Source organism: Phaenicophaeus curvirostris, chromosome Z (assembly GCF_032191515.1).
Source record: "Phaenicophaeus curvirostris isolate KB17595 chromosome Z, BPBGC_Pcur_1.0, whole genome shotgun sequence".
Taxonomy (NCBI): domain Eukaryota; kingdom Metazoa; phylum Chordata; class Aves; order Cuculiformes; family Cuculidae; genus Phaenicophaeus; species Phaenicophaeus curvirostris.
Genome location: NC_091431.1, coordinates 65,774,296 through 66,035,078, shown reverse-complemented (window position 1 = coordinate 66,035,078; position 260,783 = coordinate 65,774,296). Strand labels below are relative to the sequence as shown.

At 42.7% G+C, this 260,783-nt stretch overlaps 2 protein-coding genes across 20 annotated transcripts; both read left to right on the top strand.

The window, feature by feature from the left end:
* The first annotated feature begins 17,965 nt into the window (after positions 1–17,965).
* UNC13B (unc-13 homolog B) lies at positions 17,966–247,910 on the top strand. Of its 19 annotated transcripts, none has more exons than XM_069880897.1 (42): positions 17,966–18,083; positions 48,108–48,137; positions 50,311–50,410; positions 56,067–56,184; positions 57,189–57,312; positions 66,833–66,903; positions 69,961–70,018; positions 80,680–80,715; positions 86,904–87,126; positions 100,911–101,228; positions 103,683–103,773; positions 148,054–148,100; positions 153,743–153,827; positions 155,509–155,583; positions 156,088–156,307; positions 166,240–166,467; positions 166,774–166,915; positions 176,896–177,065; positions 179,009–179,124; positions 180,865–181,028; positions 183,611–183,761; positions 184,768–184,836; positions 188,065–188,154; positions 189,590–189,724; positions 190,510–190,643; positions 191,586–191,671; positions 200,467–200,593; positions 206,058–206,154; positions 206,955–207,098; positions 207,242–207,319; positions 208,067–208,144; positions 208,694–208,729; positions 215,608–215,696; positions 220,051–220,203; positions 222,121–222,244; positions 232,649–232,705; positions 237,030–237,110; positions 237,495–237,642; positions 240,136–240,192; positions 242,737–242,829; positions 243,933–244,092; positions 245,265–247,904. In XM_069880897.1, exons 1-42 carry the CDS (start codon positions 18,062–18,064, stop codon positions 245,548–245,550), a joined length of 4,911 nt encoding a protein of 1,636 aa, XP_069736998.1. In that variant the 5' UTR covers positions 17,966–18,061; the 3' UTR covers positions 245,551–247,904. The 19 variants fall into 19 exon arrangements, with proteins under 19 accessions (XP_069736998.1, XP_069736999.1, XP_069737004.1 ...); XM_069880898.1 differs by having other exon boundaries at positions 153,743–153,821; positions 245,265–247,903; XM_069880903.1 differs by lacking the exon at positions 80,680–80,715 and having other exon boundaries at positions 153,743–153,821; positions 245,265–247,903.
* LOC138733468 (microtubule-associated protein futsch-like) lies at positions 90,805–99,327 on the top strand. Its single transcript, XM_069880657.1, has one exon. It carries the CDS (start codon positions 90,805–90,807, stop codon positions 99,325–99,327), a length of 8,523 nt encoding a protein of 2,840 aa, XP_069736758.1.
* Positions 247,911–260,783: the final 12,873 nt, after the last annotated feature.

Genomic DNA, 260,783 nt, shown 5'->3' with positions numbered 1-260,783 from the left:
AGGCATATTTTTCTAAGAACAGGAGGAGCTGCAAACCTCCTGTCATGGGATAATTCAATGAATCTTCCCAATGGTGCCCAGCTCAGGTCTAGGGTTTGCCCACATCCCGGGCATAGCCGAAGCTTCTGTGTGTCCTTGCGTTGCTGGATTTGCTCCAATTTGATATACATCCTTTTCCATCTTCTGCTTGCTTGTCTGTAACAGGGACACATGACAATGCTGCTGATATGATAGACCTTGTTAGAAGTCTTCCCCAGCTAGCATTTCCTTTGGATTTATAGTTGATTCTCATGCCAGACCTCTTTACTCCGTTGTTGTTGCCATAACCTGAGCTTTGACTCCCTAAGGCTGGGAGCTAGGCACCCCTAGCTTTTCCTGTCATTGTAGGACACTGCTCTTCAGGGACTGCACCTTTGCCTTAAAGCCATTTTTGCAGGGTAGACACTGCTTCCAGCTTCTATAGGAAACTCTGGTGGAAAGATGCCTCGCTGAACAGTTGGTGCTCCCCTCTGTGCATCTTAAGCACGTCTGCATCTCATCCACATCTAGAGAGGAAAATGGGTCAGAAGGAGCCCATGGAGCGGAGGGGCATATCTGAGGAGGGGGCTGTTATAGCTGCCAGCATGATTGGGCAGAGCAGGGCAGCACCAGCAAGCTGCTGCATTGCCAGAATGGATGTTGTCATCTAGAAAACCCCTGTCTGTGCATCCACCTGCATGCAACTGCTGTCTGTGCACAGATATGCAAACACACCCAGGACAACAGCATGGGCATCTCTGTGCTCAGAGGATAGCAGGTGGTGGAGAGGACAAACCTTCCCACCCTGAATCACAGCTGCTTATGGCCTGTCACCTCTGCTTGCACTCAGCTGGGACCTGGCTAAGGTTTCAGCATGCTGTTTGCAGGTGGGATGGGAACTGCCAGCTTTGGCTGTGCCACTGGTTTGCTGGCCATAGAAACATACACTCTGGCTGTTATTTCTGTCTTAGCTTCTCCCACTCAAAGGGACATTCGGGAAACTACTGCTCTCACTGGGCACCTTCAGCTTCCAGTGCCCATCTCTACCCCTCATGTCTGTCCTTAATTTCAGTGAACACACTCAATCCCTCACCAGGCTCTTGGGAGGATTGAGAATTAAATGATGCAAAAATCCCTGCCAGCTGCCTGTGCAGGGCTCCCTGGGTGAGTCTTGCTGGCTCTGTGCAGGCGAATGCGCAAGCAAAAGAGGTCATGGGCACAGGGGAAGCAGGAGCTTTGGCCTCCTGCTCCAAGCACCACAGCTGCTCCCATCCCACTGAAGCATCCACCGGTGGAGGGGCACAAGGGTGGCCGGGGTTGAGCAAAGGCCTCTCAACCCTGGGCTGTAGCAGCTAGCAGTGACAACAATGGATGGGAAGTATTTTTGGGCTCCCTGCAGCAATTTCCAGCTCAGAAGACCTGCCTCCATATATTTCACACTTAGATCTGCAAAAAAACAAAAGCCCCACTAGCAAAGCTAGTTTGATTTTTCTTGAGAGGGGAAAAAAAATACACCCCAAAAGTGACCTAGTGCTGACAAATGCCACCTGCTGATGCAGTTTATGTCCTTTAGCTCCATGCTGTAGGAGCAAAAGGGTGCAAACAGGATAACTTTCATCAGCAAACTCTGTGATGTGAAAGCCCAAGAGCCAGGTCAAGAAGAAATCACAGCTATCTCTTTCTGGGTGCAAATTGCTGCGCTGTGGTGGGAAGCACTTGGCTACTTTTAGGGTATCCATACCCAGACTGTGCTATATGAACATGTTCCACAGGATGAGCTATTTTCAGAATCTGGCTTCTCTCCCAGCCAGAACTGGGTCTGGATTTGCAGGTCCGCCAGCTGCAGCGGAGGGGAGCACAGGCTGCGCACATCTCTCATAAAAGTGCTGCCCTGCAGTCGGGCATCCACTTTGCTGCCAAATGGGGGAGGGAAGAAAAGAGGATAATGTTCATGAATTAAAGTTGCAGCTCTTTCCTCCTCCATTACTAATCCCCATTCAGATTTAATCAGGCAAAGAGTGTATTTCAATCCTTGTGGTCTGAGTTATTGCAGAAAAAACCCACTCCAGAGAGGATGTACCTCAGCAGTTGTTGTGCAAGTTGACAATAAAAAGACAAAGCTGTCTCTGAGAGGCTATAATCTGAAGCACAGTAGTAGGTAGAGACAAGACCAAGGGGTGCTGAGGGAAAACAAAATCAGCCAACACTGCATGGATCTGGGCACCCTAGCTGAGCTAACCAGTCAGCTCACGTTCTAAGAGCTTTACAAGATGAGGGTGGAGGGATGCTGAAAGCCTCAGAGCTGAAGACAAATAGGCAGTGGAGAGCTGAGAGAGCTGGATGACAGAGGCAGCAGGTTCATGTGGTTTCTGTTTAGGAGTGTGTTAGCCAGATGGATCTAACATTTGGCTGGGAAAAAGGCCTTTGCTGCATATTTCAGAAAAATGCTGATGGGAGGTTTGTCAAGGCTCCTTCCTGTGAGGGTGTGGGGAAAGATCGGGGTGTTTTGCTATAAGTCTCTGTAAGACTTTGATGAAAGAGAGACCTGATTTGAAGATGACATATCAGTTTATGGCCTGAAATAACTGTTGGATTATGATTTTGTACCCCATGATGGAAGGATTTCATGAATGTGAAGAGATTTGGTTCGGCCAAGTGGAGCTTGAGGCCATGGGATGTGTCTGTAAGGAGAAAATTGTGTCAGATTGAGGTTAACTTTGAACAAAGAAAGCTAGGTGTGGGACAGGGAGACAGAGCTGTGAGCCCTCAGGATGGATTTATGTGAGCTTCTACCAGAGTCAATGGTAAATATTTTCCTTCCACTGAGCTAAGGTCCTCAGGCTCGCTTTACAGTTCATGGAGAAAAATAGGTATTTCCAGGGCATCTAACCTGATTTGAACCTGTATCTGAGTGTGAAGGCTACTGTTCCCACGAAGTGTTTCCCTTCATTATAAAGAGAGACACAGGGAAAAGAGCTCAGAGACAGCCAGACATGCTGTGGAGAGCTGTATTTGCTCAGCTGTATCCTTATCCAAAGGGAACCTCATGGAAATCTAAGGGAGATACCTACTTTGAAGGACGCTTTTAGGGAATAACCAGTGAGGACACAGGATCCAAAGGAAAATGGGGTCTCACTGAGAAAAGTGTGGTTAATAACCCAGTGGTGACAAATCAGGGAGGGCAAAGCATCACCTTATCCTCTAAACCTGCATGGGGAGAGCAGCAAGGTCAAGAGAGGCTAGACAACATCACTGGGAGCTTCATAGGGGAGTGGAACAATTGCAAGGCTTGCACAATCTCACTATCAGGAGAAAGCAATCGCACCATCTTTTGCTTCATGGTCAAGGCACTGGCACATCCCATATCTGCAAAACAGCTAAAGCCATGAGGCAGTATGAACACATGAAAATACAGAAATCATAGAATCATAGAATAACCAGGTTGGAAGAGACCCACCGGATCATCGAGTCCAACCATCCAAATGATTCAATACAAGACAGAGGCAGACAACTGCTTCAGCACTGTCCCCTGCAATAGTAGGTAGCCTTCAGTGGTGGTCTTCAGTGACCTTTATAAAATATGTTTGGCCAGCATTCAGCGCTGATGGCCTTGGAGGAAGGTGCAAGGATGAATATTGAGGAAACCGTGCATGGAAAGGGAAAGTTTCATTGTCTCAGTTTGTTTCTGCAAGAGAGCCACTGAGTCTCATCTGTGCTGCCTGCTTGGCTCTTGGCTGGAGACACTGGTGTGCATTGCAACACCCTTCTCCCTGCTGTTGGGAAGGGCTTGTGGTTTGGCTGATGGTCCGCCACACTGAAAGAGATAGAAAAGCTCTGTTCTTCCTTCCAAAGAGCTGAGTCAGGGTACAGATGCCAGTTCCTCCAGATGCACCCATGATTACTATGAAGTACTAGTAGCTAAGGAGCCTCCACAGCATCCTGCAGTTAGAGATTTTGGTCTGTAGAAACTTGCTCTGTCAGTGCTAAAATAAAGAGACCATAGAGAGCAACTTTCCCTTAATAACACCAAAACTAGGGAGTTTTCTGGTAAATGCTCAGGTTACAAGCAAACCCAGAGGAACACATAAGGTTTGACCCACAAGTCTCCTCGATGCATCCAGCACTTTGCACTGAAACCTCCAGGTACTGCAGCCAAACACATGCTTTCTTGCTGCTAGATGATGTCATAGCAGATCTTTGCACACAAAAGCAGAACTTGGGCTGCTTGATAGTTTCATGGCAGACCTCTAGAGAAACCTGTCTGCCTTATGGGATGGTGGATTCAGATAAGGATGCTCCTCTTCTACAAGTGAGTTGTCTCTGGAGGGGGTCCTGATGCCAGAATATCTGGCTATTTGCAGTCAGTCTTGCCATGGATGCTGTAATCAGTCTGAAGAATCAGGCTTTTCCCTGTCATCTGTCAGCCAAGGCTTGGCTTTAAGGAGCTTCTGAATGCAGATGACAGCACTGGTATTACCAGATGGGAACAGAAGGCGGGAGCTGGATGGATAAGAGATGCAGACTGGATGGGCATTGCTGGGTAGGGGAAGAAGCAGATGATGGATGAAAGATCCTATAATAGAAGTAAAAATCTCTTTATCTTGTATCTTTGTGAGCCATCAGCATTTTTGTATGTACACAAATATCCCATTGGCAATAAATGTCTAGCAATTATGGTATCTACCTAAGATATCCTGTATTTTGGATGCAAACATTTTCTAGATTTGTGCAGTTGCCAGTGTTCAACATTTCTCCAAGCAGAATTTTCTATGTTAATGTTTGTAGCTCTGAACATGAAAGCAAACAGCATCTGGAAGCAAACAACTTGTAATGAGTGCCATTAAGAATTCCAATCTGCAAACCACAGAATGATCCTTAGCACATGTAAATGGCTCTGCCAATCTGTTTCTTTCCTAACCACTAAGCACAACAATGACACTGAGTTCATTTTCCCAGTTTGGGGTCTTACTTCTCACACCTCAGCTTTATAAGCAGGCTCATCTCCCCAAATGGCAGGAGGATCTTGTGACTGCTATAGGAAATATTCAAGCCAGGCAGGCAATACCCACCCTACAGGCAGGCCATGTACAGTGGAGCCATTCCCCAAGCTCTGCCAGCACATTAGTCTCCCATTGGAGAAGGAAATAGCCTTGCTAATGACTAGAAATCCTGAAAGCATCAAATAATTTAAAGCCAGTCTCCTTAGGGAAGGGGAATGGCATATGAAAGCAGTTACCTAATCGTGGACTAATTACCCAGCTGGAACGTGGCCAGGATCCTGGAACTAAGAGCAGTACCCTAGGAAAGGGTTGTATGGTGTCTGGTGAGTGCATGCACTTGAGATCTCAGCATTACACACTTAGCAGGGAGTATAAAGTGGCAAAAAGCATGCCTGGTACTGCTCAAAATTGCTCTGGGCCAAGCAAATGTCATTTCAGGTAGTTTACTTCCCCATGGCTTCTTATTTGTGGGAATTGGTTGCCCACACCTGCCTTCTGGCAGGTCTTTGACACTCCAGCTCTTAATTGGCAGGGGCAGGATTCGGTCTGGATGGGTTGGCCCTAACTTAACCTTCTGCCTGATGTCCCTGTCATGACCCTATCAGCTTGTAGTGATGGATGTCACTACATGCTTTGTGGTTTCAGTGCTCAGATGTGACAAACTACACAAACAGGGACAGGGAATGGCAATCTCAGCAGACCGGGAAAGTTCATTGCCCATAGATGATGGGAGGCTAGACCTGAGCTGCTCTCCAGCCCCTCCTACACCACCCTGCTTTCCACTGCTGCACCTAACCTGATCTCAGAAGCATTACTCTATCACTGCTTTTTCCTCCAGCGTTGTTTCGCCTTGTTGTCCCTTTTCTTCAGTGAGAAACACCAGTTACTTGCCTAAGACAAGACCTGGCAAGCTCACGCCAGCATAAGGCAGGAGTTAAAGGCATTGCCTGCAGCCATGCTCTGGTTGTAGGTGCTGAAAGGTTCTTCAGCTCAGTCCTTCTCAGGCAGATGGAAAGAAATGAGAGAGAAGAGAAGCAGGAGGGAAATGACAGTGCTGGGGTAATACAGGCACTGTTCAGGGTGGAGGTAGGGGTAAGGGTAGCCCCTGCTCCTTCCCTTTGTGTAGGTTTTGGACAAGTTTCCCAGCTGAGCTCAGAGACAGCTGTTGTATCGTGCTGTATAGCAAACGGTGTTGTGGCAAGGCTCAAGGCCATCTGCCCCGAAGTCCCCCAGAGGAAATCCCCATGGGACTGCGAGTTTCATTCCAGTAACTGGGGACTTCTCACTCCTCGGCTTTTGCAGCTTGCTGCCAAGGCAAACCTTGACTGTGGCAGGATCCTTGTAGACCCCTTATCACAGACCCAATGTTTAAACAACCATATCTGTGCCAGGCTATTTCTCTCCAACCTTTGCTGATTTTCCTAAGTAATTTTATGTAACCAGCTGGGCTGGATTTCCATTAGTATAAAGCAAAGGTTTGATCCCCTTTTTTGTTGTTTTATGATAGAAAAGAAATTTGGAAGAACAGTATTTTCTCTCCTTTTAAAAAAATTTTTGTTCTCTTCAGCTCTTGGAAGAGGCTCCAAGAGCTCATGAGTGGTGTCTAGTCTCGTTGCAGCAGAAAATTATAATAGCCAGTCCAAAAAACAGGGGAAATCTGGGATTGTTAGCTACAGTTTTGAATTTTGATTTAGTATTTGCTTTTTATCAATTTCTTTCATTCAAAGATGCAGCAAACAGTATAGAGAAATAGTCCCTAAACAATACTCATCCTGTTTAAACAGAAGTTATTCGAGTTGTTACTGGGAAAGATTTCAATGTGATCCTCTCTTTTTGTTATTTTTTTCAAAACCCACACTCTCAGAGGTTCCACCAGGTGAAGTTCAGCAGCACACACACACAGGTAATAAGGAGCTGTAGTCCATTAAGACAGCAGTGCTCAGACTGTAACGCTACATCTTCTGTGACTTATCTTCACCTGCAGCTTTCTCTATTAATAAGGAAACTGTGCCTGTAGCTGTCAGGGAGCCTGTACTGTGGACACAGCCCTGGACTTTGATTTTTGCCTTTTAAAAAATGGGACTTGAGGGAGGAATTGGAAGAATTACAAGCTGGACAGTGAGATGCTTCCTAATTATTAGTTACTGCTTGTATTAAACTGCAACAATCAGCAGCAGGGTGCTAAATATTGCATGGGCATATAATGAAATGGATAAGATTGTCTTACTTTTGCATTTTAAATTTTTTTTGTGAAAGGATTTATCTAAATCCTTTGGGAAAAAAGGGACAAAAAGGTGAGTCAAAATGTGAACTATAGAGGCTCCTGGGTGAACCAGGGAGGACAGATTGCAAAATCAAGCATTGCGAACTGCTTGTTTCTGCACACCCTCCTGAAAAAGCTGGTAGCAGAAAGTGTTCACAACAGGGCTTTTATTCTGCTATCGCAGCTCTTAAAGCTTTAAGCGTGTGCTTGCATGAGGGCGAGCCTGCCTGCTCTCACCTTGTTCTTCATGTAGCAGGAAGACATGGTACACACGCACATTGCTTGGGTTCCAGTGCCTATGGAACAACTTAGCTGGAAGGTTAAACAGCCTGTTTGCATAGGAAATGTCAGTCACTTGGCCACTTCTAGAGGGCTGGTGGCTCTAGTAGACTGTAGGAGTTTGGTCTTTCTCTGCAATGTACTTTATTGCTCTAGAAAGTAATTTTACAAGAGCACTATAAAAACCCTCTGACACAAACCACGTTCATGAATATAGTTAAATACCCTCCCATGTGTTTTGTGGATCTTACCAGGGCATTTTCTGGTTTAGTGCAGAAGCCCTCCTTCTCTCCCTGCTGCTTTCAGATAACAGATACACTGTAATATGAAATCACACGGGAGGGGAGAAACTCTGTCCAGCTGCTCAAGAGCAAAGCAAGAGGGATTCAGCATTCCCCAAGGTGAAACATGGTTTTCCCTACACCTGTGATGCTCTTTGCAAGAAGTTGACTGACTCTGAGGCTTTTGACTGTGGTCTAGGGATGGCGAAGCAAGTCAAACACACAGAAGAATCCTTTGTGGTCTCATGGTGCTTCTTCCTCAGAGCCCATCGCTCCAGCTATATTTGCCAACAACTTTAACTTTGACAAAGTGCTCCTCTTTTATCTCTGACAAATCATCCTCTTCAATGAGAAAAAACTACAAAAGCAAGAGAAAAGCTATCCCTCTAGGCTTCTGTATTGAAGAATAACCTTCTGCACTCCTCAAATGTCTGTTAATGTGAACAAAACAAAAACTGAAAACACAGCTGTAAGGCAGGAAACAAGCCTGGCAGGGTTGAGGGGTTTTGCACCTTGCCAAGTTAAATGTGACTCCTTTTGGAAAGGCAAAATGTTGTATTTCTTTAAAATAAACCACTTACTCTCTCCCTTTGTAACGGGAAGGCATGACTGAATTTAAACATGAATCCTACAGAAGTAGAGTATGGAATAGCAGAATGGGTGTCACCTGTTCCTATTAAATCAGACGGTGCTACCTCACAGAACCTCATGGGTCTGTGTAGCCAGACCGAGGCATCTACATTAGGAAATACTGGCCTGATCCTGATGTGACCTACTGTGCATGATACATGCCATTCATACTTGAGAAGTGTTAGCTCTAACAGAAAGAGCTACTAAGCAGTAGAGCCAGAGATCTCTGGACTACTTGGAAAAGATGCCTTTTTTAAGGCAGGCAAAGCAAATTTAGAGAGGAGATGGGGTTGCTGACTCGTGGGTTAATACCAGAAAAAACAGAAACACTATTTTAGCTGAAAGTTGAAGCTGGCAGAAGGGTGAAGAATATGAATATTTTGGAGATGGTGGCTGCTGAGGGGTTCCTGCAAAGTACCAGACCTGGGGAAAAGGGACAGTGTGAATGTAGTGACAAAGCTTCTGACCCCAGAGGACTCTTCAGTCCTGTGTCCCCATGTCCCTAGCTCATGACTGCCAGAGAGCAGGTATGTGTTGAGGAGGGGATAATTAAGGATAGAACACAGCAAAGAACAGAGGTTGCTCAAAAGACAGTATTTCTGCTGATCAGAAAGATTACTTAAGCCTAAGGCAGAGGCTTTCAGAACACTCAAACATCCTTCAGCTCATAGATACGTTATGCCACCTTCTTTTGAGGGAGCAGCAACAGTGCCAATGCCTATGCTGGCAAAGTGAGGAATCACTACCAGACAGTACCAGTCCTAATAGGCTTGATTTGATTCTATGAGGAACGTCTTTTGAGGTTTATACTTCACACAGACCCTATGTTGCTGGCTTTCCTGCTCACTGCTTGGACAGATAGAGATCTGATGCTGCATGTGTGTAGCCCTGGGTGTAGTCTCACTGTGTTTTTCAAGGACAAAGCACACAGTGTGAACAAGAAATGCTGTGTTTGGGACGCTTGGGATAATTGCATGAGAAATGGATTCAGTTCTATCGACTCCGGCAGGAGCAGCTGAAAGACTTTTCTACAGAGCAGCTGTAATTAAAAGGTCAATTCCCATGGAAGCTGCCCTCTTGTACAGAGATTGGGTTTTTTTTCCATGAGATGAAAGGATGCTTCTCACCTTTCCAGCCTTTTGAACATGGATTTGTAATTTAAAAGCTGGCAGATCTCTTTGTGCTATCTGTTTTAAATGGTTATGTGGTGACAGTTTACAAGCATGTCATCATCGCTAACACATTTATAATCAGGGCACCTTCTTCCTTAAAGAATTATCACAACCTCCATTTTGCCGATGGAGAACAGAGAGATAAAGACTAAACCCTACCCAAGTGCCCATACAGTGCAGAGAGGAAGGCTGAATGGCTGTAGCCAGGTCCTGAGTATGTGGAAAGGAAAGATTGGGTACAGGGACTTCAAGAGCATGTTGTCAGGTTGAACAGGACAGTTGGAGACCCTCTGATTCAAGAGGGAATTAAAATGAAGCCACCAGTTAATGCTTTTAATTGCCAGAGCGCTGTCACTTCCAGATATCACCAATCTTTAGGAAAAGCCAAGATGTAGATGCTAGAAAGAAGATGCCCCAAGGTGCAGCCTGAAATTTGGCTGGTTGTTCAGCAGGTGCTGCTGCACCTAGCTGCCCTGTTCATCTCGTCCCCTGCAGGTGCAGAGGTTTTATGCATTCGCAGAACTTTAAAATTTCATGGGTATCATCCCATTTGAGCATTTTGGGGTGTTAAAAACCAAGATTCTGGTTTACATATAGCTGAGAGGATTGCAGGCTGCTTCCCTGCCTGTTTCAGTGCACATATATGGTGTTCCTCAGCAACTGCAGTGATTCACTCCAAGGAAAGCTATATTTCAAGATGGTATTGAAATGGCTCACATACACAGGTAAGACACCACTCAGCGTTGTGAAAAAGATCCTATGATCCCCAAGCTGTTCTTCAAATGTTATGTTTTATTACTAAACAAACAAAGCAGAAATACCAGCAAAATTCCAGTAGCCTGTTACCTTTACAGTCAAATCTGAGGGCTGCTTCCCAATATCAGTATATCAATCAACTCAGCCTATACTCAGCACTTAATTCCTGCCAAATGTCATAGGGTAAATTAAAAGCTTTTTTTTCCTTATCTTTAGAGCTTAGCCCCAAAACCCAGGTCTGAGATGATTTTTTTTTTTTTTTTGCCAGTTGCATAACAGAAAGATGGTTTAACAGATCTAAACCCTTTGATTTAAAATATAGCCTACGTGGGTTTTCTACACGCCAAGTTTCAGCCTGAGCCACTCTCCAGAGGCAGAACACAAAAATTCAAAAAGGTAGAAGAACAAGGAAAGAAGAGGAAAACATAGTTTACTTAAACTGCAAACATAGCAACATTACTGCTCTCTCAACAGGGAAACTATAGCAAATAGGCAGGTATAAAACAGCTGGCAAGCTGCTGTGAGTAGAGGATCACCCATTTATTACTTTCCTATCCAACAGCGCATGAGCCGAGACCAACATTCGGGTCTGAGTAGTCAGAGAAAATTAACTCTTGCTCTGCAGGGAGTGAAAATTAGGTAGCACTTTGGAACTGGCTGTAATGCCTCCCTTCTGACTATGCAGAGCACATCAGTCTTTGTTCAGAAAGGCATATAGTTTCAGTGTGCATGGAGGTTACAGCAGTGTGCTCCCTGCACTGTATTTTTCCTGAGTAAAGGAAAATTCAGTAAATTTCTCCATTAAACAAATTACACCGCTGATGGAGTGAATTGCCTGTGCTACCAGCACATGCTGTCAGCTGCAGAATTTAGATCTGCCCTGCTACAACAGGACTTGGGGCCTTGCTTGTAGTTAAGTGTTTGTGAACCTGGCAAGATGTTTCATGTTTAAGTAGCTGAGGCCGGCACAAGAACTGATTTTTTTTTCTCTTTCTATTGCAACATTTTTTTCCCCATCAAACTGTTTTTGTGTTTATGACAAGCATGTCCAGAGGAAAAATTAGAAAAACTAACAAAAAATCATGCATTTGGGGAGTGTCTTTTCAGCTGGGCAAACATAAGGGAGTTGATTTCAACAAGCACACATAATTGAGAAGTGGGTAATTCTTCCTTCCAGAAGTTTTGCAGTAGCTTCATGATCCTTCTTCCATCCTGTTTGAGATGAGAGGAGGGATGTATGACACACCAGTAACCAGTGTATTTGAGAACAGGGTGTTATACAGATGATCTCTTTTGATTTGATAAAGAATGGTAGAACAATTGCATCTAATTAGACCTCAGAACTGCAGGAAATTCATAACATCTCTGATAATCTGATCCCAGCCTTCACAGTCAGTGCTGGTAGGAAGATAGCTCATCCTATCTACAAGATGCTCCCGCGATTGTCATGCTTGCTAATAACACATTACAGTGATTTAAAAATGCATATGACATCATCTGCCCTTCATGAAATAATTTCTGTACTATAGTAGCATTTACAAGCTGTGGGCAAGATGAGGACTTGCTGTACCAGGCGCTGCGTGCTACACCAGGTGACAATAATGGCTACAAGGGCTTTAATTTTTAAATTAGGACAGGCAGAGTACTGGGGCCCAGCAAAGGGAGGAGGGCGGTCATGACAGGATTGTATGGTTATAGCAGAGATTAGCTTATGCACAGTGTAAGGGTTTTCATTTGCAATGAGGCTGCAAAGGAAGAGGGGAAAGGAAACGCATTGGAAGAGCTCAGGGACGCCTGGGCAGATCTTTTGCTCATAAAAGCTCTGATGATGAATGTGGAGAGAGAAGGCTGGGATCTAGTGTCTATCATGGGAGATAAGTAATGAAGGACTTCTTAGAGCAAGACACTAATGTCTCCCAAAGTGAAAAGCCAGTGTGGTGCCCAGCTCACGTGTGGGGCTGCAGCCCTGACAGCCTGACACTGCTGCACTTGGACAACACGTAAAGAAGAGAACCAAAGCTTTTGAAGAGTTTAGCAGCATTCCACCAGCACTGAAGCCAGTTCAGAGACAGGAAGAGGAGATTCCTTCCCCACTTACTTCAGTGCTGGCACTTGCAACTCCCTGCACTGACAGTACACTTTCACACTGCTAAGTGTAAGTGTTCGCAGTCCCTTGAGAGAGCCTCTGGTAACACCTTTAGCAATCAGTCTACTTGTTTGTTTGCAGAAACATCATGGTTTGCCCTTTCAAGTTGTTCTTCTCAGTATGTCAGGGAAGCTTTTTGTATATTTTTGACGTGTTTCCTTGACTGACACACTTCTGTGCCGCATACGTAAGGGCAGTAAAACAAGCTGGGCTAGACCAGGCAGAAATCAAATCTCTCCTGCCCAGGTCTGGATTTTGGGAAGGTCGGTTATGACTTTGAAACACTCAGCTAGGAGTTTTGTCCTCTACCCTGTATGTAGATTTTTGAGTTATTCTAAACATTAATCATAGAATCACAGAGTCATAGAATTGTTTGAATTGGAAGGGACCATAAAGATCATCCAGTTCCAACCCCCCTGCCATGGGCAGGGACACTTCCCACTTGATGAGATTGCTCAAAACCCCCTCCAATGCGGCCTTGAACATCTCCAGGGGTGGGGCATCCTCTTCCTAATTCTCCCCTCTTATATTTTTAAACTGTTCCCTCTCATCCTATCCCTGCACACCCTGACCAAGAGCCTCTCTTCAGCTTTCCTGTAGGCCCCTTTAAGTACTGGAAGGCTGCTGTATGGTCTCCCCAGAGCTTTTTCTTCTTCAGACTGAACAACCCCAGCTCTCTCAACCTGTCCTTGTACGGGAGGTGCTCCAGCCCTCTGATCATCTTTGTGGCCTCCTCTGGACTCACTCCAACAGATCCATGTCTTCCCTGTATTGCTGTTGTGTTTCGGTATCAGAAATCACCGGATCCTCAGTTTGTAACCAGAAGCACATTCTGTAGTGTGATGGTTATTTATAGCAGCACTAAAAGCATTACAGGCCATCACAGAAAATTACTAGAAACAGCCTCAAGGGAGAGGAAGGAGTGGTTCTTCCTGCAACAGGCTGCAGAGATGTGGAACACCTCATCAGCAGATGGGGATGCAAGGACTTTGGAGGGGTCTGAGAAAGACTAGGCAAGCAGGGAGAAGGATTGGGGGTTACTAACCTCACAAACACATCAGGGTCAGGAAATTCTCAGAGCTGGCCACACTTTGAATGACAGAATCATAGAATGGTTTGGATTGGAAGGGACCATGCATGTTATCTAGTACAATTCCCCCTGCACTAAGCAGGGACATCTTCAACTGGATCTGGCTGCTCAGGGTCTTTGACTGACTGACATGACTTTTCAAATATCGTGGAGAGTGGCTTGGCAAATACACCAGAAAATTTCCTCAGAACTCTTGGATGCATTTCATCTGGTTCCATGAACTTACATAAATCCATTTTCCTCAGGTGGTTGTGAACCTGAACTTCTCTTACAGTGGGAGGGACTTTGTTCTCCCTGTCTGCGTCTTGCAGCCCATCCCCTTGAGAGGTGTGGGAAGAGAGATTGCTAGTGAAGACTGAGGCAAAATGTTGTTGAGTACTTCAGCCTTAATAGCTTGGTAGTCTCACTTATCAGGGAAGGTACACTCTCCTTGACCCTTCTTTTCTGGCTGACACACCTATAGAAGCCTCTCTTGTTATTCTTTGCATCCCTTGCCAAGTTCAGCTCCAGCTGTGCCTTGGCCTTCCTGTCCCAATCCCTACACATCTGGGCAGCATCCCTATACGCTCCCCAGGATACCTGACCCTGCTTTCACTGCTTGTGCATCTCCTTGCCCTTTAGTTTGAGCCACAGGTCATGACTCGGCCATGCCAGTCTCTTGTCTTTCTTGCCAGACTTCTTGCACCTGGAGATGGAGAGCTCTTGTGCTGTATCGAAAGCATTGTTAAAGATCTGGCTGCTCTACTCTGCTCCTGTGCTCTACTCTGTGTCCCTGAGGGCTGCTTTCCCAGGGGGTCCTAACAACTCACTCCTTGAAGAGCTGGAATTCTGCTTTCCTGAAACTCAGGGTCCTGAATTTACTCTTCACCTGACTGATATCCCTTAGAACTTCGAACTCCACCAGTGCATGATCACTACATCCCAAGCAGCTGGAAAGGTACTCAGGGAGAACTTAAAGCCCAGCAATCACATCTGTGTGTCCTGCTCCTCTGCTTCCCAAAGCGTTTGATGCATGAGTGGGTACAGAGAGCTGTTGCTGTGTATCAGCTGAGCTTCTTGTGGTGATAAACCAGGGCTTGTGCCTGGATGGGTGGAGTGTAAATGGGGAACACAGGAATGACTCCTGCAAAGACGTTGTCCGGATGCTATGTATTCAGGAAGCTGTGCTCCCTTGCAGAGTAAAACAAAACTAAGAAAAGCAGGGAAAACAAAGAGGCAAAGTACAAATCCCACCTGGCCCCTTTCCTGGGACAGGGACACTTCGGAGCCAGCCTGGGGAGCAGAATGCTGAATGCAAGCCAACAGTGAGCTCAGGGGCCAAGAAGGACAACGGCACTCTGGCTTCTAACAGCAACGATGTGGCCAGCAGGAGTAAGACACCCTTTACTCTGCGCTGTTGAGGCTGCATCTTGAATGCCAGGTTCCATTTTGTACCCCTCAGCACAGGAAAGACATTTTGGGGTGGGAGTGTGTCCAGAGAAGGGCAATGGAGCTGAGGAAGGTTCTGGAGCACAGGCGTTATGAGGAGCGGCTGAGGGAACTGAGGTTGTTTCATCTGGAGGAGGCTGAGGGGACACATCATAGCTCCTTACAACTCCCTGAAAGGAGGCTGTAGTGAGGTGGTTGATGGTCTCTTCTCCCAAGTTAGAAGTGAGAGGATGAGAGGAAATGGCCTCAACTTGTGCCAGGGGAGGTTTAGACTGGATAAAGGGAAAAAGCATTGGAACAGGCTAGCCAGGGAAGTGGTGGAGTCTCCATCCCTGGAGGTGTTCAAAAAGCATGTATATGTGGCACTTAAGCATGTGGTTTAGTAGGCATGGTGGTGTTGGGCTGACAGTTGGACTTGGTGATCTTAGAGGTCTTTTCTAACCTCTATGACTCTATAAAAGCACGGAAAATGAAGAGGCAAAGCACAAACCCTCCACCCCCAAGCCAAGCACAGCCCCCATTTCCTGGGGCGGGGACACCGCAGAGATGGCTCAGGCAGCAGACGAGGTCCAGGACCCCATCCCTGCTGCTTTGACCAATGGGCACCTGCACATGACAACCCAGGAATCAGTGTCCCCAGCTCCAGATTGCTCTCCCATTGTGATCATTTTGGGAGGGGGCCTGAGCCCTGCACTTGGGACACAACAACCCTGTGCAGCACTCCAGGCTTGGGGATGAGTGGCTGGAAAGCTGCCTGGCAGAGAAAGACCCAGTGGTGTTTGTTGACTGAACAGGAGCCCATAGTGGCCAAGAAGGCCAACAGCATCCTGGCTGGTATCAGGAACAGTGTGGCCAGCAGGACCAGGGAAGTGATTGTGCCCCTGTACTTGGCACTGGTGAGACGGCGCCTTGAATACTGTGTTCAGTTTTGGGCTCCTCACTACAAGAAAGACATGGAGGTGCTGGACTGTGTCCAGAGAAGGGCAATGAAGATGGTGAAGGTGTTGGAGAACAAGTGTTATGAGGAGTAGTTGAGGGAACTGGGGCTGTTCAGCCTGGAGAAGTGGACATTAAGTGATAAGAGGACCTTATCACTGTCTACAGCTCCACGAAAGGAGGTTGTAGGGAGGTGATTGTTGGTCTCCCAAGTAACAAGTGACAGGATGAGAGGGAATATCCTGAAGTTGCACCAGGAGAGGTTTAGATTGAATATTAGAAAATTTTCTTTACTGAAAGTGGTGAAGCACCGGAACAGGCTGGCCAGGGAAGTGGTGGAATCTCCATCCCTAGAGGTTTGAACAAAGTACTTGGATGTGACACTGTGGAAAACAATTTATTAGGCACGGTGGTGTTGGGCTGACGGATGGACTGGAAGATCATAGTGGTCTTTTCCAGTCTTAATGATTCTATGATTCTGTATAAGCACAGAAAACAAAGAGGCAAAGCACCAACTCTCCTAGCCAAGCTTTCCTGGTGCAGGGACACCTCAGATACGGCCTCAAGTAACACCAGAGACATTAGGAAAAATTTCTTCACCGAAACGTCTGTTGGGCTGGGGAGGTGGTTGAGTCACCATCCCTGGAGATATTTAAGACAGGTGGATGAGCTGCTTAGGGGTACGATTAAGTAGTGTACAGGTATGGTTGGACTCAGTGATCTCAAAGGTCTTTTCAAACCTAGCGATTCTATAATTCTATGCCTCTGGTTCTTCAGCACCAGGTCTCACCTCCTGTGTCCTGTTGTTTCCCTCTGCCTGTTCCAGGCTGGAGGCTGCATTGCTTCCAAGGTTCCCTATGGCTATGTTCAAACAGCCAGCCATGAGGAGGTGTGACAGGGACCTACAGAATCTAGAATTCTATGGTTCTATGATTCTAGGGTTCTATGATTTTATGATTATAGGATTCTATGATTCCAGGATTCTAGGATTTTAGGATTCCAGGATTTTAGAATTCCAGGAATCTAGGGCTCTTGGATTCTATGATGCTATGATTCTATGACTCTAGGATTCTATGATTCCAGGATTCTATGACTCTGTGTTTCCAGGATTCTAGGACGCCAGAGCTCAGTGTTCCATGGATCTAGGTTTCCAGCACTCAGGTCTCCAGAGCTCCAGGTTTCCAGGACTCAGGGCTCCAGCATTTCAGGGCTCTAGGTTTCCAGGGCCCCAGGGCTCCAAGTTTCCAGCACTCTAGGGTTCCAAGGCCCCAGGGCTCCAAGTTTCCAGCACTCTAGGGTTCCAGAGCTCCAGCACTCAGGACTCCAAGGCTCCGGGCACCACAGCTCTGGGACTCCAGGATTCCAGCACTCTAGGGCTCTAGGTTTCCAGCACTGAGGGCTCCAGGGCTCAAGGTTTCCAGCACTCTAGGGTTCCAGGGCTCTGGGCTTCAAGGCTCCAGGGTTCCAGAGTTCCAAGGCTCCAGGGCTCCAGGGTTCCAAGGCTCCAGGGCACCAAGGCTCCAGGGCACCGAGGCTCTGGGGTTTCAGGGTTCCAAGGCTCTGGGGCTCCGGGGTTCCAGGGCTCCAAGGCTCTGGGGTTGCGGGGCTCTGGGGTTCCAGGGCTCCGGGGTCACAGGGTTCCAAGGCTCTGGGGCTCCGGGGTCTCAGGGCTCCGGGGTCTCGGGGCTCCGGGGTCTCGGGGTTCCAAGGCTCCAGGGCTCCGGGGTTTCAGCGCTCCAGGGCTCCAGGGCTCTGGGGTCTCAGGGCTCCAAGGCTCCGGGGCTCCGGGGTTGCGGGGCTCCGGGGTCTCAGGGTTCCAAGGCCCTGGGGTTTCAGCACTCCAGGGCTCCGGGACTGCGCTCCCCCTTGCTCCCTGCCCCCGCTCCGCGCCAGGGTTGGCGCGTGTCGCCCCCTCGCGGCGGCGGCGGGTTCCGCCCCCCGCGCCCGCCCGTCCCCCGCGGCGGCTCCGCCCCCACTGCCGGCGCCGCCGCCCGCTCGGAGCCGGCGGGGCGGCATGCGGAGCGCCGGGGGCGGCCGGGGCGGCAGCTGAGCGCCCGCCGCCATGTCCCTGCTCTGCGTGCGGGGTGAGTGCGGGGCGGGGGCCGCGGGGCGGGGCGGGGGCTGCGGGGCAGGAGCTGCGGGGCAGGGTCATGGGCTCTGGGGTAGGGGCTGTGGGGCAGGGTTAGGGGCGGTGAGGCGAGGACTGTGGGCAGGGCTGAGGGTGGTGGGGAAAGGGGAGTCGGACGGGGTCAGGAGCCATGGGGAAGGGTTTATGGGGCAGGGTTAGGGGCAGTGGGGAAGGGGCTATGGGGCAGGGGCAGGGGCTGTGCGGAAGGGGCTGCGGGGAGGGTCAGGGGCTGTGGAGCAGGGACAGTGGGGCAGGGCTAGGGGTGGTGGAGCAGGGTGCGTGGGGCAGGGTTAGGGGCAGTGGGGCAAGGACTATGGGGCAGGGTCAGGGGCTGTGGGGCAGGGGCTCTGGGGCAGGGTTCGGGGCTGTGCGGAAGGGGCTGCGGGGCAGGGTCAGGGGCTGTGGGGCAAGGCCTACGGGGCAAGGTCAGGGGCTGTGGGGCAGGGGCTCTGGGGCAGGGTTAGGGGTGATGGTTGGGGCGATACGGCAGGGATAGGGTCAGTGGGGCAGGGACAATAGGGTAGGGATAGGGGTGGTGGGCCAGGGACAGTGGCGATGGGCCAGGGACATTGGGATAGCATTAGGAGTCTTGGGGCAGCGGCGTTGAGGCAGGGGCAGTGGTGATGGGGCAGGAGGAGGGGTGGTGGGACGGGGCTGTAGGCAGCTGTGCAGCAGCGATGGGGCAGTGGTATCCATCACAATCAGTGCCAGACTCCCGGGAGCCAGAATGAGCCGAACTGGACTGTCCCAGTTCATCCGAGCAGGAGGTGCCGTGCTGTGCTGAGCCAAACCGCACTTGCAAGGTGCGGGTTGCTTCGCTGGCTTCAGTCTTGCAGTTGCCACTCTCCATAGGTGTTGTAATGTCAGACACGCTACTGATTTCCTTCCCGTCCTGCTGTCAAGGCTCGCTTCCTCACTGAACAGGTTACTGGGAGGCGGCACTTTCTCATGCAGGCTGGATGACAGCACTAGTGGCTTGCTCTCTATCCCTGGTGTTTAATTTCTTCCTCTTTTATGCCAAAAAAAAAAAATCCCTGGAGAAAACCATCTGCCGGGTCTCACGCTTCTGGGACGTGTCTTCTGTCAGCGTTCTGTGTTGAACGCTGTGGTCACAGGGTGTCCCTGGGTGCCAGCCGTGCCCTGCGGCTTAAAAGTGCAGTTTTAATGTTCTCAGCTCCTCTGCCAGGTATGGTAAAAAAACTGGCAGCGGTGTGCTGCCGACAGCTTTGCTCTCCTTTTGTTCACATTGGTTGACTTGATAACAGCTCTTCATCCAGCTGTTCGTCACCTCTTTGAATCAAAATCCTTTTTTTGATGATGGTGTTAACAAAAATATGCTGCCAGTGTATCTTGTGTGTGAGAGTTGTTCTTGTAGGAGAGGGTTTTTAAATTAAGCTTCAGCCCTTTTATTAAACATCTGTTGTGTTTAAGAAGTTAGGTGTACAAGTGCAGAGTTTATCTTAAAAGTGTTTTTAATGCGTTTCTGTGTAATTTCTGAAGCATGTGTAACATCTAGGGTAAGCTTGTCTGTTTTGAGAGTTTTGCCAAAATCATGACATCAAATAATCATTGGATGGTTTGGGTTGGAAGGGACCTTAAAGATCATCCAGTTCCTCACCCCTGCCATGGGCCGGGACAACTTTCACTGCATTGGGTTGCTCAATGCCTCATCTAACCTGGCCTGGAAAACTTCCAGGGATGGAGCATCCATGACTCCTCTTGGCAACCTGTGCCAGTGCCTCACCACCCTCACAGTAAAAAAAAAAAAATTCTTCCTAATATCCAATCTAAACCTCGCCTCTTTCATCTAAAAACCATTCTCCATCATCCTATCCCTGCACTTCTTGATCAAGAACCCCTACCCCAGCTTTCCTTTAGGCCCCCTTTAAGTACTGGAAGCCCACTATAACGTCTCCCTGGAGTTTTCTCTAGGCTGAACAAGCCCAAATTTCTCAGCCTGTCCTCATATGGGAGTTGCTCCAGCCCTCTGATCATCTTCATGGCCCTTGTTGGAGCTGATTCTAATTAGCTGGAGGATGCTTACATGTTACTGGTATTTCTTCATTCTTTTTGGTAGTTTGTCCTCAAAACATTCTCAGGCTGCCCTTTAAAGAGATCTGGCTCTGATGCCAATTGGAACTGCCAGTGTTAAAGATGTATTTATACCCCATCTACTAAAAGAAATGAAAGAGCATTCTCTGGGAAACTGTCTTGCCTCTTCAGGATGTTAATTCTTGGGACGAAAGTTTTTTAGCAGCCTGGAAGGATTATTGTGAATATTAAGTAGAAAATACCAGCAGTACTGTAGATGGATCACAGTGAACAACTTCATTATTGAACAGTTGGACTCTATGATCCGGTGGGTCTCTTCCAACCTGGTTATTCTGTGATTCTGTGATTATCAGAATGCAGAAGATAATCAGTTTACTGGGCTTGAAGATATGTATTCTGAAGTAGTTGTGGCTGAGTGAGCTGATGATGTCTTGCAAGTATGGACCACTAAACTTAAAATTGAAGTGTGCTGAGGTAGAGCAACCTGAAAAAGCAGATACCAAGAGCTGAGATAAAGAATAACTTCCGGGGCAAGCAGGAGAAAGGTCTAATAACTGTCAGTTCTTTAAAATAAGAAGATGCTTTTCTTGCATTTTCCATTTTCATGGAAGGAAACTAATCTTGCAATGCATTTGTTAATAAAAAAGTTGGAAAAGCTGCTTTTTTTTTTCTGTTAGATGTGGTGCATATGTGAGACTGCATAGTAACATGGGGTTGGATACTGTAGACCTGAGATTGAAAAAGGAAGGCAACAAAAAACCCTGTGAAATAGATGTAGGCGATTTGGACACTGTTAATAGCCTCTGGATTGCAGTTTAGCAGATAGCGGGAAATGTGGAAAAACCCCTGAGCAGCAGTGTAACAAGAAGCCTGGCAGCCAGGAAGATAGTGTTGTAATTCATTGATTTATTCCCCCAACTCTTGTATTACACACATTAATAGTATTTTAATGAATGGCTAATCTAAAACAGAGCTTACCAAACATGTCCAAGTGCTGCTTTTGTTCGTGAAAAAGCCGCTAACACGTGCGGCTTCTTGTTCTCGTGTTTAGTAGCAAGTCTTTTACGTTTTCTTCTTACAGAGCAAATCAGGTGGATTTTTTTTCAGACTCACTGAGCTTTTGTCTGCCACAGAGGTACCTGACAGAAAATCTGAGCTCGGAGGAATTGCTGAGTCTGGGCTCACCTGCAGGTATTCAGAGGATGTGTGAAGTGGGACAGCAGTAACAGGTTGGTGTGGGGGCAAATTAAGGGATTCTTTTGGAGCAGAAAGATATGCAGGGGGTGTAAATGAAGTGAAAGGGAAAACAAATCCTGAATATTATGTGATAAAGGCTTTTACAGGAGACTTCTTTGTATTTTCATTCTACTGCTTAAGTGCAGAAGAGATTGCATATACTCCTGTTTAGAGCAGCTGTGTCTGGATTATGTCCGATAATCTTCTCTTGGCATAGCTTGCTTTATTAGTTTGCATTTAGTGTTGTATTTGTGGAAATAGCACATATTAAATAAAACTAATCCCAGTGAAGCAGTCCAGTTTTCCCATCAGTCTTGCACAGTTACCTTTCTTGGCCTTCTCTTGGAAGTCTTGTTTTATCTCATATTTTGAGTTAATTAAATTCCTCCTGATCTATGCTGTTTCCTGACTTACAGGTAGAAATAGCCACTGTCCCTGAACAGCTTGCAAGGGTCGTAGCAAAGGAGGACCTTGCTGAACCTGGATCACAGATGCTCTGTTGTAGGTTCCTTCACTCTGTTTGCATCTTTGTCCTAAGAGACACACCACACCCTTTATCTTCCTCACTTCTGCTACATCTTTATTGTCTCCAGCTCTTGCTGTCTTAAGTGATGGTTCTGATCTAGTTTTCCTCCTCTCTGCTTTCTGACAGTTCATGCTGTGTCTTCAGTCCTGTTGTATTCTTAACTTCTTGACATACCTTATCCCTCTGATAACTGCAGTAAAAGCCATGTCTCTGCCTCATTCCTTGCATGTCCTGTTCCTTGTAGCTGTGTCTGAAATGCTTTGCGGTTGCATCTCAGCACTGGGGATCTCCCCTCATCCCTCCCTGTGCATGGAGATTAATCCTATGGGGCACAGTGTTCTTGTCTCATGAGCTTTTGTCTCGGGGCCGATCTGCAGCCCTTCTGTGAGATTTGGCTGCCTGAGGTATGCAGGAGATGGAGTGAGGTGTTCTCTTCCGATTTTGCAGTCTCAAATTTTAAGTTGCTGACTGCTGTGTGAAAAGGCACTGTCTGGATGTTGGGGACGTTAATTTATTATTTTTGAATGCCACTTACCGTAATGCTCCTCAGAAGAGTTGGGAAAGCTTTCTTATCTGGTGACTTTGTTGTCAGAATAGGTGGAGTGTTGGAATACTGCTCAATGAACTTCACTGTGCATCCCTGTACTGCCAGGGAAATTTGAGTTCTAATACCTGTCTACCAAATTAAACTCTGATATTCTTATGAAAGAAACCAAAATGGAAAATGGAAATGGATGTTAGTGATAACAGAAATGTAAATGTGTTCATCTTGTGTAGTACTTAGAAATACATGTTACTAGAAATCCAATAAAGAATTGTCAGAGCTTTTTCTTCGTGTTTAAAAGATTTTTTTCTTCTGATGCAATAATCTCAGTTTAGCTCAGAGTTCTCTGTGAGGCTGAATGCAGGACCTCCAGCTCTTTGTCTCTAGGGTGAAGGTCTCTAGCTGTAGCTCTCTACATTGCACACCTGTAAATAGTACTCATGGCAATAGGGTAGCGGTATTGTTGTGTTGTGGTGGTGTTGTGCAGTCGTTGCAGAACTGGGGGGAAAAAAAATCAAACAACCCTGCCTGTCTTTGTGTAGATTAAAATGTAAACCAACAGAACTGGACTCTAAAAGCGGTAGCCAAAGTACAGGTTATAAAGGTAGGGTATTAATAAAAATACAATGCTTCATGAAGAATTTGCTGTGTAAGATTATGAACTTTTCTGGAGCTGCAGTTAGTCAGGAAGCTAAGGAGACTTCTTTGTGTTGAATCCTAAGTTTGGGGCTTGTGAAGCTAGTAATTGGTGATTTAATTGGAGAGACAACTTCTAAACATTCACGCTTCTTCTGTTATTAAATAATAGGAATGTTTAAACCCTACAAAGCACATTTTTCGCTTGTGATTAATTTCTCTGTTTCAAACTCTGGCTTTTTCAGCTTTGGACACTGTTACTGCAAAAGTTTCAACAGACAGAGTGGAGTCTTTGTTTTAAGTGTTTGGGGACTAATTGCTACTTGAACCTGCCTGGTTAATTTTTACTGGTAATTTTCAGTGGGGTGAAGGAAATGCACATAGGTACTTCTTGAATTTGAATAGTGTCTCCTTTCTTCTTGCTGTCTTGGTGTCCTTTCTGTTGAATCCTTCAGTCTGGGATCTGCCAAGTCAAACTAATTAAAGTTGTTATTAACTGTTTTAATATGGAACAAACTGCTGGATTTAATACAAATGCTGAAATACCCTCATTTTGAACTGTAGCAGTCTGAGAGCTGGTTGCAACTTACACGATGGCTTATGGTCCAGGCAAACAAAACTGCTGTTTTAAATCCAGGACCTTACTTCAAATATTTGATTTGGAGGCATGTGAAATGCATATGTCTGGTGGCAAATGATCCTCTTACAAATTTCCTTTAAAATTTCCTCCTGCATGTGTTTTATTTTATGCCTTGTGTTTTACTCAATGAATAGTTCTGTCACTCGGTGGAATCTGTTCTTAGGGCTCTTCAAAAAGAGTTTGAACCAGAGTGGTGTGCCTAATAACTCCTTGCTTTTTCATTCAAGTGATTCCTTGTGTGGTCTTGCAAACTGACCAGGAGCTCCTGTGAGGGGGTGCAGGGTCTTCCCTTGCTCTGCCTGTTGGGTAGATTAGCACTTACTGGTACGTGGTGTCTTCCTGGTGTGAAGTGTGTGAAAGCAGCTCGCTATTCTTGTCTGGTTTTGGACAGTAAAACTTCTTGCATCTGTTGTTTGGAAAGTTTCTCTTTAGCATTCCTGTTGCCAGCTTGTACTTAACTGTGCAGGCATTAGCTGTCTTTGACCAGGACTTTGCTGAAACAATGTTTTCTTGTCTATTGTGACCTGTAATACTTGGCAGATGCTTTTTGTGATAAGAATTCCTCTCCTATAGGTATATTCTGGGTGTTTGGATCAGATCTCCCTGCTTTTAGGAGCATTTCAGGTGGATTTTCTTTTCTCTTAGATCCTCCTTATACCTGATTAGGCTGTTGTGCAAAATGCTGCTTTTATAATCTGCCTCTTCACTGGCTTCTGTGTTCCTCCTTGGTTTTGTATAAACGGTATCCACCCATTCTAGGAGCAAAAATGTTGGAATTTGGCAGGCATTGATATTGGTATTGGTATTTGGGGAACTTCACTGAACATGACCAATCTCTCGAGTGGCTAACCATGCTTTGTTTCACTGACTTTCTACTGTATTAGGTCATTTCACACTTAAGTGAGAATATCCTGCACTAGTAAGTCATACATCTCCCATTTTGCATGTTTTATCTGTGTAGTTTACGTAAGTCTTTCCAAACCATTATTGAGAAGTAGGCATCACTTTTTACAGACTTTATCTCCTTGTACATTGATTGCTGTGTTAGTTTTTCCAGACTTTGGTCCAGTGCACTCAGTGACCTGCAGGTACTTGTCCTCCTGCCACTATGTCCTGTGTGTCACCTCAAGTGTCATACTCTCTCCTTGGGGCTCATTTTCTGATCTCTCAGGATGCATTTAAAGCTCTGACCTGCAGACTTCTTCACTGATGTCCGAGCAACCCTTACTTAGACCGGAGTCTTACTATTTCCATCTTGGATGTTTAATGTTGTCTTCACTTATTGATGGGCTGGAGAGGACCTGGTCACTCAGATACTTGTCTCTCCCCAAGAATGGAGCAGGTGTGTATGGGATGCCTGTTGCTTTGTTACCATTAGCAGTAAAGTCAGTTAGTGAGATGACAGGGCAATATCCTTGTTGGTGCTTTTTCTCTAATATAATTTTTTTTATTATATTGAACTCTCCAGTTTCTGCCTGCATCTAACTTCTTACACCTAAGGCCTTCCAGCCGGCATTAATACTGGCTATTTCTTGTGTATTTTACCATGGCTTATAGCTCCGTGGGGTGGAATGGACTTCAGCTGTCCTTCTTGCTTGAGAATTAGTGGCTTTTTGTCCCTCTACAAGACTCTTAATAAATGATTCCTTAATCTGATATCACTGTTTCATTACAAATTTATTCTTAGTCAATTTTCTATTAACTATCCTCATCCTTATGAAATTATCCACCTCTGAATTTTCCTTCTGTATTGCTAGGATTTGTCTTCAGACAATCCATGTTATATCTGATTTCATCACAACTACTGCAGGTAACTTTTAAAGGATTGCATTGTAGAAGTAAATGATACTGGAGATCCAGAATAGTTATTCTTCTGTTTAACACTTTTTGAGCTGGAATGCTATTTACAAATTTTAAAAGAACTGAAGAAGTATCAGTGGGCATATGAACTCTACAGCATTACTGTTTAACTGTTTCAATATGACTAACACTGTCTTCTGCAATGCGTTCACAGGTTTCAGTTAAATACATCATGAAATACACTACGAGCATCTATATTTCTGGTTCAGCTAGGATGAAAGCTTCAAGCTTAATCCAGATTTAAAAAAAAAACAAACAAAACCAAAAAATAAGTTAAACCGAGAAAGCTGTGGTTGGCAGCTTAATGAAATGATGCGAGTGAAGCTTACTTGGCATATCGTAAAGAGCTGAGATGCTTACCTTTTTCACCAGGCTTTCAAAAAAGATTCCTTAATGTCCTTCTAAGTTATTTTCCCTGTTACTAACTTTGAATAATTGAGTAATTGAGAGTGATGAGACACTGGAACAGGTTGCCAAGGGAAGTTGTGAATGCCCCATCCCTGGAGGTGTTCAAGGCCAGGTTGGATGGGGCCTTGGGTAACCTGATCTAATGGGATGTCCCTTCCCATGGCAGGGGGTTTGGAACTAGGTGATCTTTAACGTCCCTTCCAACCCAAACTATTCTATGATTCTGTAATGACACTTCTAACTAACAAGCAACACAGTGAGTACCTACAGATATTGGTGGGCTTTTCCTTCTTGTGCAGTGTGGAGTGCAAGAGAGCAACTGTCACTGTGAGATCACATTAGGTGATAAGTCCTTAGCTGAGGAATTCTTTCTGCTGATGTTGGTTGAATTTCATAAGCATTTTGTTATGGCATGGATTCAGCACAGGCAGGACATGAATCTGTTAGAGCGAGTCCAGAGGAGGCCATGAAGGCAATCAGAGGGCTGGAGCACCTCCCATATGGGGACTGGCTGAGAGAGCTGGGCTTGTTCAGCCTGAAGAAGAGAAGCCTCTGGGGAAACCTTATGGCAGCCTTCCAGTACTTTAAAGGGACTTACAGGAGAGCTAGGGAGATGCTCTTTGGTGTTCAAGACCAGGTTGGATGGGGCTTTGAGCAATCTGATCCAGTGAAGGTTGTCTCTCCATGTGGCAGGGGGATTGAAACTGGATGATCTTTAAGGTCTCTTCCAATTCAAACCATTCTGTGATTCATGTCCTACTATTGCAGAAAGTGGCAAGGAGTTGGACCATGTTACTGCCATGTATGCTGTCTCTCTGACAGTTAGGTGAATGTAAGTTGAAAATGAAAGGAAGCACTGCTGGCTGATGGTTGTGACTCAGTTCATGTTCCCTCTAACATGCTGCCCTGAATGTCAATATGTTCGTTCTTTTGTCACATGAGTTGGGGTGGCATTTGGAAAAAACTGTAAGGGACCTGGGTTCCTGCAGTCATAGATCAAAGAAACGTGGAGTTTGGAAAAAACCTCTAAGATCATCCAGTCCAACTGTCAGCCCAACACCACTGTGCCTACTAAACCATATCCCAAAGTACCATGTCTATGTGTTCTCTGAATACCTCTGGGGATGGTGACTTCACCACTTCCCTCGCCAGCCTGTTCCAATGCTTCACCTCTTTTTTGGTAAAGACTTTTTTCCTAATATCCAATCTAAACCTCTCCTGGTGCAACTTAAGGTGATTTGCTCTTGTTCTGTCACTTTTTACTTGGGAGAAGATGCTGACAACCACCTCACTACAACCTTCTTTCAGGTAGCTGTACAGGCTGATGAGGTCTCTCCTTGGCCTCCTTTTCTCCAGACTAGATGACCCCAGTTCCCTCGTCTACTTCTCATAACACTTGTTCTCCAGACCCTTCCCCATTTGTTTTTTGCTCTTCTCTGGACATGCTGCAGCCCTTTTTCTCATAGAGAGAGTCCCAAACCCAAACACTGGACCTAGGAGTGCAGCCTCATCAGTGCCAAGTGCAGGGGCATGATCAGTGTGGTTTGTGGTAATCCTGTGCTGAGAGGAAAGTAAATTGAGGTGTTGTCAGGTGTGTATATTTATACATATGTGTGTGTGTGTATATATATATATCAAAAAATATCCCTCATCTCCTTTGCAGGATTTGGTTTTGCTGTCTGGGCTTAAATTTGTAAAGGTCTTAACATCGCTGGCCAGGGTGCATGTGTTAGGAGCTGCATTTAAGGGATTAAGAACAAGATTTTGTTCCTTTTTCCTTGCGTATATTTGGGAGTTGGGACATTAAGAAATACAAAGAAGGTCTGGTCATTCAACAGCTTTGTGCTGACCTTCCTTGCAATTGGACATCCTGTGTGAATGGAAAGTGAATTGGGCTGGAATGGCACGTCTGAGGGATAAGTGGAGGCGTCTTGTTGGAGATAATCTCTAGCCTGAAACTGTTGGCGAGTTTTAAAAGAAGTTTGGCTTCTAGCCTTGACCGTGTCCCTTTAAGGAATACTGGTTTTAACCTTATTACTTAAAGCTCCTGTGACTTAACTCTCTTAATTCTTTACAGCTAAATGCTCTGCTAAACGGACTCCAGCATTTCCACCATGGAGATAGAATTGTTAGCTATAAAATAACTGCAGAAATACACTTCTGAAGTATTGGTACACTCTTTGCTTATTTTCTTGGCTTAGACCTACGTAGTAATTCTCAGTTTAAAATATATAATTTAAAAAAAGAAGATACTAGATGTTAAAGATGTTAAAGGACTTCTTGGGTCGTCTCACCATCCAGATGAAGTCCACACTGTATAACCGAACTGCTGTCGTCTCTGTTGGCCTCTCCTGAAGGAAGGAGTTGGGTCTGCAGCCAAGTGTAGTGGCCCATTAGACCCTTAATTCTGACAAGTTTTTATGGCAGTGGTGCAGACCCTGTTGCAGGGATGCTGGCATGCTGGAATAAGATGAAATGATCTGATAAAGGGACTGCATCACCTGAAAGCTGTTCTGGAGAAGGATATAGGCCTGTTGTCCAAGGGCTGGACTGGACCTCTCTTGGCTTCTCGTAGTTTTTGGAGTTGTCATGGATTTATCTTATTTCTTGTGCTACTGGATACCTGATCTAGGCCAGGCAGTTTTATATGCTTTAAGCGTGAGGAACTGTGTGCTTTATTCTGCTCTGTACTGACTGTTGGCATCCTGACTATCAAAAGATTACTTACTGCAAGGCATTTTTATTTTCAGTAAATTCATGACTGGGTTGTTCAAAGGCTACTGTGCCAACAGAGTTCTTCCAGAGCTTTATGTTTTTCCCTTTTTTTTTTTTTAATTGCTCTAAAATATGTTTTAAGGGTATTTCAAAACAGTTCCATAAAGTCAGGTGGCGATGGAGAGGCTAGGCATGGAGAAACTCTGGGTCAAATTTCCTTTAAGTTATGTTGTGAACTGAAAATTTCTGCTTAGCCAACATAGCAGTTTCCAAGGAATAAGTACGTATTCACACACACACATTTGTATATATAGATGTTCAACTTTCTGGAGAAAAACTCTTCAGAGACACTTTCCTTTCCTGAGGGCTTGTATAACCCTCAGAACATGTTCAGAAAATGTCCAGAGACTTTCAGACTTCCAGCACCTATGATGATTTGCATTTAGCCACTGCACAGTCTTCTGTTGCAACAACCTCAGTTGTTTGCACATGAAGTCCCTGTGGAGTCTTATGGCTGCAATTATTTGCTGGAGATTACAAACTTATATTCTGGAAATCTTTAATAACTGTTTTTTCCTATAGAGCCAGGAGTACTGGACAGTAATTGAGATGGTGCCAAGGTAGCTTATCAGCTTTGGATAAGGAAGGAATTTGATTAGTGAGTCAACTACTACACACACTTTGGAAAAATCATGTGTCATTCCTATTTTGTTCACCTTCCTAATTTCATGGTTTATTTTTCACCATGAGACTCCTTTAAAGGCAGGCAGGTGGTGGTCTTCAGAAGATGGCCAGGCCTCTGTCAAAGGAACACTTCAGGGGGCTCCTTTCTGAGAGTCTGAGGGGTCGCAAATTACTACAAAGCTAATATGGCCTTCATTTTTGGATTTAGGAGTTCTAGCACTACCAGTTCCATTTTCATAGATTAATGAAGTCTTTGTTTCTAATGAAATAAATTCTTGTTATTTTCTGCTTCAAACATCCCCCAGCCTTGATCTCCTGATCTAAACCTTAACTCACAGTATGACTATAATTTGGCATGCAATATGGGTGTGGATTGCTGGGGAAGGAAAAGTGAAACAGTAAGTTTATTTCAGCCTTTCCTACCTGGCGTAACTTGCTGCATATGCAAAATTTTATTAGATTTTAACATATCAAATTGAGTAAGTGGAGTCTGTGTATGCTCCATTTTTAGTAATTTTTTTTTTTTAGGAGATTAACTACTTAGAAACTCTGTGGTTATAAGGCCAGAATGGATTGTTGTAATCATCTAATATGACTCTCTGTAGGACGTAATGTTTTTTAGTATAACAACCTAGATTCTTTTACAGAAAGATCAAGTTCTGAGTTAAAATTGATGAAGGATCCTCTGCAGTTCTTGGTAGCTTTATGCTGATTATCATAATATGTAACAAAGTTTTGCCTTTTAGACTGAATTGTTTTTCTAGCTCCAGCATCTGAACCACAGAAGTTGGTGTGCCTTTCCTTAGATTTGAGAAGCTATTATGAAAGTGCTACTTGTGGCCCTTCCACTACTTAACAATTGGGAATAATGGAGTTTGGTAATATCTGTTACTTGAGTAGAGGTGCCTAGCTGTTGTGTTATGACTAATCTGACTGTAATGAGAAATGTTGACATATTTTTCCATGGTTGAAAAGTGTTCAAGACATACCATGACCTATCAAATTGCAGTGCTAAATCAGTATTCTGTTACGCTTTGGCTGGGTGGGAGGAGCGTGATTTAACACAGCTCCACCAGCAAACCTGCTATTGTAAACTGGAGTTTGAAGTCACCGTTGTGTGTATCTCTGACACATCAGTCAGAGATATAGAAATGTGTTCAGGCTTTATTGGAGCAGAGCAGCACGTGACAGCAGCCTGAATATGTGTGAATTAACCCTATGCATGCTCACTGGGGGCCTGCATTGTATTCTTTTGTCTCATAAGACATCAGGAAAGAGATTGTGTTGGAGGTGAAATAGGGATTACATCCTCCTGAAATGACCAGTGGTACAGTTATATAAAGTAAACGATGAAAAGCATTTTAGTTAGTAGTTCTGAGTTTGTTTCCAAGAGGGTGCAAACACATTAGAGTAATAAAGCAACGTAAGAGCTTGTGACAGAAGAGGTGGAAGGGGGGCCTGTTGGTGTAGGGCTTGAAGCTAGTCTGCATAAGGTTAGCAGGAGCAGGAGTGATGCTTATGAAGAGAACAGGCATGCTGGAGGGGATGCCCCGCTCTGGGAACAAAGGAATAAAGGTGACTGGGAAAATTCCACTGTGTGTTAGTGATGCAAAATTGTAAAGCAGCATTAGTGTGGATAAAAGAGAGCCAGCTGGGCTGGAATTGCTTTGAGAAGAGCTGATAAGAGATTTTGTTGTGATAGCGCAAGAGATCTACCACATGTAGTCCAGGATTTAAATGTGGGTAGAAATCTCGTAATACAGAGAGAGAGAAGTATTTCTGGTTGTTGTCAATAGGAGAGACTAACTCCTTGCACTGGAGGATGAATGTTGTTGGTAATGACTGGGTATGGAGCTGTGATATCTGTTAGTTTCATTGCCAGATAGTGACTGAAGCCATAAAATTGGTGGAGTTAACACTAGATGTGGCTTTAAGACACACAGATGATGCTTCAGGAAAGTTGGACATAAAAGTGAACTTGGTGTGAGTGATCACACTTAAACTAGGTTTAATTAAACTGATAAACAAGTAGAGCAGCAACTGTCAAGCCACCAGGGAAACTGAAGAAGCCTTTCAGTGAAGCAAGGAGCTTGGATACAGGGGAAGGCATGAAATTCAGTGAAGCTACAGAGGTAAATATTAGCATCTCAAATAACAGGAAAGGCTCCACCTAGGAAGTTACCTCGGAGCTGGTGATTCACCTGATCTTTGCGTCAGGATATGGTGAGCAAACACAGAACCTCAGAGAGGTGTGGGTGAAACATCTATCTGTAAAGGAAGATGTTTCTGGAGGATCAGGAAAGCCAAGGCTAAAGCAGGGGCTTTCCACCTCAGCAGGCTGGGGGACGTCTCACAAAGGGTATTAAAACCAGGTTGCAGAATGTGCTCTGGTTATGTGAGAGGGAGAAACAGCTTATCTCACAAGGGAACGGACTGGACTGCTCTGCATAGGAATGGGAAGTTGAGTTAAGATGATCTGCAATGATTCACAGGCTGTAGGAATCGTTTCTTATGAGGGAGACATGGAAAATAATGCATGGTTATATGGGTGGCATCAAAACTTTAACACCTTGAATTCGAGTCTGGTAACCTGTAGCCCAGAGTGCTATAACAGGCAACACTTGAAGTCTGAATTCCGCTAGCAGAAGTTTAATTACTGCTATAAGCAAGCAGTGGCATCACCAAACTGGAGAACAGGAAAGGTGGTTTCTGTGGGTTGACAGGGAGATAAAGGGATGGGTGATAAATGTGGGAAAGTAAGGATCTTGACTTCAAAAGCAGGCAAGACTATGATAACATGCAAGGTTTAAAATAAACTTAAAAGAGAGAATAATAAAAACTTCATAGACAGATGGAAGCAGTATGGAGAGTCACTGGGTATAAAATGTGACGTGGGTTTGTGAGAGTAAGATTGTGCTGGGCTTACCTCTTCTTTCTAGATGAAAGCATGCATCTGCTTGTGCTTTTGTAGTACCTCACAAATCACCGTAACAGACATTTTATAGAACCATAGAATGGTTTGGTTTGGATGAGACCTTAAAGATCATCCAGTTCCAATGCCCCTGCCATGAGTCTGGGTGCCTTCTACTGGATCAGGTTGCTCAAAGCCCCATCCAGCCTGGCCATAAACAGCTCCAGGGATGACGGGACACCCATGACTACTCTGGGCATCCTGTTCCAGTACCTCACCATCCTCTCAGGAAGATGTTTCTTCCTAAGATCTCATATCAATCTCCCTTCTTTCACCTTAAAACTGTTGCCCCTCATCCTGTCACTGAATTTCCAATCACTATTTCTTTTTGAAGAAAATTGGAATTGCAAAAGGCAGGCAAAATATGTAATGAACTGGCTTTAGCAGAAGCTGGTAATATTGCAGAGACTGGTAGGAGAAGCAGATAGCTGTCTTCTGCTTCTGGCATGGCAAGAACACTAGAAATCTGTGTCAAAGTTGTTTTTAAGAGAAGTCCTAATGGTATAATTAATTTGGAAGTAGTTAAATATAAATGAAGGATTTAATGACCCTGAGGACAGCAATAATGAAAATGAGTTATTATGTAGAAGAGCTATGCTCTTAAAGGCAAATGACAAGAATTTCTGAAAAATGTGAAGCGTGGTGGCAGGAGAAGTGTTGGGGAGTCCTTTGTGACTCAGCACTATGGTCTCAGCCAGCACAGAATTACTGACGAGAGGGTCATAGCAGTATTTGCTGGGGAAAGCATTCCTGGCAGAGGGAGAAGGACAAAGGCACGGGTGGTTTGCCCTTGCGTGCCACAGCCCGTGCTGGCTGAGCCTGTTGAGGAAGGATGAGCTTAGGTAGGAGTGAATGGAGAGGATGAAAGAAAACATTCATTGTCTCTCTCTCCTTTCAGTCTCTCTGTTGAGAAGAGGAAGCTGTGTCTTATACTGCCTGATAAACAGAAACTGATGCGATCTATGACTTTTGTCCATTAAAACATTAGGAAATTAAGCACAGGTTGAAGAAGACCATTAAGGTGGAGGATTGGATTGACATAAGATAGAGAAGGTAAAAGTGTGCCATTAATTAAAGTGTAGAGTGGAAGCCAGGAATGATTTTGAATGGCTCCAGGTGATGACAGAACCAACATTGGAGTTTGTGACCCCAAAGGAGCCTTCCTGTCTTACGGTCCTGCAGCACTAGCTTTATTATGACGTGAATTACTGTTCTGACAACTACTTGCTATGGACAGTTTGAATATTAAGGTAAAATTTTAATGTCGTGTCTTGCTTATTGTCATGGTTTAACCCCAGCTGGCAACTAAGCCTGAGACAACTGCTTGGTCACTCCGTCCTCATTGGAATAGGACAGAGAATAGGAAGGGTAAAAGTGAGGGGACTCGTGGGTTGAGATAAAAAAATTTAACAGGTAAAGCAAAAGCCAGGTGTGCAAGCAAAGCAAAAAGCAATGCAAAGAATTCATTCACTGCTTCCCATTGGCTGACAGATGTTAAGACACCTCCAGGAAATCAGGACTCTGTACTCTGACTTCTGTTACTTGGGGAGACAAATGCCATCACTCTGTACATTCGTCATCCTTCTTCCCTCAGCTTTATATGCTGATCCATATGTTATATGCTATGGAATACCACTTTTGTCAGTTGGGTTCAGCTGTCCTGGCGGTGTCCCCTCCCAGCCCCTTGTGCACCCCCAGCATTCACTGATGGGGTGGTGTGAGGAGCAGAAAAGGCCTTGACTCTGCGTAAGCACTGCTCAGCAATAAGTAATCTATCCCTGTATTGTCCGTGCTTTTTCCAGCACTAATCCCAGGCCCATACCAGCTGCTATGAGGAAATTTAACTCTACCCCAGCCCAAACCAGCACATTTAGTTATAAAATGTAATAATTAAAAAACCCAAACTACATGTGAGGGAAGTTGCTCATAGTTAGTTATGGTTTTGATTCTGTTGCCATTTAACCTGATGGAATTCCACTTTAATTTTTGTGGACGCCCAACTGCAGGCAAACAGCAGGGATTTGAGAATGGTCTTGGGCATGATTCTTGTTGGTCCTGGTTATGCCTCAGTTCTTCGTGTACATGCTGTGTCAAAGCAAAAGCATTGTGAGGTGAATGCTCATGTGTTTGGGAGGTGCAGCTCCTGTAGACATTGTAAACTGCCATGTGAAGCAGCGATTTGGCTGCTGCTGCCAGGTGGAGTAAAATCATGGACTTGCTCTGGTATCATTCTCTGGCATGAATTTTATAACACACATTAAAAAAACAAACACCCCTGAAGTGTCCTTTTCAATTTCTTTCTGGGGAAATACTGCAAGTGACCAGTGTCCCAAGACTTCAAGGGGAAAATAAAAAAGCAAAAATGTGGGTGCCAGTCTCACTGTCCTATTTCTGCAATGTGTGTGTATCCTCCAGAGACCATTGTTGTCTGAGCGTTTTGTGAATGCTAGTAAAGTCAGGCTGCCAAGAATTAGTCTGCAGTGTTCTGTTCCGTCTCCCATTCTTGACTGGGAAAATACCATTCAGTTACGCTATTAACTCACATCCCGAACAGTTCTTTTATTCTTTGTTAACACTAAGGCAGCATGTTTCTATCACCTACACATTTATCTTTTCACTGGTTTGTGAACTCAAGTGTGCCAGTGTTTAAGTAACACAATATTAATATTTTCTTTAAAACTATTTTTCAAGGGAGACAAATCCTGCTTTGTTATTTGGTCCAGGAAAACACAGGTGCTGTTTTTTCTAGGGGCTTATAATTTGCTGTAGTATGGTGGGATGTTTTTGTTATTTTGGGTTTTTTTTTTCCAAAGCTGGCTGAATCCACCACAAATGTGCTGTTGCTTTATTTTTGAGTTGCTCTGTTGGTGAATATGCTGGACTTCTGCACCATAATGCTTCTCAGTATCAATTTTTAGCTCAGTGCCTCTCAGGGCAAGCTTGTGCTCAGTCCTGCTTGACAAGTAGCCCTGTTCCAGTTGGTTGGTTGCTTGCAATCCTGTAGCTTAAATCGAAACTACTGGAGAATATACTTAAGGCTGTGGTTAGGTGTTGATCACCGCTAGTGCAGTTTGTCAGCAGCCCCTGTTCCAGTGTGCATCTCATTTGAACTAAATTTGAACGGGGAGTGTAGAAACCTGAGTAATTCAGAGACTCCACAGGGAGCTTTGGTGCTTTTGTTGTCTAAGGAAAGAAGCACATGCCAGCCAAAGGAAAAGCACACGAGTTGTTTTATTCTATCTGTGATTCCTGCTTTTTCTTTTGTTTGGTGCCAGAGTACTTGTGTCCTGTAAGCAGCTGTTACCGCGCCATGACCAGGCTGTGTGGTTTGACCTAATAATTCTGGCAGAGTTCTGGTCATTTAAGTGACCTTTACCTGCACGTGCGATGTCTGAGCAGCAGCTGTGTGTGCTTTGTCTTGGAAGAAATCAGTCTGTAAAGAGAGATGTCTTATTTTCAAAACCATTTGTCCACTCCTCTGGTTTCTGAACTACTTGTAAGGTTTTGGGGTTTTTTTTTGGTTTGTTTGTTTTTTTAAATTATTTTTGCTCTTTGTCATGGTTTGGTTTTGCACTGGAACTTTTCGCATAAACTAGTTGAAATATTGATTTGTCAGCAAAGTAAGTATATCAACTTAGAATGGCCCTGAGCAGACTTAATACATTATCGGTCTGTCTCTTTTCCTGCCTTCTGGTGCAAGAATATGGCTTTCATTATGCATATCACCTTAATCTTTGACAGCTGGGGGCATGTATGAATTGAAGTCTGTTTTGTGTAAGATGAAGTAGCAGGGGCTTTGTTTCCTCATTCAATTAAGGCATTTCCACTAACTTAAAATAATATATTTCTAAACCTTACAGGACTTGAAAGAAGGATAATTTATGCCACTGAAAATGAGAGGTCTCCTTTATTGTCTGGCCAGTAGTGTTTATCTTCTCTATCAGATATCTTCTATATCTAAAAATTCTGAAAGATTTGATGGATTTATTTTTTTTCCTAATCAGGAACAGATTCAGGAGTAAGAATGCTGTCTCTTCTGATTGTAAACCAGTTTAAAATTCAGAACAAATCTATAGCCTGCAGGGAACTTGTTAAAGCAAAGTGACCGAGGCACAGTCTAACAGAATATGTCATCTGAGAGTCACTGACACAGTAACTCACTCCAGTACATTGCACTCAAGTGGCTTTTTTAACTAATAAAATAAAACAAAGGCCACAACAGAATACTGGAGAGAAGAGGCAGCTTGGATTACTGTTTAGTTCACCTCTTCATGGGGGAACCAGGTCGCCTGACAGAGTTGTCTGTGTGGCCAGCGTCAGGAGGATTAACCTCTCATAATCTCCATGATTTGAATAAGAGATTTTGTTTCTGTCCTCACTGCTCAGTTCAGAGCAGCTGCTGAGCGGAAACTTCAGTGGATCTTCAGCAACGTGTCTGTTGGTAAATCAGAAGAGGAAGAGAGAGAGAGATATTAGGAAATTCCTCCTACCTGTACGTTTTAGCAACTGGTTTTAGTGTTTGGGTGGTAACTGTATATATTATAGGTGGAGCTCTTCTGTAGTATCAGGGAAGTTATTTAAAAGGTGTTCTGTTACACAAATAGCATCAAATCCATTTCTCCATCACCACAATCTGCTTCCCCACCCTTCTCACAAAGCAAACTTTGGACAAAGGTATCATCTCTTGGTTCGTAAGCACTACGTATAAGAACTTCAGAGTGTGTTTGTTTTCCTGCTTCTCAAGAAGAATGTAACTGATGCAGACCAGTCAGTCTGAGGTGATGCTTGCCTGCCTGTGCTAGGTCACCCAAAGTGAGAAGGGATTATTCAGGCAACTAGCATAGGTGTAATTACCCTTGTGGAATGGTGGTAGTAATCATAAGTGGCTTAGGTCTGTTTATAGCCCCATAAAATTTGGAGAAGAATTTTCTTTTGTGTGTTGTGGTCTTGGGGGGGCTATTCATTTTAGGTTTTCTTTAGAAAAGACTATTTTCTGTGCCAAACAGATAGTGAAGCATCTCGCCTCTCTTTCAATCCTAGCTCCTTTCCTCTCAGTGGAGGACAATATGGGCTTGCTCATGTTGTCTGACTGCTTTAGAACCTCTGATACTGCTGTCAAGTGACAGCAAGGATGCATAGCAGAGAGACTAAATTGTAAAACAAGGCTTCTGAAGCATGCGTTCCCCTTTGCTATTGCAGAAATATCAAAGTGAAATTCACCTGAAATTGCTTGTTGGCACATATAATTCTCGGTTATATTGGGGTGGAGGAGATTTGGTGGTAGAACAGGCTGTATGAAGCCCTGCTTCCCAAAATACCACCTCTGGGACCTAAGCTTGGGAGCTGGGGGCGTATTAATGTATAGAGTAGGTACTGTGGTATCATCATGTAATACTCTTTCCTAGGAATTGACTAGGTGTTCGTATGTACAAGGCAGCAAGCTAAATGGGCTTGCTTGCAGCCATTTCTGTCATGATGTGACTTCTCTTAGTGTAAACTCCTACTGAAAGTGTGCTAAGACCTTTTGGTCTGTGGGGCAGAAGATACTTGTTTTGGTACCCAAGCTAACATGTCATGGATGTCAGAGTGTCTCTTGGGATATTCCAGGATCTGATTTGAGCAGTGGGACTGTTGAATTTACTCAAACAACTGTCATTTTGGGAACATTAAATTATGAAGCTGGCTGGCTTTGTCAGGAGCGCTGGTGGAATAAGAGGCAGTAACCACTAGGCAAATATCTGTGAGATGGCACAAAGGTCTCTGTGGAATATTGTTTGTAAAGACTTCTGTGTGTCTTGGTTGCAGTTCTCAGTGGAGAAACAGGGCAGGAGAACTAACGCTTCAGAGGCTTTCCTTGGTGAAGAAAACCATCCAAAGAGAGCTTGAGTGCTCCACTATCTGTGTCTCGGAGTCTGGCCCCTGGGTTTTGAGCAGCAAATGCATGTTGAGGTGACAGCTAGGAGTGATGTTAAATTCCAAGTAAGTTTTAATCTGCCTGTAGAAAGGTTATGAAGATGCAAAGCACAATTCTGAATAAGGATCTGAGTATGCTGCTCTTGCTTTGCTCGAATTAACTTGTCAGTTGGCATTGAGATTGTGATTATTGCCAGATAGGTTGAAAAAGTGAGTAGTGTGGTAAAAAGCTCTCTGGAGAGCGGCACACAGACATGATGTGTCTATGAGGCACCTTGTATTCCAGCATAGGCTGTGGGGCTCTGGAGAGTTGTAGCTTATACTTTCTGTGCTGCCTTTAAGGATGATAACGAGATGTGTTGCTGGAGGAAGGATTTTTGTCTGGAAACTGGGAGGCTGTCATTCCAGCAACTTCCAAGGCGGGCAGAAGGTGGCTTGTGATTCTGAACTTGTTCTGGTTACCTGAAAGGCGGCTTGAGCTCAGTGGGTTGATGTACTTTGTGTTGGCTGGGGAAGGCTCCTGAGACTGCTTGGCTGCCCCTGTAGCCTGGAATAGCATATGCAGGGATGGGAATTCCTGGAAAAGAGTTCTGTTGTTGGGAATTTCACCATGACATGTTCCTTACACTCCTCAAACTGCTGCCAACACCTCTCCTGCACAGTGTTTCGCCACACATGCTGCCTGAAAGTAGAAGCTTTTGCACTTCCTCTGGTTCGAAGTATATTTCACACAAAAACTGGAGACTACTTTATGAACTGTTGCCGCTCCGGGTTCACTGGCAGTGCTAACCTGTTTCAGGAGGTTGTAAAGTTCAAGGCTTCCATGTTCCTACTTTCTTTACTGCTTCTCAGCATCTGTTTCCAGCATTTTTGGCCCTATAGTTCACGAATCTGCTTTTTTCTGTTTTCCCCAGACAGAAGGAACAGTATTATCATGCTTATTTCAGCTGCAGCTTATCTGAAATCAATTGAGTGCTTCCTAGTGCCTCTCAGGAAGCTTTTTCTGGGATCGGCTGTAAAAGAACTTCCACCAGCTTCCTTACTGCAAAGAAGAAACTTCACTAAGTGCTAAAATGCTTCATACAATAATGATTTGATCGGTGGTTTATAAAATAACTTATAAGTGTTTTGAACGTTTTATTGATAAGATCTCCTGAGGCTTTTTGGATAAAATGATCTGCATGATATAAAATTCTGGACTCCTTTTGCAGTACCTAGTGGTTGTGGTATATTAATTGTATTCTGTCAGTGTAGATCTTGTTCTGTGCTATCTTTTTAGTAAAGTCATAGTAGCTACTTACTGACTCAGTGGTCAGGGGAGTTCTGGGTCTTGGGACCTGCTATCTTTCCCCTTTGTGAACCTATCCTTTCCTAGTTCTCTACGTCAGATTTTGTTTTCAAGCCCACAAATAAGAGCATGACCTTGCTGCCTGATACGTTTTCCAGAGAAGTGCTGGTGTAAGGATCCTGGAAGAGCAATCTGATATCTGCTTTAATTTAAGGGAAGGAGCCAGTTGCAGACCTCCTATTGCATTTTTGTTGCCTGTCACAGTTGCTTTTTACAAGTTGCCTATGTAGTTTCAGTTCCATTCTTCCTGTCTTATAGTCTCCTGTTAGGGTGCTTTATTTTCAGTTTGTGTTTCTTTGAGGTAAAGGTTTGATTTTTCTGTCCAAAACTCTGTTCACAAGTGCAGTCCCCACTACATATCTTCTGCAGCAGTGTTTATAATCTTTTAAATTGCTGCAGCATTTTCTTCATCTGTAAATTTCTGTTGCCAAAATAGTTCAACAATATTTTGAGCAGGCGAGTTGTTGAACTAAGCAACAAACAAGAACGCATATGCAACTCCTCACTTCAGGAGCCTGAAAATCTGTGTGATGTTAAGTCAGTGTGTCAAGTCAAATCTAGTAACAGATTAACCTGTAAACGAGACCCAGATGCCTCTAACTGTCTGAATCTATTTTGTCATTGAAAGTGTTTGGAAGCCTACTTACATTAACTGCCTACTACATTAAACCATCATAGAAAGTAAATTGAGTTGTCACCCTTTCTATCTCATGAAATAGCTGTTAGAGAAGTAGTGCTTTTAAGAGAGGCCTTTTTTTTGCTGATATTGACTGAGTTCTATTTAAAAAAACAAAACCAAACAATTAAACAACCTTTGCCAAAGGGTCTGCAAGGTTGGTTCTCTGCTCCAAGTATGCTGAGAGAACATGGTTTTGATTAAGTGTTTGGAACTGCCACAAAGGGTTTCCTACCAAGGGCTTCAATTTATTCTGTGTAAGTAATGTAGTAACACTTGTGAGGATGGAAAAAGCAGAACACTGTGAAGCTCTGATGTAAGCTAAGCTGTGCTGTATGCATTGGAGAAGTTTTATGCAAAAGCTGAGCTGAAAAGTGACAGCATCTTCAGGAGATGTGAAATTACCTGGTTTGCTAAGGTGGTCAGACTGGATAATTGAGCAAAATGGTCAGGTATATCTTTCATTTGATAGCTGGTTCAGCAAAGTAGATTAACTGTGGATTTGCTCAATTTTGTGTGGGTTGGCCATCATGTTGTCTTCCTGGCTTTTCCCAAGCTTGTGTCAATGGAACACCCTGCTGCTGTGCTGTTACTGATGCCCGTGAGCTATGGCAGAAATAAAGATTTAGGCAGGATAATAATATATAGCTTTTATATATAAAAGCTAGCTTTTTGTAGATAGATTTCAGTAGTTTTCTCACTGAAGTCTGGCCCATACACTGGTGGGATGCTGAGCCTGGGGCTGTGAAAATTCTGGCCAGAAATTGGGGTGAAACTTATTAAGCAGAAGCAGGCAGCAGCCACGCTGTCATATCGGGACTGGAGATGCCTCTCATCCCTGAGGTATGGAGTGTCTGGTCTGTGGAGGGAAATGAGGGTTGCTGTCTGCCTGTGGGGTGTGATGCTTGTGTGCGTGCCAGCCCTGGATCTCAACTGACCAAGGAATTCACAAGTGAGCAGTGAAACATCTAGTGAGGTCTGGCAGCGTGGGAAATTATTGAATGTGTACTTTATGTAGCACTTCCTTGGATTTCCTATATGAAATGGGACTGAATTTAAATGAAGTTAGTGTTTAGTGTGTATTCCTTTAGCACAGGAATCTGTAAAACCCTTTCGAATGGTCACATGTGTCTGGCTGCTGTCAGTCACTGTCCAGGGTAGAAAGGGTGGAGTGACGGGTAGAAAGCTCTTTGTTGAAAATTGTATTGTAAATCAAATACACTTAGGTAGCTTTATTTGTCTCTGGACAGGGTAATGAATTTGCAGATCATCTGAGCGGGAAGATGCTAATTCCTGTGAATTGAGAGGGATTCTAATTCATTCTCAAGACATCTGACAAAATGGAAATCCCTTGAGTAGATCAATTTGCTACTGCAGACAACAGACTAGAATCTCTCTGTTTTTTCTCCACCGCCCCGCCACCCTCCTTCCTGAGAAGAATCCAAGAGGGATAGTGGCCACTTTTAAATGTGGTTGATTTCTAAAGGGAATATGCCTTCCCTTTGTTTGACGTGGTTCCCAAGGCCTTGAGAAACATGAGTCACATTGTCCTGGGCATTTGGAGTGGTTGAATTGAAGAAAGCTCTTTGCTATATGAACAAGAACTGCAATGTAAAAGTGTTTGGTTTTTTTTTTATGAGCTATTAAAAACTAATAAACTTTTAATGACTCAGTTCCATTTATCCTGAACTACATTAAAGTAGATTGATCTGTTGGTTCAGCTGAGGTAAAACTGATGGCTGGCTCTTGAGGCTGTCTGGATTCCTCCACAGGTGCCTCAGGCAAACAAGTGGTGGGTTTTTGAAGGATTACTTTGGGTATTATGTCAGAAAAATCAGCCCTTAGATGCATCCTTAGTTCTTTGGGTACTGGTGGTAATCTGCACTAGGTTCCTGCTCTCTGCCAGTGACCAAGCAAAGTGGTGTTTTGAAGTGGTTCCTCTCCCTTCTGGTAGTGAAACAGTTCTCTGGTTAGCCCAGCTCTCCATTCGCATCACATGATAATAAAAGTTTACCCTCCGTTTACCATGACTGCAGTCTCAGGTTTTACATCTGTTGGTACATGAAGGTGGCTGCTGTGTTTCTGTCACGTCGTTCTTGAAGAGAATATGCTCGGGCATGAATTGCTCTCTTCCCCACCTGAGTGGAACAGTGTTTGTATGTTCAACAAGGCTGAGTGCAAGGTTCTTCACCTGGGTCGGGGCAATCCCAAGCACAAATGGAGGATTGAGAATAGCCCTGAAGAGAAGGACTTGGGGATGCTGTTTGATGAGAAGCTTCACATATGAGCCAGCAATCTACACTTGCAGCCCAGAAAGCCAGCTGTATCCTGTGCTGCATCAAAACAAGTCTGAGCAGCAGGTCGAGAGAGGGGATTCTGCCCCTCTACTCTGCTCTTGCAAGACTTCACCTAGCTGGGAGGTCCAAGGTGGCTTTGACATGTCAGATCTGCATAACAGGCATGGAAAACCATTGAACTGCTGTTTTATCCAGGTCTTTGTTATTTAGAGTTACGAAAGGATGGGAAGAGTTTCATGACACAGTCAGTACTGCTATGGTACGTGCAGTTTCGTTTAATAGCATACCTCTGACACTGCTGGGCTTTTGCAGGGATCATGTGAAACAAAACCATGACTGAGCTAAAAACAAGCTTGAGGTCACTGTGTGACGTCTTTTTCCTCCAGCCTGGAGCACCTTTTTAGTTCAGATAGTGGGAAAGACAAAGGTTCCTTGCACTCAGGTGTGAGATGATTTGCAGGGCTGTGCATATGAAATGCTTTTGATTTCCAGGGGAGGCAAAGGTACCTGTGTGCCACAGTAGGATCCCAAGGGGCAGAACAGCCCTTGTGAGATATGCTGGCCTTGTGCTGCTTGCCAGCTGCTCATGGATTTTACAAACAACTTCAAAGGAGTGAGCGGGAGGCGCTGAGTTTCTGGCTGTGCAATGAGTGCATGTGCTGTGTATGTTAAAGCAGGGTTCAGACAGCACAACTATTACCAAAAACTCAGTTATAGAAAATGTAACAGACCTGAAGGGCTAGAGCACTGCCTACCCAGTGCTCCCCTTACAGATGGGATTCCCTCCCTCCTGCGTGTGTGCTGCAGGGTGCACAGGATGTGCATTTGGTGCACTGACTCAGTTTTGGGCAGTATCAACAGTTTGCTGTGGTCTCTTATTTCTGTGGCTTAAGCAACCTTTGCACTGAGTGCTGCATATCAGCGTGCTATGAAGTCTGAGCACCTGGGAAAGGTGGGGAAAGCACAAGGTGAAATGGAAATATGTATCGATTTTGCTGTTCAGTTGGGGACAGCTGCTGTAGAAGTCAGAGTGCTCTTGAAAACACAGTAATGCTGCATTTGTGTTTCACAGGGAAGAGGAAGCTATTTGTCAAATTGCTGATCATGAAAATGCATCTCGAATGCTCTGCTTTCAGCGTTGCACTTCTTTTTGAGAGCACTACCTGAACTTCATCCTTTCCTTCTTCTGATTTCTCCCACAGCCCCTCCACAACAGCGTATTGGCCCCTGTGTAAGGATGTTGGTTTTGTTGTAGTGCAGTGAGTGACCAGCTCGTAAATCATGTGCTGGATTTAGTTAGGATGTAATCTTTTGGCCATCTGCTCAGGCACTCCCCGTGTCTGCATCCTTCTGATTTGTAAGCAAGTGCTAAAGGTGATCTCGAATCTGTAAATGTTTGGAATACCCAAATTCCCTTTGACTGCATACGAGGGTGTTCCCATTTAGGAGATTTGAGCAATGTGTTGTCTGAACCCCGCAGTAATTTGGCTACTTGAATTTAATTGTCTGGCTGGTGCATGAGGCATATAGTCAGGAAAAAAGTATCCTTAGATTGATTGAGAGCTAAGTGCATAGTAGGAACTTCTATGTATAACTGCATTTAAGAATACTCTTATATATGTTCTGCTGTTTTTTTCCACCCTCCCACAATGATTCCAGTGCTTAAAGGGGCCTACTGGAAAGCTGAGGAATGGCTCTTTATCGGGGAGTGCAGGGGTAAGACAAGAGATGATGATTTTAAGGTGAAAGAGGTGAGATTTAAATTAGGTATTAGGAACGTTTTACTGTGAGGGTGGTGTGGCACTGTCAGAGGTTGCCCAGAAAAGCTGTAGATGCCCCATCCCTGAAGGTGTTCAAGACTAGATTGGGTCAGGCTGTGGAAGGTGTCCCTGCCCATGGCAGGGGTGAGGAACTGGATGATCTTTAAGGTCTCTTCTAACCCAAACCGTTCTATGCTTCTAAGATTCTGGACCTTTATTTGCCATGTCTCGTTTTTAATTTCCTTTCCTAATCTTTCGTGGCTTTTTTTTTTTGTTTGTTTGTGTTAAGTTGCAGGCAAGACTTCAAATTATTTTTTCTTATATATTTACAGTAACAGCAAAATGGTGAGAGAGTCCCAGAGAAAAACAGTCTTTGGGTTAACTGAATATTTACATCAATTTTTATTGCTTTTCTACCTGTCTAGTTAGTGGAACCTGTCTGCTTTCTAATAGCTTCTTGAACTGAAGTGCAATATCTGTCTCTGATGTGCCTGAGTCTTTTTTAGCGATTAAATGAATCTTCATTTGCACGGTGAGAGTGATGACACCTCTGTGTATTGGTATTAGGGAGTGCTTGTCCGTGGCAGTGCAAAGGTCTAGGTCTTGCTTTCCCTTCTGATTTTCTGTCATTTTATTTCCCTCCCTGTTGTCCTTCCTGCACAGTGTTGAAGTGGCATAGGAGTATTATGGTTCAGCTTAGTCCAGTGTTTGCCTATGAATGGCTCAGCTTTCTGTGCTTCCCAGTGTGCTGAGAGAAGCCATTTGAAGCTGAATGGGATTTAACATTTCCAGATAGTTTAAAAATACGGCTTCCCCAGAGCCTAGAAGTAAATGGGATAAATGGGAGTGAGTCAGGAAATCTCTGATCTAGACATTTGACTTATCTTCAGGTTTGTACTCTGTGGTGCTACAGAAGTGATTGTATCTGTAAAACCTGTTGTGCTGAGTGCTTTAGAGAATGGTTTCCTTTTGTGATACAGATCTTATTTTGTAAAATGTACTGTTTGGTGTGACTTGATTTCAGGCCACTGTCCTACCCCAAGAATAGAAAGAAATTTTCGGCCTTTGTTGTAACACTGTGTGTAATTAACTGTTGATACATCAGGCTTCTTCACCACCTTCTTATGCCTTTGTGTCCTTTCTTGAGCACTTCGTATATGGGAGCTTTAAGGAGGCAGAACTTGTGTGTACAGAAGCTTCCCCAGGGAAGCTAACCATGTTGTGCCTTTCCAAAGCTGTGGTCATTTGGCAGTGGCATGGTTCATGCCATTCTGTGGATTTCACCTGACCTCAGAATTCCTGGGGCTGACGAACATGCTGTGTCTTGGCAGCGCCTAGTGGCTCTTTCCAGCTCCGAACTCCCAGACACTATGGAATCGTGGACTCAAGAAAGTTGGAAAAGACTTCTAAGACCATCGAGTCCACCCGCCAGCACACCACTGTGCCTACTAAACCATATCCCAAAGTATCACATTTATACATTTTTTGAATGGGGAACCCTATGGCCTTATGGCCAGTCCTGATCCTGAGATGCTGTGGGAGCTGCACCTTTGCAATGATTTTTACACACCCCTAGGATACGCTTTTCAGTGGCCTAACAAAATACAACCAGCCACAAGTCACTTTTTGTGGGTGCATTTTGACATGCTGTGTGAACTTGGAGATAGAGCAAAAGAGATGAGACTCATAGGTTTGTCATCTTGCTCTTATTTATAAGCCCTGCTTTTGTGGCTAGAGGTGCAATATATTACATGCAGGTTGCCTGGGGACACAGGATTTGTTCCTGGTAGATACTAAGGATACCAGACTCTCTTTATGATACATGGGTCCGTAGCATGCTTGTTGAGTCTCACTGCTGCCCCAGAATACCCCTGTTGCTGCACGCCCCGGGGCAGCTCTTGTTGAAGCCCCACTCAAACACTCTTTTGAGCATATGGAGGATTTGCTTTCATCAATTGAACCTCTTAATATTTAGAAGTTGAGTCTACAATGTGCAGACAGCATCTGTCTCTGGGTTTTCATATCCCTTTCTGCATAGGCAATGTCTCCTTCCTTGTCTGGTCCACTCTGCCTACTTTTTTGACAAGTAGTACAAAATTTCCACACTGGGGGTACCTCTGCTTCCCTGAACAGCAGTGGAGCTTGTGAGAGACCAGCTGAAGCTTAGTGTGTGTCCCATGCCCCTTTCTCCTTTTTTTTTCCCCTCTCCTCAAGCACATGCACTTGTTTCCTTGATTCCTGCCTCTTGAAAAGGGCAGGAAGAGGGGAGGACCCGAAATAAGCTAGTGTCAGCCTGCTCCAGGGCAGTATTTCATCAGATGCCTGCTTTTGTGTGGTATCCAGCGGCACCTGTAAAGTCAGTAGGTTGCCCTGCCTGTGTCTCAGTGGTTAAACTGACTGATTGATTTGGAGATTAAAAAGGAAGCTGCATCTTCAGTCAGCAGGAGCACTGGCTATTGTGTGTTTTGCTTGCAACGTTAGGTTGAGCATCAGGAATGCTTTAGGCCCTGAACCTGGGAGAAGGTGAACCTGTTTATTTTGGACATGGGCCTTGGCAGTCTAGATAAAAGCTACATCCCCTCTAACTTCTATGTGAGCTGCCTCTGGCTTGTACTATAACTAGTACAACATTTCCTTCATGCAAATGCCTACCTGGACTATTAAATGCTTTCAAAGGGCTATTTCTCAAATAGCAAAGATGTTCCCCAGCATCACCCTCCATTGCAGCTCTGTGCATGTAACTGTGTAAAGGATTTTATTTGATCTACTTTTTTATTTTTATTTTGTAATGTTCCTTTTTAGAACATTTATCTTGGAAGCTTTGTGAGCCTTTAGTCAGTGCTGAGTGCTCTGTGTTCTGGAGGAAACTTTGCTCTACCAGTGTTGAAATCTTTTTGCTCTCAGGTGTATCCTGCTTAGCTTGTTAAATACGTTTTTTTTTTACTTACTGTTAGTTTTCCACTAGGAAAACTAGCTGAAGTCTATACCTGTCTTCTCTTAGTGCTTACGCTTAGCAATACCAGTGAGGATATGAACTTGAAACAGACATATGTAAACAAAATCTCCCCTACCTTGAAATGGATCTTCTCCATCTGGTGAGATAACAGCCAGTGCTGTGTTATATCTTTAACCATTATTTTTGATAGTACCATCCTGGAATTAAATTAACAGAGCTTGGAAAAGTGATGTTTGCGTTTAGAGTGCTGCTTGTTTGGTGTAGCAAATTAATTTGATTTATAGGTATCATACCATAGAGCTGCTGTTCAGGCTTGATTATTTTCAACTTGTGGTTGGAAGTCTGCTCTGCACAGTTGAGGAGAGATTCTTTGTTTTTAAAGAAATGTTTATTTCTTCTAGAATGTCTGTATTACTAAGTGAGGTGGCATGGAATGACATCTTGCTAAGGAGCAGTAACTGCTGGTTGCAGAGCACTGGCTTTGATATTGTTGTGCATAGCCATATCACATTGCTTTCCAAACATTAATCCTATGATTATTTTTTACATGTGTCAACTCTGAGAGTTGGGATGGGAGTACAGAAGAGGTTTTGCCTCCAGATCTATTAAAATGAATATGGATTCCCAGCCTCCAGGCCTCTGCGGGGGATGTTGTCCAAATAATGCAATGCCCTGTGATGCTCTGACTCAAATGAAACTGTAGTAGGACAAAATCACTAACAGCTGCTTTTTTCTTTTCCTTTTTTTTACCTTTACAGTAAAGAAAGCTAAACTCCATGGACCACCAGGTAAGCCACACTCTGCTGCTTATTCATAGCAATGGTGACACCAGCTCTCACTCCTGCTTGTGCTCCTCCCTCCAGTTATCTGCCTCCTCTGTACTCATCCATTTACTTTTTAGGAGAGGTAAAAGCTGCTCTGAGGGTCCAGGCAACTTGAGTTAGGAAAGCTTGAGGACCTGACCTGGTGTCACAGCACTGAGAAACCTCTGCCTGCTCACCCGCCCTGAATGGGTGATGAATGAGGAAAGATGTTCCTTTACTGTCACCAACTCCCACTCTGCACTCATCCTTCTTCTGTCCCTGTTAAAAACAGGATCTGAAAATGTCCACTGAGCAGAACTGGCACATGCCCATCTAGATTCAGTGCCTTCTTGATCCCGATCAGGGGTGCTTGATGAAGTGATTTTTTCTGTAACTTGACAGTCCATGCTGGCTCTGCTTAGGATTGAAATCCCATCCACCAGGTTTTGTGTCTGCATAATACAATATGAACAGAGCACCTGATGACATCAGGAATGTACAGTCTAGGCAACTGTTCACTGTGGTTCAGCACGTTACAAGGAATCCCTTGGCAGGTAAATACATTTATTGAATGAAATTTGATGTGCATTTTTAGGAATAGTAAGCAGTTTGCTTCTGGTAAAGCATCTCTTCAGGTGTTTAGATCTGAAGCAGTTGTGCAGCTGTACTCATGATTTATTTGTTCAGCTTTATTCTCTTGACAGTAGCCATCCTTGGGTTATAGTTGAAAGCTTCACAGATCTGCTTGTCTGAACTCCATGCCAGGTTGTGATCTGTGTGTGCACCAACCTTGAATTTCCAGGGAAAGAAAGCTGAGTACCCAGACTGGAAAGGTACTTTTTCTCAAATCAAGAAGCCTGCTCACCGCTGCAAACTTTTTGTCCTGTAGTCTAGGTTTGACTCAACTGAAGCATGTCGTTTCACTCATAAGCCTGGGGACCCAGGTGGATGCAAGTGGTGTGGCTAGATATGAGGGAATCTAACTTCCAGTGATTCCCACTTCTTCCTGATCCTCTGGATCATGTAGTTTTCCTTTCCTCCCTTTCAATTAGGGTATTTGAAGCTAGATGCTGGGTCATGCTATAGTAGCTCACAACAATGATGGTAGGCTTTGGCCGTGTTAAAATGGATTGTGATCTGACTTTTACGCTGGGAATAGATACAGTAGAACATTGAAGTATAGAAACATGTACACTGCCTTCTAGTTACTTAGGATATATCTTGTCCTAGGCTTGATGAAACTTGTAGATAATTCTGAGGTGGTAACTCCCCTTAAAAAGGAATTTGTTCATTCTCAGATGCTGATATTCAAACTTCGTATGTTTCTGTGCTTGGCTGCTTTTGGTTTTATTAGCAAAGAGATAGCAGCAATTAGGAAAAAAGTTGGTTTGGGCTTTTTTTCAGAATTAAAATAAACATAAAACATCTAAACAAAGGCTGTCTTGTCAAAATGTGAGTGTAATGTGGTTCTTCTAAGTCAGCTGGTTTAAGCAATAGAGAAGAGCTTTAGGTAAAGTTAGTTATAGTATAAATGACTATTTGTCTCCTGCCTCTGACTGGTCTGCAGAGGTCTAGGAGAGCAGTTGGGTCAGAAGAGAAGAGATGATATAATCAGTCCAACTGGTCCTTGTATTGTTTTGCAAGTTTGTTTTTCTCTCTGCACGATCTTCATGATGGGTCCTATTCCTTCAGACTGTGTCATCTTCTCATCTGCATTTCAGTAACTGCATATTACATGCAAATTGTTTGTATTCTTCAGAATGTTACACTCTTTCTTTGTCCCTGATTTACTGCAAGTGCTTAGTTGCCTCGTTTTGTTTGGTTATGCATGAATTTCTAAAGAACTGTGACTGAAAATTTGCTGGCAAGTGAAAAACATCTTTAACATATGAGTCCTTAACCCAGTGACCTCTTTCACGTGGGCTTTTTGTGCAGTGCATCCCTGGAAGTGTTCAAGGCTAGGTTGGCTGAGGCTTTGAGCGATCTGATCCATTGGAAGGTGTCCCTGCTGACGTCAGGGGATCTGGAACTGACCTTTAAGGTCATTTCCAACCCAAACTATTCTATGATTCTGTGATTCTACTAAACCTTGAAATGTTCTGCTTACGTGATAGAAGGGTTTGCTGAAGGAGATAACTTCTTGTCTCTTGTTTCCCAGATAAATTCAATACCTATGTGACCCTGAAAGTGCAAAATGTGAAGAGCACAACAGTAGCTGTGCGAGGTGACCAACCCTGCTGGGAACAGGATTTTATGTTGTAAGTATGTAGTGCAGTGATGAGGTTCTTGTGACTGAGTCCTTCCATAGCACTGATGTTTGTGTTGTAAAAGTTGGAGCACTTAAATAGGTAAAATGCGCAAGCCTAGTGAGAAAACAAATTGTTTGCTTGTTGTACACACAGGATCAGATTGCCAAGTGGTCGAATTGTCAGAAAAATTTACAGTAATGATCTGAGGTGAAGCTGCGAGAGCAACCTGGCAAGCCAGGCTCAGGGTTGTGTCTGGTAAAGGTAGTTGGGGTCAGACATAGTCCAGCAATGGCCACTCAGGTCCTTAGTGATGACACAGGTCTGGGGCTGATCTGGAAAGTCAGACCATGGGTTGGATCTGGATTGATGGGGTGCATGGCCAAGCATGAGCATAGCTTCGATAGGCTGGAGTCAAACACACTTCCACCCACACTTAGACAAGGGCTGAAAGCCAGTATCTGAGTTTAAATAGAGATCCTGGACCATAGGAAGAGGATGTGGGTGGAGGCCACTGGTGAGGCTGGTCAGAGCAATTAACAGCTGTTGTCAGTGCACAGCATGGAAACTGTTCTTGTGTGTTAATGCTTTCTGCTATTGGTCTGGTGCCCATGGATGTGATTTCCAGCTCTGCTGCTGCAGCTTGAGGGGCTGCCAGTCCCTGTCATGAGCAGCTCCCAGGGTGCAGTTGGCACTTCAGATTTGCTTCAGTCCTCATATTCCTGACACATAGCCAGGGATATCCCAGTGTCTTTAGAGTGGTGGGTTTTTTTCTGGTAGATGAGTGGCTCATTGACATATTTCATCTGCTTCTGTAGCTTTGTAAGACAAGGTGAACTAAATTTACTAAATCCTAGACTCCACGTGCTCTTCTCTGAACTTGGTACAGATGCTGCTGTTTCAGGGGGAATAATGTTTTGGAGTCAAAGCTAGTGCTGTTATTCTTGAATGAATCAGAAATGTTTACATAGTATGTGTAGTGAGAGACCCACATGAGATTTTGTGAGTATATTTCCCAATCCAGCAGCAGTTTGTTCTCCTTGGCCAAAAGTGGGAAGCTTTTTCCTCTGATTGAGGAGTTCACCTGGAGTCAGGACAGTGTTTCCATCATAACTGCTTGGTGGCGCTCTGCTTTTGGAGCAGCACATGCACTGTGTCCCAAGCACAATTACAGGCTAAGCAGAGAATGAATTGAGAGCAGCCCTTAAGAGAAGGACTTGGGTGTGCTGTGGTGGATGTTCCACATGAGCCAGCAATGTGCATGTGAAGCCCAGAAAGCCAACTGTATGCTGTGCTGCAGCAGAAGAAGTGTGAGCAGCATGTTCAGAGAGGGGATTCTGCCCCTCTACTCTGCTCTTGTGATACCTCACCTGGAGTCCTGCATTCAGTTCTGGAGTCAGCAGCACAGGAAGGATATGGATCTGTTGGAGTGACTCCAGAGGAAGCCATGTAGATAATCTGAGGACTGGAGCACCTCCCATATAAGGACAGGCTGAGAGAGTTGGGCTTGTTTGGCCTGAAGAAGAGAAGGCTTCTGGGAGACCTTATAGCAGCCTTCCAATACTTAAAGCGATCCTATAGGAAAGCTGAGGAGGGTTTTTTATGAGGGAGTGTGATGGTAGGACAAGAAATAAAGATTTTAAGCTGAAAGGGGAGATTTAGATTAGATTGTAGGAAGAAATGTTTTTCCTGTGAGGGTGGTGAGGCACTGAAACAGGTTGCTCAGAGAAGCAGTGGATGTCCCATCCGTGGAGGTGATCAAGGCTAGCCTGGATGGGGTTTTGAGCAACCTGAGTGCCTGTGGTAGGGAGGTTAGAACCAGTTGATCTTTAAGGTTTCTTCCAACCCATACTGTTCAGTGATTCTATGATTCTTTGATTCTCCTGCACGGAGAGTCTGGAGCCTGTCCTTTGGCATCTGGTGAAACATATGCTCCTGAACACCGTGATCTCCTCACCTCTGCAGTTCCTGGTCAGAGGATGTCACTATCACTGATGTAAATCATGCAGAACAGGGGTACAGTTGGAGGAGGGAATGTTACCTGTCTCTTGCCTGTACCCAACTACTGACTTATGCTTCCTGTCATCTGTGCTCATCCTGTGGATAGGGAACTACCTATAGATGTGACCCAGCTACAGACAAGCCTGATCACCAGCGATATCAGAAACAGCATGACCAGCAGGTCCAGGGAGGTTATTCTCCCTCTGTACTCGGCACTGGTGAGACCGCTCCTTGAATCCTGTATTCAGTTCTGGGCCCCTCACCACAAGAAGGATGTTGAGGCTCTGGAGCGAGTCCAGAGAAGAGCAGCGAAGCTGGTGAAGGGGCTGGAGAACAGGCCTTATGAGGAACAACTGAAAGAGCTGGGGTTGCTTAGCCTGGAGAAGAGGAGGCTGAGGGGAGACCTCATTGCTCTCTACAACTGCCTGAAAGGAGGTTGTGGAGAGGAGGGAGCTGGCCTCTTCTCCCAAGTGACGGGGGACAGGACAAGAGGGAATGGCCTCAAGCTCCGCCAGGGGAGGTTTAGGCTGGACATGAGGAAAATATTTTTCACAGAAAGGGTCATTGGGCACTGGAACAGGCTGCCCAGGGAGTTGGTTGAGTCACCTTCCCTAGAGGTGTTTAAGGCACGGGTGGATGATGTGCTGAGGGACATGGTTTAGTGGTTAATAGGAATGGTTGGACTCGATGATCCGGTGGGTCTCTTCCAACCTGGTTATTCTATGATTCCATGATTCTATATAAGAATGGCACGTGTTCTAGCTGTAGATGTGGCCCGGCTACAAAGGAGGCTGATCACCAGCGATATAAGAATGGCACGTGTTTGGGACTTGATGACAGCTCTTGGCTTGCTCCTCCTCCTTCCACTCAAACAGCTCCTGGAACTGCTCTCCCATATCAGCTGGAGCTTAGCTAGCATGCTGTAAGGTCACTGTGCCACTCCGTAATTAGTTGCTAGGGGATATGAATGCAGAATATTAGCTGAACTACCTTGCCATTATGGTCTGCTTTAGCCAGGCAACAGCACAGTTGTTCTGATGTTTCTTTATAACAACAGTATTACACGTGGCAGAGAATGTGTTTTGCATGGTCCTGTGTACATAAAGCTGTCCCAGGAGAAATAACACTGATATTCCAATACTGCTATTCACTGGTTTGCTCTTTTTCTTTCAGAAGCTGGAACAGGCTTTTGAACAGAATAGTTTTCCCTTTTCCCCTGAGGAAAGGATGCTTTTACTGCCTATGTTTGTGTTTACCTTTTTTTATGAGGCGTAGTAGTAGAATAGACTACAACCAAGAAAAACTTTCATGTGTTTGTTGGTTTTGTTTCTGAATTCCTTGTGAGACAAACACTTCAGAATTTGGGGCTCTGGGGATGTTTGAGATTTGTTTATTTACCAGACCAGCAAAGCACTTTAATGTCTTCTTTGAGGACATCTTTTAATTTTGAAGCAGCTTTAAAAGGACTGCATATTTGCAGCAAGCACCTCATGAGTGAAGGTGCAAACTGAGTTTTAGATATGATGATTAAATCAGTATTGAAGTTGTTAGAAATGTATTTCATTTGTATTCTGTATGCATCTCGAAAGGGAGGGACACAAAATTCCGATCTCAGCTCTTTTGTTCTTTGAAGCTATTCTGCGTCTAACCAGAAGGTGGAGAAAGGGAGACACAAAGACAGTCAAGGCCCGTATTACTGAAAAATCTTTTAATTTTTTATTCTTGTCATAGAATCAGAAATGGTTTGGGTTGAAAGGGGCATTGGCGATCATCTCTTTCCAACCCCCTGCCATGGGCAAGGACACTTCCCACAGGATGAGGTTACTCAAAACCCCACTCCGCCTGACCCTGAACAACTCCAGGGATGGGACATCCACTATTTCTCTGGGCAACCCGTTCCAGTGCCTCACCACCCTCACTGTAGAACATCTAGATCTAATCTAAACCTCTCCTCTTTCAGCTTAAAATCTTTACCCCTCATCCTATTACCTTATCTGGTGACCTGTCCTGTGGAGTTCTGTACAGCATCCCATAGCGTGTCTTACAGCTGATATCTTGGCTGTCAATGTATATTAAAGTGGAGAATGTGGTTTTACATTTTGGCTGAAAATCTAGTATTTCTTCCTGCCCTTTTCTTCCTGGCCATACAGTGGTCTAGACAGCAGAGAATCAATCTTTTCTGGCAGTCTGTCTGTGCAATCAGATCAATGTCATTTTCCCAGGAGGCAGGCAATGGGAGAGCAGAGCAGAGATTGTGCAGGTGGCAGGCTGTACGGAGTAGCCACATCTGAACAGAGGGCATTGGGAACTTGAAGATGGCACAAGTAAACTCCTAATAAGCCTGTCTCATAGCACTAGGTAGACTGAGTCACGCAACTACTGGGCACTTCCAACCTTGCTTCTTATGTAAGGGCACAGGGTCAGAAGCACTTGGTTTTAAAGTAGATATTAGTGTGCTTTGCTGTAGGTTTGTCATGAACATTCTAGGTATAATATTCTCATTTGAAATTGTAAGAAGTCTATGGGACAAAGCTCAAATAGGTGCTGGGATTTTCAGCAGTGGTTTGGGTTTATTTTTGTGTGCATGTGATGGCAATCTTGCAGAATTAGCAACCTAAATACTTTTAAATTCCCTTCATATAATTAACATAGATGAGTTTAACTGGACAGAAGGACAATGGGCAAAGCAGTTCATGCCCAAGATACCTACTGTAGGGAATTAGCATTCACAGAAAGGGAACTCCTGACATCAGAGAGGTTGGAGCAATAACCTTTCTTCATGAGTATGAGACAGTTGTGTGTCAACAGACAGTTCAGGAGGTTTCTTCTCTACTTCACTGGTTTTAACAACATTCAGGCTATGTCTGCGTTATGCTGTTCTTAAGCAGGCATGTTACAAACCAGCATGGAAGAGGGAGGCATAAATGCTATGAAGTGTTGGGGAGAAGTGAATTTGAAATGCATTCTTTCCTTACTGTGAGGGAAGATGTGTATATAAACCTTCAGATAAGTGTTTCCAAGAACTTGGCACCTGATGGTTGTGTGGCTGCATTGCCCCTTGCTGCCAGAGACTGGCATGGCTCTAAGCTTTGCAGTGTTATGTGGAGGAAGAAGCTGGTGCTGGAGCAGAAGGCGTGCAACACAGCCTTGAGCAATAGATACTGCTGCTGATGCAGCTGTGCTGGATTTGGGACTGTTACTTTTGGCATGCGACAGCTCTGGTCATGGATAAGCATTGGCATGTTTGACGTGTGAGAATATGCCTATGTTGCTGTACTGGCAAGGAAAAGGCAGTAACCACTGTGTTAGATATGGGGTTTCTGATGACAAAGAAGAGCTCATCTCTACGTTTTGGCTTCTTCTTCATGTATACATGGCTGCAGAGACAAGTTCCCAGCTCACAGTCTGCGTGTGACATTGTTCAGGTTTTTAGTTTGCAGTTTTTATGTAGTTAGTGTTAAAACTATGAGAACTCAGTCATTAGAAACTAATGTTTCCTGTCAGTATGAGCCACTTCAACCATGCACTTCCAGAAGCCCTCTGTAGCTTGATACGACTGTGTGGAAAGAATTCACTGGTATAATCATGGCAGTAGTGCAGAACCCGAAGCAGAATCAGATTTTATTTGGCTTTTTTCTCATGTGTGCTGCCTTTTCTTTTCTTGCAGTGAGATCAGTCGGCTGGACCTCGGCCTAATTGTAGAAGTATGGAACAAAGGACTGATCTGGGACACGCTGGTTGGGACCGTGTGGATTGCTCTGAAGGCCATTCACCAATCTGATGAGGTTAAGCTGACACAGAAGCTTTACTTTGACAGCTCTGATATTGGTAGTTAGTGTGTTACAAATCTGCCCTGGTGCAGCCCAGGACTGTGCTCCTTGGCAAAATTTCCACTCACAAAGTCGGGGAGGCTGGGTGAGGGAAGCAGGCATCATATTGTTGTTTTTGGTTTTGAAGGAGGCTCTCAACGGTGGGACTAAAACTGAACTTAAGTAGGGATCTTTGGTCTCATTCTGCTCACATGGACTTAAAAAACAGAGCTTAATCTGTTAAGGAACACATATAATTGACATGCATCTAAAGTTGTAAGGATTCACTGCTTAGTCTGGTGCTCAAATTTCTATGAGTTCCTGTTGAAGACAGAAGTTACCCTGATAAAAGACAAGCTGGCCTTTGAGGGGAGCCCAGGGCATGTCTGTATCATCTCCTTAAATCTTCTGGTTGCAGTGTTAAAAAGCGTGTAGTGGTGCAAATATGAATTGAAAAACACGGGGAATGGGATATATCAGTTTCTGTAACTGCCTTAGTCACTGAATTTAGTGATTCTCTGAGCTAAGCAAGACATGTTTGACTTTTTACCTCAAATTTTAGGGCATTTATTTAAAAGATTATTGAATTTGAGCGGGAGGGGTGGGGGGTGGCAGAGCTTATATTTTTCATAAAAGAAAAAGAGTGTGGATGCCTAGCAGTGTAGCCGTGATGTCAAGCTGATTCTCAGTTCCTCTGGCTGTCCAGGCACTCCATGATGCCTGCCTTTGAGGATTTACCTCTGCAGTTCCCCTTAGAAGGCAGTGGTTCTGCTAGGAAGCGTCTGCTGCTTGTCTCGGTAAAGGTCTTTGAGATTTGGAAGAAAAGCTGAATGTGCTGAATGGATGTAATTTGAAGTTAAAATTGGTACCATGCCATATCGTAAGTGTCTTCCTGGAGTCTTTTATCTTGTCAAATGTGTGAGAGTTACTGCGTGAGGATTTGCCAGATTGAAACTTCACCTCTGACTTGTGGTTCACAGGAAGGTCCTGGGGAGTGGTCTACGCTGGAGGCAGAAGTTGTAATGAAACATGATGAAATCTGTGGAACCAAAAACCCAACTCCTCATAAAATTTTGCTGGACACAAGATTTGAATTACCTTTTGGTGAGTGCACTTCAGTAACTTACCCAAAGTGCCGACAGTAGAGCTGAGAGTTTTTGGGAGTGTTTGTGAGCAACATTTAATAACCTAGTTGTGCTCATTCTCAGTTCAGAGTAGTTCAGTGCAGATCATATTGCTGGTGTTTATTTCTTGTTTGGCTTTTTTCTAACAAGTTCAGATTAAATAGCGAGGATTTGAAGGTCTTCCAGTCCTGGAATGTTTAGACTAGTAGCATTTTAAGAAACTATTAATGCTATTTCAGGATGGTGCAGTCAGACATTTTGTTCCTGAACAGGGAACATTCACTACTTTGTATCTATAGAAATTTGGCTCTAGAAGAGGTCAAGTGTGTTGTTAGAGCTGCTTTGTGGTAAGTGCACTTAAACCCTGTTAAAGCATGCAGTTAGTGAAACATTAATGCTTAGTGCTCCCAAACATTATCATTAGCATAGTGTATAAATAACTTGCTGTTTTAAGAACTGCCTCTCTGGCCATTGCTTTTGGTTAAAATGTACAGAATGTGGAAAAGTAGCTAATCTCAACAAACTCATCACACGTAAAATTTTGTGCAATTTTTTTTTAAAATTTATTTTACTTAAAGCCAACCAACCAACCAAAAACCTCAAACAAATAAGCAAACCCCCAAAGTAAGGTCTTAGTCAGAATCATAGACTCATAGAATGGTTTGAGTTGGAGTAGACCTTAAAGCTCATCCAATTCCAACCCCCTGCCATGGGCAGGGACCCCCTCCCCACTGGATCAGATTGTTCAGAGCCCCATCCAACCTGACCTTGAACATCTCCAGGAATGGAGTGTCCACTCTTTCTCTGGGCAACCTGTTCCAGTGCCTTACTGTCCTCACAGGAAAATATTTCTGCCTGATATCTAATCTACATCTCCCACCTTTCACCTTAAAACCATTATCCCTAGTTCCATCCCTGCACTCCTTGATAAAAATCCTCTCTCCAGCTTTCCTGTAGGCCCACTAAGAACTGGAAGGCTGCTGTAACATCTCCCCAGAGCCTTCTCTTCTTCAGGCTGAACAAGGCCAACTTTCTCAGCCTGTCCTTGTGTGAGAGGTGCTCCAAACCTCTGATCATCTTCATAGCCCTCCTCTGGACTCTGGGCTTGCATGAATGCATCCAAGGCTTACATAACTTCTCTTTCCAGCTCTTTGCTGACTCTTGGGATCAAGAGCAGTGGTGATATTTATGGGGCTCGTGGTATTTTTTTTCCTGCGTTGGGCGCTGCTGTGTTTCAAAGTTGTCTGTCATTGCAAGGCTCATCTCTCCCCTTTGGCCTGTTGCTTGTTCTTTGCTGCTGAATCCCTGTCAGTTTGAGCAATTTGTATCTTACTCTAAGCAACAGTGGAGCATTTGTGCACCCACTGGCATTTTGCCGGCAACTGTCAGGATCAACCATCTGTTGTGGGAAAAAGTTAGGTCGTCTATTCACCTCATACCTGCCCTCCAGGTGCGAGGGAGGATGCAGGCTATGGCCCTGCAGCACCACAATCAATACAAATTGCTTCTTGTGCTCGAGTGTGCTGTTTTGAGTGCACAGACTGCTGGATGGAGCAGTTAAGGGTGTGTGCATTGTTTTATAGATGTAATAGGCACTGCTTTTTAACTACAGTCCTGTGTGTAAAGGGGAGAAGGTATCTGACATCTCAGCGGTCTTGACAACTAAGCTGTCTAACGCTGGTCTGGAGCCATCCCTCTTCGTTGTGAGAATGTCCTGGTGATTCACTGCTGCTGTCACTTTGTCAGTGGGAAGTTTATTACTGAAATTGCATGTTTTGTAAGGAGAGGAACAACTTACTTGGTTTCCTTGTGAGGCTAAACATTAGTTCTTTGGGGCAAGCATTCAGGCTTCTGGGAGGGAGAGAACACAGCACACAGACCTAAAGGAAGGACTCATAGCTGCTGCCTTCTCAGCTAAGTTCATTCTGAACAAGGTTGCTTGTAAACTGTCTGTGCTTTATATGATAATCTGATCTCTCCCTGTGTATTCAGAGAGTTTCCAAAAGAGAATTTGCTTTCTTCTGCAATTCATGTTTTGGACTGCATTACATTTTGTGATTTTGTTTTCAAGTAAAGGAAAGCAGAATTCCTGTAAGCTGTTACCTGTTAGAGCATTTGGATTTACAAAATGAAAAATATTTTGGATAATGGTGCATTTTCTCCTTACTACCATACTCAAAACATGGGACTTTTATTTGTTTATTTTGGGTTTTTTAAACTGCTATTCTAATGTATATGATGTTCTGTAGAAGATAGAATTCTGAGAAATAGGGTTTCATGCAAAAGACTAGAAGCATTAAGTAAATAGAAAGCTTTTTGTGACTTTTCTGTTTCTAACACAGCTGGTCATTTAAAGCACATCAATTACTTATTCCTTTGCTTACTGTGCCAAATACTGAAGTAGCAGGAACTCCACACTGCTGTATTGAAGGGTTTTTATTTTCAAGAGTGAAAAGTTGTCTGCCTGTCCAGTGTTTTATCATGAACAGGAAAAGCGGGTGCACCAGACAGCTCTTTCAAGGCTTCTGCTGTTCTTTGTTTGAAGAGTTCTGCAGTTTTTCTTGGTCCATCTCTCTTTGCAGCCTTTCCTGCCATGGCAAGGACAGGAGCAGGTAGGCACCAAGAGCGTGGGGTATTCCTTGAGACAGTAGCATCTTCCCATATCACCTTCTCTGGTAGTTCTTCCATTCACATCAAGACTGAATATCTCCTCCTATCAGCTCTAGGATAGAGAAGAACCCTGCAATTTGCATTAGGGTCTGTCTCCCTGCCCTTGGTACTGTGAAACTTGGAGGGATGCATGGAGTTAGCTCAGCTTGTAGCACTGCTTCTGCATCTCTCTCAATGGATTTGTAGGTCAGTTTCCCTTTAAGTGGAAGGCAGCAGCATGGACTCTTAGTGCCCCACATGTTAAGACTGTGTGGTCATATGAGCTAGAAGCTGCTGCTTCAAACCTACTCAGAGAACTAAATGGATTACTGATCTCCTGTGGAAGTTCTTAAGCCAGCGGCTCTGTAGTGGTAACGTTTTAATAACAGCATGTTTGGAGTGATGCTGAGGAACAGTGTGCATCACATTTTGTTTCCCAGGTGAAAATCTCCTGGCTATTCAAGATACATGAGAATTGGAGTGATACATGTGCAAATGCGCAGCTTCTGCTGCTTTCCAAGTCTGGTAAAACACAGCTGTCTGGGAGCAACTTTAAGAAAAATTGTGTTTTCTTGTGTTTGGCTGTGCTTCTGTGCTTTGTCCATCACTTCTGGCTGTTCTGTTCCATTTAGGTTAGGTGATCCACATAGGTGCAGTACCCCAGGTTACTCAGTCTGTGTACTTAAAATGTTTCATTGTATTAGGTGGAGCTTGAGAAGTTTTCAAGGGATTGTAAAAGAGAATGAACAAATTTGAAAATGAGAAAAGGTGACATCGTTGGTGTAAAACATGGTTGTATATGCAAAGAGGTTTAGAAACTGGTTTGTTGTTTGCACTATATTTATCCCAGATTAGTTTGCTGCTTCTGCTTCCACCTAATATGCTCAGGATTCTTTCTCTCTGGTATGGCTTCTTCTGGTACTCTGGAGACTGGCAACAGCTAAAGCTGAAATAAATACAGAACATGCTGATGCTGGCAGTGATAGTACACAATGAAGGTTTATTGAAGAGATTTGGTTTTTTTTTCATATGAAGTAATTTTTAAGTGTTTACCAGGGTTTGAGTTTGGAAGCAGTCGTTTCCGAACAGACCTGGTCCTGCCTGCCAATCTAGGCTTCTGGCAGAAAAGTAGCCTTTCTGAGGTCACCCAGGAGTTAGACTCTTTTAATTGCTTAGGTGTCTAATGGGACAAAGAGCATCTATGGTGGCCCTGTTGTTAATGTGACATGTTAATGTTAATGTGACATCAGCCTGTGTGATATAGGGGAGAGAGGGCCCTTCTGTGCTGTGTGATGGACTGTGCTGCTGGGGACCAGGCTGTCATCTAAAATTCTCTGTCAGCCCTATATTCCTAAATGTTCAATCCCACAGAAACAGAATGACTGAAAATCCTCTTCTATGAAAGTGCAGCAAAGTGTGAGCATTGGAAATGTGAAATGTTAGCAGGAGTTGATATTAACCCCTAGGGTACAAAGCATTTTTATGCTTGGTAGTCTTTTAAAAATGGCAATAAACTGCCTTCTTGATGGAAGGAAGAGGTTGTTAGCAGAAACAGGCTGGAATGGCTTTCTCCCCTGCTCATGTCTGTTTCTTTTCAGGAACAAGGCAGACATGTCAAGGTAGGGAGACATCTTTTCTTCTTGGTTGGTTTAGAAAATTTGCTGTAGGGAGAAGACGGTCTTGCTGTTTATGGTTTTGATGTAGTGAACGTGTGATGGCAAAGGCTTTCCAAGATGCTGCTTTTGAAGTGTACAATTTTGCTCTCCCCCTTTTTTTAGAAGTGCAGTGGATGTACAAGTCCCTCGCAGGATGGAGTACTCAGAATTGCTTTTGGCTCCCAAACTGTAGCAGTTTGGGTTTGTGCCAGGCTCTTTCTAGTAGATAATTGGAATGAAAATGCTTTTAGTGTTCTAAACCCATGCCTGGGCTGAGAGCATGCTGATCTGCATCCAGCCATCAGGTGGAGTAAATGTGCTTTGTGTTTATTGTCTTGGGAAAGTACACGGAAAGAGAAATGCTCAGCTCCCTAAAGTTATTTCAGTGACGATTCCCCTTCCTCTGGAAATGGAGGAATTGGGGACTAGGATGAGAGGAAGCCAGGTAAAGGCTTGTAGGAAGGGGAGGAAAGAGGGTGATATCTCTCTTACTTTTAGCACTTGTTCTCACTTTTTCTTTCCTGGGGTTTGTCCCAGCCCAGGACTTGCTGCCTGGGATAAACTCAGGTGGCACAAAGTGATGTGCAAGGAGCACAGCAAGGACCGCCAGACCTGAGATGAAGAAAAGCTTTAAGGCTGAAACTCCTGGTTATTGCCAAGCTAGAGATCTCTGAGTGGGAATGCTGTCATGTTTAGGTACCTGATGGAGTGAGTCACGTGGCCTGTATAGATGCAGCAATTTCTCCTCTAATTCCTTCCTCAGCCTGGTAAGTCTCTGTGATGCTGTGTCCCCATTTCTGTGGTGGAGCTTTGTATCTGGGTATCAGGGTGCACTGGTAAGTCCTAAGTACTCTGAGCAGCCTCATCTGGGACCTCTGCTCACAACCTCTGCTTATGGGATGAAGAGTCCTACTTCAGCTCAGGTCTGAGCTTTCAATCCTGAGTGATGCTGTGGGGGAGTTATCAATCCTTCAGCTCAAGTCTGAGCTTTCAATCCTGAGTGATGCTGTGGGGGAGTTATCAATCCCTCACCTCAGTTGTAGTAATGTCTGCACCTCGTTATGGACCCAGATGTGGACTAACTTCCTGGATTGACCTTAGAGCTACTTTGCCACCATGGTCCTGCCTGCCAATCTAGGCTCCTGGCAGAACCTGACCATGATCTCTGGAACTGGCCTGCTGGCCTCACTCAGGTGCTGTAGAATGAGGAAATGGCTGGCAAGTCCCCTGCTCTGCCAGCCATGGGGTCTCCCTTCCCTCCCCTTCCTTACTGAGCAACCAGACCTCCCTGCTCCCTGACATCGGGAGCCCAGAGAAGATAGGGCCTTCAGCTTGCAGCTGAAGTTGGCAGTAGAAGCAAGGACAGTAAAGCTTGCAATATTTCCATGATGGTATCAAATTAAGAAGCCCCAGAAACTAGTGAACATCCCTGCCCATCTTTTCTCTTTTCTTCTTCAACAGTTTTGTTTCACTGACACATGGCCTTGCTCCTCTTGTTTACCAGGTGTGATGTTAGTGGTGCCCTGAGCTGGTATCAGATGGCCTGTGTTTGGAGTAGTTCAGCTTTTTATCTTGTAAGCAGCAATTAATGTTGTGGAGTGTCGTGTGCTTGTAATCAAAGCTGAGCAGTGAAGTAGGAGCTGGCCAGTGGATGTGGCTTTGCAGCAGTCTGTCTGTGATCTCTGCACTAGGGATTTCCATTCTCTGCATTCCAGAAAAACAGCTTCAATGAAACAGCTGACTGAGGCGAGACACAAATAGATGGTGAAATTAAAAAATAGTTGTTATATAAACCGCTTCATCAAAAAATAAAAAATTCTGTCTCATTGGGCATTTCTTCTGAACAGGTGACTTGACTAAAGCTCATAGGGCAGTTGCTTCATGTTTAAGGTTTGCTGTGCAATAATTATACTGCCATTAGTGATGATAACAATAGTTTCTTTGAGATCAAGCAGGTGACCTTAAAGCAGCCAGTATTTTGACAGTAGCAGATTTTTATCTGTAACTTGAGTAAGAAGCTGTTTCAACAGAATAGCAGTAATCTTGCACTAAAAATCTGATAGCTCTGTTTATGAAATGGGCACCTTGGATACGGGATAGGAACAACAGAAAAACCCAAGAGACAATGGTGCTCTTTGATGTCTGGAGATGCGGCTAAACCATGGTCTATGAGAAAGCATTGAAGCCTGCCCTGAGGCAACTGCAGTTTCTGCAGTATTGATGGTAATCCACTGCTTCATTCCTCCTAGGTCTCTTTGGTCTTGATTTCAGGCTCCAGAGTTAAGTTATTTTGACTCTGACCTTTAGTCTTCAGTTCATGAGTTTTTTCTTCATCTTTTAGATAAGAGATGGATTTCAAAGACAAAATTGTGTAGGCTTTGCTTTGATGTTTGGATTGCTTCAGGTCCTTGTTGGAGTTTGTCCTCCTAAATCTCATCGGGTTGTATGCTAATAGCCCTTCAGTTAATTGTTGTCTTCTTTCTGGTTCAATTCTGTCCAGATTTCCTTTGAAAGCCATCCTTAATTTGTGTGGAGCTCATCTAATAAATCTGTGCAGCTGTGGTTCCACAGCCCTGATGATCAAAAGCATCTCTGTTTTTCTACAACTCCTGTAGTTGTGGAAGATGCTCTCATGTTTCTCTTACCTCATTTTTTAATAGCGTATAACAACAAAGCAATGTACTGTACATCTGAAAGAGCTCTATGTATTATGGTTAAAATAAATTGCTTTGTTTTCCTTTCAAGCAAGGAGAAGTAGGTTGTCTGTTTTTTCTACCTAATGCAGGTTTTCTAGAGCCAGATACTAAATTTTCCTTAAGACTTTGTCAAGTGGGGCTGGTTTTATCCCCGTTGTCTGGGTGAGGCTAGTTGTATAAAAAGTTGTTTCCATTACAAAGGTGTAGACATTAATTTGTAGTCCAAGGAGACATTTACTTCTGATTCTTCAAATTTCACTAGGTCTGGCATATCATTTGTTCTTGTTGAAAGTGGTTTGTGTTCTGGTACACCAGCCAGTGTTATCTCCAGCTGTTTTGGGATCACTGGCGTCATAAGATGGTGATTTGTGTGGCTGGGAGAGGGTGTCTAGCACAGATACCTTCTTTGAGTATAAGAAGAAAGTAGTACTTGAACCTTTCTTAAAACATTGTAGGTAGCAATGGAATGCTGTCCTGCCAATAAATAAAGTTCCTGTTTCTCTCAGGAATGAATATGAATCTAACGTTTAGAACTACCTCTTCATCCAGTGACCATCCCAGCCACCTCATTAGCTGATCAGTGTGGCTGTGTTCATGGGGTGCAGTTCATTGCAGGAAAACAAACTTGTTAGACGTAAACTTCTTGTCTTCTTATGAGAGTGTAAAGAGTGTAAAGAATTCCAGGTGATGGGGAAACTAGCTGAACTGGTATTATACTCATCCTCATTTGTCAGCTTGCAGGTTTGGTGGTGTCTAGCTGGAGCAGTCCCTCCACTTCCTTCCAGTGTGAGCCCTGATGTTTCTGTGTTGGTGCAGTTTTGGGCCATGGATCATCAAATTTCAGTCACTACAGTCAGGGAGGTGTTGAGTGGCTGAAAACCAAAAACAGCCAACAAACTTTTTTCCCCCCTCTTTCCAATGATCTTACACTCCCCATCCCTAAATAATTTACAGAATCACACAGAATCACAGAATCACAGAATAACCAGGTTGGAAGAGACCCATCGGATCATCGAGTCCAACCGTTCCTATCAAACACTAAACCATATCCCTCAGCACCTCATCCACCCGTGCCTTAAACACCTCCAGGGAAGGTGACTCAACCACCTCCCTGGGCAGCCTGTTCCAGTGCCCAATGACCCTTTCTGTAAAGAATTTTTTCCTAATGTCCAGCCTAAACCTCCCCTGGCGGAGCTTGAGGCCATTCCCTCTTGTCCTGTCCCCTGTCACTTGGAAGAAGAGGCCAGCACCCTCCTCTCTACAACCTCCTTTCAGGTAGTTGTAGAGAGCAATGAGGTCTCCCCTCAGCCTCCTCTTCTCCAGGCTAAGCAACCCCAGCTCTCTCAGCCGCTCCTCATAAGGCCTGTTCTCCAGCCCCTTCACCAGCTTGGTTGCTCTTCTCTGGACTCGCTCCAGAGCCTCAACATCCTTCTTGTGGTGAGGGGCCCAGAACTGAACACAGTATTCGAGGAGCGGTCTCACCAGTGCCGAGTACAGAGGGAGGATAACCTCCCTGGACCTGCTGGTCACGCCGTTTCTGATACAAGCCAAGATGCCATTACGTAATTCTCCTGGACTGAGAGCCTGACTGATGCTTTTTCTTTCAGTGGGTTATTTCTCTTGGTGCTGTTCATGAACTTGCTCTGTTCCTTAAGCAGAGTTTGTACCTAACTTGCCTTGTGATAAGCTTTCCACAGCAGTTCATTGGCACCACCAAGGGTGCACTTTGAGAGATGGAATTTTGAGTGGCAGAAATCTGTGTTCCCTTCAAACCATTAGGATGCTATATTACTTCAATGTGTGAAATAGAAAATAGTTACCAAAATAAAGGTGATAATTCTTGCTACTTGCTGTCAGTCATCGACTTGGTAAATCTTCTAGAAGGTAAAAAGGTTGTTGTGATTCATTTCACAATGAAGTTGCGGAGTGGTCTAAAAATAGGAGTATGCTTTCATTTAAATTTTGCTGCCTATAACACTGTTCATTACCTCAAAAGAGTTGGTTTATTGTCTGTGAAGGAAAACAAAAGACTATTTATTTTTCGGTGCTTAATTTGCATTGTACCAGGTACATAAGATGTGCTATTCAAAATCAGCTCTTGTTCTATTGAGATTACGAAAGCTTCCAGAAGAGGCTCTTGATCTTTCTATGTATAATCAAAGCGTATAGAAACTGTATTAATATCATTGTGAAATGGCTCTTCACAAAACTAATGCTTGAATTAAATATGAACCAGTCAGTCTTACTCTTTCTTACCTTTGTGCAGTGTGCATTTCATTATAAGTTTTAAGAAAGCAGTGTAAGCCTTGAAACCATGTTACTATTTAGAATGTTTATTTTTTTGTCTGAGTGCTGACATGAGACAGCCCTGTTACTTCAAAATGATATGTGGATTTCTTTTGTATTTTGGTCTTGGAATACCCTACGTGTTTCAGTGCTACTGATGAGAATTTAAATTTGCGTGGTTAATAATATGATGTGACTTGTTCTTTTGGTATAGATATCCCTGAAGAAGAGGCCAGGTACTGGACCAGAAAACTAGAACAAATAAATTCACTGGGAGATGATGAGGTAAATATCTAGACTGAAAGATGAATGTAGCCCTGAATGCCTTATAACTTGCTTTTATTCTTTGTATTGGATCCCACTGAGAAGGCAACTTCTAAATGTTCATAGTTTACGAGTCTTTCATAAGATGTTTACAGAGCTGTTTTCTCAAGTGTACAGTTAGTGTTAAGAAGAGGAACATATTTTCACATGCTGGAAGTGCTTGAGTAGCGAGAACTTTTTTCTTGGTGCACGTACACTCAAGGGAAGGTAATACCATGCTTTACCTCAGAAGAGAGTGAAACCACTTTTGACAAGCTCTGGTAGCTTCATTTATGAAATCAAGTCAAAAAGAATGTTTTTGCAGTTGGCTGTTTCTGGGAAGAAGACAAAGCAAGACACTGAATCTTTCTTGGAAGTCAGGACTGTTTGAGCTGCTAGCTTTTGTTAGCAATTGCTGATGTCTTAGTTTTTGTGAATCTGGTGTTATAGTACATGCTAGCTATGGTTTTGTTTTCAGTTTTTTTCTAGTATGCACTTGGCTAAACAGCTGTAAACAAAAGGTTACAATTTTTTTAAGAGAAACTGATACATATTACAGTCTTTTCTTTACAGTTTATTGTTTGCAAAGTAAGATTTGCCATATTAATGCCTGTACCAGAAGTTTGGCATTTTTCAAAAACCTCCACTAATATGTCAATGCCAACATCATTGAGTAGGAACATAGCGCGTCCTTGAATTCTTGATAGGTGTCTTTCTGTAGCAAGATAACTTGCAAAATGTTATGCCAGTGACTTAGGAGGTTTTTTGTTCTGGAATCCTTCATCTATTCTTTTGTTCCGCTTTTGTGAGTCATTTGGTTTACTGTGTGGATGAAGAAAAACAAGGTGGGCAGACCAGTGTTTGAGTGGGTAAAAGCGTAATTGCTTGAGGGGAACCTCTCCTCCCCTTCTAGGAGTCTGAGAATCCCCTGGAACTGGTGAAAAACTGAATCCATGCTTTGTCCTACCAGTGACACGCTGCTGCAGTGCCTCCCTGCTCCTTGGGCTGTGGCAGCAGCCTGTGCGAGGTATATCAGTGCAGCATAGGTGCCCTCTAGTGCCTCACTGCACTGGTGTTTGCTGAAAGACATCCTGAGCTTGGTGAGACTCCCCTTTCCCTGGAGTGCCGTCTGTCTGCATGCTAAGTGCATGCTTTTATCAAATACTAGTAACAAAATCATGTCTCTGTATCTGTGATCTCGTGATCTCAGATTTATGATGGATGTTCCTGTCACCAGTGAGAAGATGGAAAAATGAAACAACACCTGTGCAGGGCTTGACCTTAGATTCGTCTTGTCCCATGTCTGACAGCGACCCAAAGTGGGGATGTTATCTTCCTTGCATATTCCCCTAATTTGCAATGACTGGTAGCTCAGGAACTTCCAGAGCCAGAGGCAGTATCTTTGTGTTTAACACCACTGGATGGATTTTTCTTCTGTGGATGTCAGTTGCCTTTTGAATGCACCCAAGTCAGTTATGTTGTAGCAAAGGAATTCAGCACCTTAATTGTGCATTGCCTAAAGAAATATCTGACTTGCTCTGAGCAAACAAACTGTATGTTGTGAAACCAGCTGGAGCTCTGTGCCACTCAACTTTACAGACCTCACCTTCTTGCATGGCTTTTGGGCTGCAGAGCTGTGATCTGCCTTGTGGTATTCAGTACAGGACAACTTTTTGCCTTTGTCTTCTCTGCTTGTTGATTGTAAAACAGTGGGTGAAGAAACTGGAGTTGCACAGCAGTATTCAAGCAGCAGGTTCATCTGGAGTTTATATGGTGTCATAAAAATGATTTCCAGTCTTTCTTCCTACAAACATTTAATATTGAGTTCTCTTTTTGGAACTGCTGATAGCCCTTGGGCTGATGATGCCTTAAAAAGAAAAAAATACTCCCATTTTTGGATATTTCAGTGTAATAATTCAGAACCCATTGCTGTCCTAGGCTGCTGAAACTGCTCATCAACAGACTTCCTTTCACCACTTTGTCAACCACTCAGTGCTCTGAGATCCAGCAGTTCTTGTTTTCACTGTCCTGATTAGCTCAGTGAGTTGACGGTTTGCTGATGAAAAGACTGACCACCTTTCAGGATCACTTGTGCATTTTAAATAGCACAGATTGGAAGACAGGCACTGCGGAAGTCTGCAGGTTGCCACCTTCTGTGTAATGAACTGGTCATTAATCCTTAACCAGATCCCAGGAGGGTCTGTTTGGTGGCCCTGTTTGGCAGAGATTGCAGCACCAGGTTGCTAAGGTTGCCACTTCCTTTGTCATCAGACCCTTTTTTCCTAGCAAAGACTGCTGTTCTCATTATTTTGCTCAATTTTCTTAATTTCCTCATATCTGTATGTAATATGAGACAGGAGAGAATAACAAAATGAAACGACTGGCATTCCCCTGGGGAATGCCTTGATGCTATAACAAACAGCTTTGGAAAAAGTCAAAGCTGGCTAATTGAAATATCTCTGAGTTCTCTAATTTAGTATTAAATGAGATGAAAAATTCTTCATTTTGGATGTACGGTGAATCACAGGAGAGTTCGTAAGTGTTGGCAGGGCAAGCATTGTATTACTGTCCTGCCGAGTATGCGCATTATTGAACCTTTCCGATCTACGGCGGTGTTGCTGTGAGCCTACCTGAGTTTCAAGCTTTTGAAGCTGTGCTTCAGTGTCTAAATGTAAATGAGCTTATACTCAGTTCTGAGCTTCCTGTCACAGTGGTTTTGTGATGTGGAGAATCAGATCTTTTAGATGTTTAATTTGAGGTCTCACAACTGAAAATAGGGCTGGTGCTTGTAGTAAAGCAGACTTCACCTTAACGAGGTGTGCACTTAACACCTGGTTTCTACATCAAAAAAAGAGACTTCTGAGAGTATGTTTGAATATGGGTATTAATGGAGAATATTTAATGCTTTGATACTACCAGGGATGCTTTCTCTTACACATGGCATGCTGTACTTTGAAAGCTGTTCAATGAAATTACTATTTGCTTTCTTATCAGTCTGTGTTCCTTTTGTTTTTGTTTTTTTCTTTCTGTCTCCCTTAGTATTCCTTTCAAGAGGAAGTCCAGAAGAAACCGTTGCCCAGTGCTGCCTCCCAGTGTTGTAAGTTAGACTTTATTTCTTCTCAGCATTTTTTCTACTTTCACTGTACTTTATTTCCTTTTCTGCTTAGATACCGAATGATTGTACATCTGAACAATGTTTTATTGTTAGGAGTACTTAAATCTCTGTGAAGCTAATAACTTTTGTCAGTTATAAAAAACTCTGCCACTCAAATTGTTGGTCTGAAGCTTCTGATGCCAGTAAGTGAAATCAAGCACTGAGTCTTTAAACTGTGTCCTCATGTGCGACAAGAACACAAAGTGTGTTCAAAGTCACCTAGATTGTCAGACCATTGAAATATCAACACCAGAAAGTGTTGGGATTTTTCATACAACTAAGCCAGGCTATGCTGCCTTCAAATATATGTGTTGACTATTATTTTTATGACTTTTTAATGAAATTTTAAGTGAAAGAGACTAGATGGAGACAGGTACTACTGGCCTTTTAAAATGTACCAGATGTCTTTGTACTTGATGGCAATTTCTTTGATATTACTTTTCAACGCTGTGTTGATGGACAAAAAATATTTTTACTATTTTATGCTTGTCTCATCTTGCATTTTTTTTTGTGCTTCTGAAAGCATGGATGGAAAAATAACCTGGGATATACTGTATCTGATGGTCTGCAAGATGAGATTTGTGAAACACTGCTTTTAAAGTACAGTAGATGAAAACTCATTGATGTCTCTTAGGAATGTCTTATCTGCTTTTGGCAACAACATTAATAAAATTCAAGTCTCTTAATTTAAACAAATCTTTTATCCTCTTCTTCAAATCCTGTAAGACTTTCCAGGCTGTTTATCCATTAGGCTAGTTATAGGATCTCTACAAAATTGTTAACATTAGGCAGTGTTAATTGCTGTTTACCTTTTTTGAGTAGACTTTATTTATCTCTATAGTGTTGTTATGTTATCTTAACACATTTTCTACAAAATATGGACACTAACCAGTTGCCTAGGGAATCTGAACTTGTAGCTGGAACTTGTACAAAGCCATGTGAAAGTATTCTGGCAGTGGTACCCTAACACATGTATCCTCCGTTTTTTAAAAAAGAGTGTATGTAAAGAATAAAGCAGATTTGTGTTTGTTTATTTTTAAATAGTTACAAGGATACAATTGATTTCTAAAGGCTACAAATAAAAAACAGTGCTATAAAAACTGATATTTGACTAAATCATACTAGCATAGCATGGAGAAATTCTGAAGTGAGAAAGTCAAAGAAAGAGTCTGTCTGGTATGGAGTTTCCAAGAAATGAATGCATTATTTGCTGAATGACTTTCCTTGCTCTGTGCCCTGGACTTTGCTTTTGTTTGAGAGAGTCTGGTTTGATTGACTCAGAATTCTAAGTATTAGGATGTATGGGTAAATTGGAAGGAATGCTTCTGTGTAGGGAAAGTAGCTGCACATGTTCCCACAGCGTGGTGCTTTTCCATCCTCAAGCTCTTGTAGCTGGCTTATTCCCTGGAGGACCCACTCAGCTCTCGCAAACAGACATAGTAAGGAGCAGAACTGCAGCTGCACTTTTTGTGTTGCTCGTTAATGGCTTGTATCTTGCTATAAAGTGATCTTGCTCGCCTCTACACCCACCTAAGCCCCAGAGAAAACAAGTCCTGTTTATATATAAATGGTAGCAGGAGCTTCAGGTTTGACCCAAAACATGAATAAAACCGTGTCCCGCGTGGAAGGCACCTTAAAATCATCTGGTTCCAACCCCCCTGCTGTCATCCTTTCATGATGGCCTCTGGTTTGAACAATTAAAATGGCATAAGAATTAATTTAATCATTTATGGGATTAGACCACTCATTAGAATTGATCTTAAATGTTTCATAGCAGTATGTGGCTAATGTATTTAAGAATTTTCTAATAATTAAATAAAGCTTGTGGCACTGCGTGTACTTTTGTCTATCTGCTGCCTACAAGTATTCAGCATCTATGAATATCTAATTTACATGGACAAATACAAAATAGACCTTTAATGTAGAATTACTTTTGAAAAATGAACAGTGTCTGCATCAATTCTTGCATAAGGTTTGCAATGCCTGAATGTAACGTGGTCCTTTGGAACTCAAGTATTCAACCCAGAAGATGTGTTGGTTGTGTTCTTATTAAAAGCTGACCTGACCTTTGCATATATCCTCAAGAACGTTTGTAAGACTGGTCCATTTTTCCATCACGATGTGCTAGATGGCATGTGATCACTGCTGGGAGCAGCACACAATTAGCTGGACAGCAGACTTAAGTATCCAGAAGGAGCAAAAAACCCACTCAATGAGAGTAGGTTTTGCACTCCGAGAATATCTTCCCAGATCCTAAAAAATACAAAGTTTTGTTTGCATTTCTATTAAATGTAATTGTAATTATTAATTTTTTGATACCTCGTTGTTGGATAAGTGCAGCATCCTTGTATTGGCTTTTACCTGCAACCTGAAATTGAATGCAAATTAAAAAGAAAATAAGCTTTTATTGTCAGGAAATTCACTTTAACTGAAGCAATTGAAAAAAATGTTATTTGATTATTTTAGCATTCATTGAGTCAATAAGTTCCAAGTTATTTATTTTGGTAGGTATAGATTTATTTTCCTTGAATGCTTAACATAATTTCTGGCAACAAAATGTCCATTATGATCCATAAGTGAGTCACTGTCAGTTCTTTAAACATAGCTCTGGCTTGGAGAAGACACCATGCAAACTGGGATGAGAAAGATATTCTGCATCTTTGTGGAAAAGGCTTGCAGTCTTAGTTAATGCCAGCTGCTGTGAATACTGCCCTGTACCTCTTGTCACAGAGTTTACAAATCTGGAAGAGAGCAGGTTTGTTCAGTACAATCCTCAGAAAAGATAACCTACGTGCCACTGAATGTACAACCACTTGTGTCTATACTCTTATCTCGGATTGATAATCTCTCTGAGAATGCATTATCCTCTCTTCTGTGAATATATATTTTTCTTCTACTTCCTTGAGTCTGTGGTGCTGGTCTTTTCACAATAAGACCCTGACAGACCATAGTGCATGATAGTTCTCTCTTACACGTCTTCTGCTTTGTAAAATCCCTGTCTACCGGGAGGTTTTTTTATTGTGGGATTTGTTTGGTCTTTTTTTTTTCCAGAAGAAGATAAATTTGTTGCGGCTCTGGGTTGTGAGTTGGTGCATTAAGGAAAGGAATAGCATTTCTAATAAAACTGTTATACCAGCAAAAAGAACCGAAGCTAGCCTGTGCTTGCTCTACCAGCAGATCAGAAAGGAGCAAGACAGCTTCAAATGTGTAAGGCAAAATGCCATTAATATTCACTGCTATTTCAAGAGTACCAAAGGACGACTTTGAGAGGCTTCATTGCTGAAGCCCTTTAGTTATCTTTTTAGGAGCTCGAATTCCACTAGTGTGTCAGGAAGGCTTGTACTGTTCCTTAGTGTAGACTGACTGGAATGCTGAGGTTGTGGTACTTTCCATGGCACTGGTGAGGAGCTTTGCCTGCTGAGAAGGCAGATGACTACCTTCCCCGCCCCTGACTCCCCAGCCAACCCTCATAGCATCCACACCAGTTTTGTGTTTCAGATAATGTGCTGTGAGTGTGAGCATGTTTATGCTGCCAGTAATGTGCAATTAGGTTGGGGTGATCAAACCCCGTTGCTAGGATTTCCACAGCACAGGTGCTGGTGAGGTTCTAGCAGAAGCAGTGGCACTGAATGTGTTGATCTGGGCAGGCTGTGGATCCAAGGCAGCTGGGTGAAGAACGTGGTTGGCAGGATGTGCATTGCAGCCTGTTTTCATGGAATGAAGCCATGTGTGCCTGGGGTTGCATGTGCACTCATTTCAACTTGCCATCTTGTGCTGTTGTTGAATACTGCGTGTATATTCTAGTCAAAGATGATGCTGGCTGCCATCCACCAGTGTTCAACTGAGTGAACTGGTCCTATGGCAGCAAATGTGCGGAAAAGACATCCTATTAAGAACTTTTTTCCTCTTTGGTAACAAAAACTAAAAAAATGACCTGCTATACCAGGCTCTCAGGGGTAGGGAGCATCAAAGTGCTTCTAAGCAGGGCATGACTTGACTGTCTGAATTGTTTATGGAGATCTATGATCTGTAATAGTGTGGTGGCAGGCAGCATAGCTGGCTATGATTGCTTTTGTCTTACTTAAGTGAGGCAGAGGAAAAACTATGCTTGTCTGTACAAGTGAAATCACTGTATGAGCTGGGTTTTGTTAGTTTGATGGGCTGGGGAAGTGAATTCCTTGGCCTCTCTGCTTCCGAGTGACTGTTCCTCCTGTTCCTCTTTGTTTAGGATAAACCCCATCTGGGAGACTTGTTTTCTTGTGGCTTTGCAGTACTCACTGTCTGAGCTGACAGAAGGCACGACAGGTCTGCTCACAGGAGTGCAGAGTCAAGGACGTACTCTAAAATGTCTGTCTGCATTTTTGGGATAAAGCAGCTGCTTCAGGACTGGATATGTCTAAGGAAAACTACTTAGCAAATTGAAGTTAAACATAAAAATACTAACAATATTAGAAGATTATACAGGAACAAAGTTTGACTTACTGCTAGACTCTAGAGGAGAGCTGATCTGTGGTTTGGCTGCTGATCCCCTAAATGCACTTTGTTAGTTGTTGTTTTCCTAGAGTGCATACAGTATTCTGAAAGATTTTGACAAGGAAATAAAGCTTTGACTTTTAAATAAGTCTCAAACCTAAAGCTTCTCCTGCAGTGCTGAACACTGCTAATGCTGACGTGTGCCACTATAAGCAGTGATCAAAAAAATTAAATGCATGGTTAACTGCTCTAGGTTTCATAACTTGTTTGGTGCTCTTCATGAATGCTTCTTTTTTATACTGGTGGGGATTTTTTTTTCAGGGCTCTGAAACTTCATTAGTCATCCTTTAATGTCACAGTAATAACAGAAAATTAATTTGAATTTGGTTACCACGGTGGAATATAACCTTTTTAAAAATTAGATTGAAGATTTTAAACTGGCAGAAAAATTATTGCTTAACTTTATACACAAGCTGTAAATAGGTGTCCCTGAGCAATGAGGCTTGTACTGAAAGTCCAAGATTAAAAATTAGGAGGAGAAAGGGCACCAAATCTTTTATCTCAACTGCTGTAGAACATTGTATTCCTCTTTGCTATTATGTGTATGTAAGGTTAAATGATCCACTACGTTCCAAAATTCTGTTTTGTGAGGACATAAAATTGCTGGTGGATGAGAAGCTCAAACATGAGCTGGTGAAGTGGGCTTGCAGCCCATGCTCTGGGCTGCATCTAGAGAATTCTGACCAGCAGGTTGAAGGAAGGGATTCTGCTCCTCTACTTGGCTCCCACGAGACCTCACTGGGAGTCCTGCATTCAGTTCTGGAGTCCTCAGCACAGGAAGGACATGGATCTGTTAGGGCGGATCCAGAGGAGGCCACGAAGATGATCTGAGGGCTGGAGCACCTCCTATATGAGGACAGGCTGAGAGAGTTGAGGCTGTTCAGCCTGGAAAAGAGAAGGCTCTGGGGAGACCTCATAGCAGCTTCTAGTACCTGAAGGGGCTCCAGAAGTGTGGGGAGGGGCTCTTGATCAGAGAGTGCAGGGATGGGATGAGGGGGAACAATTTTAAGCTGAAAGAGGGGAGGTTTAGATTAGATTTTAGGAAGTGCCTGTGCCAGGCACTGGCACAGGTTGCCCAGGGAAGCTGTGGCTGCCCCATCCCTGGAAGTGTCCAGGGGCAGGCTGGATGGGGCCTTGGGCAGCCTGATCTGGTGGAAGGTGTCCCTGCCCATGGCAGGGGGCTGGAACTGGATGAACTTTAAGGTCTCTTCCAATCCAAACCATTCTGTGGTTCTGTGTTATAAAACTTTCGGTGGTTCTTGTGTTTATATTTCTTAACCAAATTATCTGTTTGACTTGGTAGCCCAGAAACCTGTCAGACAGGAGGGCTGTTTGGCATTAATGTGGCAATACAAGTGTTACAGTTTTGCCATTTTAGATAAAATTAAGTGGTACTCTGCCCCATTCTCTTCCCGTGGTTTTAATGATTTGCACAAGCTTGTATTAATTTAGTGGATACTCCCAATGGTTTGATGGAGATCCAAGCCCTTCTTAAACTCATCTCTCAATCTGGTTTTTTTAGCCATACTGAAGGTGGCCAAATGCACCATTTTGGTCAGTGAAATGAAATACTCCAAAACTTCAGCACAAGCTAAATGTTAAACTAGAGTAAAATGTGGTGAGAAAGAGGGGAGTAATGAGCTAGGACAGTACTCTGGTGTCATACTTCAGTGCTTGTCCGTGTCTCTGCTCCTTTAGTGCAGAGGTTGTGAACTTCCAAAACTGAACTGGAAGTGGTGTAACTTGTTATGAAACCATATTGGTCACCCTGCTTACTGAAAACTTGGATCTTAAAAGCAATTCAAAGTTTGTTTTTGCATTTCAGAAGCTTATTCCTCTAAAATACCGCATGTTTAATTTTGGCAAGTACATTGAATACTGGAAGAATGAATGTAGATCTAAGATCTGTGTGCACCGCGGTGAGAGTCTTAGCATGGGCAAGAGGAGGTTTATTAGATCTAGAAGAAAGAACTGACCAGCACATTCCCAGCTCTGTTTGTGTTCTATAAACAGTACTTTATAAACACCAAATACAGTGTCATTTCCTGTGCCCAGTTTACTCTTATAAACTTGTTTAAATGTTCTCTTTGCTCAGCATGGGATCTAACAGGAGGATAGCATGACTCTAAGCAGTGGACAGCAGTAAATGATAATGTTCTGATGGGGATAACGGGCTCCAGCCACTCTGAGAGTTATAAAAAGAAATGAAACAAAATGGCACTCAGGCAATCAAATTAGACTGCATTCAAAACTTGGAATATTCTGCTTTTCTACAGTGTCCCTGCTGATCCAGGCTTGACAGTGTGAAGTGGGGAGGAGTAGTTCCTCCTTGAATACTTGCATAAGTGAGACACAGAACGAGCATATGTTATGTTCAGCTAACTGTGGGAACTTAGATATGCTTTATAAAATGTGTTAATGACAAGAATGTTGTAGCTTCCAAGGCACCAGGCTGCTGGCATTGCTTAGTCCTTAATTGGAGGTTTATATGAAACCTCAGCTTTTGAGTACTGAAACTTACAAATACAAAATAATGTGGTAAACAAGGAACACGCTTCTGTATGTAAAAGCACAGAGAATAACTAGTCTGACTTGTCTGTAGCATCTGTTCCAGTGATAATGTATGTTGCTGTTGTATGTTTTTAGAATTACAATTTTCCATTTTCTATCTGCCTGGACTTCTTGGTGTTTTCAGTTCAGGTTTGTACAGGCTTAAATTTGTTCCCAGAGGTCAACTGGAAGGGATTTTTTCTCAACAAAATGAGGTTATGCCTGTTATTTTTATGAAGGAGAAAAACAACTTGAAAAGGCTAAAAAGAAACTCTGTTTTCATTAACATTCAAAATATCAAGACTGTCAGCCCAGGTCTTCTGTGATTATGGTGAAGGACTGAGATCTATACTGTTAGCTCCTGAATCTTAAATGAAGCAGCATATGTGTTGAATCTTTACTAAATTCATCTTTTATCCAAAATGTTAGACGCTGAAGTGAAGTGGGTGTTAGTAAAAACAAACAAAAGCAGAGTTTTGAAATTCTGGCTGAAAATCCCCTTGTCTCTGTTATTGCATCTCTTTCTCTTTGCACCTGCAGCATTGCCTTCCCAGTTGCTCTTTAGTTGTATTGTGCCCTGGTTAGCCAAGGCCCAGCTTCTCAGGGTGAGAAAGTCTGCAGGATAAGGAACTGGTGCCTACAAGCAGCTGCTCTGCCCTGCTTGGCATTGACTGCTGTTTGTCTTAGGCATGGAAGTAACAGTCTCTTGTCTGCTTTAGCCAATTTGTGGGGTTTTCATGCTGTTCATAGGGAACCTGGTAGCGGTAAGGTAGGCGGGCAAGTCTCTGACTTGGGGATATTGCTGTCAGTTTGAGGACTCTTGTCTATGGAAGGTGGTAATGCTTGTCCTCCAAGGACACAGTGCAAGGCTTGGGGTGGTTTTCTCCTTGCTGACAGTTGAAACGAAGTACTGCTGCACCAGCCATCAGAACAGTGGCTGTCATTGAAACATGGGCCAGGAAGGGGCTGAGATCATTTCTGAGGACAGGCTTTTCCCCTTAAAGAGCCACTTATTCCTTCTGTGCAGATTACAGTGGTTTGTGCACAGGCTGGGATTTTTATCTTTGGGAAAAGGATGCAAGACAGGTAAGCTCCATTTCCTCTCTAGTTTTTCTGATCTGTACACTGGCTTCAGAAATTAAGTGTCTTCTGATATTTCTTCTCTAGTTGCTTTGGGATGTTATGCATGCATGCATTAATTTGTGAATAATGAAATGGGTTTAACTAGCAGGTAGTCTGAGTGCAATAATGTTGTGCTGCTGGAAAGTTTTCTGCATTTTTAATCCAGCCTCCAAATGCCTAAACATTGGCTTCTTTTACCTCTTGCTGTTTACCTGAGATAGGAACGTTTTGATGGAAGGAGGTGATGAGGTTGCTATCCCATGTGCTAGTGGCTTGAATTTTTTGGGAATAAGAGACACGTATGCCATTGCTTGACTTACACATTAGTAGGAAATGTGTAAAGTTCCCTTTAATATGAACTATTTATTACAACAAATTACAACTCAGTGTTTCTCCTTGGCCTTCTCCCCATGCCCCCTCTCTGATGCATCTGCTGTCCTTGCCACTTGTTTCAATACTCTTTCTTCTCATTGCCTTCCCTTCTTACCTCTCTTTGCCACTGACCATGAGCCAGCCACATGCCCTTGTGACCCAGAATGCCAGTGGTGTTGTAGGGTGCATCAAGAAGAGTGTGGACAAATGGTTGAGGGAAATTCTTCTGCCCCTCTGCTTTGCCTTAGTGAGGCCCAATCTGGAGTCCTATGAACAGTTCTGAGCTTCTCAGCTTAAGAAAGACAAGCGACTACTGGAGAGAGTCCAGCAGAGGGACGTGAAGATGACTGGGATACTGGAGCATCTCTCCTGTGAGAGATGATAAAGTGTTACGTTTTTCTCTAGCTGCTCCCAGTAATTGGGAGGGAATTACCTACCCTTGGAGCTCTACTAGGTAACAGAAGTGCCACTTAAACCTGAACTGTGGCTGTGTCTCTGCAAAGCACCACATGTGTTCGAGAGCCTGGAGTCCAGGAACCTTGCAAGTACTGACATGTATTCGAGAAAGTGCATTGCTTTGAAAACATTTTGTGCCTGAGAACAAGGAAACAACCTGGTTGTGGCTTTGATGCACCATTAGTTGTAAGATAAGGAAGTCAGAGTTAATCTCTCTCCTTGTTTTTAATCTTTTTTTCCCCCTTTTCTTGGAGTAGTCCATATCTGTGTATCTTCTTTATTTTATTCTTTTTTTCTGCTCACCTTTTTTACTTCATAGAACTGAAATGGCACTAGAGCCCCTCTTAGGTACATGTGCACAGGGACTAAAGCCTTGGGAAGGCAAATTACTCACCAGAAGCAGTTACTGCATAGCAGGTCATGTGGTAATTTTTTAGGATGGAGTTCTGGGTTTTTTTAGCACTATTCTCTGCAATTTTAGCTAAAACCAAGAACTATCCCAGTCTAACTTTGTTAGTGAGGGCAGGTGAAAGCATTTGTTCCATCCTCTGAGCTATCCTTCCTAGAAATGTGTGGCTGGCTGGTAGCTAGAGATGAGGCTGGTTGCCAGGACAGAGAGCTCATGCTTGTCTTCTGCACGTGTGTGAAGTATTTGTTTATTGCCTGCTGCACTTAAACATTGACACTCCCATAAACTTCACTTTTAAAAGAGTTTTTTATGAACCATTTTCTGGAAATTCTGGTTCTGAAGCTTTTCTTGGAGCTGCAAGTTGTGTGCATACTTCTGAGGTGCCTTGAAGGTTGTATGTGGTAGTTTGTCGCCTCCTTCATACTGATTATGACCTTGGGGGGACAACATGGATATTGATAAGTAATAACTTGGCTGTCTTAACAACATGCAGGTAACTTTAGCATGAATTTGTTTTCACTTCTGATTTAACACGGAGAGTTTTGCTTACTGCTGTAGAATTAATTTGTGACTATTTGCATGGTTAGGATGCTGCGAGGGGTCTTAAGTTTTGTTCAAATGTGTGTGTAGCTAAGAAAGCACTCTGCACAAAAAGAAGTTTTTCACCCTGAGATGACCAGTGGGGCATTTTCACCACTGAGTTACCTTTGTTCTGGAAAAGGGGCAGAGATGGAAATATGAAGCCACTTTTACCACTTGACTTGCACAGTTTAGCCTGGAAACAGATACTGCTCTTAAATGGACTCTTGTTTCTAGAATGTTCTGTCTGTAATCCTGATAATGTGTACTAGGAAATACAGTGTGTTACTACTCTTCCTGAGTTGTGTATTGATAAATATTTTATCTCTTTGTGTCAATAAATGCATAATTTCTTGATTATTCTTTGAGCCTATCATGATCTTAATGTCTTACAAAGAAAACAGGACAGGGAAGAGTAAGACTCAAGATAAATTCAATGCTGTAAATACTGAAAAAAACTCTTATCTTGTCAAACGTGCAATCTACAAGGCATTTTAAATACATTAAATGTATGCTTGTTGTTTGTTTTTCTAAGCTTTCTTTTTCCATTCCTATTCTTTGCTGCTGTTTGTGTTACATGCAGGCAACTGGAGTTATTTCGGATGGGGAGAGCAGCTGAGTACGTAACAGTTTGATTTCTTGCAAGTTTTCTGATCCTATAGTGATGCAGCATGCTCCAGTACAAAGAAAGTGGAAATATTCATGCATATATAAAGTCTGTTCCATTGCATTTTCTTTTACTTTCACAGAGTCTTCATATTTGTGTGGATGGCTGTCCATTCTTTTTTTCACTGTTTAGTTTTGATTTGGCTATTTTTTAATTTAGTTGCTCGTGCCTTTTACTCTACTGGAATTTGACTCTAAGAATGCAGAATTTGGACTGTTCTTTTCCTGTAAAGGTGATTCCATTTTTCTGCTTGTACCCTTCTGTTGTGATGGCCTGTGTACCCACATACTCCCAAGTCAATATTTGAAGTGAGTGAAAAGCACAAGGGAATCGGTAGTGATTGTTTTAGTAAGGTGAAAATATATGCTGGAAGTGATCACAGCATTTCCTAGCAGGAGCAAACCTGAAAGCAGGAATGGCTGGTGGGCACCAGTGTGGCAGAAGGGTTGTGGTTATTGTAGCGTATTCAAGCTCAGTGAGGCAGTGTCATGGCAAAAATGGCTTTGCTTTGGCTAGTGCTAATCAGTCTCAGGAAACTAAAATTTAGGTACCCAGCTGCTTGTGATGTGTAGAGCTGATGCCCACACCTGAAAACTCTGGTGGAGGCCACACAGCTCAATATTTTTGTTTAGTTTTCCAGAAAATGTGCATCAAGCATCTTCACTTCCTGGAATTCCCACAAGTTCCGACAGGCAAGGCTTCTGCAGAAGCTGTAGTGCATGGCTTCTGCTGGCTGTAGGACCTGCAAACATTGATCCCTCACTCTTAAAATGAATGTATCTGTTTCCTGTGTCAAAAAAAAAAGACTGAGGGTGTTGCTGAGGGGGGGCATGCAAAGAAAGGTGGCTATGACCACTACCAGCAGGTAGGAGATTCTGCTTGATGCTTCTGCATTTTTGACATAATGGAGTTTGGAGAGGACACTCCTACTGCAGCCTAGTAACTTGTCAAGTGTCTGGCTAATGTTACAGTGCATTTCACACACGTTCCTGCTCTGCATTTTATAATTCTTCCATCAGTTTACAAGTCTTCCCAGCTTCTCCTCCTGTGTTTTGTCCTTTGTTCTGTCTTTGGTCACATCATAAGTTCTTTGGGCATCAACAGTGTTGGCCAGGTTCTTCACACTGTCAGTGTTGGACGTTTCACTTGTTTTGGTTTATTCTAAGAGGTGTGATAAGATAACTGACAATTAGCTGAACTTTTGTATACTGCTAAAACAAAGATTAGTAACCTAAATAACTTTCTTTTATTCCATGATTTTGTGTGTTTGGGAGGGGAACGGGGTACTTAGGCATTGGTTGGTTAAAAATTTAGGAGGGTTGTGCAGAGGGTTTTTCTCCTGTTTATCTGAGTGTGTGTGTATGTGGTGTATTTGTTTTAAAAGGTGCATGTATTCATGGAGCTCCTTCCCTCCCTTCCTTCTTCCTTCTATTTCATCCTTCCTGTGCCGTTCTCTTTAGTCATGTTATCATCCTTATGGACAGGTTTAGGCCAGTGTTGGTGGTATTTCCAAGTGAACTCCATTAGCTTGATGATGCAATGAAAAATATGCTTCTAATAGTAAACTTAAAAAAGCAACTGAGAAGGAAGCAGCAGAAACAGCATGTTTGTAGCTGAAAGACTTGTTCCTGGTGAGAGCTTCTTGAAAGAACACTATAGCCCAGACCCTTGCTAGTGGGGCAGAGAACCCTTTTGAAAAGGAACACGTGCTGCTGACCTGGTTTTGTTTTAGAAAAGGGAAAGACCTAAATAGGTAGGGTAGATGTTTGAGGCACTTCAGACTATCAGTCCAGTTCTGGGCTGTTGAGTGTTCCAGTAGCAGAAAGTATTTTCAAGTGGGAAAAACAAGGTTATGAAAGCTTATAAACAGAAGACTGAATATTGCTAAGGTGCTCTCTTAAAATTATGCAGATTTCTAATGTGTTTTTAAGTGATGAGGGCAATAGGATGGACTAATGACCTGCAAAGTTGCACTTTAATTTCTCAAAACCTTTGAGTTTTTAGAGTGGAGAGCTGTAGAAAAGCCTTGCAAAATGCCATTGTGTCCTTTTGAGATCTCTTTTTTTTCCTCATTGTTACTTCAGTGCTCTTATCTAAACTAGCATGTGTTTTGATTATAAGATTTCAGAAAGTGTACGTGTTTGTCAGAAGTGACTGTTGGAGCATTGGGGTCCAAAACTTAGGGAAAGGTTTTGTTGGCAGCTGTCAAGAAGAGTAGTTTAAGGGGGTGAAGGGTGGGGAAGGTAAGTGGCAAATGCCCTGGTGTGAAGCCAGCAGGGATTTCTTCTTTCTTCAGGTAGTAGATATTCTTCTCTTCTGTTGTTATAAAAGTAAACAAAAGCTGTGAAAAGCTTGGAAGCTTATTTTGGAGAAGTGGGGATTTGGGTATACAGAACCTGACAGGAGTACCCCAGTGTGCTGCACGTAACAATTTTGTTTAAGTTTTTGCTCAAGTTTGTGGAGGATAACTAAGCGTAGGGACTGGAGCCCAGCTCCCAGTGGCTGATGGCACACCACTGCTAGAAAAGCAGGTGGCAGGCTTTTGAGAGGAGCTTCTGCTGTGCGTTGGGACCTTAAAACAACACAAACACTTTTCAAAGTGCCTTTATGCAGGCACCAATAACAATTTTGCTGTTTGCTTTCCTTCCTGTCTGGAAACTTAATGTAAAGAATGTAGCTGGAGGTTAAGTGTGACTCCCAGAGCTGGTGTGACTGCACAATGCAAAGTGGTTTTGAGGTCAGTACATAAAAAAACTATGTGTTCTGCCCTGCAGTAGGGGTGTAATAACTTCTGGAGGCAGCAGTGGGAAGAATAACAGGGTTTCCAGGAGGCAGTTTGCTTCAGAGAAACTATTTCCTTTCTTGGTTTTACCTACTCTTTGTAAAATCCTGCTGTGATGTGACTGTTCAATGGATTTTCTTCTTATGCTGCCTATATGCATGAATATTCTATTATTAAACACGAATAGCATGCTTCTGCCCTGTCCTTCAACCTTATTCCCCAGTTCTCTACACAGTGGGTTCAGCAACAAAGAAACCATTTTCATCCCTTGAGACTTCTTTGGTACATGTGAAATTTCTCAGGTTGGGATAAAACAGTTACTGTCTTTTTATGTCTATTGTTTTGTATCTTGTTATTAATTAACTGTTCTTCAGAGACTGGGGCTGAGCTACAGCTTCCCTTATGGAAGAGCTGGTGTATCATCTGAAAAATATGTGCTTGAATATCTTATACCATGTGTGTAGTGAGGGATATTTTGCTAAAACATGGGCTGTAATGCCTGACCCCTCCTTTTGAAGGAATGCTGCATCCCCAAAGTTCTCGTCAGTCCCTCACTTAAATGACATTTAATTGTCAAGTATGTTAATGAATGGGATCGCCGCCATATGCAGGTATTTCACAGTATCCTTTCTTGCGAAGGTAACGTGTGCCGTAAGATACATAAGGACCAGATTATGTGCTTTTCATCAGTCTGAGCAATGTCTTAATTTGTGAACACTTCTGTTAAATAAAGTGAGATTGCTCATAGGGTAAGTGCAATTCAGCATGAGTAAGAGTTTCTGGAGGTGGCCCTTATGAGTCAGTTGAGGATTTCTGCCTGTCATTAACATCTGTGGATGCTGTAGGTGCATGACGCATAACAGAGAAACAACATGTACCTGCCTCATTGAAGTTTGTGGTGGCTGGAGCCTCGCATTCTTTAAAACATGTCATTGGAGAGGCAGTTTGTGCCATGACCTCTAATAGACTTGTTCATGGTAAACACCAATAAGAACCAGGAGAGACTCTGCTGCTGCCTTTTATAAACATATATGCTGCAAATGTTTGATTAACATTTAATCCAATCAGCTATTTTTAGGTGTTGCTTAGAGATGCTGTGGTTCACATGGGAAATCTTTGTTTGACAGTGCAGAGGTAAGTTGCGATTACTGGTTAGCAAATCCAGACAGTGCTTCTGCAGCAATTCCATCAGGGAATTCAGAAATCTGACTGGGCAGAGTCGCTGACCCAGCGCTGTATCATGCTTCCTGCTGCCTAATAACCATAACTGTGTAAGTCTTCACATGCCTTGATGTTAAGTTTAGCCCAGTGTTAGTGAATTATTTGATTTGTTATAGTTTTTGCCCAGATAGTTGTACTTCTGATTTGTATTTCTTGTTATGCTGTTGTGGTGATATAAATTGTTTATCTCTAAAGCTATTGATCTGGTGTCTTTTACCAGATCCTGAACCAGTAACTGCCTTAAGCCCTTACAAGGGCTTACAATGATTATGCAGCCATAGCTGGAAGAGCTTTTCATCATGCCAGAGTTATTTAGGCTTTGCCTTAAATGAAAATTATGTCTGATGGGAAGAAGAAATTAGTAGAGCCGTGAAGGGAGACGTTATAAAACTCTCTGAAACAGAGATTCTGTCCCAATGAGAGTAATTATTGTGCATTAGATGATAATGGCTCAAGTGTTCAGCAATGACATTGCTCAGCTGAGTAAGAGCTCACTGTCCTTCTGAGGTTGGTGGGTGTCTTGTGAGCTACAATAGATCAGCCCTTCCTCCACAGCCGAGAAGTTTGGTGCTTCCCAGAGAGGCTTGACACCTTGGCATATCAAATCAGTTTTATGTAGCACATCTTGAGTGTTTCTTCTAAGCACTGAACCGTTATAAAATTGAAGGACATTGTGCTTTTAATAAAGCTGAATAAAACAGTGTACAATTGCTATTTATTATTGTTCAATTGACTAGAGACTGACAAGAACTATTGCAGCATTTAGACTACTAAAAAGCAGGAGGCTGGACTCCATTTTCAGTGTGGACAGTCAAATTGAATTCATTCTACCTAAGAGAGTAGAGATGGGCTTTTTCAAGTGGTTTGTATTTTGCAAACATGTTTTCTGCTGGGGTTGTTTTCTACTCTTCCACCCACTTTAGGGCACTGACATAATCTTACTTGGGTGGGAAGGAACTGAAAAGCTCAATAAGAACAAACTTTACCTTAATGAAAATTGAACTGGAGGTGTGGGAAACACCAGTAGTAGAAAAAACTGTTCCCTGATGCTGCATTCCATCTCATTGGAATTTCAGCAGTCATGTTCAGGTTTTTAAAGATCTGGCATGAAAACAGCACTTTCACTTTATTGTTCAGCCTTATGGTGAATGGCTGTGTAGGGCACTTACTGCTGAATAACTTAGCAGAGGTAAGTTTGATTGTTGTTTTTAGACGGGCTTTTGGTGGCAGAGAGAGAGCGAATAACAGCTGATCCTTATTTTCTTTTGTTTCAAGCATGTTAATGGTACACTCCACTCCCTTATGGTGTGTGCATTTCACTTTAAGCTTGTGAACATAACCTTGCATCCTGCATGGCCAAACACAGCCATACGCCAATACTATATTTTTGATACCTTTCCTCACTATAACTCTGCCTTCTCTTTTTTCTGAAGGGTTAACGAGCAGAAGTAGGGAGGGTGACTTGCTGGAAATGAGCTTTTTCCATTTTGAAGACTATCATTAGTGTTGACTACTAAACATAAGCTGATGTGTTAAATGGAGCAATTTTCCCCCTATAAGTAGCAGTGTAATTGTTTATAAGCAGAGCTACTCTCCAGTTCTTCAGATTTTCCTGCTGAGTGCTTTTCATTAGTTTCTCTTGAACTAGTAGGTTTGTTACTTAAAAAAAAAATAAATCCAGAACCCTACAGTACTGATAAAGAATGCTGAGGAGATATTATTCCAGCTTAAATGTTTAAAAGTTTCTAGGAAAGAGCTCCTTTCCATAAAGGAATGTTTATGTTTTAGGTGGGTTTTTTTCGCAACAACTGTTTTGGTGGCAGCAAAGAACCTGAAATTTTGGATGTTGGGGAGTTCTTTTTGTTTATTTTAACTAAAAATGTCTTAATCTCCTTATTAGGAATGACTAAAGAGAAATAAACTCCTATGATAGGAGGTGGGACAGGAGGTTATGGAGGTGATCATTGGAATACCTTAGTACATTGAGAGAATTGGAAGTTATAACCAGCTACCAGATGGAGAAACATCCATAGCAGAAATAGCGGTTTTTTGTCATTCTTTAAAAACTAAATGCACCTCACTGTCCCAGCAAGGCAAACTTGAGAGAGCTGTGCCATTAACTGCTTTTATTTCATAGCCTTTGAAGATGCTGACAGTGCTGTGGATGATCGAGACAGTGACTATCGCAGTGAGACAAGTAACAGCATTCCTCCTCCGTACCACACGACTGCGCAGCCCAATGCCTCTGTGCACCAGTTCACTGTACCATCACGCCTCCAGCAGCAAGGGATCTTGAGGGATTCCTGTGCTGACTCCCTACAAAGTTATGATCTGGATTATCGGGAGCATGTGGCCATCAGGTGGGTGCTGTCTTCTGGCTAGCTTTTCTTTTCCCATTGGTTTTCCAGAGCAGACTCTGAAGGTGCCATGATGGCAGGTGAAGGTGGCTCAAGTGCTCTGACAAGCTTCTGGCATGAAAGTGTTAAAAGTTTTGTTAACACTAGGAATCTGCTGTGAACCAAGGAAAATAAGGCTGTGCCTTATACCAGATAAGGCAGTTCAGTGCATTACCTTTTAAAAGATACACTCAGTTCTGAGGCTATTTTTTCTTGATTGTACTTTCACCTTACTTTTTAAAGGCTAGGCCACTGGGTAATTGTTGGTCTCAGCCCAGCGGTCCAGCCTGTTCAGATCCCTTTGGAGCCTCCTGACCCTCCAGCAGATCCACACTTCCACCCAGCTTAGTGTCATCTGCAAACTTGCTAAGGGTGCACTCAATGCCTTCATCCAGGTCATTGATAAAGACATTGAACAGGGCTGGACCCAGCACTGAGCCCTGGGGAACCCCACTTGTAACTGGCCTCCAGCTGGAGTTAACTCCATTTCCCACCACTCTCTGGGCCCGGCCAGCCAACCAGTTTTCCACCCAGGAGAGCGTTTGCCTGTCCAGGCCAGAGGCTGACAGTTTACTAAGCAGAATGCTGTGAGAAACTGTGTCAAAGGTTTTACTGAAGTCCAAGGAGACCACATCCACAGCCTTTCCCTCTTCCAGTAAGTGGGTCTCCTTGTCATAGAAGGCTGGGTTTATGGGTTTATGGCTAAGGATAAATTTTACTCTTTTTGCCTTATGGTCTTTAATGGTTAAAGGTGAAGTTTAACGATAACATTTACTATTGTTACTGTTACTGAGACTTCAAGCAGCAGAGGCAGTGTGCCAACAAAATACGTTTACTGCAGTGTGACATGTCATTCTTAGTGGTCTTTCCCTAGTCCATTAAACGTCTTATATAAGCAAGTTATTCTCCTTCCCATGCTGTTGTGTACTGCTCATTTGCAGTGGTAAAATTGCTCAAGATCTTACAGAGAGTCTGGGAAGATGGGCTAGAGCTTTTTCTTTATGGAAAAGCAAAAGCCAAACAGTGTTATCGGGCCCTCAGGCTGTGGAAGCCAGAGTTGACTGGGTGTTTTTGCAGTTAGCCGACTTCTTGGAGTGGTGTTGACAGTACAAGGATGCACAGCTCACCTTGCTTGGAGGCAGGGACTCTAAACTTTTAACTGTGTCTAATAGATAAATGTGTACATAAGACCTCCCAAAGAAGCACTTCTGGTTTGAATTGTTAAAGAATACGAAGATGGAATATGTATGTATTTTCTGATTTCATGAAGGTATTGATAAGAAACAATTTGGCCTGATGAAGTTTGCTTATAAGCCAAGAGCTTTGTAGTCTCCTGTGATCTAAAATTACTTTCACTCCAGAAAAGCAAGTCTTAGAGTGGGATTGCTTCCCTGTGAGCTTCCCTGTTTCCTTGTGCGTTTTCCACATGCCTAGCAAGATTTTTTTGCTACATATTTAATCTTAAAACTTAGGAAGTGCATATAAGCTTTCCAAAGAAGATACACGGGTCTCCTTTCTTGCCAGAAAGGTATTTCTAATGAGAACTGTCTAACTAGATCTTAAATAAAGCTCAGTTGTAGCTGAGTATTGCAAAACACAGTTGTGTTTGACTTTTGCTTCTACCAGCTCTAAGGGTTGTGGAGCAGGCAGCCACCTGGTGAAACTGGTGTTCATGACAGACTGCATTGGTCATTGCTGAGGAAACAACAGATTGCAGGAGGCTGTCCTGGGCAGATCAAGACGAACCAGACAGGGTTCTGCTGGAACCTGTCTTGAATTGGACAGAAAGTTGTCTATGCCAAAATGCTTCAATTGAAAATGGCTGTGCTTACACCTGTTTTTTTTTTTTTTCCTAAAAAAATTTGGGTTTGGGAAAGTTTTGATCCTCTTTGTCAGCCATTACATGTGATTGTGTTCTTCTGATAGAAGGACCTGTATTTTGTTCCCCCTTCTCCTACGGATAGCAAGTATTATTCTTATTTGTCCTTGGAGCGTCTTTTGCAAGCAAAAAGTGTAGTAAGTGTTCTAAACTGTGGACGACAGGGTTCATTTAAAGTAATTACTATCTTTCCAGTTAGTGTAAGTTAGCTAATACCGGTGGGAATGAAGCACTAAACCAACAGCAGTGACAATGCAATGACCTGTTTCTCTTCTAGGGCTATCCCATCAGTATTCCTTATCAGGGTGCCTCAGGCAAGGCTCAAGGTGAAGACTCTTGTATTAGCAGTATCTATACAATGCCCACATGCCCTTTGCCCTTTCCCTTCTCTTGCCATGCTCATATGGGATCAGGGCGTGCATGCCCTTGTGCTCCATGGTTCTCAATGGTGAATGAAGGAGGCAAAGCTGCAATGCATCTTTAAATTTTTTTACGTCCAGTTTCTACCTGTTTATTTTTATGTAGGCTGGCCAGAACACTTCCTGTGAAATTCAGTTAAAGAAGTGGATTTCTTGCTACTAGCCTTTGGGTTGTTGAACAGTTGAGATAATCCTTGTGATCAAGGGCTAAGAATTAATCCCAAAATCCCAAGGGCCATTTACGTGGGTTTCTAGGAAGTTTTAGATTGTTTGACAGCAAAACACTAGCTGTTTTAATCCATTCTCCCAGGATGAACGTGTATAGATTGCTGGATCTATTTAGATGCATAATAAATGGGAAATACAGATCCTGAAAAGCATCTTAGGCTTACACTGGTCTACTGCCCATCACAATGTTTTGTTTTGCCTTCTGATTCAGTAGCACTTCTGAGGATCTTCATTTTGTGCTGGTAGAAGCCCCCCAATGGCATTAGTTGCAGTGAGAGTCCTCCCAGCAGAGAGGAGTGGTGGAACAGCTGGACCTCCTCCTGCTGATGGTGTGCAGAGTTCATATTTTGTCCCTGTCCTCACTTTCCTGGAGTCCAATGGCTCCTGGGACTGCATGCAGTCTCTGCTCTGTAGCCACTCTTCGGGGAAACAAAGTGCCTGTGTGCTTTATGGATACTGCTAAAACAAAGTCTGCAGCCTACAGTGACCGAAATGCATGCATAACATAGTGGAATGGTGGGCGTGGGCACTGTGTCTCGAAGTACTCCTGTTACTCTAATAAGTGACTTTTTTCAGCATGCCTAAAAAAGTAGCAGTAGAGTTACTGGTACAGCCAGGGCTGTGTGCCCTCACTTGATCACAAAAAGCTGTTTTCCTTCAAACAGGCGTTTCTGAATTTTGTGTAACTGTAGCTGGTGGAATATCATAACCCATGCTGCTTTTTTTGACTGTGTGATTGACATGTAATGGCAGTAGATTGGCAGGATTTCAGTTTTGTTATCTCTGGATGTTTCTGGTTTTAATTTTCCTTTATTTAATGCATGTTTTTTCGTTACTATTTTTTCCGTCCTTTCTAAAGCTTTTTTTAAACTGTTATTTTCCCCTTTCCTATTTTTTTTTGCTGCCTCTCTTCCTTTCCCTTCCACCCCCTTTATTTCTCATCTTAGACAAGGATCTCTAGCTAGAAATGAAAGAGTCAGGATCATTCCATTTAACTCTGAAGATGGAGAAGAAGAACAGGAGAGTAACTATGAAGAGCTAGGAAAACTGCTAATAGAGGAATTCTTAGAAAAGAGCCATAAAAATAGAAGTTGGCAAGAAACAACCAAAAAAAAGATGCATACTCTCTCAAGAGAAAATTTCAATCACTGTCAAAGATCAAGATGCTGCCGAAGTGTGTGTGTAGAGTCAGGGTCTGTAGATGTCCCTAGGTATCCTCAGGAATATGATACGATAGACAGGAGGAGGAAGAAGAAGCTGCGATACAATTTGGAGGACAGTAAACACATAAGCTGGCAAAATAATGAAGGTCTGCCATTTCCTGGGGAGAAAACTGTTTATTTCAACGGTGTGGCAACTAGATCTGAACCTGATGATGACTTCCCAGTATATGGTAGAACTGGAAGATATATCAGTAGCTCTGAAAGTAAGGGGCGGACATCTGCTTATCCTGTGCTGCGTCCGTACAAAAATGGCTTAATGGTTAAAAGTGGCAAGATGCTGAACAAGCAGGAGGTGAATGACAAGGGCTCACTTCACCTAAGTAACAGTGAAGATATGAAGCTTGTAGGGATGTCAGATAACACTTTTGTGCCTGTGGATGTCCTTGAGGAATTTGACAGCAGTGCTTCTGATGAGTTCCAGTACTCACCTGTTTCAGATGATGAAATGGAGGAACTGGCTACACTTTCACAAACGTGGTGTGATTCAGACATCAGCCATTTGAAAGACTTCTCTCTTAACTACCCTGCAAATCTGGACTCGCAGTTAAAGGCTGACTGTGATAAAAAACACAAGACTAAAGGAAGTAAGCATGGCCATCCCATGCAAGACTTATCACTGTCTCCTGTTGAAGAACCCAGCGAGGAATACATAGACACGATGGATGAACTTCAGTGTCTGGTAGAATCAGTTTCAGAATACTTGGCTGAAAAGGAGGAAGAAATCAGCAAATTTGGTACATTGCCAGAGACCAGAAAAAGTGTAGAGAGTGTGCCACTGAAGCAGAACAATGCTGATAATTTGGCAGAAAACAAGAAGTCTGAACAGCCCAAACATCCTTCTGCAGAGGAGAGCACCAAGAGCAAATCTGAATCTCTTCCAGACTTGTCAGGTGTGAAGAATACAGTGAATTCCTTGTTCAGCTCTTTCACTGAAAAGGTGGGGTCAAGCACAAAGCAGCTCACAGCTTCTGTTGAAAAGCTTGTTTCTTCTGCTCCAGAGAAGACAGAAACCAGAAACTCATCAGAAAGTGGAAGCTTGAATGTTTTTTCTAGTAAATCCAAAAGTGAGAGTTCATCTTCTGGAGTGACAGCAGATAATAAAGCTGACACCAAGTTCTCCATTCATTCTCTGCTGCCGTCCCAGGTGAGTGGTGATAAAAAAGCCCAGAACATGAACTCCAACAAGCCAGCAACCACAGAGATGGACAGTCATGCTTCCACACCACATCAATCACAAGAAACTACTGCTGGCAGCCAGCAAAACCAACATTCAGTTGTGAATTCTGTTCTGGGCATGTTTAATCCTTTAAAGATCTTCTCTGAGAAGGAGGTGCCAAAACAGGGAGTCATAAAAGAGGAACATACCAAGGAGGACAGCCATGCTGTGAAAGTTGATGAGACAGACAGAAGTGAAAGACTGTCTGGACAGACGGCAGCCAGGACCAGCAACAGCATTCCAGAGATACGGACAAGTGAGACTAGAAGTGAGCCAGAGGTAAACACAAATAGCACTTCTGTGTCTTCAATCTTTGGCAGGCTCACAAGCTCAGTTAGTTCCTTCAGTCTGAAAGCCAATTTTGATGGTCTCTTGGCTCCCAAGCAGCAGGATGTGCCACAGAAGCAGTCAGTCACCAATCAGCCAAATGCCACTGTGAAAGAATCTGCGCCTTCTGTCAGGGATCATCAACCTCCTGCAAATCGGCCAGGGGATCTGCCTCCTGCAAATCGCTCAGGGGAACCACATGCTACACGTCATGGACTGGAAACCAAACAAAACAGAGGTAATCTGGAACCTAATTCACACCTTCAAGATCAGGGTACAGCATCTGAAAGCTTTTTCAGTCCACTCAAAAAGTCTTTCAGTCAATTGTTGCTTCCTTCTGCTGAACAGGGGCAGACAGAAAGTACATCCAAGCATGCTAAAGGCCATAAGTCTGAGGAGGATATAAGACAAAATAGTTCATCAAATGAAGAACACTCATTTCCTTTTACTGGAAAACTTCCCTTTTTTAGCGGACTGGGTTTTTCAGAAAAGCAGGAACAAGGGAATGAGAAAGGAGGCTTTCTTCCATCATTATTTAAATTTTCTTCTGCAGAAAATCTAGGACCCTCACAAGATCAAAAGAATCATCAGAGTTCTAGAAGCATTTCTTTGCTTGCAGACAGAAAGAGTAGTCCAGAAAATGCCAACTCACTAAAATCTAGCTCTGTTCCGAATTTGTCAGACCGTAAGGAGGAGCTTGTACCAACAAAAAACAGGAATAAAGAAAAATTACCTAGTGCCCAAGTAAATGGAAAAATAGACCAAGAGAGTGCCTCTGCCACCTTTAAGGCTGCAGGAGAGCAGCAGAGAACTAAGAGTACACAGGAAGAACCTAGAAATGTAAAAGGAGGACTGACAAGAGAAGGACTAAATGCAGCAGACTTAAAAGACAGCTCATCTGAGTCCGTCTCTTCAGCCAGAGGGCCAGAAGCTGCAAGTGCAGATGATACGCAGAAGAAGCACACACCAGGTTTTCTTTCTGGGTTTCTTCGCATTTCTTCCAGTGAAAACACGGCCAATAATCCAGACTTGACTGCTAAAAATGAGAGTGATGGCCAGAAAAACACTTCTCCTGGATTATTTTCTGGCTTATTTAAATTTGCTTCAAGTGAAAACTTGTCTGAATGTAAGCAAGAGAAGGTGAAAACAAGCTCTCTGGGCTTCATGAAGCTTTTTGATAAAGGTGAGGATTCCAGCTCGGAAACAAAACCCAGCATCTCGGGAATGGCTTCTGACACTCAAAGCAGCACTGGAGAGAAGCAGGAAGCTTCCAGCTTCTTAAAAAATCTTGTGCCTAAATCAAAGGAGAAACTGGATAATGCAAAACAAACAGAGTCTTCCAAAACTACTGACCACCTGTCTAGTGCAAGAGTAAATAAAACGATGGTGCCCAATGTTCCCCACTGTGGGCAGCCTGTTCTTCCTGAAGCACTGAATTTTCAAGACAAGGTACAGGATTTATCTGGAAAGCCTGTAAATAGTAGGCATATCCCTTATCAGGATGCTGAATCTAGAGTTTTTACAACTCCTTCCAACAAAGGATCAAATGAATTTCTTAATTTGACAAATAAAAGCTATAACTGTACGGAACAGTACTCAGCTTATCAGGAAACAAAAAGCCATTCTAGCTTTGAATGGGAATATGAAATGGGGGAACTGGCTGACACTCATGAAATATCAGTACCAGTTTACTACGTATTAAATCAGAACCCTGCTCTGCCCCCTCAGTTCTTAGACTGGCCTGAAAATGACACGGTAGTGAATCTCTGTAAAAAGGATGGAAATGCAAACGTGATGGATTGGCAGACTAATGCAAATTTTGATGGACAGAGTTTGGATTTAAGTGTGATGTCTTATGAGTCATTTGACCAGTTGATGTTTCAAGATGTTTGTTCAGAAGAAAATGATGCATGGACTGCTAATTCTCTCAGTGAAAATTATAGTAACTTTCCACCATTTGAAAGAGATGGCAGCTACTTATTTGAAGACTTGCCCATGGATTTAAGCTACTCCTCTGGCTGTGATGGAACTATGTGGACCCTAATTGACCAGGAGACTTTAAGCATGGATGAGAGCTTTATGTACTCGTCCTATAGCCAAGAGTATCAGGAGTGGCTAATGATGCTTGAGCAGGGTATATGGTGGCCATCAGAGGATGGTGATTGTGGATACTATATGTACAGTGATAACCAGTATGTGTATTCACTGCTCACTGATCCCACTGGACAGTATGTCTATGTGTGCGCTCCTGAAACATATTCCTACTCAGACTGCTGGGATTATAATTTTCAGATGGATTCCATTCCAAGAGCTGTGCTAGAAGACAACACAATTGCTGTTTGTGGTTTTAAAGTCCCTCTTGGCAGTGAAGATGAGCTGTTTTGGATTGCTGAAGAAGAGTATTTAGATGATTATACAATCAATAAACCCCTGGATTTGTCAGTAGCTTTGCAGAGAAGTGATCAGCTAATGAACATGAATTTGGAGACTTTTTCACAAATGTTTGAAGAATCTATATATTATCAAAGGGAGCAGCCGCTAGACTTCTCAGGATATAAACTTCAAAAACTCAAAGTAGATTTTAGACCTGAGAAGGAAACTCTGAATTATTCAGAGGAGTCTCCGCAAACCCTTGATCTCAGAACACATTCCAGAGCAGCTTTCAATATATCACGGAGTAAAGAAGAGCACACCAAGGAATTAAATAAAGCTGTCCCCGTAACAACTACTGGGAGTGGGTCATCAGGATTCTTTGGTTTCCATCTGTTTCAATCTGCTCCTAAAGCTGAAGGGACTGTGGCACCTGCAGAAAGAGTAACAGAAACAAAAAAGACTGAGGAAGATAAGAAAACACCAGTGAACAAAGTTAGCTCTTTATTTTCTGCTTTGGGTGGACTAATTGGAAAGTCTTCAGGTCCCGACCATGAGACATCGGAAGATTCTGGCTTGAAGAGAACAGACACACAGTCAAAATCATCTGAAAATAAAACTGATGTTTTATCATCACTTGCAGCAGATAGAAAATTAGATGAGGCCCGAGCAGGTCAAAAGTTTCCTGTTACATCAGAACCAAGAAGAAATACTTCATTAGACCTTAATTTGGAGGCTGCTAGAAATGAAAAGCTGGAATTAAGTCAGAATGAAAACATTCATGTTAAGAAAACAGGATTAAGAAAATCTCCTTCTCAACTGAGCCAAACTGTTCTAGATGGCAGGCCCATACAAGAAGAGAGACCTGTTAAAGCAATACCAGCTTCCAAGTGTCTTGAAGGGCATGCAGGTGCTAATGAACCTAGCCAGTCACAGCCAAATCAGAGCCACCCATCCACTGAACCTGAGGAGACATTATTTAAAAGCGCTTTGAAATTGTTCAGTCTTGGAGAAGATTCTCCTGCGAGCTCAACTGCCAACAAACCCCAAGCTTCTGGATTTTTTGATTTCTTTAAAGCCCAAGTAAGCAAAGCACCACAGCCTCCACAAAATGTGGAAAGAAGTCCCAGTGATAAACCAGAAAAGGTGATACAGCCAGAACAGAAGGAAACCTCCAGCATCTCATCATTATTTGGATCTCTTGGAGATCTCTTCAAAGTGGATGCTGTTTCTTCTCAACCAACCTCAAGCACTTCGACTCTGCCAAAAACCAATAGCAGAACTGTGGCTGAGTCGAGACAACAAACTGAGAAGTCAAGGGGTCTTCAGAGTGCCAGTATGCCTTGTCTGTCCTCCACCCCTAAGAAAGGGATGAGAACAGAAGAGGTGAACAGGCAGGTCTCTCCTAGCCCAAGGGTGCAAATGGGACAGCAAAGCAAAAAAGCTGAGGAGGAGTCTCCTGAGAGTAAAAAAGCGCCTCCTGGAAATGCTTCAGAGCAGCCAGTGAGTGTAGGTCCCAAAGTAAGCCCGGTGAGTCAGTCAGCTGGGCAGAAAAGCAGCATACCAAAGCAACAGGGAGGAAGTCGTTTAGGAGGCACAGTTAATCAGGCAAATTCAAAGCCAGATCAGACACCTAAAGAGTCAGGTTTCAGTTTGCCATTCAGTTTCTCTGATATCGCTGCTGCGAAATCACAGCCAGCCCAGCCAGCCAGTAAGAGCATATTCTCCTTCTTCACTGGATCAGACGAACCAAAGCCTCCAGCACCTGCTGCTGCTGCGGCTAGTGGGAAGCCACAAGAAACAGAGGGGCTGTTTCGCCTGCCCTCCTTCTTCTCTGGCAGTCAGACTGCTGAGAAGAGCACACCTCAGAGAAGTACTAGCTTTAGCTTCTTCAATTTGACAACCTTTTTGGATGAAAAGCCACAACCTGCTCCAGGACGGGAGAATAATACAAAACCAGTTAAACCAGTGAACTCTAAGTCTCATATGAAGCAAAGTATTTCCACTGACTCTGGTGTCAAAACTAGCAGTTCTGCCAGACTCCGAGATACAGACGTTAAGAAAGAAGTTGATGATATTATCGCAGCAGTGACTGGCAAGCAAATGTCTAATAACCTCACGGTCCCAGAAAAAAAATCAGAAATACTGGCAGTGGAAAATGTAGAAAGTGTTGCTGAGGTAGCTGAAGAGAGCAACTTAGTGAAGCTTCCGCAAATGGATGACACTGCAATAACCAGTTCAGCTGCTTCTGGTCCTTGCCTCCAGGCTCCCAGTGTGCAGGAGGACTCTCCAGACTCACAGGCTATTTCTGTAGGGGTGGAAGATGGTTCTCTGGGTAGCACAGAGAAAATTGACAATGTTGTGTTTCCTATTGATAAAGAAGAGCCTTATCTGTCAAAAGAACAAGCATCTGAAGAGCAAGATACTAGCAAGGCCTTAGGTGATAAAATGGATTCCCAGACTCTAAATGACTTAAATATTGTGAGTGACATAAAAAAAGAAGTGGTCTCTGAAGAAGTATGTGTACAACCTGAGTTGCCAGAACGTGAATTACCCAAACAAACTCTTGGTGACAGGTTACAACAGCCACAAGGGCATTCCTCTCCTCAAATGCCAGCAGCATCTAATTTGCAAAACAAACCTAAAGAACCTGAAAGTGATAAATCAGTTCTGGATTCTTCAGTTGAAATGTTTTCAAGTTTCATGACGAAAATGAAACCGCCTAAGACATTATCTGGTTTCTTTTCCCAACCCCAAGCTACCACGCCTTCTCCTGCACAGAAGAAAAGCTCCTCTTTCTTCGGTTTCTCATCCCTCCCAAGTGGTCCAGCACCCACTTTCACAAATGATCTCTTTGGCATCTTCAAAGGTCCAAAAGAATCTCCAAAAGAGACACCTCCAAAATCCACCCCTAAACCTCAAAGCAGCAGTGTGAAAGGTGTCACTGAGCCTGTTCCAGCAAAAGATTCTATGGAGACAGAACATACAGCTGCATCCAGGGAGTCTAAAAGAGATGTCACAAGCTCTCCGAAGAAGGATGTATTACCTGTTTCAGTAGACAAGAACCTCACGGAAGAGCTGCCTATGAAAACAGAAGATGAGGAAAAGAAGAACTCAGAAACTTGTAGAGAGGAACCTTTGAGTATTACTTCAGCAACATCAGTGACTACTGAAAATCAAGCCCTCGAGGTTCTACACTCAGATAATGATGCACAACCGTCCAAAGTGGATAACAAGCCATGCCTGTCTGATTTCAGTAGCGCAGTTGATACAGTGCAGGCTGAGGCCACTGACCAGGCTGATGTCAATACCTGCAAAGTACATGTGGGGTCTTCACAGTTAACAGAGGAACAAGCTACTTCTACAGACAAGGCAACTGTTGACATCCTCCCGACTGATGGGCTTGAACTGGAAATGGTAGCTTCAGCTGCTGAGGAAGACACAAAACTTTCTGAGTTGGACAAGAGTGCTACACTTGAATCAGAGCCTGCTGTTCCAGAGGATCAGGCCAGTGCTGAAACTGATCAGCAGGATGTGATCAGTAGTAATGGTAAAGAACCCCCAGCTCCAGCTGATAAGCTCAGTGTTTCTCTGCTCCAGATGAATAAAGAGAAGTCAAGTGAGGCAGAACAGCAAACTGCTGAACCAGAGAAACATTCAGCAATTGTTGAGGTGCCTGCAGAAGGGGTTGCTTCCAAATGTGACTTGAAGAAACAGTGTAAACCTAATAGCATTCCTCCAGATGCACACAGTAGTAAACCAGTCTTTGAAATACCAAACATGCCCAGTTTGCCAAAATTCAGCTTTATGTCGTCTGCTGATAGTGGAAAGCCATTTGGGTCATTCTTCTCTCAGCAGCCACCTTCTGCTAATACAACAGGGGCAGATCAGGGCCTCATGTCCAGCTTTAAGAAACTTTCTTCAACTCTGTTTGAAGGAGGTGGTGAAGAAAAGGTGAGTAAGCCAGAGGGTGTCCAAGGAGCAGTATTTGGGAAAAAGCTAGATTTCTCCTTTCCCTGGCAAAAAGAAAACAAGGAGCCCTCTGCCAAGAGGGAGCCACATGTACCACCACAGGCTTTGTCAAAACCAGATGACAAGGTGTTAGGAACAGTCAGTTCAGGTGAAAACTCAAAATCTGCAGTCTCGGATCAACTGACTGATGCAAATATAGAAGTAAACTTGTCTTCAAAGCAGCCTGACACTGTAGACAATGAACTTTCTGAAGAACCATGTGGTGCAGGCGCTGTTGATGATACATCCAACAAAGAGCTGGGCGAGAAATTGGATAAAGAGTCAGAAAACCAGCAGAACGTGATTTCAGGTGAACTGCAGAAGGAAGATCAGGCAGAAGGGCACGGACCAGACAAGCCTGAACTGAAAGAGAACTCATCTGAGCTTGATTCTGCTCCTAATGGAGCAATGCTTCATCCTAGCACACAGGCTGCAGATCTGAATAGCATGGAACCACTGAATGAGAAAAGGCTAGTTACAAATGAGGCATAATAAATGGTTTCAAGGTTTTGACCATTTATAATGCAGCACTGCAGCAGTAGATACTGGTCTTGATGTCTGATGTTTGTAGCTCAGTCCCATCCCCTATTTGTTGTCAAATATTTGTAGTATTACTGGTAGCTGTCATAGAGGATGTAGCGAACTGCAGTTACTAGTTGTGTACAATTTTCTCATCTTTTCCCCCTCTTTTCTGTAAGCATAGTTGGATTTTCCATATTCTTATGCTGTGTTGCACTGAATGAAATGCTTTTAGTGCTGATTTCATTAGCCTTTCAGAAGTTATATTCCTTTGTGTGTTAATGATGCTGCATACAATTGACTTTGCTTTCTTTTTTAGTGATAATTATGTTGTATTTGCTAAGAAAAAAGTGACAGTAGGTAAAATGTATTGGAAAGAATGAGCATTTTGTTTTCAAAAATGCTTAAGGGTAAAGGATTTTAATTTTACATGGAAATTTAGCCTACTACTTATATATTATAGAACTAATTTCATATCATTGAAGATTTTAAAACATTGTCAGATATATCAGTGAAGGTATTCTAATGCTTGCTCTTCATAGAATCTGTGTGAAGGTTATTTCATGCAGTTAGGAAAGCTGCTAAAGAAAAGTATCAGTATTTCATGAGTCTGTGTTCAGTCCTGTGCGTGCTTGAAGTTACAGTTGCCCTCAAAAAATAAAACCAGAGTCTCGCTAAACTTATATCTCTGCATGATATAAGTCAAACTTTTGCCTCTGATCACACTGTTGCAATGCTGCACTGCCAAAACTTTTTATCTGGCTTCAGATTCTCCTAAGTGTGCAAGTGAGAGAAACAATAGTGGTACTTAATTATAGGCCATAGTTTTCCTGACTGCATGGGAAGTTTCTGTCCACTGTATTCTGTGTGAAGATTCTAGGAATTCAGTTCTGGAAGTGATGTCTTGAATCACAGAGACCATGCCACTGTGGCGTTGATATTTTATATAAATTAAAATCTTGAAAAAGCTCTGTTGGACTAAGACATCTGGCTTCCCTTTGAACAACTGCTCTACTTTTAAGTTGATAATCTTAACAACCTTAATCTTGACTGCAATGTATTTTATCATAAACATATAAGATATATAAAAATAAAATTAACTTTAAGTGTACTTCTTAAAAATAGTGGGCTTAAATGGTCATGGTAAAGACCTTAGCTGCAGTGAAACTGCACAAGACAGAAACACTTCCATTCTGAATCACATTATTTCCAGTATTAGTCCTGTCTGGTTATTAGAATATCTTCACTGGCCATTTCTAGCTGCTGTAAGATGAAGAATTTGTCAGTTGGTGCAAGAAAAAAACATTGGCATATATGTTCTGTATACTGGTAGAACGCTGGTGTACACTGGTGGGCTCTGTGAGAAGTATTTTTACTGCCTGCCAAAGTTTTGAAGTTCATAGTCTAGATGTATATAGGGGAGAATAATAGTTAAATATGACTTCATAACATGTCTTTTCAGTAATATTTAGTGTCTCAGTTTGTTAGACATGTAGATTGCTGTGTGTTTCTCTAAGGCACTGCTTTTTCTGATGGTCTTTCTTGTTCTCTCATAGTCCTGCTGACAGTAGTAGATATGGCTCCTCTTGTAATGTCAGCCAGGGAAGCTCTCACCTAAGTGAGCTGGACCATTCTCATGAAAGTGCCCATGGCTCTGAGCAAGAAGATGATCACCAGGAAAGAATGTCGAATCATTCCTACCACAGTTCAGGCAGCTACCAGAAGGATGGACAGGTATCACTCAGGGAGCAAGAGGAGCCTCATGGCAAAGGAGAGGTCTTCGAGACAGAGGAGAAACATGCAGACCGTTCTGCAGTTAATTTACCTCTGGAACTTGAGAAGCCCAAGGATGTTGATGCAGGAACCCAAGTGAGGTAGGTGAAACTATTACTGAGTTATTGTCAACTAATTCAAAGTGGATTCCTCTCTTTGCTGTCTTCCCAACCTCAAGCTACTGCACCTAACTTGATGTTGCTGATCTGTGAAACATCTATATGTGCTCGTTATTTATGAGACATTGTCTAAGCTTAAACTATCTTTGCTCTGTATGTATGTAAAAAGGAAAGACTGCTGGTTCCTTGAAGCTCCTTTGATGTCCATTTTGCCAGCAGTGTGCGCTCGCAGCCCAGACGGCCAACTGTATCCTGGGCTGCATCAAAAGAAGCATGGCCAGCATGTCAAGGGAGGTGATTCTGCCCCTTTGTTTCTCCCTTGTGAGACCTCATCTGGAGTATTGTGTCCAGTTCTGGAATCCTTAACATAATAAAGATATGGAACTGTTGGAGCGGGTCCAGAGGAGGGCTACAAAAGTGATCAGGGGTCTGGAGCACCTCCCATACGAGGACAGGCCGAGAGAGTTGGGCTTGTTCAGCCTGGAGAAGAGAAGGCTGTGGGGAGACCTTAGAGCAGCTTCCAGGGATGCTGAAAGGGGCTACAAGAAAGCTGAGGAGGGACTGTTCACAAAGGCTTGTAGTGATAGAACTAGGGGGAACGTGTATGAACAGGAGAGGGGCAGATTTAGGCTTGATATTAGGAAGAAGCCCAGGGAAGCTGTGGCTGCCCCATCCCTGGAGGTGTTCAAGGCCAGGCTGGATGGGGTCTTGGTCAGCCTTATCCAGTGGGAGGTGTCCATGCCCATGACAGGAGTTGGAACTAGATTATCTTTAAAGTCCCTTCCAACCCAAACTATTCTATGATTCTATGATTCTGTATTTCCCATTTCTGGTTTGATGAATGTAGTCTGGCCCAAAGATAGCTGCTTCCATTGCTCATGTGTGATTAAGCTTACATGTGAGCAACCAAGAAACTACTTGTAGTCACAGTTACAGCTTCAGTAGTTCCTATCTTGTGTAGTAGGCTACTGCAATTAGAGTTAGTGTTTATGTAGTTGTAGGTTGTAGAGTTACAATATGAATAGACATGTTGCTCTGACTCACTGCGGCAACTTTTCTTGTCCTTGTGTTTGGGCTTTCCAAGCTGTCAGCAGCATTGAAAACAGTCTCCAAAAGTATTTCAGCTAGGTTTGGGGGAGTAATGCACTGGGGGTTTGTTCAGATTTTACAGAATTTAAAATGCACTGCTTTGGGAGTTGCTATATTTGCAGCCCCTAGTGTGGATGTCGTTATGCTTTTGTAAGTATGAGGGGTTGTTTTCATCTGGTTCAGTTAGATGCATAGAAAGTTGTCTGCCTGTCTGTTCCGTTTGGCGGGTACAGCTTGTGTCACTGTGCTTTTGAGACAGAATTAGTGACAGCAGTTCATGTGTAGGCAACCCTTACGCTAAAGATGAAAAAAGGAAAACAAGACTAGAAAAAAGTGTTAAACTGTTTTTTAACTCTGACTCACTTCCGTCTTCTCCTTACATAGCAGCAGGAGTCTTGTCCCGGAATGGCTGGCCTATATTTGTTTACAGCGAAGGTTATTCACATAGTCTGTTTCAGGCTAATTAGGCATCTGACTTCGATACTCCTCCATCACTGGCTCCCTTTCTCTCCACTCTCTGGCAGTGCTTTCCTGTCTCCAAGGAGTATGCATGGAACTGAGCTCAGAACATTGATTCTTAGGGTTGCACCTGAGCTAGATCTCTAGCGAGGATGCATGTTGCTCTCAGCTACGATTTTTTTTATACTGTCAGCAGTGCAGGGTGCTTTGCAGACTGGGAAAGGTGTTTGTTTTGGTGATTTGCACCTCAGCAACACAAAAAAGCAGAAATGTAACCAGAGGCCCAGTGCATCCTGAGGCTAGGGAGTGTGAAATATGCAGTGAGGATCTGAGATGAAGCACTGTTGCCAGATGCATGTTTCCTCTTGAAAAGCTGTAGAAAAAGAGGGAGAAAGGTGCAGTGAATGGGAAAAAACACAGCTGAGCCCTATTGCCAGTATTTCTGTGGAAGATGAGCTGTAGATTTGTAGCAGCAGGAGTGAGTAGGAAGAGGCGGTGATTAGAATGGACGTGCATCAAGCATAGGGATGGAAAATCTTCCATCTTTATCTGTGTGCAGTTATGGTACCAATGTGTTGAACTGGCTTGATCAGGTGTTGATCAGACTGCTTTCCTGATGTTCTGACTGGCATTATCTTACTCCTGGGGCTGGATTGTAGCCTAGCTTGTATCTTTTGGTTCCTCAGTTCCCCAGGCGGTTCCTACGTGTAAGGAGACCTCTGCTTTAGCCTCTCACTTCTCAGAGCATGTGCAGGGCTCTGTTGACTGGAGCCTGTTGGTTACTTCAGCTTCCAGAGCTGAAGCTGTGATTACACTGTGTAACACTGAATCATTGACGCTACAAGTGAGTGTTTTTCTTACAGTGATTTTCTGTTTCTTGCCTTTAAGCTACCATGGTGACATCGAACAGCCACCATTTCCTCCAGCAAGAGCCCATTGGATTAGAGCCATTAGCAAAGTCCGACTGCGGCTTCAAGAGGTAGGATGAAGTATTGCTTCGCTCCTTCTCTGTGCTGCCTGGGTTTTAGATCTGTGGCTCACAGTTTCATTTCTTCCTTGTAAGGCACCTCGTATAGTGCTGGTGTTTTGTAGACAACAGTCTAATCAATTGTATTGTGTAGGACTGCAGCATATTGTGATGAGCTATCTAATTCTGCCAAAGATTTTGAACATCATTGTGTGGTACTGGAGAGGAATATCAGAAAAGATGCAGAAGCAGAGAAATTAGCTCTGAACTTGTAAATAGTGATAATGATATCTGGGATTAAATGGTTTGTATTAAACTATTTGAAATGAAGACTTTTTCTAAAGGCAATTTGAGGATAGCTTGTTAGCTTTAGTAGGAGTTATCGGTATTATTTGTCGTGTGAAAATGTTCCTTGGGAAACTTTACATCAAATATTTTTATATATACTAATTGAAAGTGGGTGTATAATAAGTCTTGGTATTTCCATCTCATGAGAGTAAGACTTAAAAATAAATAATCTTGATTTGGGAAGTCAAAAGGAAAAGGTTGTGACATTTTCTTCAACAGTATAAACACTCTTGTTTTAGAAAACAGCGATTAAGGCCCGAAAAGTGGTTTTTTTTTAAAAAAAAGTCTCCTACTTTCATCCATCTGTATGCCCACAGAAAGATAACATATGGTGTTCATATTCTATAGATGATAAACTATTGCCTACTACCCAAAGTGCAGAGTTAATATATTTAATTTAGAAATACTACTTTGGTCTATAGCTCTCTTCTTTTGTTTTTATAAGAAATTATTTTACAGTATGTATCTGTCAGGATTTTCTTTCTCTTCTGGATTTGTTGCACATTTTAAGGGAAACAAGGTTTAGCGGTTTTTTTTGGTGCCTGGGGAGGCATCTCAAATGTCATAGCACAAATCGTTTTTTCCTTGGCTTATCTGGATTGTAAATTCTTTCCCATCTAACAAATTACTGTGCTACTTCACTTCTGAACAGAAGGGGTTTGGGTCAAAACTGTCAGTATGATGTGGAAAGAGACATGTAAGAACACCGTTAGTATCTAAGAAGAAAATAAACTTCTGTGATCTTGTAGAGCATGCAAGTAAAGCAGTTCTGTGCCTTATGGAAAATGAGTGCACAAACATACTAGGAGGTATAAGAGATTCAGTAGTGCCTTTTCATGGATCAATCTCTCGCTCTCTTCTTTTTTTCTGAGAGAGAAGAATGTCCCTGAAGTGATTCAGCACCAATCTTTGTGTTTCTGCTGAATTGGAAGGAAGACATGCTTTGAGATGACCGTAGAAGTACTGGCTTAGTTATGGTAGCAAAATGTAATGATTTGCTTTGCCTTGATTACTCCTAACAACTATTGATGCAAAATTCCCTTAAGACAAAAAGAGGTATGAATTAGAGCTTTCCAGCAGCCTGCTCCAGGGCTTAGCTGTTTTTACGGTCCAAAGGTGTTTCCTACCCTCTGCTCTGGATCTCTCTTGTGTATAAATCCATTTCTCATGCTTAGGACAAGGAACAAGGAAGGAGAATTGTTTCTCTTTCTCTCTGGAATAGTGAACGGCTGCTGCAAAGAGAGGACGAAACCTCGCTTGGTCTTCTCATGTTGACCCTTTTTCCTTTAGCCTTTTCTTGTGAGGTTTTTTTTAGGCACTCCGTAATCAGACTGCAGTTTTTTTTCCTTCTCCTTTCTTTCATTTTCCTGAAGTGCTTTATCCAGTGCTGGATGTAGAAACCCAACCGAGAGCATGCTTATGTGCACTACAGAGCAATAAAGACTTTGTTCTCCAGGATGTTGATCCTGATATCCCAAGATACCAGCCATCCTGCTGTGATGGTGCCTTTCAATCGCAGGCTAACACTGATGTGTAGTTAGCCTCTTATCCTTTCCAGAGCTGAGGTTTCTTCTGAAGAAGTGCTTTGTCAGTTGTTCCCCAGCCTATATTTGTGTTGGATTACAGCTGAGTATGGCTTTGCACTTGTTCTCACAGAACTGGTTTTTTTCACTCTTTAAGCACATTTCTGTCTGCCTCTTCCTAATCTGTTATGCCTACAAATCTTTCAAGTTGTGTATGAAAAAGTTGTGTAGTACCAAAGCTGCCAGGCTGTGTGCTACCAGAGCTGCCTGAGGGACCCTGCTTAATGCATTCTTTGAGGTTGGCTACCCTGAGTATATTTTTTTCCAGAGTGTTTGCATTAATTTTAGGAGTTTCATCCAGACCTCAGGATATAAAACTTCTACTGTTCTTGTTCTACGCCTAAGACTAATTTCTGTTGTCATAGAAGGAAGCTAAATGCATTTGACACAGTTCTACTCTTGATGAAACGATGCTTGCTGTTATTTCTGCCCTTTTTATGTTCTAGAAGATTTGCAAATAATTTGATTATTTGTTCCAGTCTTCAATTCCCAGAAGGGGGGGGAAAAGTCAAGTTAGTGCTTTCATTATTATCCAAGTCTTCCTCTTTCTTTTTTTTAAGCATAAATGTTTGTTTTGCCCTTTTAAAATCTTCAGATGTGCTGCCTGTTTTTCAAGGTTTTAGCGCTTTGTGATTGTCAGTGTTGCAACCTGGTACCTGAGGATGAAGCTTTATCAGGACCAGCTGTCTTAGAAATAACACCCTTACCTGTTTGCTTTCAAATTTGTTTTCCTTTACTGCAGCCTGTTTTCTTATAACTTGCTGAACTTCTTTTTTTCTCCTTTTTAAAAATAAAAGCCAACAATCTTAATTCTGTCATCTGCCTGAGTGTGGTTGTCCCTGTCAGTGAACACCTGAAGCAATTAAGGCATCAAATGTTCCAGCCTCCTTACTGCTGCCTGATGATAGCATTGTCTTCTTATGAGTAGCAGCTATGCATTCTTTGTCGTGTTGTGTATTCACTTCTAGATGTTTAATTTTGTGTTTCATCCTGTTGATTTCATTCTTATGCAGTCATGCTTGTCCTTAAAATCTTCCTGAAGAGGTATCTGTAGTTTGAGGTTTAAGCTCTCTGAAGAGGTGAATGAGTCCCTGATTTTATGTCCTTTCCTTCCTTTTCACTGAGATAGCCTGCAACTTTTGTCTTTTCATACTGTTTAATTTACTATTAACTATGAACTCCCTGGACCTTTAAGCCTGTTTCTCATGAGCTCAAAATACTGATTTTCTGAGCTTTTATTAGTTGGTGTGCTTGAGTTATATAGTGTTTTTCTCGCTTGTCTGATTCCTTTCCTTCTAAGGTAGCGGGAAGAGTCACAGTTTTCTTGGGTGCATGTGCATTCTCGTTTCTCTCTGTATTTTTGCTCAAATCTAGAAGAACATCTCCTGCTAGCTCGTTTCTGTACCTTCTGCATCATCAGCTCCTTCCTAGATCTTGTTTGAAAGTCAGTGATGCAAACACAGGCTACTTGGATTAAGTATCAGGATTTTAAACATCCCTGTGGTGATAATCTAACCAGGTGCTTCTGTTGGTAGTTAGAAAAGGTCATGTCTTGTTGCTCTGATCACTCTATTAACACAGTCCTACCTTCCATTATTACCTAGAAACTATTAAGAGGGCTACCCTTGTGTTTTATTCCAGCACTTAGAGCAGCTGCTTATGTCTCTAATGTTCAAACTGAGATCTCCAGCTCTTTTCCATATTCCACTTCCTCAATGTGCAACATAATTTAATTAATACACATGGAGCTCCAGCTCGTGGATGCAAACTGCTGGATTCATCTCTCACAGACTGCTGAAATAGTTTGTATGACTCTTAATTGTTAATGGTCTGGCTGAAATTTGAAAGGGGGAAAAAAAAACAGTCACTCAAGAAGTTTCCATATGCGATGCAATTATAAATCCCCTGAGCAATTCAGCCTCCTACCTGGGAAGAGATTAATATTCATGTGAATAATATACATGCATCCTACAGCACCGTGAGTCAGAGAAATGTAGTATTTTAATTAAGACTTGACAGTTATGAAATGGCACAGATATTTGTAACTGTGCATGTTGAAAAAGCTTTGTGGTAACATGCATGTTTTTTTCTTTGCTTCTGCTGTTTTGCTTATTCTCTTTCTTTGTTTGTGAAGAGGAAGCATAATTATGCCAGAATCAAACTAGGGTTTTCAACCCTGAAAGGAATGACTCAATAATTCTCACTTTCACACTTAGAACTTTGTCTACAAAGAGGAATTAATTGATAGCTTGTCTGCTGCAGTACCTCTGTGGGAGCATCTTTTCCAGAAGAAGAACAAACATGTATCCATTGTATGTTCAACTCACAACTGCCATTAACTTAAATAGTTTTCAGCTAGGGACATGGCTGTGTCACTGTTAAAATTACACACATTTGAATCACAGTTTTGTAAACTGAAGAACTAGCAGACTGCAGAAGAGCAAAAATTCTGTCAAATCGTGGAATTGCCCTTCTTACCGATTCTTTCAGGTGATACAAGAGAGTATGAGATTTTATAGTGGATTTGTTTATGGGGAGAAGTCTTATGCAAAATTTTACTCTTTTATGTCAGGAGATTAAATACATCAATTTACTTGATTTCATTTCAAAACCAAAGGCATCAGAGCAGTATTTCCTCTTTGTTTTTTCTTCTTCTTGATTCCATTTTATACCGATTATTTTGATTTTAATTTCTATCTTTCCCTGTTAATTATTTTGTTCTTTTTGACTGCTGTGTAGTGAGATCATTTACTGAGATGGCAGACGTAGTTCATGACATTGGTTTTCTGGTATATGAGAAGCTTCTGCAGCGAGGAGTGACTGTTCTCCTCCAGTTGTACAGGTACCCACTACTATTCTTGGTCGTGTTTTTCCATGCCCCATAGCTTCCTAGTCAGCACTTCTTATCAAGTACCTGCAAATATTTAAGAACCACCAGGGTCTCACTTTTAAAAGTCCTGATCTGGAGAGGGAGTTGTATCAGTGATTTTTGGAATGCAAAGTTTTATTTTGAGAGAGCAAGATGCTTGTGTGAGCCAGCACAATCCCCTCCTCAGGTAGCTGCGGGGTGCCCTGAGGAGTCCTTTCTGGACTTCCACTACAGTGAGGAGACCAGCAAGGTGCTCACTGGTGCCAGTTTTGGTTATTAATTTGTAAGATTCTGGCCTGCTTCGACTCCCCACGTGTGAATCCAGGCCCTCAGGTCAGTTAAACTATGCACTGTACACCAGCCCAGATGGCTAGTATAGGGCATACCTGCTTCAAGTCAGCCTCCAAAGAATTAGAAACTGTCTTTTTCCACCTCTCATGAACTGTGCAGTCCATGCAGTGGTTTACTTTTGGCATTTTATTTCCCTACAGCTTTGTTGCCTAGGTGTCTTTTTATCAGTCCTGTGAAGATGAGTAAGCGCTGCATTTTCAAAGCCTCCTACACAGTGGCAAAGCAGCAAACTGAAGCACCGTGACTCTAACAGAGAGTTACTAGAAACTTCTCTTTGTACAGAAAACCTAAATCTCCGTTTAAATGTCTTCCTCCTTTTCTGCCTATTGTGCTTATGAAAGTTGTCTCTGACCTCCACCAAAATACCAACATTGCTGATGATACGTCCCAGGCTGGCTGTAGTGCAGACTATCTGTTGTCAGGCAGCTGAGCTCACAATGGCAGTCAAATGCTTTCTGCATACCATATCATAAAACTCATATACGACTTCCAGATCCTTTAAGGGATCACAACAGTAATTATTTAGAAAGCATTTAAATACAGAAGTAAGGGAGATCATCTACTATCTCACAGCATCATAATCTTACTTCCATGACTTGCATCTGAGTTTTCTGATTGGCAGGTCTTGTGGGACTCCTCAAAGCCCACATGGGTTTCCCAAGGCAGCTTTTAGTGCAGGGTGATTCCCTGGTGCTGGAACAACCTGTGTCAGTTGTCTTTTATCGTTGCATTTCTATGAGGGAAGGTTCCACTGACACGTTGTACTCAGAGGAGGAAAAGCCTCTTTCATCTCCGAGTGTCTTAAATAAGATATCTGCATATTCACATCTGTTTGGAATAAAATGCTTGTTTGTTTATCCTTACTGAGATTCCCTCAGACCTGCTATCAGTTTTTAACCTGCTTTACAATTAATGTAATGGTACAGCAAAGAGATAATTATTTGTATATGCACACAAGAAAATAATGTCATGCCTTCATTAGCTAGTGATGTGATTTTTGAGTAGCTTTTTCATAACCTTGTCTTCAGTGAGAAAAGTCAGCAGGCTTGCCCTTTTTAGAGCAGTTTGGCTAAAATGAAGAGAAATGCTTTCATGTGGAGCAGCATGCTGGTCGGAAATGCTTTTCATAATGACCACAGCAGCTAGGAATCTGTACACTTGCTAAAAGGATTTTCTTCAAGCTTCTCTGACAATGTACTGTCACTCAGCTTCTGTTCACCTCTGCTAAGCACCAGTTTTGGTGTTGATGGGCTATATTCCACAGCACACAGGACATCTGTCATCTGTCCAAGTCAGTGATATCACAGTTCTCCATACCTTCCTGTTGCTGGTCAGAAAAAACACAAGTGAACTTGGGGAGTTTCCTTAGGTGTAACAGGTCTTTGCAGAATGGACAGCTAAGTTTCCTATAATGCCATTTTACTGGAGCAAGTTGCCCAAAGAGCTAGTGGATGCCCTGTCCCTGGAAGCATTCAAGGTCGCCTTGGGGAGGGTTCTGAGCAGCCTGATCCAGTTGAAGATGTCCCTGTTCACTGCAGGGGCTTGGACTGGATGAACATTAAAGGTCCCTTCTAATCTGAACTGTTCTATGATTTTTCACTGCAAGCCTCCTGTGGACTTCCAAGGGGTAGCCTCCACATGGAGGCAAAGAATCCTGACATGTTTCTCTGCCTGTAGTAGTGTTTGGGACTACAGCTTTGCTTCTCTAGTTTTGAACTGTAAACTCTGTACATCTGAAAGTCAAAATTCTTAAGAATGGCAATTCAAAACTATTTCCTTTTCTTTTGCTGTCTGTTCCATTGATTTTCTTAAAAAGAAAGGGAAGGTGTTTGTATAGCATCTGGGATGTAGTTTGCAAACATGGGATGTTCCACAAGTAGGTGCATCTTTTACTTTGTGCCAGCACTGCATGTGAAGGTCAAGTAATCCAGTTTGGCTGAGCTCTGTGCTTCTGCTCTCTGACTTGTAAGGTCATAATGACTGTACTGGGATGCATGTGAATAATCTGCCATTGTATCTCTTTTTTTTTCTGTTTTCTTTCACTTGAAACACTTCATATGTGAGTGTTTGACTTGTGAAGCTGGATGAGAAGCAGCTGCTGCTTTTACAAAGCGTGAAGGTTTTAGTGAGTAGGGGTTTAGACTTTCTGGCTTAGACTTTTTGAGGTTGATTGGGATGTGACAGGTAGGAGACCCCTCTGTGGAAGAGCCAGCACTTTAAGCTATAATGTATCTAAAATAAAGGGGGAACAGGACTCCGGTTCCTTACCTTAACTGAACGATACTAAGATTTTAACCTGGTTTCCCATATTTTAGTAGTGTGCGTTGATGGATGAAAATGGTGACCTCGTATCAACAGACAAGGAGAAGGCTGAGGTATTCAACTTTTTTTGCCTCATTCTTCTCACTCCTCCTGGGTCAACGGACAAGATGGGGATTGGGGGTGTAAACCCCCTCCCACAATAGAGGAGGATCAGGTTCATGAACACCTGAGGAACCTGAACATATAGAGGTCTATGGGACCTGATGATATGCATCCCAGAGTCCTGAGGAAGTTGGCAAGTGTGGTTGCCAAGCCACTCTCCATGATATTTGAAAAGTCATGGCAGTCAGGAGAAGTCCCTGGTAACTAGAAGAAAGGTAGCATTATCCCCATTTTCAAAATGGGAATGGATGGGGAACGGTGGATGATGTGATTGAGAGCAGCCCCACAGAGAAGGACTTGCAGGTGCTGATTAATGAGAAGCTTGACATGAGCCAGCAATGTGCACTCCCAGCTCCGATGGCCAACTGTATCCTGGGCTGCATCAAAAGAAGCATGGCCAGCATGTCAAGGGAGGTGATTCTGCCCCTCTGTTTCTCCCTTGTGAGACCTCATCTGGAGTATTGTGTCCAGTTCTGGAATCCTTAACATAATAAGGATATGGAACTGTTGGAGTGGGTCCAGAGGAGGGCTACAAAAGTGATCAGGGGTCTGGAGCACCTCCCATACAAGGACAGGCCGAGAGAGTTGGGCTTGTTCAGCCTGGAGAAGAGAAGGCTGTGGGGAGACCTTAGAGCAGCTTCCAGGGATGCTGAAAGGGGCTACAAGAAAGCTGGGGAGAGACTGTTCACAAGGGCTTGTAGTGATAGGACTAGGGGCAATGGGTATAAACTGGAGAGGAGCAGATTTAGGCTGGGTATTAGGAAGAATCTCTTCACCATGAGAGTGGTGAGGCACTGGCACAGGTTGCCCAGGGAAGCTGTGGCTGCCCCATCCCTGGAGGTGTTCAAGGCCAGGCTGGATGGGGCCTTGGGCAGCCAGGTCTGGTGGGAGGTGTCCATGCCTGTGGCAGGGGTTGGAACTATATGATTTTAAGGTCCCTTCCAACTCAAACCATTCTATGATTCTGTGATAGGAAGCTGTGACACTCTTTTAGGGAATGACCCTTCCCTCCACTCCCTCCTCTGTTTGAACATCATAGACCAGATAAGTATTCCTGTTCAAATTCATCATGGTCCTGCAAATCATATTTTGATGACAAGTTGGTGCTTCCCAAAGGGAAATGTGTCTTATTTGCCTTCCTTCCTCTCTGTGAAAATTGTACCTCTGCAGATCAAGGAGCAGGATGTGGGTGACAGCAGTGGGATGGCCATGTGGATGGATGACCTTATGTCTCGTAAGGCCTCCAGGTTCCCAGTTAGACAACTGGCCCAGAATAACTGCCTTTTTGTCTCTGCCACAATTTATCTTAGGCAATCTAGTTGTAGAGATTTCCGTTTGTCATCCCTAGAAGTGACTTGCATGTTGTAAGGAACTATTCGTGTGCACAGAACACCACGATGAATGACAGTAAGCTTTTTCCCTTACCTGGTGCTGCCCAGCTTGCATTTACATTTGTACTATGACTTTTTCAAATACTTTGTTGAGCAAGTACATTTCTCTTCCCAGGACCTGCTGCAGCTGTTGTCTGGAGCTTTCAGGAAAAATGGAACCCAGATCTGTTTGGAGAGTGAACAAAGGCCTCTAAATAATGTGTGCCAAAGGCTGTAGAAGAATACTATAAATGTTGGAGCTGAGGCAACTGTTGCCACCTTATCCAAAACTCCCTTTTTTTGCACCATTTTTTAGGGATGCAATAGCAGAAGAAATTACAGCAGCTGGTGCTTTGTTGTTAGGGCCTTCTATCTGATGTGGAGTGGAGTTCAAAAACCTATGGTGTCCTGGCCACCTGATGTACCACTTGCACATGGTGCTAATCAGTAGAAATTGAGAGAACTTCATCTAGTATTGGAGTAAGTCGGCTCCTCCTGCTCAGAATAGGGGTGCAATGGGAGAGGTGGGTGGGGGGACTCCTACCTGCCACATATGCAGCCCTTAAAAATAGCGTTGGCTGTTGGGAGAGCCAGACTTCACACTCTTATTTTTAAGACTCTGTGTGGGAGGAGGGGATATTTCCCTGTGCTGTGTATTGCTGAAGCAATCTGTGCAAGAAATGCTGCACTGGAGAGTCAGCAGTGGGCTTTGGCTTACAAAGCACAGGGCTTAGGGGAAAGATGAGCCAACCAACACTGCCTCAGAACATCATAAATGAAGTATTAACTATGCATGTATTGTTAACAAATGCTTTAAATAGTATGATAACTTCATAGAAAAAAAGCTATAGGTCAGAAAAAGGGGTTTTGTACATAACAATTTTGTCTTTTTATGGCCTTTTTCTTTCATTTGTTTCTTGTTTCAGGCTGCATCGTTATTTGTCTTGTTTAGATGTAGAATAGGACTGCCTTGAAAGCTCCTGAGCAAAGTTTTGGAGTTGTGTAAGGGTTGTTGTAATTGGAATCTTTTAGTACTGTGCATCAGGATTTAAGTAGGATGATTGCCATTTTTCCCTCTACTGTAAAAGTGGCATTTGGAAGTCAAGACACTGTTTACAATTCTTAGTGTAATGTAATGTCTAAGGCAGCAGGACTCCAATTCTGGCTGGTGCTAGGTAGTATGTCAAACAGAGTAGATTTAATTTTTTTCCTGCACTTTTTAATGTCAAAGATTCATTGAATTCAGGCTACTAATTGCATGCTGCTTTATGCTACATTCTGACAGACCAGGTGGGCAATGCATCTCACCTGCCTATATTTCTGTAATATTTCTAATGTGCCATTTAGGAAACCAGCAAATTATTTGAGAAGATGTAGGCTATCGCAAAAATCAGAGAACAGATTATAGAAGCAGGAGAGGGGACACTGGAGCAGCTCTGGGAGAGGAGGTGCTGAGGATGCGTGAGATGAGATGAAACAAGTATGGCTCAGCTTAACAGACTGAAAGCTGAGAGCGGATGTTGCTGCCGCGTACTAATAGAGCAGGGGAGTAAATATTGGCAAGTTTACAGCTATTTAAGCTAAAGGTTAATGTTAGCACAAGAACAGAAGGGTATAAGCTGGTTATGAACAAATCCAGGCTAGAAATCAGAAAGTGATTCTTCTAATTCTTACTGAACAGCTTCCAAACAAGTTTCTTTGTCCTTTCTGTTTCTAATTAATCTAAAAATGGGTCTGTTTGTGAAAGCTATTATATGACAATCCCCTGTGGGAGCAAAGAATGGGACTTTGTCATCCAGGAAGCCTTCAAGTAGGCTGTGAGAAATGTCTGTGGAACCACAGTCTCTATTAACTATTTTTCATAGTGTAGCCTCCCCATACTCACACTGCCCACCTGCCCGCCTTTGCTGCCAAGCTCTGCTGCATCTCAGGACCCAGTGGGTTTCAGAGCACAACCAGAGGTGTGTGGGAGAGGTATTTGCTATTTAGATGCTGTCACTGAAGTAAAATTGTGAAAATTATCCAGTCCTTCTTCAATGATGACTTTCCATGCAGTTGCACTGCAGATATTAAGGATGCTAGATTGTGCAAGGGGTTTCTTGAAGAACTGTAGTTGTTAGTGACTCATGCCTGGTCATTAACCTGTCATAGATATAATTTTGTTTTCTGACAAATGTTGAAGTGATAAGAGTTTCAGAAAATAAAGTGTATTTGTAAACAGGTTTGTTCTTAAATGAGATTTAAAAAATTCCCCATGGGATTCCAGTTGCTTATTTGGACAGTAGATTGCAATTGATCTTGTACTCATTAAAAGTTTTGAAAAGCTAGTAAATTATTTTTCTAGGAGAGCTGGAAAAGCAATAGAGAATATTAAGGCAAAATCAGTGATGTGTACTAAAAAGAAGATAATGGAGCTATCCAGCTAGAAGAGGATTTAGATTTAGCCTAGAACTGACCTATCTATTTAGCCCTTCTTTGGTCAGTACTTTAAGTTGTTACATACAAGAATATATGAAATATAAATAAAGATTGCTTCAAGTAGAAGATCAGTTTATTTTAACCATGTTTCCATCTGTTCTTTATTTTTGTTACTGAGTCAATATTCACCTTGTATTTTAAGGTAACACACATTTTTGAGAAACTGTTATAAAGAAACAGGGAGTGCTAAATTTTACTGCAATTTATTTAAATTTTTCTATTTTTTTCATTGTATCATGTTAATGCAGCAGATTGAACTGCATGCAACTTTTTGTGACACCTCATATAATGGGTATTTGAAGGATCCAGTTTTGTCTATAGATTGGCTGGTGTGTTCACTCTGAATTTTGTTATGCCTAATTTAAGGAACTTAATTTCAAGTAAGTACAACTCTCCTTCATATTTGTGTGACATGGATACATTACTCATCCTAATTAAGTCTCTCTATTTTTAGCTAGCAGTAGTAATAGCTAGTTAATATACAACTTTGTGCAGCTGTTACAGCATAAGACAGGATGATTGTCTTTGAATCTGTTTCTCTCCAGTTTTGGTGGAGATGGAGTGGCTTCTGTGACCTGTGAACACAGAGTAGAGGCAGATGCTGGAATTCCACCCCCCACCCCGGGCCCCGCTCAGTATTTGAGTGTGTTTTGGTCAAACTGTGCTTGTCCCTCCTGTCACAGACTTGCCAAAGGGGCTTGCTGGCCTCTCAGGCACTTGCCTTAGGTCATCTATCTAATCAAAGCCTGCCTGTAGCGCAGTTTTCATTCCCTTGGAGAAGCTTTCTAAATCCAGTCGTTTTCATGTTTTGCATTAAATTTCCTCCCCGTCCCTCCCCATTAGGGGAGCAGACTGACTGGGTTTCTAGACCCAGTTAATTCAGGTGCATTTTATAGAGCCTGTCAATTGCCTTTACTGGAGAAAAAAAAGCTGTCTCTGACTTTATTAATCTGGGTGTGATTGCTGAAGTCAGCTTTGTCGAGTTACAAAGTGGCAGTGCCCCTGTTTTTTTTTGTTCGGTGCCTACACTAACAGTGTCCTCAGAGACTCAGAGGCTTATATGTGGTTCATAACAAGTATTTATGTGGTGTATTTTGGTACATTAATCAACTGCTGCCTTCTGCAGGGAATACAAATGCAAAAATTATTCCTATCTACACAGGGAAGCATATTATTTAAGCCAGGAGTTGTAAAAATGAAGATAAGGTAGTAAAAAAGGTTCTTTCCCTGCTTTTTGGAAGTTGACGCATGTGTAACCCATGAAGAAGGTGCTACCAGAGGAAGCAGTCCATCATCCAATGCAGCTGAGTGTTGATCCATGTGGTTATTCATAGAATCAATTATAGAATAGTTTGGGTTGGAAACGACCTCAAAGCCCATCCAGTTCCAACTCTCCTGCCATCCACAGGGACACCTTCCACTTGTTCAGGCTGCTCAAAGCCTAGTCCGCCCTGTCCCTGAACACCTCCAGAAACGGGGTATCCATGTCTCCACTGAGCATCAGCCTATTCCAGTGGCCCACCACCCTCACAGGAGAACATTTCTTCCTAATATCTAATATAAATCTCCCCTCTTTCAGTGTAAAACCATTACTCCCTGCCCTATCCCTGAACTCCCTGACAAAGAGTCCCTCCCCGGCTTTCCTGTAGACTCCCTTTAAGTACTGGAAGGCTGCTATAGGGTCTCTCTGGAGCCTTCTCTTCTTCAGGCTAAATGACCCCAAATTTCTTTATTCCCTCTGCCAAGCTGTTACATGATGCTGTACAAGCCATGGTGGTTTTTGAAAAGGCTTTTCCCATTACATCTCCCTGCGAACTGTTATATTTTTTTTAGCTATTTGGCTTAATATGCTGGAAATGAGCCACCAGAGCAGTAAGTGAAGTAGCTAGAAGCCAGACTTCATAGTGTTTGATATGCTTGAAACTTAAGTACTGTGAAAAGCCAGGGTTCTGTTTTCTTGAAATGACTGCCCAAAAAGAGAAGAAGGTCTGGACCTGGCTCTGCCCTCATTTTTCTCTTATAATTGGGACTTTCACTTCACAGGTATGCTATGAAAACACCAGTTAATGCTTGAATTATTTAAGCAATATGATGATGAGTGCAAAGAACACTCCTTAGCCCGCTGCAGCTAACAGTGATGTAACTATGTAATGTCAGGGCAGGGCTGAGATACAATAAATAGTGCATGTTGTCATGCTTTGAATAACATGAAGGAAACCATATTAAGTAGTTTCTTCAGTGAGCAATAGGACACCCTCTTGTCTTGCTAAGAAAGTGGTTTACCTCCAAGTGGAGAAGGAACCATCTTTAAGTTCATACTGGGCGCTATCCTGTAGGATCAAGGTGGTGAATTTCTGTAGCCAAATCCTTATGTCCTGGACCTAGCTTCTGCAGAAAGCACAAACTGTTTGTTGGAGACCCTCAAGCTCAGGTAGGAAAACATGCTCTGCAGTGTTTGCATTAAGCTGCTGTATTATGGACGGCTGGGTTGTCATGCAGACCACCCGTGGGAGCAATGCACCTTCATGCCTCTTAGCACATACATGTGTTACCACGAAGTTTCCTACCTGAGACAGGTTCTGGAATGATACAGATAAAGAACAATAAATCCAAGACCCCGGCAGTATGTGAAGAGATTAACTGGACCATATGTCTTCAAAAATGTCCCTGAAAAATGCATGTACACCCTTTGTGAAAACATTCTGGGATGGAGATTTTGTAGCTTCCCTAGACAACTGATGCTCGCTTACACTTACGATTAAAAGCTTTTCCATATGCCTAACCTAGCATTCCACTGCTGGAAGTTAATCTGGTTATTTATATGTATTTACAATAGAAATGCTGACTAGTTTCCTTCCCTTGTGCTTGCCTCAGTTATTCATGCTTGCCTCACTTATTCATGCTTGAAGGCTGTTGTGTCTACCTGAGCTCTAAATTTCGAACTTTTCCTTCCCAGGTTTCTTGATCAAAAAACTAATTACAGCTCTAACTGAGAGTGTAATTTCAGATTTTTCCACCTCCAGCACATGTCTGTGTTCAGGTGCCTTTGCCTTTTAGCGATGCTGATTATTTAATTAGATGTGCAATTAAAACATTGATCATAATTTTCCAATTTTGTGAAATATCAAGTCCTTATGTTTAGGATGCCATCAGTAGAGAAAGAGATGTAATTTGAAGGAGGAAGCAGCAGAGGGAGAGTTTTCTCTGCTATAAATGCTTCCTCACTGCCTGTTGACCTAAGATGTTTAAGCTGACTCTAGTTTAAAAGCTGGTGTTATAGGGAATGCGAGTATCTGCTGGTAACGTTTTTGAGATAGCTGTGTTGCAGAGGGCAGCACACAATTGCTAGCAGTCCATCTTCTACTTGTACATTTTGATTGAAAGTGGAGAACGACAATTCAGGTAGAGAACGGCTTTCACACTTTGAGATGGGCAGCCTAAACCCAGGGCAAGAGCTCTAGGGCCTTTCAGTTGTTTTTAGGGGCACATGCCTGTAATTGCTGGGGCACAAAGCGATAACATGCCACCCCAGAGGCTGTCACCTGACACAGCTTTCCTTTTAAAGTTTGATTTTAAAGCCTGATGTAGGCTGTACCAAGTGAGATTGGTACTGTCTTGGCAGCAGCTCGTGAAAGAAGTGTGTTGTCTGGGAGGTAAGGCACTATTGTGCACAGAGTGGCTGATCTTACTGGTTGAGGAACAAAATGGCCTCTCCTGTGAAGTGCTGAGTTACAGAGCTGACAGTAGTTGGTTTTGTATCCCAAAAGTTAAGAGTGCAAACATCCACGTGGAAGTGAGAATGATGCAAGTATGTTTCGCCTGTGTGTTTAAAGGGCTTCCTCAAATCTCTTAGGAAAGACTTTGTCATTGTGAGTGACACTGATGACCATGGACAAATTAAGTGGAGGATAATTTTAATCTGAGCTTCTCTAACTTTCTGACCAACACTTCCTTAAGGATTTTGCTCCTTAAAACTTCCCATGTCAGACTAGATCTGTTCTAGTCTCCTCCCTTGGAGGAGTCTTTGGTGTGGCAGCCGCTTCCCCAGAGGGATGGAGGTGAGAGGACTCACTGCAGGCAACTCTAAAGTCTCTGAACAATCCTACATTGTTGGCCTAAACTGTGAAGTGGAAAGATTCATAGCTGTGTAAACTAATTTTTTCATTAACCTTATAGAAATCCCACTCCTTGATGAGGCTTTGCGCAGCCTGATCCATGGATGGTGTCCCTGGCCAGGGCAGGGAAGTTGGAACTGGGTGATCTTTAAGGTCCCTTCTGACCCAAATCATTCTATGATTCTATAATCTTACTGCATTCTTGGCCTTGGAAAGATCCTTTGTTCTCAGGCTGTGTGAAAGTCTTCCCTTCTATTAGTTCAGCAATGTTCACGTCTCAGGATTCAGCATACAATCTTACAGTCAAATAATGTTAACACGTGGAGAGTAAACATCTTTTGTATGAATACGAGTCAGCGTTTTGTTCTCTCATGTTCACAACAAATGCATTTACATTGCCTGTCTTTCGAAGGTAAACAGTCTTAATACCTTTGATCTTTACCATTTTTTCAACATGCCACTGCTATTCTTGTCTTTCTATAAAATGACTAATTCACCTTCTGTGGGAGGAAAAAAGCACTTTTCAGGAGGGAGAACTTTTGGGTAAGATTGTCTCCTTCCTTTCCTTTAACTGCTTCAAGGCCAACGTATAGGTATTATTAGTTTCTAACGTGTGTATGGTGTTGGAGGAGGTACATGTGCCGTTGTTCCCTTCAGAGCACGCAGGTTACCCTTGCACCTTGTACTACCCTTTCCTGAGGGAACAAGAAAGAATCAGTGCTTTGGGTGACACCCTGTGTAAAGAAGCTCGTGCTTTTATCTGAAGGCAACACCTTGATTGTATGTTTCCTAAGCATGTTCATTGTAATGTCAGAAATAGCATTGACAGGGTGGTTTTAAATGCCATAGAATGTACAGTCTCCTCTCTTCCATGCTCTGTCCCAGCAGCACTGCTTTGGTTGTGGTTATGCATGGCTCCTCGAAGTGTGGCATTCACTGGGGAGTGGGATTGCATTAACACTTTGGTCTTCAGACTGCTCATTGACTGGATCTTCTTATGGCTTTGAAGAAGATAGTAAATGGCATGTTTTCACTGCTAAATCAGTTGATGAACTTTACCCTGTGTATTTGGACTTCTAAGGTCTAATGCAGCACTGAGCTTAAGCTGCCTTACTAGGAACTCTTGTCTTTAGCAGGTGGTTTCATTTGGGACAGAAGGTTCTTAATTTTCTTCCAGTGAAAGACATTAAAAAGTTGTTTTAGAGAGCACTTGAGTCAGAGATGTCTGGGGCCATTTGTGAGATGAATTAAACCTGAGTGTAAGTTGGACAGTGTTTGTCCCTGCTGTTGCAGACAAGCTCTCTCCGTTGTTCCTCTTCTGTCTTTACTTTTTTTCCGTCTTGGCTCTTTGTTTCATCTCTCTATGTAACATTTTTGCTCTGTGAGTTAATTAGCCATCCCATTCTGTTCTTCCTGGAGAGCCAGGACACTACAAGTTTTTTGGTTTGTATTCCTGCAGGGAGAAGGGGTACAAGCGTGGGAGAGGGAGGAGCAAAACCTGTGCTCGAAGTGTGCACATTTTCGTTCGGTTAATCCACTCGTGCTCATGAAGGAATTGCTTACTTTTACAATTTTATCAGTAATTCGGTACTTTACAGGAAGTTGGAATGAAATAGATGAGGATTAAAAAAGAAGAAAGAGTAATGTATACCTCGCAGACATCAAAGCGTTGGCCTATATAACTGAGCCTAGCTTTATCAGTTTTAATAATTCCCTGCTGGCTCAAGCTAAAATTAAAATCTGTTGGCGAATTAAAAAATCACAGTGAGAGGTATTTAAAATTTTAAGTGGAAGTTTGTTTCTGTAGTAGACGGCAAATAACTCAGTGCTCAGAGCCTAAAGGTAAAGCACACTCTTTCTCACAGTATTTATTCAGATGGAAGTTGTGCCTGTTTTTGCCGATTTCAAATTATCTTCATTTCTTCAGTAATCAAAACATCACAGAAAAACAGAGCCTGTGGCCTATGTCAATCTGCTATGTTGGGAAAGGGTTTTAAAATGTTTGAAAGTGCAATCTTCCTTGCCTCTAAGGGCACCTGTGTTTTTGTCTTTTTGTAGCCACATTTTCCTCTCAGCTTCTTATGAGCTCTGGTGAGGGCTGTGACATTTTCCAGTGCTTCATTGCTCATGACCTCTATTAGCAAAGTCTCCTGTCTTTTTATCTGATGACGATTGCTTGTCTTTTTCTGTGTGTTTTTCTGCTCATGTTTTTATGAGACAATGAATATTGGGATTTTATGTGTCAGTGCTTTGAAATATTCAGAGGCTCTTTGGATCTCAAGAACTGCAGCTGGAGGATTTTGTTTGGCCCCACTGCCGTTTTTGACTTGGATGTGCTGTTGTCTGGTGTTGATGGCTGCAACCGCGAGCAAAGACCAAGGAAGGAAGGAACTTGAAGAGCAGAGACAGCCGTGACAAGATGACATTGGCCTCATTTGTAGTAGGATTTTTGGAACGTGTAAGCCATGTAAAGGTCTGGGAGGCTGTCTGATGTCTGCTTCAGATGGGAGTTAATGTGTGTAACAAAGTGTCTGAATGGATGCTTAGTATGTTTTGGGTATTTTTTTTCAACTATTGCTGTGAAAGAGACCCCTGGCAAGATCTTTCTTTGTCTTTTTCATGTGCAGAGCTTTGAAAGGTACTAAGTGCTGTGCAAATCCCAGGTTGCATTTTTATTTTCTCAGTTGGGCAGTCCTTAGCCTTATATGGATTAATTTGATGCAGAGCTTTGGCTCTGAGCTCAAGTGCCCTAATTGGTGGGTCTAGCAGCAATCATTTCTATTGCAGGGAGCCCAGTGTCCTCAATTGGGTAGGAGCCCTGTTATTCTGGCGGGTGCAAGCATATAATGAGAAACTTGGGGTCAGACTCTTAGAGTCATTTAAGAATAAAGCACATCTGAGAAACTGACCTATGGTCCCTGCCCCTGCAGGAAGGGAAGGAGCAAGAAGAGGGAGGGTTTTCTGTAAGGAGGTCGGTAGTCTGATTCTGTGCATGACTGCATGGGTCATGGCTGTGGCTGAATAGGGAAGGAGCATAGAGTCATGGGAGTGTCCTGACTTGGAAAGGACCCACAAAGATCACAGAATCACACAGTCACAAGGTTGGAAAAGACCTCCAGGATCATCAAGTTCAACTCTTGTCCCTGCATAGGACAACCCCAAAATTCACACCACATGTCTCAGGGTATTGTCCAAATGCTTCTTGGCACTGTGACAGCTTCCCTGGGGAGCTGTTCCAGTGTTCTGCCACTCTCTGGGTGAAGAACCTTTTCCTAATATCCAACTTAACCCCCCCCCAGCCCATCATCCTGCCATTCCCTCATGTCCTATCATTGGTCACCAGAGAGAAGAGAAAAATGTTTGCTCCTTCTCCTCCCCTTGTGAAGAAGCTATAGATCACAATGTGGTCTCCTCTTGGTCTCCTCTTCTCGAGGCTGAACAGAGCAAGTGACTTCAGACACTCATCATAGGGATTCCCCTTTAAACCCTTCACCAACTTTGTGCCTGTCTTGTGGACACTCTCCTTTTTATACTGTGGTGCCCAAGACTGCACACAGCACTCAGGGTGGGGCTGCACCAGGTTGGAGCAGAGCAGGATAATCCCCTCCCTCGACTGGCTGGCGGTGCCGTGCTGGCTGCACCTCAGGACACAGTTGTCCCTCTCGGCTGCCTGGGCACTGCTGGCTCATGTTCAACTTGCTATTGACTAGAACTGCCATATCCCTTTCTGCAGCACTGCTCTTCAGCCTCTTGCTCCCCAGTTTGTGTGTATATCCAGGGCTGCCGGGTCCTAGGTACAAAATACAGCACTTTTGTTCACTAGTGGTGCTGCTGAGACAAAATACTGTGAACTCATAGTCTGCCTAGTTACTAAACTTGTGCTTATGTTCATCAAACAAACAGGTTGATGGAAATGCAAGCCTGGCTGTTGTCAGTGAACACTTCAGCGAGGTGCTGGGATAGAGCTACACGACCAGAGGGCAGGAGGTGCCAGGAGAATATCCCATGCAGTGAGGGAAGGGCTGGGAGTACAGTGGTGCTTGTGGAGAAAGCGATGAATAAAAGTTGTTATTGGTGTAGGTAAGAGATTGGAGGGGAAGTATCATTCACAGCAAGGCTGGCTCACAGGGAGGTAGGAGGTTTCTCAGCAGATGGGAGAATAGTGGCATTTCCACTTCTAAGTCATATAGGCTTTCTGCAAAATCCCACCCCACACTGTGAAAAGGCTTTGTTTTGAAAGATGTGGTGAGTTGTCCTTGAACAAAACCAGGCAATGTGCACAGCTCCTGTACAGTGCCTTTGGTGCTAAAGGCAGGGAAACAGCATTTGAGAAGGAAGTGGGTTCTTGTTGTTGGGTGCATGAAGAAGAGAGGCAGGGTGAAGGGAGCATTTGTGCAAAGGAGGATGTGAACATGGACCAACTGGCCGGGAAGATTTTCTTGGTAGCACTGCGTTAGATGCCTCTGAGGCAGCTTGTGGTGCAAGTAAGTGGTGCCAGTAATTCAGGCAGGATAAGTGCCTGCTGCTGCTCTCTCCCAGGAGAGAAGTGTCAGTACAATGTGAGTGGATCTGATTCTGTGCACAACACTTCTGCAGTCATTCTTTTATGTAACAATGTGACTTTTATTTTTGGGAAATGCAGATCAACGAGTGTTCAATCCCCCACACTCATAGCAGAACTGGTACTAGTCTTCCTTGGAAACTGGATAAGATTAATTTCATTGAGGGCATCACTGAATCCTGCGGGTTAGTCTGGGTTGAACATAAAAAATGTTTGATATGAAAATAAACATCTGTATCTGAGTTGGGCGAAGAATCGTCTTGGAGCTGGCTAATGATGTTGAGTCCTGGGCTTTTTTCCCCAGCCCCCCTGCTCAGCAGTCCTGCAGGATACCAGGAGTCAGGCAGAGTGCTTTTCCAGCACAGATCAGCTCGCTGCGCTGTACTGCCTGCTCTCATAATGCCGAAGGAGTGCATTTTGTCTTTAGTCAGATTGGCTCCATCAGTTCATATTTCCTTCTGAATGGATAATAAAGTGGAGAATCGTTTCGAGGCGAGGAGTGTTGGTGCGCGAGCGGAGTCGGGAGGCTGCGTGTGTGAGGAGCTAGGCAGTAAGCAGCTGACGAGGAGGAGTAAAGTAGCGATAGCTGCACAGCTTTCTCTCTGCCTCTGAAGTACAATATTTTCTGTTGAGTCACAACTGAAGAGAAGGATGAAGTTTTAGCTGTACTTGGTACTGCCTGAGAAAGGGAAAAGAGACACTGTGATGGTGAACTAAAGAATTTCTGTTGAGGGATACTCCTGGAAGCCGACAGGATTTCTGCATTTTTGGCTTTTATATTCATTGGCTTCTGCTGGTTTTTTTGCTTTTTGGATTTTTAGCTGCTATTTGCATTTTTTTTTTCACCCCGTCAGATCATGCCTTCAACTTTATGTGATTTCTCATCTTACTGCTGCCGTGGAACGGGATACTCTTGGTGCCTTTAACGTTGGTTTCCCCAGTACCTGAGATGGGGCACCAACACTATGTTGATAATCTCCACAGTGAAAGTTCATTATGTGGTGAACTTTTAACAGGATTAGGAACCTTTCAGGACTTATCTTTTCTATAAGAACAAGCTGTTCTATTCTGTAGTTTTCTATTAATTCTATGCATTTCATTTACATTCTAAGCTTTTATTTTATTTTGGAGTAGCAAGGTAAGTGAATGATTGGAACAAATGAAGTGGCTGGGTATAAACTGCAAGTAGGCAGCAACCAAGGAGAATTTTCTTTATTTTTAGAGTGAGTTGTGTGTATGTGTGTTTACTTCAGCAATATAGTCGCTCCATTGGAAGCTGACTGGATTTAAACATGTGCTTTGAAAAGACAATTTACTCTTAGTATGTTCATTTGCATGCTCTGTTTCTTAGTTTTTGTGTTTACCCATTAGACACTAATTGTAGGTGTCTTTTTGCTGGTATAATTGAGGTTGTGTCTGTTTACTTTTCATACTTCTCTGTTAGCAGGGCTTGTATCTCAGCTGGAATTTGACATGAAAATCACTGTGTGAAGAAGAGTTAAAGGGAAAAGGGATTTGGGGATAATTTAAACTTGATCACTTGAAAAGCAAATAGCTTGAGAATAATTAAATTACTAGTTTGATTCTTCCTTAAATGTCACTTAAACCAGGCTTGCTTTTAATGCAGAGTATTTGTCATTGGCCTGATTTCCTGTGCTGAGAAGCTTGTGAGCTGGTGAGCTGAGATGAAATGACTGGCATGCAGGAGTGATGAGGATGCTGTAGAAGCTCGTGAATCAGAGCAGATGGTGTGACTGTTTCACATATCTTTTCAGTTTTCATTCCTTTTATAAGGGCAGCTTTCTTTTGCTAATAGAGACAGCTTTCTGGGGATAAACATCAAGACTTAATACAGAATGCTAAGGTCTTCTGTCCTCAAGATGAAAAGGAGAAAGCTTATAGAGGTAAAGCTGTGGTTTTAGCCTAGAAGGGTTTTAGTTGCCAAGTGCTGGAGTTTAGTGGCATGATCTGGAAAACTCTAATTATTCCATCAGCTACCTGTGTTACCTTCACCCAGCCTGGCTGAACGCGGCGGAGTGTCTAAAGCCGTGCAGGTCAGTATCAGGAGCCAGGTCATGTAGCAACAGTCTGTACTGCAGCTTTGCTAACATTGCCCTGACAAATAAAGTTGGAGCTCCTAATTCATCATCCTGGGTTGGTGAGTGCTGCCTGTCTCGCCCTTACCAAAGTGTCCTGGCGTGCTGAGGCATTGTTACCTGGAAAATCAGCTCCAGACCTCCTCAGTGAGTAATCAGTTTTAATAAAGTTCTTAGGATGAGTGTTCATGGTGGGTCTGGTCAGAAATGCAGCACTTGCAGAGTTCACACTAATAGCCCTGGGTTGTAAATTGGATTACAAGTAGAGGAAAGGTACAGCATGTTCTGTTTCCCTTAGTCAAGGCAGAGCTTTTAGCATCCTTCAGTGTTTTTATTGCGGTACACGCAAACCTTATTTAAACAAGAAGTGCTGCATGTGTACTGTCAGCGCTGTCTGTCTGTTCTCTGATGAGAGGCAGCTGAATGATCAAAAACCTTTCTCTGAAGCCTAGCAGGCATCTCTGCAGTTCTGATCCCAAGTCCAACTAACTTGTCAGTGTGGTCCAGTGTTTGTGTTTCAGGTCTTGGTGCTGTTTCTTTTAAACAAAAAGTTGGTTCTTGCTCCTGGCTCAGCTCTTCAATACAATACTTAACCCTTAGGATCCTGAGTTTGGAAAAATCTGTTTTAAGGAACAACTAGTATTTTAGATTGTCATGGGTAAAGCATATGCTGATTGATTCAGCTCTTTTCAAAACCCCCATGTTCTGGGAATAAGGGAGTTGCTGAACTCAATTGCTTCTCAGTTTGCTCTTAAAGTGCTGAGAGCTGCTGCTGAGGTTTTGTATTTGCTGCCAAGTATTGAAGTAACTTTACATAAGAACAGTCAGTTATTCTCTTTGCCTTTTTCTCAGTGCGGGGTGGTCTCAGAACTAGATAGGTGACTTAGACTTAGCTTGCTGCCAGCTAGGCACCAGCCTTCTCCTTCTGCAGTCAGCAGCTTCCAGACTGTGCCTCCCTCTGCACTCTGGAATAACCTCTATTGCTTTAACTCTGTCTCTGGATGCTGCCTTTGCTTGGCCGCCAGGTAATGATGGACCTCATTTGTTACTGCCACCGGTGCACCACTGTGTCAGCCACTGCTGCTTTTAGCTTGCAGAAAAAGCTGTGCTAAAAGGATGTGGCTGCAGAGGGATTGAGCACATCCCAAAGAATGGCAGGGCTGCCTGGTGCTGAGTCACTCCCTGGGGGCTCCCAAAACAACTGGACATGAAAGGGCTGAAAATCTCAGTCCCTCTCCATCTGTGCTCACAGTAGTGGTACTGGGTTGATGATGGCATTAGTCCCAGTTTACAGAAAGCTGAGACACGTAGCAACTTTTGTAGCGTCCTCTGTGTTTGTAGAGGGTGTTAAGGAGTTAAAACAGAGTGTGCTATCTCCTAGCTGTACTACATAGCAGTACTCTTTAATTACATGAGTTTAATTTCATGCTGTCTTGCAAAAGAATTTTTCACACTGGTGAATGCACTTGCAGCACTTTAGTGGGTGTTTTATCCTCATCCTTAGTGGTTTTTACTGTTCCTTCACTTTGTAGCTATACTGATAACTTGCTGGTACAACAAAATATTATTCAGAGGTGGTTTTGCCTCAGCTCATTGGCTGTGTAAAAGGTAAGAAATAACTGCGATGTGGGAGGTGCAGAACCACATAAATCATTCTGCCAATATGTAGTGTTCCCTGGATCAGTTTTCCAGTGTGAGGGTGACTGACTGGATAAACCTGATCTTTTGTCACATCTACCAAATGGCCTTGGGAAGGTTTCAGCTGTATTTTTCCTATAAAGCAACAGGCAGGAAGGCAGGCTCACATTGAAGTGTTCCAACACAGTTTTTGCTCAGCAAAACAAATCTGTAGGTACAGGTGAAACCTGGACAACATCGTTGGAAGTGCTTAAAAAAATTCAGGAAGTTCTACAAGCAGAGCTGGGATGCAGTTTCACAGCTCGTGCAGTAATTCCTGAACAAGAACATAGGTGGAGCCTTGGCTGCAAAGGGACTGTGAAAGGGCTTCCAAAGGACTCTAATAATTTATTTGCTCACATTTTTTGTTTTAAAAATAATTTTCATCCTTTTGTAACTCTTGTCTGTAAAATAACGTGGGTGTATTTCCTTTTTAAGCCACTGTGAAGTGTCACGTGTCTCTTCTGCACCTTACTTCTAGCAGAAATGTCCTGAGGTGAACACATTTTTCAAGAGAACATTCTGTTCTCCATTCTTGTGCCTCTTTACCCAGGATTGCTCAGCTCAGTACCTTTGTGTTCTAATAAATCATGCCAGGATTCAAAAGTTAGAGTTTTTGTTAATTATCAGGATAAGGTTTGAAAAGAGGCACATTCTCAGGAGCAAGCAATGATGCCATGTTTAGATATGATCCAACCCAAAATTATATCTAATCATGTTAATTAGAAAATTGCATGCTCACCTCTAGAAGCTGTATATCAGCAAAGCTGTGGGTAACTCTTCATGTCTCTGTCAAGCCTTGTTGGTATGATTCTTTCAGCAATTAATGTGCTTAAAAATGCTATAATACTCCCAGTAAGAGATGATGTTTCAGCATGCAGAGTGCTGGGGCGATGTTGCTATGGCAGCCTTAGCTATGATTTCTTTCTCCTGTTAATGCCAAAACTTTTTTTTTTTTCTTTCCCCTACAATGCCCTGCATTTTGTTGTTTGGTATTCTTCACATTTAAATGGTTCTTTATAAAGTTGCAAAACCATTTATCAATAGTGTTGTTCCTTTTCCTAGTGTAATTGCTAGTACAGGCAATGCAGTGCCACTTTGTGTGGAGGATACTGTGAATGTAAATTAACCTGAAAGACTCGGTGCCATGATGGCACGAGTGGATAGCCAGAGAGGCTGCTGTGAGCTGTCTTTTTGGTTATAGTTAGTTGTTTTTATACCTCATTGCCAATGACTCTGAACATCACATCTACCCTAGGGTACCCACGCCTTCTAACATGTCTTAGTATTTCCTTAGTGTGATAGAAACCAGACGTCTGGTAGAAAGCACAGCCTCATTTAAAGGACACAGAGATTGTGCTCTCACCCACAGCTGGCTCATTGCTGTGTGGGACAGCACTGAAGGCACCGCAGAGCTGGCCCTACTTTGAGCCATGTTTGTCCAGTGACTCGAAGAATTGAAGGTGCTGCTCAGAGAGGGCTGCAACTAGCTAGCTCTACTCAGCCTGGTGAAAGACTGCAGTTTATTCCTTCATGAACTTTCTCACATTGTTATTTCTCAGTCATTGATGATAGCATGCCTTGTTTGTGCTCCTATTGTCACAGAATCACAGAATCACCAGGTTGGAAAAGACCCGCTGATCATCGAGTCCAACCATATTGTCATCACAAATCTGTATGTTAGGAGCAGAAGTAATTGTTATTTGTGCGTTATGAGGATATTTCAGAAATGTGGATGGTGACAGGGTAATAAACTGTGCAGTGTTTGTAGTAGTTCACCTGTTTCCCCTGTTTAAAATCTTAATATGTCAGTTTTGCCCTCATGGGAATTGCTCAACAACCGGCGCATCCCCAGGTGAAGCCAGAGATGCCTTCCTCCTGCTCAGCGTGAGCCTGGATTCCTTTTGGAAAGCTGGAGAATGTGGAAATTACGGTACCTGTGCATGCTGCACTTCAGTCTGCACACCCAGAGACAGCTGTGCTGAACTGAGTATGGAATTCTCCTGGACAGAAGTGCCTGCTAAAAAGGCAGTCAAAACAATGCTTCTGTAGTCATTGAGGGCTTGGTATCTGGCAGCATACCAGGATGCAAATACTCTTTCTTTAGAGACCTGATTTCTTGTTAAGTGTTAATGTGACTCCTGGAGCGATTCTGGAAGAGAAAAAGACATCAGCGAGGGTTTGCATCCAGATTAGAGTGGATATTTTTTCCTGGCTGAACCTGCATTAACTGTCATTGGCACTTTGCCCATCTGCACTACAAACAAGCATGACCCTAGCACAGGCAACATTAGAGGAATAAAGGGCCTTTACAGGGGACAAGTGGCTGCCAAGGACCTTGTCTGGAGCAGAGAGGAAGGGAGCGGGAGTGAACTATGAGCGGGCAGGAGGAGTGATGGGCAAGACAGGAGGTGCAGAAGCACTTTGGGACCAGCCTACATGATGAAGTGGGTGAATACCCGGAGCTCCAGGTCTGAGTGTGGGTCTGAGGTGGCAGAAGGCAGGAAATCGGGGGAGGAAGCCTGTGGGAGAGGTGCAAAGAGGGCGATTCTCATACCTGCTTCTTGACATTCTTGTAAGTGGGCAGTGTTTTGCTCTTTGGTGGAAATGTAGATTTCCATCCACTTGCTTCCACTGTAGGGACTGTTGGAGAAGCTTCTGTCTGAGCCAGAGCTGTCATCTGCATGTTCTGCTGTGGCCTTGATCCCATCCTGGGGGTAAACAGTTTCTCTCCCTCATGGGGCAAGCTGGAAAGGTATTGGTAGTATTTGAAATCCAAGATGATTTTTGAACTCTCTAATGAAATAAGTATTTCTGTATAACTGTACATACATATACATATGTATATACCAGAAACACTATATTTATGAATAAAAATGACAGCATTGTTGTATTTGCACTGGGCTGCCTGCTTTGGAATGGGGCTGCAGTCCTGCAAGTACTCAGCAGAAAAAAAGTGTTCTCCGTAACAAACTGCTGCTGTCTAGTGTTGCAGCAGGCAAGGGAAATGAGTGTGAACTCTGGCTTGAATTGATTGCTATTTTAAACTAAAATGATCGTTAAATCCCTTTGGTGCTGTGAAGGCTGTGTGCAGAAAGAAGCATGACAAACATTGAGCTTTCAGAGGGAATCCTTGCACAGGCACGTGTAGGCTTTTCTCCTAGCACTTGGGGTTTGATATGCTGGAAAATATTTGAAATTAGCATCTCTGTGTGCTACCCTCAAGCAACACAAGTAGGGGACCACAACCATAGAGCTCTTCTTCTTGAATTCAGGTGCCTCCTCTGTGAGGGTGCACTTCTTAACGTTGATTCAAAAGTGTTTTTCTGGTATTAAACACCACTTAGCCACTCAAGTGAAAGGTAAACTGTGTAAGTGGTGGAAAAAGAAGTGAGCCTGAGCAAGTATTTTTTAGGTCAGCCCTGTTCCTTGAAGGAGTAGTTAAATAGAAAGATGTGAAAAAGTAAACCAGATCTTTATGGACCAATGACCTGAAAGTTCTATCAAATTAAAACTTATTTTCTTTAAGAGGGCATTTACACAAAGGCAGGTATTGCCTCTGGTATGGAAATTCACCTGATATACTCGGTGATGGGGCTTAAATCTGAAGCACAGATGCAGCCTCTGTTATAGCATATCAGTTTGCTGTGATTATGGAGATTGGTCTTTGCAAATGCTGCTTTCTCCCAATTAAAAATCTTTCTCTCCTTCCCTGCCCCCCAAGAGAAACAACAAAAATTCAGCAGGATAAAAATGCTCACTGGCAGAAAAATGCTGGTGGTGGTGTAAATGGCTGTCAGTTGGAGCAGAGGGGTGTCGATGAGGGTTTCTGCACTGCAGCAGCTTGGGATCAGTGCACATGTAGAAAATTTGAGTTAATGCTTTGAAAATGAGAATTGTTATGTGACATCTGAAAGAGGCACCAGGTGAAAGCTGCTGTGAGCTGTGGAGCTGGCCCTTGGGCAGTGAAAATCATAGAATTGTTGAGGTTGGAAAAGACTTCTGAGCTCATCCCGTCCAACTGGCAACCCAACACCACTGTGCCTACTTAGCCATGTCCTGCAGTGTCACTTCCACATGTTTTTTAGAGCACCTCCAGGAACGGTGACTCCACCACTTCCTTAGGCATCCTGTTCCAATGCTTTCATTAAAGTAATTTTTCCTAATATCCAATCTAAACTTCCCAATGCATGGAGTGAGTTCGTTGGGATTTAGATCAAGGCCTCTATCCAGTGCACACAGACCTACTATAGTGTTCAGTCCTCCGCTTAGCATGAGAGGTTGGAAAGTTTGGGCTCAGCACCTTGTCCAGCGTTCTTCAGTGGCAATGAGTACTGCTGGAACCACATATGACCTTCCCTGCAGAAGATGTCAGGTGTGCAAAGACTGCACACCTGACGTCAGGTTGTCAGACCTCAAAGGTGATGTGAATGGAGTGGCAAAAACAGTCTTCGTATGAACTGTAACAAGTTAGCGTTAAAACAGCTAAACCAAAAACAAGGTTAAACCCCCTGTTTTTACTCCTTTTGATGTGTCAGAAAACTTTCCTGTGCAAAGCTGGATGCACTTGGCAAAATTTAAGTTAGGCTGAAAGTTGCATGGAGTGATTATATTTGTGTGGAATGGAGCTTAATATTTTTATTTTTTTTTTTTAGAACTAGGTAATTATAAAAATGAAAGACAAGTTAGTGTAGATCTTAAATCAAACAAGAATGTGAGAAAGAATGTGTCCTTCAGCAGCAAATCCAAATTGAATCATCAGAAACACTGGTGTTCTTCAGTCACCTTGGCTCCAGGAAGACCTCTGAATGGGTCTCTCTCTGCCTTACTCCCAGGAAGAAAAAGCTGATTGTATGTTGCTTAGTAAGTATGTTGCCCAGTCAACATGGGTTCATGAAAGGCAGATCTTGCCAAACTAACCTGATCGCCTTCTATGACAAAATGACCTGCCTGTTGGGTGAGGGAAAGGCTGTGGATGTATCTTCCTGGACTTCAGTAAAGCCTTTGACACAGTTTCTCACAGCATTCTGCTTCAGAAACTGTCAGCCTCTGGCCTGGACAGGCGCACACTCTCCTGGGTAGAAAACTGGTTGGCTGGCCGGGCCCAGAGAGTGGTGGGAAATGGAGTTAAATCCAGGTGGAGGCCAGTGACAAGTGGTGTCCCCAGGGCTCAGTGGTGTGTCCAGCCCTGTTCAATGTCTTTATCACTGACCTGGATGAAGGCATCGAGTGCACCCTTAGCAAGTTTGCGGATGATGCTGAGCTGGGTGGAAGTGTCGATCTGCTGGAGGGTCGGGAGGCTCTGCAAAGGGATCTGAACAGGCTGGACCGCTGGGCTGAGTCCAATGGCATGAGGTTTAACAAGGCCAAATGCCGGGTCCTGCACTTGGGGCACAACAACCCTATGCAGTGCTACAGACTAGGAGAAGTCTGGCTGGAAAGCTGCGTGGAGGAGAAGGACCTGGGGGTGTTGGTTGACAGCGACTGAACATGAGCCGGCAGTGGCCCAGGTGGCCAAGAAGGCCAATGGCATCTTGGCTTGTATCAGAAACGGTGTGACCAGCAGGTCCAGGGAGGTTATTCTCCCTCTGTTCTCAGCACTGGTGAGACCGCACCTCGAATCCTGTGTTCAGTTCTGGGCCCCTCACCACAAGAAGGATGTTGAGGCTCTGGAGCGAGTCCAGAGAAGAGCAACGAAGCTGGTGAAGGGGCTGGAGAACAGGCCTTATGAGGAGTGGCTGAGAGAGCTGGGGTTATTTAGCCTGGAGAAGAGGAGGCTGAGGGGAGACCTCATTGCTCTCTGCAAGTATCTGAAAGGAGGTTGTAGGTAGGAGGGTGCTGGCCTCTTCTCCCAAGTGACAGGGGACAGGAGAAGAGGGAATGGCCTCAAGCTCCACCAGGGGAGGTTTAGGCTGGACATTAGGAAAAAAATTTTCACAGAAAGGATCATTGGGAACCTTAACAGGCTGCCCAGGGAGTTGGTTGAGTCACCTTCCCTGGAGGTGTTTAAAAGATGGGTGAATGAGGTGCTGAAGGGCGTGGTTTAACGTTTGATAGGAATGGTTGGACTCTGTGATCCTGGGAGTCTTTTCAAACCTAGTTATTCTGTGATTCTGTGAGGTACAGCAGTGAAGACATATGAAAGTTTTAAGTAGTTAACATAGTATTTTTTTTAAAATTTTGCTCTTTACAGAGAGGATTTAAATCGGGAAATGGTCCACTGACAAATCTTGAGGGTTGGAGTAGAAGTGACGTGCAGAATCTTCATGCTGTCAGCTCAGCCTGTTTGTACATATGCTGAGTGTGGCATATTTATCTGCAGGTTAGCTTGGTAGCTTTTAAGCTTTGAAGTTTCTGCATGTATTTTTTTAGTGTTTGGTAGCAAAATATTAAGATAAAAATATTAAAATAGCAAGAAGGTTTTACAATTAAAATCTGTCATCCAGTCTTCCTGCAACTTTACATCACTGTGCAATTCTTGTGGGATAGCTGGTACTGCGCCAAATTAATCTTGATTTCTGCGTTGGTTTGAAGCAAGAAAGCATGAAGATTATGAGTTTGAAAGGAAATGTGCAGGGATAAGATCCCTAATAATTTTCAGAATTCTGTATTCAGAGGAGCAACTAAATCATAGAGTGCACAATTGCCAGGAGCTCAGCTTAGAGTAATTTGCAAACCTGCTAGAAAAAGGCAGTGGGCGCAGAATTGCTCTTTTATTCTTGTTTTTAATTTCTTGATTGAAGAGGCAGTGAGGAACACTTACTTTAACAAAGAAGGACCTGATCTGGGGACGTGGCCAAAACCAAGACGATGTCTGTATACTTTAAATAGCACATCCTCTTTCTGTCTGCGTTTACATGGGTGCTGTTTTTTTAAATTCTGCTGCTTAAGTTACTTTGGCTATTTCTGTCTGAACCAAGCTGTAATGTTTTTTCCCCTCTTTTGGTAGCTGCTTCGTGACAGAGTAAGACCTGGATGTGAGTTGTGCATTGGAAGTGATTGATGTGTGCTTGTGCAGCTTGTAGCACTATGAGAAACACAGGTGCAGCTGCCGATAATGTTTGCTAGAAGTAGATTGAAAAAGCAAGAAAATGAAATTACGCTTCTTCATAGAAAACCTGTTGTAAAGCTTTGGAGCAAGAAGCAATTCCAGAAGCAAAAACTCCATTTGTTTCTGCGGGACAAAATGAAGAGGCTTCTTCAAGGCCAGGTAGATGAGAATCCAAACCACGCTCATCACTGCCAGCTCTCCCCAGTGGAGATTGAAACAGACATGTTTGTTTGTGGGATAAAGAGGAGCTCTATCAGCACTGAATTTTCCACTGCTGGAGGGGACTTTCATCAGGATGGAGGACATGATTCAAAGGGAGTAAGCGAAGTCTGTGTTGGTGAGGTGGAACTGAACTGGGATGGCTATGTGAAAATACCATGCTCAGTTCAACAGCACAGAAAGGGAAATTCTTCTGATGGCATGATGCAGACATCTTCTGAAAGAAAGGGCAGAGTGACTGAAGGGCAGGACCTTTCTTCCCTGAGCATTGCCATGAGCTGGAGGGAGGTAGCTGAAAGGCAAGGGTGCTTTCCCCAGGAAAAGCCCACTGCATACAAGAGTCGTAGACGGCAATCAAGAGATCGCTCAGCTGATGTGGTTGATTATATTGTGAAAGAGCTCCAGGGAATAAGTCGCATCCAGACAGAGATTGCTGAGCTCCGGCAGCACCTCAACTTGATAAAAGGCTCTGTGGATGAAGTCTCTAGCTGCGTGGATACGGTCTTGAGTGAGATAGAAGGCCTGCAAAGTGGCTCCACTGGCAAAACCCAGGGTACACATGCTCAAGGTCCAAGTAAGGAGGTACACAAGGAAGAACCAATATTATATTTTTATGGTATCCCAGAAAAAGATGGTGAAAACACAATAGAGCTTATCTGCAGCTTCTTATCTGAATACCACTGTTTCAATGGTATCCAGTGCAGTAAGTATATAAAAGATGCTTATAGATCAGACATTGGTACAGGCAAGCCATTAACACCACGACCAGCAGTTGTAAAACTTGTCAGTTGTGAACAGAGGGACTTTATTTTACAGAAATCTAACCTTCTGCAAAGCTCAGGGGTCCAGATTGTTACCAGTGAAGAGCAGAAGCAGCAGAATGGCCAAAGGGGCGGCAAAATGGATTCAGCGTCTTTGCAGTCTGGCTTCAAGAAAAATCATCTCAACTCAGTGAATCCTGATGCAACTCAGAAAACTGATGCAGTTCAAACTGACTCATGCCAGGTTAAGTGTAAAAGCACAAGCAGGAAAACGCATTGTGCAGGGGAGAAATCGGATTCTGTCCAGAGGTCAACCTTGACAAAGAAAAGCAACTTGATACCTGAAACTGGGAAGGAAGTACAAACAATAAGCTGCAGTGAGCTGCCTTCAGATGAGAGAGACATTCACCTGGCCTTACAGGAACCTCTGCAAGATCCACTGGTGACCAATTTGGCCAGATCAGGTGATGGAAGTTACTGCTGCTCATCTGACTCTTTGGGCCGTGCAAGTCAGACATGTGTTTCAAGCAGTGGTAGTGAGCACAGGCTTGATGCTGAAAGCATCACTAAAAATGGTTCTTCCCTTCCAGATAAAGATGAGGGGATAACTGCAAAAGAAATTGAAATCGACTGTAATACTCCGTGCAAATTTATGAGTTTGGAGAAAGGTGATACTCAGAGAGAAGATGTTTCTAGTGGAGTGACAACCATTAGCTATGACCATACAACAGATGAAATGGCTGATAGTAGTGACAGCTTGAAAGATATGATCCAAATGGACCTGAATGATCAAGATCCAACTGATCAGGTTTTTAGGGATGTCCTGGAAAATTCCCAATATTTCCTTGACCATTCCAAGGATAACATTGATCTTGTAGATGTGAAGTTTTACACTAATAAGCTTGGGAAAGCTATTAATCACTTCAGGTCTGCTCTGCAAGTGGTGTTTCACAAACTGGAGACAAGTGATTCTGAAATCCTTTTGGAAAATGATAGTGGCTTACAGATGGATGATGACAATACGCTAATGCTGACCAGTTCAGGTATGTGTGGCAGCTCTGACAACTTTGCAGAAACCCCTCCTAGTCAGTCTTCTGACAGCCAGGCAAACCCAACCGTAAACAGTGAAGCATCTGCTCAGGTGCAGTTTGTTCCTTCTAGTCATTCCTCTGTTCCACACGAGCCTCCTGTTTCCAACTTGGTGCCATCATCTGACTGTGAAATCCCCTCTGGGCAGCACTTACCTCCTGAGGAGCCTGGAGGAGACGTGAACTGTCTACCTGATCCAGCAAAGGAGTGCAGACCCATGAGCCTTGACAAGGTGTGCGCAGAGACCATCTACCTGAACAAGTGCATCAACAATTTCAAAAATGTGCTGAGGGAAAAGAGACAAATGCGTAGGAGACTCTTAAAAGAATTAGCACAGGAAGGAAACTGGATTTCCGCTGAGGAGACAAATTCAGGTAAACAAAAAAAAAAAAAAGTGTTCTTAAGGAGATGTCAAAATCTGATATTTTTGCAGCCGGTAGCCAACACCTCACTTTGTGGGTGAACGTTTTTTTAGGGGTTGTGAGCAAGTATGTATGAAAGCAAGTACATATATTTGTACAACAGTACTGATCAAGAATACCTAAAACTTACTGTGTAACACTGAAATGCAAGTTAGCAAGCTTCACCTCTTTTTTTTTTTTTTTTGAGAGAGAGCGGGAGATTTACAGTGTGTCTTCAAAATAGCAGGTGTTAGAGTTTTTCATCATAATTCGTGACTTGGTTTCTTGTTAAATATAATAGTTAAGACATGTGATAACAAGTGTGCATTTGAGCTATAAGTAGCCAGATTTGCAGTTTGGGGAGTTGAGTGGATCCAAGACTTCAAGTGGCTCCATCACGAAGTGGGAGTTCTCAGTGTTTAATCACTGCTACATGTTATGCTAGTAGAGACCTTTAACAAAAAAACCAACCAAACAACCAAGCCACCAACATCCCCACGTTCCCTGCAAAAAAATCCCAACATCCCCACACCCCCCTGCTGTTTTTCCATAACTTTTCCATGAGATGAGTTTTCCATTTTGTTGGAGCTACATCCAGCCTACTGCCAGCACATACGATGAAGTGTTTGACTGCAGTAAAGGTTAGCTGATACAGTAGTGGAGCAGTGCTGGTTAACCCATTCCTGAAGATGTGGGAGATAGAAATGGCAACTTGTTTTGGTGGGCCTTGATTTGGTAAAACCACAGCTAACCTTGAAATGTAAGTCCATCTGCCCGCTCCTTCTCCAAGCAGTGAGGAAACTCTCAGTGTCATCTCTGTGCAAGTCACTACACATTTAAGGGAGGAGGCTTTGTTACAAGAGTGGTAGTTATTGGAAGTTTAGCTTGAAATCTTCACACACTTGCTGTGAACCTCATTCTATTGAATATTTTGTTCCTTGCAGACCTGAAACCTAGTCAGAATAATCAGAGTGCCCTTTTTTTCCATTGAAAGAGTTATCTTGATCCGTGTCTTTTCCAGTGACTGTGCTTTCACTATGAAGAAACAATCTGTCAATCCCTGTTTGACTTTTGTGCCAGTGACCTTCTCAGCTATACAGATCATAAAGCTGGTAATCAGCTCTTCACTGTCTTAAGTTGTGCGAGGTCCTTAGTGTTGAGTTGATTCAAGCAATAGGTTTTTAATGAGTGAAACACTAGGATTTGTTAGCTGGCTTGGCACAGATATGCATGTATTTTTGTCTTGCAATGGAGTGTTTGGATCACTGAAGTGCAAATAGTAAAGATGAGACTGATTTTATTTTTAATACAGAAATTTTTTTTATTTTCTGGTTTTTTTTTCTTTTTTCCTTTCTTTTGTTAGTGTTTGTGTAGCACTCAAGTCCTGGATGTATGTCCTAATTTTAGGACCCAAGGGAACAGACAGTGGTTTGGATTAGCATTTGTCATAATGCAACAAAAGTGTTTAAATAGCCTATTTCTGAATGTGAGAGGAGGTTGCTCCCCTCAGCAGAGTTTGAGGATACAGGTGTGTTCAAAAGGTTAGAAGTAGCCAGAATAGTGAAGGAGGAAAAAGGCCATAGCTGGACTTTGCTGCCTTAGATTTGCCTCCGGTGGGGACTGGCATTCCTGAGCCTCCCTGGTTCAGTTCTGAACATCATCTTGTGATGTGTGAAAGAGTTGATGCTTATGTGGTGCTGGTGTTAAGGCGTATCTTTATGGTAGATGGGACAGCTGCAGTTACAATAATAAGTGCTTGTACTGGACAGGTGAGGGGGCAATGGGTAAATAAACATGTGGCAGTAGCTAGAGCAAGAGAAGGGGACGACAGTATTGCCAAAGGCTGTAGAGCAGGGCAAAATTAATCATACAGTCATTCATTTTGAAAGAGGTTGTTTTGACGAACATTTACTGAAAAAGTGAAGCAACAGTTTTATGTGCTGCTTCGCTGTACTCAGATTTGAGCCAAGCTCATATTTTTTCCCTTTAGAGAAAGCATCATACTCAGAATGTAATGATGGGTTGTTGGTTTGCTTCCCTCGCCACCCCTCACCCTCCCCACTGCAGATGAGTGTTTATGTCTTACTTCAAAAATATAATTAATTCCTAATAGGCTTTTAAGTTAGTGGGTCAAGTCCACTGGAAATACAGTTCTGCCTACTTGTTTTTTGGTTCTAAGCCCAAACTACTGTATTACTCATGTCTGCTTGGAAATTCAATTCAAGATATTTTATTAAATGTGTTTGGCAGCAGTCTATAGCAAAGGAACAGATGATAACTTTGAAGGTGTTGGTAAACCTGTGTGTTTTGGTAAATTGGAGATGATGCACTGGCATAAAGGTTTCAAAAATTCCATAAGTGGTAATGATTTCTGTAGATGGTCTAAAATGGAATGGTGAAATAATTCTGTGATAGGGGTTTAACTAAGTTAGTCACCATTGATGATGCTGTGAGCACACCTGCTGTAATGAGAAATCATCACAAAATTTAAAATATTTGTCTGCAGTTGCTTAGACCTTTGCCAAACTTCATATTTGGCCTGAAACTGTCCTTAACAGCTTTAAACTGAAGGGGCTCAGAAATCAAAGGTATGTATGAAATATAAGCCAAAATAATCCTTTTTTTTTTCCAAAAAAAAAAAGTATAATGCAAGCTTTTTTGCTTTATGCTTGTACAAAATAAGTTTGACCTATATTTGAGAAGCTCTGGTGCCCTCAGGCCATAAAATTTGGCAGTACTAGTCTATGTCAACCATTTTTCTGTGGAAAATCACCCCCAAATGAGCAAAGTGAATAAGCTTTTGAGAAATGTGTAGCTTGCATATGCTTGCTGGTAGCTTGCTACAGTTGAGCTATTGCGCTGCCAGAGACTCCATCTGGCCTCAGCATTTTCCAGCCAGGGGCTAAAGCAGGGCTTTCCCGGCGCAGCATGACTGAGAGCCATGGCATACCCAGGTGGGGACACGTGTCCAGCTCTTCTGCATCTTCTGTGTTCAGGGATTCCACAGGAGACAGCATGAAGGAGTCTGGTTCAAAGACAAAGGAGATGAAAACCCAAGAATGTATGAAGTCTGGATCTGCTTGGAACACAATGAAACAACTTCAGGGACCAAGTCAGGGGAGTTTGGGCTTGGGCTTGAAAGGAAACCAGGGAACTTGAAGTGCAATTGGGGCAACCTAGGTGAGAAGGTTTTGCTTAACAGAGAGGGACAGGTAGGAGGATGATATAGAAAGTCACTGTAGAGGGGAAGAGTCAGAAAGTCCGTGCCCATCTCCCATCTGAGCGTGGGGTGGACCCTAGGTTTCCTCAGCTTCTCAAGGTTGGCAGGTCTGTGCAGAGCTCACTGTCAAACACAGTAGTCCTGCAGCACCAGCAGTTGTGCAGAAGACAGCAACATCCTGCCGTTTGTGTCTTCTCCTCCACTAGCTCATGCAGGAGAGACGTGCAGGGCAGTCAGAGGCTTTCCTCTGCAATGAGGATCCATAAGGCATTCCTCTGCAGTGGGGATCCAGAAGGCTTTCCTCTGTGATGAGGATCCATATGGGCATGTCTTAAGGTAGAAAGTAAGGTTTTTATTTTAGCTACAATCCAACACTTCATTTGCTAAAGTAATTTGACTTCTCCTTAGTGATTGAGTTAAAATAGCTTCTCTATTTTCCTGTCTTAGTGATTGCATATATCTAATTACGCTCATATAGACAGTAACTTTGAAAACTGTTTTAGCTTCTAAACCAATTTGAGTGGCCCTTGTTGCCATGAAGATATTCCTTCCCCTCCATCTTTCATATGCAAATGAGTAATATGATTCTTCTATGCAGATACAGAGTTATCTGACTGGAAGACTTAAAAAATATCATGTCTGTGCCGGAAGTTTTGAGTATGACTCTCATATAACTTTACTAGCCTTGAAATTGCCTATACATAAACATGAGATTCAGTGTAGGAGGCTTCTAGATTTTTTTTTTATTCACAGAGGAGAATTGCCTGTATTTTTAAAATCAGAAAATATCTCTCTGAATTATGGTATTTGCAAAAGCAGAATGTATTCTAGAGCTGTCAGTTTGCTCATAATGGGCAAAATGTACAGGGGGTGAGGAGGGAAGGGAAGAAAATGCATCAGATGCAGGCATTGGATGCAGTCTAGGGGAAAGAAGGAACAAAACTATTCCTCTCTATAAGAATTACAGGTTCAACTTTCAGTGTGGTGAATAGCAGTTCCAATTCTGTAATAAGATTACCTGAAATTCTTGAGTGAATAAAACAGGAACCGGAACTCTCAAAATCAGCTCTCAAAAGCATGTGTCCTAATGTGTGTGAAGTTATGGATGAAATTTGATAGATTTAGCTCCTCATTAATTGGTAAAAATTAACTAACTGGTATGTGTCCAGGAAGCACATGGGAAAACTCTCCCCTACACAAATATTTTATCAACTTGCAGCAAGTGTTTACACTGCTTTCTGAAATTGCGTTACAGAGCTCATGACAGAAATCTGGTCTATTAACTTTTGTTCCTCTCCTTCTTCTCTTTTTTCTTCACAGAAGGAGGTAGAGGAGAGCTCCAGGTTGTACATGTTGTCCCTTGTAACCAGCATCTCTCTCTAAAACTTCTCTGTGTGCATGCCTTGTCTTTTCATAGCCAGTTGCTCCTGCTGAGGCACTGAGATTCAGTGTAGCATGTTGTAGTTGTCAGAGGATTTGTTAACACTGTGTATGAGTTAAGAGTCTGTTCAGTGTGTAGTACCTTGTACAAAGAGGAAAACATGGATGCTTGGAGTGATCTCCCTTCAGTGCTCTGTGGGGTGTCTGTTATGTACATAGGCACCACTTTAGTAGAGTACAAATTGTTTTTCTTATCTGTACCAGTCTTCCTCTTTATAAATCCTGCTTAAATCAAGTAATTTCCTCATTTTTCCTCTGTTATATTATTTCATTCCATCTCTATCTGATTTGTATGCTTGCAGCAATTGAAGTCAAAAGGACGACAATGGGTTATAATATTGAGCTTTAAGGAAGACTATGGATGCTGGGAGGTCTGCTGCAGATCTCATGCCTTTTGAGCTATGTACAGACTGCACTTTGAGCAGGGCCGTGTGTCCCATGGGAAGGACGGGACTTTCTCCTTAAGACTAATAGCTCTGGCCTCTCCAGTCATAGACCAGTTGCCAGTTACCCATGGACAAGAAGTTACTTTCCTCCTAAGAGGATGTACAGTATTTTTTGTTGACAGCAGTGTAACACCTTAGTACTTCAGCTGTACCTCATACAGAGAAATTTCTGGCTTTTGATTCCCAACTTTTCTGTTTTCTTGAGTATATACTGTATAAACTAGGTGTTCTCTTAGTTGCATGAATCAGGCTAAACATTGCATGAGTTTGGGGCTTCCATGCAGATCTTATTCTTTGAGTTTGATAAAATTGTATTTCCAAGCTTTATTTGGCTATGTATCAAGAAAATTTTCACTTTTACAGACAAATGTCTGTCAACTAGCTCTTTTTTACGGAATGCAGAGATATCCAGTGTCAAATATTGGTGTCAAATTCTGTCCTCTTCTGGCTGCAGTGCAAAAACTCAGCAGCCTCCTTTAAGCTGCTTGGCTGGCATCTGGAAAACTGATACTGGAAGATACATCAGGTGGAAAGGGCTTCTTTTGTGGCTCTTCAATCACTACTTAAATTGATGCTGCTGCAGAGTACAGTGGATTTAAAATAATCCCTTGCCTTGTTGCATCTTTGGATTCCATGTATAATGTAGTGAATGAAGACATTGAACCACAAAACTGACTAGTTGAATTGGGATGATTTAGTTCAAACTGATTATGTTAATAACCCTGAAGAAATGGTCTAATTAGGCATGGCCAGAAGTTTAATTCAGACAGTGAGATGGTTGCTCCTTGCTTTAGCCTGTTTTGGTCTAATCTATAGCTAAATTGCCGTCTTTGAGGTTTAATAATGAACCACGGCCTTTGAAAACAAGCTAGGATGATTTTCAAAACAAATAAAAAGTCATTATTGATTTTTTTCCTTATCTGTTTAAGTAAAGCAGCTTTCCATATTTTACATCTGGTTTTTTATCTGAGAGGATAATGGACTAGACGCAGTACTCAAATGTGATAGAAAGTTACATTGTTAGAAAGCCTCTTATGTGAAGAGGTGGATTTCTATGGTGAGGACTAACAGATCTGGGTATGTTCTTCTTTTTCCTTGTGCTACTTCTTTCTTTTAAGCTTCTCTGTCCATTTTGTGGACTTTCTTTTCCACAGAAGTACGTAATTGTTTGTTCTATACATTGAAACGTCTCCTCGTGTATGAAATTGCAAAATTTAGGAGTTGCAGCTTGGTTAAATAACTTGTAGCTGTAGCTGCTGCTTTTCCTGGATAAGCAAAACTCCTATTAGTTTCCTGTTTAGGCATAAATAGGAACCTACTGTGCCTTAAATGGTCATGTCTGTTGACTTGTTTAATCCGAAGTATTAAATTTATGCTCCTTTGTCACTGGCATTATTTTGCTAATGGTTTCTTGGTTAATGAGAAACTTTAATTATTTGGAGAAGACCTTTCAGCAACTGATTGCAGCGTGCTTTACTGTGAGTGAAATGTACAGCATTAATAGGGGTGACAAGCACTTTCCCAGCTGAAGGTATTTGTTGGACAGGAGGTGTAAAACTGTCATCCATCAGCATCAGAAATAAAAAGAAGATGAATAGAGATGTGATGGGCTGTTTCATTTACATGTTTACATGTTTGCTGCTTCATCCTTTCCATGCCGCTTAATGTGCTTACTGGAAAACTGAAAAAATCAATAGTAATTCAGATTCAAAATGGTTTGTCTGGCTGCTTTCAAGGAGAGATCAAATGACAGAGCTGTGGGGACTCAGTAAAACACTTTGTGTTATGCAGCATGTGGATGTCTAGGTGCTAATTGTGTCTATTTTCCCTTTGTCCTTCCATTTGTTTGGGGAAGCACAGTGCTAAATTTCTCACAGTTACCCTAGTGTTGTTCTCATCTGCTGCCATTTCCTCTGCTTACCCGGGCTCTAAGTTAGTCAGGCATGGGCTGAACTGAAGGAAATCCATGGCTGGCAACAAGACTTGGAGCTGCTACTGGAGCCCTCCTGTGTCCTAGGGCAAATGTTGCCTTCAGTGGGTGGGCAAACTCCTCAGCAGCAGCAAATCCATCTAACAGCACTGCCACTTGCCTTCTTTAAATGAAGAGGAATGTATGAAGTGTTCCTACCTGTAACAGTGGTGTAAACTATGGATTACTTTAACTGGCACTCCCAGAAGTGTCAGGACGCTGTTAACCCTCACGCCCATGCTTGTAGGAATACAGCCTCTGGTTCCTCAGCTGCGTATGTCAGTGCAACAAGGGTCTGTGGGGACTTCTTGGGGACTGCCAGCCCTCTGCCACTGTGTGAGATTGTGCCATCGCCTCATATATAAACTGCCCAATTTCCTTCATTAAAACTGGTTAGGTTTGGTGTCTGCTTCTCCTTTTGAAAGGCTACTGCAGAGTCTTTGAGCTTTCATCCTCCTTTTATATTTAGTTGCAGTTCTTCTATGCAGTACAATCTACTGTTTATTGACCAACCATGGAAAAAAGGTTTCTTTTGCTAGGGTAAGCAAGCTATCCTCTTTTCCTATAGTATTGTGCTTACATCCTTGTGCTGCTTTGCCATTTTCCTGTGGAAATTCTTTTTACGTTGATACAGAATGAAAAGATTGTATATGCCTTTCTGAAGACGTCTTGCCAGCCCAGTACAGTGGTATTTATGCTGTTACTCTGTTGAGGAATTTCCCTGGACTTATGACCAGTGTGATAACTGGAATGCAAGTGGTTTGTTAAATGCTTTCCTCCATCGAGGAATACCTTGCATGCGGTCAAATTCACAGCAGGCTTTGGGGCTCTGACCTTGCCATTTGTACCAAGCTTGATGCTCTGTTGTTGCAGCTTTCACTGCCATCCGTTCTTTCCACTGGACATCTGATTTCTCTGTCAGTAATTCTCCAGTGTTTGTCATTGGCAGATTTTATCAGCAAGTCCTACTTACTCCCCCTAGCTTCCTTATTGCATTGTCCATGTCTGGCTCAGTGACAAGTTACTTGTTTACCCACCTTAAAGCTCCCTACTCCTTCTCAGCTTATCTGACCTTATTAATGTCATATGCCATTACATCACAAGTTTTCTGTTGAAATGAAAATTCAGTTGATAATTCATTTTACAGTCTAAAAAAAACCAGTTGCTCTGTCAAACAAAATATATTTTCAAAACACAATGTACTGTGTATGATGTTTTCCATGTTTTCCAGCTGTGTTGAATTCATTCATTCATATTTGCTTGAAGACTTCCAAGGTGTTGAAGCCAGTAATGAAACTGTGCTAGTCTAGATAACATTTTCACCCTTCCCCCTCCTTGCCTTAACTGTGGGTAATGCATTGGCTCTTCTGCAGTCTTAAGGCATCAAGCCCTCATTTGATGGATGTCAGGTGCTGTGTCCCTCACATTTTCTCAGGGAGAATGCTGTCTGGAGCAAATTGCCATCTTAGTTTGCTTTCAGCAGATGATGAACTCCTGTTTCCACACAGCCATCACCTGCCTTGCCCCTGCATCAGTATTGTCACTTACTGAAAGCTCTTTATTTTGTTTTGTGCTCTTGTACCAGGTGATTTTTAACGTCAACCCCAGAGAAGCTCTTTCTCTTCTCTTTTATTTTTATTTGCGTGTCTAAAAGGCTTGACAAAAGTAGTTAAATTAAGTGAGCAGAAGCACAATTTATCTGAACTCTAGGCAGTTTTTACTCGAGATGTGTCAAAATCTCAGAGGTGATGGAGGTTTGTTCCTGATCACACTTTCTGTCCCTCCCTGCATCCATACTCCCAGGTATTCTCTGTTGACTCGTAACTGCCTGTAGGAAATGGTTGTTGCTCAGACAGATAACAGCTATCCCTGGGACTTTTTCCTCTGGAAAGAGTTTTTGGTACTCATGTGGTGTCCAGGCTGCAGTATCTCGTAGCACATAATGCACATAATAGCACATAGCGCAGTACATGCTATTTGTGATCTGTTAACATCTCAAATATTGTCCACTTATACTTAGGGTTTCTCAGATAAATTGATTGAAAAACCCGTTGCAGTGATTTCTTTTAGCAGTAAATGCTGCTATATTTGTGTTTGCCATTTCTGTCATTCATTACAGCTGAACACCATGTGTCATGCTTGGCCCAGCATAAAACGTTGTTCTACCCTAAGGTTGTTTTCTAGCCACAGCTCTTCCATGTGTTCAGAGACAAAAGCAGAGATGTCCTCCCTTGTGTGCTTTGAAGGATCTGGTTTCATTTGCTTCATGAAATCTACTCTCTTGACCAACACTTGATTCAGATCCTGCTAGAGGAAATGCAGGTTTCCAGCTGAGGGGTTTTGGAAGTACAGCTTGGAGTAGAAATGTGTAGAGCACGATCCTTCCTGCAAAACCCGGAATCCTCGTATGTTGCTTCAGCTGTGGGGAAAATGTGCACCTGTGCTGGATCGTGGGTATGAGCTCCTGCCTGCTCTGCAGACTTGTGTGATCATGTAGGAAAGCTGCAGCATTCATCCAGTTATGGATAATTTTCATGCCCGTTTAAAAATAATAAAAATGTTGCAGTCTTCAGATCTGCCTGGCCCTGGAGTTGTAGGACTAATAAAAAGTTTTGACTTCTGCTGCTGTTCAAGTTGAGACCTCAGACAGGAACTTGTATTCCTTGGCAGACTTCATCTGTCCCCTGTGAACAGCCTGAAGTATCACCGCTCATCCAAAGCACAGGACTAAATAAATAAATCTTACTTTTGGAGCTGTGTTCTTTTATCTTGCATAAAACTGGAACTTATTTTTAACTCTTTTACTTTGTGATGATTCTCAGGCTGGAAATGATTTGTTTTCCTCTGTGTGCAAGTTACAGCCTCTTTGTACTCTTGGCAGACATTGTTGTCTGAGGTTAGTGTGTTAGCTATTAGCAGCATGTCCTGATTACTCCTGTTTGAAACCAGCTTGTCTTTCAGGGAGTGCAGGAGAATATATGAACTCTAAGCTGAAACAAAGAGGTTTCCAGATATGGGTAAACCATTTCCCCCTTATCTAAAAACTTTTATTTCCTCCAGGTATATTGCACATGTTTAAACAGTCCTCAGCTTTAATCAGTTCTCTGAAGATTTTCAAAGAAGCAAAACATCGCTCTGTAAACACAAGAACATGGTTTGAATTCCTGAGTATGAATTCTCATATTGCAGTCTGTAGTGTTTTCCATCATGCTGTGAGATCCTAGTTCACCTGCGATCATCTTGCAAGATTGCAAATCACTTGCAATCATCTTGGCCTGTGTTTGATACCTGATGGAAGTTAAATACTTGCCTGTGAATGATTGGTGCTATAATGGGATCTCCCTGCTTAGGAGGATAAGGAGTCTTTTATTTGAGCATGAACAACGCTCACAAATATTTGTACAGTTTCATGTTGATCTGTCATTTGTTCACTTCATACAGACACTTTTAATTTACAACATCTTCATTATAGCCATGTTCATGTATGTGGCTTGTAATAAGAGGAGCTCTCCAATAGCTCATGCTTTTGTTGGGTTGGGAAAAAGAAAATATTGGACTTCAATTCTGCCTTTTGAAGGAGGAGGTGCACTGAACAGGCTCTTCTGGTCCTGGTTCTGGATGTTCAATGAAATCACATAGCCTGCCTGTGTCTGTATCACTTATCCAGATGTGTTGGTTGTTGGACATGTTTGAATAAGTTTCTCTATGCATCTGCTTGCATGTAGCGTGCTCTGTTATCCTCTTCTCAGAATATAATGCATATAGTTTTTCTGGTGTTTTTGGAAACTAATTTCATATTATTCTTTTGCCTTTTCCTATTTAAGGGTCAAGATGAGGCTGATCCATCAAAACCACCCTGGCTCAAAGGAGGGTAAGTGGTATTTTGAGACTTTGCTTCCCTGTGTTTGTAATTACAAGTCTGAGATTCTGCCTAAGTAGATGTGGCACTTCTGATGTTTCTAATGGCCATTTTTAGGGATAATCAAGGGGCCAGGCCTCCCTGAGGGCCAGGCTGCTTCTGTGTCTCAGAGTTTCCTCTCAACCAGCTGGTGGTGGGCTATGCAGATCTTCAAGAGAGCTGTAGTTAAAAGCAAGGTTATAGTTGCTATGTGTAATCTGTAACGTGGTGGCAGCAAGCGCCTGTGGCAGTAGTATTAAGTAATCCTTGCTAAGCACCACAGAGTGGTCTGGATGAGATCCTTTCTCCTGAATCAGTCAGTGATGGCACCAGGGAAGAGAAAGAGTAGTTCATGAAGATCACTGTGTCTTTTGCTCCTAAAGGAGATAATTACCTTTGGGGAATTCTTCTCTCTTTGTGATGATTTCTGTGGTTGTGGTAGTAGTCAAAACTGCATTAACTCTAGAAGTCCTTGCCGTTTGTAATTTTTAAAGCAATGATCATCACACCTCTTTTGCACAGATGAGAGTGAAAGGCTGTGTGTCCTCTCTGCCACATGCTACTCGTAGTCAATGTAGCAGATTCCAATTGTGTGTAATTTCACTGGCCAAGAAGGCCAATGGCATCTTGGCCTGTATCACGCACAGCATGGCCAGCAGGACCAGGGAAGTGATTCTGCCCCTGTACTCAGCATGGATGAGGCCACACCTTGAATACTATATTCAGTTTTGGGCCCCTCACTACAAGAAGAATGTTGAGGTTCTGGAGCGAGTCCAGAGAAGAGCAATGAAGCTGGTGAGGGGGCTGGAGATCAAGTCTTATGAGGAGTGGCTGAGGGAACTGGGGTTGTTTAGCCTGGAGGAGACTGGGGAGACTTTATCACTGTCTACAACTCCTTGAAAGGAGGTTGTAGAGGGGTGGGTGTTGGTCTCTTCTCCCAGCTGACAGGTGATAGGACGAGAGGGAATGGCCTCAAGTAGCAGCAGGGTAGGTTCAGATTGGACACTAGGAAAAATTTCTTCGCCGAAAGGTTTATTGGGCACTGGAACAGCTGCTCAGGGAGGTGCTTGAGTCCCCATCCCTGGAGGTATTTAAAAAGTGGGTAGATGAAGTGCTTAGGGGTATGATTTAGTAGTGGACAGGTACAGTTGGGCTTGATCTCTAAGGTCTTTTCCAACTTACTGATTCTATGATACCCTGCATAATAAGCACCAGCATGGTGGCTTCCTAGAATCCTCTATGGAAAAAAAGACAATGACACATTTTACAACTGGTTAGGTTCTGTGCCTTGCACAAAATTAGGGTGGTACAGTTCAGTGGTGGTGCACTCATTAAGAGCTGAGGCAGCAGCAGATTTGCCCTGAAAACTCAGCAAGAGTTTGGCTTGCTACACGCTTGAGTTAATTCTCATGCTACGGAAGGAAGCTTCCCTAATAAAAGGCAAAGTGAATCGGAGGCTTCATTATACAGCTCTTTGCTTATGGAGTCATTATTTGGAGTCATTTTGGAGTCACAAAGCATCTTCCACACCTGTGGATGTCTGGAGCTGCCTAGCAACCCTGTGTTTTCCTAAGGAGCCCGAGACTTAGCTGAGCAGGCTGCTGGAAAACTGGCAATTAGAAGGAGCAGAAGACAAATGATTTATTCTGACTATAAACAGCACCTTATACTTTAACAAGGAAACGGTGTACTGAGTTTATTGGTTCATACACACAAAATGATTTCCCAACCTGAAAGTTGAATACACCTACAGTCCTGGAATACTGAGAAATGCATTTTGTCAAAGGCAGTGTTTGCTCTAGTCTAATTATTCCCTTTCTATGTGAGCTATAACAAAACAGACAGGCTAGTGTAGTTTTGAAAAAGGCATGGCTTATTCAGTGTATCCCCACATGCAAGAGTTTTACAGAAAAGATGTTTGTGGGTGATGAACCTTTAATTCCACCCTTGGCCTGGTTGTGGCTAATTAGCCACAAAGTATACATTAAAGCGCACAGGTATGGAGTTCTTTCATATGAAGATTAGAGAAGTAGTGTCCTTTGAAGGAAGCCATCATCTTCTGTCATTGCAAACTACCTTTGCTTGCTTAAATTTTCAAGATTTAGTGTAAGCATCTGTGATAAAGCTTGTATTAAAAGATGAATGCATGCTTCAAACTACTTGCACTTTTAGCATAATGCTCACTGTCTTAATCATTGGCTTTGGAGAGATAGCTTCAAAAAGAACTACAGTTGGTATTATGGTTCAGTCTGTGGGTGTAATATCTCATATCTATATATTTTATTTATTAGTGAAAATTATCTCCTCATACAGAAATGCTATTCACTCCTCAATACAACACTCCGTAATAATGCTATAAATATTATATGTGTTGCAGAGGAGACTTGCCCTATTACATATAAAGCTACAGTGTGCATATTTGAGGCACTGTCAGTATATCTATCTGTGCAAAGGCTGTAATTTTGTTAAACGAAGCAGAGATCGTGCTTGAATAAAGAGACTGAGGCAGCTGAAAGCTCAAGCTGAGTAATTTAAGAATTATTGCTGAAAATTCTTTTTCCTTAAAAACTAACAAGCAAAAAGCTGATCATCTGAGTGTATAGCTAGGTACTAGGATCTCTCTTCAGTGGTGAATACAAGCACCTTTCAAACAGTCTTATTCTCAGCCAGCCTGGTTTTCAACTGGTTCCTATCACAGACCTCAGTCTCGCATGAATATTTTGCTACAAACCAGGTTGTAATTGGATGTGCTTCTCAAGCACAATAACTTGTTTAGACTCATTATAAAATGTGCTGTGTTAATGTTTTTCTTTCTAGGAAATGTCAAGAGTATCGCAGTTCCCTTCCAGTTGAATTAGAAAAAAAATAATCATTGGAAATAGTGCAGAAAAGAAGTATGAATTCCCAGCTGTGGCATTGACTTTTAGTGGGAGCATTGACTCTGAATTTTTGCATGTGACCATTTTGTTGCATCTTTTCAGCTTACAGACTTGTCCTTTCTATATGGTGTATGCTGTCCTGATTTGACACAAAACTTACCAATAAGCAGTTCTATGATTTAAATGAGCTTGAGTTCTTGGCATCATCTGGGTAGTCTCCTGTGTCACCTAGTTCACCCCGGAACAGTTTTCTTAGTATCAGAAAGGGTTTATAATATCAGGGCAGCAGATGAAATTCTATGTTTGATCCCAGCAAGTCTGTAGTGAGTTCTGATAATATAAAAACTTTATAAAGACATTTCTTAGTTCTTGAGGTGGGTCAGATTTTTCTAGAATAAGCCAGAAGGAATTATTGCAGTGAAATGTGGGCAAAATTTTTTTCTGAAATTCTCTGTTGGAAATGAGAATAGCCTCTAGTGAAAACATCAACTAGACTCTTTGTATTTCCAGTTTTGGAAAACTGGTCTCATTCTTGGCCAGAGATTCCTATAATTTCAATTAACCGCTCTAAATCTCCACCTTTCTCATGTCTGGTTTTGTCTTCCATTCCCAGCTGTGAGCTCTGGTTTTTCGAGCTGATTGCGGGTGGTTTGTGTATCACATAGGAGCAGGGAGCACCATGGACGCTGCTGCGGTGTAACATGACTCATACTGCATGCAGAGCCAATGCAATTCACGCAGTTACATGTGACTGCTCACCTTCCCACCAGGGTTGTTCAGCCAGCAGCAGCTGTCAACTCAGCCACGGCTCAAACACGTCACCCTCCATCAGAAAAGTCAGTTGTACCTTTACAACGCCATGACATGTTTCTATATATAATAGACCGTTTCTCTCTTTGACAGAGCCTTGTGCTAGGCTGTGCTGTGACATCCTTGTTCATCCTAGAGCACAGTCTGCTATGTAATGTACGTATAGTCACTATGGAGGGGGTTTTTTTTTACAGTATTCAAAGGGGGCTGAGGGATGCAGGTTGCCTCTTGTTGCTCACCAGCCTCCCAATTTTCATGGCATGTGCAAATTTGTAGTGGCAATTTGGTTTCTTAGGTTGTTTTAGAGGGTAGCTCCTTGTGTGTCCCTTATTGCAGTAAGAAGAGTTTGACCCAATCTTTCCTTCCCTGTGGTGTCCTAAAATGTTTCGACTGGATGTCATGTACCAACAGCAAAACACGCAGGTTAAAAGTACCAGCCAGGTTCTCATGCCATGGCACAGAAGTCTAAGCCACCATGGTATGGGGTGAAAATGAAGGGCTGGTGATGGATAGGCAGAAGGTTCCTTTATGGTTTTTATATCTCAGAAAAAGGCCTTGGAAACCATATTCTTACTGTTACCAAGCATGAGAACAACCTGGAGATGGGGAAGCTGAGTGAGACACTAGGAGCGGCTTTTTGTTTTAGTGGCAGGCTGGGTGTTACTTGCAGGGAGGGTGTCACATCAGAAGTCCAATCTTCAGTTCGAGGTGGATACAATAGGCTCAATTGTAGAGAAGTGTGTGCTCAGTTTTCAACTGTAACAAAGAGCGTTATCTTAAGGCCTTACGGATGAATGCAGTTGGTTTACGTGAGACCTTTTTGCTGAGTTAAGAGACCTTCTTCAATCATAGGCTTACGTCCACTTGGTATTACCATGATCCAGATTGCTTTATTTTGTCAGGATCCAAGTGTTGCTGGTGTAATGGCCTCTTTGCTCCATCACCACTTCCACCAGTAAATGGTAGCTCTTCTGTGTAGAGGTCTGCATGGCTTGAAACACTGAGCACCATGAATGGTCCCTTTAATAGAAACAAAAATAATCTTTTTTCTCCTCAGATGTGAGGCTTTTCCTAATAATTTTATGGACCTCGAGGGCCAGGATTGAGTATGTTCTAGCCTAGGATCAGATGATGATTAACATCCTGCCTCTGGGCTGATCCACTCTGACATGCTCCCTCGCAGCTACCGGCACCATGCAGGAATGGCTGGATTGTTGCATGTGAAGAAGATAAACACTTAATCGGCTTTAGCATTAACTTTACACTTTCTTAAGTATAATCTTCTGGCTGATTTTGCTTCCTCCAGTAAAACATCCCTCTCCTCACCCTACCCTGACCCTTGCCAAAACTTAAATTAATTAAATGAGAAGTAAGGAGATAAAGACTAGAGACAGAATGTTTTCAAGTTTCCAAAGTCTTTCCTGCCGTGATGCTCAATGCCAAGAGTAACCTATAAACTGAGCTGCCCCTACGGAAAAAATGGTACTTTTGAAAGCAGAGGTGTGTTGGTCAGTTTCACACATGGCTTAATCTGCAGTATTACTGCCACAGAGGTCTGGTTCTGCTTCTGGGTAAGTATTCTTGGCAAATCTGTGCCCTGCAGAGGCGATGGGGATACGTCTGCCTTCACCTACCAGGCTGGCAGCAGTGACTCTGAAGCACTGGGCACTCTACAAGCCTGTGCTCAGCCTACTCTGAGCTGGCTCAGACCTTGGAACTGAGAATGGGTAAATGACCTTTTTTCAGTATATTAACAACTTCAGTTTATTATTAAGTTGCATTTGCAGTGAATGGATTTTTCATGTTCTCATTCACTGTGATATTAGTAAGATGACTGGTGTTTTAAGCATTTTTTTTGGTCATCTCTGTTTGTCATTACTGGTGATATTTTAATCTCTTTTTTTTTTCCCCCTCCCGAATTTCCAGGCCTGCAGGTGGTCTCTATGGCATTGACAGCATGCCCGATCTACGCAAAAAAAAGCCAATTCCACTTGTCAGTGATCTGGTAAGAGTTTTGTTTTATTTTGGCCAAGCAACCATTAGTGCAAGTGGCTTTACTTTTGGACATATGGTAACATTCATTGTCACTGAAGGTTTCCTGTTTTATTAAATTAATTCTGATGCTAAACAATTAGGAGTTTTGCTTAGAAAAATCTCAGTGAGAACGAGCTACGGTTTTGTAGAATTAATTTGACAGAATTAAGATATTTTTCTTGTTCTTTTTCCTTTTTGTTCTACACAGAATATTTGATTATTTTTAGACCTGTGTTATTTTTAAATGTTTTCCTAAAAATCACATACTTCAGGGAAAGTTCTGGTGTCCATGTGAGGATTGGCAACTTACCAGAAGGTTGGAATTTCAGAGGATAGATAAACGAGCATATGTGCTTGGATTTTTAAAGTAATTTGCAATATTGCCAGTAGGCTTCTGCACTGAGGAAGCACGAGAACCAAGTGTGTAATGAGGACAAGTTTCATATGCTTCTGTGATACGGTGAAATAAGGCTTCTGGAGGACAAATGGTTTTCTTCTGGCTGTATTCAGTACATGTAGCGATTTCATACTTGGGAGGAATGCTGCAACAGCTGAAAGACCAAAGTTTCTGTGCCCTGTAATTCATGTGAAAAGTTGCATGCAATTCTGTCTGCCAGCTTATGCATGGGAAGCTTAATAGGTGTCTTACTGCCTGCTTATATCTTAAATCTTTGCAACAACAGCATTAACTTGTATTACTTCCTTTCTCTGCTTTCATTCTGTCTCTCCACAGGCCATGGTAAGTAGAGCTTAAGACTATCCGCCAAATCTTCACCAGAAACAAAAATTGTTTTCCCTTATTTTCCCTCCACTTCCTTGCTTTTTTCTTTTGAACCTGCGCTATTGCATTGCATGTGTATCCAGCTCTCTGTCCTGCTTCATCAAGGATGGAATGAACTTTTTCAGTCTGTCTTCTGACATCATAAAGTGAGCCTAAATGGAGGTTTCTGGTAGGGTTTGATGATTTCAAAGCAGATGTTGCTAGTTTTTATTTCCTTCTCTGCCTTCCCCTAATTGGAGTGGCTTGCTGAAAAAATCCAGTGTGAGGTGCTGCAAAGGCTCTGCCCTGTATTGTCCAAGACTGCAGAACTTGCTGATGTAGTGCTGCAAAAGAGGCAGTTTTCAGGGGAAAATGCAGTTCATTCTGTTCAGTGGTGGCCAATGAATGTGATACACCAGCACACTCAAACCTGTACTCACAGCCCACTCTGTTCTTTTTTTATCCTGTTTTTTTGTAACCGTGTTTGGGGGTATTGTGTATGATGAAATAATCCTCATTTGAGTGTGAATGAAGTTAGATATAGAAGACTGAGTCCCATGTAGTTATTTTAGGCAATAGCAGCATTACTACTGCTACCAGAACATCAATGTGGAGATATGAATCCAGATTTTGTTCACAGTTCTTACTAGAGAAACTAATAAAAACTTACTAGTCTGAAACTGGTTGTGGTCAGGTGGAAACAGTTTGGAGACCTTTCAGAGTATGAATTTGACTCTTCTGAGATGTGAGTTATCATTTAAGAAACCAACTCAAATATATTAGACTGCGGGTTTGGTGTGTGGCGTGAGAGAGCCCCCTTGTTCACATGCTCATATCTCTGGGCACGCAGTGTATTTCTGAATATTGGTGGTGAATAACAAACTTTCTTCCTTCTTAGTCACTGGTTCAGTCCCGGAAAGCCGGAATTACCTCAGCAATGGCCACTAGAACATCTCTCAAAGATGAAGAGCTGGTAAGTGGGAGGGTTGCTTGGCTCCTGTTAACTTTTAGTAAGCAAATTAAGGGAATTTGCCTCTCTAGGATTCAGAGCCAGCTTCACAGATGCCTAAAAATATAGATGCAAAGCTTCTTGTATCATTTGTTTAAAGAAACCAAACATGTAAAAAACAACATTTAATGTGTCAATATAAGCCTGAAAAATGTAGTCCTACCATTTCATTCTGTTCTACCTATCAACCATGGGGGACAATGTGAGACTTGCTTTATGCAAGATATTCTTTATCCTGAAACCTTAATTCTTTTCTTACATCTCCTCCACTTTTTTAAATGCCTAGAGGAACATTTTTGGAAGGGTATCCTCTCCTGCTGCTTGTAAAAGTCTGATAAATTTGGCTACCTCAAATGTGTACACTTATGGCACTGCTTATGTCTTTCCCTTAAAGCTCGTGTGTCAACCAGCAAAAATAGGTTCAATCACCATCCTGGATGTTGATTTAAGTGTGATCTTGCTTTTCAGAAATCTCATGTCTATAAGAAGACCTTGCAAGCCTTAATTTACCCCATCTCTTGTACAACTCCACACAACTTTGAAGTGTGGACAGCCACAACTCCTACCTATTGCTATGAATGTGAGGGTCTGCTGTGGGGTATCGCACGGCAGGGAATGCGCTGCGGTGAATGTGGAGTCAAGTGCCATGAGAAGTGCCAAGACTTGCTCAACGCTGACTGCTTACAGAGTGAGTAGTGGCCTCTGGAGTGCAGCTGTTCCAGAAGTGCAACCAGAGCTTCTCTAAATGTACAGGTGATACCTGAGTGATCAGTCCTCAGCACAAGGACACAGATCTGTTGGAGCAAGTCCAGAGGAAGCTGCGAAGATGATCAGAGGAGTGGAGCACCTCTGCTATGAGGACAGAGGGTTGGGGTTGTTCAGTCTGAGGAAGAGAAGGCTCTGGGGAGACCTTACAGCAGCTTCCAGTACTGAAAGGGGCTACAGGAAAGCTGGGGAGGGACCCTTTATCAGGGAGTGCAGGGATAGGACAAGAGATAACAGTTTTAAGCTGAAAGAGGGGAGATTTAAATTAGGTTTTAGGAGGAATTTGTTTCGTCTGAGGGTGGTGAGGCACTGGCACAGATTGCATAGAGAAGGGTGTCTCTTCCCTGGAGATGTTCAAGGCCAGGCTGGATAGCAACCTGAGTGAATGGAAAGTGTCCCTGGCCGTGACAGGGAGTCGAAGTAGATGATCTTCAAGGTCCATTCCAACCCAAACAATCTTATGACTCTGATTTATTAAAATGACTTGATTTTTCTGAAAAGGTATGATTAGGCTAAACCTACCTCTGTGGACACAGGCAGTTCCACTGATGCAGAACTTTGCAACATCATGTTTAATATTCTTTAAAAGAGGTTAATTCTTGACTTCTTCATGTCAATTTCTATTTTTTTGTTTTAAACTGTGTAACATGTTTAGTCTCTGTGTGTCAGCTTGAGTAACGTGCTAGGGTATCCTGCATGGAAGGGAGGTAGCGGACTGGGTGAATAGGGTACTAGGCTGGATATTCTTACTTTGTTCTGTCCCTCCTGCCCTGGTATCCCAGTCTAATTGCTTGTTTCAGCCATCAAGCTACTCATGCCAATTTAAGCCCTTCAGAGTAGCATTAGGTTCCTGCTTAGGGCACAGAGTCCATGAACTTAGCTTGGATTCTCCTTACCAGATGCAGGTTGGCAGGTCATCTTGTCTATTAGTAGAGTCTCGTGTTTGAATAACTAGAAACCGGCAGATGATGGGTTAGATAGGAAGGTGTTTGAATGTATGGGCAGCATTTAATCTTCTAGTAGTGTTTCTGTTTATTTTGTTGTTATTTATCTGCAGTATTCAAAAGCTAAGCCCTCTCTTCAAAGAAGAACTCTTAAAAGAGCTATGACTTTGCAGGATAAATGAGACCTTGCACAAACAACTTAAAATGAGTTAGATTCAGCAAGAAAAAGAAGAGAGAAAAAGTACTAATCTGGGCATCTGCCTTGGGCTGTTTGGTTTTTTTTTAAATTTATTTGCTTGTAAAACAGGTTCTTAATTTGGTCTCATATTTATGTTCTTGTTTGAGGACAAAATACCTTTGTTTAAATGGAATAGAAATTTCTGCTGTATGAGGTATATCTGGGGTAGGAAGGTTTTCCTGGCATTGCATCTTGATGGACTAAGTCTATGGATTTAGAAAAGTTTGTGAAATATAAGCAGACTTACTGCAAATCCATGTCAGTGACTATATGAATATAAATAATCAAATCATGTATCTGCCTCAGGTTCTTTTTTTCAGGGAAAGCTAGATGGGATGATCCAGCAAGCGATACCAGTGAGTGAATCATGGGTCACTTTTTTCTTATGGCTTATCTTAACATTCCAAATGGATGTTGTTTATGCTTGTATTTTTGATGTGTGCAGAGTTTTTAAACCAGCCATAGTTAGGACAGGGGCTGTTTCAATGGCTTATTTATCAGATGCAGCTGGTACTGGTGAAACATCTCTGTTTCTCCTCAGTTGGTTTGCAGTTTATAGTCAAGCACTTGTATCATTGATATCTTGGCTGTGTTGTGACCATTTTTTTTGACTAAGCAAAGAGCTGCTGTGTTGCATTTAGTTCAGGAGACTGTAGTTAAGCCATAACTCAATTTTCTGACAAAACCTGATGTAGAGGGTCAGATGGAGGATAATTTTGTTCGCTTCTTGAGTTCACTGGGACCTTCCACTAATCGGTGAATTTCAGTATTTGAGATGAAAAGCTGCTGATGTGCACGTGTCCGTGATGTTAAAGCATTGAAACAGAGTTGAAATATCTTAGTATGGGGAAAATGCTATGGAGCTATGCTCTTTATCAGTTATCTGGATGAGGGGGTTGAGTACACCCTCAGTAAGTTGGCAGATGACACCAAGTTAGATGGGAGTATCCATATGCTGGAGGGCAGAAAGGCTCTGCAGAGGGATCTAGACAGGCAGGATTGCTGGACTGAGTCTAACTGTATAGGGTTCAACAAGGCTCAGTGTTGGGTCCTGCACTTGAGTCACAACAACCCCATGCAACGCTACAGGCTTAGCTGAGAGTGACTAGAAAGCTGTCTAATGGAAAATGACCTGGGGGTGCTGATTAACAGCAGCTGAATGCGAGCCAACACTGTGCCCAGGTGGCCAAGAAGACCAGCAGCATCCTGGCTTGTATCAAAAATGGTGTGGTCGGCAGGACGAGGAAAGTGATTTTCCTCTGTACTCAGCAGTGGGGAGGCCGCACCTCGAACACTTTGTTCAGGTTTGGGCCCCTCACTCCAAGAAAGACATTGAGGGGCTTGAGCATATCCAGAGGAGGGCAATCAAGCTGATCAGCGGTGTGGAGAACAAGTCTTATGAGCAGCCACTGAAGAAGCTGGGGCTGTTTTGTCTGTACGAGAGGAGGCTGAAAGGAGACCTTATTGTGCTCTATAACTACCTGAAAAGAGGTTGTAGTTGTATGGTGCTGGTCTCTTCTCCCAAGTAACAGATGATAGGACAAGAGGAAATGGCCTCAAGTTGTGTTTAGACTTGATATTAGGAAACATTTCTTTCCTGGAAGAGTGGTGAAGCATTGGAACAGGCTGCCCAGGGAACCGGTGGAGTCTCTATCCCTGGAGGTGTACAAAAAGCATGTAGATCTGGCAGCTAGGTAGATGGCTTGCTAGTCATGGCTTTGTTGGGCTGGTGGTTGGACTTCATGGTCTTAGAGGTCTTTTCCAACCTTAATGTTTCTATGAGAGCAGAGGAAAAATCCAAGACAGCAGCATTGAAGAAACAGACACGTTATACAGAATGGAGATCATGAAATGGAAAGCAATAGAAGGAAAACTAGATTTAAGAAATAGCTAATGACTAAGGGATTATATTCCTGTGGAGGGCAGCTACAGCTGTCTGTGGTCAAGAAGGGATGCTTCAGAATGGGATGGGTAATGGAGAGATTTCATTGGTAGCTGGGAAAATACAATAATGTCTCAATAGATGCTTATATGAGGTTGTTACTCTTTGAAAAGAAAGGCTTGGCATTGTGGTACAGGAGAAGGACAGGAATGATGTTATTTCAAAAAAGTAAAAATAGCCATGCTAGTTCTGTCCCAGTATAAGTTTCTAAAGGGATGTTGTGGAGCCCAAGACAGAGGTGTAAGACGTGTGTGTAGAGCTCCCATGACTGGCTTACTCTTACAGCTTACAGCTATCTGTGGCTTAAAGACTTTCTAAGCAGTGGATGCCATGCTTAATAGCTGGCAGTGATGGCTCCGTGAATTGGTTTAATCCTTGTTCAAACCTGTTTATGTCTGAACTGTGTTGGGGAAGAAGGAGATAAGCAGCAAGGAGGAAGATGGTCTTCTTAATCTTACTGTTTACAAAAGAAAAAATGGAATGAATTTGCTGTAAGAAAATTAAAGTAGTAGAAGACAACTTCAGTCATGAGAACAGGGAGTCTCGGGAGCAGCATCTGAAAAGTAACCATGGGGGAAGGATTTCTAATCTCTGGTTGGAATTAAATAAGCTTATGCAATGGGCTGTGGGATGTGATGATGGCAGTAGTCTGTGCTTTTCTGTGGAACAGAAGTAACAACTGGAAAGGACTGTATTTTTCATATATGGCAAAGCATTAGCTAAAATCTTGTTTTGTTCACGGGATTGCAGATGTTTGCTTTGCACATTTCCTTTGAAAATATAAACACAAGATACTTCAGCATGCAGAGTTAAAGAAACAGAAAGGAAACAACTGAGAGTACACTGGGCCCAAATCTTGTGAAGCATGTAGAAAGGTGAAACCCAATCAAACAAAAATTTTACTTACTGGGTTATTAGAAAGCTGTGCAGCATCAAAACAGGAAAGGAGCTGTGAGACGGGGATCTGGGAGGTACCCAGTGTGAGTGTGGTGGGTGTCATGATCTGGGTTAGAGATACAAAGGAAACTGAAGATGGCAGTTGTGTAATTAAAAGACAGAGGCAGCAGAGGAAAGATTGTGCTGGGAGATTAGAAGATGCTTGGGCCAATATGTGGGTGTGCTGCTGAGATTCAGTAAATTCCAAGACAGAACTTTAATGTATACTGAGCTCAGAAAGGATTTCTTCCTAACAGAAGGTTTATTGTTGCTGTTGATAAAAAACTCCATTCATGGGACATACCTTCTCTTAGGTCTCTTTACAGCTTCTAGAAAATGTTACACTGGAGTTAAATGAATTTTCCGACTGGTATTAAATACAGTTCTGTTGATTATGCCTTGATGCCTCAGGATATATCTTCACTTCAGCCTGTGTAAGTCTTCCAGAAAAATGGTGCATTGGAGGAAAATGAATTTTCAGACTAATAACAAATACAGTTCCATTGTCTGTGCCTTGAAATTCTGGGCAGACACCTGGGATTTTATTCCTTAGAATCAGAATGTACTGTTTATCCATCTTCTCTCCTTCAATGCCTTTTTGTAGGAAGTAAAAGGATCTCTTTACCCAGGTCGGTTAGAATTTAGTTATTTCTGCTAAGGGTGTTTTTCTTATCCTCTGTATTTTTACAAAACTGAACATCTAAGACGGCCAACAAATGTGTGGGACTACAGTGATGAAATACTCATATTCAGCAATGCTTTGTTGCAGTTTGAAGGAAAATACATTTGCAGACCAGTTTAGCATGCCTGTTCTGTGAATCGGCAATATCTGAAGTGCAATAATCTGGAATCAGCTGTGGCATGTGCATTGGCAATGTCTGAAGTGCAGTAATCTGGAATCAGTTGTGACATGTGCACTGCCATTACCTGGTTTACTGCTGTTAGCACCAGGTTGTTTCTCTGAGAGGGTGTTTCTCTGTTGTAGGTACTTAAAAGATATTATTATGATGATGGGGCACTTACCTCTTTATCATGAGCTCATAAATACTTGCTCAAGGGAAGATGCTTTCTTTTTAGCTTTCTGCTATTTTTGGAAGCTAGTATAGCTATTCTGCTATGCTGGAAATCTCTGCTCATTGGGTGCACTTCCCTCCATCCATTTTCATCCAAGTAAGAAAGGATGTTCTTTAAAATCCCTGTAGCATGCAAAATTTTTGGGAAAAAAGAGAACTTTTATCTCTTGCCCTGAGCACTGGTGTAGCACTGACTACAATACAATAGGTTAGGCAATGTTAGTATCAAAGGAAGAGGTGGATGTGCAGGATACAAAGGAATGGATGCAGAGAAATAGGCAGTATTATGAAGAATGTGGAAAGGAAGGGCGTTATGCTAGCAGCACCCTAGTGAAAGGGGCTCATACGGTTCTGGGCTAGCATTTTTTGTAGCGACGTTAATCTATCCTGGGTAGATTACGTTTAAACTTGAGAAAAGGAATTGCCCTGGGACATCAGAGTCTGGTACTCTGGAGGTCTTGAAAATGAGGAAGTGAGATCTCGAGCTTCAAACTTCTGTTGAACGTGGCGTCTGTGTTGTGAGTGTGATTAGCCATATGAATTTATTAGTGCTGGATGGTGTGCTGGAATAACAAACCTTGGAGAACTTTACATGAGCTATCAGGACCAAGTTATTGAATGCCAGTACTGTTTTGGCTCACCTCTGGAGATGTTCAGTGCTTTTTGACTCAGGACTGGAAGTAAAGGGGCTGAAGAACAGGCCTTATGACAGAGCTGGGGGTGTTTAGCCCGGAGAAGAGGAGGCTGAGGGGAGACCTCATTGCTCTCTACAACTACCTGAAAGGAGGTTGTGGAGAGGAGGGTGCTGGCCTCTTCTCCCAGGTGACAGGATGAGAGGGAATGGCCTCAAGCTCCACCAGGGGAGGGTCAGGTTGAAAAAATTAGGAAAAAAATTTTTGACTGAAAGGGTCACTGGGCACTGGCAGAGGCTGCCCAGGGAGGGGGTTGAGTCACCTTCCCTGGAGGGGTTTAAGGGATGGGTGGACGAGGTGCTGAGGGACATGGTTTAGTGTTTGATAGGAATGGTTGGACTCGATGATCCGGTGGGTCTTTTCCAATCTGGTGATTCTAAAGTATGTTTGTTGATTTTTGCATGCGAAACTTGTCTGTGTTGCCCACTGATTTCAGAGGCTGCAGTCCAAAGACCTGCATGATAAGTGGAATGGTAGTGGCACCAATTAAGTCACTCTTGTGATAATCATCTTGGCTTCTGGGTTGAATGATGATTAGATGCTGTGGTGATGAATGCTTGTTTGTTCCCAGAATCCTATGTAGGAAAATATTTGCACAGAAGAAGGAAGGATACCTTTATTTGAAACTTGAATATCTATTTTAAGTTTCAGGAATATATAGTTTCTAGGCATTATCCACCTACTGAACAGCTGTCTTCTATCCTGCCAGTGTTGCTTTCTTGACTTTTCCTGTTAAAGCATAGGATAACAGCTCTGATGGTTTCCTAATAGCTGTATCAATACAATTCCCAATATAGACATATTTGCTTTCTGTTTCCAGTCATGAAGTGACTCATAACTCAGTCCTAGAAAAGAAGAGAGAAGAAAAGACATACCATTTGTATGAAACCGTGCACAGTACTTATATATTCCCGTGCCTTTTAATTGCCATTTACACAACTTCTTGAAAAGCTGATCCACTGGCCCAAACCCTTTTGCAGCTGAATAAATAGCATTTAAGTCTGGATGGAGGAAGAGCACTCCCAGCCACCCAATGTAGTGAAATGCTTTGGATTTGTCACACATAAGTTGTAGGTAATTAGTCCACCTATGGTTATTTTGGACACTCTGATGATTTTGTACCAACAAGCAGGTGTTAAAATTAAGAAAGAGTGAGTTTTTCTGTTCTTTGTTAGTCTGTATTGATAAATAAGGTGTCTATCTGATTCTGGCTTTTGCAATGCAGTCCAGCTGCAGTCTCTACAGGGAGAGAGAAAACTTTCCCAAGGAAGCAATGATGGAGCCTTCTTACCTGGGCAAATTATCTGGGCACAATGGGGAAGCAGTATGGATGGAAGTGGGAGTGTTTCATCTCAAAGTCAGGAGGCAGAGCCAAGCCTTAGTGATAGCAAAAGAGGGGACTGTCTAGGTGTCTATGTGACATGGCTTGCACATTCTGCAACTCAGGATACCCTGGACTGCTGCTAGCCTTGCAGAGGGATAAATGGCCCCACTATAAAAGCTCTCTGGAGGTGATGGGAGTGTTAAACATGTCCATTTGTCCAAGTTTGCACTCTGAAGCCACATTTGATGCTCCTGGAATGCTTGCACTAAGGCAATGGAACAAACCATGCTGCTCCAGAACTGAGATAACTGGTATCCCATCTCAATCATGAACAGTGAAATATTTATATTTGCAAGCTCACTGGCTGGTAGTTTATTTAGAAAATGGTTCTGAAATAGATGTTTGAATTTGATTCTTAGTTTTCTTCCAAGTCAGAAAGGGCAGGGCAGGGTTGGTTTCTTTGCATCAGTGTAGGTTTCAGAATTGTAGTTAGGAAAGGCAAATTTTTCACCTTGGCCTTCCCCAGTTTCCCAATAATTTTCTGTAGCTTTGTATATTCTGTGTAGTGTCCGCCTCCATCCCCAGAAGACCTAGTTCTGTTAAAGCTGAATAGCACTTCTTATCTGAAGTTCAAAGTATAGCCACTGGTATCATTTTGGTTTCATATTCCTTTAATAAATGCTGGGTCTACAGTTGGATGATTGCCTGATACAAGACATTGCTTTGGGTGGTACTAGTTCTTCATCACCAGTGAGCAGAGACAGCAGGGACTGCATAATTAATTCCAGTATTGTGATTTCATTTCATCTTAAGCCAACAATAGGAAACTCTGGGGCAGGTACATTTTATTGTACTAAATGAAATACTGAACATCAAGCCTCTAGCAAGTGAAATGAAAAAAATAATTGTCGAGTAATGCAGAGTTTTGTCTTGTTTTATACCCAGGTCTTTAATAGCATACCTTGGTATGCACTGTCCTTAATGAACTTCTGAAACTTCACTGGTCACAGTCTATTCCAAACTGCGTTTTTATTCTGTTTTTTTTTTTTTATTTGGATGATGGAAGTTATAATTGAGTTTTGTTTCTTTATTGAAGTGGATTTAGTAACAGTGAGAGGTGTTAGATGGAAGGCACTAGAAATGAAAGCCTTCAGGCAGCATTCGTCACTGGGCACCCTGTCGAGCCTGCTAACAAGGTTGCCTCTTATGTTGTACTGCTGGGGGTCCTTTATGTGTGTGTGTTCATAGAGCTTTGTTCATATTTGGTCACTGCCTACTGATGCTGTTTGATATGCAGGAGTGTAATGCCTTATATTAAAGGTGCTCCAGATATCATATTCGCCCACTTCTTCTAGAAGAAAATAATGCTGTGTATCTCTGTGATTGGTAGCTCCCTTTGCACATGCTTGCACCTGTTTTGGTGCATATTTTTTTAGGGTAATTTAGTATTTGTGAACACCTGGAGGAAGATAGTTTTTCTAGGACAAAAGCTTACATTAATTAAACTATCCCAGAAAAGAAAAGCAAGCAGAATTGTATTAAACTAAACAGATATTTTATGATTGAATGTGTTCACAGGAGTTTTGTACTGGTTTAACTTTATCTGACTTAAGAGCATAACTTGAAATCACTGCAGACTGCCTACATTTCCTTTCACACCTTGGTTTGTCTGCCCTGTTACCTCATGTCAATGCTGTCTTTAATGCACATCTGACACCTTAGTCAGTGCCTGAATTTTGACAGCAAACAGGACTGTCAAAATTGAATAGAGGGTAGCTGGTTATGTGAGCATTCTTACCTCAGAGTTAAATGAACTTTTGCATTTTGTAAGAGGTATGCAAGTGGCCAGAGGCCTCTCTTTTTCCAGATAGAGTTGAATAGCTGTGTAGTACAGCCCCTATGCCTGTGTTTTGTGTTTCCAGTTGCTGGATAATGTACTGTACTAGTGCCCAATGATGGCCCAAGTTTTTAACTACTGAATTTGCTACCTTATAGGTATTTGTTACGGTTACTGCGTCTGTGTCATTCACAGTCTAAGAATGGATAATATGAGCTGTCTCCTTAGAAACTGATGAAACAGAGTGGGATCCAGAGAGGCACTTTGGATGCCTCCATCTCAGAGCCCAATCCATACGGGGTGGTTCCAGGCAGAATGGGACATAGGCTGTGCAGTGGCTTTGTGCTGAATGAGAGTCATGTGGTGCGTATCTATAGGAAATGCTGAACGTGGTGGCCCATCTGAACTTCTGCTCTTCCATGGTGTTGGGGTGCAGTATTGAGACAAGCTCATTAGGCACTATTTGTGATGGAAGTATCATATCCTCCTCTTAGCACTTGCCCAAGCAGGGATTTATTTATTTAGAGCACGGTGATGAGAAGAACGGGTATGCTGATGTCTGCTGTTACAGAAAGAACCTCATTCCTGGATCTTCCTCAGGCCTGCATTCAGGAGAACAGCCTGGTTACGTGTTACAGAGGAACCTAGGTGCTCCATTTCCATTATCCCCTTCCAGCTTTGAGTGGTCCAGGTTCTCTTGTGTGTGTGTTGAAACTGGGGGGGGTGGGGGGTGGGAGTCCTGACTGTAAAATTCAGTGCAAGAGCTATCATGCAGAGGGTAAATCTTGTTGTTGATCTGTTCAGATTCAGTAAACATGGCTGTGTGTTTGTCTCTTTCTAATGAGTGTTACGTGTATTCTGATGCACAGGAGCAGCAGAGAAGAGCTCAAAGCATGGAGCTGAAGACCGAACCCAGAATTTCATCATGGCAATGAAGGATCGCATGAAAATCCGGGAGCGGAACAAGCCAGAGATCTTTGACTTGATCAGAGATGTGTTCTGTGAGAGCAAAATGACACATGCTCAACAGATGAAGACAGTGAAACAGAGTGTGCTTGATGGCACCTCAAAATGGTCAGCAAAGATCACGATCACGGGTGAGTGAAGGAGGCTTAAGTTCTCTTGGCCTTATGGGGGAGCCTAAGGTAAGAGTTGGTGTGAAGCTAGAGAGATTGGAGAGGAAGGGCTTCCTGACCTACGTCTCTTTCTGCTCAGTGTTCAAGTAGCAGGTGGAGACACTCATCCCCACCCAGACCCTGTAGTGCACAGCAGGCTGAGGCTCATCAGAAAAGCTCTCATGTGATATTCTTATTTCTCTGGCCACTCTGAGCTGCTGCTTCACATAATGCGTGAACACATTGTCTTGTTGCAGAGTGGTGGTAACCTTTCTCTTTTCCTTCCAGTGGTGTGTGCTCAGGGTCTGCAGGCCAAAGACAAGACTGGGTCCAGTGACCCGTACGTAACAGTTCAAGTGGGTAAAACCAAGAAGAGGACAAAAACGATTTTTGGGAATCTGAACCCAGTATGGGAAGAGAAGTTTTACTTGTAAGTGCTCTTACAACAACTCTCAGCCTTGTTTTGCCTGTTTGTACCACCTGTGTCTTCTCTGTCAGTATGCATTCCCACATAACCTCTCATGTGCAATGGTTTTATTTCCACTCAGTGTTGTATGTGTTATCTGGAGGGTTGATGTCTTCAACAATGTACTTAGCGAGCATCTATTCATCTCATCTGTTTTACTTGTGTGTATATAAATTGTCTGCTCTGTGAACACTTTTGTATTGATGTTTCTAGAGAAAGCTGAAGAGAAAGGAAAATCTTTAACTCAGCTACTCTTGTTCCTGACTAACAGACATACTTTCAAAATTCTTTGTACTATAAAGGAGAAAAGTTTGTCTAAAAGACTAAGCAAACTTCCCATGAGCTATTTCTATGACCTGCTGCTGGTGTTTGACCTACAAAGGTCAAACTGTTAAAGGTAGTTAGTTTTCTGTGACATTGCCAGGCTTCCCTGTCAGTTCTTGAAAACCAGTGTAGCAGTAGCTTTAGAGATTATCTGCTTTCAAGATGAGCAGTGTACCAATGTCTGAGTTGAAAGCAAAAGCTGGAGGCACAATTCTTTAGATATCAACTGCTCTCAGAAGGCTGAGGAATGTATTATTCCATCCTACTTTTATTGAATAAGTAAACAGTACCCTCGATTTATCATTGAACATGTTAAAAAACAAAATGGAGGCATGAAATACAGCAAGAAAGTATTTTCTGAAGGTTCTGGATGATCTCATTTAACCTCAAACATCTTTATTTCCTTTAATGTGCTAGGTCTTCCTTGTACCTTCTCTCTTTCCTTTTTTTTTTCTTCTTTTTTTCCCCCCCCTATTTTTAACTAAAGTGCTTGTAGGGAGCTTTCACTGTAAGCTGAAGTTTGTTTGTGTTTTAAAATCAGGCTTATATCAGCCTAGCTTTGTCTTCACAATGTACAGTACAAACAATTATTTTTGAAGTTGTTGTGATCTTCTCATTAACGTCAGAAAAAATCTTGGTGCTATTTTGAGCGAGCAAGCCCTTGGCTTTATTCTTAGTTTAATCCAAGGTAACGTTAGTGCTTGGTGAGTAGTAAGTGTGCTTAGGTGCCATTTGGATAACTCTAGTCACAATAGCAGAGAGTCTGTGTGGGAGCCGTAAGGACCTCGATTTACCATGCCAAGTAGTTACCATGGTGTTTGCCGTGTGTTCCCTTCTAATTTTAGGAGCTTCAACAAATACAGTGTTTAAAGATAGATAGCGCAAAGTGATAAATGTCACAGCTTTAACGGTGCCGCTGTTTAGGTTTTATCGCCATGTCTGTGATTCAGCAGATAATATGCTGTTGGGCATTAGAGTTGATGCTACATTCTGTCTTGCCTGTGTCTAGGTCATTGTTTTAATTGCCTTGGAATAGGAGGAGAAGATGAAGGAAATGAGTACAGTGTCCAGATCGATGGCAGGAGAGGATTCAGTACTGGAATCAATGTGTCATTTCATTAGTAGGTGTCAACGCTCAGCTTATGCTGGGTGAGGAGAGTGTCATGTAGAATTCTATGCAGCACTGGTCTTTTATACACCCATCTTCCTTTTTTTGCATTCATGTATCTTTTAGCAGCTTACAACTCATGAAGTTTCTGAAATTTTCTACCCCATAATCAAATGGAAATTTAAATCAACATACGCAGACCAAAAATACTCATTACATACCAAGCTTTTTAGACAAGATTGTCAGGACACCCAAGAGGTTGTCAAATTTAAAGGGCTGGGTGGGGTGTTTATCCCTTAGAATGGAATAATTTTGAGAAAGGTGTGGTGATAGTTATTGAAAGCCTACCTTGCAGCTGATGTGAAAAGTTTGGTGTTCAGAATGCTTTTTGATTTCAACAGTTGCAAGATACGTGAGGAGAGAGAGGTCAGAAAAATAACTAATGTATGTGTCAGCAATTGCTGTTCCTTTTCTGTTTGACTTGGTGGACAGACTTGTTTGTTGCTGGTGCTCATTAGGTACCCCGTGTGTTTTATATGATCACAATTCTGATGTCTTTTCAAAGGTTGGATTTAGAGCCAGAAATCTGCGTGTATCAATCATGATAGTGTTGGCTATTGTAATCTGTGGCATGAATTCAGCAGACTACGTACAGCTGAGTGATATAATTCTTTCTACAGATTCAGTAAAGTTTGTTAAAAGCAGCTTAAGCAATTGTTAAAATTTTAAAGGCTACAGTAGCCTATTTCAAGTAATTTTTCTGTGCTTGCTTATGGATGGAAAAGTGTATTAACTTAAACATCCCTGCTTAAAGATGACTTTGTTCCTTTTCTACATGTTTTCAGAAAAAATGTTGTGTTAGGCTTGACCCAATTTTAAAGTCCAGATTTAGAGTTGTATTTTAGAAAAGGCAAGGTTGAAAACACTTCAAGTTTCCATTGTAAGTGCTATTTAGGTCATTACTACCCTGTGTTACTGTAGGCACCTGCTTAAATTAGCGACCAGTTCTTGAAGCATATTCGTGTTGTCTGAATGAGTGATTTGCAGGTCCTGTTGCTTTCTGAAAATTATCCTCTTGCATGTTTACATCTTCAGCTTTAGGATACGTGGTGTTATAGAGGGATTTTTATATCTTTCATTGAAGTCTGGACACCTATGAAAGGATAAGGCATTGATCTTTCAGTGTAGTTAAAAGCTTTGCAGACTTTATGCAGATACTGCATATGGGGTGGTTGGCAGGATTGGAGCTAGATGGGAGACTCCAGTCATTGCTGCAATGCAGAAATGTTGTTCTGTGAGCATGCACTAAAGAAGCCCTACTTCCCTTGCCTATACAACCCATTCCCCTTCTGCAATAATCTTCGATCCCTTTCCTATAGTTCTGATGAGCAGACTTACAGGTACCCTCCTTCATTTGCCATGTTACCCCTGCTTTCTTTCCTGGCCCATAACTCCAGCTGGACAGAAGGCAGCGCGTGTCCAGCCTGCAGTTGCATCTGAGTTGTCTGGATCAGTTGGTACATGAGAGCCAGGTGGCTGAAGACTTCCCAGGGGTGCCAGCTGGTGAGGGTTTCTCTTCTCTACCTAGCTCTAATTTTTCAAAGAACTTGTTTAAACATAGGAGCTTTTGTAACAAGTCTGCGTAAGTCTAATTCCCTTAAGAAGCAGCCCAGTGATGTTAGAAGGAAGATGTTTTTGCGCCATTCAATGCAATTAGAATTAATATCCTGTTTAGACATGTTTTAGACTGTCAGTAGAAAATACAGGCTTCCTAGAATCTTTCTTTTGTAAAGGTTGAAGCTGAGCATCTGTTTGAAAGGGTTAGTATAGCAAACAGCATTCAGGAGAATTAACCTGACTGCAGGACAGTGTTTTTGTTTCAAAGCATGAACTCTGGGCTCACTTTGAGTCTGCTAGTCCATACCTTTTGTTCAGGAAGCACCCTGGTCCTTAATGACTGTAAACACAATAAGTTACTGGATTTAGACAGGAAGTTCCTGTTTTTCTTGGCCTAGGCACGAAGTGACTCGTTCATTTTACAGTAATATCTCCTTGAAGTTGCATGGTCTGAGTACAGCTGTGTCTGGAGCTTTGATGGGTGGGTGTGAAATCACTGCCTGGAACAGATTACATTGTCACTGAACAGTTTGCAAGAGGCATGTTTATTCTCTCTCACTGCAGAGGAGTAATTGAGTTAAAATAAATGCAATGCCTTCTGCTAGCAGATAATATTTTACTAGGACCTGCAGAGCCCCCACATGATATACATGCCTGTTTATCCTTTGGGAATGGTGCTGTTGCATAGCTAACCACTGGTTTGTCACATAGAAGTTTCTATTTGATTCCACGAGTTTCCTTTCAGCTGCTGAGACTCTTACCAAGCTCAGCATCTTTCCATTGTCTCTGTGGTTATAAGTGACTGTTCCCAGAGTTGTATTTCAGACCTCCCCTTCTGAGACCACTGTGTTTATAAATGTCACTGTAACGCTACACCCTCAGTCTCCCTTCATTGCAAGGCTGGGGCCATTCAGTTTGTCTGTCTTTCTTTGTTCTCCAGGTACCACAGATACTGAAACTGACATTCTGATAAAATCCGGCTTGTTTCCCTGCCCTGTTACCAATGCGAAATTTAAATTTGAAGGCAGAGTTGATGCCTTGTGGCAAGCAGCTTTTGGGAAGCACAGTTATTGTAGCTAAGGATGTAACTATCACTTTATCTGCTCTTTGTAGTTAGGAAAGCTGCTCCATTAATTTGTCACTTGATGTTGTAGCAGTGGGTAGCAGCAAAATTATTGTACTTGTTCCCCTAAGAAAAGAGCTTCATGCTAGTAAGAACAGAAAATGAATTTCATCGTTCTTAGAGACAGCAACAGCTGGATCTTGGGGCATATTATTGTGCTGTCATGCTTAACTTTTAAGCTGCTAAGGATTTTAGCTTCATTCTCTTACCATTCTGATTTTGCCCTCAGTGTTTTCTCCACTGCCCTGTCTTCTCCCTAAAAGAGGAGACTTAGCCTTGTTTAAAAATTAACCTGTTCTGAGAAGTTTTCTGCCTCCCATTCCCATTGAGGTTGGCCTCAACAGAGCTGCCAGTTGGACCCTGCTGTGTTAAGATGCTTCATTTGAACCACATCCAAATCTTCCTGCTTTTTCAGCCAGACCATTTCCCATAGACAGTATTTTTTTTCTGCTCCCTCTGTGTGTGGCTATAACTCTTTACTGGGCTTTCACATACTGGTTGCTGTGACTACTCATTTTTTTTCTCATTTTCCAGAACATCACTTTGCTTTTTTTTTAAGCTTTGCTCCTCAGAAGCAAAAGTTTCCTCCTAAAATGATCACAGGTTCCAAAGTCTTGCTGATCTGTTGTCTCCTGTGCATTTTCCCACCTCCTGCACTCTCATCTATTAATTCTGCAAGCAATTCTCCTCTTTCTCTCTTCCTCTCTCTTCCTCTTTCTTCCTCTCTCTTTTTCTCTCTCTCCTTCTCTCTCTTTTCTCCCTCTCTCATTCTCCCTCTCTCTTTCTCCCTCTGTCTCCCATTGCTTGAAATATCCCCTGCAGTGGATGGTGGAACTTCACAGGCCCTTCTTGAGAGCTGCATCTGCTGTGGTGCAGAAGTGAAACTGCTCACAGAATACAGCCATGTAGATATTCACTAGACTTTTGGAACTGTAAATATTCTTTAATACCAAAGCACAACAAAAGTACTTAATTTTGGCTTGAATTATGTACTTTTAAATCTGCAAAATATTGTTGGTTCCTCTGCTCCCTCACTTCCATTGTTCTTGCTACATCTACTTGTTGCTTTTTGCATGGTCTGTCTTACCCTCTTGGGAGCTGCCAAGTACAGCAGAGTCTTGGCTGCATTTGAAGCCTCTGGGCTCCCCTTCAGGCAGAAAATACAAGAAAATGACATAATTTAAGGAAACATCTTTATGTAAAATGGATATGTGGACTGATAGGGTCATGTTGGCATCCCACCTCTCTAGACTGCAAAGTGTGTTTTAGAGATGCACAAGCTAGATCTTGCTGCAGCATTAGTGGAATGAAACAGAAGGCTTGGTAGGTCCTGCAGAGTTAATGTTAGAGGACCACTAAGATGATCAGAGGGCTGGTGCACCTCCCATGTGAGCACAGGCTGAGAGTTGGGGTTGTTCAGCCTAGAGAAGAGAAGGCTCTGGGGAGACCTTAGAGCAGCTTCCAGTACCTGAATTGGACCTGCAGGAAAGCTAGGGAGGGGCTTTTTATCAGGGAGTGCGGGGATAGGATGAGGTGGAATAATCTTAAGCTGAAAGAGGGGAGATTTAGATTAGATTTAGGAAGAATTTTTTTCCTTGAGGGTGGGGAGGCACTGGCACAGGTTGCCCAGAGAAGTAGCAGATTCTCTGTCGTGGAGGTGTTCAAGGCCAAGTTGGATGGCGCCATAAATAACTTGATCAGTGGGAGGTGTTCCTGCCCATGGCACGGGGTTTGGAACTGGATGATCTTTAAGGTTGCTTCCAACCCAAACCATTCTATGATTCTGTGAATGTGTTGATAACACCTTTCTTGTGATCAGAAATTGATTGGGAAGAAAAGTCTGTGTGGATGTGATACAAATGAATCTTCACCCTTGTGGTTATTTACCACTTCATGAGTGTAGGTTCACCAGTGAGAGCTAACTGTGTCAGAAGGTTGCAAGTTTTCAGTTTGGCACTCTCTATGCTTTAAATGTATGATCTTTACTGTGGGTGAAAACCGTACTGTGAATTGCTGGGTGAATTGTTTTATAGGTATGCCTTTGTTATCTCCTCTGGCAGAAGTGTCAGTATTGCCACAACCTAATGAGGCTTATGACTTTGGCCTTAGCATTCCTGTGAAATCATGGAATCACAGAATGGTTTAAATTGCAAGTGTCCTTAAAGCTCATCCAGTTCTAACCCCCTGCCACAAGCAGGAACATGTCCTACCAGACCAGGCTGCTCAGGGCCCCAAGGAGGTTAAGTAACAGTCCTGCAAGTGTTATTAGCACAAACAGCAAATTATTAGCAAATTCAGCACAAATGTAATTGTTTTTTTTTTATTCAGAGCGTGAATCATTGGTTGCAAGTGGTGTTCTGATCATTTTTAGACACTTCTTTTTCTTTCTCTTCACTTTTTGAAGGCGAGGAGGCACTTGCAATACTCCATCCCTGACATCATCTGATCCAGCTTGGGTGAACATTTACAGATGGGCAGAGGTCTCAGAGCTAAGAGTAATTTTCTACAATGTTTTTGTGGAAACTGGGGCTAGATTAGAAGGATACAAATTGATGTCTTCATTGTGGGAGGCACTAATAGTGTAAATTCAGCAGATGCCTGTTCTGTTTAGCCACTGATACAGCAATTAGCTTGTGTCTGGGAATGCCACTGTGTGTGCAGACCAAAATTAACTACAGCTTCATGTGCTTTCCTGCTTCCCGTCAGCCCAGTTGCTAGCTGAGCATGGGAAGAGGCCAGAGTATTGGCAGTGTAGGAGATATATATGGGGAGCTGGTTGTTCGGGTTTGGATAAGACCAAGGGGGAAGGAATGTGGCAGAAGAGATGGAAGTAAGGAGTGGGATGGAGGGCAAGTCAGCAAAACCAGGGTCAGTGGCTTCCACTGCACTTGCAATCATCAGCTTCAGGCAGAAAAGCTTGACAGAAAAAAAGATGACTATTTATTTTATTTCAATTTTCTTAAAAGATTTGGTGAGCTATTTCTTGAAAACGTTTCTTTATTTGGTAGCTTGAAGAGTAAAAGTAAGTTCTTTATAAAAATGGCACCGCTGCAAGCATCATGAGAATAAGAGTATAAAAGGGGAAGGCAATTTCTGAGCCGTTTACAAAGGGAACCTGGTTTCCAGTCTCTCACCCTCTGAAATTGGCCTGAAAGCATTCGGTAGTTTCTTCCCTGCAATGAGGCCACAGAGTGTTTCTTCTCTCCTCATCCTCTTGGGAAAGCTGTGGGAGACTGGACAGATGTATGTGTGCACAGAGTGAAATTAGATTTCACAAAAATGTAGCAAGAAATGGGACAGGCATCTTTAGAAATGTGCCAGCTCCTGTATTAATGAAGGAGAAGGTTGCTCGCAGCAGAGCTTGTTAGGGACAGTCTTATGGGGTCATAATGCTGTCATAAATTGGAAGCTGTTTCTCATTAGTTAAAAAGCCTGTTAAGACTTAACAAGCACAGGGTCCCTGGTATTCCTGATTCTGTTTTGAGGTGCTCTCTGTAAGGTGAACTGGTGTTGGCACAGCTGTCTTGGTTCTCTGAAAGCAAGGACTGTGTTTCCTACAGACTTACTGATGTTTTGTGGGTGAGCCACCAGCCCAAAGCTTTCAGCTGCTGTGAGTGAGTGATAAGGCTCACTCTGGCATGGATGCAGCATAATGAATGCGAATTGAGCCATCTCTTAAAAACAACAGAGAAAGGTATAGTAAAACAGAAGCTTCCACAGCTGAGTAGATGCTACTGGAAAGTTTCCCATAGCACTAAGTAGCAAGTTATGCTGCTGTATCTGATGATAGCTGGCCGCTTCAGGAGTGTGGGATGATACATGTGGTACTGCCTAAGGTAGAGTTAGGTCTAAACAGTGAATGTTTTCCTAAAGGGAAGAGCAGTTTCTGATCATTAGTAGCAAAGACACAGGTCGAAGTAGTCCTAACCAAGAACTGCCGTGCCAGAAACTGAAGTCTGAAGAAGTCAGAAGCTAACTTTGCGGTGCTTTGTGAAGAACACTGTGTGCCAGTCTGTGTTTTTTAGGCACCAATGCACTCCTGAACACTTGAACATCTATGGTACTGCCAGGATGTACATTAGTACACCACATTGGGAACAAAAGGATTTCCTTCACATGCTTATGCTGGTAGATACAGCAATGCACTTGGATAAATTTAAGAGCTACAAAGCAGCAGTCCAAGTGTTCTCTGCTTGTGAATGCTTACTGCATGGTTTTGTTGAAGGGATACATCCTTAGAAGTAGAGGAAGAAGAAGGGGAGAATAAAGGAAGGAGATAAAACTTGAACCTTCTCTCTTCTGAACTCTAATTATGGCTTTGATTGCACAGCAAATGCAGGGAGCAGTGATGCTCTCTGCGCGTAATCAAAACTACCTGAAATTGTCTCTGACTTTCTCCATGTAATTCCCAGCTGTTCCTCTGTGCTGGAGGAATTGGTAGGAACTGCATAGATGTCTGTTAAGCAATCCTGAATCACAATAGGAACCCAAACGATTTCTTGGTAGGGAGAATGCAAATACCAGTCACTGCCACATTGTATTGACCAGGCTTAGCAGATCTCTTCTGACCCATTTCTTCCTTCTCCCTGTTGCTTAGCAACAGATGCAGGATGTTAAAGTTAAAAAGACTGGAAAACAGGCCTTCAGCAGAAGTTGCCTGTTTTCATAGGTTTTATTTCCTTGAGGGCAGACGTTTGTAGTGGTTATGGTGAGTAATCACCCTTGTCACAGTCTCATATGAGCATTCAAATTGCTTTATTGTATTGCATGCCCTGTAAATGAGCAGAGCTCCTATTATAAGGTTCTTCTACCCACTTCTGACATCCAGGAACCTGTTTATATCTACAAAAGATATCTTAGCACTTAAAAAGAGAGAGAGGCTGGAAATTCTGCCTGTGCATTAGACTTGAGGGTGCCTGTTCAGCAAACAGTAAGCTGTTTTTTCAAAAAATCAGAATGTCTTTAATGACCTGCTTAGGGCACAAAGTATCAGTCTGAGCTGTCAATAATAGGCAGACTTAACTCTGGTAATTAAATAGCAATGTTATAACTATGTATCTCACCCTTCCCTCCCAGGGACAGGCAGTCTTTATATCATGTGATGATAATGTATTGTGTATTTATACACTACTGCTTTGTGACTGTCTTAAACTAAGAGAGCTACCTCCACCTGAGCTCTTTATCTTTCATTAGAAAACATCATGAAGGGTGTTTGTCATAGGCCATGACCGTGCTATCTGAGATATTGTGTGTGCATGAACACCAGTAGCCTGTGATGCTTACAACTAACAGAAGATCATTGATGAGGAGAGCTATCAGGAAACAATGAGAAGCTCATGGACATTTTTGGGGTGTATATGCTGAGCTTAGCAGGCTAGCCATCACCAAGCTATAGTGGGCTTCACAGCCAAAGCAGCAACAATGAAGAGAATTCTCAAGTTCAAGGAGCTGCTGCTGAGTGAGGGTGAGCAGGAGAGTTGCAGTCACTTATTGAATGTGAAGTTGGTGGCTGTGGTCAGGGCAGGGCGCTCCTTCAACGTGCATCTGAAGTGCAGTACCTATCGTGTCAGGGGGGCGTTCAGAGTGCACCAAAAAGTTGTTGTGTAATTCCACTCAGATGCTCCACTTTTAAAGAAAAAAGGCATTTGTTTACCTTTTGTTTGTGCATCCCTCTACTGTTGGACAAGTGGGTCAAGAGGAATGTGAAGCATGTAGCATACAAATGTTGGCTGCATTATGTGCTCTTCAACATTCTGTTTGTCTTTTTTGAAGTGAGTGCCATAATTCTTCTGACCGGATCAAGGTGCGAGTGTGGGATGAAGATGATGACATCAAGTCTCGTGTCAAGCAGAGACTGAAACGCGAGTCTGATGATTTCCTAGGACAGACAATCATTGAAGTCCGTACCCTGAGTGGAGAAATGGATGTGTGGTACAATCTTGGTGAGCAGGGCTTTTGGATTTAAAATGTCACATATTGGTTCAGGAATGTTTGAGAGTGTTTGGGTGTATTCAGGAATGTTGCAAGAAATCAAAAAACTACAACACCTCCACTTTCCCCCCAAACCAGAAACTCCCTCATGATTTCAGGAGGCACGGTGGTGCTGCAGAGTAGCTGCAAGGCTTTGATCCTGGTTAAAACTAAGAGGAGGGGTATAACATATCAGAAGGGTGATGGGTTATCCCTGTCGAGCATTGGAAAGTACAATGGGTCCTGTGTCCTTTTTTTTTAATTTTTATTTTTTTTATTTGTGGAAGCACAAGCATTCTACCAGTCTCACAGCATTCTGCTTCGGAAACTGTCACCTCTGGCCTGGACAGGCACACGCTCTCCTGGGTGGAAAACTGGTTGGCTGGCCGGGCCCAGAGAGTGGTGGGAAATGGAGTTAAATCCAGGTGGAGGCCAGTGACAAGTGGCGTCCCCCAGGGCTCAGTGCTGGGTCCAGCCCTGTTCAATGTCTTTATCAATGACCTGGATGAAAGCATTGAGTGCACCCTTAGCAAGTTTGCGGATGACGCTGAGCTGGGTGGAAGTGTCGATCTGCTGGAGGGTAGGGAGGCTCCAAAGGGATCTGAACAGGCTGGACCGCTGGGCTGAGTCCAATGGCATGAGGTTTAACAAGGCCAAATGCTGGGTCCTGCACTTGGGGCACAACAACCCTGTGCAGCTACAGACTAGGAGAAGTCTGTCTAGAAAGCTGCCTGGCCGAGAGGGACCTGGGGGTGTTGGTTGACAGTGACTGAACATGAGCCAGCAGTGGCCCAGGTGGCCAAGAAGGCCAATGGCATCTTGGCTTGTATCAGAAATGGCGTGACCAGCAGGTCCAGGGAGGTTATTCTCCCTCTGTACTCGGCACTGGTGAGACCTCTTCTTGAATCCCGTGTTCAGTTCTGGGCCCCTCACCACAAGAAGGATGTTGAGGCTCTGGAGCGAGTCCAGAGAAGAGCAACGAAGCTGGTGAAGGGGCTGGAGAACAGGCCTTATGAGGAGCGGCTGAGAGTGCTAGGGCTGTTTAGCCTGGAGAAGAGGAGGCTGAGGGGAGACCTCATTGCTCTCTACAAGTATCTGAAAGGAGGTTGCAGGTAGGAGGGTGCTGGCCTCTTCTTCCAAGTGACAGGGGACAGGAGAAGAGGGAATGGCCTCAAGCTCTGCCAGGGGAGGTTTAGGCTGGACATTAGGAAAAAATATTTCATGGAAAGGGTCATTGGGCACTGGAAGAGGCTGCCCAGGGAAGTGATTGATTCACCTTCCCTGGAGGTGTTTAAGGCACGGGTGGACGAGGTGCTAAGGGGCATGGTTTAGTGTTTGATAGGAATGGTTGGACTCAATGATCTGGTGGGAATCTTCCAACCTGCTTGTTCTGTGATTCTGTGACTCTATGATAAGACCTGCATGTGCAGTATACTGGGCTGGGAAGTTGTTGATGTATTTCCAAGTGACCAAAATAGGATGTTTTAGAAAGTACTGACAAGTAACCAGATGGTGCTGAGTTGACAGCCGTAGTAATAAACCTAGGAGGTCCAAAATCTTCTTGATGCAGACAGCTAGCAATTCCCAGGACTTCAGGACTATGGTGAAGTCAGGAACACGTTCCACACCAGCCAGCCCTGTTCTAAGAAAAAGGATTTGTCCTTGGTGGCTCTGTTTCAGCTGACTAAGTCCAAGACCAGGGACGCTATGACACATTTGCTGTCAGAATGACTGGCTTGCAGTCAATCTTCCAAAGCTTTTTAAGAAAAAGGAGTCAGAAAGTTATTTCCATGGTGACTCTGATCACAAGCTCACCTTGAGCTTCCAGGGACTTCTTTTCCAGTGTTGTTAATTCAAGATGGCTGAGCTCTGAACATGAAAAATGCATGTAATTGGTGATGATATTTCCTTCTAGAGAAGCGAACAGATAAGTCTGCGGTGTCTGGGGCTATTCGTCTGCAAATCAGCGTGGAGATCAAAGGCGAGGAGAAGGTGGCGCCATATCATATTCAGTACACTTGCCTTCACGAGGTAAGAAGCGGGTTCAGCTCAGTCATCACCACGTGCTTTCTGTCTATTGAAGAAGCAATTTTCTAACCTTTGTTTCATTCAGATGTTCCTCCTTGCCCTAGATAAGCTTTCTTTTCCCTGCTCTACAGGCCTGGAAATATGCTGAATCTTCAGGCCTGCAATTGTCATGAAGGCTAGGGAGCCTTTAGGCTGTTTCCTCTGCGTTGAGGGTGGCTGTCTCAGTCTATCCCACTGTCACAGCTCTGCTGCTGTCAGGCAGAGATCACGTATTGACCCATCTGAGAGCCCTCCATGAGTGTCATTTAAAGAAGCCTCTAAATTTCTTTCAGCATGTGCTTTACAGAAGGCACTAAAATGCTTTATGAGTAAATGCTGATCAGTCGAGTGACTCTGAGTGGTATGGGTGTTGGTATTATAAATTCTTCTCTGGTGCTGTGCTGGTTTATAGCTATGAACAAGTGTTGGGGAGCAGAGGATAAGCTGTGGTTACTGGCTGCTGACCTCTTTCAGGGTGGACTAAGCTGGTCAGGCAGTGCTGCAGAAGCTGGGATAATTCCAAAGGTGACTTGTGAGAATGACTAAAAGGAAAACCTTGTCCCGCAGAGTAGCTGGCAGAGTCAGTCTCTATTCTCTGCACTGAGTAAGGAAGAGTAGTCAGAACCCCTTTCATCTGATATACAAACATATTGTGAGGTCCAGTGAGATTTAAGTAAATTCAGGTTAGAAAAGGACAGATATATCACAGAGAGAAATGTTCAGCCATGGGAATGTGTATTTATCCAGCCACTTGGCTAGGTGAGCCCTGGGGTGTCTTCTAGCCTTACCAGGGAAGAGACAAATATGAAGCTTAGGAAAACATCAGTAGGCTTCTTTTAGTAGGCTGTGTTGTGTCCTTCAATACATATTGTTTTTAAATTCAATTATGGCTTCTGTTTGGTAAGCTGTTTTTTGATTTTTCTTCTGGGTATGCATGATTACTCGCTTGCCCTTCTTTTTTGCAAATACCTTTCTCTTTAAATATCACCACCTTTCATTTGTGTATCATAAAATGAAGATGATTTACAGCTAGAATATTTTAATCAGGAAAAATAGTAGTGTAAAGCAGAGTCCTCTAGCTCCTAGTGAGATCATTAGACTTTTGCATTCCTTACTACAGGGAGCCAGCTGTCTGAAAGGCTGATGAATCTGGAAGTGATGTGAATTTGAAGATTACTGAGAAATCCACTGCACTGAATGTGCAATTTCCATGCAGCAAGGATAGCTGAAAGCCATTGCAGTGGTAGATAAAGGGAAAGGTTATATTGAATAATAATGCAATGTTTAGTTTTTAGGGGTAATCTTAAGGATGTCCTTTTCAGAAAAAAAAAAATTCTGTTTGGACCGTTCTCCTGCATAATAACAATTATAATACAAAGGTGATACAGAGCTGTTATGTCAGTTCATTTAAATAAAATGTTAAGATGTTTTATTCCAAGGACAGAATTGTGTAGTTTTCAGAAAAAACTACACTCTGCATCATTTGCAGTGTTGCTGAGTGCAGTTGTAGATGTGTATGCAAAAAATTCAGGGAGGAGCACTCAGGAAGAAAAGAAGGTAAAAGCAGAAAAATGCATAATGAGTAGGGGGAAAGAGAGAGGAGAACAAAGAATTTTTTTGTTAGTGCTCTTCTCAGCAGTTCTAAACTCTTCATGGAGGCTTCAGCAGCCTCACATTTAACTTAATTCCTGTTTTATATTTCAGAACCTCTTTCACCATCTCACAGATGTGCAAGGGAATGGGGTGGTGAAGATTCCTGATGCCAAAGGAGATGATGCCTGGAAGGTGTATTTTGATGAGACAGCTCAAGAGATTGTGGATGAATTTGCAATGCGTTACGGCATTGAATCAATATACCAGGCCATGACGTAAGATGCTTTTTGTGTGGTCTTCGTTGCAAATAACCAGTGTAACTAATTGATGTGACCATTAATATTTAGAAGATGAAATGTGTTGTTAATGGAAGGCTTGGCAATTACAGCTGCTCCTTATGGGGCTTCCTGTGAGCAGGAAGAGGCTGCCTTTCTCTGAATCACTGATTTTCTGAAAGTGTACAAATTAATGTGTGACAAAACGCTGGAATCGAGCATCTTGAACGGTTTTTATAAGCACTTTAGAACTAATTGTAAGGAATTACACAAACTTCGATAGTGTAAATGACCGTATTTTATTACTGATAGGTGAGCCATTCCTCTTTAAACACTCTAAAATCTCTATTGGAGCACTCTCCTGTTAAAAAGATGCCACCGGATTCCAGTGAAGATTTCCGATGATGTGGTAATGGATGAGGTTTTGGGAAAGTGTTTGTCCTATATGTCTGTTGTGGCAATTGATGCAGTCCTTTGAAGTCACTGATTTCCCAGGTGCTGCTGAGGGCATTTATAAGAAGTTTGAGAAATGGAGCCAGTGATTTGTCTGATTTGGAGCTAGGCTAATGCAGGTCATGATCTTCAAAGTGTTTTCCTTGTTACTCTGCTTGTACTTTGATTTGGGATTAGCCATTCTTCCTCTTAAAGACTAGTAGTGCTATACTTAGTTCATTTCTTATTTCAAATGTAATATTAAATATATGAAGTGAAGTTTTACATGTTAGAAACTGAAAGTTTTGGGATCTGGGTCCTTGGATGAGTTATGATCTGTACTTTTGTCACCTTGTAAGCAGCTTTTGATTTAAGCCGAAGTGGAAAAGAATTGGAAGGTATTTCTAGAAGTCTAGACTATGCTGATAGCAGAGCTGACTTGCAAGTTGGATCAGACTGTGCGGGGCGTCTTTCATTTTGTAAAGATTTCCAAGGATGGAGACTGACCACCTCTCTGGGCTCCTGTCCTTAGGCTTTACTACTCTGGGGAAGAAATTCCTGGTTGAAATCCAGATTGGAAAATCCTGCTTTGAATTTGCTGTACTGTTACTATGCATATTGCTGCTTATCTTTTAGTCTTTCCTCTAAAAGTTTTTTGGCCTGACTCAGTCTTCTTGCTAACCCTCTCCTCCCTGCTAAGTAGTCAAGACATTGATCTCCACTTTTCATGCTTTCTCCTCTTCAAGCTAAGCAAAGTCATTTTATGTGTTTGTCTTTATTTACCAAGTGCCTAAATCACCAGTTGGTAAAGAGGTATCATGTAACAAGCAAGTTAATGTTCAGGCATCAGTGTCATGTTTGTTTGGAATACTGGCTTCTGAATTCCTGTGAAGTTCTTTCACTGGAGGTTTTTTTGGTTATAATCATTTGTAGGTTAACTAGCACAGCAGCTGATGTCTGCGATGAGTCCTTTAGGGAGAAAGCTACATTTAGAAAATAGTTCCCAAATTTAGTTTGGGAGCTCAGTCAGAATTCTTGTGTGAAGAAAAAATGGCTCACCTTCTTTTGGAAGGAACTTTGCTTCCCACATCACATAGTATCAGACCTCTTAAGCACTGGCTTTTTTCCCCCCTTATGTCTAACATATTTTCTTTGATTGTTTAATCTTTTCACAAGCCCGGATGCTTCTGGCATAATTTTGAGATTTCCTGCAGGAGGATTTCTTGCCTTTAATGAGAGCAGTTAAATGGGAAAATGCAAATGATTGTGCAAGCTTCCTGCAGTCTGGAAGGGTTAGCCCTAAGGAATCACATATCGGTGCTGCACAGAAATACTAGCTTGTGATTTTGCTGTGCTTGAATGCCTTCTGGTTGCTGCTGCCTCCTGTCACCTCAGAACCTGTGGCTGCCTCGAGTGACAGCAAATTATATAGATTTCTTTGTTTCCGGCATGGTTATAGGAACTGATGTCAGGACCTAGGGTATCACCTAAGTCACAAGCTGTTGGCAACAAATGGTAGAGAAGCTATTTTATGGTCTTGAAAGGGCTGTCCTGAAGGAATTCTTCTTGTTTTCAGCTTATGTGTTGTCTAGATGGTATCTTTCTGAAAAGAAATGCTCTAGATCTGTGGAAAGGGAGAAAACAACTTTCACCTGTTCTGAGGAATGGCTGAGAGAGCTGGGGTTGTTTAGCCTGGAGAAGAGGAGGCTGAGGGGAGACCTCATTGCTCTCTATAACTACCTGAAAGGAGGTTGTGGAGAGGAGGGAGCTGGCCTCTTCTCCCAAGTGACGGGGGACAGGACAAGAGGGAATGGCCTCAAGCTCCGCCAGGGGAGGTTTAGGCTGGACATTAGGAAAAAATTTTTGACGGAAAGGGTCATTGGGCACTGGAACAGGCTGCCCAGGGAGGTGGTTGAGTCGCCTTCCCTGGAGGTGTTTAAGGCACGGGTGGACGAGGTGCTGAGGGGCATGGTTTAGTGTTTGATAGGAACGGTTGGACTCGATGATCCGGTGGGTCTCTTCCAACCTGGTTATTCTATGATTCTATGATTCTATGGTGCCAGCTAGGCTAAGGTGGATATTAAAGGAATAGAGTCAAGTTGTGCTACACATAGGAGACCAGAATAACTTACAGAACTGTCCTTTTGCAGGCATTTTGCGTGTCTGTCCTCTAAATACATGTGCCCAGGCGTGCCAGCTGTGATGAGCACCTTACTTGCCAATATCAATGCTTATTATGCGCACACAACTGCCTCCACAAATGTGTCTGCCTCGGACCGCTTTGCAGCCTCCAATTTTGGGGTATGTTTGCGTTGTTTGGTGATATTGCAATTGAACTTCCTTAATTTGCCTACAGTGCTTTTGCCTTTCAATAAATAACTTGTGCTGTTTAAGGAGCAGTAAATCTGTGAGGAGCTGGAAGCTGTGGAGCTCTTCTAAACTAGGCAAAGAGCACGGTTTTATTGTCGTCATCACACGTTTTAGATATTAATCAGTGTAATGCATTGTGATGTTTATTCTTTATGTTCAAATTATGCTGGAGCACAGATGGTGTGGAAATGAGCAAGTAATGCTAAACTCTGTGGTGATGCTGTTGATAAAATATACCCTGCAATCTGATCATTTCAGAACTTTATTTTTTAAAAAAAGCAACTGCTTTCTTAAAAAAAAAACCAAAAAAAAAAGCAAAATCCAACAAGAAAATAGTGTATCTCCCTGATAATTAAATTGTTTTTCCTATTACATGTGAGGGAGTTGAGCAGGCTGGAAAAGTATTTGGAAAAGCTTATGCTTCCCTTCAGACTGAGAATTTATAAATTGAATGAGGTGTTCACAATGCCAAACCAGAATCCAGTAGAGGGACCTGACCTTAAGAAGATAGTCATGAGAAGCCTGTAATACTTGAATGTGAGCTAAGAGATAAGATCTTGGAGCTGTGTCATTGCGCTAACTTACACCCATTTCTTTCTTTTCCTTCATTTGTCTCTGAATAAGTATTTTCTCTTAAATGTGTTTGGTGCAAATTGCAGATTAGAAATCAGAGGGGCTCTTGTTCTGCCTCTGCTTCAGAGTGATAATTGAGTGGTTTTCTGACGATTCTAATATTTACACTGACTTCAGAAATAATTATAGTATGAAAGTAAATACAAGCATTGAAAGAAAATACTACTTGCACAATAGCATACATACATATTGCTTATACCACTCTCTTGAGGTCTGATACCAATTTGCTGATATCCTGCTGTTTACTGTGAACATCAGTTGAACAGTGATAATATGTGAAGTTTATTGGTGTTTTCCTCCACAGAAAGAACGATTTGTGAAGCTTCTGGATCAGCTTCACAATTCACTTCGGATTGATCTCTCAATGTACAGGGTGAGTGGGAATAAACAGAATCCTTTTGGGCATTCTGGTAGGGAGAAGGGAAACACACCATCTGGATATCTCTTATGCTTCTAACTTTTTTGAGTAGTTTGTGTTTTGGGGAATTGTTATGACAAGCTTGTTGCTCAAATACACCATTTTGTTTTACTCATGGATAAAACTTAAACAATGTTTTTTTCTTCCATTATAACTTCCTCAAGACTTGTAAAATAATTCAAGGATTGTGAACTCCACTCATCTCTGATAGTCTCCCAGAAATGCAAGTTGGTTTAAATTAATTAATTTGAATTACTCTTAGAATCTACTTGAGATACTATGTACAAAGGGAAAATAGATTTGCCCCTCCCTAGTAAGAAAGAAATCTTTTAGATGATCTTCAGCCATGTTGTTACTTATTTTAGGTCGAATTACTGTCCCTGACTCGGGATCTATAAGACGTGCTCTCAGTTTGAGATCCCCCGTCCCTTCAGCCAGTTGGGAAGAAATGAGTTTCCAAGTTAGTATCAGTCCATCAGGCTTCTTAAATTCTCTAAGTTTCCTTCTTTGCTATTCAAGAGTCGACATAGTCTTACCACGTGACTTGGCTTTTTATTTTTAGTTCCTTGCTATATTATTTTAATTACTGACTGATTAATTGAAAAAAAAGATGGCAAAATGTAAGCTTCTACTTTATTTATTTATTTTTTATTTATTTATTTTAAAGTAGATTTTCTTCTGGTTAGTGCATTTATTTTAAACACAGGACAACATATAGAGGAGGGAAACAACTGGAGTAAGAGGAGCAGTCCATTAGGAAGAAAAACAAAAAGAACAAGAGTTAAGGTGAAAAAGAAGATAAAAGGAATATTGTGTAAAAAGCTATTCTAAAACTACATTACTAGTAAGTGAAGGTCTAACTAAAGCACCAATAATCCACTGTGTAGCAGAGGGAAAACTATCAACACTTGGCAACAGGAAGCTGTGGTGGTGATGCCTTTTTTTTTTTGTTGTTTGCTTAGTGTTCAATAAAAGTTGCTTTCCGTTTGCTAATGCAACAAGACCTTGGACAAACAAGTAAAATCTTATGTAAAGGACCAGGAAAGATTTGTGTAGTTTAAATAATACGTTATCTATTGGGCAGTATATTTGGAGAAATGACTGAAGCAATTTGGCAGCTCTTACTGATTATTTTAAGACCCCTGAAGAGCAAGTTACGTTCTAAAAGAAAAAGTTGTTAGTTTCTAGCTTTCAGTATAGGAGATGGCAATTTACAACCTAAATCACCTGGATTAGGCCCCTCCTTTCCCCTAATTTAGTTAAGCTGTTTGTAAAACAACTTAAAACTATGAATAATCAGCAGTGTGGATTTGTGAAAAAGAAAGTGTCAAGTGCATATTTGCGCGTCAGTGTTCTTTCTAGGGCTGTGTGGCAGGTGAGGCAGGGAGAGGTGAATCCTGCTCAAGAGTAGCTCCAGGTCACCCTCAGAATAATTATTTTTGTAAAGTATTTTGTAAGCAAGTGCAGTTATTCTAGATGCGTGCTTGAAGGTTGGATTTCAATATAGATGAAGTTATCTTTTCCTTATTATTATTACTAATCAAGAACATTCAGTCCCCAACATTCATCCAATGTTTTGTGTTTAAACCTTGGCCCATGAAGTTCTTTACTTTTGGTAAATTCCCGAAGTGCCATGGAGTCCATATGTGGACAGTGTCACTTGAAAAGGAGGATTGTCTAGGAATGAGCATCTACAAATGAATGAGCATCTACAAATAAAGAGCACTAAATTGCTTGCAGCAGTTAGCTGAACTGCAGCAATACTCAATCGGTGTCAAGAGACAGCTTATTTTTCTGCAAGTCCTCAGCTAGTAAATGAAAACTTGTTCCTCTCTGCCCTTTCAACCTTTGTCTTTAATGCTTTTTGAATGTGCAAATACGAAGAGACTGTCCAAGTGCAGGTTATCTTTGCTGTTTTACTTGCAGCAAAACCAATCACATCAGCTAGCATGTAAGAACAGCCTGAGGAGCATGAACATTGTTAAAGGACACAAGAAGGAAAGAGTGAGAATGTAGGTAAGCCCATAAGGGCATAGTGCCTGAGGTCAGAAAGGGAAGAGTTTCTTGCAAGAAGCAAAGCTTGCTGCATGTAGTAGAATCAAAGAACATTAGGGTGGGTTAGATCAGAAAGAACAATAAGGCCCATCCAGTTCCAACCCCCTTGTCACGGGCAGGGAGACTTTCCACTGGATCAGGTTGCTCAAAGCCTCTTCCAGCCTGGTCTTGAACACCTCTAGGGATGGAGTATCCACTGCCTGCCTGGGGAACCTGTGCCAGTGCCTCACCACACTCACAGGAGAACATTTCTAGTATGATCTAAATCTCCCCGCTTTCAGCATAAAACCATTCCCCCTCAAGCTGTCCCTGTACTCCCCGATAATGATTCCCTCCCTAGTCTCCATGAAGCCTTCTTTTTTCTAGACTGAACAACCCCAAGTCTCTCAGCTTGTCGTCATATGGGAGGTGCTCTGGCCGTGTATTTACATGCATATATACATACATATACACACAGAGTCATATGTGTCATATCCGGAAGGGACAATGAGACTTCTAATTTCAGTGAAACCCAGACTATAGAAGAAGAAGCTGTGGTTGTGGACAGTGAGGTCATGTGCAGAGTGTGTAAAATAAATACATAAGAGCAAAGGAAGCACTGAGGGATGCTTGCTTATCTTGGAAGATTGCATCTTACAGGGACTGAGTGGTTACAGAGACTTCTTACAGGAACAGTGCTCATTTTCCCTTCTCAGTGCGGTTCATTTCTCTGGAAAGGTTTCTAATATAACACACCTCTTGGTGTCTCAGAAGAGAAGCCAAAACCCAAGTCATGAGAGCAGAAAGGAAAGGGCCCGCACGAGCAACCTCAAACCCCGATGCCAAGGCTACTGCTGGCAAGGCCATTGCTCCCTGCCTGCTCCTGCAGCCAAGGAGATATCTCCTGCTGCAGAGGGCTGTCAGTTCCCTGGCATCCACAAACTTTACATTCATATGAGAAGCTATTTAATTAAGCAAGCAGATAAGCTCCTGCAGCAAAAAGGCCTTATTTATTGAGCATTGTTTTGACTGGTACAAGCTTCTTGAGCAGGAAATGTTTCCAAGACACTTTCCCTATTTAGCACATGCTTGAAGCCTTGCATGGATCCAACTGTGCTTTCCAACAGGATTTCCCTTTTTTGTCGACAGAATAACTTCCCAGCCAGCAGCCGTGAGCGGCTGCAGGACCTGAAATCTACAGTGGATTTGCTGACCAGCATCACCTTTTTCAGGATGAAGGTAGTGTTATGGGTGGCGTGGGAACAGGCGCTCTGCAGATTTTGCCCCAGGAGTTGGTTTCCTGTTTTCAACAATTGTTTCATGACGTTGTGCTGTTGACTCTTAAGTAAGATGAAAATCATGTGCTGACTGTGTAGTAAACATGCACATTTTGTCTTCACTGTGCATCATGAAGATGAAAGTTGTTTTTTTCTCCTGCGGTTCTTCCATCATAAATATGGCACAAAATAATTTAAAAAAATAGGAAAAAAGAAAATTGTCTCGTTTCAGGAAGATAGTCTGCTTTTGTTAGCAGCATTAGGAAGATTTCGCTATAAAACTGCCCAGGACGTTTATCAGTCACTACTATCTCTTCACCATCTTTTATAGTGCAAGGATTTTTAAATTTGCTTCTTGGAGGATAAGATACTGAAATGAGATAGAATCTCTCAGTAGAAATCCAAGAGAGTTATTAGGAATGCTAATGCGCTGGTTCTGTAGTTAAGTTTATTGTTCTAGCAGTGCGTAATGAGATTTTTGTTAATTCCTGGTTTTTGTTTCTGAACTTTTTGAAAAATACTGTTGCAGGTTAGCACATGTAGCTCAGTATTTTTTATTTTATCGAAAAACAAAGCAAGTCTTTAATTTGAACTGTTTCAGGAAGTGCTTAAAAATTTACTTTTAAACTCTAGGATAATGATTTTTAGGATGTTATTTTGAACGTACATGTTCAGTCAGACAGTATGTCTGCACTGAAATTTTGCTGTATGCTCTGAAAAGCTTAGAAGTAGTGACAGTATCGTAATTGTCTCAGGTTATAGTTCTATTTGCAGGGTGATGCCTGCATATGAGCTCAGTAACCCTGCTATGTTTATATAGAGCAGCATGAAACTGAAATGACAAAAGAGTTATCATTGCAGAAGGAGAAGGCATATTGGTTGGCATGTCCCTGAGGATTCTGGTGTGCTTTAAAAATTAGTAAAGCCTGTGAAGAAAGATGTCCTTATTGTATTGTAAGGCATATGAATGTTTGGTCTTCAGCAAGACTTTCCAGATCAGATGTAATGTGCTTCACTGGTCTGTTGCACGTTCTTCCAGTGTCTGAAGATTGCTTGCTGCCTTCATAGCCAAATCCTGTAAATTAAGCAGAAATTGTGTATGCTTGGTTCAGATTATTCACATATCAAGCCACATGATTTATTTATTCTGAAGAATCTTCCTTGGAACTTCAAAGTCTCATTTGTGCTCTAAATAATCCTGCGGGGACGTAAGAGTTGTCACTGCCATTTTATGCCTGGGGAGAGCAACCTGTTTGTTGTTTCAGGTCAATGATATCTCAAGTTACTGAAAGCAGATCCACCAACTCCTAGGTAGTTCCCAAACTCCAGTGATTTGTTCTGTCCCTGTTAGAGCTACAAACAGTGCTTTGTTTGACTCCGTATTGTCTCCTTGCCAGGTCCAAGAGCTGCAGAGTCCACCCCGAGCAAGCCAGGTAGTGAAGGATTGTGTAAAAGCTTGCCTCAACTCCACCTATGAGTATATATTCAACAATTGCCATGAGCTGTACAGTCGCGAGTACCAGACAGATCCTGTGAGTGGCTGATAAGTGGGCAGAAATCTAAGTTTCTGATTTTCTTGAAATAATAACAACAATTCTAATTGAATTTAAAAGCCAACACTAAGAAAATTAGGTCTTGTTATCTTGTAATCAATTAATGAGCACTAATTAGTAAGTGGAGGATGATAATTGTTTTACACTAACTAATTATGATTCGTTTTGCTGGCCTCAGCAATTTTATTTCATGAGTGGTTGTTTGTGAAGGGAAGGTCTGATGCAGCTTTGAGTGAGCAAAAGCCAATTAGAGCATATGTCTTTCACATAGATAAATCACAGGCAGTGAAATTTTATCTTGTTTTCTGGCATCCAGTGGCTTGCACTAGGCTTAGGAGGTACCTCTAGACACAAACCATTTCCAAATCTGTGGGAGCATTACAGGTTGCTCTGCAGTAATGCACACACAATGTGTCAACATGAATATAGTCATCAACCCAGGTGCCTAAAACCACAAGTATTTGGAACAAGCTTAGAGCAAGTGATGTCTCAGCAGGTCTCCTGGAACCTGACCTGCTTTTGACATGGTCAATGACAAAATGGGGATTATTTGGCTTTGATGCCACCAGTGAGCAACATGATTTGGCATATTACTGTGTTTTGCATTAGATCCTGCAAGTTGCCAGCACACAGTTAATTTTAAATTCTTCAGAAGAAAGGGAATACAGATTATTAGTGCTTGGAGTTTGTACAGTTATCTGCATTTGTCAGCTTTTTCTTTCCTCTTTAAATTTACAATGATTTTCCTATGACTTCCTTCCCAGAACAAAAATCAGGACCTTCCTCCTGAGGAGCAAGGCCCCAGCATTAGAAACCTGGATTTCTGGCCCAAGCTCATCACTTTGATTGTTTCCATTATAGAAGAGGACAAGAATTCTTATACCCCAGTCCTGAATCAGTAAGAATCATCTGTGTCCTGAATGACTAATGCTAGTCTCTGTGTGCTTTGCTTTATTTGTTAAACTGCTTTCTATCTCTTCTGTCACTTGTGTATTTATAGATGTACTTATCTTGTCTGTCTGTCTTTCTGTCTTATCTGTCTCTGTCTATATAAATAACTCTTTTTGATTGAGATGGAAGAGTTTCAAAAGGTTCAGTTACGATGGCGTTCGAGCACAAACACCCTGATTATTACTATGCTGAACTCAGGGAGGCACCTGAAAATGGGGTGAGAGTTCTTTTATTTTTTTTCTGATGTTGAGCAGTTCTGGGATGCACATAACTGCACACTGGTGCCATGGTGACCACACCTTACATTGTGATTTAGAAATATAGTGTTCAGTGCAGCACAGGGAGAGTGCAATGGGTTGGGCTGGGTTAGCACAGCATTCAAAGGAAACTCAAAACTAGTCTGTTTAACTGGTGGATAAGCCTCCAAGAGTACCACAGGGCACGAAAGAGGGAGATGTCTGAGAAGGAATTACACACAAAGAATTGGATTATGCCCTAATGATCATCAATTTAACGTGGCAGGGACACCTGATTAGTGTTTACACGTCAGCAGAGTAACCCTTGGGAAAAAAAGAAAACCTGAAAAGAAATATGAACAAGGAAGGGGGAAAGGTGCAAGGGCATTGAGATTACATTCCCCTTCTAGGAGAGACATCCAGGGGTTTCATTTTTGAGTTAAAAACAGTCTCAACAGCAGTATTGTTTTCAGTCTATTTAATCTGTGTTGCAGAGTCCAGTTCAATGTCTCCAATTTCCACCTGTTAATTTATCTAGAATGAAGGAAATGTCTGTGATGTTGAGCTTTTCAGCTTGTAGTATAGCTCAGAACTGAATAAAGAAGAACAGTTGCTCTGATACATGCCAAAACCTTTCCCAAATGTCCCCTCAGATTTCCTCAAGAGCTTGCTGTTGGGAAGATCAGCGCAGAGGTGATGTGGAGTCTTTTTGCCCAGGATATGAAATATGCCATGGAAGGTAAGACAGTTCCTCTCTGCTGCTGTTGTGAAAGTGTGTATGTTACTAAACATTTTGGTAAGCAATCAGCAGAATGGACTAACGTTTGTTAATAGTAAATCAAATGAAATAGTAAACTTTGGGCTAATTGAAAAACAAAGCACAAAGAGAATCTGATAAAGTGTATGTCGATAAAGTCTGTCCTACACATAAGGGACCTGTACTAATTAGAGAATAAAGGACCCAGAATATCTGATAGAGAACATCCTGGACGTCTGCACCAGGGAGGAGGACAGCATTAATCAGGCCCTGTTATCAGATCTGCCAGCTTGGCATGGCAACGTCAGAAACACTCCAAAGGCAGACCCTTCCTGTTCGGTGAGCGTGTGTGGAGAGTACATGCATGATAAAATCATCTGTGACTTCATGTAATCTCTAACCAGTCATTTATAGAGGGAAGTACTTGGCATGAATTTTCCATGTAACTTTTTGTAATAAATTGAGTGCAAAGGCTCCAGTCAGTTGTACTTGGTTTGTGGAAATGCCACTGAGTGCTTAGACTTCTACAACTCAATGTACAAGTGTCTCAGCTTGGCAGGTTTGCATGCTTGGTAAGAAATCTGACTTTTCGGACACCACTATCAGCTGACTGGCACAGGTTGCCCAGGGAAGTTGTGAATGCCCCATCCCTGGAGGTGTTTTAAGGCCAGGTTGGATGGGGCCTTGGGTAACCTGATCTAATGGAGAGTTCCTGCCCATGGCAGGGGGTTTGGGACTAGATGATTTTAAGATCCCTTCCAACCCTAACTATTCTATGATTCTATGACTTGCTGTTGACATCCTCTTCTCCATCCATTTGGTGTAAATGAGGCTTAAGCACATCATTAGCACTGCTGTCTGGAACAGGGATTTCTAGTGATTTGCTTGTGGACAGCTGCTTTATGGGTGGGAATGAGGGCTGAGATATGTGTGAGCTCTAGACCTGTCAGGCGGTGTTGCAAGCTGTTTATTGTCGTCCCAGCTGGTCTGAAATCAGAAGTTCACTTTGGCCTGAGGATAAGATGGCTTAGGTCAGCCGTAGCTTCTTTCTGCAATATACAGTGATGGAAAGGGCTGGAGAAGTAGGTGAACTGTGGTTTGTGCCATGGCTGTAGTTTGTGGATGTTACAGTGTAGAAGGTCTAAGCCATTTGCAGAAATGTGACGTTAAAACAAATCTTGCTGCAGACGTCTTCCTTTTGAAATAGCCTTTGCATAGTTCCATCAGACTCCTTGTAAAGGAGGAATTTTACTGTTTCTGAAAATGAGATGGGCATGCAGAGCCCAGAAAAGTCCCAGAAAGGAATTCTGCAATGTGCAGTATTCTTCTGATTGATTGATTACAGTTTATGAACTTGGGTTTAGTTCTATGAATTTATTTGCACATTGTAATCAGCATCTTACTTAGTTCAGAGAGCATCCAGCTTCCACTGGCTCTGCAGCTGCAGTGGCAGGATTTTTTTCACAGTATTTTGCAGGATCAAGCTTTATGATCATCTACAAGGCGATGCTATGATAAAATAGAAGTGCCAGTGCTGCCTGTGGCATGTCAGCTGTATTTATTTTCCAAAGCCAAGTCAAGTTACTGCTTTTGGTCACTCACAAAATTATGATTAATCCATTTGTACTCACCCAGAGCACTGTGTTCAGTTCTGGAGTCCTCAGCACAAGAAGGACATGGATCTGTTAGAGTGGGCTCAGAGGAGGCCATGAAGATGATCTTGAGGGCTGGAGCACCTCCCATACGAAGACAGGCTGAGAGAGCTGGGAGTGTTGAGCCTGGAGAAGAGGAGTCTGCAAGGAGACCTTAGTACTTAAAGGGGACTTAGAGGAGAGCTGTGAAGGAGCTCTTTATCAGGGAGTGAAGGGATAGAATGAGGGTAATGGTGTTACGCTAGAGCAAGGGATATTTGGATTAGATCTCAGACAGAATTTTTTTCCTGTGAGGATGGTGAGGTACTGGAATAGATTGCCCAGAGAAGTGGTGGATACCTCATCCCTGGAGATGTTCAAGGTCAGGTTGGTTGGGGCTTTGAGCAGCCTGGTCGAATGGAATGTGTCCCTGCCTATGGCAGGAGAGTTGGAACTGGGTGATCTCTAAGCACTCTTCCAACCCAAACTGTTCTATTACTCTGTGATATGATAGTCCCCAGTTTGAGCTAAGCTTGCTTACAGGAGTGGCAGACTCTTAGGATATTACTTTGGACTGCTAGAAAAAGCTACTGCCACCTTAGAGAATTTCCTGCATTTTGTTCTTTGGGAAAAGTCTGTGGGTTGGTCTTTAGATGAAGAAGGTTGACTCAGTCTAGTGCTTAGTCTCTGTCAATGCAATAAGGGTAGAGACTGCTCCAGGGGGAACACCATTGCCAGCTCTAGGCCTGAATTCAGCAAGTTGCACGTCTGGACGAAATGTTCTCACTTCTGTGTTAGGAACCTTTTATGTACGCTTGTACCCCACAGTTCCTTTGTCTTCTGAGGTCGTGTTGATGCAAGAACAGATGCTGGGAAGAAGAACTAAAGACCTACTAACTGTGTCAAGGAGTCCCTTTTATAGTGACTATCACGACTTGCTCATGCGTTAGAGATAAAGCAACTGTGAAAACTTGAAGTTCGCTTTCCCTAGAAACTGTTTGCTCCTGAAACTATTTTGGCTCCCCTTTCCATTTTGTTCTTATTTACACTTTCAGGAATTTATAATGCAATTTGCTTTTCTGTGTTCTCAAAGTGGTGTATCTTCCTCATCTGTTAGGAGTCATGATAATTGGATCTCTCCAGGTCTAGTTGCAGACTTGCCTGAGATTCCCTTTCGCTGTTGCATTCAAGTGCAGCTGCAAAAAGATTACTGATGGCATGTGTGAATTTGTCTGTCAAAGGGAGATGACTTTTTTTTTTTCCATCTTTTGCATGGCTTTATTTGATCACCAGTGCTGAAGCTGACTTTGCCGCCCAGGTTTCCTCTGTTTACATTTCATACCATGTTGCCTTTGACTACTTTGCCCTCCTTGGTGAATCTGAGCTTATTTTAGCTTTTCTTGACAACCTTATGGTCACTTGTGAGCCTCTCAAAACAAGGACTGGCATAATGTTTGCAACCGTAAGTTCACCAGTGCATAGTAAACACTTGCTGGAAGAGGATCCCTCTTCAAACCCAGGGAGAGTTTGCGTTTAGAACGAAAGCTGAAAAACTGCATGGAACATGTATTTGTACTCCAGCTGTGCAAGTCCTGCAGGCGAATTGAACAGTGATAGAGTGTGTGTTGGTGTGTGTCTCTTCAAAATATGTATTTAAGAAATCCCTTCAATTTTAAGAAATTCTGTTTGAGACAAGGGTGATACCTCAATGCTTTGCTCTCCAGAAACTTATGAAGATAACCTTTATAACAAGCTCTACAATAATTCAATTACAGGTGTTACTACTTGTAGTTTAAATACTGGATTGGATTAGGTCACTGCATTTTTTTTCAAGTGAGAAGGAAAAAGGGATTAAAGGAAACAGATTAAGTGACGTGGAGGATGCTGATTACACTTGCTGTCCTCAGCTCTTGGTTCTGTCATTTCTGAGCTTTAGTTGCTAATTTATCTGCCAGTTTAAATACACAAAGAGTTTCATATTCCTGTTTTTGCCATTTTGTGGAGTAATCCCTGAATATGTTTCTGGTGTACTCCAAGATTTGTATGCATTTTAAGCTCTCTGCAACAAAAGCTGAACTTTTTTTTGTGGAGGTGCATGCACAAAAACCCAGAATATAACACTTGCCCCTAACTTTCTTGATGCTATTTTCCATTATGTTCTGTTCCTAAGTTCTAGATAACAGGAGCTCATTCACCTCATCAAGTGGTAAGTCCATGCTACTTAGTTGTAAACAGGCAAAGAGTTTCATGTGCTACTTGTAGCTTTAGCACTTTGGATGTAGTTGCAAATATTAGCTTTAGTGTTCTGTAGTTTTATGCCAGTGATGAGTAGATCCACAAAGTAGATGCAGAAGACCTTACTGCTGCTGCAGAAGCGGAGGGTATGTACTGCTTAGGAGAGTCCTGCTCTGACAGATCACTCCAGTTGTTTTTTGATGGTACCTGATCTGCTGAGCAGTTCTGGGTGAGAACCCCTTTGCTGGGTTCCAGGAACTGAGCTGCAGATAACATCTGATGGAGAGTAACTTGTGAGGTAAGAGCCCTAGTTTGTGTGTGGCTCCATTCTTTCCCTCCTGGCTAGGGTGAGAATGGAGGGTCTCTGGCCATTTTACTCTGCAATGGGAGTGAGGTTTTTTTTCTAGGCTAAAGACCATGCAGTGACTTTAGTGTAGACAGAGTGCAGACCAGGCTGTGTGAAAATGCCCCCTCCCTCCTTCCACTCAGATGCTTCTGTGTTGCTCTCTGTTATGCAGTTTGGAAGAGAGCTTGGAGGCTCAGGTGGGAGACAGTTTCTCCAAGATGGAGAGCAGTGTCTGGCTGTGTGGGTTGTTTTCTTTTTACCCCACGGGTGGCAGCTAACGGTGCCTCTCCCAGCTGGAGCTTACAGCCTGTGCAGGGCAATGTGTAAATACTAATTTATCCCTAGATACAGTGTTTAGGGTCTTCAGAACCAGTAGCCTTACTAGCCAGCATATGTCTCCTTTTGGCAACTTATGAGGAGTTAGATTGCTAATGTGTAAAATGTTCAAGTCATAAAAATTAAACACTCATTTTCTATTTAAAATAGGTTCAGCAGCTGGCAGCAGTAATCATGGCAGGAGTATGTTTGTCTGCTAGAAAGCAGGTGCCCTCCAGACCTATTTTTTTGCCTTCGTCTCCCCTAAGGAGACTCAGAAGTTCCAGGATCTACCCCACTTGTTTTGTTTTCTCTCTGTCCCAAAGTAGTGACAGCTCAGGGCACTGTGAACAACGCATCTGTCCCTTCCCTCCTTGCTGGTGAAAACAGTACAGGACTAGGCATTGAGAAGTATCCATTGTTCCAAATCAGCCCTGGAGTAAATCAGAGTGGATAGACATGTCGTGTGGCGCTCACTTGGGTGGCAGGATCGTGCTACTCTGGAGTCACTGTAGTGTAGAGGATAATTTTTCCAAGTCATACAGTTAGCTCCACCTCTGGGATGCTGGCCAGTGCTCAGCAGCTGGATAACCTCCTCATGAGCCCACTGCTAACTGGAGTTACTAGGGTTCTTGCTGTCCTCTGTGAAAACTTCATGACCCAGAAAGCACAAACTCTCCACACAGAGGGCTTCTGCTCTTCCTTTCCTAGGAAGACATTAAAAGGCAGTAATAGAAAATCAATGTAATCCTTGACAACTGTGGTTCATCTTATTTTGGTTGCATCAGCATTAGGAGAGTTGTAAATTGGAAGCGTCTCTAATGGAAGGGAGATTGAGTGGACTTGGCGAGCAGGATTGAAATAAATCATTCTGCTACATTCTCACTTCTAATATGGGGAGGGGGATCAGATGCACACACAGATGCCAGCTGTCTGAAGTGTTAACAATTCAACAGCCTTTGTACCTATTAGAGTTTCTTTGCCAAATTCAGCACTATTTGCTAGAAATTCACCCACAGATAGTAGACTGACGATCAAGGAAAAAAATCCATAGATTAAGGATATGGTGAAAGTCCTGTTCTCTTCCAGAAAAATAGCACTGGACGTGACTGTACAAAGTGTGCTGTTATGAAGCAATTCCCTATTAATGCCTTAAATATATGGCCTTGGTAACCCTAAAAGCTCTTCTCCGGAGGAGACTGTTTCCAGACGAAATCTGATGAGGAAAAGTGAGAGACTTACAGAACTCCATGGTCTTTTCAGGATAAAACACAGCAGTTGCTGCAGAATATCTGTGCAGAGTTCCACTTTTGCTGCTGCTAGGCTCTTTAAAAGCCAGCGGGTTATAAAGCCGAATGGAAATGTGCTAAGGCTGATGGCTCCCATGCTCTTCACTTTACTTTTCCTGAAATAAGTTTTCAAAGTATAACTCTGGTCAATGCATTTCCATGTCACTTTCAAATGCTCTTAAATGTTTCCCTTTACCAAGACGGCAGCTGATCAGAACTGTGCAGGTTCCAGTGAAGTGAAGAAGGCATATATTATAAGCTGTTGGGAATGGTTGGCTTTCTTTGTCCTCCAGCATGTTTGAGCTGTTGTAGTTCACTTTTGTTTTTTCCTCTGTCACAAGCCCCGCCTTTCTTTCGCATACGTAAAGTTCTCTTTTATGGTGGTAAGATCTCTCCTTCTTTCTTTTACTTTCTTGTACCTTTATCGCCTTGGTGTCAAGCCTCTCTTGTACTACTTAGATGGCTCAGTAGTCCTAGTAGCAGTCCTTGGACTTATGCTTCTGTGGCTGCTTTGTGTGTTCCTCTTCTGCACTTAGTGTTTTAAATGTCCTAAAAACCCCAGAAAAGTCTTGAATTCCTTGCTTCTAGTGTGCTGCATAATTATAAGGAAATAAATCTGATTGGCGTCCTTTTTGAAGTCAGACCTTCCCTCTGCAGGAACGGCGCTTTCCCCATGCAAGAGCACCACCTGGGTGGCAGCACATATCAAAGTTAATGAAGTTATAATTGTCCATTGATTTCCTCACTCTCACAGGATGCTAACCAGGCATGATTATTGCTGTGTTGGTTTCCAGTTTTAGATCTGCCGAGAGAACTTTGCATTTTCCTTTGCAGTTGTTCTTGAGAGAGCTCAACATTTCAGACAATGAGAATACATGTACTTCCTTTGTGCTGAAGAAAGATACCAGATTTATTAATGTAAAATAGGAGTATCTTTCTTTGGCTTGTATTAAAGAAATTCACTGTGGAGAGTAATGGATCCATTGAATTGTCATCCCTAGGACTATTTATCTCAGATATTGGGCATTTTAATTTCTTTAAAACAATGGTTGAGTTCTGTTTTTTGAGATGGTATCTATGTGTGTCTGCTACATGTGAATTAGAAAGAAATCTATATTACACTGTTACAGAGGATGTCAAACAACTCACTGGAGTATTGCACTGCTTGAGAGTTGACAAGTCTTATGGAATAATTATGCATGACTAGTTCTTTGTTTTTTGTGTTTTCAGTTGGAAAATTCATAATTTATTTGGCTTTTCTTCTTTTGTATGCTGTTGAAGCTTCGTGAGAGATGAAGTTTCTTAATGTTTTGAAATAGTTGCAAGAATTCACATTTATAGGAAAATTGATGATGATTTTTTAAGATAAGGTTGTTAGGTAACTGATTAGAAAACTGGGGCATTTTACCTCATAAAGACCTACCTTTTGCTGATGAATATCTGTAGAATGTATTGCTCATGTGTGCATATATTTATCCAGTTAACTGGATACTTGTACCGAAGCCCTCCCCTAAGGGCCTTAAGGTTAAGAGAAAGCCTTCCACCATTTAACATAGATAAATCCTGTCTACACATCAGCAGCGATGCACTTGAAGAGTCACATCAGTAATAAGATAAACATGTAAAATGTGGGAAGATGAGTCTTAAGTCAAATTTTGTAGGGAAAACAGTATCTCAGTCTTGATGGTGGATGTTTTAGTCTCATATCTCAGAGTGTAATCATGGACTAGCAGCTTGTTGTGGTGCTAGCATGGACAAAGAAAGTGCATTTATGCTGTTGAAGCTTGGCGGAAGAGCGAGGTGAATATGGACAGGTGGCACTAGGGAGCAGTGGCGCAGAATTGGTCAGATGATCATTCAGGATCACAATGTAGGCAGAGCCCACTGCTGAGTGCTTTTAGTATCAAGGAAAAGGAATTAATTCTATCCTTCTCAAGGAGGACTTTGGAGAAAAGCAGTACAGTAGAAGGAGTTGCCTGTGTTAACACGAGAGGTGGCTTGGGAGAAAGTGTTGAGATACTTTTGGGAGAAGTTAACACATAGCTTAAAAAAACCCAGGGATTGTGGGCTGACCAGAGGTGGTAGTGAACTGCTGAAAGATGGTGTGGATGTAGGCTGTGAAGGGCTTTGAGAGCATGGAGCATACATTTCTCATGTGAGAGAAGGAGGAGCAGTGTTCTAGGGAGATGATCTGTGCAGAAGAATAGTTCTGAGTTATGGCGAGTGCTTTAGCAGCACAGCTGTGTGGGAAGGGTCGTGTTGTGGAGGTAAGTGTGTTATATAGGGAGGAACTGCATTGTCCTGACATAGCCTGGGTATAAAAACATGATGAAACCTGGCAGGAGGAGAAGGAGGCTCAGTAACAGCTAGATATCCATGGATTGCTTCAGTGGACTGCTGAGAAGGCAATTCAAATAAGAGAACAGCTGCCTTCTGAAGGAGAAGTGTTATGAATTTCTCCAAATTCCTCCAAGGAATCAAGGAAGACCTCAGCTCCTGTGTAGCTCATTTGAACTTGCTTGTGAGTCACATGCATTCTTTCTACTCTTGTCTTCTAGGGCACATAGTGTAACACTGGTATTTCCTTTGTTTATATCCAAGAATGAGCAGATTTACTGTCCTTGATTTGTTTCCTGCAAAGATGAAATCTGGACTGTCATATGTTAAATGGAAAGGCCATACGCGATTGCTCAATTTTTATTGATATGACAACCAATAAGTCTTTAACAAATGGAAGCATTAATTTGAGCTACAGAAATAAACTCCAGAGCCCTGACAGTCAAACACTAAGAATACCTGCCTGTTGCCAAAATCCTGCATCATGAAGATTTTGTGGCTTTATAGGTGCTTCATCCTCAAAACCATTGCATACTGTGGACATGCTTTATAAGACCCTCCTGTGCCTGATGGAATGACAGAGGTAAATTCAGACCTAACTGCTTTTTTTTTGCTTATTTACAGAGCACGAGAAACACAGACTGTGTAAAAGTGCAGACTATATGAATTTACACTTCAAAGTGAAGTGGCTGTACAATGAATATGTTCGTGATCTGCCTGCCTTCAAGGGAAAAGTGCCTGAATATCCAGCGTGAGTGCATTATGTCTCTTGTTGTAAATTCCCAACATGGATTTCCTTGTGTTACCTTGAGGGTAGTCATTTGATTCTCCTGTGGCTGTCTCCATGATACTCCTGATTTTCTGTGATTAGATGTGTGTTTGTCCTTCTGGTGAGGGGGACAAACTTCTGTGCCACTGTCCCTGATGCACTTCAGTCCCTTATTGTACAGTGAGATCTCAAAAGCTTTAGCAATGGCATTGACAGTGTTTAAGCCACTTTGTGCCTGCCGCAGGCTTTTGAATGTATGCTCACATTCTTGTGTTAATAGATACAGCTTTACCTGTCTGTACTGTATGTCTGTCTGTATGTGTGTGCATGAATATCATATATATCTATATACACACAGAAGAATTTATAAGTAAAGATAGTGCCGCCTTCTTGTTGTAAGACTAGGTGATTTAGTTGGAAACATCAGATAAGATGTCACTTGAGCTCTAAGCAATTTTTTTAACTTCTGTTTAACTTTAAAGAGCAGCAGTAGATTTCAGACCTGAAGAAGGTTTATGAGTCCCAAAACTTGTCTGAGCAACCTGCAGAGAATACTGTAGCTAGAATCCCAGGCTTTGCGTAAGACAAGAGTGGGTTCCTGACCAATGTTTAACTGGTTTTCAGAGGCTACACATCTCATTTAAGCAGCTTTTTCCCCCTATACTTCACTGTTACACCTCCACTGGGTTTTGGGCATTTTACACACTCCCCTCTTTCCTCCCCAAAATCCTTCTTGCTTCAGTTTGAGTTTGTTATATCCTGTCCTGCCAGCCTGGGCATGGAGAGCAAATCGATGCTGTTTTACACGACTGTTGTGCTTTTCTCATGTCCTTTTCTTCTAGTTCCCATTTGTTCCCAGCTTTCCTTGCAGATAAGATTTACTTGCCTCTTTCCAGCTGCTCTGCACCTGAGCATATAACACCAAGGCTTAAATAATGGCATTTCATCTAGACCTTGCCTTTCATTGCCTCGTAGACAGTGCTGCTGCTTTTGCATGCTGGGATGTTAGCAGCCTCTTTTGTTTGGGGTTTTTTTCTTCAATCGTTTTGTTGAGTAGTGATGCTTCCAGTGGGCCACATGCCAGCCTGCAGGCACCCTCAATAGTGTCCTGGCTGCTCTTCCCCTCCAGGCACACTGAACAGTGTCCTGGCTGTTCTTGCCATCCTGTATGACTGTTCACTGCTGTCTAAATGCAGCACTTCACACTTGCCTCTCTTGAAAAAAAACCCCATCTTGCTTGAGTAGTGTTTCCAGTTTGGCATTTTGAATTATCTTCCCTTCCTATGGTTGACACAGTCCCTCAAGCCTGGTGCTAGCTGCATGCTAATAAGACCTGAGGCAGTCAGCATAATTGCTTGGCTTAGGCTGTGGGCGTTGCTAAACAAATCAGGTCAGTGAGAGGTATTAACTTAGTGAACAGGGTGCTGGAGTGACTGTCTCAGAAGCCCTTTTCTCTTTCCTGTGCCTCCAAGTCAGTGCAGTCTTAGGCAAGCCATCAGATACTCTTAATCTCTCCTTTTCTCATGTGTAATCAGGATAATGATGCTCAGTTTCATTCTGCAGTCTTTTGCAGACTGTTCTGCCCCACTAAGCCTTTGTGGTAGAGCTTTAGTGCTCCTGTACGTTTTCAGCCACTGGCTTTGTTACTCCACTCTTCTGTTTTAATACAGTACCCACATTGTCAGACACAGGTGGTGTTATTTCAACCATAACCTTCATCTGTCATGAAATACCCCCTTGGTATCAATTACAGCAATGTGTGTTTGTACTTTGATTTGCTTCATCACAAGTGTTTTTAGTCTTGAAGCTTTCTTAAACAAAGGAGTCCATGCATCACATTTGCACGTCTGTAAACTCTTTAGATGAAACTAAATTGCTGCTGTCTAGAGGACAGCTGAGTTGTCTGTACACTTGATAGAGATGAGGCTATCCACAAACTCACTTTTCATGCTGAAACTATGAGATACCATGTTTCTTATAGTCTTGAGAGGCAATTGAATAAAATGAAAGCTCCAAAGTATTGAAGCTGCAGTTTTTATGCTCCCCTTTTTTTTTGAAACTGAAGCAGCAATGTAGCTGCTAGCGTATCTTCAAAACATCCTCTTTTCACTTCTTTGCTGCCAGCTAAAAGCTGTGAATTGTCAGTTTCCTCATCTTTTTAGATGTATAAAGAAGTGTTCTGTTTCAATTTAATCCTGATGTTAGCATGCAACTAGTATTGTAGCTGTACTAGAGACTACCTCCTCTCTGGTGGGGGAAGATATTCGTTCCTTTGAAATCCTGTCTCATTCCTCTGGCTCACTTCATCAAACATAGTACTTATTCTTTTCTCATTGAAATCCTACCTGCTTTCTTGCCTCTGCACTTGCCTAGGCTCACAGGATGTTCATTGGGTACCCATGTGCATCAATAGTGCAAACAAACAGGATTAATTCACCTGTAAAGTCTGAAGACCACAGGAGCTGGGCTAATGGCCAAGCTGAAATCACAGTGTTTTGTGTTACACTACTGTTGTGCAACCAACAGATGTAAGCTGTCAGTTGGTCACAAAGCACCATTCCTTTTCCTAGCATGCAGGACTGATGCATATTCTGTGCAAACCTCATTTGGAGAGATTGTCTGTGCCATCTTGAATCAGGCTGTGCTGACCCCTGCAAACAAAGAGTCTCTGAAGTGGCACCGTGAGCCTCTGCCTTGTGTGGTGGTGTATAAGTCATTATGGCATTTACTTTTAAATCAATAATTGAAGCAGACAAGGAAGAAGATATTTATCATATAACAACATTTTAAAGTTATTTCTGCATTAAATCAGGGTATTTTTATTAGTTTCTCTGCTAGATAATTTTGAATATTGTTTTGGATATGTCACTTTCATGGTACTTAGAGTCCCCTTTGACTTGCTCAGCAGCCCATGATCTGATAGTAAAACACTGTAGGCGGAATTTTGCCTAAAATAACAGAATAACTTAGGTTGGAAAAGACCTTTAAGATCATCAAGTCCAACTGTAAACCTAACACTGCCAACTTCACACTAAACCATGTCCCTAAGCACCACACCTAGATTTTGTGTTACAGCTCAAAACACGCTTTGGTCCTGAGGTGGCTAGGGACTGAAAGTATTTAGAGATGATTTGTATCTCTTGTGTTATCCTGCCAGCCAGTAAGGGACAAAGTTGAGTCAGGCTTGGCAAAACGTAGTTACAGAATTTCCTGACCTGAGTGATTCACTTTGCACTTAAGCATTGCGTTAGATCCTCCTTCTGGAGGTAATGCTTTTCTTTTCAATGCGAGAGGGAGCAAGCACACCACCAGCACCACCAGCCACTCAGCAGTACCTTTCTCCTTGCCACCTTTGTTTAGACAACTTGGTAAGACAGTGAAATACCTACAGACTTGATTTTGTGTATCAACATATGGTAGACATAAAAGTGGGCAATGACTGTTCTCAACAGTGAATGGCCCTTTCTTGTGAGTGTGGTGCGATAACTAAGAATGAATGATAATCAGAAAGTTGCTCTGCTTCTCAGAGTGAAAATTGTGGCTTCTGGCACAAACAAGTAATCCTCACTGTACCTCCCCTATGACTTGTGAAGCAGTCAGGAATTGTACTCTGGTAACTGTGAAACAGGTGGGAGATCGGTTTCCTTGTAAACTACCTGAATTCTCTTTTAAGGATTGAACTGTCACTTTAAAATATGCTATTATAATTTAAACCAAAATGTTGAAAGCTTGAGAAACTTGGAGCAGACTCTTAAAATATGCTGACTTTTAGGACCCTGAAGTTTCCTTCAAAAGGAGTTTTTCCAAACTACAGGAAATCCGTGTGTCTGTGACAACATTCCACTGTCTATATTAAATAGGACTGCATAGACAGGTTGCTGTTGGCATTTAACACTGTGTCAGTTACTGTTTCCAATATTAGCATTGATGTGCTTTATGTTTCAGAGTGTGGAGAGTATTTAAGGCCATCTCGTAAGCTCTGTCTGTGAATTTGCTCTTGATCTCCCTCTCATGTCTGGCACATGCTTTCATGTCCATTGCAAACTCAGCCCATAATTAGCACAAATTCTATGAACACAGCTGCCTGTTCAGAGGAGATTGTACTCTGTGAATCTCATAAAATAGTCTTTTGTGTGGACTGAAATCACACATGGGTACTTTTTTCCCTTATTTGCTTCAGCTGTGGTGTGTTGGTGTATGTACACAACAAATCCTAGAGAGACAGTTAAAAAAGCTGGAAGAGCTATGTTGTTGCCTAAACACAGAAAAATACACCTTTTTGTACCATGTGAAAATGTTCCACAGAGCAGAGAACAAAGAGATGACCTGTAAGAATTCATCATGAAAGCTGCTTCTCACCTTGCCTATTTGGCCAAGGTGGGATGGTGTAAAGTCCAGTGCGGGAGGTGGCTCTGGATACCACCTCACATAAAGCATCTTCCTTAGATACAGCAATCTGATACAGTTTTAGGAGCTTCTTGGATTCTGCTCTACCATTTAGTTTATCCTCTGAAGTGAAGACAACGAACAGAGACAAACTTTGATGTCCTGCCTCTAGGACCTGTCTGTTTTAGGGACTTGATCAGTATTCCAAGACTGATGGTCCAGCTCTTAGTATGAACCAAGTATGTGCTTCTTTAAAAGAAAACAATGAAGAGCTGCTTACAGGGCTGTCCAGCTTCCTGCACGCCTTAGCAGATGTGCCATGCTGTCACCAGAATTTAGTCTTATCAGGCGTCTTCATGGTGACATCAGCCTGTGGAAATGGGTGGATGTTCTAGAGAAGACTTGGGGACAGAGAGAGCAGGATTAAGGAGGAGAAAACTTCTAGCCTTAACTCACCCTCCTGGCACTCCAGAAATATGTCTGTGTCTGCCTATAAAGTGGCTGAAGGACCCTGGAAAACAGACACTTCGTATCCTCCCTTCATATTAATTTGCAGCTCTCATGTGAGAGATGGTAGACCCAAACAGGGAGCAAGACAGTGTGCTGTCTTTTTTTTTGCATGCAGAGATAGTGGCATTGGAGGTCTCCCTTCTACCATGCAGCGTGTGGGTTAAAGGAAAAGTAAAAGACAAAGTACTCTGAGATGATGCAAAGTTAACAGTGGTGCTCAAGTGGAAAAAAAGAGGAGGTATGAAGGAAGAGGAGAGAGAAGGGAGAGGGACAAAACCAGCACAGACCCAACAGTCTGCAAAAGCTGGGCTGTACTGTGTCCTGCTTGTCCAGCCGAAGTGATGGTACAGCCCCTGCTCATTAGTAGCTTGTGTACAGGTAGGAGTATTTGGGGGAATTTGGAGGAACTTTGAACATACAGGTAACAGCATTCAGTATTCTAACAGTGGCAAGCCTTCACTAGGCTTGCTGAAACAGCAGCACTGCGCGAGTCTGAATGGGGTGCTTTGTTTATTGCTGTAACTTGATGACTTTCTTGTCCCTCCTGCAGGTGGTTTGAGCAGTTTGTGATGCAGTGGCTGGATGAAAACGAAGATGTTTCCTTAGAATTCCTGCATGGTGCTCTGGAGAGAGATAAAAAAGATGGGGTATGTAGTGGAAGACTTGGCACTGCATCCTTCAGTACTTAGAATCAAATACCACTGTAAATTCAGGTGTCATGCAAATAGAGGATGCAGCCCTTTTTTGCTTGCTAAAGAGTTGCGAAACTCATTTGTTTTAGGGCTTTTTCTCTGCAGGTCACAGAGAGTTGTTTAATAGCAAGATGCGTATCATTCACTCATGTCTGTTCCATTCTGCTGCTGTTAATCTGTCAGCCAGCAGCTTGGGGCTCTGTCATCTTTTTGTGCTTGTGAGATGTAGTTGAAATATAAGGCATTTTGCGTGTACTTAGTCATGCAGTGAGAATGTGACCTTAATCCATTGGCAGAGTCATCTAATTCTTAATTTGATGAGTATTTGTGATGGAAAGCAGAAGCCTTCCCAATTGTTCAATGTCTATTGGCACTGTAGTCTGTGATGCTAGTGTAAGTGTTCTCTTTAATAACTAGATTTTAAGAAATATCTATAAAAAGCTCTTCACTCCCTCCTTCATTCCTCAACAACTGACAGGCAAACTGTGCATTTCATTAAGAGTCTCTACATCATGTTGCACTTCCTTGGTGCTTATTGTGTCAGAGTTGGTGAAGGACAGAAAATCTGTAATTTAGTGGAATTGTCTCTTTAGCTCCTCTGTGCCTTTTGGAGAGCTTTTATACTAGTTCTGAGGAAGATGTGGTTTTGAGTAAAGTTGTCCTGCCTGAAATATGACAGATGATGGAGATGTCCGTGAAATGGGTGTATTTCAGATCTTTAAATTTGAAAATTATTCTTTGTATTTCTGTTTTAGTTCCAGCAAACATCAGAGCATGCCCTGTTCTCTTGCTCAGTGGTGGATGTCTTCACCCAGCTCAATCAGAGCTTTGAGATTATTAAGAAGCTGGAGTGCCCAGACCCTATCATTGTTGCTCATTATAATAGGAGGTTTGCTAAGGTAACACCCTCAACATCCATCTGTTTATCTTCCCTTAGTTGGGATACAAAGAAGCATGATTTTTTTTGTTGTTTGTTTTGTTCTCTGGAATTCTCTTGGAGTGATAGAGGACAGGTAACAGTGCTCACCTCTTGTCTTTGCAGACTATTGGGAAAGTGCTGATGCAGTATGCTGACATCCTCTCCAAGAGCTTCCAGTCCTACTGTTCCAAGGAGAAACTGGTGAGTCACACTGAGTTTCTCTTCTGCCTTGAGGAATTGCCTAGCTGTCCTCATAAAAACAAGTTTCTTGCATTACACCTGTCTAGGTTGATGGTGTAAATATTTTTGGTATTGTTTTTTTTATCATCATTCCTATGCTTTTGTGGATTAAATTCTGTCTTTGCCATAAAACTTGATTCTGAGAGTGATTTGCAGGTTGGTGGGTGTCAGGTCCCCTTGAAATTCCAGTCTGTCTGGGTTGTGTGTCACAGAGGTGATAATAAAACCCAACGGAATTGTGGGCACAAGTTGCTCTGTAGATCTGGTACTCAGCAGCAATCTTGGTTTACTCTTGTCTCCATCTAATTATCTTGCTATTTAATCCTTAGTTAAGCAATAATCTGTCTTAAATAAAGCAGGGTCTTACATTTTTGAAGGCTTCGTGTGTCCCATGCTGGTTTTACTATCTGCTGCACCTGTACTGGGGTTGTCAGCTCGTCCTGTATTTGTGGTAAAGCTGAGGAGGAAAATACTACAGCAGACATCTTGATCTGGGGTTTCTGGAACTGTCCATGCATTTCAAGCTGGGGAAGAAAATGACATGTCTTTTTTTAGGTTTGAGTGCTGCAAGCTGTGAATTTCCTACCACCCCGTTGGACTCACAGATCTGGTGGTACTTGGGGAAGGGTGTTGAGGCAGAGACTGTACCAGTGATGAAAACATGTTGGCATCCTGAGCAATAACAAGCACTTTCTTTTGTCTCTTCAGCCCTGCATCCTGATGAATAACATCCAACAGCTGAGGGTGCAGCTAGAGAAGATGTTTGAAGCCATGGGTGGTAAAGAGGTAAGAGTGCTAACAGACTATTGCACTGTTACTAGATTATTTGCATCGTACTAGTACTTGAAGCTGCAGTCATAAGGAGGGTTGTTCTGAAGGGACTGCCAAGTCTGATGACTCTTAACTACATTCGTCATAAGATGCAGGAGTGAAAGTTTTGAAGCACAGAATAGCATAGAGAAGGAAAGAAAACACATACTGTTCTCCCATGGGCTGGATGTTGGAATGGCTGGTAGCTTCACAACTCTGAAGACAGATACATCTGAGAATTGTTGACATCAAATCGTTTTACATGGCATATAAATGAAGACAGTACCGTTGGCACTAGATGTCCAGTATCTAATATACTGCAGACATGCAAGTATGAGTTGTGTACTCATGCTTTGTTGGATAATTAGTTGTGTCCAAGTATATAAATATCTTGGGTTTTGTTCTTTGTTCTGAGATGGCCATTTTTACAGAAATAAGATGTACCTCCACCAGATCCTGGGTTCTGTTCTGATGTAATCTATGTATCACTTTTTTTTTTCCCTTCTTTTTTCATTGCTTTTCAAGATTCAGGAAGATGAAGAAAAGGCTACTGATTCTGATGTTAGAAAAAATTATTTTCAAAACATAAGTGCATTGTCTTTGGTTGTGTTGTGGTAGAATCTATGCTATGACCTGTATGCCAAGAGGACAGTCAACTTTGCTGATGTGCAATTCAATTTCTGTGTGTATTGCTGTTCCAAATTTTTCTTCTGCTCAGTGGCAGAATTCTATGAAGTGGCAAAAATCTCAACAAATAGGTTTACCTCATGAGGCAAGGAAAAGTGCTGTCATTCTTTCTCATGTGGTCTGAACAATCCCAATTTCTGAGCCCTACATCAAGAACTAGAGTTAAATGCTCCCAGCTGTAATACCAGTGGTAGCTAAATGCTCATTTTTCAGGAAAAAATAAACTTGTGATGAACAGTTTGTGAAGTCATTTATAATAGTTTAATCCATGTGCACTTTATTTCCCTTAAGGAATCAGTTTGCTACTTTTTTCCCATAGCAGTGACCATTAAGTAGGGTTTCTTTGTATTTCAGGTTGAAAATACCACCTGCAAAATGAAAATACTACCTGTTAGTGTGTAAAACAGTAGGAGGAAAGAAAGTATTTTATTGGCTACTTTTCCTAGCTTAGACTTCTCTGCATTCTGACCTTTAAAACCTTCCCTGGGAGATGTAGGTAAGGTAGAACAGAAGTAATGAATCCACCATTTTCCCTGCACTGTGGAATCAAAAGGAAATAAGGGGAGAGGAACCCAAACTGTGAGCAATAAAATACATATGTAAAAACCTGGTAAACATGCTGGAAGTATTTTGGAAATTTTTTTTTCCCTTTTCTTTTTAAATCACGCTTGTCCACTTCATTAAGATGCCGCTGATCACCAGAAACAGATTGTATTGTGTTAGGTGCCTGCATTGTTTGCTGTCCCCAAGGGTTTCTCTCTTGGTGACTATGTAGTACTTTGCTTCTTGACTTGAAACCTGCTAGGTCTTTTCTTCTGCTGGAGTAAACAAGGTCTCGTCCTAGTTTGAGCAGTCCTTTTTCTGTTGTAGATTGAACCTGGCTAGTGAGTAACTGTTTGTGAGACAACAGCTTTGAAAATAGAGCATGTAGACAAATGTGTTGCTGTAAATGCATCTATGGGTTTTATCCTCTCCTTCAGGAAGGCAGTTCTTACTTTCTGTGACATGTTTGATTTGTGTTCATCTGTACAAGACAGTAGCTTGCACAAATGCAAGCATTATCCTTACTTCTATACCCGAACAGGAACTGCATCCCTGGGGGAATAATAAAGTAGTATAGTGGCATGTTCTGGTTATCTTGAACTATTCATCTTTTTGTGTTCTCAAAGATGTTGTTGAGAACTAGGTACTAAGTGTTCTGTTGTTCCTGTGTCAGGTGTTTTAGATGTACCGTGTGTGAAGCCAGAATTTGGCAATTGGTTTCAGTTAAAGCATACATGTGGCTTCATCTACAGTTGTAGCACTACGCGGGTCTGGAAAGCATTTAAATAGGGCTGCTACCTAGCACTGTTTGCCAGTGGGTCCAAAACACACTCCTACAGAAATCTGTGTAACTTATTCTCTTTTGCAGCAAGGGAAATGAAATGAAGGGACAGGTCTCACCTGTAGTCACCCTGCAGTGTAATGGCATAACATAAAACAGAAGTGCTTGCCATTACTGTCTTGCAATTGGGCTCCTTGATCTAGTGCCTTCCTTCACTACTTTGTTTTTTCCCCTAAATGAGAAATACAAGCTTTGCCTCCATTTCTCTTGTTCTTTTTCCAACTGTAATACTCAAAGGCACAAAATAAGGCAAAAATTGCCTGGCATCACTGGTTTAATGTGTTGACATCATGTGTTCTGTGAACATTACTTGTCAGAAACAATAAGGACAGCAGCAGAGTGTTAGAGAGAGCTCTTTGTGGAGGGATTCTCTTGGGGCTGTGCTTGAGTTCTCAAGGCATACATATATATATATATAAAATGTATATACTCACACTTACATACTCATATACACACATAGAAGCATATTAAATGATTTTGTAGGATTTATAATTAATACTTTTATTTCCCTTCTGAGCTATGTTGATCTCATGAGATCAGAGCAGCTTCACTGTGGCTCAGTAGCATTCAAAACATTCCTGAAGCATGCTTTGGAAAGGCAGTATTTATAGAGTGCAGGTAGCATTAAAAGCATAATGAAGAGTGTAATCAGGGGGCGAGTCCTGGACAGAAACTGGGTACATGAATAGTTTTTGAAACCTTTGATTTCTCTGAATCGTCTCCAATACACCCACGGAATGCAGAGCAGTGTAATTTAGCTCTGTGCTAAAATGGGCTATATAGATACATTTCTAGCATCTGCCTGAACTCGGCCCCATTTATGTAATTATTCATACATTATGTAGTAGAACCTAATGTGACCTGCATTTTGTACCCACTTCTGTAGTTTTCCTGCAGACTTCAGCCCTTCCTGTGTGCTGTCCCTGACACTGGAATAAGCTCTTCTCATTTTGCTCGAGAGAGAATTGTGCAGTCCATTATTTTGCTTTGCTTTTAATGAGTTACAAAGTCATGGCAATGAAATTAAAAGATGCTGCCCACTGCTGGAGTCTAGATGTGCTGTGGAAGCCTACTTTAAAACATTTCTGCACTTTTTTTTTCCCCTAAAGTCAAGGATGTGCTGTGAGTATCAGAGACAAGCACTGCCTAGGGAACCCAAAGAATTAGCTGCTGAGTAGTAGCAGCAGATTGTCATCATACTATTTTCATGCCTTTGGTTTCAAGCTAATCCGTACAATTAATGCTTCAGGAAACTCTCCTCTTAATGCTCAGCCAGGGTTAGCCCACAATTTAATTCCTAAGTTAGCCACCTGAATAATAAATTACAGGACAGCTTAGAAACAGCCAAGACTTAATGGAAACATTCTCAAAGGATTTACAGTATCTTCTGATTGCTCCTCTTTAGCATCCCGTGTGCCATAGCAAAGGCCACTCTAGCATTTGAGAAGCCAGCAGCTGTTCTTTGGATTCAGCACTTCAGGTTCCTTGCTATTAAGTCTTAAAGGAAAGTGGGGAAATGCATGAAAATTCAGTGTAAGGGAGTTCCTAAAGTGAGGTAGGCTCTTTTGAGCTCCCTGCCTCTGTCACCTCAGCAGAGGGGAGTTCCCAGGGGTCAGGAGAGGGAGAGACAACAAAAACTTCAGGCTAGAGCCAAATGAGTGCCGTAACTTGTATAAAGCTAAAACAGGATTGCAGGACAAAGTACTCTAGCTGCTGCTATGTCAGATCAGACCTGATGCTTTTACAGGTTCTCTGACTTTAAGATGTGAATTGATTAACATCTTCAGCCTTCTAGAAGGCAAGAGCTGTGTTTTAGCAGCTACAGTTCTTATTACTCACGCATCACCAGTGCATGTAGGAACCAAAGAACTAATGACATCTCTTGGAAAACTTGGAAGCCCATTACAGCAAATTCTTAGACTCACAGGTACCACTTATCCATCAGAGGAGCAGAAGGTCAACCTAAACTGAAGTTCATAGCGCTATGCTATAAATGCCACCATTCAGATTAACAGAGAACTTGAGATTCCAGCATACAGTGTCCTTGGATGAGACTTTGAGGCCTGGATTCTCAGACGTGACAAGTCCCGAACCTTTGCAGGACATTAACTGCTTTCCTCCCTGAAATGCAAATTTAGGCTTACTTCTTCCATCTTTGCATGCACCTCAGTTTTCTGTATCTAGCTACATTTAGTATGAGCCACAGAACCATGACCATGCTAGCTATTATTTCCATTGGAATTGGAGCACTGTCTCAGAGATCAGAAGCTGCCTCACTGCGGGTACACCCTGTGTTTTGCATAGAGAACTTTTCATTAGCTCTCTTCCTCTGAAACATCTCCGATACGCCCACAGAATGGAGATCATAAGTCTGCTGAGCTCCAGCTTCCGATAGAAATCGTCTGGACATGACACATGGCAGTGACCCAACTGCCTAATGCTGCTTTCTGCTTTACTCTACTAGCCAGATTTATTGTGCAGTCCGAGTAGGACTTCCTGCCATCAGTGGTAGCTGATGAGGTTAGAATTCATTGGCTGAGCAGCAACAGCAAAACATACACGGTTCCATTTGAATGTTGTTATCAGTGCTTCACCATATTGGCAAAGAATAGATTGCAGTTATTCCACAAGCTATAGGGACTCCTTAACTGATGCGTAGTTTATGTATGTGAAACAGTAGTACCTGCCTACTTGCACCTTTCTAATGGAATTAAGTCACACCCAGGTAATCCTCTGAAATTTGCTTTCAAGCCAAAGCATGCCAATACCTGAGCATTAATGATCAGTAATGTATTATATGGATGACTCCTTCCATAGTTGCAGTTGCTCAGAAGACAACAGCCTTTCAAACATGACAGAAAACTTGGTGAATATTGAACCAGAATGCTTACCACCAGGGTCTGGCTTCCTGGACATGAGGCTGGGCACTGCAGGGTTAAATCTGGGCAGCTGTCTTGCTAGTTGCACCCAGAGAGCTGGGAGCTGATTTTCTGGAGGAGAGTTCCTCACCACAGATAATGGAGCTCATCCCCTTGGCAACACATTGATCCAACTGCCCCTTCATACGCAGCTGGCAATCAGCCTGGTTTCTGCTCCGAAGACCAGTTTGCAGTCAACATTACCAAGGAGAAGCTTCAGAGGTAGCTGGCAAGCTCTCCACATCACCTCACAATAAAACAAGGCATTAATTACATCATTCATGAGCCAAAGCAATAAGTTTTTGATCCTGACCTCAGTCACCCTCTAGACCTGTAGTGCATGCATCTGGTAGCTTCTAAAGAAGTAGACGTAAATAGTGAGGAATACAGGAAAGCTGGAGAGGGACTGTTTGTCAGGGAGTGCAGGGATAAGACAAGGCAGAACAGTTTTAAGCTGCAAGAGGGGAGATTTAGTTTAGATATTAGGAAGAAGTGTTTTCCTGTGAGGGTGTTGAGGCAGTGGAACAGATTGCCCAAAGAAGTTGTGGATGCTCCGTCCCTGGAGGTGTTCAAGGCCAGGTTGGATGGGGCTTTAAACAACCTGATCCAGTGGGAGGTGTTCTTGGCAGGGGATTCTATGGCAGAGGTGTTCTATGGCAGGGGGTTTGGAACTGGGTGATCTTAAAGGACCCTTCCAATTCAAACCATTCTATGAATAAGTGCCTTGTGCCAAATTCTTCTGGCTTTTTTTTTTTTTACACTGGAAAAATTTACTTGAAATGTTTTAGTGAATCATGAACTGATCCAGCCTGATACCTACAAGAAACGGCCAAAATCGGACAACTGTTCAGTGCCAGTAATTGTAGCTAGCAAACCAGACAGCTTGTGACTCGTTGCCTGTAGAAGGGAAGGATTAATATAGGGGCAAGACAAACCAACAACAACAGATGCTGGTTTTGTTTTGTATCTACAAGTTTGGCTAGAGTGACTGCTGCTTGGCATGATGTTAGCTTCCTTCTGCCTTCATAGTGAGGGAGTTATAAAGGTAACAGGAATACAAATTCACTTTAGTAAAGGCGAAATAATCAGAGCTAGTAATGCCTGAAGTTATAAGGCTTAAGTAATTGTAGTTTTCTTGAGTTTTTAAAAAATATTTTTTAAATTTTTATCCAGGAGTTTCATTAGCACAGATTCAAATGCCCAGTAGAGTCAGTTTTTCATGCCAGCTTATAACAGGAAAATTAACAGATCAGTTTCCAAATCCCCTAAGGTTTGGCTTTCTCTAACACATGCTGAGGACTATGAAAAGGTCTTTGGCACTGTATATAGAAGTGGAAACTTCTGTAATGTTCAAATCCTGTATAGCTGCATGCGTGGAGAGACTGTAAAAATCTATCTGATTTTTAACGATTGTACTAGCGTCTGTGTCATTACATTTATAAATAGATGCTCTGCCTTAAAGGTTAGAAAGCTCTAAATACTGACATATCTGGAACGTTTTTGTTTTACAAGCAGCTCCCCTGCCTGCATACAAAGGCAAATCTGTTTTACAAGTTAACTTTTCCAGAGCAGGTGATCCCAGAGCATTCCATATGTTTCGTGTGTACACACAGGTAGGTTGCTCAGAAATGGCTCTTTTGAGGCTGGAGAGATGACTACAGCTGGAATACAGAGCAGTGTTGAATGTTAAAACACGTGGCTTTTGGCTGACAATAACAGAGCAAGCACTTTGTTACAGCATATGCCAAGGTGTCAGCAGCATCTATGCAGTGCTTGGGGCACGTTTTTGTTTGTTTTGTGAAGTCTTCCCTGAGCAGTTGTATAGAAAAAGCTGTCTGTCTCTGTGTAAGAGTAGAGCTATTTGTGCTCAGAATACCATAGCTGCGATGTTGTCTTCCAAAAGTGGTCAGTGCACAACAGTTGCTACCATGATTCTGTGGCCAGATTTTCATAATAAGAGGAGTCCTGTCTTCTGGGAGCAGTGGCTGGGTCAATCTTCAGTTTGAATGGCAGCTGGGTGAAAGGTGAAATAGCATCTTTCAAGACCGTGCATGGAGAGATGCACAAGTAACTAGTATCCAGTCTGAAAAGCTCTGTCTTCTCCTAGACTTGGAGTGGTGAAATGACTCTTGATGCCAGCGTAAAGCACAGTGCTTGATGATTTTTCAGCCTGCTTAACCTGCTGGCCACAGGGAATTCCCTTACACTTTCTTCCTCAGTGCTAGAAATATCAGGAAGGATGTTGGAGGGTATTGGAGCCTGGGGAAACCACTGGAGATTTCACAGCTTCTGTAAGAACAGTAGGCTGTGGAAGGGAACATCCTAGCTGGCAGAGTAGGTGGTGGTAGTTTACCTGCTCGTTAAGAGTGGCTTGAACAGTGAACAAGAGCATGGTGATGGACAGCAAACTGCCTCTGGGTTCAAGCTAAGTACTCTTCTTTCATCCACAGTTGGATGCAGAAGCAAGTGACCATCTCAAAGAGCTTCAGGTGAAATTGAACAATGTTTTGGATGAGCTGAGTGCTGTGTTTGGTAACAGGTGAGTATAATGAGGTCCCTGTCCTTGAAGCGTTCCTTTCTTTTGTCTAATCTCATTTGGCCAGGTTAAGAGAAGTAAAGAAACTCCTGTCAGTTGCATTATATTTTTCTTTCAGTCATAAATTCATGGTCTTTCAAATACTGAGGCCATCTAAAGAAGTGAAAAATGGTTTTAAAGTCCGTCTTCTATATTGCTCTGCTTAGGAATGTAACGTGGAGATCTCTCAACTGTGAAATGTATTTGCATTACATAGAGTGATTTTTTTTTTCCTTGCTTTAAGTAGTGCTTGTCAGTTAGAGAATTGCCTGCTCTTTTATTGCTTGGAAAGCAGTTTCCAGTTTATGAAGCAGCATTCTTGTTTAAATGTTATGCTTAAAATGTATGAAACAGCTGACTGATTTCTGATTGTTAAATGAGTATTGGAATAAGAAGGAAACAGGTTTAGAATTTGAGATTGACTTGTTCTGTGTTGCACTAAATGATGTTTTGTAATGTTTCAAGGGGAGGAGCTCTTTAAATATTGCCAGAGTAATTGATGGCAGTTAAGTTTTATTGCAAATCCTGTTACCATTTATCTGGTGATAGAAATGTGCTTGACTTCATAATATAATAATTCTGTAGTGAACCATAAAAAGTATCATTTAAGCAAAATCTAGAAATACAGGGTTCCCAACTGATCGTTAAAAACAATCATGTCTCACGATTAACCTCATTCATTTCATGTTGTGATTTATAACAAGATTAATACAAGCATGAATTGTAGTGTGTCTGAATCATGGGAAGGGGAGCAAAGCAAATGGTACCAACTGCCTCCCGCAGTCCACAGATTTGCAGTACTTATGACTAAAAAGTCATGATGGGATTTGTCAGGGACTATTTGCATTTCAGCACACAGAGCTAAGTGGAGAGGGAAGTGAGGAGTTCCTGTTGCTGGTAATGGATGCTACAGCAAGAATCGAGAGATTATAACTGTAACGAAATTGAATTGATAAGCCTTATAATTAGATGGAAGATGAGCAAGAAATCATAGTTAGGGGCTGAATTTTGTTATCTGAAACCTGTATCCGTGGTGTCACTGCTATAAGACAATTAAAGTGCCATCTTGACATTCGCAAATATAATTAAGAGATTATTCAGTATCAGCATACATTCCAGCAAGCATTTGAGAGCGATGTGCCAGCAAGAGATTTAGCCAGTCAGATAGTCAGATGCTTTGCTCATTCCTTAACAGTAAAAGGGAATGAAAAGCAGAGCTGCAGTTTACTGTATAGTAGGATCTTCTAAAAGTGGTAAATGTGTGAGGTAAGACAGATATCCACAATATTTTGTGCAGAATCTGTAAACAGTTGCTCCTACAACACTATGCACACTTGACACTGGAGATCTTAACTTTTCCTCATTGGTGTGAGATAATTGTGCCTGCTGAGAAAACAGCACACATCCAGAGAGCCTTACCACCTTTGTGCTGAGAAAGGATTGTATCTGGACACAGAAGCATTTTCTGCTTTAAAGGATATCATAGAGAAAAGGAGCCTTGAAAGGGTTTATACTTCACACAAGGCTAGCTTCTGTTCTGTTCTTGAAGGCTGTAGGGGTGAAGGATGGAATTCCTGAGGCCATTAAGGAGCAGAAGGCCGTGTCTGACAGCATAGGTGAGGTTGTCTTTAAACTTGCTGCTGCCAAGGGCTCCCATTAAGGTGTACATCTACGCAAACTTCACTTTCAGGTGAACCTGTTGCCACAGCACCTGATTAATAATTTTTCATAATGGGTGACAATTCTGCTTTGTATTTTTTTTATGTTTTAGGGATTCTGTAATTTTTCATCCACTGACTGGGTGTTTACAGCATTTTGAAGGAGGATCCTGTAGTTGATGCAGAGAAGTGTGGAGTGAGGTTAGGCTGTAACAGTAGGGGGACTGTTAGCAGTAGAGGAAATTCTTGGTACTGTTTTATTTGATGTAACATATCTCTAGTTAAGCTGTAATTGTAGCCACAATTGACTGATGCAAACCAGTCTGCTAGAAATGAGGAAGGTGGAAGTGGATGGTGCATGGCAAAAGAGCTTTGCAATTGCTCTCGGGAATTGCTCCAATGAGAGACATGCTGCAAGTAAGCAGGAGAGACAGTGAGGCTGGGGGTGGTGGTACAGGAGAGGAAAGAAGTGACAGGGTGGAGCAGGAAATTGAGAAGCACACAGCAGAGGGTTTATGTGCTGGGACCCAACCCACAAATGTCCTAGGTAGCTCATACAGCAGAAGATGACTTCCAAACCTGTTGTTTCTGCCCTTAAAACTACACAGCTCCTGGTACTGACTTCTGTTCTTGGTTTCAAACCTCTGTGCCATTGGTGGATAGCTAAATGTCACTTGTAATGCCTGTTGTTAGTAATAGTTCTCTAAAATGCCAAAGTATTTTTATTTCTTCACTGAACTGATATGTTGACAGCTCTGCTGATCTATTCATCATGTTTAACTATTGTATTATTTCATTTTGAACCTCTTCTTAGCAGTGAGAGTTGGAACAATAAGTGTACTTTAATGGCTTGCCTGTCATTTTGATACAGCAACACTGATTGTTTCACAGCTAAGGCCCACATCTCATTCTGGGACTTTTAATATAGAATCATAGAATCACCAGGTTGGAAAAGACCTCCAGGATCATCGAGTCCAACCACTCCTGTCTGCCACTAAACCACATCCCAGAGCACCTCATCTACCTGTCTTATAAATACCTCCAGGGATGGTGACTCAGCCATCTCCCTGGGCAGCCTGTTCCGGTTACCAATGACCCTTTCTGTGAAGAATTTTTTCCTAATGTCCAGCCTAAACCTCCCCTGGCGGAGCTTGAGGCCATTCCCTCTTGTCCTGTCCCCTGTCACTTGGGAGAAGAGGCCAGCACCCTCCTACCTGCAACCTCCTTTCAGATACTTGTAGAGAGCAATGAGGTCTCCCCTCAGCCTCCTCTTCTCCAGGCTAAACAACCCCAGCTCTCTCAGCCGCTCCTCATAAGGCCTGTTCTCCAGCCCCTTCACCAGCTTCGTTGCTCTTCTCTGGACTCGCTCCAGAGCCTCAACATCCTTCTTGTGGTGAGGGGCCCAGAACTGAACACAGGATTCGAGCAGCGGTCTCACCAGTGCCGAGTGCAGAGGGAGAATAACCTCCCTGGACCTGCTGGTCACGCCGTTTCTGATCCAAGCCAAGATGCCATTGGCCTTCTTGGCCACTTGGGCCACCGCTGGCTCATGTTCAGTCGCTGTCAACTAGCAACCCCAGGTCCCTCTCGGCCAGGCAGCTTTCTAGACAGACTTCTCCTAGTCTGTAGCTGCACAGGGTTGTTGTGCCCCAAGTGCAGGACCCGGCATTTGGCCTTGTTAAACCTCATCCCATTGGACTCAGCCCAGCGGTCCAGCCTGTTCAGATCCCTTTGCAGAGCCTCCGACCCTCCAGCAGATCGACACTTCCACCCAGCTTAGTGTCGTCTGCAAACTTGCTAAGGGTGCACTCCATGCTTTCATCCAGGTCAGTGATGAAGACATTGAACAGGGCTGGACCCAGCACTGAGCCCTGGGGAATCCGACTTGTCACTGGCCTCCACCTGGAGTTAACTCCATTTCCCACCACTCTCTGGGCCCGGCCAGCCAACCAGTTTTCCACCCAGGAGAGTGTGCGCCTGTCCAGGCCAGAGGCTGACAGTTTCCGAAGCAGAACGCTGGGAGAAACTGTTGGACTCGATGATCTGGTGGGTCTCTTCCAACCTGGTTATTCTAGATTCTATGATTGAAATCTTTACTGAAGTCCAAGAAGACTTCATCCACAACCACATTGCGTGGACTGTATGGCAGTCGACTGGTATCACCCTGCCTTCAGGCTCTCTCTGTTACTTTAAAGACATAGCCTATGGTGTGTCATAACCAGATTACTGCCTATGGACTCCTGGCAGCTCAATCGTGCGTGCGTTGTGCCAGCACTCCATGCGGTATCCCAGAATGTTTGGTGTAACAGCCTGTGCAGAGAGCAAAGATGCCGAAAAGTGCTTTGAGCTACGAATATTAGTGTTTATTGAAAACAGGAAAGGATGGTTTCTTTTTGCAAGCTGAATGAACAAACTTCTCTCATATGTGGCTGTGTCTTTTGTTCAGAGGTAGTAGGCTCTCCGTGGATGTTGGGCATGTGGAATTAGATAGAGTGCCTCCTGGTAACAAATACAGTAAGGAAATGAGCAGCAGATCTTGGGAGGGAAGAGTATGTAACTGAGTGCCTGTTTTATGGGCTTGCGATATTTTGCCTTATTTACTAGAGCTGAGATCTCTGTCACTGATTTTCTTGTGTTTTGCCTCTCTCTTACCCATTCAGCTTTCAGACTCGTATTGATGAGTGTGTCAAGCAAATGTCAGATATCCTTTGTCAAGTGAAAGGGACAGGAAATGTTGCTGCTAATGCCAGAAACACAGTTGCACAAGATGCAGATAATGTCCTGAGGCCATTGATGGATTTCCTGGATGGAAAGTAAGCAAGTGTTTAAATATATGTTACATACACAGTGCATTGGATTGGGAACAGGGTGGGGGAAGGAAAAATAGCTCCATATTATTGGATTGGTTTTGAGGTGTCCAGTCTCTGAATTTTCAGGAAGAATTCATGGCTTTTCTTCTCGTATCTGCCTCTCTGTCAAGGCATGGATCACCTCTTCAGCCTTCATTCTGTGCTAGAGCACACTCTGTTCTCCTTTTTCCCTCTGGCAGTTATAGCAATCAGCAAAGCACACTGCTGATCAGGTAGTGGAAAAGACTGAAATTCTAGATTTACTAGTTATGGGGATTTTTTTTCTGTACAAAGTTTACTGTAGCCAATTAGCAAACGTATTGCAAACTGTACTTATGTACTTGATACATATACTACTCAGTATCCCAATTATGTTATGTGTGGGTGTTCTAGTCATACCTGGTGCTGTCCTGACTAGAAAATAAGCTTCTGAACTGCGTGATGTGCGTAAGCTTGATACATTGCTTTAATTAGCTGTTGCCATTATCACCATGCAGCATGATTCAGCTGTACAGGGACTTTTTGTGGCTAAATACACATAATTCTCATCGGCTAAGCCTTGATCTACAAAGAGGTACAGTTTTTAATGACTGTAGAAGTTAAACTTCTTGCTGATGCACACCAGTTCTTTATTTTGAAACAGGTGGTCATTAATTTTCATAATAAGTGCTGTAAGAGCTGTAAAGCTTTACGGTTTTAAAATACAGCTTTTTTTTGTTGCTCTTTGTATTTTTTGTCCCATCTTTCCTTTGGATTGCCGTGTACTTTGTGACTCTGCAGCAATGACTATGTCTAGGAGCCTTCTCATTCAGCATTTTTCATGCATGCCTTCACTGAACAGCTACCTTCCTTTATATTACTGGCAATCTGGTATGCTATGGTCTTTTTGTCCGGCTGTGGTGCAAGTAATTTTAATTATGATTATCCAGTTCTGGGTTATTTTCTTTCCTTCTTTATAGAAGGGCAGTAATTTTCAATGCTTCGTGCATCCTACCCCCATCAGCCGCGTCCCTGTTCAGTTCGGTTAATTTACTGTCTAACCAGCTGTAGGGAGGAAGGAGTCTGGGAGATGAAACCACACAACGTTGGAACAGTCAGCTGTTATGGATGCACTGCTGCTGGCTGCAGAGTTCCTGCTTTGTAGATCTCTCAGTGTGATCAGTAAATGCCAAAGTCCAGCAATCGTTTTGAAGGAGAATCTAACATTTCTTGGCCTTTTACGTAGGCTGTACAATAATAAAGGAGAAATAAATAGGGAGATGAATCAGAACTGCTTTATGTAAAAGGGTATAAACATATGGCAGGGAATTAGTGGTGAATGCATTGCAACAGAATATAGTAGAGTCCAGTTCATGCTTTGAGGTGCGTATGAAGGTGGAGGACTTAAGAGACTTCAGCAGGTATCAGAGACTGTGCAGGAACTTCTGCATAGCAGTCTGGGAATTATTATTTTAGGTATTAAACAAAAATCACAATAACCCTGTAAAGTTTAAAGCCTTTTATACTCTATTTGTTTGTAATTTTATCCCTATATAGTTTATGAATACATCAGGAAGTATCCTCTTAAAAGGAATCTGTTCAATGGTACCTACTCTTATTTGGGCTGTCTACAGCCACCATAACTTAGCGATACCTTCTGTAATCCCCAGGTCAATAAATAGAAATTATTGAGATCAGAACTGTCACTAACCAGTTTTGGCCAAATATCTTCAGCGCTCCAAGGGTGGAGCCAGGCTGTCCTTTATGAAAAGGGAAAAGCTTTACCCTTAAAGCAATTGTTATGACAAACTGTTTTAGATGGGACACTGATTCTCCATTGCACATCTCCTTTTTCCTTGCAGATTTCATTTTTTGAACTTGATTCTTGCTCTCTCCCTGCAGCCTGACGCTGTTCGCGACTGTGTGTGAAAAGACAGTGTTGAAACGGGTGCTGAAGGAGCTCTGGAGGGTGGTAATGAACACCATGGAGAAGCTGATTGTGCTGCCTCCTCTTACAGACCATACGGTAAAGCATTTTCTTCTTCCTGACTCATAGCAGAAGGTATTGCCATTACCTGTGTAACTCATCTCCTTGACCCAATGAGTCATCTGTCCAGGTAAATTTGCCTGCCTATAGCTTGCTTGAGGAAGGAAAAATGTGTCTGTAACCTAGTAAAGTAAGAAAGCAGCTCTATTTATAGTAGGATTGCAGAATACAGAGCACACCCTAGAAAAAAAGCAATTCAAAATCCGTGATCCAGAAGGAGTAGCCATCAAGTCTATTAAATCACATTGGTTAGGGATTTGCTGTCCTTTAAAGAGAGCTGTGTGTGTGGGATTATTGGACAGTTAATGTTATCTTCTTGGCAAGAGATTGACAGCTATAAACACTTTTGCCTAGTAATTGTCATCTGTTAGTCAGGTGTCTCTCTGTATAGATGTGGTTAATTTAGGCTTGTTCTTTAATGACCTTCCCCTATTTTAACCCCAAGAAGACTTTAACATCAGTATGAGCTGGCATAATTTCTCTGTCTCTGATGTTGGGGAGTTGGAAGCATATCCAGATAGTTTGGCTTCAGAGACAGTCTTTTATATAATTGTTCAGCTGTGTGGACTTCCTAGATTAACATGTGTCATGAATGTAGCAATGTTTTTAACAATAGAAGATTAACTTCTTCCCCAGTTTTGAAAAACTACAGACACTGATTAAATGTTGGTCACACATGCCCAGCTGATCTGGGGGATGACACTCAGTTGAAGGCAGTGTGAAGTCTGGGCTATAACCTCATTATCTGGAGATCATCCAGAACTTCTTTTTACCTCAGTGTGGAAGTAAATTTGCAGTCTTTGGCTAATTTATGCTGATTTTTTATTTTTCCCTAGTAAAGGATAGAACAATAGCTGTTTTCACTATTTAGCAGTTGCCTATATATTTTGATTGGACTTCTTGGGCTGCAATGTCTAGAGAAGTGACACCTGCATCTTGCACTTGGCATTTCTTGCTCTGGGAGGGAAAGCCTTTTCCTCTGGCCTTGATCATGGCAAATTTAAACAAAACTGCTGAGATGCAGTATGCTGTCATACCTACTAGACGTATAATTAGCATGAGGTGTAAGTTTGGTAAAGACCTCTTGCTCTGAGCTCAGATTTGGAGTACTCATTTCTGCTTGCCTTTCTAATCTATAAAGGACGGAAAAAATAAATTTAAGGGGATTAAATTTCTATCTTTAAGTTAACTTGCTTTAGGAAGGAGTCTCTGAGGGCAGGTGCTAGAATCATCATGTAAGAGCAGCATTAATATGACCCCTTCAGAGTGGAAGCAGTGAGATCAAGGGCCTCAGAGAGAACCAAGGAGGAGCTGCTTGAGCTATATACTTGCTAATTTTGAATTTTAAAGGAAGAGTATTAGAGTGTTTCACTGATTGTATCGTGAAGAAGGCAATAGCTAATCAGCCAATTCTTCCAATCTGCAGGATGTGGCAACAAGCCACTTTTAAGTTTTTTTTACAAAGGGTTTCTTGTTGCCCTCACTTCAGATTCAAATTGAGAAGCTCTTTTTTTGTGTGTAATGAAGTGCATCCTTGGTTTTCTGAGACATTGCAAAATGTTCAAAGCTGGGTTTTTAGCTATCTGATCAGCTGTATTGTAGTGAAGAGTCTGAACTTATCTGAACTGGAAAAGAGTTGCTTTTTCAGAAAGGCAATGATGAACAATGCAGTGATTAAAATTACCTCGTCTGTGGTTCTTGAACAGAGAATCTGTGGCAAGGCCAAGTGGGCCACAGGGGCAAAGAGCTGCTCCCGCTATCTGTTGAGACCTAGTGATTTGTTCTGTCACCACCAGATATTCATCACCCTAGTAGTGAAGGCTGGCAGGGCAAGGCAGAACTCTGGGCTGGCAGTGTGAGCAGCAACAGTAATTTCTCTTCATTGTTCTTCTTTAGTGCCACGTGCATCTTATCTAATTTTGCTTTCCTTTAAAAGAAACCACATCAGACTCAGAAATAGCCCCAGGCACTTTTATTCACAGTCTTCCTTGCCCTCAGCAACAGAAAGCTCTAGTGCTACTGCTACACCTTTGAAGGATAACTGGATGGAGGGTTTTCTCCTAAATCTCCTCTGCAGCCCTTAAGTAGGGGGTGTCTATGGCAGAAGAGAGTCCCTTGTATGGAATATTTCCTTTCCTTTCTGTAAACTCATTAGAGGCACATGAGTGTTTTTGATGGTGGTCATGGGAAGGTGGAAGGTTCTCAAGATACTGCAGCGTCTCTCACTGCTTGTTCGCATGACCGTATCACTGCACAGAGCATTAGCACCTGTTACTCTCCAGAGTGATCACTTCCAGCAGTGCTCTCTGACTGGGGAAGTTCCACTGGACTGGAGGCTGGCTGATGTTGTGCCCATCTACAGGAAGGGTCACAGGGAGGATCCAGGGAACTACAGGCCTGTTAGTCTGACCTCAGTGCTGGGAAAGCTCATGGAATAGGTGATCTTGAGAGCTATCATACAGCACATGCAAGAGAACCGGGTGATCAGGCCCAGTCAACATGGGTTCACAAAAGACAGGTCTTGCCAAACTAACCTGATCGCCTTCTATTACATGACCCTGCTGCTGAACAGGGAAAGGCTGTGGATGTATCTTCCTGGACTTCAGTAAAGCCTTTGAGACAGTTTCTCACAGCATTCTGCTTCAGAAACTGTCACCTCTGGCCTGGACAGGCGCACACTCTCCTGGGTGGAAAACTGGTTGGCTGGCCGGGCCCAGAGAGTGGTGGGAAATGGTGTGAAATCCAGCTGGAGACCAGTTAAAAGTGGTGTCCCAAGGACTCAGTGGTGTGTCCAGCCCTGTTCAATGTCTTTATCAATGACCTGGATGAAGGCATTGAGTGCACCCTTAGCAAGTTTGCGGATGACACTAAGCTGGGTGGAAGCGTGGATCTGCTGGAGGGTCGGGAGGCTCCAAAGGGATCTGAACAGGCTGGACCGCTGGGCTGAGTCCAATGGGATGAGGTTTAACAAGGCCAAATGCCGGGTCCTGCACTTGGGGCACAACAACCCTGTGCAGCTACAGACTAGGAGAAGTCTGTCTAGAAAGCTGCCTGGAGGAGAAGGACCTGGGGGTGTTGGTTGACAGCGACTGAACATGAGCCAGCAGTGGCCCAGGTGGCCAAGAAGGCCAATGGCATCTTGGCTTGTATCAGAAACGGCGTGACCAGCAGGTCCAGGGAGGTTATTCTCCCTCTGTACTCGGCACTGGTGAGACCGCTGCTCGAATCCTGTGTTCAGTTCTGGGCCCCTCACCACAAGAAGGATGTTGAGGCTCTGGAGCGAGTCCAGAGAAGAGCAACGAAGCTGGTGAAGGGACTGGAGAACAGGCCTTATGAGGAGCGGCTGAGAGAGCTGGGGTTGCTTAGCCTGGAGAAGAGGAGGCTGAGGGGAGACCTCATTGGTCTCTATAACTGCTTGAAAGGAGGTTGTAGAGAGGAGGATGCTGGCCTCTTCTCCCAAGTGACAGAGGACAGGACAAGAGGGAATGGCCTCAAGCTCCACCAGGGGAGGTTTAGGCTGGACATTAGGAAAAAATTTTTCACAGAAAGGGTCACTGGGCACTGGAACAGGCTGCCCAGGGAGGTGGTTGAGTCACCATCCCTGGAGGTATTTAGAAGATGGGTGGATGAGGTGCTGAGGGACATGGTTTAGTGTTTAATAGGAATGGTTGTACTCGATGATCCTAGAGGTCTTTTCCAACCTAATGATTCTGTGATTCTATGTTTCTATTCCACTTCAATTAGGTCAGCCTATATTACACAGGGAAGAAAATTTGAGCTCTGCTCTTCTGCCACTTCTGGAAGATTTTCTGTAGAGTGTGGCTCAGGTGAGAAAGCAACCAACCTCTGCCCATGATGGATGCAGTGGGGACAGGGCAGTTTTACAGCATCCACTGCTGATGACCTGAGCTGCCCGTGTCTTAATGATTTTCAGATGACTGGCTTCTATCTCTTTGAACATTGACTTCTCCTGAGTTGCAAGATTAGTAGCAACATGATCTGCAGTAATTCACCAAGAGGTTCACACCTCACTAGTTTTAAGATCAACATTTAATTAAACACTCTCTGTCTTGGATGAGTGTATATGCAAACACAGCTCTCTGGGAATCCTATTTTTGGGGTTCAGTGCACAATGCTTGGGGATATTAATGGATTAGTTACACATTTCTTTCTCCCTCACTGCTTAGGGCAGAACTATAGCATGCCTTCAGTGACTAGTCAGGTCAATGAAAAGTTGCTTAATTTACACAAAAATGATTCCTCTGGAGCCTCGCCATTGTTTATTTCACTTGGTAAGATGCAGCCATTCATGTGAGGCTCCATTTGTTTTTGCTCCTGCTGTGCTTCTTTCCACTCTTCAGAATTATTTTCACTAAATGAGAACGTGGTCCAGGAAAAGAAAAAAAAATTCTTCAAGCTGCAGACAGGTTTTACACGTGATTTTCAAACTGGCTGTTCTTCAGGCTCAGCTGCAAGCAGCACCACTACAGAGCTGTTATGTGGTGGAGGTGCATGTAGCTTTAAAAGGATTTCTGAAACCTTTCTTAACTGTGTTAGCTTAGATTAAGCCTCTCCCTTGTGCTAGCTAGGAGCAAAAAAGTCCAAGGCTGACTACATATGTGCCCAGATCTCTGTACCAATATCAAATTATTTTCCCTTTTTCCTCCACAATTTTAAGCCTATTTTCTCAAGTTTTAATACACAACACCACCTAAAAAATAGGCTAATTTTCAGTGGGTGGTAGCAAACATTGCCTGATAAAGCTTTTGAAATAAACTTATATGCTGCTAATAAATGATCAGATCTTATTGCAAAAGAGGGTGTTGTTCATCATAATAAGTGAACAACAGAACAGACTAACATTTGTTAATATTAAATCAAATGGAATTGAGAACTTTGTGCTAATTAAAAGAACAAAGCACCCAAAGAATCTGATAAAGTACATCCTGGCAGAGTCCTACACATCCAGGCCTTGTTCTAATTAGAGAATAAAAGACCCAGAAGATCTGATAGAGAGCATCTTGGAATCTGCATTAGGGAGGACAACGTTAGTCAGGCTATATTATCAGATCTCCCAGCTTGGCAGGGGAACATAAGGAACGCCGTCCAGAAGCAGAGACTCCACTCACTGAGCATGCATGATAAAATCACCTGTGACTTTATGTAGTTGCTAACAAATCATTTGTAGAGGGAAGTGCTGGGCATGTTTTTGCTCTGTAACTTTTTGTAATAAATGGAGTGCAGAGGCTCCTGTCAGGGATGCTTGTTTTGTGGAAACCCACTGAGCACCCAGATTTGTGCAGCTCTGTAGTAAAATTGATGTCTCAACTTGGTGTGTGAGATTGGCTATTTGCATGCCAGGTAACAATCCGACTTTTCAGAAAATAATCTTATTATTGTTGAATGTGGGAATTAAAAAAAATCTGGCAAGGGAATCATAGAATCATAGAATAACCAGGTTGGAAGAGACCCACAGGATCATCGAGTCCAACCATTCCTATCAAACACTAAACCATGCCCCTCAGCACCTCATCCACCCGTGCCTTAAACACCTCCAGGGAAGGTGAATCAACCACCTCCCTGGGCAGCCTGTTCCGGTTCCCAATGACCCTTTCTGTGAAGAGTTTTTTCCTAATGTCCACCCTAAACCTCCCCTGGTGGAGCTTGAGGCCATTCCCTCTTGTCCTGTCCCCTGTCACTTGGGAGAAGAGGCCAGCACCCTCCTACCTGCAACCTCCTTTCAGATACTTGTAGAGAGCAATGAGGTCTCCCCTCAGCCTCCTCTTCTCCAGGCTAAACAACCCCAGCTCTCTCAGCCGCTCCTCATAAGGCCTGTTCTCCAGCCCCTTCACCAGCTTCGTTGCTCTTCTCTGGACTCGCTCCAGAGCCTCGACATCCTTCTTGTGGTGAGGGGCCCAGAACTGAACACAGGATTCGAGGAGCGGTCTCACCAGTGCCAAGTACAGAGGGAGAATAACCTCCCTGGCCCTGCTGGTCACGCCGTTTCTGATACAAGCCAAGATGCCATTGGCCTTCTTGGCCACCTGGGCCACTGCTGGCTCCTGTTCAGTCGCTGTCAACCAACACCCCCAGGTCCCTCTCGGCCAGGCAGCTTTCTAGACAGACTTCTCCTAGTCTGTAGCTGCACAGGGTTGTTGTGCCCCAAGTGCAGGACCCGGCATTTGGCCTTGTTAAACCTCATCCCATTGGACTCAGCCCAGCGGTCCAGCCTGTTCAGATCCCTTTGGAGCCTCCCGACCCTCCAGCAGATCGACACTTCCACCCGGCTTAGTGTCATCCGCAAACTTGCTAAGGGTGCACTCAATGCCTTCATCCAGGTCATTGATAAAGACATTGAACAGGGCTGGACCCAGCACTGAGCCCTGGGGAGCCCCACTTGTCACTGGCCTCCAGCTGGATTTCACACCATTTCCCACCACTCTCTGGGCTCGGCCAGCCAACCAGTTTTCCACCCAGGAGAGTGTGCGCCTGTCCAGGCCAGAGGTGACAGTTTCTGAAGCAGAATGCTGTGAGAAACTGTGTCAAAGGCTTTACTGAAGTCCAGGAAGATACATCCACAGCCTTCCCCTCATCCAGCAGCCGAGTGACTTTGTCATTGAAGGCAATCAGGCTAAGTCTGGCAAGACCTGCCTTTTGTGAACCCATGCTGACTGCGCCTGATCACCCGGTTCTCTTGCATGTGCTGTATGACAGCACTCAAGATCACCTGTTCCATGACTTTCCCTGGCAGTGAGGTCAGACTGACAGGCCTGTAGTTTCCTGGGTCCTCCCTGCGTCCCTTCTTGTAGATGGTACAATACCAAATAAAACTTCTTTGCTCTGTTATAACTCAGAAAAATAAACCTGAGTAATAATAAGTTTTCTAAAAAAGGACTGGAATTCAAGACTTCCAGTAGGATTTTGTCTCCTAACTTTGTCAACCCAGCAATAAGACAGTTGAGCTGTGAGAAGCTGTGGGCCTCTTGAGATATAAATCAATGCAGTTCTGTTGGCTTCTAGTAAGTGAGACTTGAGCCAGCTGATGATCCTCCTCTGAGTGCTGTAACTGAGTGGAAAAACCAGTCAGACCATTAACAAGGAATTTAAAGCCTTTGAATTGTGGACTATAGATGTCTTTCATGTTTCCAGAAAATTTAGGAAGGTAAAACTAATTAATTTCATGGGAAGAAGCAGGAAAATCAGCACTAAAGTCTGTCCCCTTTGCATCTTCATTTGCCATGGAGCTAGGCGGAAAAAAAATCATAATAAGGACTTAATTTTTCCTGATCTTACATCCTTGACATTTCAGTCAATTCTGTTGTGGGCAGCTTTTCTCAAACCTACCTGATATTTAAGTTTAGTTTGTTTCAGTTCCCTAGATGTGCACCTGAAATAAGTGCTGTCTTTAGAGCTTTGTGATGTGTTTTCAATGAATAGGTGACTTTTTTTGAGGAGGTATAGCATCTTTTTTTTTAAGAAAGCCAGTTAGCAGAGGAAGAACTTGTCTGGATTTTCATTAGATGTTACCAGCATTGATAACAAACTCCATGTAATAGTAAATTAATTTCTCCTTGCAGACGCTGACAGAGATGGGCACTGATTGATGAGGATTTTCTTAGCAGGCAAGGACTGAGGAGTAGTTATCTGAGCAGCTTTGTTCCTTCAAGCATATCAAGTCACTGGGTATTGCTCAGCAGTACTGACCTGCCTTTCTTAGAGGCCCCTAGCAGGGAGAATATGTGCCTAGGCTAACTAATGTTGTTGTTGCTTGAATTTATCTGAAAAAAAAGTTGTCCAATGAAGGCTGAAAATACAGGATCAAGAAATGTTAATGTTAGTGTGTTTAGAGACTGCTCACTTTATCTTTTCCAAAATTCAGGTTATAAAAATGTTTTTTTTTTTTATGCTTGGTGAACAGGCATGAAAACTTTGAGTTTTAAGTCTGTTAAGACAAGCAAACTTCACGACCAATGGTACAGAAGAGCAGGCATATCTGCTGGGTATCAGAGCACTGGCTGAAGCAGTATCCCTTGGTGGATTACTTGGTGTGCCCCACAGTGAAATCTCTTTGTTGCTTCTGGTGTGCAGTCATGTTCAACCTCACTTGCTGGAAATACAGAGAATTTTGTACTTTTTCAGTATAGAGAGTACTCTAACACTACCCATTGGATATTGCCAGCAAGTGAAGCTCTCAGCCTTGTTTCAGAAGCTTTTCATTATGCATGCGTTGTCCTTGCCTGCATTTTTTCCTCTCCCAGGTTTTGTGAGTTTAAACAATTATCAAGAGCTTATGTTTAGGTATGAAGACAATCATGTTTATTCTGCATTGATCTGTATTCAACAAATTCAATAAAAGGCTGAGGAGCAGTGAGGGTTAGGTGATGGTTATGGATAGATCAAATCAAGAAATTGTCTGTGATTTCAGGTTGCAAAATCTTTCAGCTTGAACAAATTTCCAAAGCTGGCGAAGCTTAAGTATCTTATCTGAAAATTCACTTCTCGACTGATGTTGTGATGGGCAAAGAGTGTCCAGTGTCCCTAGAGTGGGTCTCAGTCTTTCCAGTGCTACGGCTGTAAATTGTTTGCCTGTTTTCCTTCTGTAAAAGGGTGCCTACTACTTCTAGCAACTGTTATGAAGAGGTTTTATTGCTGAGGGGAAGCCATCAGTGAAATAGAAGAATTATTTCAGCAAAGATCTTTGCAGTAGAACCCATTTCCCAGAGCCTTCTCTGAAAATACATATGTGGGGTAGTTCTGCTCCACAGATTACTGACTTAAAAGGCAAGAAATAAACAAATACCGAAGATGGCAGCAAAGAAAGCAAACTGAGTGGCATAGGGCAGGGGCAAAGGGCAATATAATAATTCTGGTTTTACATCTTGCTTCATTACAGTTAAAAGGATTTCAGTGTGGGGAGTAGCAGCTGTGGTTTAGTAGGAGGGCGAAAGATGGTTGAGATGAGAAAGAGTGTTAAAGGAGGGGGAAAGAGGGCTTGTGGAAAGGAAAACTGGATTTAATGGAGACCTTTGGGGAAGTGTGGTCTTCCTGGAGCCAGCAGTCTCCAAATAAGATGAACTTCATCTTTACATGTTTTCCCTACTGAAAAGTGCCGACCATGGGTGTCTTTCCCTGGAAACTTATTTCAGGCGTTCAGCTGGGATGTCCCCGTGGCACTTCTCAACTGATATCAGTGGTAACGTTTACTCATACTTTTAACACTAGCCCCTAATGACTGATTACAGTTGAGGAGAGCCAAAGATCATCTTTGAGAAGCCAGATCTCCTGATATACCTAAGGCATTCCTGAGAAGGATGAAAAAGAGGAGATTTATTTAGGGAAGAGGGGTCACCTGTAGCTTTGGCTTTGTCTTAAATCTGATGAGCCTGAGGGCTGAAGTGGAAGGCAAAGTTTCATGATATGACAGATGCACATTTCTTAGCCAGAATTATAGTAAGGTGAGGTTTTACTTCAAGTTGAATAACAGGCAGTTGTGACTTTTTTGTAGAAAATAGCAAGATCAGGTGAACAAAAAAGAGTAAAGTGGAAGAAACTAAATTCTGGCACACCCCATAAAGTATTTCTGGAAGAAGAGGCTGGAGAATTGTCTTGGTTGCATTTGGCTTTCTCATTAAATTTTGAGCTTAATTCCCCAGGCAAAAGGAATGTTACACAACAGAGAAATGGTGTGGTGAGGCAAAGGGAAAATACCTTTGTCATAACCATTGCAGAGAAAATATGTAAAAGTCCATTGTACTAGAGTGTAAGTGACTTTTAGCAAGATTTCCCATCACTGGGATTTATGCTTTTCTTTCTTCATACAGCATACATTGGTCATACAGCATCAGTAACCACAGTGGGGGAAGAAGAACTGCTGGCCAAGCTTTTGACATGTGAAGGAAATGCTGTGGTATTCACTGGCTGATCTCTCACCTGAAAACTACTCAGACCCAGTTTTGTTTCTAATCCATTGTATGCTTACTGCCGCACTACTGACTGGGCTCTACTTCTGTAGAGAGATTGTCATCAATGGTGTGATCTTCTGCTCTGACCAGCTTTACGCTGATTTTATGTGTATTCAGCCTTCACCCCAAGCCAGTGCAATCCATTTGAAGGAGCATCCTTTTTAAATAGGTGGCTACTGTAAGCAACAGCAAATCTGTTCGTAGAGCATTGTGCTCTGACATAGCTGTGGTATCCACAGAAATGCCAGGTTTTGTACTCGGTAATAAACTGTCACGAAGTCAAGTTGTTGTGACTGGCCTTGGGGTGGTTATGTAAAGTTCTTGTTGTGAGCTGACTTGACTTGCTTAAAGGGGAAATATTCAAAGCTTGGTTGTAATTTTTTTTCCCCTTCATTTGTTTTCTAACTTCTTGCAATCATAGGGCACACAGTTGATTTTCAGTGCTGCTAAGGAACTGGGACACTTGTCAAAGTTGAAGGTATTGTTCTGCATGGCTCGTGTTCACGTCCGTGTGTAAGCATGGAAGTGTAGTAGTGCATAGCATGTCTTGTGCTTCCAGTGGTTTGTTGTTGAATGCAATCGTTGAGAAATGCTTTTAAATGCATTAAATATGCTTTAAAATGCATTCTGCTAGCATTAGTGTTGTGTTTAAATTATCTGTTAAATTTTATTGTGGATTTAATCATCAAAGTAATTTCTGTCTTCTGTAAACACAGTGATCAGTTTGGTATGTCACGTTGAAATGAAAAAAAAGAGATCTCGATGTCTGGCCAGTTCCTCCATATCCCCATGTATAAAAGGGAGTCCCTTGTGTCATCCTGATTACGAGATACCAGTAGGAAAGATTATTGTGCTAGCTACTGATGACTTATATGAACTGTTACAAAAATAACTGCTGCTTCTAGAAGAGGGCTTGTGTCTGTAAATTCCTTCTGCGTGGGCTCTCTTTACAGGCAAGCTGGCATTTAATATGAAGGCTATGTTGATGTGTTTTGACAGTGCATGACGTGACAGTGCATGACAAGAGCATTACTAAGTGCATGCCACCTCATTATAAGCCAATCAAGCATTAATTCACTGGTCACGACAGGAATGGTATGAAAATAGTGACGCCTTACAATGTTCAGATTACACTGTGTTGTGGTCTGATTTGTGCTACAAAACAGGTATTGTGCAAGAGGCAGTCTAAATTTGAAGCATCTCAGTGCACAAATTACACTGCAAGGAAGATGGAGCTGAATGTGATTTCTGTTTCAGAGTGCAATTGGGGAAATCTTCCCACAGCAAAGGGCATTCCCCTGAGTGATTAGTGCAATTTCAAAATGCAGTAATGCACTTAAAAATGTCTTTTCCCATATTTTGGTTTTGTCTTGCACAATTATTACAGCTGTCTTTATACAACAATCTATTTCCCTTGTCCAGCAGACGCTTTTACAGACACACGTTAATGAGCCAGGGCAGTGCATGACTGATTTGAGGTAGTGCAGATCAGCAATCCAAGTAAGTGATCTGGACACGCAGGTGTGCCATTCAACACACTTTTTGGCATACTTCGACATGCTTTTCTCCAGCTGCGTTTTTAGGCTGTTACATAGCAGTTAACAGTGAATTAACATAAGCCCTCAGTGTAGTTCCCAAGGGGAATAGCTGTAGCTTGTGACTCTCCCTTCCTGTGAATATCCCCTCCTCCTTTCATCCCCTCCCACTTTCAAAAATAGCAGCCAGAACCCAGCATCTGGAGGAAGAGGAGCCATCCCTGCTCTCTTACATGCGCTCCTTTTGTCAAAGAGGGAGAGCTCTGAATTTGCTCCATTTCTCCTCGCAGGTCACAAGGACAAGTTTGTGCACAGATGGCTGCTAATTCCTGTGGCTTGCTTGCGTTTTCAGGTGTAGTCAGTGACGTTCACTTTCACTTCCTCCCTGTTTTCTCTTTACTGGAAGATACCTTTATTCACAAGATGTCTTTTGCCAGGAATGAGGTGGAAGCTTTGCCTGTTTCCGTTCACACTGATGGGACGAAGGCCATTCCTCAGCAGCAGCCTGGCTTCCGTTTGGATCCTGTAAAACTTAACTTTGGTAACTCTGGGCTGCATTTTTAGAAATGCACAGAATCATGCAAGCCCAGATGTGTGTTCAAGCCTTTGTTTACATATCCACATGCAGGACTGCAGCAGCACAGATACACAGGATTTTGTATTTGGCAGGAGAGGCAGACACAAGTGTGAAAACACTCTTTCACCTGAATTCCGGAGACTTTCAGCTCAGACAGACAGTGTGAACCAACATGGCATCCAGAGATTTCCAGGAGAGTGAAGGTGTTACAAGAGCGTGCATTGTTTGGATCTGTGGAACTGTCATGGATGTTTTTCTTATCCTTTTTTTTTTTTGGTGGGCATATACAAGCTAGCAAGGACAGCATGAGTAAATGGCTCTCCTATGTATTTTGCCACTAAAAGCCTGGGGAAATTATGGGATGGATTTTAAGCTTTACTTGTCTTAAATAGAACAGAAGGAACAGAGCCTTAGTGAATCAGGTAACTCAGCTGCAAACTGAGACTGACAGATCTGACAAGCACAGGCTCTTGTCCTGATGACAAATCAATTTCACAGTGTATTTTAAAATGCTCAGAAAACCAACCATAAAACTGGCACCTTTGTGCCACATATCTACCTCCCATTTATTATTGAGCTCTCTCTGCTCAGTTTGCTTAATAGCTGGCAGCTGGAGCAGGGAATGGCAGCCTCCTCTCCCTTGTGCTGCCTGCAGGGTAAGCAGCCGAGCTTTTACCACAGAGATTTTTCTCATAGTACCTGTGGAGAATACGAGTATGAGAGACCAGGAAAAAAAAAATACGTATTTACTTCTTCTGCTTTAAGTTGCATAATTATTTCAAGTAAATATTTGTGGCTTGCTCCTGGCTAGCAATCTGGGAAGTGCAGAGTAGCACTCTGTGCAGTCCTTTCTAGGAGGAGTGTGGGATTTGCAGAGGGTAGCTAAGCAGGGAAATGACAGTTGTGGGCTCCTCTGTGTGTAGGTGCAAGCATCACCAGTCCAGTAACAGGGTTATTTTTACATAATGTGTTGAAATAAATGGCAGTGGGACGCTCTCTTAGATAGCAGAGATGTGTTGCTGTGCAAGGACAGCATGGGCAGCAGCAGGTGACTGCTCAGGAAAGGGTAAATGAGCTCCTTTTTTTGAGATAAAAATGCTGACCACCTGGCTTCTCTCACAATGTGGAGAATCTGGCAGGCAGACCTTGAAAATCATTTCAACGTGTATGAAAGTTGCACTGCCTTGGGGATATGGCTACCCTGACTAAAGTGGTCTCTTCCATGAATGTGGCCACGGGCTGTGGCTGATTGTGCACTTAATCTGACTGTCAGACAGAGAAAAAATATTTTGCCCTATGTGTACTGAAGTGTGAAGCCGCATCATCTTCAGTTGGATTATTCTCAGCTCATGAAGAAGAGGAAAGTGACCTATTGCTCTTCTAAGGACAGCTTGTGCCAACTTTACAGCTTAGAGTACTGTGCCACTGCACATAGCTTTGCAGAAGAGGAGTGGCCTGCATGGGAAAAGAGGCAAGCTGAGGGGTGTCTCTGCTACTCAAGAAAGCATGGTCTGAGGTACTGCTGACTTGAGAGGTGTCTTCTGCACAGTTCAGTGTGGCACTGTGCAAAGTTGTTAACTAGATGTCTTGGAATGCCTAGCACTGTGCCTAGACTGCTGTGAGCCCTGTCTCTACCAGGCAGAAAATGGATCATGGTTCCTCATGAATGGGAACAGCACTCCACAATGTGAAGAATCACCAGGCTGCAAGACAGCCAGCAGGCTTATCAGCATGAAATGCACACAAGATGCCACACACTAGGCATGCTTTTCTAAAAGACAGTTTAGTGGATGTGTCTCCTGGGAAATATCTCTTATCAAAGACTATGGCATGTTTAAGGTAGGGATAAGGAGCCTTTGTGTGATTTTCTTCCATCTTTTTAATGAACATTTCAGCATCAGGCTGCAGCCAGATGGCCCGACCCTCCATCAGCTCAGACAGTTAGGATTTGGGTTTGTCCGAAGCCTTCACTCCCTAAAATGTGCTGGGTTTCCCTGAGACCCAGACTAAGTGTCAGAGAGAAAGAGCTTAGTGAAATACCAGAGGATGACACATCCTTGTAGTCAGGCAAGAGTCTAACATGGATACACTCCTACTGCAAGAAAGGGAATCCCTGCCCAAGGGATCCCTGGCTTTCTGCTGTTACAGATGGGTCTTAATGGAAGCAAGCTCTTCTTTTAGCAAAGGTATTTTCTAGAACATGTTGCTTGCTTGCGTTTTCTTCCTCCACACCAACAACACGATGAATTAATGACCTTTGTACGTGGAATAATTAAAAAAAAAAAAAATCCACAACCAAGATCTAACAACTCTGCCCAGTATCTAGTTTTCAGAATTTCATCATTTAGGTGGTGTTTTGTGACTTGTGCTAGAATGACATGGGTAGCAAACAGATTCCTGTTTGGGTTTCTGAGAGACAAACTGTGATTTTAAGTTGTCATTTAATCTCTGTCCAGTTCCCTTCCTTATTTCTCTTATCTGTTCCTGTCAGAAACAGAAAGTAATTTTATTGTCAAGTGAAGCTGAAATAAATGACTCTGAGAGACTCCGTTAAGCATTCCTTAAACAGCTGAATTAATTCTATGGCCACGTAGACCCAGCATGAATCCAGAGAAAGAGCTGATACTGGGGACTCCCTCTCCTTTAGTCTCTGAAAGCCTACTCATGTCAAATATAATGATTGTTTGCAGGATCATATGGTGAGAGAAGAAACTAGGAGTCTCACTCCAAAGCAGTGTGCTGTTTTGGATCTGGCACTGGATACTATCAAAGTAAGTGATTCCACTTCTGTCTCTGTCATCCCCTTGCTCCAACCCCATATACTATTTGGGAAAATAGTGCCTGTCCCAGTTCAGGAGATCTCAGGAGCTTGTTGCTTCTGTGACAGCGATAAAGGCACTAAAAGAGGGATACTGCTACGTTTGTGTGAACCTGAACAGGCTCAGGTGACTATCATGTGCTGGGAGCTGGTGTATGTATATTTAAGTACTTTGAAAGAGGAAAGCTGATACCAGTCTAAGAGCTGGATTTCCATTACTGAAACTGTTTTGTGACTTTTTCTAGCTGTTTTCCATCCGCACACACAATAGCCTGTAACTGATGATTGCTGATTACAATTATTCTGCAATATTTTTTCTCTTTCCTTTTGCTTTTAGCAATATTTCCATGCTGGTGGGAATGGTCTAAAGAAAACCTTCTTGGAGAAAAGTCCAGACCTGCAGTCACTTCGATATGCGCTCTCTCTCTACACTCAGACCACAGATACTCTCATAAAAACCTTTGTCCAGACTCAGACAGCTCAGGGTAAGACTCTTTTTTGTTGTTGGCAAAGTTGAATGGAGCTATCTGCTCTGTTTGTAATTGCTCCCTCTTGTACTGCCAGTTTGTGGAATGCTTTTGGCAGTAGCGTTTCTGGAAGCTTGACAGTTCTGAGCTTTTGAAACTGGGAAGGAAGGAAAGGGGGTTGTTTTCATTTTGAGAGAGCAGAAGTAGGTGCAAGTTCTGTGGTGTTTGTGATTTTTTTTTTCTGCAATTCTCATTAAACAGTCACATTTAATGAATTAAACTGGGTTGAGTGACTTAAGAGAAGTGAAGTTTGAAGTTATTACATGGTAGTGAGAGAGACCACTTCAGCAGAAGTTGGTGCCTGTATCACAGGCCAGCTGCCAGCAGCCCATGTAGGTTTGACTAGGGCTGATTGGTGGTAATGTGATGAGTCACAGAGCTACACCCTGCCTGTAAAAGGAAGAGGAGAGTTACTCTCTTAGGAGAGTAACAAATGCACTGTTTTGTCTGCAGCCTGTATAGGATATGTGTGAGCTAGGTGGTTATTAATCACTACAACATATTAGTAAGCTGCTGGGATTCATTACTGCAGTTCTTTGGTAGCTCTCTGGGAAAGCTCGATAGTGGTGCTGTTTCATTGATTTGGAAGGGCTGAATAGTTAATTGTCCCTATCTTTCATTGCTTTCATGTAAACATCTCCAGATTGTTGTAGAGAATAATTTGGTCTCTAGTCAGGGACCTTCACTGGCTTGCTATGAATCTCACTAATCACAGGAAGAGAGGACAGATGTTCTTACATGTGAGATCAAAACTGAAACTGATGTTGTAAGTTTTCAGGCTGTTTAAATACTAGCCTTGGCATTGGGCTACTACATCTAAGCAGCAACTGTCATACAAGTCCATGGGGATATCTTTTTGCCACCTTTTTGCTTTGGGTCCTTTTCCCTTTAATCCTTCCAAGCCTATGAGAGCTGCTGACCCCTCAGGCTGTACTAACTCCATCAGCACACTATTATACCAAGCCTTGGAATCAAGGAGAAAGCACTCCCTAGCCAATGTGCTTCTCCCTTGCATGCAAATGAAACTGCTTGATATGGCATTCCCCAGCTAGCAGAGAGGGTAGTGAAATTTTTTTAGCAGGACAAAGTTTACTTTAAAGGTTGAAAGTGAAAAATTGAGTGTAGTTTTGGGGAACTGAGCCATCTCTGGCTTTAGCAGCACGATACATTCTTTCTTAGCTTGAAAAATACTGCTGTAAAACACTGAAGTTACCTAAAGAGTCAGTATGTGCATTTGAGGGAGTGGTCCTGTAGCTGGGTCCCAGCAGAGCAACAATGACATCCAGTGGCCAGACAGGTCAAAGACTGCTACGTCCACAAGGGATACTGGGAACTTGGCTGTTGCCATTACAGTTATGCAAACACTTTTTAACTGAGAAACCTGTAAGCACAATGTGTTTTCAATCTTTGCTGTTCTGTGGCAAGTGTTTCCCATTATGTATCCAGACCATGAACTGATCCTAGGTTTTTTATGTGGATCTTATTATGTTGTTGTGATGAGCCAAAATATAAAAATGTGTGCAACACTGCAGTTCAACAGTCAGGAATGTTTAAAATTAGAAAAAGAAGATGTTCTATTCAAATTGAAAAGTGGCAAATTCAAGCATGAGGAAGCCTCTTCGTTCAGTGCATGGTTTGACTGTAAAACTCTACTGAGGGCAAATGTTTGGCAGATACACAAAGAGAATTGAACATAATCTCAGAGCAGCAGATGGATGCTGGGTGTGGTGGGCCACTGGGCTGGTCCAAATCAACATCTTGTACATTAGTAGGCTTGAGAGTTTTGGACCCTGTTTGGGAAATGAGACTGGACCTATGCCACCTAATATCTGTAGGATCAATGGTGGAATAGCTCTAAGAAAGGCATGGCTCACTCCTGAGGCTCGGGCTTGCATACTGTGTCTCAGTAATGCCCATTAGTAGATTGGTTTGGAGGTCTGCACATGTGTTGGAGGGATAGAAGGTACAGGCTAGTGTTTACAACTAACATCTGCTTATCAGAGTTCTCTGATTGATGTTTCCCTTTGCATAAGAAAAGCCTCCCACCAGCCTGTGGGAGAAAATGGCTATTTAAATAGTGTTTGCCTCCTTACTTCACTGTTCAATGGTTGTATCTTCCAGTTTGTGAGGTATCGTCCTCATTTTCTTACTGAGCAGGCTTCCATAGCACTATGCTGTTTAATGTTTGCCCTGCAAAGCTCAGTCAGGGCTTGTAGATTAGCTATGCCAGCACAAAATCTGTTCTTGTTTTAACCCAGACAATCCCTTACTTGCAAACAACCTAGCTCTCCAAAGCCTGTGTTGATGTGGAAGATGTAAGAGGATATTTTGTCTATTAAGAGCTTGAATATTTGTCTTGAATTTGTTTAAGTGACACCACTAATTGGATTATAACTCACACTCTTCTCTCTTTATCCTGCTTGCTTCTTGCCTTTTGAATTCATGTCTCAGTGCACGATGGGAAAGGTATTAGGTTTACCGCTAATGAGGATGTTCTTCCTGATAAGGGTATGTTCAAGACTAATGTTGTTACCATAACAACATTAGCCAACCGCCTTGCTTTTGAACTCATCTTGCCCATGCACAGAAACCTTTTCCAGAGACCCATTCCCCATAGCTTCCTGTAGAAGTGAACTTCCACGGAATGCTTGCGTACCACAAACAGTACCACGGGTTGTGCGGTGTAGAAGTCTGTACCTTGCCTGAGAGTCTGTTCCCAAGCTTGAGATTTACTCATGGATGTGAAAGCTGTCTCAAAAATGGACTGTTCTTTGGGAGATGCTCTGGACTTGTTCCCCTACCCTTTACCACAAGCTATGCCTTGCTGTTTCAAGTCCTAGACTTGCATGCGTTTGGTCTGCTGAGACAGGCTACAGGAATACATGGTAATGTCTGATATGCACTCAAGGTTATGGCTGAGCTTGAAACGTGCGGCTTGAATGGGGTAGCTAAAAGTCTGGGTGCTCAAGAGAGCCCTAAAAAATTAAGTCTTGTTCTGTTTCATCTCTCAATTTATTTTCTGCTGTCCAATGTCTTTTTTTTCTGTAACACATTGCACGAGCTTAATTCTGCAGTTTCACCTTCTGGTATCGCAATACTGACGAGGCTTTCACATCAAGATTTAAATCTGCTTGTCATTAAATGTGCAAGTACGTGTGTATACACAGCTACATGTTTGTAATATTTTTCACTGGCCATCTACAAAGTGGGGTTTTGTGTCTGAGTAGTTCAGTCAGCAGGAAAAGATTTTTGTGTGAGATGACAAGAATGAAGGCAGGAAAAACCAAAATCTAAATTTGTCTCCTTAAGAGGTAGCGAGATGATTCTGCTGTCGTTTCTCTGATGCATCAGTGTCTCCTTTATAACCCACTAATTACACTAAAGACAGTAGAATGGAGACCTCAGTGTCTGGCAGTTGATGTTTCTGCAGATGTGGCCTGATAAAGTTGTTTTATACTGTTGGTAATGTATGCTTCTGTGGAAAATGCTGACAGTGTAAGTGACAAACCTGTACCATCAGGTGAGTCAGGTCAATAATCAAGCCTACCAGTTTTAAAGCTCTGTTCTAATGTACAGAAGAGAAGAAACACTGCCCTTCTAAGGGTGGAGAAAACGGTAGATTCAAGATAATGTACAAATGTTACAGTCTAAAGGCTGTTTGTTGTACTCAGGACAAAAACGACAATCTACCTGAAGATAATAATGTGTTGTTCTGTTATATTTGCTGAGATGCTCTTATTTGTATATTAATGCAACTTTCACTGCCTACAGTTCTGTGCCATGTAATTCTCTTCGGAGAATTGCACAGATTCACTCTCAACCACTTGGATTTTAAATGAGTGGTTTTGCTGCCTGCAGACTCTTCTTGTGAAAGTTTGTGTTAGATCTTTCTAATCAAAATATTTGTTTAATGATATCCTTCAAGCTCCTTATCTTTAATTTCAAACACACCAGTTCTTTCACTTACTAATGTGTTCTAGCCTCAAAATTGACAAAATAAGAGTGCTTGTTGTAGGTACCCAATTACCCTACAAGTATCCCAATTACAACAGCATTGCTAATTGTCAACCTGAGATCAGAGAGTTATCAAAGAGAAATTAAAATCAATCTCACCATCTTATCAAAGACTTTGGTTTCATTTTGCAAAGCAGTCTTTTTCTGTAATTTACATGACATCTTGACTTTCCTACCCACGAAAATGTCATTTCCACATACTGCATGATAATGATGATTAAAAGTTAAAAAGTTGAAAACATTGAAAAGTTGAAAAGTTGAATCATAACACACGAATTATAAAGCTCATGAGCTCTTCTCCCTCTGTTACAACATGTTATCTTGTCCTCTGTGAAGCCACATCTTATTTTTTGCCTGGCTAATTGATGAAGGGAAATAAGTATGCGAGTTTTGAGTGCTTCTCTCTCGTCATTTTTGATGCACAACTGTGAAGGGGAGTTCATTATTCTCTCTAAGGAAGTAGATATGCAGTCAGGATGACAACTTTTATCTGACGTACAACATGGAAAACACTTCTTGGAGGGTGAGACTGCACTATGGCTCAGTGCAAATCGCTAACATCTTTGTCCTTTTTTCCCCGAAACTTCCTCTCCGCTGTTTTTTTGTTGTTGTTGTTGGTTTTTTAGTCTTTTTGTTCTCCCTTCTTCTCTGAGCGGACAGGAATGGCAATGCCTACCACTGCAATGCCTGCATGTGCACACAATCACTTGACAGGAATCTCTGAAAAATCCTTGCTCTCTGTAAGGGTCCATTGTTGAGCTCTAGGTCTCTTAAGTTCCTAGAAAATTCTTCCTGGTATTCTCATCAGGATACGGTCTTCATGGTGGATTGCAAAAACAGTTAGTGTTTATGTGTGTTGGGCATGCAAGCCTGATGTTATTTTGCATTAATGTTATATTATCAACGTTGACTGAAAAGTTGGCTATGGAAGGTGTACTGTGAAAATGATGTTGTCTTGCTGAGGCCATGAACTGAAGAAGGATGCCAATAAATAATACGTATATGCATGGGGGCGGGGTGTCAATTTTCTTCTAACAGGCTCTGGTGTGGATGATCCTGTGGGCGAAGTGTCCATACAGATCGACCTTTATACCCATCCAGGAACTGGTGAACACAAGGTCACAGTGAAAGGTACAGCAAAGCATCTGTTATTGCTCAGGCTCTGTGTCTGCGTCAAGGCAAATCTCCAGTTGGCAGTCATTGTTTTTCTGTTTTAGCTCATAGGATGTGAATCCAGAATTTTCTGTTTCACATTAGGACCATGTAGAGAAAGAGCAAATGAGCTTGTCCAGTTCAGACAGTGACATGGCAATGTGCGGTCTTGTTGTTTATTGGCAATGATACATGAAGTAAATAAAAAATCAGATGATGGCTCTAACCAGGCACCACAGCCTGTGCTGGAGCAAACAGGGAGGCATGACAGGGTGGTATTGCGAAATTGCTCAGAGTAAATGGAGAGATTGCAGGGCCTGTAAGAGTTCAGAGGCTCCTCTTCCCCCATCCCGAAGGCCACGCTAGTCCCTGAAGATCTGCTCTGAAAATAACCAAAGCAGTGATTCATCTCAGCTTCCTCTTCCTCCTTCATCTCCTTTGCTCGAATACAGCATATTTAACTACTTTAATTTCCTCTAAAGATTTATATAAGCAGCTCTTCAGGGCTCTCTTCTGCTGGCTAAATCTATACTGCAATACAAAAACTGATTTTCAGAGCTATTTCCTGTGCTTCAGTCTGCTCCCTGCAGTGACCTGAGAGAGACTGAGGATTAAAGAGCTAATAGTTCTGGGTTCTGGAACCACCCACAGCTCATGGGCTTTGTTTGCCATACCTGCAGTCTTATTTTCCTTTTCAACAGAGACCTTAATATCAGCCCCCAAAATGCCTCCTATTTTCCTCATCCCACACATAATGTAGAGTTAACCACTGAACTGGTATGGCAGCCTGCACAGAGCTGCAGGAATGCCTGGGGTTTTTGGACTAATTTATTGACTATGCACATGGCAAAAGCTAAATGCTGTCCCAAGCATTAAATTCCCTTTACAGAGCTTAAACTAGAGAAAAAAAGCATATCTTTGCATAACAGAAAAGCCCTGCCCATGTATGTTGGGAGGCTTGCATGTTTTGAGTTGGACTTTGTCCTCTGAAACAAGAAAAGTAGGGCAGAGGAGAAAGCTGTCCAGAGCAATAGGAACAAGTGAGTATTTGCTGTAAAACAGGGTGTAATTCTCTCTTCCAGTTGTGGCAGCCAATGACCTGAAGTGGCAAACCTCCGGCATGTTCCGTCCATTTGTTGAAATCACCATGATTGGGCCCCATCAGAGTGATAAGAAGAGGAAGTTCACAACCAAGTCAAAGAGCAACAACTGGGCTCCCAAATACAATGAAACTTTCCACTTGTAAGTGTGAAAAATAGCCTGGAGACCTGACATGGGAAGTACGGATGCAGAAAGAGGGCAGATAGAGTTTTCCAGTGTCCATGAGAATACTTATACCAGTAGCTTGGCTAAGTATTTGATCTTGGCAGGAAAAGCTAGATTATGGGAGTTTTTGCTGTGGGTGGGATGCTGAGGTCTGTTCTGTATCAGCAGTGTCCTTTGGCTACCTTCTGAAACATGTTTTTTATCTTATCAATGTATTTTACTGCACTCCATTGTTTTAATGAGCTTTGTGTCTTTTAATGGTAGAGCTGAGGCTAAAAGTTCGTAATGTATTTTTAGTTCTTTTAATCTTAATAGGTGTTTTTTCCCAACTTGACCTGTGGGACGTGTTTTCTGGACTTGTTTCCAGGGATACAGCCCTTGGAACTGGTAGTAATTTGCCCTGCTAAAATTGCAGTCTTTCTCAGCCCTGAGTATTGATCTCTTCTTATTTGGCTTTCATCCTTCCTGGGATATTATTTGACATCTTCCTTCTTGGAAGGCTCAGCAAAGGGAGCTACAGGCTAGTGCTCAACCAGTGGTACAGGGAGGAGATGACCAGCAAAAGACTGCAAATGTGCTAGGGGTGAGGCACTGTCCATATAATTTTATTTTGCTATGAGGAAAGGCAGGCTCCCACTAAGTCCCTTTTTTTAAAAATTCTTTTAATTTTAGAAACATCAGAGAGTTTGGGGATGTATTTTTATTAGCTTTTGCTTTAATGGAAGGTTCTGAATCTTTCACAAAGGCTTCATCTAATTAAAATATTAATTACTGAAATGTAGCAACCCTGAACAGAAGCAGAAATGTTTAAAGTCATCTGAGTTGAAAATCTATTAGCATGGCTTTAATGTTTTCTGCTCCTCTCATTTCAGAGTTTCACACACACACACACACACACACACACGCATGCACGCTCGCACACAAAAGCAACTTGATTAGGGTTGTTTATTTTTTTTAGTTTTTAAGTAGCTGGATTGTCTTTATCAGCTGTAAATCAGCAAAAATGCCCATACACCACAAGTTTTACTTCTCCCTCTCTGACCAGAGTGTTCTGTAGATAGCACTTCAGTCACCTCCTGACACCTTTGTTTTGCAGAGGAATTTATACATTCTGAGAAACCTTAAGTAAACCTGTCTGTGTTTTTCAGCATACTGGGGAATGAAGATGGTCCTGATGCCTATGAGCTCCAAGTCTGCGTAAAGGACTACTGCTTTGCTCGGGAGGACCGAGTGCTGGGGATAGCAGTGATGCAGCTCAGAGACATAGCAGACAAAGGCAGCTGTGCTTGCTGGTGCCCCCTCGGACGCAGGATTCACATGGATGAGACTGGACTTACAGTCCTGAGGATTCTCTCTCAGAGAACCAATGATGAAGTTGCCAGAGAATTTGTGAAGTTGAAATCTGAGTCCCGCTCCACGGAGGAGGGCACCTGAGCTGGGCTGTATAATGTTCCCTTTTCTCTTCTGCCTTGTGCCAATATGTGCGAGTGTTAAACAATTCTCTGTTATTAATTACAAAAGTTTTTTTCATGTTGTCTTTGTCAGCTCCAATAGCGCACGTGTGCTGTACAGGAAACAAATCCATCAATCTGATGTGAATTATTTATTTTTTAGTAGCTGGATAAGAGATAATAGAGAATGAGACAATCTCTTCTTATTTAAGATGCAAATTCTGCTTTGTGTATATAAATTATTTTATATTGTAGGCTGGGTATGCTGGGTTTTGTTGATATGCAGCACTGTGATTTTATCCTCTGAAGTTGGCAGACATTAAAAAGGTTCTACATAATCACACTACAGTGCAAACACACAACTGTGTGGAATTGGGGGAAGAATAATTATTTGGAGTTTTGGCAAAGCACAGTTATCTCTCACTGAAGTAGTGTACTGTGGAGCTGTCAGGGGACGTTCTGCACAGATGATAACCATATCCCGATGTGATATGCAGACAGCTCAGCATCTGCTTGAAAAAGAAGTTGCAAATTGCCCTGAAGAATGAATGACCGTGCTCTGAAGTATGACCATGGATGTGTTGCTGCGAGCATGGGTAAGACCAGTGGGATGAGTGCAGAGTGACCTAATAGTTCTTAACCAAAAGCTGCAAAGGCAACACACCAGGAGCAGACAGCAGCTGCCCTGCTGTTGTGATTAGATGGTGTGTCTCAGAGAATATAAATCCCCACGTGCTGCTGAGAGTCCTGCATCACCATGGGGGTGCTGTAAGCTGCTGAACTCCGCACGTCACACTTTGGCTACTGTGACCGACGCAGTAAGGAAGGGAACAACATTTGAGCCGTGGCAAATAACATGGCTGCTAAGTACTTTCTCCACTTTGATATTCTGTGGTTAGTTTTTTGACGTAGGATTGGATAATGTAATACTTGCAGGCTTTCTGTAGCATTTTGTTACCCTGGAGTAGCTGAGAACATTCCTCACTCTGAACCCAGAAACCATGGCTCTCTTGAGAGAGAGCAACACCTCTTCCTCCTCCAAGCGCTCACTCTGGAGTGCTGGTCAAGCAGCAGCAGGCCTTGTTGGTTCTGATTTTGAAGTCACTGTTGGCCATGCTGCAGTTGATCCAAGCTGATTGTCATTAATCTGTGATTTAACGATACCATTGAAAATATTTTTGCACTGTCTTAAAGAAGCATCCTGGTTTTGTTTTCTGGCAAAACAAAACACTATCTCGAGCAAAGTGATTGCAGGGAGGTCAGAATTTCTGACTGAAAATTTGTAAGCAGGAAGGTCTGGAGTAGTAATTGCTCCTGAAGTGTGTTGATTGGAGGGTTTCTCTTGTTTATGGGGATTTTTTTGCTATTTCCAGCTGCCTTTGTGCTCTGGAAAGTGCAGCTGGAACAAGCCAGTGCTTGTCCATAAAGTACTGTAATACTGTCAATAAATTCAAGGACTGTGTATTGAATTACTTTTTTTTTTTCTATTTTCTCTGACACTTGTACAGCTTTATGATATGATTCCCGTATTTCATGGGCCTGCTCGTAGAGTTCTGAGACTGCACATCCGCTTTGTTCTTGTCCATGGTGTATTATAATAATGCTTTTCAAAACTCCACACTATTTGTCATGATTTTTAATCATTGTATGTGCCATTGTTATGAGAACTGTTAGTACAGTCTTTAATAAAGTCTTTTAGGAGCATTTGGGGTCATCTGTTGGAGTGTAAGTGTGATTAGGTTTGCTAAATCACATAGTGTGGATTCTCCTCTGCTGTGTCTGTAAATTATTCTCATTTGGGACATAGGAATTTCTTTGGTGCTGTAGATTCCTAGCAAGGTGTGTGAATCAGATAATTGCCCCCTCCCCCATGGTGCCTCCATCTTTGACAACTTTCCCTGAATTTCTTGGCTCCTGATAACACACTAAGACATCACAGAAAAGCGTAAAGTAACTTCCTTGTCTTCTCCTGTCTGGCTTTTAAGTCAAGTTTCCTTTGTGATCGGGGAGCCTCTAGAAGGTACTGAATGGGAAGATTCAGACAGGCAGAAGGATACTTTAGGGGTAATAGATGAAGAAATACTATTATATACCAAATTTGATTCTTAGCTTTTAGTCTGATATGAGCATTAATACTCTGGTGGTGGTGTTGACAAGAGATGGGAGCATAAACAGTCTTGATGTTAAGTAAACTACCCTGCCCCCCACGCCCCATTTTGGATGGATGCTGCCATTTTCCAGCAGACAAGCTTAAATAACTCGGACTGATATTTCATGACAATGTGGGTCTCTGATTTTCTGTGATCCGAGATGCATTATTTTCCTTGGGTAACATACAGTCATTAATGCACATAACTCGGCCAACTCTCAGTCCAGCCTGTAGCTGTATTTCTGTTTCTGGCTTTGTCACGGGGAAGTTGCTGAGTTTGATGGCGTATCCCATGCAGTGTGTTGCTTAAAGACTTTAAAGCCCCACTTCAGTACCTAGTTAGGTGGTACACAGATTTCTAACTCATCAGTCACTTGCTTGTCATCACTTCACAGAGCGTTGTGGTGGACAGAAACAAGTAAAGAGCTATTCAAAGGAAAAGCTTTGTTTATCACCATGGGGAAGAGCCCTGGACAGGGCAAGAGGTTTGGCTGTTCTTAATAGAGCTGGAACCCAATGCTCCGGAATACATTGCTTATCCACCTAGTCTAGTCCTCCTGCTGCAAACCAAGTTTATGAACTTTTTAATCATAGAATTAATTTCCATACGCATTGCTTTGTAACATGTTGCCTTGTTTGCTCATCTAGCCTTGTTTCTTGAGCTTACGCTTACTGTGGGCCTTTCAAATTTTTTTCCTGCCTGAAGGATCATGCAGACTTAAGCTACAAACGTGGACTTTTTGTTTTACCTGTGGCAACAATACTGTGTTGTGCACATGGCTCTCTCCTCTCTATCTGAACTCTCCTCAAAATGACAGCTGGATATAGGATATACACTATGTATTAAATATATATACATATAGAATAATAAATTAATAAATGGAATATGTATTTTATAAATAAATGTATATGTTAGTGTACCTGGGGTAGAAACAGCTATCCTGAGTTGGATAAGGCTGTGCCAAGGACATCAAAGCAAAGATGACAAGCAGCAGGGAGTGGTATGTTGCCAGCTGTCCCATTCAGAAGGAATCTGTGGAATGGAGCGAAGATAACTTCAGGTGAGACAGGATAGAGGCAGGAGATGAGCTGAATGCAACTTCTTCCATCCATATGGATCTTTTCTGAGCTAAGACGACCAAAAATCATAGAATCATGGAATGATTTGGGTTGGAAGAGATCTTAAAGATCATCCTGTTATAATCCCCCGTGGGCAGGGGCACTGCCCCTGCCCAGATTCCACTGCCCCTGCCCAGATTCCACTGGATCTGGTTGCTCACATCTTCCTCCAACCTCCAGAGATGGGGCATCCATAATTTCTCTGGGCAAACTGTTCCAGTGCCTCACCACTGTGAAAAAATCCTTGTTAAGATCTACTTTAAATCTCCCATCTTTCAGCTTAAAACCATTTCCACTTGTCCTGTCCCTGCACTCCTTGATCAAGAGCCCCTCCCCAGCTTTCCTGTAGGCCCCCTTTAAGTACTGGAAACTGCTCTAAGGTCTCCCTGGAGCCTTCTCTTTTCCAGGCTGAACAACCCTGACTCTCTCAGCTTGACATCACAGGGGAGGTTCTCCAGCCCACTGATATCTTCGTGGCCTCTTGTGGACATGCTCTAACAAATACATATACTTCATGTGTTGAGGACTCCAGAAATGAATAGATAGGAGGACCAGAAAAGCTTTCATAATTCAAAACGTGGACCATCTTCAAGGAGGTAGACTTCTGAAGGTATAAGTTTGCTCCTAATCCTAAAAGCGGTAGCCAGTTCAGAAAGTCTTCCAGGCTGCCAGCAGATGATACTGGCAGGATGCTGGGAGGAGCAGGGAGCAGGCACATTGCCAGACCACCCAGGTGACACTGAGACCTTGTATAGGAATCTAGAAGGGGAAGTTCAAGAGGTTGATGCATTGTGGGAACTCAGAGCAAGCCTGAAAGAATGAGATTGGGTGGATGGTAGAGAGCTGTTAACATTTCTAGCCCATATTTGAAAAGATGAGATAATTTTCTAGGAGTAGAGAGAAAGAAACGAAGCCTGGTTTCAGGACTTAGCATACTTTTTGATCCTTAGGAAAATCCCTTCTAAAGCTCTGGTCAACTCAGGGCTGTGACACTGTCAGAAAAATGGGTTGGGGGGTGTGATAGCAGGACTCGATGGGATGATGTGTCCTTGTGAGCATGTGATGGAGATAAGAAGGACCTTACGGGAAAGGACGTTTTGTTTTTGGGTGTGTGATGGGATAAAGTGGAGGGCCAAGGGCAGAGGTGGGGAGGGCAGTTTATCAGTCTTCCTGGAAGAGATTAGCAAGTTGATGGGAGGAGACAAGAAGGCGGGCAGGAGAATGGGAGGGCTTGGAGAATGACTAGGACAGACTGGAAAAACAGCTGGCATTTCAGGCATGGGATTCAGTTTCCCTGTTTCTAGGCAGCAGCAGGGAGGGAGGAGGCAGCGTAGTGGTAGTGGAGGAGGTCAGGCTGCCCGTGGGATTTCTTCCAGACACGTCATCTTCCTCCTTTTCTGCTCTTGCCTCTCATTTCCTCCCTTGTAAAGAATTCTCTGGTATCAGGCCTATGAATACGTGCAATACAACTAGTGACACTTAGTGTTTCGTGAAACATACAATGTGGGTCTGAGACCTCCTTGAGGGATATGGGATAATCACCCATACTCCATTTCCAATCATCTGTGCATAGTTTTTTTTGCATCTCCTCTAACATGCAGCCCTTCTGGCACCTCTTTTCCCTAGCCTTAAGAAGAACAATTACCTAAAAGGAGGTTGTAGCAAGGTGGGTGCTGGTCTCTTCTCCCAGGAAACAAGTAATAGGACCAGAGGAAATGGCCTCAAGTTGCATCAAGGGAGGTTTAAATTGGATTTTAGGAAAAAATTCTTTACTGAAAAAGTGGTGAAGCATTGGAACAGGCCGCCCAGGGAAGAGAAGTGGTGAAGTCACCATCCCTGGAGGTGTTCAAAAAAAATCTGTAGATAGAGTGCTTAGGTACATGGTTTAGTGGGCATGGTGGTGTTGTGTTGATGGTTGGACTTGATGATCTTAGAGGTCTTTTCCAAACTTAATGATTCTAAGATACTACAGGTCTCATTATTTTAGCTTGGAGAAGAGGAGGCTGAGGGGAGACCTCATTGCTCTCTACAGCTACCTGAAAGGAGGTTGTAGAGAGGAGGGTGCTGGCTTCTTCTCCCCAGTGACAGGGAACAGGACAAGAGGGAATGGCCTCATGCCCCGCCAGGGGAGGTTTAGGCTGGACATTAGGAAAAAATTCTTCACAGAAAGGGTCATTGGGCACTGGAACAGGCTGCCCAGGTAGATGGTTGAGTCACCTTCCCTGGAGGTGTTTAAGGCACGGGTGGATGAGGTGCTAAGGGGCATGGTTTAGTGTTTGATAGGAATGGTTGGACTCGATGATCCGGTGGGTCTCTTCCAACCTGGTTATTCTATGATTCTATGATTCTATGATTATCCTTCCAGGGCAGGCAAAACATCAGCTGAGAGTGAGCACCTGGCTGGTGGAATAATATCTTGAGCTGTTACAGAAACTTTTGCCCAGAGCTCACATATCAAAGCCTGTATGGATCTAGCCCAGGCTCCTATAGCTTTGTTTTTGAACGCTGTGCTGGCAAGGGCACTCTTGCCACTGTTTGCATGCATTGCATAGACATAGATGTGCGTTCTACCCAGGAACTTTTAGAAGTTTGCTAGTAGGCCAACATCAGCTAACAGTAATTTTCCCAGTATGTGTTTAAGTGAGTTTGTGTTTCAAATCTGTGGAATGGTGAATGGGCATCTGTTGCAATGATGTAGGATAAACCTTAAAAACTCCATGTGTATGAACTGAACTATACAGGCAGTGGTGGTATATTGGAACTAATTGCTCTTTTGTGAGTGGACGAGGCGCTGAGGACCATCAAAGACAGGAATGGTTGGACTCGATGATCCGGTGGGTCTCTTTCAACCTGGTTATTCTATGATTCTATGATTCTATGATTCTATGATTCTATGATTCTATGATTCTATGATTCTATGATTATCGGTCCCTGCCTTCATGTGCTTCTCATATTTCTCAGCCCATTTCTGTTACATCACTTCATAGTCCTTTCACTAACCCCAGTCTCCTTCATCATAGGGTTGAGTGTCTGTGGGTAAAAATCAGTGGAACGCCAAATAAGGCAGATATTGTGGTGGGAGACTGCTATAGGCCACCTAGTCAGGAAGAAGAGGGTGATGAGATATTCTACAAGCAACTGGGAGAAGTCTCGTGATTGCTAGCCCTTGTCTTTGTGGGAGACTTCAACTTGCTAGATGTCTGCTGGAAATACAATACAGCAGAGAGGAAACAGTCTAGGAGATTCCTGGAGTGCATGGACAACAACTTCCTGACACAACTGGCGAGTGAACTGACATGGGAGTGTGCCTCGCTTGTCTTGTTGTTTGTGAACAGAGAAGGCCTTGTGGGAGACGTGCTGGCTGGAGGACACCTGGGGCACAGCGATCATGAGATGATAGAATTCTCAGTTCCAGGAGAAGTAAGAAGTAGGGGGCAGTAGAATGGCCACCTTGGACTTCCAGAGTCAGAACAGACTTTGGACTATTCAGAAGGCTGGTTGATAAAGTTCCTTGGGAGACAATCCTAAAGGACAAAGAAGCCCAAGAGGGCTGGGTACTCTTCAAGAAGGAAATCCTGACAGTGCAAGAGCAGGCCATGCCAGTGTGCCAGAAAATGAGGCACTGGGGAAGAAAACCTGCTTGGTGAAGCAGAGAGATCTGGGTGGATCTAGGAAAAAAGAGGAAAGTCTATGAGCTTTCAAAGAAGGGTCAGGCATCTCAGAAGCACTACAGGGATGAAATGAGATCATGCAGAGAGAAAATCAGGAAGGCTTAAGCCCAACTAGAACTTAAATTGGCCAGTTCTGTGAAAGACAATAAAAATTGTTTCTACAAATATATCAACAACTAAAGTAGGGCCAAGGAGAATCTCCATCCTTTAGTGGACACAAGGGGAGAAATAGTGACAAAGGCTGAGGATAAGGCTGAGGTACTCAATGCCTTCTTTGCCTCAGTCTTTAATGGTAAGGTAAGATGTTCTATGGGTACTCAGCATCCTGAACCAGAAAACAGAGAAGGGGAGTAGAAGAAACAATTCAAGAGGAAATGGTTAGAGACCTGCTTGGCAAATTAGACATTCACTAGTCTATAGGCCCGGATGGGATCCACCCAACGGTATTAACAGAACTGTCAGAGGTGCTCGCCAAACCCCTTTCCACCATCTACCAGCAGTCCTGGCTGAATGGGGAAGTTACTATTGACTGAAGGCTCTCAGTTGCTATAAGAAGGGCTGGAGGGAGGATCCTGGGAACTACGGGTCTGTCAGTCGGACCACAGGGCTCAGGAAGGTCATAAAGCAGGTCGTCTTGAATGCTATCACACAGTACAAACAAGACAAGCAGGTGATCAGGCCCCAAGTTGCACCAAGGCAGGTTCATATTAGACATTAGGAAAGATTTCTTCACTGGTCATTGGACACTGGAACAGCTGCCCAGGGAGGTGGTTGAGTCCCCATCCCTGGAGGTATTTAAAGGACGGGTAGATGAAGTGCTTAGGGATATGATTGAGTAGTGGACAGGTATGGTTGGGCTCAATGATCTCAAAGGACTTTTCCAACCAAGTGATTCTGTGATTCCATGATCCTTCTCCACCGAGCACCCATCTGACATTGTGTGCAATGCTTTTTTGACTCCACCTAGATTTGAGCCACCAGATGTGTCCCTAGAATTAGGTTTGCACAGCTGCAACCTGTTGTATCATTCAGTTGGTTCCTGAATGACACTGAATGCCTCTTACTGCACACGTTTAGCTCTGCAAGCAGCTACTGCTCCCAACTTAGCCTTGAAAGCAGTGGAGCCAGCTTACAGAAATACAGGCCTTTGACAGGTTAGATTTGGGAAGTCATTTAGTAGAGCCAGGGTCAAGTTGATCCTGCACATTCTAGCTTTGCCAAACCAATGTTACCTTTTGCCTCACTTTCCAGTCTTCCTTTTATTTTCTTTCCCTAAAGTCTGCTTCTAAGCCCCTGTTCCTCTATGCTGTTCCAGTTAGCCAAACAAGTTGGAAATCACTTTGATATATGATATATTCTGTACGTTATTCTCCGTTCACATAACTTTCACTTGCACAGGTGAACAGACCTTTGCTGCCAAGCTTCCACTTCCACTTTTCAGTGTTATCAGGAGTGTAGCTTAGACGTGACCCTTCCTGTGGGATTAAGGGGTTTGAGCTGTCTGAACTAACAGTGACTGTAGTGTAGCATTTTCTGTTTCCTCATTTTCTGTTTCAGGCTGTTTCTCTTCCTATGGGCAGTCCCTCTGAGGCAAAGTTCTTCTTCCATGATGAAAGTGCAAGCCAGAACTGCAGCTCTGCAACAACCTTTATAAATTCCTCACGCCTAAACTTGTCCAAGTCAAATATAGCCTGATGAAGAAGCAGGTGAACTGTCTCTCTAGTGCCAGACCCCTGTGACATCTGTCAGTCTGACCTGGAGACTTCCAAACCCACAATCTGGCTTAACACTGAGCAAAAGATTGTGAGATGCTTGAGCTGATATTGTAGCACCTTTTGTGCACTGAGAAATGCACCAAAAACTGGAGCAGTTGTGGACTGGGAAAGAAGAGCAATATTTTCCCGAAGCCTGCAGATGACAAGCAGAAGCCTGGAAGCGTGGCAGTAGTTATTTCAGTGCAATGTAACCCTCTGTGTTAAATAATGTAAGCATATTGAAAGCTCACGGAATATCAGATAAGATTAGGAATACTAGGAGACTAAAGCTTTTATCAGAAATACAGATCTCATCCTCCAGCACTCACGATGATGGCTGGTGGGCAGCGCTCCTCACAAACTGTGTCAAAGACTTCTTCTAGCCCAGCAATGTTTTCACTTGGAGACCAAAGCACTAGCTTCAAGTTCTGCCACAACAAATTACATAGCTCTCTGTGGTCTCAACCTATGGGCCTCAAAGAACATTTATATTATCTCTATTCCCTTGGCAAGATTAATTCAGATTTAATTTAACCAGTTCTTATTTATTTTTCTTGACTTTTCAGTGCATGTGGGATTTTTGTTGTTGTCTCAGAAACTGTGCTTTTTTGTGACTGCCTTAGAAATTAAAAGATCCTTTACATATCCTTGCATTTAAACTGCAATAACTATTCACTGAATAGTGCTTTTATGAGTTGCTCTTTTTAGTATTTTCTCTGCTTATTGGAACCAAACCCCGAACACCACCTCCTTTTATCATCTTTGTGACTATGTGGTGACAAAACCTGTCAATGTTCACATCTGGTAGTGCCATTATTAATAGCAACTATTCACCACTTACCGAGATGCTAGTTTCCTGTAATGACAACTGTCAGCCAAAAGGATTTCTGTCTACCCTCTGTAATTCAGATAACCTGAGAATATCAACACTATGAACCAACCTATTGGGAGGTGTGTTTGAGTTATGAGAAATCTGAAAAAAAAAAAGCAATATTCACAGTGCCCGCTAAGCATGTTTCTCTGCATCCAGCCTCCCCTCCCCTTTGAAATGCTTTTTCCCAAGACTCCCTTTTTTTACACACTGGTGACTGGTAAACCGAAAAACATAAGCCTTGCTTGTCTGCATCTTCAGAAGCAGAAAAAAAAATAATTTATGTTGATTTAACCTCCTTCCTAATCGCAGCTAGAGGTGCAGAGGGGTGTATCACTTTAGCAGCTGTGAGAAGTGATGAAGTCAAAAAGGCTCTTTTAATTTAAGTTGCTTCTAAACATGGTCAGTTTATCCTTGTATTGAGTACAGCAGCTTGTCAAGCTGCGGATCCTTATTTGGAATTATTTTTGTATGCCTGGAGTCAAGCCTAGGTCAGGTCATCTCTTTCACCAAAGGAGGAAATTTCTGAGGATGACCATCACAGATGCAATAAACCCACACAATAGCAACCAAAGTTTTCTCTCAAAGCTTGGCAGCAGCAATAGCTTATTCCCTTGTGTGTATGTTGGGGGAGAGGTGGAAATTTAAGACACAAATACTCTCTGTGTTTCAGGGAAGTTTATTCAATTTTGAAATATTTTTCAACAAAACCATGCACTCCCTCACAGACAGCCTGAACCTCCGCATGCTGCACATATGAAGACTTTGGGGCATCTTGTTCTTTGCCCCTCTTCTCTTCTTTGGAAGCAGCAGAAAGGCCATCAGCAGAAGCCAGAGACCACGGTCAGTGCTGGATGTGAAGCTATTATATTACAGCCAATTTCTCCAGACTAACCTGTTTTTAATCTCATAGCACTACACGAGAAATCCCTGCACGTTTTTCTGCAGGGGGAGCTTGTAGTCCAGTGTAGACATTGGAACAAGAGAAAAAGAACTGGAAAACATCTGGTTGTTCCAGCTGGAGTCCAGATTAACTGATGTCCTGCCATCACTCCCTGAATAAGGGAGGTGCAAAAGCCTCAGCCACCCAGTAAGTGCAGCATGCTATTAAATCCATTCTCAGAAAGTGACAAGTTATTAAGGGAATGGAAAAAAAAAACTCTGCTAGAGGAAGTTTTGCTTTACAGATGGGCAGTGATATTTTTTTCTTTGGAAGCACTCTTGAAAAAGCAGAAACATAAGGGAGACAACCCCAGGGTGATAAACCAGGCCTCTTATACTGGTTGACTCGCAAGCTCACACGTTAAACTCATTTCCTACATTTCTGTGCCAGCAGAAGCAAGGATTTCCAGGGACACAAGCCAGCAGATACAAGCCGTGCTTCCCAGTAATTGCCTGGTAATTGGCATGATGGCTGGCACTCAGTGCTCACTCCCGTCCTGCTCAGTCTGTTTTGGGATATTTCACAGTAAGAAGATGCCTCCGCAAGCAATTTACAACCTTTAAACTTCATAGACATAGTGATGTCAGCAAATGCCTTTTTCCACTAAAAATAATAGCAGCAAAATGGAGGCTGATATATTTTGAATGGGAAATCTTTTTTTTCTCTGCCCTCAACAAGTAATTTATTGACTTATTCTTGTATTTCATAACTTAACATTTTTTGTCCAGACAGTCAAGGTGAGTTATGCCTTTGCCTACATTCAAACTTTCATTTCTGCCACTGAGAAAATCTCTGGGATTCACTTGTGCCACCTGGGAAAACTGCAGCAAGCAAGCATTCTGCTGAATGTGGAAAACTGTCAGTTAATGTGCATGAGGTTTAACCCAAAGGGATATAGAAGAAAGGGACAAGAAAGGAATACAGCTTGAGGATATCCCACATGTAATTTTCTTAGCACGATGTGGGATGATAAGATGGGAGATCAAGAAACATGTTTCTCTCCTTGATATTGATACTGTTCAGTGTCTGCCTGGTGCCATCCCCAAGACACTACTCAGCAACTACTCACCTGCAGTAATAGCTCACATCTGTTCTGCAGCGTACGGTACCGTTCTCAATTTAATGAGCATCAGTAAACTAAGCGCTAATGCTGTAGCCAATTTCATCCACACTGCGGGTTTCATCTGAGTCACGAGATGTGGTTTTAAAAGATGGACAAAAAAGCGTGACTTGGCAGAAAGCTTTGCCAGCACGATTTCTATAGGCAATCCTCTGAAGCATTTATAAGCCATCATCATCTGTGACAGAAAAGCCCACCAGTTCTCACATCATTTACCAGCATGCCATCTGCCTGATTCCCTCCAGACTGTGACTGCCTTTCCCATACTCCACCAAAGTTACAAAGACTGCAGTATGTATTACATCCTTAGAATCAGAGCCAGGAAAGCAACAGCAGATGATTTCAACTAATCCGCTGCATTGCCCAGGTCACTGTGCATCACCCAGTTAGCTATGCATTGAGCTCAGTAGATTTGGATGTGTCTGCCGACTCTCCCAGAAAGATATTCTTCATCTTGCTACTAAAATACTCAGAAGAGAAGATCAGCTGTTGGTGTTTTTCTTTACTGGTGAATGACTTGGAAGTATTTATCTTCCTCACACACATTTGCTTGGTTTGAGGCTTTCAGCCACTGGTTCTCTCTTCACTACACACTTGTAACAGGAGGTAAGGTTTTCAGTGCAAGAGAAGAGTTTGACTGGAGTTGCCTAGCTGCAGGTTTACCAGAAAAGCATTAGTTGCCAAAAGGAGCCTACCTGGGCTCGGTTAGATTTTAGGTCCAGAACAAAGAAGGAAGAAATGCCAGATAAAAAACCACTGCCAGGACATATGCTTCGGTACTTCAGAAGTCTCCTGGAAGGATCAGGCAGTATAAGCACCCTCTCCATCCCCCTGAACAGCTGGTTAGAAATAATCTAAAGCTAAATAAGCTAAATATATCTGTTTCCTTTTTCCACCCCTCCCATGAAGCACGGAAGACTTATCTAGCCCCTCCTCCAGGGATTACTGGTAGCAAGATGCTTTCCTTTTCTTAAATGCCCTGTTGGCATGACTTGATCAAAGCCATAGTCGTTAATAAATTTGGAATCAAGCAGAAATGTTCTTCTGCAGAGTGTTTTGACCCTGCTCTTCTTCACAACTTCAGCTGGCTTTCCAAGCTACATTGGTATCTCTGTCCCAAGTAAAGCTTCCTCAATGAAAGAGCCTTGCCTGCTGGAGGCTTCTCTATCGGTCTGGTTACTTGCTTGTGGTAAACAGCAGGTCAGCCCCCTGAGGAGCAAGATACTTCTGTCAATCAGTGGTTTGAGTTCTTACCAACTTCTCTTCTACAGCCAGCTGGTTCCTCAGATTAGAATCATAGAATCGTGAAATCATTAAAGTTGGAAAAGACCTCTAAGGTCATCAGGTTTGATCATCAGCCCCACACCACCGTGCCTGCTAAACCATGCCCCAAAGTGCCATACATGGTTATAGAACATCTCCAGGGATGGTGACTCCACCACTTCCCTGGGCAGCCTGTTCCAATGCTTCACCATTCTTTCAGGAAATGATTTCTTTTGTAATATCCAATCAAAACCTCCCCTGGTGCAACTTGAGGCCATTTCCTCTTGTCCTATCACTTGTTACTTGGGAGAAGAGACCAACACTCACTTCACTACAACCTCCTTGTCTGACTGTAAACCTCTGTAGAATATGAATCCCAAACAGAATTCCTTCCCTCCACCCCCGTTAAAAACAAGCCTTCTGAATCTTCAGGGATTTCTTTCTGTGTGAGAAATAGTGCAAATAATAAAGAAAATGCAATCAGAATCATGAAAAGAACGTAGTTTCTCTCTGCAGTAGAAACAGTGCTGGAGGAGTTGTGTTTCTTTTGGTTAGATTTCCCAGACAGACAGAGGCCTCTATGGCTCTGTAGCCCCATCACGTTTGTCATTTGTGTGGAGTGGGCGTTTTGCAGCTATTTAATGGACCTTTTTGCAGAACTGTATACACTGTGAAATACTGACAAAGGGTATTTGGTGAGTACAAAATAATTTTCTTGTCAAATGGTGTGAAAACAAACCTCCTTTTCTCTACAGCATAGCAGCTCAAGCAGATTTCCCACATACGTGCTACACCAGCGTGCTTGAATACTGGTCTGCATGTGGCACTCCAGTGGCTAGGAGTAACACATCCTTCACCACTCACATAAGGTCCTATTTCTGCGAGTATCCTACCTTGTTTAGAGTAATAATGCACAATTCAGTGCTGTGCAGAAACAAAGGGATGAGAGATGGTGCAAGTGTTGTGGTTTTGCTGTCCCAGTGCTGTTCTAGACAACCAGAGAGTTCTCCCTGCCAAATTAATTGTATTGTTTTTCCTTTGGAGCTAGATCTGTCAGAGACGTTGCCCCAATACAGCACAATGAGTCTATTTTAAAGAACTTGGAACAAAGGATTGTGAGACATGATAATGAAAGATCACAATTGTCTGGGAAAAACATTTCTTCCCAGCAGAGAGCAGCCCATGACACTCAGCATACAAGGACAGGGCCCAGCAATGTAAAAACTGGTGTAAAGATACTAGTTATGCTTGGAGACTTGGAAATGGTTCCAGGTGACTAGTTGAGGCATAACTTTCATGAAGTGGCCATTGTAATTAAATTAGAGATGGGAAATCCAAGCCTTCAAAACACTTCCATGCCTTGCCAAGTTTTAACCACCCTGTCCACAGGGTTTCAGGAGAGCACTGACTTTGTCAAGGGCTTGCCTAGTTGTTTAGGTAGCTGTTTCAGACAAAGTGAAATGCATGTATGCATGTGCAAGTGTCTGCAGCAGAAGCCAGTATATCTGACAGTTTGTATTTCACACTCTGTGCCCTGCAAGAAACAACGACTCCCATGAGTGTATTTCTCCCTGGATATGGTTTGTAGAAGTTCAGTGTGGAGACTGTCCCAAGAAATATCACGTCTTCTAGGGCTGACAGCTTCCAGAGGCAGTGGAAAGGGAAACTGGAGCAGTAAATAGAAAACAACTTTCCTCTCTCCTTTGAAGTCCCACAGATGCAGTGCTGAAGCCAGCCCCCTTGGAAAGCACAGAGGCTCACCGGGTTGTAAATTCAAGTATGCTGGAGCTCCTTAAAAAATCACTTCCAACTTTTGTGAACAGAGTTATGAGAGATCAAAGCTGTAGGTAAGTAGGGCACCTATTATACTGAGCCTTTATCTTTTCTTGAGAAGAGATGGGAGATAGCAGGAAGTTTGATGATTTTGCAAAGCTAAACCAAAAGTTTACTACATTAGCTGGGGGATATCACAGGCATCTTTACAGCAGTTTTGAATTTGCATCTCTCAACATCTGATGTCCCCAGCGTGCAAGAAATGTTCTCAGGCACTCCAAACACATGCCAAGAAAAGGGGAAATGATGCCAACAAGATATCATCCTTGTTTAACTTATTCTCCTGTGAATTTAAACCGTACTTGAGGGTATCGTTGAAATTATTTGTTTTGTTCTTATTTGTTGGATGTCTCTTTTCAAAAGCCTACGTATTATTGCTGGGGAAAACAATATTTTGGATATGTCTGTGATGTTGCCTTAACTTAAACTGTTCCTGGAGTAGAGCAGTAACTATTCATGTGCTCAGAAGAATACAGGAAATTGTGAAAAATGC

Excerpts from the sequence above, each read along its gene's own strand:
- LOC138733468 (XM_069880657.1), top strand. The coding sequence starts at position 90,805 with ATGCATACTCTCTCAAGAGAAAATTTCAATCACTGTCAAAGATCAAGA.
- UNC13B (XM_069880887.1), top strand. The coding sequence starts at position 134,691 with ATGTTTGCTAGAAGTAGATTGAAAAAGCAAGAAAATGAAATTACGCTT. Across the intron at positions 188,155-189,589 it reads TCACCTTTTTCAGGATGAAG|GTCCAAGAGCTGCAGAGTCC; the intron begins GTAGTGTTATGG and ends TCTCCTTGCCAG. Across the intron at positions 207,099-207,241 it reads ATAATAGGAGGTTTGCTAAG|ACTATTGGGAAAGTGCTGAT; the intron begins GTAACACCCTCA and ends TTGTCTTTGCAG.